The following is a 250829-nucleotide window of genomic DNA, read 5'->3' on the forward strand; positions in this document are numbered from 1 at the left end:
ATTTGGCTCTTAGAATTGAGCAGCAGACTTATGTTTTTCTATGACAGCTGCCTTTGACGTCACATATAAATGGAGAACTGTGACCCAGGCGTCTCTTGTCATATTTAAGTGCTATATGTACCAAGAAAATTCTTGCTGGCTAAATTGTACTTAACAAGCTTTGAGTCAATTGTTTCCATGGTTGTAATTAGCATCACAGGTCAAAGAACATTTGAGTCAAATGCTAGAAAATGTTGGGGAACGTGTTTATGCTGCACACCTGCATACCTACAGATTGAACTCCAACGCTCGAGAAGTGCAGCTTGTGCTCTTAATGCAAGGCACAGTACAATAGCAGACACAGCAATATAATAAAAGACACCTAGTTTCAATAAATTTACATTTACACAAATGCATTTATTCATAATAATTCTACTGCTAGCTTATATAGTTCATTAGTGAATATAGGATATTGCTCTTTAGGTTGCTACAGCCGCAGAGCAACATAGCAATTCACTGCATTAATATAAAATTCAACTGATGCGCAGGTGTGTTTATCAGCAGCTTTACTCATCAGTGTGTGTGTGGGTGCTTGTGTGGTTTGTTCTGTCATTACAGAAGAGGAGAAAATGAGATACAAAGATTGAACATTCATTTTATTGGTTTGGTTTATTAATACAGTGGTTATTTCAGCCGCGCAGGCTTTTCACAGGGGAAACCAACAAATAAAATGAAACTAAATAAGTAGAATATAGCTTTCTGACAATCTGTGGCTCAGTCACTAGTCTCTTTAACAATTAGCAACAATAACTCTGCATACCTGATCAACACGAACGATAAAAAACATATATAAACACATAAAACAAGAACCGATGCTAATACTTCAGAAAACCTGGATCGTTTATAAAATGATTTATTTACATTCACTCAGAATAATTATAATTTGGGGGGAAAAAAACAAAAATAACACAAAGACAAACACAAATGGCACTGACCGCAGGAAGGAAAGTAAAACACTGATTAAAGAGGACAAAATATAAAATATTATCTGTAGTAATTTGACGATTCCATAGTGTAGTTCAAGTGCTATGAGTAGTAAAGGGTACACAGGTATAGACCCCCGGTCCGCTGAGCGTTTAGGGCGGGATTCAAGCCCTCATTATGCGGAGTGGGGGTGAGGAGGTTGTCGGCTCAAACCTCCTTTCAGTCTCACTCATGCAGTGAAAGTGGTTAGTACAAACTTAATACAACACAAGCTTAATAGCATTAGCATCAAAACTGTGCTTTCATAAACAGAGGGTGTCTATAATCAGCACCGCTATGATTGTGCAACAGCGCACCAGAACAGTGGTCTAGCCAGGTCCAATAGCAAACACAAGAGGGTATGGTCTGAGGCCAAAGCGTTGTTGCGATTGGTCCATTTTTGTCCAATGTAAATTCATTAGACTGGGCCTCCAACAGTCAACATGAGCTGAAAAACTTGACATGTTGAAGTTACTGTGATGCATGAATTTCTAAGCCTGGACTACAGGTGACAAATTATAAAACAACAATTATTAGCAGCTTCAACTATAACGTATTTCAAAAATATAAAGGATAAACTTTTTATATAAAAATATCATTTATCTATGGAGGGCTGATACATTGCAGACGGGTTTGTTGAAGGGTTAGACGTATATGTATATATCTATATATAACTGTTCTTCTCTCAGAGTGCACAGGAAATGGTTCTCTGTGAGGATTTGTCAAGACATGAGCATGTTTCAAAGTTCTTTGTACCATTCCTGTTCTTCATGTCATTCACTCCAATTTTCACTTTCTCGTGTCTCTCAGGTGTCTCTGTTAGCAGACGGTCTGCTGGCTGGACAGGGGACTCTCCAGAGACAAGCTTGTTGGAGACATGTCTGGACGAGACGTCTTAAACATGGACGAAATATAAAAGGCCTGGAAGAAAATGTTAAAGTGAGCACACAAAAAGTACCTTACACTCCCAGCTTTATAATAACGGTAATATAGCGCATGTGGTGATGTGATTCTTACCACCCAGTACGCGGTCAGTCCTCCCTGCAGGAAGCCGGTCAGGACATCAGTAGGGTGATGGCGGTAGTCGGAAATACGAGTGAATCCTGTGTACACAGCTAACATCACCAACATGAACTGCAGCAATGGTCGCAGGAGCCGTGCCCCTCGCCATGACAAACGCGCCTGCAGGTAAAACTGCGCAAAGACAGGAAGTTTCAAGAATGATTAACATATGAGCTGATAAAAGAGTGTACAGACTGATAAATAAAGCTTACAGAGTGTGAGTGTGTGTGTGTGTGTGTGTGTGTCTGAGCTAAACCTCTGATGACACATTTCCTCAAAAATTGCTTGGAAGTTAGCTTAATCTGATAAACCTGATAAACCATCCTCAAAAGACTAAATAATGTGCTTATTTTAGTTCAAAGATGCCAATACTGTAAGTCTGTTATTATAAATAGCCTAAGAAAGAAGTCTGCATTAAACAAAATTAACCCTATCTATTTTAGAAATGTGTGTTATTGATCTTTAATCATCTTTAAATCAGCTTATGATACTTGAGAGACGATATTATTTAGGCCTACTACAGTTATATACTATCTGTATCTCCACCCTAAAAGTGGAAAATTGTATTAAAATGGTTCTGTTCCCAAATATAGTGAGCATCACCGATACAGTCTTCACATTAAGTCTCTTCCAAAAGTTAAGGAGCAGGGCCCGGTTGCATGAAAACCCTTAAGTAAGGGTATCCCTGAAGGGGAAAAGATCCCTGAGGCAAGGGATTTCCTTAAGAGAGTTGCAACAAACGTCTTAACCGTCACCCTTACCTAAGTGTTTATATTAAGCGTTTCACTGTAGTTTCTGGCAGCGCACGGCAACGCGAGGTGCGGTTGCCATAGTTACTCTTCCATATTGCACTATAAACATAACGGACCGCAAAAATAACCTAACAACTACAGCTATAAAATATTTTTAATTTTTTTACAAAATATTATTTTTTTGACAAATTGATCTTCATATAGGTGTGGGGCTTGAATTCACACGTGTTCATCTATCACTCCGCAAACGCGTGGGAAACCAGCAACTGCAAAAAAACGCTCCGCTAATACGTCCTGCTCATCTCTGGAAGGAAATTTGACATGTGTCAATTCGGCCACACAGGGCTAAGGCCACTCGATGGACAGCTCTGCAGACAGTGGATTTGTGTACTCTGAAAACGTCGCCAATGACAGACTGAAAAGTACCGCAAGCTTCGTCGGGTTTGGTGTTCAAGGTCAGGCTCAAGTGTTGCGGTGAGATGAAGGATTGACTGACGATCAAACCTATATTCTCTCAATAACTGCGCATCATTCATCTCCAATGGATTATTTCGATCATTAAAAATGTGCCTAGGTAATTGCTCCTCTTCTATGAACATGAAATCAGCCATGGTGCTAGAGTAAAAGATGACTTAAGGGAGCTATTTTGGTCCCTTAATTTTTTAAGGTGAAACGGTTACTAAGGACTTTGTAGCAACGCATAACAGAACTTAAGGGAACACTTAAGCAATTAAGGGAAATACTTAAGTGACAGCCTTAACTTCCCTTAAGTAAGCCCTTAGGTTTTTTCTTGCAACCCATGTTTCACTAAGGGTACCCTTAACCTTATAATTAAGGGTTTTCTTATCTTAAGGGTTTTCATGCAACCGGGCCCAGAATTTTAAAATTATCTTGTCTCTGTCAAATTCAAAGGCAATAGAATGGACAATGCTAGAATATACTCCTACAAGCTTCATCCAAAATGATAGAATTGTTGCAAAAAATGCTCTATGTAATTAAAAATGTAATATCGAATATCAACATTTCTGTATGCTTTGTTTATTATGCTCCCTTCATGTGCTGTCGGAAATTTCCTATATCCCACTTTTGAAATCGTGATTACGAGCTTGTCGCATTCAACACCAAATTGAGTTGTGAGTCAAGTTTTCTTCATCAAAGATATACCATGATGGTGCACTCAAATTACCATGACTGGGAGAAGTTCCGCCTTCTAAATAAAAGAGGCAATAGGCAATTGGTTCAGACATTGCATCACTGCAGCTGCCGTTATAAACTCTGGTTGTCCAGAGACTCACGCTTGGGATTGAGAATGCACATTGGTTAGACCAACCCAAAATATACACTTTTGTAAATGCTATTTGAACATTTATGGGACAGTTGTGTCAGATGTTGTTGTTGACTCGAAATGTTATTTGTTATTTATGCTAAGTTTGGCTAGCATTTTTTGAGAGTAGACTGAGTTGGTCATATATCCTGGAAATAGCTGCCTAGAGGCGTTGAATGCCAAAGGAAAGGTACTTCAATGCTTTGTTGCATTACACAGAGTGTTCCAAATCATCATTTTTGAGGCTACATTTCAGTTAGGATGCTGCCTTAGAGATAAACACTAGCTTTGGGAACAGAGCCATATGGTGAAAAAAATAGTTAACACGTTAATGATACCACCCTGACTAGCTAGCTTAGCTACACGACAAATATTAGGGAAGATGTATTGGGGTCAGTGTGTATTGGCTGTAGATGTCACACGAGGGACCGTGAAACATTCCAGAATTTAAGGGGCCTGGTACCCCTCCCATCAGCCCCGTCACAGGTGTTTGGCTTCCTGCAGTAAAGTCTGGAGCAGCTGGCGCACAGAGCCAAAGCATGTGGCTGCAGGTCAGGCATGCAAGGCAGAGCCAAGCCTGTACAGTGCGGCCATTGGCGGGGACGGAGAGAAAAAAACAGGCAAAGACAAAGAGCCTGAAACGGAATTTCTATAGGCTTTTCCCTCGCTCTGTTCATGTTCTCTCCCGCGCGCTCTCTAATGAGAGTTGAAGAGCTCTCCCGCTTTTAGAGCAGCCAAAGCCCATGAATTGAATCAGATGAATGGTAGAAAATAGCTTGTTTTTACACAGTGGGTGAATTTTCTTCCCTCCGTTCTAAACGTGATTGGCACACAAGGCAGAGTAAATTCTGATAAGGTTTGTGGAGCAGTTGAGTGAAAGAGGAATGTGAATGATATTGAATGTCATGCTTTATGATCGTTTGCGAGCGTTTTGTCATTTTTCCCCCTTATTGTGCACCTTCCCTAGGCCATAACAGTGAGTGAGAGAGAGGGGTTTAACTGAAAGAAGCCTGTCTATCTCTCAGCAGGCCAAAGCTCCCCCCCTCCCAGACCCAACCCACAACTAAACAAGGCCTCCTCTGTCTTCAGCTAGCTTTCACTCGCTCTCCCTCTCTCCGCTCATCTATTCATCAGGCCTCTGGAGAACATTCCCTCTTTCACTCAAGCCTTTCTTTTCTGCTTGAAGCAAGATGCCTTTTGGGAGTTATTTTTGAGTTCTCAGAGCCTTCTTCTTTCAGTATGAGTTTATTTGTGTGCATTTGTGTGAGTTGAAGTTTGAGAGAGTTTCCCGTCAGTAGGAATTTTTTGGCATTTTTCCCACGTGGCATGGATGGGAAGTGAAAGCTGACAACAGAAAAAGCTCCTCATCGGCATCCAACAGCCTGATGTGTGTTTGAGTTTGCGTGTTTGAGTGTGCATGTGGTAAATTTGGCCACACACGGCGATACTCACTGCCAGGTAAAGCATGGTGTACATGGCGAAAGATGCATGGCCCGAGAAGAAGGACTTTCTGTTTGAAAAGAGCAGAAGGGAAATATTATCAACTAAATGTAAAAATCTCGCAAATCATTAAACCGCTGCACCGCTTTATGGGCCATAACATTGTCTGCATGTTGTTATATTAAGCAATCACAAGCATACATGTTATTCGAAGTAAATTACTTTTTATTTCCATAAAACCTACAATGTGATCAGTCAAAAAACATCCAACATTTGCACTTGAAAAACTGTACCTTTAATTAATCATACACTGTAGCTCTGTTCCAAAATCTAGTGAGCCTCCTACATAAGCAGGATCACTATAGGGCTGTTTTAAACACCCATTGCTATGTTCCAATCTGATGTGCCCCAATCTCTTCGAAGGGTTTACCTTCCAGAGAAAGAGCTTCAAAGGGATTAAGGGTGTAGGGGAAAAAACTGTGCCTCGGAAGGCACTTCTGTGTCATCTTCCTAAGACAGTTGAGGCTCCATCGTCACACAATTAAACCTCCGCAAGGAATCATGGGAGTGAAGTGTCCATCAGTTGCACCCTTCAAAGTGGCCAGTTTTGAGTAATTCAGTTTGAAATGACCCTTCAATATGATGGCCATGATTGCTCTCACTCTGATCTGCCCTTTAGAAGTGGATTTATCCAGTTTGGAACATAGCGCAAGGTACCTTCTTCTGGTCAAATATTAAAGAACTATAGCATGTATCCTTCATAGAGTAGACAATCTGAGTGCATTGCGACAAGCCGACCCTTGTGACAAGATGTGCTTCGTTGTACTGAATGTGAACTTTTATCATACCTCAAACCTTTTAAAGTGTATTTTTATTGTGCTGTTAGCTTAGCAACATGCTAACATCGAACTCCATCAGAATCAGTTGCAAGTCAAGTCTACCATGTGGAGTACTGTTTGTATCATGCATGTAAAATGTTACAAATAAGTCAATTGTGAAGATCCATTTTGGTTAGGATGCTGCCTATGTTGGTAGTATATAGCAAGAAAACTAACTTAAGCTCCTTCCGAATATGCATACTTTCCTAAATATAGTAGGTGAAAAATATTCCATAAAAGATAGTATGTTTGAACTCAGAGTATTTACTGTATAGTAGACAAATAGTTCCCGGGTGACCAACTACTTCCGACGAGATTCTGATGGACTCGTCTGATGGACACTTTATCCTATGAGGCCTTGTGAGCAGAGTTGTGAATGGCAGTGAAGCTTCACAACGGACACTGGTAGGTTCCATGATAATGACAACATGATGGATATAGTATATCTGCATTACCTTCATACTACAAACAGTCACACTATATGGTAGGCAATGTTCCCTCTAATTTTTTTCTTGCTGAGCAAAACTTTTCTCTATTGGGCGGACATTTCGGCCACCTGAGCAAAAACATTCTTTATACCAGATCTGTACAGCTCGCAGCCTCCAACACTATTTATATTTGATTTGACCCTTGATGTTTGGGATCAGTAAATTTTTTAAAGAAATTTCTTAGGCTCATCAAGGCTGTATTTTTTTGATAAAAAATATTGAATATTATTTCACAAAATAATATTGTGAAATATTATTGCAATTTAAAATAAAAGTTTTCTATTTTAATATGCTTTAAAATATAATTTATTCCTGTGAAGAAAACCGGAATTTTCCGTGTCACATGATCCTTCAGAAATCATTCTAATAATCTTGCTCATTTATAATCAATGTTGGAAAAAGTTGTGCTGCTTAATATTTTTTTGGGACCTGTGATATTTTTCAGGATTCTTTGAGAAATAAAAAGTTAAAAAGAACAGTGTTTATTCAAAATAGTTCAAAAGTTTGGAGTCAGTTTTTTTAGTTTTTTTTTTTTTTTTTTTTTGCTTATTTCTTATTATTTTTTAATTAATAGCAGGAAAGGATAAAATTAATAGCAGGCAAGGATAATTCAGCAAGGATGTGTTAAATATATAAAAAGTGGTAGTAAAGACTTATATTGTTAGAAAATATTTATATTTTTAATTAATGCTGTTCTTTTTAACTTTTTATTAGCCTAATCAAAGAAAAAAGGTTCCAAAAATATTAAGCAGCACATCAGTTTCGACAGTGATAATAAATCAGAATATTAGAATGATTTCTGAAGGATAATGTGACACTGAAGGCTGGAGTAAATTCAGCTTTGCTTTACAGGAATACAATATATTTTTAAAAATATATTAAAATAGAAAACCAATATTAGAATTTGCAAGAGTTCACAATATTACTGTTTTTTTTCTTCTGTATTTTGATCAAATAAATACAGCCTTGATGAGCATAAGTTACTCCATTAAAAAACAAGGTCAATTATTTATTGTCTAAATAAATTAAGGTCAATTAATTGTTTATAATATAGGACTAACATAATATAATATCAAAACAATGAAGCATTTAAACTGATAGAAGAGAATAGAGAACAAACTGAAGCATTTAAACTGAGATCTGTAAGTTAAATATTTTTTTAAAAATGTGAAGGTGAATTCTTCTATAGCTATCTAAACAGCCCTATGAAGTACAGTTTGCACAATATACCTGTGTGTGACTGTAAATGTCTCAGAGTTTTGTTACCGATCTGTGCCCATTATCCGCTATTTCCAGCACTTAATCAAGCCACTCTTCTTTAATACATGAGGACGTTTTATTTCACAAGTCATTGCGTTGGCTCTCGAAGTGAGCTATTTCGTCCGCAACCACTGTAGTATTCGGTTTCTACAGCGGCTCATTTGGCGCACATCATTCTCTTTCTATGAAACCTGTAAACTGAATTCACCAGTCCATAGTCTGCATTCACCAGTCTAAATCTATAGAGGCACCAGCTCTGTAACGGTTTACCCGAGCATTTCAGTTCTTTCATTTTTACTAGAATACAATCAAACGGCTTTCCAAACTCATTTTTGTGTGTGTGTGCGGCACATTATTTCTCTGCGCGGCTGTGGTGGAAGAAGAGCGTGGTCACACAGCTTAGAGGGAACATTGATGGTAGGGGTGGCCAACATTGATCCTGAGAGCCAAGTCCTGCAGTGTTTTGCTCCAAACTTGACACTCACCTGCCTGTAGCTTTCTAGTAACCCTTAGATCTTGATTAGTTTGTTCAGGTGTGTTTGATTAGGGTTGGAGCTGAACTCTGCAGGACTATGGCCCTTCAGGATGGACATTGGCCACCCCTGATATAGTATATGGAGTCTCCAATTCTGCTCCTGTAGAGTTGCCATAGAGTTCAGTGCCAACGCTAATCAAATACACCTGAAGTGGCTAATCGAAGTGTTTAGTGTTACTTGATAATTACAAGCAGGTGTGTTGGAGCAGGATTGGAACTGAAGTCTGCAGGAACTGCAAGTTTCCAGGAGCAGGGTTGGAGATCCATGATATAGAGCATACTTTTCTAATGATCAATAAGTACTCTTTCTAAAGAAGTAACTATGCAAATTTTGTATAGAGCCTAGGTTTTGGAACAGAGCTCATCTTATCTCTGTGCCTCCCATAAAACCCCTTGTACTCCACTTACCTGGCCTCAATCACTATCTTGGAGTGGTTCTTGGTACAGACGTTTGAGATGTAGGTTCCAGGTGTGCAGTTGAGTGATTCGTAAGTCACATTGCACACCGACAGGAAGTGGGGACGGAGTCGGCCCACACTCAGCTTCGCCATGTTGGTCAAGGATTGCCCCACGCAGCAGCCAAACAGGAAGCTGCCCAGCTCCTTATACAGACAGGACACGTAGAGGTTGCGCACAAACGCCCGTGAGTGCACAACTCTGAATCGTACACGGTAACACTCTCCGACAGCAATCTGAGACAGACAGGGGACACCGCTAAGGTTACAGCCATGCGACACTGAGTTAAATACTACAAGGCTCATGATGCCTTAAAACTCACAGCACCTCATACACATGCTCTCTTACACAAAGAGAACCTCTTGTTCAATAGAATAGTAGATGAAAAGAGTAAATAAATAGCCTTCAGTAACAGGAGAACCGTGGGCTAATACTACTATGGACAGGATGTCTCGTAAAAGACAAAAATGAAAATTCTATCATCAGAATTACCCTCATGTTGTTTTAAATTCATACAGTTTTTATTCTTTCTGGGAACATCAAAGGTCAATGTAAATGTACTGGTCACTCTTTTCCACGGAATTACAGTGAAAAGATAGCTTGAAAATTTTACATAAAACAGCATAGATGTAGATCTTCAAATAGTTTTTGAAGTCATTGTCCTGAACAATCCTGACATCCACCCTAGCTCTCCTTAGTATCTTCATGAGAGAAGTAGAAAGTATGAATCATTTTTTTTTAAATCAGAGGTGTCCAAACCTATTGCTAGCAGGTCACTGTCCTGCAGAGGTTAACTTCAACCCTAAATAAAGCCATCTGAACCAACTATTCACTGTCTTCAGACTCACTAGAAAATTCCAGGCAAGTATGTTGGAGCTAAACTCTATAGGTCGTTGGACCTCCAGGAGCAGGGTTGGACACCCGTTATAAATTCATCAGTTGATCAAGTTCACAAAACCAATATAAATGACTGGTTCACAAATCAGCCATGATGCACCAATTCATCCATCATTGAGCCTATGCTGACTGATGAAGAGTGCTATACAAATAAATCTTTATTATTATTATTATATGATGGACTGGTGTGGTGTGTTCTGTACTACTGACACTAGTCGGACACCCATTGGTGGATCTGTAGATGCTTGAGCATGTTGAAGTGGCTTTGGGCAGTTTGTGAGAAAGATCACTCTGATTGGCTGTTTAGTTTGGTGAACTAGTGGACGAGAAGAAGTGTCAAAGGCAAGCAATGACAAAGTCAAGGGAACAAACAGAAGACTAGTTGTTCATCTTTATCTCATTTGCAATGATATCCGCAGTCCTAGCTTTTTCAATTTCTCGTTTTGAATGATGAACACAGACTACTGCCACCTGCTGGTATGGAGAGTTATTTCCTTTCATGTCAGCGGAGAACGTACATGCAGGTATTTGGTATTGGCTGTGGTCTATGCACTGTGTTCAAGTGCAAATTGTTCGTCTAGATGCAGGTAACATGAGGCAACAACCCGGTTTTCGTTACCACTAGTTATTTGATTTGGTTTGGTGTGCTTTGGTTTGGTGTCTGGGCCTTTAACAATTTTTGTTTTGCCATTTTTTACTTTATTCACATAGTACAGTTGGAGAGAGGTCAGGAAGAGAAGTGGAAGAGAGAGGGAGCCAGGACTGGTAAAAGACCATGAACTGAGATTCGATCTTTGGTCGTCTGAAGTGCAATTGCGCCTACATGATAGAGAGCTGCCCACAAGGCCCATATGTGCTATATTCTTTAGTATTCTGAAGGACTGAGTAATATTGACCACCTTTTATCATACTTTAATGTTGCTTTTGATGCTTAAAAGACTTTGCAATTCAATGTAAAATAACACTTCTTGAAAATCTTTTCTGCTTTGAGAAGAAAATAAATCTGACATGAGGTTGAGTAAATGAAGACAGAGTTTACACTCTTGGGTGAGCTCTCTCGCAGTTCATAATCTCTTTGCAGTCATTCAATAAGTGACATTTCAGTTTATGCGTGCATTCTCACCGTAAGTCCTGTGATTATGATGCCCCCGGCTATAAGAATGCTGTCAGGAATGGCCTCAATTTCTATGTAAGGGTAAGTGATGCTGGTGTCCCCGCAGAAGAAGCCCCTCTCGTATGGTTTCACCGCTTTGAGCTCACAGGCGAAGAATGGAATTGAGGCTGTCAGGAGAGAGACAGAGGGGTTAATTTTTCTGTCGAAACTACCTAGAGGAATATTCTTCTGTGCATGTCAGTGTTTCTCTGGCACCACAAGATCAGACACAGATACATCTTTAATGCTCTATCATGTGCAATTAGAATCGCAAGTGTGGCTGAGATATATTGAGAATGTCACTGTCTTCCTGATGGGAATCGAGATCCAGCCTAAGGAGCTGACATTCCATGCATATCTCTGGCAGAAAGAGTGAAGGAGGGGGTGGGGGTGGAAAGAGAATGACAGGACGGATAGATGAGGCATGTGGAGAAGAAAAGACCCTAAAGAATACAGGATTGAGGTCAGAGACTATGAGGAGGAAGATGGAAAGTTTCTTACAAATTGTACTGGGAATGCGGTAATATGGTTCACTTGGAGTGCGTAGGGGATTCTCTCTTTAAGGTAAATGCAAACAAATCTATTACACACCTGGATGGTTGCTGGCAGGTGTGTTGGACACTGGCTAGACTAAAGTGTAGAAATTAAAACCTGCACACTACTGTAGCTCGCAGAATTCCTTATGGTATTTATGGCAGTGCGTGCAACTTATTCTATCCCCTTGTTAAACAATTACTAATTTAAAAATTAAACATTGTGGCAGTAGGTCACAGACAAGTTTCCAGATAAGTAAACCAGGATGTTGTTCCAAATGGATGGGTGATGGGATAGTTTCATGTTATGGGCAATCAGTTATAATTTTTTTTTTTTTGCTTTTCTTACAGACAACTACATTTTTTGCTTACTTTGTTGCATTTTTTCCTTGGTTTGGGATTCCACTCATTATGGTTACCCATCAAGATGGATTGACAAGTTAGCCCTGCGATCTAGCTCCTTGTTACACACATACATATATGAATGCATATAGGCCTTGATTAAATCAAGACTTCATCGGAACAGCATTCTTGCAATGCACCTGTATTGTAGAAGAGCAATGACATTTAAAAATAAAGAGTTGCTCTTTTATTTTCAACTGACAAGTAAGGTGCTTACCCACAAAATCAGGTAATGCATAACTTATTATGAATTATGATACAGACTGACCCTTTCGTCCATTGGGTCGGATTTCTTTCTCACTGCAAGTGAGATGATTTCAGTTTGGCCAAAACCACCTCGTTCAGATGATCTCAGACTGGTGTGGATCTAAGCATGACTGCCATATTTAGGCATGCCTAAACTAACCAAACTAACGGAGAAAATGCACCAGTTTCTGCTCCAAGCGTGCCAGGTGTGAAAACACCCTTAATAAATAATTTATTTTAAGTACTAAAAGTGAGTTTAGGCATCATTATATTATAATGTACATTTTAGCATACAGTTTGTTAAAGATTACATTTAACACTTATTTATTAGCATTTGTAAGTTTAACTATAAGTGTTCAAGGACAGACAAAGGTCTAAATGAAAAAATAAATAAAATAAAACCAGGACATTAGCATGTACAATTAATATCACTTATGAATTATTAGCTGTTGTAAAGAAAGATATTAATGCTGTTTTAATAACTTCCACTAATTTGCCAATTTAACCATCTCTTCAAAACCCAAAATGATTCCCATTCAGAGAGTGTTTTTGATTGACTAGTTCTCTGATGCTAAAAAAAGCATGGGTTTTTTGCTGTTTACAGAATACAGTGTTCTCACTCAGGCAGGTGCCATTTCTCAGGACCTCTTTTCAGCGATATCTGTCAGGAAGTAGGAACATTTCATGTGTCAAAACCTTTAATGGATAGAGAAGTAGTGGCTAATTATTCATTATATAATCTTTACAGGAAATAAATGTGGAGTACACAGTACTGATGTGCAAATATAGATCTGTACCGGGAGTTGAGTGTGAATATAGAAGTGATGAGTGATTCAGCTGTTGAGTTATTGGTTTTTGTTCCCTCTCTCTCTCTCTCTTGTTTCCCCCAGGCCCATGGCCCGTACGGTCCCATGCCCTTGATCCACACAGAGCATGAGACTAATCATTAACCCTCCACTCTCTCCCCCAGCTGGAATTAACCCAGCCACAAACACAGCCTCTGCCAGGGAATCTCTCAGCGTACATGACCGCTCGGTTTCCAGGGCACATACACATGCTTGCACGCTGCAGGGGGACCAAAACAGATCCAGAGATGGAAAGAAAGTGCAAAGTAGGTCACTGTTGGCTGAAATGTACCAGCAAGTTCATATAGACTGATCATGATCGTTCATCCAGAATATTGGGTGTCATTCACTAATAACTTTGTATTTGTACGCACAGGGAGAAATTCTTACAAAAATTCACACATGCATACACCTTAGGCCCTGTTTACACTAGTGCATTTTTGTTTTAAAATGGTGTTTTAAAATGAAAACGATCCTCGTCTACACTGGCGTTTTCACCACGTTTCAGAAACGATCTCCATCTACACTACACAACCAAAAACGCATGTCACATGACCATTCATGCATGTACAACAATAGACATGTATGGATAGATGCCCTATTATTTAGATGGCGGATGCGTCTGCGTGCTTGGAGCAGTCGAATGGGGAATCTCCCTATACATATCTATGGGTACAACAATACGCAGAGCGAATGTGGCAGACATGCCATTGTTTTCAAAAGTCTCTGTTTTGGTCCATTTACACTGAAATGCAACCCTGGAGTTTTCAAACTAAAACGGGGTCTGCAGCGTTTACAAAAGTCTCCGTTTTCGAGGTTCAAAAATGCCGGAGTAGTGTAGATGACAGGCATAACTGTAGCAAAAGTTATGCATTTTAAAACGAAAACGCACTAGTGTAAACATAGACTTATTCTAATGTTAATGAATTCTGAGATTTCTAGAATGAGTGACCGCTCAATGTTACTAATTTGTATAAGCACGCCCATTTCCATATACTACAGGTACTCCTGTAACGAAAGTAACGACTTTGTTAGATCCTCAAGCAATGCCAAGTGTGTCATTCTCAAAACCACTACAAAAACTTTTTATACAGGCAGTTTGTATTAGCCAGTTGTACACGGCATATCTGCGTTCTCACACAGAAAAAAAACCTCAAAGCATAAACAATAAATCAGTTTTTCTTAACATGAGGTGATTCTTAGTTTTTCTTAACACAAGTATTGTGTTTTGCGTATGTGTTTCAGTTTCAGTTCAATTTTAGTACAAAAGAAATTTGTGAATCATGGTTGGTTTGTGAAAGCGTTCATACACAGATTTCACAAACAAATTTATGCATACACACTTTTTGAATGAAACCCATTGTGTTAACTAAGTTCTCCCACACACTTCAGTTTTTGCTACATCAACCAAATCCATTGATTTCAACAAAGATGATGTGTCTCAAATACGTAGGAGCAAGAAATGCAAGGGTTTGCAAAAGGGATGCACCTTCATATGACCAAAAATTTAGTAATTTTGCTGTTGACCATGAGAATTCCAGACAGGCTGATCTAGTTGCTCGTAAATCCAAATCGCTGTATTCCCACTTGATTTCAAGCATCTCTTTTTACATTCTTATCACTCAAACGCCCCATAAGAGCCCTTACAAGTACACAGACCTGCATATCGAGATGAATGCTTATGAACATTCCCCCTGAAAACACTGATAAGTATAATCAGAATTTAACACTAAATTTGTACTGTGTACATCGCTGAAAGCTGCTTTTCTCAGAATAAGTGGAGGCCAAACAAAGATAAGGTGAGACGCAACATCCTGCACTGCTGAATATGTAGAGGTGAAGAAGACATGCTGTTGACGAGATAGCACCGAGTTACACGTCAGCACACCCTGATCCCGCTTTCGCTCTCTCTCACCGTAGCGCATGCTTGACATTTCATCCATGCTTTGGACAGGGCTGTACAGTGTTGCCCTTCAGGGTCCTCTCTGGGCCGGTCACATGTTTTTCTGTAATCAAGCTCTCTATCATTAGCTCTGGTCACCATGCAGGATACAGATACGAAGGGCTGGTGACCAAGCTCCTGTTCAGCAGACTTTTAAACAGAGTCCCTACATATTCTATAAAGCAGAATATTTTATAAGGCTGAAGATTTTATACATATTTTATACGACACCCCTTCAGATAATTTTTCCTTCAGATTTATTCTTTAAATGGTTATTGGTTACAAGCCACACTTGAGGTAAGTCCGAGGTGGACTGGGACAAAAAGGGTCAGCCACATAGCACTCTTTTTTTATTATATTTTTTTTTTATTAAAAAAAAAAAAAAAAAAACTATTATATTTATGCTTTTGTAAGCAATACTTTTTAGCTTGAAAATAATATATATTCAAAAAATATTTATTCAAGATGTAAGCAAAGTAAGTTATTATTTTGGTGGTTGGACCCAGTGTTATTTTAGAATCATTGACATCCTATTATAGTGTTTATTGATGTTTTGAATATGTTTTTTTTTTTTTTGAGTTTCATTTTCGTTTATGGTATTAGTATTGTTTTTGTATTTCTTTTTAATCTATATTGTTTTTATTCATTTTTATTTCAAAATTACTAAATAAAATTTGAAATAAGACGTTTTTGAACACTTCAGTTGACGTTTATTTTATTTAAAGTAACAAATATGTTTGTTAATAGTTTTAATTTCAGTTTTAGTAACTATAATAACCCTGGTTGGATTGCATGACAGTTCTATTATTTAACATGATGTGTCATTAATTGATATAAAAGTTGGATTGAAATTGAATGGCATATGTTGAAACCAACACGAATGACTTATGATTTTATTTTTTTATCATGGACAATAAATATGTCTTTGACCCACTATATAATTATATTGATTAAAGAGTCATAATAAATTGATGTTTTTTGATGTGTGATGAAGACAAATTCTCACATTTCAGCATTCTGGAAATAACCTATGACAGCATTTATTTTGTGTTTTTACTTGTTTAATGTGACACAGTGAATGGTACTGCACTGAACATTCATCCCCCACTATATTTGTCTACTAGATGAAGAGCCAATGAGAAGGGCGAGCTGAACTTAGAGCTGGTGCAATCCTGTGAAACTGCTGATAGAGTAGTAGACTGTGTGTCTGGGGACAACCATGCCATGCTAGCAAGCATTATATCACCTACACCAGAATCTGCCACTGCACTTTAATTGGGCCGGGCTAACAATATTGAAATTTTTACTCTCATGAAAATCTTTGTAAATTTTCCTAAATCTAAATTTAATTTTGCAAGACACAAGTCTTCCTCTGACCAGTTCATCTTTCAGGAAAATTTGCCAACAACTGTCTGCTTGGCAGGGATGGCAACTGTAACACTGAACAACTTCTCGCTTTCCTGGTTTGCCTGTCCTGAGGAATCAGTCGAGGTTAGCAATAATCTTCCAGGTGTGCTAATCCTCTTATCATTGCGCACTCACACTTAGGGCAGGTTGGGAAATCAGTGAAGAAACTGCACCTTAAACTCAGCCTCAGTTGAACACACTTAACACACGGTGACCTCACAGGCCGTGTTCACGGTGGTCCATTAGCTCACACCCCCAGAGGAAGCTATTTATCACCAAGACAGCATATTAGCCAGCGGCTAGCTGCTGTCAGATGAGCTAATGATTAGCTAGATCAATCGTGCTAAACTGGATAACACGTACTCACCTCATGCAGACAGGTCAAGGATTGAAAATCAGTCCAACAGCATCTGTCCTTGAAAGACCTCCTAAGAAGGCTAACACACTTTCAGTTTCAGTTTACGCTTCTCAGTTTTATTTGGGGCCAGTCAGAAAGATGGAAATTAAGCTATAGGTGAAGAAAGATCTTTTTTTTTTTTTTTTATTTAGTTCAAGAAACATTTCCTCATCACGTCATGTGGTGTTTTTCCATCATACCTTGAATACATGTGTATACAGCTTAATCGTTAAAATATAAAATATTATTATTTTTAAATGTAATAAGGTAATAAGTGATTTTACAAATATTATGCATAATATATAAATATCATTCGTTTTTGGGGAGTTGCACCACATGATATTTTACAACCTGAACTTATCTTGCCTTGTCATAAAAAAATGTCAAATTATCTGATATTTGAAGAGACTTATCAACTTTTACATACATAGGGTCCATTCTATGACTTCATTCAGTTGGTTGCACCACATAACTTTGGCAGACAAAAGTTTTTCAAACATTAGTAAGAAGTAAACTGCCACTTGTTGGTTTCAGTTTAGTTCCTGATTGTCCTTATTTGGTCGGTTTCCTGTCATTAGTTAATCATCGTTTATTCCATTCACCTGTTTTGCATTAATCATCTTGTTTGTTCCTTTGTTTCCGTTTTCTTTATAAGCATTCTGTTTGGTGATTATGTTTGTCCAGTCTTAAAGTAATGTAATATCATTTGTAACCTTTGTTGGAAATTTTCGTTCTCTGCTCTTCATCGTTAAAACTTCAAATCATCGAATTCCTGAGTCCTGTGTTCCCTTAGAGAGAGACGTTTCGTTACATAAACCTGTTTTGTTTAAATATAATTGATTATTTAAAAATAATTAAATAGATAATAATAAAAGATTGTGCTGAATACAGGGTTCAAACAAGGTCGTTAAAATTCTTGAATTTAGCTATTAGAAATTTAAGATCTGAAATATTTGGAAAATTACCTTGTTTTGTTAAAAGTTTTAAAAAGGGTTTTAAATTAAAAAGAATATGGGAAAGTGATTAAGATCTATGAGAAACAAATATTTATTTTGGAAAAAGTATTAAAAGTCTTATAATTGAGTCTTTATAACAGTTAATGGAAGCCACTGACTTCCACAGTGGCGTAGCGGGCGGGCACGCAGGGTATGCACTGTGGAGGGGCCCCGCGTGTTGGGGAGCCCCGCGATAAGAAGATGGGGTGCTTTTACAGACAATCAAGCATCGACAATAGCCAGAGATATTGTCAAAACTGACGCATAACTGACACACTGTGAGGATAATAAAAGATTAGGTTATTAGCTTAGGCTACTCCTCATTGAGAAAATGTCTTTTAAAACAGGTCTATTATAGCCTACAATGAATTATAGGCCTATAGCCTAAATAAAATTGTTATTATAGCCTACAATGAATTATAGGCATATAATTCTATATATACACACACACACACACACACACACACAATTAATATATACACAATATATATTAATAATAATAATATATTGTATGCAAATCCTGGGGGGGAAAATAGTTTTGCCTGTATGAACCTTGCAAATTATAAGTATTTGTTTTCAAGAATTTCATTATTTTGGTTATTTCTTGATTATGACATCAGAAAAGTTTTACAGTATCACCCTGACAACTGTGACTTTGTTACAAAACCACTTTAATTCAGAAATGTTCATAAAAGAAGAGGTGTAACGTGAATTTGAACAAATTTTAGCATCACCTCATTGACCAAGATATCAGCTCAAAATTAGTAGTTCTGCAGAACTGCCAAGGCTAAATGAGATAATGTCACTGAACACATATCAGGTGTCTGCTGTCATTAATGCTCCCTGTATCAGTGACACGTCTATCAAATTAATTTTAGGAACAAGGCCAGAGGGACTGGTGTGTTAAAAAATCTATGCCATTCTGGACTATTGTGTAAAATGCAGCAAAACTCTTCCATTAACGCTGAGGGACGATGTCAGGATCAGTGCCCCACCCTAACAGACTCACTTATCTAGAGGACATCGCTAATGGATCCGCACGGTAATGCAATAGCCCATATCCACCGGTCTCTTTACCCTGCATTTATAACCTAGACCAGTCGATGCTATTGATTGAGGTAAATTCTACATGCTGTTCCATTAACGTGCCAGCGTGCCGGTGGAGTAGCACATCAACACAAGTCCATTAGCAGATCACATCCAAAAAGCCACATCCCAGAAATCCTGGAATCCCAGAGACAAACACAACCGTGATTCAGTACTTACCGAGAAACACGCCGCAGCCCGGCTTTACCCAAGCCCAGAGCAAACACACGATACACAGTAGACAAGCGCCTTACATGAGTCCAAATGAGTACTGTTAGGTCACTTCAACCACAGCTACAGAGCTTCACAACAAACCTCCAAACCACTAGCTGGCCGCACGTAATCTGTCAAGCAGCTGCGAGCAAACTCCAACACCTGGCTGGAGGAGAGAATGCAGGGAAGATGGATGGAGAATGTGAGAAAACAGGCCACAAAAGATAGGAGATAAACAGCACAAACAACTGCGTGATTTTGCACAATCCGCTCTCAGTCAGGGCCATTTCTCAGTCACAAGAGCGAGGGAACAGAACATTAGATTCAATCCGTGCCTTGCTCGGAAAGAAAGGATCTGTTTCTAATTTACACTTCTGAGCACCACAGCCCAGAATGAGCTCACCGTGAAAGAATAACAATAAAATAAGATGGAACAAGAGATGGAACAACAGCAGAGAAGCAGGGGGCAGAATTGCACAAAAAGCAGCTGGAGCGTGTTTCTTTTTTCCATGTAGCTCATTTGTGTTGGTAATTGATAGTAAACAAAAAAATGCTATGCACTTTCCATCAACTTTTCTGTGGTTACTAAAGTCATTTGAGAAGTTGTGTGTGTGTGTGCGCGTGTGTGTGCATTGTTATGAGATTGCTAGTGTTCTGGGGTGGTTGTTAGTGTGTTGTATGTGGGCACTAATAGGTTCTGTGTTCAACTCACACTTGTGATTTGCTAGCGTGATCGTTTTCTGATGTCAAGAGTCACAAGAGCCCAATTCTGGTCATGAGATATGACTCTGGTCCCTCCCTGATTTCACCCGTTTGAGCATCTACCAGACAAAAAGACCAACTACTTTGAAAAGCAATAGAATATGTCTCTTCATCGAGATGTAATTTGAGAGACCATTCATACAAGTAAAGCACTAAAGTATTTGTGTTTCTTTTTGTTATATAAAGGTCACACTAAAGCTATCATAAAAAACCTTTTATCATGCTTTCATCATTTTATATAATACTATTATTTTATTTGTCCCAGACCCACAATTTCAACCTTAAAATATGAACATCCATTATATCCTGTATATAATAGTGTCTAGATAAATCTAGGTAAGTAGCGCTTGTGTACAGAATATTTTTATTTATCATTTCCAGTCAAACTTTGAATTGTTAAATGTGTGTGAAAATATTGTTTGTGTGTATTTAGTATACATTAAATGCTAGTGATTAAATTAGCCTTGGCCATAAAGGTGCTGGCTATTTTATTCCAAAAATGTTCAAGATGATATTTATATATCAAACATACATAATTTGGAATGTGGTAAAAATTACATTTGTTTATATAAATATTAAAAAATTAAGAAATACACAAACAGAATTCTCTTGTGATGCATGTACACCACCTTTCAAATTTGGGTCTGTAAGACCTTTTTTTCTTTAATTCAGAAAGGATGCATTAACATTATATAAGATTTCTATTCCAAATAAATGCTATTGCTTTGAACTTTATAATGATAAGAAATTATTTTCTGAGCAACAAATCACCATATTAGAATGATTTCTGAAGGACCATGTGACAATGAAGACTGCAGATGTGGAAAATTCAGCTTTGTATCACATAAATAAATTACATTTTAAAATATATTCAAATAGAAAAAAAATATTTTAAATTGTAATAATATTTCACAATTTTACTGTGTTACTGTATTTATCAAATAAATGCAGCCTTGATGCGCATAAGAGACTTCAAAAATAAAACCCAAACTTTTGAATGGTAAACAGTATAGAACACTGTTAAACTTTGTTACTGTATAAACTAAATAAACATTTGAGACATTAAAAAGTGTTTTTACTTTCTAAAGTCCACAAGGCTGAAAGTTTCCATAGTTGAAATAAACCCAAATAGAAGGAAAAGTAAGCGATGCTTGCCTTAGCAAACACTAACAATTAGCTAAACAGTCGAAAAAGCCCTTAGTGTTTGAGGGGATGGAGAAAAGAACAAGAAGAATAGAGATAGAGAGATAGAGAGATAGAGAGATAGAGAGATAGAGAGATAGAGAGATAGAGAGATAGAGAGATAGAGCGATAGAGAGATAGAGAGATAGAGAGATAGAGAGAGATTGCCAGACGGAGGCGATTAGTGGCGGTTCTGGAATGTGAGGTCAGCGAACGAAGCTCAGCTGAGACCTACTTTGTAAACAGGGCCCCTCCTCTTCATAACAACACACACGCATACACATCTACACAAACACCTCGTTATGACAATATAAACTTATTCCCGCAAAAAGTACACAAACACCTAATCACTGCTAGCCTCTACCCAAACATCTATACATTCACTATAGAAAACGCCTCAACATATGATACAAAACACACCCCGCTGACAAACTTCATCAAAATCACCACAATACTGGGGGTCGGCTTACAGAACACGGCTGCAGAAACCACTGGTTCCACACAGACGCACTAGCATGTAGATACACAAACACCTCTCAAAACCACAGCAACCGCAGTGTCAATATACAACCACATGGACATCGACTCCACACAAACGCTGACTAAACCGACCGCACCGCGCACGTTCACATACACGCAAGCGACCCCAGACGGCCTTGGAGTAGCTATATAAACAAAGAGCAGTGGAAACCCAAGCAGGTAGACAGTCTATTCTCTGCGTGAAAGGACAAATCTACAAGCACAAATATGGCTGAGTAATTCGTTGAGCCAGACGGTGCTAAAAAAAAATAAAAATACTGGAAGTTTTCTTTCTGGGAATAAGAAGCAAAGCATGTTCTCTTTATCACAGGAAGTTAGTGAGACTTGAGATGTAATTACCCACCTAATCTAGTTTAATCTCCGTCTTTGTCTACCTTTTGTTTTCAGTGTCTTTCAATCAGATAAAAAGAGCCTTTGTGGAAAAATATGGTCAGGTGTGCTTGAGCTAGAGTCAGACAAACACACACACAGATGAGACAGAGCTGTACAGATGATTTACCCTCTGGCACTGCGGCTGTGTTTTGGATCACAGGACCATCATCCCTTAAACATCTAATTGAAGCTATTGTCTGGAAGAGCATCTGTTTGGGTAGACGGGCAGAGCCGATCTCTGTGAAGAGAGAGATAGCTCAAGGGGTGACATTGCTCTTTCTGTTGTTGGTTGGTGTTCTGTTGTGTCTACCCCGATGAGCTCACACTAAAGTCAAATCACACCAAGAACAAAGACGCAGGCCTGGAGAGGAAGACAGGAGTGACACACGCACAAACAAATACCAAAGCTACAGCAGACTTCAAAATAATTATTACCAACAGCGTATAAGGAACCTTCTTACGATGTCACAGAACATTTTAAGTTCCTATGATGTCACAAAACCTTTTAAAGTTCCAATAGTGCCACAGAACAGGGATGCAAACTCAGTTCCTGGAGGCTGCCACAGCCTTAGGTTTAACCCTAATTGAACGCACCTGATCCAGCTAATCATCTTCTTCTTCTTCTTTGAACTTAATGGCGGTTGGCAAACCGGCTTTGGTGCATTTCCGCCACCTACTGGGGTGGAGTGTGAGGCAGTGATATAGAAGGAAATAAATAAATCATGCACAGAGAGAAGGGCTGTGTTCAAATTCAGGGTCTGCATCCTTCGGAGTACTCATTTGAAGGATGTTACGTCACAGCGCCGCGACGAAGGCTGTCCAAATTCGTAGGATCCTTCAAATGCGGCCCACAAATACGTTCTCCTTTTCCCCGAATTGGAAGGATGGGTGTGGTGGATCCTTTCCCGTCCTACCTATCCCATAATTCTTTTCGGCAGAGCGTAATGGCGGACGAAGCGAGCGGTAGCAGAGTGGGAGAGGAGTTTCTCTGACAAAACAAGCTAAAGTTTATGCTTCGGCTCAATGAATGTGTAGGAGAAATTAGTAGAATACTTAAAAACAAATAAAAATAGGCTATAATGGCTTACCTGGATGTGACTGTCTTGTAGTCTGATATAAAAAACTCTCCGACAACGAGCAAAGAAAGTATTTAATTTATTTAATTGCTTTATTTCTTCCAAAAGAATTAAAATGAGGAGAATAACTCTTTGTTTGTCCATTTTCCCGCTTCTTGCTTGGCGCTGTCACGGTTGCTAGGCGACAGGATACGAGCAACGGGTAAGGGAGGGAACTGAAAGAAGGGTAGGCTGTCCAAATTCACAAACACCGACTTCCGGGTTTTGCGGACTTCGGAGGATCCCTCCTCCTTCAACCGGGTAGGAAGGATCCTAAGGAGGATGCAGACCCTGAATTTGGACACAGCCAAGGAGGGAAAAAAATAAATAAATAAATAAAAAACCTCCTTTTCTTACTAAGATTAATTCCTACATTTCTTAAAATTACTACATCGATTAAATTTGTCTAATTAAATTGGTCTTTTTTAAATACTCTAATAACGCTTTAATTATTGTTAAATTACCATCTAGCAAGCTCTTTAATGTTAACTCTTTGATTCTTGCTTTCTTAATTTCCTCCATAAGCTGAGATCTTTCTTCATTATAACCATAACAGTAGAGAAGAACATGCTCGACTGTTTCTGGATTTCCACATATATTGCACAAACCTGTATCGTGTTTGCCAATTATAAGAAAGGATTGATTCAATGCAGTGTGCCCAATACGGAGACGTGAAATTACTGTCATCCCTTCTTTTGCCACAAACATTTCTCATACTTCCTACTTCGTTATTTATTTCAAACAAATGTCTTCCCTTTTCTTCCTGAGTCCATATCATTTGCCATCTTTTCTTTACTATCTTTTTAATTAAGCCCTTCATTTCAGATTTCCCCAATGGGACATTAACATTTATTCTAGAACACTTAATAGCTTTCTTTGCCAACTCGTCTGCTATTTCATTTCCCACAACCCCCACATGTGCAGGGATCCATAAAAAGAATAATTCAACTCCCAAGCGGTGAATTCTGTACAGAGTTTGGAATATTTCTATTAGAATGTCCTGTCTTGAATAAGATTTTCCATTTTTTAAACTAACAAGGCTCGATAAGGAGTCAGAACAGATAACAACTTTATTTAAACAAACCTCTTCTACCCATTGAAGAGCCAGATGAATTGCAATCAATTCAGAGGAATACACATATAAAAAGTTAGATGTTCTTTTACTTATTTTAATGTCCAATTCTGGAATAACTACAGCTGCAGCTGTATTCCCAGATTCCGGATCTTTTGAGCCATCAGTATATATTTGAGTACATTTCTGATACTCTTGATGTAAATACTGATTCACCAACAAATCTTTTGATATCCTTCTTTGAAGATTATTAATTTCTTCCAGTAATTGCAAATTAACTGAAGGCATCTGGAAAAACCAGGGAGATATAGCTGATATGGCTACTGTTGGACTAATTTCATAATCATTGATTCCACTCTTCTTTGCATCATCATTAGCCTCCCACCCAAAACTGGCTATATGTGAATATTCATACTCCCAACAATTCTTAAGGATTTCTTTTACAGGATGACTACTCTTCTGTCCTTTTACTGATACCCAGTAAACCATTTTAAGTTGTTGCCACCTGATTACCAAAGGCATCTCTCTCATCTCCACCTGTAACGCTGCTACTGGAGAAGATCTAAAAGCTCCACAGCATATTCTTAATGCCTGATACTGTATTCTTTCGATCTTTTTGATCTGCGATGCTGCCACAGAAGAATAAACAATGCTTCCATAATCAATTGTGATCAAGCTAATCAAGTCCTTCAAGGTTATTTGAAGACCACATGGCATGTGTGTTGGAGTAGGATTGGAACTAAATTCTTCAGGGCTGCGACCCTCCAGGAACTGAGTTTTGCATCCCTGCCATAGAACATTTTTATGTTTCCATGATACCACAGAAACATTTTCGGTTCCTATGATGTCAAATTACCTTTTTAAGTTTCAATGATGTCACAGAACCTTATTTAAGTTCTTATGATGCCATTGAACCCTTTTAAGTTCTTATGATGCCACAGAACCTTTTTAAGTTTTTTATGATGCCACAGAACCTTTTTAAGTTTTTTATGATGCCACAGAACCTTTTTAAGTTTTTATGATGCCACAGAACCTTTTTAAGTTTTTTATGATGCCACAGAACCTTTTTAAGTTTTTATGATGCCACTGAACCCTTTTAAATTCTTATGATGCCACAGAACCTTTTTAAGTTCTTATGATGCCACAGAAACGTTTTAAGTTTTTATGATGCCACAGAATCCTTTTAAATTCTTATGATGCCACAGAACCTTTTTAAGTTCTTATGATGCCACATAACCTTTTTAAGTTTTTATGATGCCACAGAACCTTTTTAAGTTCTTATGATGCCACAGAACCTTTTTAAGTTTTTATGATGCCACAGAACCTTTTTAAGTTTTTATGATGCCACAGAACCTTTTTAAGTTCTCATGATGCCACAGAATGTTTTGAACTTCCATGTATATGTACATGCCACAAGAGAACCTTTTTTTTTACCAAGAGTAGTGTCACAAGATAACCTTTATGAACAGGACTTAGGTAAATTTGGGTTTCACAGACATACTTTTTCATTCCTTTCTTATACAGCCTCTGTAAAAATTATTAAGCAAATTACTTACTGTGTTTCGACTAACTCAGCAGTCCTCTGAGACAACTAATCCCACCAGGATAGGAATGACTATGAATGCAGTTTTTCTGTCACAATGCTTCTCATTTATTTTGACCTTCATCAGATTCCCTAACAAAAGCTAATTTCTAATTGTGTTGCCAGGACAGCTTCATCTTTCTTCTGTTACCAAAAAGTACTATGCTTGGCTGTAACACAATGAACATTGAACCATATGGCCAAGTCAAGAACTCTACACAGAAAAAAAAAAAAACGCTCGTGATAAGAAGATATGTACTTCTAAACATAAGCTGCTACCAAGAAAGAGTGCACATCTACTTTAACATTTCTGCATCTCTATGAAACACTGCCAACTTCTCCTATATACCCTTCAAGCATTCTTATAAATACTTTCTTCACACCTAAAAATAATGAATCTGTCAGGCAATTGAGGTGATGGGGAGCAGAACCACAGGGAAAGATGAGCTGAAGCTTGCTTGAGTTTTCCTCTCTGACCCCCAGCGCTAGTAATGCTCCGTCTCTGGTGTTACTGTAGCCGAGTCCAGACATGCGTCCTCAGGCTGGGGGGATATACTTTACCCTGTCTTACAACACGCTGTGCACAGGAGACAGTCAACAGCTGAGGGGGTCAGCGATGCCTCCAGACTCTTTAAGAGTGTGTGTGTTTTTGGCAATGAGGCTGTGTTGAGGCAGGTCACTTTGGAAGCTTATTTGCACCATGGAATAATATAGAAAAGGTAATTGCAACTTCATATCTCATAATTCACTTTTAATTCACTTAAAAGACTTTTTCTCACAATTGCAAGTTTACATCTTAAAATCATGAATTATAAACTTGTAATTTGGATTTTTTTCTCAGAATTACACGTTTATGTCTCACAATTGTACAACCCTAACCCAGAATTCTGAGGGGAAAAAGTCAGAATTGTGAGAAGTAAATTCACAATTGTAAGTTTGTATCTTGCAATTGCGAGTTATAAACTCGCAATTTGTACTTCTTTCTCAGAATTGTGAATTTATATCCCACAGTTTGGAGGTTACATCTCACAATTTTATAAATTAGCAATTTGGACTTTTTTCCAAGAATTGAGAATTTATTTGTCGCAAGTTTGTGCGAGTTATTAATAGGGAGTTGAAAATAAGTTAAAATAAAATTTACATTTTTATTAATTTAGCTGACGCTTTTATCCAAAGCGACTTATAATTGCTATATATGTCAGAGGTCGCACGCCTCTGGAGCAACTAGGAGGTTAAGTGTCTTGCTCAGGGACACATTGGTGTCTCACAGTGGATTCGAACCCGGGTCTCTCACACCAAAGGCATGTGTCTTATCCACTGCGCCATCACCACCCCTGTAAAATTCTAAGAAAAAAAGTAAGAATTGCGAATTTATATTTCAAAATTCTGACTTTTTTCTCCAAATTGCAAGTTTACATGCCACAGTTGCAATTTATTAATTGTGAGATTAAATCTCGCAATTGTGTTTTAAAAATTTTTCTCAGAATTGAGTTTATATCTCGCAATCTTATATCAGGACCTAAAAAGTTTTATAAGTTAATAACTTTGATCTGAAACTCTAAGAAAAAAGCCATAATTCCAATGCATAAACTTGCAATTGAGAGTATGTCACAACTGTATCTCACAATTGCGAATTGTTAATTGTGAGATGTAAAGGCAGGTTCCCTTCCAGGAACTCGAGCTGCGTCGAAAGCGCTAGGGGAACGCCCTCAGCGTGACCGCGCTCTGAACCAGAGTATAATCTGTCCAATGGAAGGGCGAGACATCATAGGCGGGTGACGTCACTGACTGGAAAGCATAAAAGCACGTGCGGTGGAGCCGGCGATTGCTTTTTGTCATTCAGCAACCGCTACTCTGTCTGTGTGTCTGTCGATTTGTGTTGTGAGTCTTATTTAGTGTTGTTTGTCCTAGCACAATCACTTGAATTTGGCTCCAGCAATATGTGCAAGCACTTGGGCGATAGCAGATCGCATTACGGGCTATGTGTTCCTCCCTACACACGTTATATCACTGCTGGGGATACACGCAGTCTGTGTGTGGTCTGCTTGAGAGCAGAGCACGCAGATTTAGCTCTCGAGGGAGCTGACTGCCCGTTTTGTGCTTGCTCTCTGAAGTGAGCTATTACTAGTTGGAATGAAGACGGGCGAGCCCCTATCTTCTTCCCTTCCCTAAGACCTGTCTTCCTCCGAGGAGGTGGATGCGTCTATTAAACAGTGTGTGCACAAGCATATTATGAATGAGAACGACGAGCAGTCAGCTCCAAACAAAAAAAAAAAAAAAAGAAGGGGCTGATTGTGCTTCTCCCCGCTGTACATCTTGCATTCCCGCCGCTGCTGAGGCACGGCGTCGAGTGAGATTGCGGGGATTGCAACATGGATCTGGCAAACGGGTTGGAGATGGGTTCGCCTATCTCCTCCTGCATTCCCCAGATCTAGTGTTCTCGCTCGGGGAAGCCCGCGTGTGCGGTTCTTCCCCCTTTGAGTGAGAGCTCACTGTTGCAGCGCACAATGCCGAGGCAACGCGTGCAATTCTCATTCATATCAGAAGCGATGCCCGAGTGGAACAGACGCTCGCGAGTTATCTGTTCCCCTGCGTGGCGTTGTCTCTGAAGGCTCGCGGCTGCAGGTCAGGCTGGTGCGTGTCTGCACACCAAAAAAAAAAAAAAGAGAGAAGAATGGAAAAAAAAAAAACAGAAGACAAAAAGTGTTACAGGCGCACCAAGCTGACGTACCTGCTTAGAGAGCTGGATGAGGTATAGGGGCTCAATTTGATTGAAATATAAGCTGATCTCTGAGCTCCCTAGAAACGCTGTCTGTGGTTGACCCTATCTGACATGGAGAAGATAGGGTCTTCCTCATGGACGCTCCGCTTGCGCCTTCTGGCCTGTTCGGCGTCTCCGTCAATTACGTTGTCAACAGGTACCAGGAGGCTTGTAGACAAGCGGCAGCGTCTCTAGCTCAGGGAGCTGCTGGGCGGGAGCAGCCCTCGCCGCGTGCCAGCCCCTCTTCAAAGAGGCACAAAACAGAGCGTGGCTACTCGCACCCCACCGAGGTGGGGCCGTGGCGGCAAACGCTCTGGGTCGGGGACCTCTAAGGCTAAGCCGGATCTGCGGACCGTTCTTAAGTCTAAGGAGTTCTCGGGCAAGAAGCCTACGGGCGTGGCCCAGGGCTTACGAGGGCAGACCCCTCTGGGGCAGATCGGGTGTCCGTCTCCCCCCAGTGCCCTCGGGAGATCAGTCTGCCAACCCTGTCAGTGTTCCAGGGTGCAGCTGGCTCCAGCGAGCAATGTTCTCAGTTTCTTCCGCCCCAATGTGTAGCAGAGCTGAGAAGATCGCCACCCCTGTGGGAGTCTCGAGAGCTCCTGGTTCGGCCGTCTCCTGCCGGTCCTCCGCTTCAGGGCACCGAGCCAGCAGCTCTAGGTATGCCAGTGGCCAGTCTCGAGAGACTGGTTCCCTTAGGAGACCATCTGGCAGCGTGGAAACTACTGCCAATGTGTCTCTTTGGGTCCTGCCTTGCAGGGTCTGGTTCTATCAGCCTGATCTTCCTAGGAATGGCGAGGGTCTGAGGACCGTCGTTCAATAGGAGGCTGAGGCTGAGGCAGTCCTGGTGCTATGGCCAGGACTTACGAGGGCAGACCCCTCTGGGGCAGATCGGGTGTCCGTCTCCCCCCAGTGCCCTCGGGAGAGCAGTCTGCCAACCCTGCCAGTGTTCCAGGGCGCAGCTGGCTCCAGCGAGCGATGTTCTCAGTTTCTTCCGCCCCGAAGTGTAGCGGAGCTGAGAAGCTCGCCACCCCTGCGGGGGTCTCTAGAGCTCCTGGTTCGGCCATCTCCTGCCGGTCCGCCGCTTCAGGCCACCGAGCCAGCTGCTCTGGGTACATCAGAGGCCAGTCTCGAGAGACTGTTTCCCTTAGTAGACCATTTAGGCAGCGTGGAAACTACTGCCAAATGGATCTCATTGGGTCCTGCGTACTGTAGAGAAAGGCCTTTTGTATTTAGTTCGACGCTCCGCCACCGCCTTTCAACGGAGTGATTCCCACGTGCGTGGGCCCACAGCAGGCTCTGATCACGGAACAGGAAGTAGACACTCTCTTGAGGAAGGAGACCATCGAGGTGGTCCCTCCTCATGGAAGAGAGTCCGGGTTCTACAGCCGGTACTTCATTGTTCCAAAGAAGGATGGTAGATCTGCGTCAGTTGAACCGCTCAGTCAAGTGACTGAAGTTCAGGGTGCTTACACTCATCAGTCGTGTCTCAGGCCAAGTCCGAGGACTGGTTTGTCACGATGGATCTAAGGACGCATATTTCACGTCTCCATCCTTCCCTCTCACGGGAAGTCCCTGAGGTTTGCTTTTGGGCACAAAGCTTACCAATATCGGGTTCTTCCCGTTGGCCTTGCACTCTTACCCCGCACTTTTACATCAATGATTGGTTGATTCTAGCTCGATCAGAGCAGGTGGCGATTCGGCATCGAGATGTCGTTCTCGGCACATGAAGGGGTTGAGACTGAATGCCAAGAAAGTGTGCTTTCTCCAGTATAGAGAACCACTTATCTTTGCGTGGTGTGGGATTTGACCATGATGCAGGCACGTATGTCTCCTGCTCGGATCGAGTCGATCCTCACCTCAGTCAAGAGAGTGAAAGAGGGCCAGTCACTCACTGTCGAGCAGTTTCAGAAACTGCTGGGGCTCATGGTAGCTGCGTCCAACGTGATAACTTTTGGCCTGCTGTACATGAGACCCCTACAGTGGTGGCTCAAGACCAAGGGGTTCTCCCCGAGGGGAAACCCGCTTCGCATGATCAAGGTCACGCGGCGATGCCTACTTGCCTTAGACATGTGGAGCCAAGCTTGGTTCTTGTTTCAGGGCCCGGTGCTGGGAGCTTCTTGTCGCCGCGTAATGCTAGCGACGGACGCATTCCTCACCGGTTGGGGAGCGGTCATGAGTGGCCACCCTGCCCGCGGTCTGTGGAGCGGTCGCCATCTAATGTGGCATATCAATTGTTTGGAAATGTTGGCCGTGTTTCGTGCACTCAAGCACTTTTTCCCAGACCTAAGAGATCACCATGTGTTGGTGCGCACCGACAGCACAGCGGTGGTCTCATACATCAACCACCAGGGAGGTCTGCCTTCGCGCCCCTTGTACAAGCTGGCGCACCAGGTCCCTTGTGTGGTCCCAGGGCAAACTTTGCTCGCTCAGAGCCATCTTCATCCCTGGGTATCTCAATGTGGGAGCAGACATCCTGTCGAGGCAGGGGCCGAGGCCCGGGGAATGGATGCTTCACCCGTGGTGGTGAAGCAGATGTGGAAAGTTTTTGGCTTTGCGACCCAAGAGTCAGCGCTTGCCCCTCTAGTTCTTCCAGCTCCTTTGGACTGGACGCTATGGTACAGACTTGGCCGAGGCTTCGTCTGTACATTTTCCCCGATCGCTCTGCTCCCGGGAGTTCTGGCGAGAGTGCGCCAGGACGAGGTCAGCCTACTTTTGGTAGCACCGTTCTGGCCGGGCCGAGTATGGTTCTCGGACCCGATTTCTCTCCTTGATGGCTCTCCGTGGGAGATTCCCATCAGGAGAGATCTCCTCTCACAGGTGGGGGCCCTATCCTATCACCCCCGTCCGGAGTTGTGGAAGCTGTGGCTGTGGCCTCTGAGGGGGCGCAGCTCATAGCTTCCGGTCTCTCAACCATGGTTGCTGAGACCATCCTCCAATCCAGAGCTCCCTCTACGAGGAAACTGTATGCCCTGAAGTGAAAATATTTCACTTCTCAGTGCGGAGACCGCCAGCTTGACCCAGTTAACTGCCCGTTTGGTACAGTACTGGAGGTCCTGGAGGTCCTGCAGGCCCGTTTCTCCACAGGGGTAACTCACTCCACCCTGAAGGTTTACGTGGCGGCTTTATCGGCCTACCACGCCCTTCTCGGTGGCCTTACAGTGGGTCGACACCCCCTGGTTACATTTTTCCTCCACGGTGCACTGAGGCTGAGGCCTCCTGTACGACGTGTCCCTACGGGGACCTGGCTGTGGTTTTAGAAGCTCTCTGTAACCTCCATTCGAGCCTATTGTAGAGATTTTTGATCGCATTCTCACTTTGAGACTTCCTTCCTTTTGGCGATATCTTCTCTTAAGAGAGTGGGGATTTGCAGGCCCTTCATGGCCCCTTCTTTTCTCGTCTTTGCCCCTGGTCTGGCCAAAGCGTTTTCTACCCTCAAGCGGGTTATTTCCTAGGTCCCCTCTTCTATACCACGGCCTGTCGTGCTGCAGGCCTTCAGTCCTCCTCCCTTTGGGGAGCCCGACCAGAAGCTTAATTGTATGTGCCAAGCGGGGTCTGCCTGCTTCTAAGCAGACCCTTAGTCGGTGGATTGTGGATACTATTTCTAAACTGCTTATGAATCCTCGGGTCTTCCCTCGCCTATGGGGGTTAAAACCCATTCCACCAGGAGTATGGCAGCCGCCAAGGCCTTTCTGGCAGGGGTTGCGATGCAGGATATCTGCAATGCTACGGGTTGGTCCACGCCCCTCACCTTTGTTCGGTTCTATGACCTTGATCTTAGGGCCACTCCGGGCTCTTCTGTTCTTTCGCCCTCGCTGTGCTCCTAGTGATACACACAGGGCAGGTACTTGGAAGTCTGGTGGCGTGGGCATCTCGTTCCCCTAGAGCTTTCGACGCAGCTCGAGTTCCTGGAAGGGAACGTCTCGGGTTACGTATGTAACCCTGGTTCCCTGAAGGGAACGAGACGCTGCGTCTCGAGGCCATACTTCCTGTATGCCTGCGAGCGGTTGCTTCATTCCTGGAAGCAATCGCAGGCTCCACCGCACGTGTTTTTATGCTTTCCAGTCAGTGACGTCACCCGCCTATGACGTCTCGCCCTTCCATTGGACAGATTACACTCTGGTTCAGAGCGCGGTCACGCTGAGGGTGTTCCCCTAGCGCTTTCGACGCAGCGTCTCGTTCCCTTCAGGGAACCAGGGTTACATACGTAACCCGAGACGATTCTCAATAAAAAGTCAAAAAAGAAATATGAGACAAAAATTCACAATTGTGACTTTATAACTTGAGATAAAGTCATAATTACCTGTTTTTATATTTTTATCCCATGATGGAAATAGGCTTCCATTAATCAGTGAGTGAGATGGCTTGACAAAAGCTGATGTTATATACAGTTGTTATGACACATCTTAAGGGGGAACTTGTCTGTCTGATTCAAAGAGGTGGAGAAGAGCAGGGGGAGTCATTTGTTCATACATTCCTCTGATACGGTTGAGACCACAGTATAGGCAACAAAATCAGACAGGAACAGACATATTTTCAGAGCATAATCTTCAGTAATAGAGCTGTGGTAATTGTGCTGATAACTGCCACTCATTTGCTCCTCTCTTGCAAAAAAACAGTGTAATCCTCTAATTTGTTATGTCTCGCAGCAGGATTCACTCTGGTTTCCTTTCACTCATGAGGGAGACGAGCTGCTATCATAGATCTCAGCCAGCACTGTCCTTTAACCCTTTAAAACCTAAGGGTAAAATAGGTCATTTTTACATATTTTGTTTATTTGACTGTAAAATTCTAACAGAATGTGCTATTTTCAAGTGCAAGGTGTCATTTTTTTTCAGAAAACATATGGCTTTCAAGAAAGTGCAGTTTTTGACCATTAATGTTGTGTGGTGAGTTTGTAAACAGAATTTAAATACACAAAAATAAAAAATAAACGTAATAAATTTTCTGTTTTTTATTTATAAAAAATAGAAAAATCGTGATCGAAATAATCCAACACTTCTTACTTCAAAATTCAACTGTATTACATATATACAAGTATTTTTGGGACACTGGGTTGCACAGTTTTCATTCAGGAGGCTTTTTTGTTCATACACGCACACATTTTCACATGCATGCACATGCATAAACCCATTCATTTACACGTATGGACTCATTATAGCGATGCACACTCTACATGTGAAAAAGTCTCACTCAGACTGCTCCCAAAGTCTCATCAAAAATCATCCCAATCGACCCTTGTGCTGTTTACTCCTCTTTCACCATGTTTTTGTTTGTTTCGTTTATTATTTTATGCAATCCAAAACCGCGCTCCTTATCTCTCCATTCAAATTCTCCCTCCCCGCTCTCCCGGAAATCAGCCGTCATTTGTCGACGGAGCGCAAGAAATTACCGTAATAAGTTATTGCCGAAATATATTGCCGAAATGCGCATGTCCTCTGCTGTCTGGAGCAATTTGAATTATTGTGATGGTGCAAACGGTTGAAGAGTTACGGTAACATGAATACAGCTTGGTTTAATGTGTCGTCGACAACACAGCCGGTTTTAAAGGGTTTTAACCTCTGACCTTTCACCAAATCCATAACAGCCGTATTAATCCACCAGCAAACTCACACAAACTCTCAGTCTCTGACGGCCCTGGGCGGTTTCCTCATTTAGAGCTGTAACCCTGTGTACAGCTGAGAGTTGGCAGGCTCCAGCAGGCTGCGGTGGATCAGCGTTGAGTAGCTTAGAGCGAGTCTGATGCTAGACTAATGCACTTTAGCCAGAGGGGAGATAATGACAGGGTGGTCTCTATGGTCATTTATTGAGCAAATGAGGGCAGATAATACAACTACACTACCTCTGACAGGATGATTATTTGCTAATAAAACAGGTGTAAAGCTTTATGAATTGTGTGTGTGTGTGTGTGTGTGTGTATATATATATATATATATATATATATATGTGTGTGTGTGTGTGTGTGTGTGTGTGTGTGTGTATATATATATATATATATATATATATATATATATATATGTGTGTGTGTGTGTGTGTGTGTGTATATACACACACACATATACAGGTGCATCTCAATAAATTAGAATGTCGAGGAAAAGTTAATTTTTTTCTTGTAAGTTATTTCAAAAAGTGAAACTTTCATATATTTTAGATTCATTACATGTAAAGTAAAACATTTCAAAAGTTTTTTTGTTTTAATTTTGATGATTAGAGCTTACAGCTCATGAAAGTCAAAGATCAGTATCTCAAAATATTAGAATATTTACATTTGAGTTTCAATTAATGACCATCCCTACAGTTCCCTACTTGTTCTTTGAAACCACAATAATGGAGAAGACTGCTGACTTGGCAATGATCCAGAAGACGAACACTGACGCCCTCCTCAAAGAGGGTAAGTCACAGAGGGTCATTACTGAACAGTGTGGCTGTTTACAGAGTGCTGTATCAAAGCATATTAAATGCAAAGTTGACTGGAAGGAAGAATTTGGGTAGGAAAAGGTGCACAAGCAACAGGGATGACCGCAAGCTTGAGAATACTGTCAAGCAAAGCTGATTCAAACACAAGGAGTGAACTGAAGCTGGAGTCCGTGCATCAAGAGTCACAACGCTCAGACGTCTTCAGGAAAAGGGCTACCAAGCCACTTCTGAACCAGAGACAACGTCAGAAGCATTTTAAGTGGGCTGTGGAGAAAAAGAACTGGACTGTTGCTCAGTGGTCCAAAGTCCTCTTTTCAGATGAAAGTAAATTTTGCATTTCATTTGGAAATCAAGGTCCCATAGTCTGGAGGAAGAGTGGAGAGGCACAGAATCCATGTTGCTTGAAGTCCAGTGTGAAGTTTTTGATGATTTGGGGTACCGTGACGTCTGCTGGTGTTTGTCCACTGTGTTTTCTGAAGTCCACAGTCAACGCAGCCATCTACCAGGAAATTTTAGAGCACTTTATGCTTCCTTCTGCTGACAAGCTTTATGGAGATGCTGATTTCATTTTCCAGCAGGACTTGGCACCTGCCCACACTGCCAAAGGTACCAAAAGCTGGTTCAATGACCATGGTGTTACTGTGCTTGATTGGCCAGCAAACTCGCCTGACCTGAACTCTATTTGAAGATTCTCTATGGGGTATTGTCAAGAGGAAGATGAGAGACACCAGACCCAACAATGCAGATGACCTGAAGGCCGCTATCAAAGCAACCTGGGCTTCCATACCACCTCAGCAGTGCCACAAACTGATCAACTCCATGCCACGCCGAATTGAGGCAGTAATTAAAGCAAAAGGAGCCGCTACCAAGTATTGAGTACATATGCAGTAAATGAACATACTTTCCAGAAGGCCAACAATTCACAAAAAAAAATTTTTTATTGGTCTTATGAAGTATTCTAATTTGTTTAGATAGTGACTTGGTGAGTTTTTGTTAAATGTGAGCCTAAATCATCACAATTAAAAGAACCAAAGACTTAAACTACTTCAGTCCTTGTGCATTGAATTTATTTAATACACAAGTTTCACAATTTGAGTTTAATTACTGAAATAAATTAACTTTCCCACGACATTATAATTTATTGAGATGCACCTGTAAATATACATATATATTGTGTGTGTTTAGATTTTATTGAATTATATTGAGCTTTTATTTCATTATGTGTTATTAAATTATATAAATAAAGTTATTATATATATAATATAGCTATATATATATATATATATATATATATATATATATATATAGCAACTATTTATTTACATACAGACAGATACTGTAGAGGCGTATGCAGATTTCTAGCAAGAGCATGCAGTATTATCCAATACCATATTTGATACTGTCACACTGACATTATGATTGAGCTATTAATGTGAAGAGAACTGAGATCCAATTGCTGTGTGCATTTATCAACATGAATGAGCATGTGGAAACGGCAGACACCATGTGCTACTGAGCAGGCCTGAATGCCGTGCTGCCGCCCACATAACTGACATGCTGCAGCATGCTGCAATCTCACTGTCTCACTTGACAGCTTTCTCAGCCAACTCAATAGAAACATAAGACGTTTTATACAAACAGACACTTTATACACACACACATACACACACACCTACAGGCCTCACACTGCCACACACTCCACTGGCTTTTTGTCAGAGCGCCTTCGATTAGACGCTGCATTTTGTGGCAGAGAAGAAAGGTGAAGGAGAGAGAAGTGATAAACAGGAAGACGGGCTTCATTCAGGTGCAGCATCATTCCATTTGATAGGACACCTGTCCTCCCTGAATAAATGCTTTACTCACTCAATGAGATGTTAACACACATACACATTCACTACCATGTCTGTGTCTTTTGCTTTGATGTCTCAATCATTTCCTTTAGATTAGAGCTGCGGGCGTCTTACCTGTACAAATCTGGTGAGGCACTCAGGGTTCAAATGAACACTGAATCACTGAAGCAGCGCTGAAACCAAATCATTCACAAAAACACTATCACTGACAGTGCCATTGTTCACTGATGTGTTCACTGATGTTATCAACAGCACATTTTTAAATATTTATATATCATTAAACCAAAAAAAACGTGTTGTGAGGTATTTCAAAGAAAACCATATGCTATCAAGGTATTGATATATTGTATGGTATATGTTCATGGTACTACCACTTTTTCAGTAACACTCTACAATAAGGTTCCATTTAAACAACTATGTTTAATGCATTAACTAACATTATGTAACAATGACCGATACACTTTTATTACACTGCTACACTGTACAGTATAATCTTTGTTAACGTTACTTAACACAAATCCTTATTGTAAAGTGTTTCTAGTTTTTCTAAGGGACTGCATTACACTTGATTTTATTTGACAAAACACTTTATAAACAACATAGAAGCTACATAAAAACCACAAAAACATAATAGAAACTGCCTAGCAACCAGACAGAGCAATTTAGATGCATATGTATTCATTTAAATTTCAGATCTATACATTCAGAATTTATTTTTTATATACAAATTTATAAAAATCATAATTTATTGTATGTATTATATGTGAAAATATATGTACTTATTTACACGTATGTAGTGTATATTCAGGATTTACATATTTACATATATAAAAAGTATAAATATTACATTTTTTAAATATAATTTAAAGTTAATTTTCTTTTTTATAGATTTATAAAAAATATATATTTTATGCATTATATGTTAAAAAATATTTAAATGTTATGTACTTATTTAGACTAATGTACTATATATTCATTATTTATATATTTACATCCAAAAAATATCTAAATTATTATTATACTATTTTAGAAATTCATATATATATATATATATATATATATATTATTTATTTATTATAATTTTTATTTTAAATCAGATCAATCTTATATTTAGAATATATGTACTTGCTTATATTTAGACTTAAAGGGGTGGTCGACTGTTTTTTTTCTTGATTGTGTTTATGGGGTGCAGTCAAACATGTGTTCATGCTTAGTTTTTTTTTTAAAAACACATTATTTTTCACATAATTTACTTTTATTCTACACCGCTCTGTCCCTTCTCTGATAAACGCGCTGATCATTTTCTGCTTTTATGAAGCCCCTCCCTCAGAAATACGTGATGGGCTCTGATTGGTTAGCTGGTCCAGTGTGTTGTGATTGGCTAAACTGCCTCTACTACGCGTCCCGCCTCTCAGCTCAGCGGCATGTGCTCAGGTTGTATTGTAAACAATGGCGTCGTCAATATTTCTAATCAATTTGAGCCCGATTGAAACGCAGAGGATATTAGTGAAGAGGATCGTGCAGAACCTGTGCAAGCACGGCTTTAATGGTATGTTTTTTTGTTTGTTGTTGGTTCATACTTTTAGATACGCTGTTATTTGTAAATGCTACTGCTTCTGTTAGCTTTTAATATACGGTTTTATCATGATCAAGCCTTAATATAATACGGCAAAGCTTCTGATAGTTATGTGAAAATAATTGTATAATTGGAACAGTTTGTTGGAGCTGATCTGACGATCTGAATGAGAGAGAGATGCAGAACATGTGCAGAGCAGGGAGACGCGAGTAACAGTATTAAGAGCGGCTGCTTTAGAACATTGATTTTGAAAGTTGTAAATCCATTAGAATCATTAGAAGACAGAATTGTGATTCATATATGAATAGATTTTTATGTGCACCCCTAGTTTTCTCTTCCTCTTCTATAAAGCAGCGCAGCATGGCCTCGCCCCCTTTGCTGCATGTTCCCGGGGGCGGGGTTTATCTGTCGGACCCGGGAAATAACTCGTTGTAGTCCCTTACCAGTTGTTTTTGTAGGCATTAAATTGCCAGAATTTTAAAATATGATATCTCCGTTTGCATTGAACTTTTAGCGTCGCAACTTTGCAGATATTGTTTATGCTCAAACAGCAACATTACACACTAACTAACGTTAAAAAAGTGAAAAAAAAATCAACCACCCCTTTAAGAACTGTATATTCAGGATTATATATATATATATATATATAGGATTGTTTATGTTAAAGCTATTTTATTTAATTAATTGAATTAAAGAATTTAAAAGTAAATTTCCAATTATATTATAAATTATAAACCAGCCAGCAGCTATACAGAAATCTATCCGTCCGTCTGTCTGTCTGTCTTCACAACCTTTTAAACTTTGTTGTTTACTTTCAGCTGAGGCAAAATGCAATTTTTATCTTGGCAAACTTTCCTTTGTAGTTTCAAAGTGAGATCTAACACAGTACTGTCCTGCAGCCATTTACGACCATATAAGATGGTCCAACATAAAAAAACTTCTTTTTTTTCTTTCAATTTCACTATATGCTATATGAGGATTGTGAAATTGGGAGAGGGTGATAGGGAATCAGTAGTGCTTGTTTCAGCAGTCTCTCTCACAACACACACTCAGGTATGCCTGTGACCTTTCTTTCACACTTTCACCTTTGACCCACTCAAACCACAGGTACTCAAGCATATCTCCAGGGCAAGCATTTCTCCAGAACCTCCTTATGTATCGCAGTCTGGCCTAGTGGAATGTACTGACAAAAGAGTTGCAGAGAAGCAGAGCCAAGTGAGTGATCGATCGTCTCAGTGTGTCTGAGCGCCTCTGTAAACAATCTGCAGTGTTGTTTTCCGCTGCTGATGCAGTCGGCGCTCACTTTCACATGCACAGCAAGAGTTTCTCCGACAGATCCGCCATCAAATCTGCTCTTATTCCAGCTTTGTTGGCTTATTAAAAGTGGATCAGAATGCCATGGCATGAATACCCTATTCACTGCTGAAAAACAACACACTGAAATCAAGTTACAATCCTTCAGCCTGCCATAGTCTCAAGCTTAAACCACAGTAAGCCAGGAGCAATACGATGAACAACGCCAATGTTTAGTAAACATTCAAATATGCTGGTAATAAAATGCAGAATAAATTTATGCTAATAAATACTATTCATTAAATGTAGGTTGTTTACTGTTGCCTGTAACGAATCTGGTCTGTGGACTTCTGTTTACTCACCACCACAGGTCACTCCTCCATCACATTGACTCTTGCACCACACTACTGTTGCACTTCACCCACTGACTTCACTCCCTGACTTCACCCACTGACACCTATACAGCTGATTGCACTAATCACGCTCACACCTGAGAATTATTATTAATTATTATTAATTAATTTGTATTCTTTATTAATTTGTAATAAAGGTCTTACGTGTTTGGAACGACATGAGGGTGAGTAATTCATAAAATCATTTTTGGGTGAACTATCAAGACAATAGAAGTAATAATGAAATTACATATAAATATGTACTTATGTGGTTCAAAAAGGACTTTTTGAATATAAATTAAACTGTAATACATTTTCATTAAATTGAAATGCTGTTGACCCTTAGCAGGGAGTTTGACTGACAGACAATCATAACACAGAATCCACCATATTGTATAACAATCAAATCAGACAGGAGAGTAGATTAACTTTGGTGGACTTAAACTTGAAAAATCGAGTGTATTGAAATCTTTCTGTGGTTCATTCATGTATATTTCATGCTTTAAGTAAAGAATAAAGATGCTCAGTTCACATGCAGCTTGAACTGAGGCACTACATTAAAGAGGCACAAAACAGTATTAATTGAATTTCTTACAACATGACAAAACTAAAGCTGAGACTTTGTTTCAAAGCAGAAGTATCCTTCTCTGTCTTGTCTATTGGCATGCTGTCCGTTTCCTCTTTGCTCCACGATATATTTTTCCCTGCGTGAGAACATGATGTGTGGCGTGAGCGCAGCATGGCTTGTCGGACATAGCAACAGTAACTAGGGGGGAAGTTCTTTGCGAAGGGTCAGTGAAGTGTCTGAAAGATGCTCAAGTGTTTCTTTTTCTTTTCACAAGTGTACTAAAATGTGCCATTTTAATTCTTCAGATGAATACAGCACAAATGAGCTGCATCATGTGGCTGTGAATTTTTGACAGTTGTCACAAAACATATTAGGAGGAAGTCACACAAGCTCCATGCATATTAAAAGAGGGAAATGCATGTACAATGTTAACCAAATTAAGCAATCACGAACGCCCCCATCCTTTATCACGTCATGCCTCATCCCACAACACAGTGCTTACTCTTGACTTTCTCTAGTCTGTCATCAGAAGGTTATAAGTATTCCTCTTTCTTAATCACAAATGAATCCAGTTACACAAAACCGCTGAGTGCATGACTGTAACATCATAAGGCAAAAAGTGACAGTCATCCAATATCAAAGGAGGCCCTTTTCTCTATAAACCTCAAGCAGGAAACAGACACGTTTCTAAAAACAGATTCTGTGGGATGAGGACTTTTACCTGGAGGCCTACAGCAGGTCTCATGTGAGTGATCTACATAGTCAAGCCGGTGAACTGTAACCTGTCTGTCTGCCTGGACAGGTTCTATTTGGCACACCAAAAGCAACGACAAAAAAACATAATTGAAGTGTTTATCCCTCATCCCTGTTGTGAATGTTGTTGTGGCACATTAAATCATCTGAAACCAATGGGGTGTGCACTAATTTTACTAGCAATATTGCAGAAAGCAGTAATTGCATCAACAAACTAACAGGACAACATTTTGCTACGATTTGTAGGGATGAAAAGTCTTTGGGAAGTGGCAGGGAAACTTTACACTTCATAACTTTCATTAATAAGTCTTAGACTTATATAATGTGAAATTGATTAGTAGTTCATGCACTGCAAAATATTTATATATATATATATATATATTTCTTAGCATTTTTGCTTTGTTTTTTAGCATAAATATCTAAACATTTTTTAATCAAGATGCATTTACTTGAAAAGTAAAATGATTTAAAACAAGAAAAATCTTCTGCCAATGGGGTAAGAAAACTAATGTAATTAAAAGGCAAAACAAAATTATTTTTCTTGTCCCACTGCCAGGTTGTTTGTTTGTTTGCAAAAAAGTACTATTTTGATTTAAAAACTTCAAGTCTTAATATTTAGTCTATAATATAATACAATGTAATATAGTCATTTTGCTTCTCAAGTAAAATGCATCTTGATTTAGGAATAATATTTGTAATGGAAAACAAGTCAAAAGTACTATAATTTAATAATTTAAACTATTTTTTTCAGTGAGTCTGTGTGCAAATATTTATATGAAAATATCTGAATGAAAAAAAAAGTTTAGGTCACCTAATATGGTAAGATCTATATTAACCAGGTTAATTTAAAAATATTAAAAGACCAAAATATTATTTTATTTGGTATCATCATCTTGACTACAAAAATACATAAATATGAGTCTAAATATGTGTTGGATCAGATAGGAGCAGTAACAATTGTGCAGTTTCACTCTTTTTACAGTGAAACTAATACTGTTTTAATGAAAGCTACAATAAAGAATAGCCCAAACAAAGTAAACAACACATGCAGTTCAGGGCATCTGAAAAGGCAGTTTCACTTTTCTCTGGAGAACTGCTTGTTTCCATGGATACGGCTGAATTTCCCAGGACAAACTTTCCTGCCAACTCTAAACTCAAGACACACACCACGTGCACAGAGGTTATGAACTTGTTATTTTCCTCTCCTAAACTCTGATTTGGCTTTTGAGAGGATTATTTGGATGGAGCAACATTGTATTTCTCCACTCTTGACACAGCAGTAAAACATCAATATCTTTTGTGGAGAACTGTCAAAAAGATTTTAAAAGTTTTTTTTTTTTTTTTTTTTCTGTTATGAGGAAAACAGATGAAGTGGATGTTCCACAACCTGCGAATAAATCTGTTGTGGTGTTTTAAACTTGTTTTCTTTGCATAGGAGGGGAGGGGTTGGAAAAAAACGCTTCAGCTTGGCAGCATTTTCAATAACCTTCATTATTACTACATTATATAATGTTAAATAAATGGCCATGTACGTTAATAGAAATGTCATGAAACTTTCAAACCATCAAATAATGGTTGTTAATACTTATAAAGCTCAACCCAGTACAAGTTTTGCTGACATTTCATAATATCTTGCAAATAATGTAATAACATAGCATTAGGTCATTAACACCATAATCTAAGTTACTACAAAGTGTCACCCAACTTTCTTTCTCTTACCCACGAGCAGACAGAGGATGTCCAGCCCGACCAGCATCTTTCTGCTGGAGCACTGAACCGTATCCACAGGTTCCGCGGGACTCGGGATGTGTTTCGTGCCGTTCTCCCTCGCCGTGTCTCCGGATCCGCCGTGATCCGCCAGCCGCTGCTGGAGCTCCGCGTGACTGTTTGCCGAATTCAGCTTCTGCATGATGTCCGTTCAATTCAATACTATTACCGGAGATTTTGTGCTTTAGAGCGCCAATGAAGCCAATTTGACAGGTCAGGAATAAAGTTGAGTTGAAGTTTTGAATCTTCTTAATGTTTTACGTTAAAATCCAGTAAGTGTCACAGCACGTGTAAATGATAAATACAGAAATATTCACAAGTCTTAACTAATAAAGCGAACGGACTTGTACGGGGATCCTGGTCCGCTCTCTCTTACATGAAAACTCCTTTCCCCAGCACTTATGAAAAAGTTTCAGCTGCAGTTTGGCCATCATCTTCTGGACATGATGGAGAAAAACACATTCCTGAAAACATGTGTCAGTCAAAAGGTTGTCAACCTCTATGACTTCTACTCTTCATGCCAAACTTCTTTCTTTCTACAACCGAGAGAAACCTTGAAGCGGATCGTGTTTTGATTTGTGGGTATTAGTGTTATTCCTCCGCCCTCTTTGGGGCTGTCTCAAAACCTAGTGAGCTGCCTATCCAGGCAGCATTTTGACATTTAAACTTTCTTAGGGAAATATTTTTCGGGTGCGCAATTTGGTGAGGTTCATCTTGCACCCAAAATTGTCTTATGACGAAATATAGAACACGTTTTAACTTAAATAGTTTTAAAACAAGCACTCATATAGCCTATGTAAATCTATTATAAACTTATTTTGTCTATGTTATCGAGCAATCTGTTGCTTAGCTTACCTCCTCAGTTGACTGCCATTTTGTTCGTTGATTCCTTCGAAAATGTGCGGTCACGTGAACGAAATTCAGCGGGAAATGTGACGCTTTCAACGGCCATCAGCATCTTAAGTCCTGCAAAGTTTATTATTTTTTTTTTTTTTAAAAACTGTACATTTATAAAACTATACTTCCTGTAGGCCTACCTTTGCATCAAATTACAACTAGTTAACTACACTGCAGTGAGGGTGTTTCAGCGGAAATTTGTCATTGTTTTCTCTTCTGAGTCAGAAGTTCTGACTGCCATGACCAATCTTTTATTTATTTATTTTTTCCTCTTTTTTGGAAGTAATGAAAACACTATCATGGAGTTATCCTTTTATGGAAACACAATTTACGGCTATAGAAATTTACGCAACTATGATGACATTTGAGAAACCCAAACATGTGAAAAAGGTCCATTGTCATCAGTGTAGGTATGAAGCACAGCTCACACAGAAGTCACCTTCACAACAGCAGCTTTCTGCTCGTCAATGCATCCACATGATAAATTTGAACCTGTTGCGCAAACTTTTTTTGTCTTCACACAAAAATTGCCAATAAATTCCCAATGACTAAACTGTACCCACTGAAGATTCAAAAACAGCTATAAATTGCACCACATCTTTAACTATCCTATTATTTAACTGTTACTAAACTGCTATAACCAGAGGGGGCGCCAGGGGGATGCCACCTCCGTCAAGGGGGCATTTGAATTTCTAGGGGGGGAACAAATCAAGTTGTGGGGGGGGGGATGAGAAAGGTGCAATCTGGGATCGCGTGCAGTTGCTGACGCTCGCTAAAGCATGCAATCGCTTTCTTATGTGCGCTGTTTTATCGGTTTCAATTTTGCTTTCGAAATCGATAAATTTCAGTAAGGAGGGGAGAGGGAAAGTGGGGAGGGGGGGCACAGTGGCACAGTAATTCGTTTGGGGGGGCCACGGCCTGCGAATGCCCCCCCTTGGCGCCGGCCCTGGCTATAACTGCTATGTTGTTTCTAAATCTTTCTTCTAGTAATTCGGCTAGGACGTCGTTGAGCTTTTAATCACATAGAACTATTTTCTAGTGCATGTGTCCAGTGTAATCACCTCCTTGTAGAATTCTGACGTGAAAGTTCCAAATGTAGGTTATTAAGGAGCCTAATCATTCAGTCCTGTCAATCATTATTTTGAATCTATATAAGCAGCACTTATTGTGCCGTCCCAGCGACGATTCTTCTGGCATCCCTCCACCTCACCAGCGACGATTCTTCTGGCATCCCTCCACCTCCCCATCTCCTCCATTTCTGTTATTCTCCTACTATATAGTACCACAATGAGGGGGTTGGGGTTGGGTTCGAGCCTCTGTTGAGGACAGCAAGACAAGTTTGTTTACCATTAACAATCAGGACTGGATGGGCTGGCAAAGTCGTGAAATGCTGTCTAGCTAGGCAGTCCACTAGGAATTGAGGCACAGTCTTTCTCCTTCTTCCTCTCTTCTTGCCTCCTTTCTCATGAAACCGACAATTGTTGCGTCTCCCTGTCTTTCAATTCCAACCTATTTTTTTTCTTTTTCATTAAATGGAGCCCATGAAGCAAACCAGACCTTGTCCTTCACACTCCTTTCACAATGCTTAGTCCATCGATTACAATAATATAGGCTAATATTTAATAATAATAAAAAATAATAAAAGTCACATCGCACAAATAGAGTAGAGTTTTGGGCCTCTCTGCAGGGGCTTCTTGCAGACATTTGTTTGAGATTTTCAATTACTTGCAGGTCTGGTGAACTTTGGAAAATTGGGAAATATTGCCATCTGCTGAGTGTTTTAACAATGACATTTCGCATCTGATCCAACACAGTCAGTGCACCACTCAAGCCCCATTAACATCAACAGTGCTGAAGTTACAGACGACTGTCTGTGATGTCCACAGCCATCTTGAGGTCTTTTCTCAATGAGTGAATTACTCACTGACTAAGGGAATGTTATTTCCTTTGTTTTATGGTTGTACGATGAGCTGGTTTAAGTCTTTAATATTACTATTACTTCATCTTAATTGTTCAGTGATTTACCGTTGAACTGTGGGCTATTGAATAGCAGAAAATATCATTCTAATGGATGTCCTGTTAATAATAATGAAGAACAGGAATAAAACAAAGAGCTATTCTTTTTTTATTTTATTTTTTTGTAGAATGATACAAGACATTATTTTTATATAAGACATTACAGTTATATATAATATTATAATTATACCCTGCCTATCCAAAAAAAGTCACCACCTGGATTTAACTAAGCAAATAGGATCAAGATAAGATCCTCCCATTGGATAATTACTGCATGGATGATTATGTTATGTGCCAAAAGAATGAGGTCAGCTGACTACCTGAATATTCTGAATGATCAGGTTATTCAATTAATCAATTAATTTTTTCTTCCCCGATGGCACGGGTATATTCCAATGCCAGGATTCATCGGGCTCAAATTGTTAAAGAGTGATTCAGGGAGCATGAGACATCATTTTCACACATGGATTGGCCACCACAGAGTCCAGAGTCAGACCTTAACCCCGTTGAGAATTTTTGGGATGTGCTGCAGAGGTCTGACTCTCTCATCATCAATACAGGATGTTGGCGAAAAATTTATGCAACTCTATACGGGAATAAATGTTGTGACATTGCAGAAGCTTATCGAAATGATGCCACAGCGAATACGTGCCGTACTAAAGCTAAAGGCGGTCCAACTAAATATTAGAGTGAGTGATTTTTTGTTTGTTTTTGGATGGGCAGTGTATATAATATATAATAATCATATATAATTAATTATATAAGACATTATGATATTTGAAATAAGTTGGTTTGGCTACTTTAAAAATGTAAAGTATTGTTTGTTACTGTACTTGACATGAGTACAATTAGAACAAAAGTATTCCATGTCTTTATGAACTAACTGTAGAAAATATGAAATACTTAGGTATTATCGACCATAATTCGTTTAGTAGACAAATGAAAGAAATGTCACACGAATAAATTGCATGTTTTTACTTTAGTTTTTGTATGGTAATGTAAAAAACAAAAAGTGTTCCAACTGTACACAGTGTACTATGACCAACTGTGACAAAGTGTCTTTGCTTAATATGTAAACAAAACTGAAAGAAATGCTGTTTTCTCTCACAAAATAAACAACTGTGTGGTGTGGATCAACTGATGTGTTTATGGAGTTCATCTAGACAGTCACTTTCATTCCAGTAATGTCTGTTTCACTGAACCCTCATAGCACATACATTATTATTACATAATGTGGATACATTTTCAAGACCTGTAGGTGGAGACAAACAACCATTTGTTTCTGAATCAAAACGAGATATTACTAAGCATGCCTTGGACACACAATGAGTTTGTCTATGTGTCAGAAGTCTCCACCACACCAAAAATTTTTTAAGTCACATATAAAAGATTAAATAAATGAATGTAGGCCTACATATGTATGTATGGATGTGTGTGTGTATACACACACACACACACAAATACATACATACATACACTATATTGCCAAAAGTATTGGGTCACCCCCTTCTAATGAACAGGTTTGACTACTTTAGTAATTTCCATGAGTACAAATCTTAATGTTTAAGCATATAATGATATTCTAGGGAATTGCGTGCTTCTAATTTTATAGCAACAGTTTGGACAGAACCCTTTTCTATTCTAACATGACAATGCATCTGTGTATAAAGAAAGGCTCAAAAATAAATGATTGATTGAGTCAGTGTGGAAGAACTTGACTGGTCTGCAGAAAGCCAAGTCCTGATTCCAGCTGAACACCTCTGGTGTGACTTTATATGCAGATCTTGAGCCAAAAACTCATCACCAAACACCAATGACTTGTACATACACTATATGGGCAAAAGTATTGTGACACCCCTTTCTTTAGAACAGAAAAAAAGCACTAACAAAACTGTGGCAACAAAGATGAAAACATAGTTCATGTATTTCAACAGTTTTGGAAGTGTCTAAAATGACTGTACCCATATGTACAAGTCATTGGTGTTTGGTGGCAAGCCCAAATGTTTTATTGACTAAAAAAATGACTCAAAAGATGATGCACACTTTTAGGGGGGATGCCCATAAAATGTAAAAATCAATTTAAACTTATTGGAAAAGATCTGTCTGCTACATGACAATAGGCAACATCAGCTGAAATACTTAAAACCAGAGCTGTTTTTGTTTTATATGCTGCTAAGAAGACACCCCAGAAGATGGGTCAAGTATAGCTCCGTGATAGCTCCATGGAATAAAAAAAAATAGTTTTAATAAATAAATAAATTGTAAAAAAAAAAAATAATAATTATGCCAGAGAAATTTCCTTGATTTTTTATTTTTTTTTGCTGTATCGAAAACGCACCGAACCGTGACACCACTGTATCGTATCGAACCGAACCATGAATTTTGTGAACCGTTACACCCCTAATATATATATATATATATATATATATATATATATATATATATATATATATATATATATATATATATACAGTGCCCTCCAAAAGTATTGGAACAGTAAAGACAAAATTGCTCTGTTGACTGTGGAGTCAAGACATTTACAAATATGATTAAAAGATGAATATGAGACAAAACTACAGAATGTCACGTTTTATTATTGGGTGATTCAACTCGATAGATGTTATATCCATTACTTCTGTATTCTGAATCTTGCATTTGATGATGACACACAAACCAAGATGAAGATGAGGGAGCTGACTTTGAGAGAAAAGCAAGCAATTTGGATGCTAAAAGAAAAGAGGAGCAATAGCAAATAGCAAAAAGAGCAATAGCAAAAACAAAGCGCATGGAGAAATCAAGAGTTTGGAAACCACCAGCAACCAACAACGACCTGATCGGCTGAGAAAACAACAGTAGTTGATGACAGACAAATCATAAAAGCTGTGAAAATGAACCCTAAAAGACGTGTCTGTAAAATCACCAACAACTTCCAGAAAGCTGGGGTGATGCTCTGACAATCTACTGTCCTCAGGAGACTTTGACACAGAATTACAGATGCTACACAGCAAGATGCAAACCTCTGACCAGCACCAAAAATAGAAAGGCAAGATTAGAGTTTGCAAAAAAGCACAAAGGTGAGCCAGAAGAGTTTTGGAACTGTGTTTATGGACCGATGAGACAAAGATGAACCTTTATCTAAGTGATGGGAAAGCAAAAATGTGGAGAAAAAAGGGAACTGCAAATGATCCCAAGCATACAGCCTCATCTGTAAAGCATGGTGGAGGTGGTGTCATGGCATGGGCATGCATGGCTGTCTCTGGAACAGGCCCTCTCAACTTTACTGATGACTTAATGTATGATGACAGTAGCAGAATGAATTTGGAAGGGTACAAAACCATCTTGCCTACCAATATTCAAGAAAATGCCACCAGATTCATTGGGAAGTGCTTCATATTGCATCAGGACAATGACCCAAAACACCCTGCCAGTTCAGTCAAGGAATTTATAAGGGCAAAGAAATGGAAAGTCTTAGATTGCCCAAGTCAATGTCCAGATTTAAATCTGATTGAACATGAATTTCACCAGCTGAAGAGGAGAGTAAAGGCAGAAACTCCCCAAAACAAGCCACAATTGGAGTTGGCTTCATTAAAGGCTGGGAAAAGTATTTCAAAGGATGAGACCAAGAGTCTGGTGATGTCTATGGGTCACAGACTCACTGCTGTGATTGTGTAACTAAATAATAGCTTTTAATCTTTTATATCTGCCTTATGTTCAACTGTCCCAATACTTATGCTCACATCAATGAGTGGGATGAACTCTAAAAGTGCTGTTCTTTTTATTTGGTAAAACATCTATGTGTTGAAACGGCTAATAATAAAATGTGACATTCTGTAGTTTTGTCTCATATTCATCTTTTAATCATATTTGCAAATGTCTTGACTCCACAACCAACAGAGCAATTTTGTCTTTACTGTTCCAATAGTTTTGGAGGGCACTGTACATATACATACATATATATATATATATAACTAGGCAAATAATGTATACATTCAAGTTCAACCCCTGCAACTTCTCCCCTCCCAAACTGAACAATACTTTATCCAAAATATGGACAAGATTGATGTCAATCACCAACAACAAAAAAAGTCTGGTTACAATGGACCACTTCTGTGTTCACCGATGATGTGTGTTTGTGGGAAAGTGAAAATTAAATATAAAAGGATGTTTTGACAAAGGGATGTTTATCTGATGCTTGTTAAAAGATTCCAATGAAGTGAATGGATGGTTGTTTTTTTGTCTCTTTTTTGTCAGCCGTATTAAAATTACAGCAGCAAATCCATCTTGAGCTGGATTTATGCCACACTTTGACACTGTACAGTGTCTCACATTCAAAATAGCCCATGGGCTTTATTTCACTCAAAACACATCTTTAGCTGTTCCACTGAAAGCCTTTCAAAGTAGTGATATACTGAACTCTCTTAAAAATAAAGGTTCTTTGAGGAACCTAAAATGGTTCCTGTATGCAAGCACAACACTTTCTGGACCTTCATAAGCTTATAAGTTATGAAGTTATGTAGTTATGGTGTCAACACGGTCAGTTGGTAAAGGATGGAAAATGAGTAGGAAAGAGAAACGTCAGTCATAGACATACGACCATGTTCACCATATATAACATTCCCATCACATCCCCACACATCTCAGGTGTTTTTGTTTTATTTTTGAAGGCTCTGAACTTCCTCTCGTGTGGCAAAGGATCCACCCACAAGACTGACCAGTCACCAACCTCACTCGCCCCAGATAGATGACCTAATCTTTGAAATGTGCCTCTGTGTCTCTTTCAGTTCCTCTCAATAAAACACATCTGAACAGCAAGGTTCCTCTTTTGATTTACTTCTTCGCTGATTTATTATCTCACCCAAGGCTTTAAAAGTTGGGAAAATCTCTTGTGGCTTTGGAAAGTGTTGGTATTTCATCATTTCTTACTTTGTGGTTTACTGGTTTATTATTTTTCTGCAGGTGTCATGAAACACTTCGTCTGGCTGATGACAAATAGCAAGAGCCATTCGTACACAGCATGTGTGGCATTAAACTTTCATAGGTGGAAAGCTTACGATATGTACTGGACATGACATATACAACACACACACACTTAATTTTCTGGTACTGAATTGTATATTTACGTTACTACATTTTTGGGATAGTTTGTTTGAATACTCATGATTATGACGAATGAATTCTGAAGGGGGGTTAAGAGAGATTCTTTGTTACTAATTATTTTCCATTCTTTTTCAGAATTAGGCTTTCTGCTTGATTCTGGGTCACATAAGGGAAACCACAAATGAGTCATATCAGCAGATGTGTAATCACATACAGGTTACATGCACATTTTTTGCCCATAATTTTAATAAAACGGACATAAGCGCAAATATAGATAGCTTTGTACATAACCATATTAGAGTGGATGTCATAAAACCTGTCAAGAATATAGCTCGTTTTACATCTCAAAATAACAAGAAATGAGACAAGAAAAAAAATTTAAGTATTTAACTATTAACATTTATTAAGTATGATTTTCTCTCTCAAAATGTAATACAAAAAAATTCTCATTACACTATTTCTCAATAATTAGAAAAAAAAGTCATAATTGTAAAAATATGTGTAACAAAAGATTTCCATTCTGTTCTTTTGAACTTTCTATTTATCAAAGAATGCTCAAAAAATGTATCATGTCATCCTGTAAAATATTATGCCACACAACCATTTACCACTGATAAAAATAATCTGTTTCTTGATCATCAAATCAGCATATTAGAATGATTTCTGAAAGATCATGTGACACTGAAGACTGGAGTAATGATGCTGAAAATTCAGTTTTTCATCACAGGAATAAATTAAATTGTATTACATATCCAAACAGAAACTAGTTGTTATAAATTATAATAATATTTCACAATATTACTGTTCTTACTGTATTTTTGACCAAATAAATGCAGCCTTGGTGAACATAGGAGGCTTCTTTCAAGAACATCAAAAAAATCTTACTGACCGCCGTATAATTTCTCTTTATCTCTGTATTATTTATTTATTGTTATTTTGAAGTGAAATATAACTTGGACATATTTCACCCATTCACATTTTCTACAATGTCTTAATAACTTTACATGGATATCTAAGTTATCTGTTTATTCTTTATACAGATGCGTTGATGGTTCAGCATCCTGTTGTTGTTACCACATGTCAGAACATGTTTAATCAGAATAACAACGCGTGCAATAATAAAATAAATAAAATACTGTACACCTGTACACATCAGCACAGTCTATGCCTTTGTACGGGTCTCACGTAGTGCGTCATATGTGGTCTACACAATGTGATTGTTTTGTAGCGTAAAAACTCCCAGCAGTCTATTAAAGAGACTGTGACATCTGCTTCCCTCCGGTTGACAGCGAGTAGGAGGGCCTGTCCCTGCCCAGATGAGGTGTTTCATATTGCACATCACCCATGCTTTAAGGGAAAGTACACTACAGCACTCCTCTTGGACATCTGCTGAGAAACTCTAAACAGGAACACAGATACTCACTTACACAAACACCGAGCCATCATACAGGAAACTTGACACATTCTGAGGTTTGTCTACGGGCCAACCAGAAGACGAGAGGTGGAGGCCACGCTCATTCTACATGATCAGTCCCAGGCTTCGTGAACTCACCAGTGTTTTCATCTCAGTTTGCTCACTCATCTCTCACACTTGACCTGCACTGAGGCTGTCGGGTATCATGTCTCTATCTGCCGAGTACTGCAGTGATAAAACAGGTGACAGGTGTGGAGGAGGTGGTGTTGCTTTGGCCCATCAGAGGAGACTGATCCGGGGATTGCTTGTTTGGGCCACCCTGCTCACTCTAGGCTTGGCCACATCAATAACTCTCCACTTCATCGACAGAGAATCGCTACCTCCTAAAAAACCGCAGGTATGGTTGAGATCTGTAATCTACACGCTTAAAAATAAAGGTTCTTTACTGGCATTGATGGTTCCATGACGGAACTTTAACATCCATGGAACATTTCCATTGGTTCTTTATAGCGAAAATAAAAGGTTGTTTAGAATGTTAATATTCTTCACACTAAGAAAAAATGAGTTACTGAAAGGTATGAGGAATCCAAAAAGGTTTGCTGTGAAAACCCCCCTTTGGAATCTTAATTGTGTGAAAACCATTAGTGTAGATTGCAGCTCTGTTTACTTCGTGTGCAGTATGCGTATGTTTAAAAATTCCATTAAAATGACAAATTCAGGCAAGTTTGTCCAAACTGGTATTGTATTGTATGAACTGATACATTGTTTCGGGTTCTGTTTTGTATTGCATATCTGTATATTGGTGGGATACAGTCAGACCACAGAGGCTGCTGACTCAAGATATGCTGACTTAAGAAAGCAGATATGTGTAATCACGGCACACTTATATTTACAGACAGGGCAAACTGAAATATATAAGCTCAAATAAACATATTATTAAAAATATTACTTATTTACAGATGTACTGTAAATTGTGGCATATACTATTTGAAGTTTAGAAACTACATTCTTAAAAAGAAACATTGGTTTATCAGTGTGATGCAATAGAAGAACAATTTTGGGTTCCTCAAAAAAAACTTTCAGTTCTTAAAACAACTTTTTATTTCAAGAACATTTAAATAACCAAAAGAACCTTTTTTCACTATAAAGAACTTTGTGTGGAATGGAAAGTTTCCATGGATGTTTAAGGTTCTTCATGGGTAAAAATGTGTGTGTTATTTTAAGAATATAATATTTAGTATTATAAAATAGTGTATATAATATAATATAAACATATATAATAACTTAAAGTGTCCCGCAGATGCACTCTTAAAAGTAAAGATTTATTGGCATTGATGGTTGTACAAAGAAACTTTGACATCCATGGAACCTTTCCAGGTTATTTATAGTGGCAAATGTTCTTCAGACTAAGGGAAAAAAAACAATGGTTATTTTAGGAACTGTTGACTAAGCGGTTGTTTTATGGTATCCATGCAAAAATACCATTTTGGAAGCTTTATTTTTAAGAGTGTATGAAGCTCTAGTGGATGTCCGGGTCTCCTGGCTCATTTTTAGCATTTACTTAAAAAAAAAAACATTGCAATATTTCTATATAAAAAGATCTGTTCTCTTACAAAAAGTAACCGTGCAGTGATCACACAATACAATGAGTCATTTGTATACAGTAAGAAAACAGCTCATTTAGAGCCAATGTGGAAACTCAGTATCAATATTGCAGATATCACTATCAATCATCACCTCTTTCCAGCACAGTGGAGCAATCTGACTTTTTAGAAGATGCTGTTGTTTATCTGAACAGTGTAGAGTAATTAGCCATGATATCATGCCAGTTGGAAGGTTGAATTTCATGGTTACCACATGAATGTGTCAAAACATGTGCATGCACAATTTACAGCAATAGAAAATAAGAAATGAAACTCTCTATTGATACAAATAATCATCTGATGCAATTCCACTTTATCATCATTTTTGAGTCACAGTTCTGTCACATATATATCATGAAACTACTATTCTAGTTGTGCTCAGTCAAAAAACATAAAGAAATTATATTTTTGGGTAACTTCCTGAAGATTAGGATGCGATAGTGTCAGACAGATTAACTGGTGGTTTCATTCAAAAGTAACACCTATAAGATATGAGAACTTGATTCTGATGTTTGAAAACGAAATTGGTTTAGGTCTGAAACTATACTTTCTCTTGAATTTTTTTTTTTTCCACACACACATGCGAAAAAGAAAAGTAGACATATTGGACTGGTGAAGACAAACCAGCAACCACAGAACAGCAAAAGAAGACATAATGACATCATTCCCCTGAGGGGAAATGCCACTCCACAACCCCTCCTCTTCCCTGATAATGTTTTTCGTTCTGTTTGACTGACGTCAGAAGCCATGCATATCGCACAGTTTGTTGCATGTTTGAAAAAAAAAAAGAACTAAAGATGATAGATAAATTGGACTGGAATGAGCTGGACAACATTCTATTCATATAGTGCTGTAGTGACCACCTTAGTAACGTCTATCTACAGTATCCATTCATCTATGAAATCTTAAATTCTGTATAAATGCTTAATGCTCAAAGTTTTTACAATGTTCTTGAAATTTCAGGCAAAACATTCAAAGTCCTTTCTTAGATTTGCTTACTATAGTTCAACTATATTTGTACTAGGCTATATTTTACTGCAGACAATGTGAGAAAGATTAAAATATCTTGATATCACCTAATTCTTTCAGCTCCAAAAGGATCATGAAATAGTCAGCCCACGTCAGCCTCTAATGGAATTTTCACCAGACTGTAAGTCAGAATTTTGAACCTTTTTGACTGTTAAGTGTTCATCTTATGTGTATTGAGTTTGAACAGTAGCCACATAAAATATTCTGATACTTAAGTCCAATATCAATATATTTTCATTATACAGCAAAATTTAAAGAAATATATCCGTCTTCAGTGTCACATGATCCTTTAGAAATCATTCTAATATGCTGAGTTGCTGCATGACTTTTCTACCTGCTTGTTGACAGGGAAAGACTCAGACATGGTGGAGAAACTCCAGTGGAAAACATTGAGTGAGGTTTTTATCGAGGGAAAGGAACAGCTGTTGGTGAACAAGTATGGCCAATATTTCCTGTACCTGCAGGTTACCCTTGCCTCTCATGAAAAAGCAAACCATACAATCACTGTGGAATCAAAAAACAGAGAAGTGTTTTTAAAAGGTCTTATCAATGGATCAAAACCCTCAACTGTCTTCATGGCTAAAGGCATTTCCCTCAGCAGCGGAGATACTCTAACTGTGACCTGCCAGCCGAAAGCCAAAATCCAGACCTCACACACTGAAACCTACCTGGGTGTGATCAAGCTTAATTAATCCTGAATCTAGATCAAAGGCTGAAATGGATTTTTGACAGTACTGAATGTGGACTCCCTCTGCACTGAACTGCTGGGTTTTGAAGTATACACTGAAGGCAGTGTACGACATGTTAGATTTTTTTTATTTATTTCTTAAAGTGACATCTCCAAAGCTCTCTGCCTTTATTGCACTATATTTAAGCTTATCCCCACTCAATGGATGAAGTGTCACTGAATGTCCATGTGTGGCCCAATTCTGATTGTTACCAATGTAAAATTGGCACCCTATTGATGCACTTTATATACATGTATGTATATATATATATTTGTGTGAAACTGACCCTTTGCTGAAGCTCTGAACTGCTCCAAATGTTTCTTCAACACACTCACTTTGGTATTGTGAATACCTTAGTCCACACTACAACACCTGAGTCAATAGAAAATGAAATAAGATTTAGTATCATTCATTTAGCAAACGTAGGTCTCCTTAATAATGCTAAACATGTTTATAATTATAATCAACACACCATTTCTGCAGAATGAACATGCCAAAATTTATTTAAAGAGAAAGAGCAATAAACACTGCTTGTTTTCTCTTTTGGCATCTGTGTCAGTATTTTAAGCTCCTCAACAACAATATATCTGGATATTTTTTTCAATTTCTTGAAACTATCCAAACACACAAAACTACCAAAGAAATAGAAAAATATCAAGAGCTGGTCTCAAATGGCAGATCAGCGACAGCTGCTAGTTGCAGCAAAGCTGAGGACTTAGCAAAGGGTCAAGTGCGCACAAAGGAAAGTATCAGAATACCTCCCTTCAACAAAGCAAAAAACTAAGGCTGAATTCAGAAAGGCAGACTTGCATACTACAAGTATTAAAAGTGATGGTTCAACCAAAAATGAAAATTCTGTCATCATTTACTCACCCTCAAGTTGTTCCAAACCTGTAAGAGTTTGTATCTGTTAAACATAAAATATATTTTGAACAATGTGGGTTGCTGGTTTTCTTTGACTTCCACTGTGTTTTATTCCATACTATGGAAGTCAATGGAGACCAAAAAATGTAGTGACCCACATTCTTTAAAAAAATATCTTCTTTTGTGTTCAACAGAAGAAATAAACTCATACAGGTTTCGAACGACCTTGATGACAGAATTTTCATATTTGGATGAACTAATATGGCAGAGAGTTAGTATGCTGCTATGCTATTTCCAAGTTCTCGCCAACAATGATGTCATTGGTCAGGTGGTATATTAAGAGTGGCAAGCCACTGAAAGAGTATATACAATGTGTATGTGTGTTTTCTTGTTTGTTTGTTTTTTTTTAATTCCTTATTTTGTCATATTTATCTGTATTTATGGTTGTTGATTGTACAGCGGCAGCAAAATATTTTTTGCGTACTCAAAAGTCTATGAAAGTCATTGGATTAAACTAGAGAACAAATATCCAACCAAGTGATATTTCTTTAAACAAAAGACATGTTCAAGCAAAACAAATTCACAAAAATAACTTTGCTAATTCTAAAACAACAGTATGCTCTTTTAGGACAGACATTTATAGGAAAAAAGTGCTACTTTATGACAGTCAAATGTAACTGGATCATGTTAAAGTAATGAACAACACTTGTGGATACTCTGACCCATTCGTGTGAAGCTGATTGCATACACATATATAGTATCTTGACAACAGCTCAATTCACAAATTGCTCAGAAAAGTGAAAGTAATTCTGAGAAAATCTATTGCTTCCTTTGTATGCAGATACCATTGGTTTGAAAGGTTTTTTAACGTAGAGGGTTAAAGCCCTTCATCTAAGATTCTCAGCCAACCCAACAATCTGATATAAAAAGCTATATCATCTGTTTATAAGAGCAACAAAATTTCAGCTAAAATTATTTACATCATATGATGCCTATGAGGTCATTAGTTGGGCATTTGTGGACATTTGAATAATTAGAAATGTCATGAACATTATCAAAAGAAAATTGTGTGTATATATATCTTTTCCACAGACCTCTATCTGGAATCTAGTGACATTGTACTGACTTATGACATCGTAAAGACCCAAGTCACTTTTTGGACTCACTAAGTATGGCTGAATTGATGTTTTGCTATAGCGTATTATTGTCCTAAGATCTCCTTTCGAATAAAGTTACTCATTTTTTGCAGGTCTGATTGTATATATTATAGGTTTATCTGACCAAAAAAAAAAAAAGCTTATACAGTGTAAAGCAATTGTTGGAATAAACAACTACACACTTTCTGTCAATGTCTTATGCATTTGTTCGCTTTGTTTTAATTGTTTTTTGTGATGACTCATTTATACTGGTGGTAGACTGCTGATATGCTTACAAGAACGAAACAGACAATGATAAGACTTTCCATCGAGGTGGGAGTGAGGGGGCAGAAACACAATTTCACAGCAGTGACTCATTTCCATGAATCATGAATGCGTTTCAGCATTGACATGTGTTCAATAATTTTCTCAAGTTTGTATGTAATTTAATCATAACCTGGCACTAAACTGAATCATATTTGGTTACCTCTGAGCCTTGTGTTATGGTCTTGTCATGCATCTCCTAGATCGCAAAACCATAGTGTCATCATTCTGTGTTACTGTGACATCATGTTTTGATGACTCAATAGCGGGACCCTTTTTCTGAAAAGAAACTGAAAGGGTGCGTAAACCATAACATCATCTCATCTGCTGCTGTCGAGGAGCCCCTTATGAGTTAATCAGAACCTACATCTTTTCACACACTCGTTAATTGACATTACCTCCACAGTTTAAAAGGCCTGAATATGAGCTCCACTATAATTGTCTCATCAAAACCTCTTTAGTGATGGGTAAGGATGTTTCGAAATTCATTTAATTTCTGCTGATTTACTCTGACTCTACAAGAAAAAGAGTGGAGAACGGCATGCTCATCCTTGCTTTTTCCTTGAGGAAATCTTGGAAAAGCCCAAATATACTGAAGAAACTTGATTAAAACATAGCATGCCAATTGTTGACAACCATATAAACATTATGCTATTCTATACTTTCATAATGCTACCTAGATAGTCAGCTTGCTGATAATTCAGGTATTTTGGTCAAATAAATGGTGTTCTTGTTGTGTAAAATACATACCCCTTATGAAAATTAAGCATAGTTTCATTGTAGCAAATGAAAGTGTAGCAAATAACCTTTTTTTTTTTTTTTTGAGTACCATTTGTATAACCACAACTATGGTTAGTGTAGAAAAACCATGGCTAATTTGTCATTTGTGGTTACCATGGTTTAATTACAATAACTATCATGCAGCAAATGGTTGTTTATATATTTGAATACACAACACTGTAAAAGTAAGAGTGTTGTGGGGGTAAAAAATGAATGCAACGCTACAGATGGTTTCTCCTCTGCCATGTTTTATGTTTATGGTCCCCCAACTCATCTGCACGTTTCCCAATTGAAAATATGTAAATGTCCATTCAGTTCCTATTTCCAACTAAGAAACTAAGCCCAGGACACTCCATTGAACGAGATTTTTAATCTCAGAGAGGCAAAAAAATTTTTTTTACGAAAATTCCAAAAGCATGTGAGGGCAGCATTAGCCTTTTTGTTTTTGTCATTTATTAGCTGGGCCACAAGGTGGCAATGCAGGCCCAGGTGGTTGTTTCATAAACAAAAAAAAACAAAAAAAAAGGAAGACAGAGCAACAACAAACGACTGAAGGGAACAACAACAATAGAGCGCAATACAAAGATATTAACAGAAAAGAAAGTTTAACCGGTCATACCTTCTGAAGAGAAATGGCGCAGACACTGGATAAAGATAACTTTCAATTGCCCATGTGTGGACCCACGTGTTGGCGCATGCTATTAAAAGGAACGATTGAAGTTTGCTCCAAACTGAGGTAAATTTCAGATATTCATACAGCAGGCTTACCCACTGATTTACAATACTTATTTTTTGTTTTCTTTCCAAAAATAGCCAAAAGTTTATTGAATATATTCATTGCGTTGGTAACTACACAACTTTGTTTTCCCTTCACCATAACCTAAAAAAAAAAAGTTAAAAATGCTCTTTAACATAACAGAATCGACATAAATACATTAATCGGATACGTATGTAACCCTGGAACGGAGACATTGGCCGTTACCAAGTCGGCTACGCAAAGTTCGGACTTCGCAAGTTCGACTCGGGAGTGCGAACTCCTGAGGACGGGAGGACGCAAGTCCGGTAATTCCAAGTAGGGCTCGCTGCATCCTGCGGTGGACATCCAACCCCGCCCACATCCAAGTGTGACATCATATTGGTAAGTTTAGGGGTGGAGATGGGTAGGTTTAGGGGTGGAGATGGGTAGGTTTAGGGGTGGAGATGGGGTGGGTTTAGGGATCAGGGCGTGGAGATGGGTAGGTTTAGGGGTGGAGATGGGGTGGGTTTAGGGATCAGGGCGTGGAGATGGGTAGGTTTGGGGGTGGAGATGGGGTGGGTTTAGGGATCAGGGCGTGGAGATGGGTAGGTTTAGGGGTGGAGATGGGTAGGTTTAGGGATGGAGATAGGGTGGGTTTAGGGATCAGGGCGTGGAGATGGGTAGGTTTAGGGGTGGAGATGGGTAGGTTTAGGGATGGAGATAGGGTGGGTTTAGGGATCAGGGCGTGGAGATGGGTAGGTTTAGGGGTGGAGATGGGCAGGTTTAGGGATGGAGATAGGGTGGGTTTAGGGATCAGGGCGTGGAGATGGGTAGGTTTAGGGATGGAGATAGGGTGGGTTTAGGGATCAGGGCGTGGAGATGGGTAGGTTTAGGGGTGGAGATGGGGTGGGTTTAGGGATCAGGGCATGGAGATGGGTAGGTTTAGGGGTGGAGATGGGGTGGGTTTAGGGATCAGGGCATGGAGATGGGTAGGTTTAGGGGTGGAGATGGGGTGGGTTTAGGGATCAGGGCGTGGAGATGGGTAGGTTTAGGGGTGGAGATGGGTAGGTTTAGGGATGGAGATAGGGTGGGTTTAGGGATCAGGCCGTGGAGATGGGTAGGTTTAGGGGTGGAGATGGGGTGGGTTTAGGGATCAGGGCATGGAGATGGGTAGGTTTAGGGGTGGAGATGGGGTGGGTTTAGGGATCAGGGCGTGGAGATGGGTAGGTTTAGGGGTGGAGATGGGGTGGGTTTAGGGATCAGGGCGTGGAGATGGGTAGGTTTAGGGGTGGAGATGGGTAGGTTTGGGGGTGGAGATGGGGTGGGTTTAGGGATCAGGGCGTGGAGATGGGTAGGTTTAGGGGTGGAGATGGGTAGGTTTAGGGATGGAGATAGGGTGGGTTTAGGGATCAGGGCGTGGAGATGGGTAGGTTTAGGGGTGGAGATAGGGTGGGTTTAGGGATCAGGGCGTGGAGATGGGTAGGTTTAGGGGTGGAGATGGGGTGGGTTTAGGGATCAGGGCGTGGAGATGGGTAGGTTTAGGGGTGGAGATGGGTAGGTTTGGGGGTGGAGATGGGGTGGGTTTAGGGATCAGGGCGTGGAGATGGGTAGGTTTAGGGATGGAGATAGGGTGGGTTTAGGGATCAGGGCGTGGAGATGGGTAGGTTTAGGGGTGGAGATGGGTAGGTTTAGGGATGGAGATAGGGTGGGTTTAGGGATCAGGGCGTGGAGATGGGTAGGTTTAGGGATGGAGATAGGGTGGGTTTAGGGATCAGGGCGTGGAGATGGGTAGGTTTAGGGGTGGAGATGGGGTGGGTTTAGGGATCAGGGCGTGGAGATGGGTAGGTTTAGGGGTGGAGATGGGGTGGGTTTAGGGATCAGGGCGTGGAGATGGGTAGGTTTAGGGGTGGAGATGGGGTGGGTTTAGGGATCAGGGCGTGGAGATGGGTAGGTTTAGGGGTGGGTTCATGCAACGCGAACCACAAAAATGTGGTTCATGCAACGCGTACACGCAGTACAAAAAAACGCATTGATATCAAACATGACTGCCTTTTCATTTTCTTCAAAATATAAATCACAACCATCTTTTCGTTTTCATTTAAAAAATATAACTAATATGTGGCTCAGGTAATCGTATGTGCACATATACTCTGATTATCTTCACTGCATGTATAATAAAATGAAATATGACACGCACAACTCTGCCTTTTTTGTTAAATGTCAGTTTTAATGAACAATAATAGCCATTATAAACGTATAATAAAGTAAAAGGGTGCTTTCAAGAGACTTATGTAATAGGACATAAAGACAAAAGCAAACAATTTAGGCAAATGTATGTTAACAAAGTCTGCGCTGTTACGATAAATAAATTAATAAATAATTTATGAAAAATAACTTTGTGCTCAGCCAAATCGATATGACCTGGAAGAAATAATAGATTAATGAGACCAAAGATTACCTGTTAGTTTTACCCAAAACGATTTTTACCTCATGTTTAACCACTACAGATACATCAGAGCCAGCAGCAAATGTCAGAAGGACTAGCCGCGGTTATGCTCCTCTCTTTGAGATACAAGAGCACTGAGCGCCCGGTGATCGCGTGGAACTCACGTCTCCGAAATCAGCGAAGCACATTTTCAAATAGGCGCTATCTTTATAAATAAACCGCAGATTTGAGTTTTAAACAACTACATTCTCGTCTGAAATTATCTTAGAACGGCATTTCATGACACAATAACAGTAATGTTTTGAAATTTTTGCGGTTTTCTCCTCCGCCATTAACGCTTGCTGATTGGTGCAAAATGCATTCTGGTATACCTTGCTGCCTCAAGTTCGCACAAGTCACCTCTAGATCAGTGCTTCCCAAACCTGTCATGAAGGACCCCCTGCCCTGCACATTTGTATGTTTCCCTAATCAGACACACCCAATTTAGCTGCAGTCTCTACTAACGAGCTAATGAGTGGAATCAGGTCTGTTAGATAAGGGAGACATACAAAAGATTCAGGGCAGGGGGGCCTCCAGGACAGGTTTGGGAAGCAATGCTCTAAATGCATCCTTGATAAAAGGGGCGTAGCAAGGACACATCCGGGGATTTGAACGAAGTATGTGAACTTTGAATTGGAACAGTACTTGGGCGATGACTGATGACGCTTTCACAAGTCCACAAGAACATAAGTACAGACAAGAACGCATATTGAGAAACGGCTATTATTATGTCCCCTTAATGTCGTCACTAGACATAACTAGTAGTGACCAACAGATAGGGAACACCTTTTTTGTGGGTTAAATTAGGTAGAAATAGATAAGGTAATAATTGCAGGTTAGGCTAAGGTAATAATATATCAGACCTTGACTGCTCTCAGAAAATGTGAATAAAAAAAAATTAAAAAAACTTTTATAAAGCTAAATTAGCAAAACATGTTTATCAGTTTTTAATGTTGGTCTTTCCATGTGGATAAGAGCTAAAAACTGTGGAATAAATTGTGGAAAACTTAAATATTAAACTGAATGAACAGCTTAAATTTGGCTGAGCTCAAATGAGACCGGCTTCATGACAAGGGCTTTGATAATCCTACGCATTAATAATACTGCATACAGAGAATCGGGGAAACAAATAGTGCTAATTCTATTGTTTCACATCCCATCTTGCCTGAGTGGGTGTTCCACTTTTCTTTTCTTTTCTTTTCTTTATTTCTTTCTAGTTTTTATGTGGCTGTTCCCCCTGAATTGGAAAAAGGCCAGTCACCCTCATATTAGCCACCAATAGGTCCATGATGCTAATTTTACAGCCCACTCTTGTCAAAATCAGCCGTTATCCACCTCCACAGGATGAGGAAGAAGCGCAGAAGCATTTCCGCTGTGTGTGCTTCTGCTGCTGAGGGGAATCTTGTCTTCAGTGAAGTCACCCAGACATTCATCAGCATCTTTTCACATCTCATAATCTTTGTTTTCCTGAGATCACTTTCCTAACTTCTTTCTCACCCTATGTTGCTGAAAATGAAATTGAAATATGCTAATTTAATGCTTTTGTGTCTAGTTTTGATTGGTGATTTACAGAGAAAAATTACTCTCAGTATTCATTTCACACATTTTATTTTCCTTTATTTGAGCTGTCTCTCACCAGTCGCTGCGCACTCAAAAAAAAACAGTAATTCAACAATGCATCTTTGTCATATCACAGACAGTAGTCAGGCAGGGGGTGAAGAGGCCCTGTCACTTGAACTCCCATGTTTTGGCAGCAGAGAGCGCTGTTTTACTAACTGATTAACATTGAGCAGTTGGACTATTCTTAAATGCTCACCCTTATATTCTAATCCCTCCAGAGTGAGCACTTCAACGAGATGAAGGGTGTAAGGGAACAAAAAAAAACTGTTCCTGGGAGACCCCAGGAAAACTGGAAGACCCCTCCACATCATCTTGCCAATCCAATTAGGGTTTAGCAAATCAAACCTGCACAAAGAGTCATGAGAGTGAAGTGTGCATCAGTTGTACCCTTCCAAATCCTTCATGCTGGTTAGCCTCCCGACTGAGCCTGGTTTCTCCCAAGGTTTTTTTTTTTTTCTGTCACCGATGGATTTTTGGTTCCTTGTCACTGTCACCTTTTGCTTGCTTAGTTGGGGTCACTTAGTTTCTGGCAATTGTGGACTTGATTGCACAGACACTGTTTGAACTGAACTGAGCTGGACGATGACATCACTGAATTAGTGATTAACTGACTTTAACAGAAAAATTATTTTACTATTTCACTATTGTCCACTATCGACACACTATTTTCCTGTTTGATACTGTAAAGCTGCTTTGACACAATTTGTATTATGTAAAGCAGTATATAAATAGAGGTGACTTGGCTTGACTTCTGACGAGCCTGTTTTTGTAGCAGCCAGGTTTCAGCACTTGTTATGGATCGACCATTCAATAAAGCAGCCACAATTGCTCTTGCTCCAAAGTATCCTTTGGAGGTGGATTTATCCCATTTGGAACGCAGCAATGGACCATCCGTTTGAAATAGTTTTTTATAAAATGACAGGTCTGTCAAACAATCGTGATTAATCGGATCCAAAATAAAAGTTTTTGTTTACATAATATGCGTTTCTTCTGTTTATTATGAATATAAATATACACACATACAGTATATATTTTGAAAATATTTATATGTATATATTTAAATTTTTATATTTGATAGAATATAAAATTATATTTAATATATATACAATTCTGTTTGTCTAAACTGTGATATGGCACATGTGCTGCTGTTGCTGTGTTGGTTGGAATCTTCCATCAAACTTGTTAGAGAAGCTTCAGTCTTCAGACAGACAGATCTGAGTCAGCGAAACAGCCAAACTCGTACCTGTGTACACGGGTAGCGTCCCCCACCCCCATTTCCTCTGCAGTTTACTAGCTCTGCTAAGAATACACAGCAGCGTGGGCGTTCACAAAGAAAAGCTTCTTAGAATAAAATAAAATAACACAGGCCCTGATTCAAACGATAAACGCGGCTGTGTGCACAACCGAGTGTTTCTCCAAACTCATTTCACTGAAGTTTTTGAAATGTTTATTGCTGATGTCATCTGACAGATGTGAACAGGTTGCATCTCAAAAGACATATGACTCAAGTCTCTCCGCACCGAGGAGATCAAAGGATAAGACGAGTCAGAAAAACATTTGCATTATGAATTTAAAAAATGCACATAAAGCAAGATTTAAGTGCCACTGTATGGACGAGCAGGAAAAGGTCAAACCACAGCATTGTGGCATGTTGTGACTAATTAACACAATGCTTATTATCTAACAGCACATAATGACTGAGTTTGTCGTAACTTTATTTTGAGTAGGAAATGTATTAAAAATAGACAATAAACATTCATTTAAAATCCTTGAAATAAAGTTTTATGCTGTTGATGCAAAAAGATAATGATCAGTCAAATACATTACTGCCCCTGTGCAGATCCAGATACATGTACTCCTATACCTAATGTGAGATATATATATATAGAGAGAGAGAGAGAGAGAGAGAGAGAGAGGTGCAAATGTCTGAAACAAAATCTGTATTGTATTGCATTTTTGTGCTTTTATTTTGCAATAGCATATTTGAGTGGGAGTCATTGTTTCTGTATCAGGATGTTCAAACAAACTGAGAAAGTGTTTATTATAATCATTAGAAAATTACACACTCTCTCAATGCTTCCATTTAATTGCAATTTAAAAAATAAAAAATAAAATAAAAATGTTTCAGACTTTTGGTCCCCTCTGTATGTGAGAAATATCTTCAAAAACTACATATAATTTAATTAAATATAATAATAATAATAAAAAGTAAATTATAATTTTTAAGATGTGCAAAGCAACATACAAACAGAGTTGCAATATATTGCAGCAGTATTATGTTATATATTTTAAGCAAATTAAAGGTGCAATGAAACATTCATGTTCATCTCCCAGAAAAGTTATTATAATTATTATTAATTCAGACATGTTGCTCACTAAGCAGTCCATGCTAAATGTGCCGCACAAACTGTAAAGATCAAATTAAAATGATCAAGGATACTATATATTTATATATCTAGCTGTGAACTTATCCAACTCGCACATTAGTCGTATGGTAACAGTCTTTCTCCTGAATTCATCTAAACCATGAACACACCAAAGTAGTTCTCGGCAGCATTGGACAACACAAGTGTACAGTTTTTCACCCGGACAAAGACAGCATCATCTTTGTACAGATGAAACACCCCGCTTAGGTAGCTGTTGTCTATGGTTTTCAAGATCGTTAGTTTAGGATGTAACCTAGAGGACTGGAGAAGCAGAATCTCATTTCCTACATATCGATGTGTTAACCTGAGTACAGAGTGACTGAATATGATGTTGTCCTCCTTGAAGTTGATCTTAGAGTAGACGGAATAATATCCTTCTTTCTCTATGATGAGTTTGCCCTCATTTGCCTTGTGTTTGACATGGTGAAGAATGGATTCATGGTTCTCATGCCACAGCACGACTCCATTAACAGGCTCCTGACCAGCTAAAGGAGAGGACAGCAATATACATTAGCCCTCAAATGTTTCGACACACTTGAATGAATTTGCTCTTTCATGATCCCATGTATAAATTGTCATTAAAATACAGTGGATAGCAAAGTAAAAGAGTTGTTCAGCATACATGCAGACTTTTGGTGTCTGAATAATTCCCATACTTCTATTTGTGTTAATTCAGTTCTGCCGACTTAGAAAATATAGTGAATAGATATTGGATTTCTAGTCATTGATGACAAATAAACTAAACCTAACATCAAAAAAATTAATTAATTAATTATTCAGCTGTAAACTTACTTGTCAGTTGTGCCATTGGTTTTGATGGCTTCATTTCTCCAAGCCGTTTTTCTTTGGGGTTTACGACGTGCTCTTTCTCTGTGATATTCCAAAAATAAATGAATCAATTGAAATAGATTTAAGTGCAATATCTAATATTGTTCATATGCCATGTTTACCTAGAATAAAAGATGCAACGCATCAAAGTAAACTTCAGTTCAGACTAGTAGAGTGATCTTTACCTTGTTTACTCATGCCAATCTGTGGTTCGTCTGGAGTTGTCTGCGGAAGATTAAAAAGAAGAATCTAACATTTATGAATCTTTCATATTGATTGTTCAAACGCCAAGAGTCTGCAAAAACCTCTTGAGGTTTACCACCTCAGAGATATTACAATGATGTATCATCGGCTGCTGTAGCATCAGTTGTGGCAAATTCCTGTACTTTAGTTAATGTAAAATAACATCTTTTCATAAGAATCACTTCTACATTTATATCAATCAAGGCATTCATCTGCCTTGATTGCCTAGCATCCAACAAACCACCAACTCATAGAACCAAGTCCCCACCCTTTTTTCTTTTCCGATAATCCGTTTAATTCAGGTGTACGTCACAATACGGAAGAAAAGATCTGTTATATTGTGCTTTATACAATACAGATTGTGTCAAAGCAAGCGAGGAAATTATTAAGAGCAACCATTATATTCGCTCGGTTGCATATGTACAATAAAAATATGCAAAACAGTAACGTAAAATGATCTTAGTATGACTATTTGCATTTTAAATAAGACTTAGCATTCAGTCGTGTTTCCTGCAGATAGCTTAATTTGTGTCACACTGCTATATCAGATAAATCTGTTGCAGGTCGGTTAAGACCCATTTTCTCATAGCTGTATTTGTTAGGTCTGGGTCTAGGTCAGGTAACCACAACACGCTATGTGTTTGCACATTTCTGCAAATTTCATGTAAAGGGAGGAGCCTGACGGAAACATCTTAATATAAATACAGTCCATTTTCACGGATAAAAGTGAAAAGTTTTGAAATTTGAACATCATTTATAAATTGTGTAATGTCGTAGTATTTGGAGGATGTTTACTTCCCATAATGACAGCATGTGTCTATGTGTGTGTGTATAAATATATGTTTGGAGTAAATGTAGGGTCTTATTTTTATTCATTATTTAAATAATTATTCACTTATGGTTTCTAAGCTGAATTTATTTGATAAAAAATACAGTAAAAACAGTAATATTCTTGAAATTTAAAATAACTTTTCAATTTGAATATCCTAAAATGTAATTTATTCCAGTGATCAAAGCTGAATTTTCAGCATTATTACTCCAGTCTTAAGTGTCGCATGATCCTTCGGAAATCATTCTAATATTCTGCTTTGTTGTATTATACTTTTTTTTTTTTTAGCATTCTTTGATTAATAGAAAGTTCAAAAGAGCATCAGAAATATATACTTACACAGTTATATTTCAATTATAGTTCTGTCATTTGTATCTTATTGATACAGATATCTGAAAGTATAGCATGAAAGTGATAAACTCCAATGAGGTCAACAACCAAATAACAATCTATATTCTTCATGAAAAAAAGAGCTTCAGAAAATTATCAAAAAGCTGCAATGAACTAAAAAGAAGAACTGATGAACAAAAGATGAACTGAGATTAGATGAACTGATAGTGTGAGTGAAAGAATGACACTGAATGAAAGTACATAAGACAGCGATGCTTCAGAAAGCTGGACCAAGAAGTACTTACAGAGTTTTCTTGTGATGCGAACAGATGGTAGATGAAACAGGCCTCCACGGCCATGCCACATATAGCCACACACACCAGGATCACCAGTAGAGTCTGGATCACATCTTTCCGCTGTCTACGGCCCGGCTTGGGAGGCAGTGGAGGGGGCCTCATTTTACTGTCCACCACGAATACTGAAGGATACGAAACTTTACCTGGAGCCATGTGCTCACACACCGTCTCTGGCCACTTCAGAGATGACAACTGCACATCCAGAGAGGGCAAGAAGACCCACTGCAACACAGTGAGAACGAGACCCACAATGAGAGTGAAAGATAACCATCACTCATAAAGCCCACAAGTGGGCGGATGGTGTGAGAAAGCACACTCCAGTGGGGCCGAAAAAAAAAAAATCAGACCACTCTCAAAATCTCTCAAAATTTCAAATGACAGGTAAAGTAAAATCTTTAGAAATGTGGGACGAAATAAGTGCAACATTTAAATCTAGTTTTCTAGTTTTTCAACAACAAAAAAAAAGTTATCAGTGATAAAAGTCAAATCTTTTGTCTTTCAGAACGTGACATATTCTATTCGAGTGGGTTGGAAATGGAATCTACATGAATGGGAATGAGAAAAGATGTGGAAAACACAAATGCCTACACAAGCGGATAAATGCATGTTCATGACCATGCAACAGGCCCACCTGTTCACACCTTCCTCTCTTCTGTGCATCAGCTCTCAGCCACAGCTTCCCCTACTCTTACACAACACAATGCACACACACACTCTCACACGTTTTGAAGTAATTTTAGCTGTAATAAAGTTCTAAGTAACTTTAAAAAGACAGAAAGTTCATTTTGGAGCACTAAAACACTATAGTGATACAGTCTATTCAGGCTGATGTAGTCTTTTTCTTTTTCATCCTTATATTTAGAACAATAACCACAAGTATAGTTCAGCAGCTGACAAATATGCAAGCAGACTGAAAGAGAGCTATCTCGCATTCAGAATACTCATTCAGTCCAATATGTACTTTTGACTTAATGCCTTAGCTTGTGACACATGAAGCCAACATCAAAGAGCTAGTGTTGATGAATGCTGACTGTTGTCACCTGCGTCTGGGCCAAAAAGTTGCACTTTAACACACGTCAAAGACTATATGCAAAGGACAACTAAACGTCATCGCATCCTTGGCATTTCATATGGTTTTCAGTTTCTTCATTACAAATGTCCATGTAGTTATTCAAATATTTGCATATTGTAATGCTCAGGTGAGCTGAAGATGTATCATTAAAATTGTTATGTATGCACTTTGACTTGTTTGTTTGCTTGCTTTAGTCAGTTTATTTATTTTTTTTTTTTTTTTTTCCATAGTTCCTATGACTATTGGTTCCTATAACTATAAGTACCCACTTTTTGGCATGTTCGCACAGCAGGAAGTTGATTGGTTGAATGTTGATTGGCAGAAAGCATGCCATACAAAACACTGTCATCTACTATTTGTGGCCTAATGGTTAGAGAGTCATACTTTGTAACCCAAAAGTTGCAGGTTTGAGTCTCGGTATACTGGCAGGAATTGTCAGTGGGGGGAGCGAATGACCATTTCTGTCCTCCATCCTCCAGCTATTGATGTAGTTGAATGCCACACTTAAATGATGCTGCCAACTGTCTGACACCAATTGAAACAACTACTGACGGTGCGGGAACACATACCAAACACTGAACTGACAGACACTAAATGATGACTGACCATCTGTTCGATGTGTCAAGGCCTTGATTGACTACAGTAGTATTTACACACATTTATCTAGCAGGGTCTTACCATGGACTCTGTTATAGATAAATAGATCATGTATATTTAAATAAAAGTTCAAATTTAAAAACTTTAAATAATTACAATTTGAATATCAGCTCAACGTTCTTACTTGACACACAAACAACATTTACTGCTTCTTGTGTGCTAAGCGTGACTAACACTTTGATGATCAAATTTAATCTAGTCATTTTATAAAGTGATTGTGTCTCTTCAGAAAAAATGTAAATTTGGGCTTTGTGGACTTTCAAAGGATGGACAAAAATTATGAGAGAATATTACAAATATCTTCATTTGTGTTTCAAAGTTGAACAAAAGTCTTATAAGTGAGGAATAAATGTTATCATCTCGCTTGTGCTTCTCTTTGATGTTTGAGAGTGTGTGGACCTTCTTCAAGCTCTTACTGATCATGATAGATCATGAAACTAAATAAAAAAAATGCAACATTTCATTTTAGCCACTTGTTGAAAGGTTAAATTTGTTAGTTTTATAACCATAAATATTTTTTCAAAACATTGCAGAGATGTTCTATGTGACGACCACATTATACCTATACATAACACTCTGTTGGTTCTATCATGGTTACACTGCACTAATCCCCCCCCCCCCCCCTAATTATGGTAAGTATTATATATAGTATTATATATTATTAGCATTCACAGAGTATTGCAGAAAGGTTTTTGTCATTAACATTATAACAGCATTTACTTAAATGACGACTTGAGATCACAATGCAACATTTTTCTTTTTTTTTTGGCCAGGATTACCTACTTGCCAGCAGCCATATCACCCTTCAGCCCAAGACTGGTTGCCCACTGAAGCTAAGCAGGGTTGAGCCTGGTCAGTACCTGGATGGGAGACCTCCTGGGAAAACTAGGTTGCTGTTGGAAGAGGTGTTAGTGAGGCCAGCAGGGGGTGCTCACCCTGTATAATAACAATATTTTTTGTCTCTTAGAAATGCACATTTGACATTGAGTTGAAAGTAGTAGTTTGAGTTAGGATGCAGATGTAAAAATGTATGTTCATTATCAAAACCAGTAACATCTGTAAAAATTGCAACAACCTTATTTATTTGGTGAAATTAAAATTTTCTGACTGTTTGAGTTTTATTAATTACATTCCATTACTCCTTTAATACATTTAATACATGTTCATTAATATAATGCATTTGATATAAATACCCCACATTTCTGCCACAATACCATGGTGCAGTTAATTTTATTACAGTAATTATTTAATCCATTGTAAACGATGGCGATGTGTAGATTGTAAAGCCTTCTGACTGTATCGTTGCACACAGTGTTTTTCAGCTGTTAGATCTGGATTCAAACTATATCAGTTGACTGATATCGATTGATACTATAGCAGTCCCTTGTGTTCTTCGCGGAGTTCAAGCGCTTGTCACTGGATCTCACAGCGCTGTTTAGTGGTTGCGTGATCTGCTCTAGTCAGCTCTGCCCCGCGCCGCTGTTGAAACCGAGCGGATATGGTCCGTGCGGCGCGGTTCAAATGAGTAGCGCTGTTTTGTTCCGCTTTTGCCGTATAAACATTACATTGAATATTTATCGAACTTATTTTATCGAGGAAATTATATCACTATGGTTATCGTTTTATCGCCCAGCCCTACCTCAAAGTATATCTGCTCCCGCGCCCCCGCTGTGAACTCCCCCCAGGCTGGGAACCACTGTCCTAGAGTACGATACAAATAGACAAACGTGTCATATTACACGGAACCCTATAAAAACATTACGATTGAACATGCAAAGTTTCCTGCACTGCAACGCAACGACACAGACGCGCGTTGAATCTTGACGTCGGAACCATTGGACAAATCACCGAGCATTTTTGCGTGTTTTACGCGACGCGGGAAAACTACGCGTTCATTATCAACGAAGCTATCAAACTTCAAGCGCGGCTGTTTGTCACTGCAAGTTCACAAGAGTCCAAACAATGCTCTTCCAGTCAGTGTAGGCGACGATAGCGTTGATTGCGCCGCTCGCAGTGGAGACGGGCTGTTTGAAACAGCTGCTCGAGTGTGTTGATCAAGAGCAAAGTAATGGAGCGGTGTAAAGAGACGCGTCTCGCAGTGCGTTTGCTGCTCTTTCTGACGCTCAGCGTGGATTTGGGATTCGCATTCGGACATAATAAGGACACCGAGTTCACTTTCCTTTTACCTCCCGGAGCAACCGAGTGCTTCTTCCAAACAGCCACTAAGAACAGCAGCATGGAAGTGGAGTACCAGGTCAATAAAATATTTAAAGTATTTCAGTTATTTAATTTAAATGACTTAAATGATAACCTGCTTGAAATGAATCGAGCCACAGCAGTCAGCAAATTTGAGAAGTAGAAGTAACTTGTCAAAACAGTCTAGTTATTTGTGTGTAACTTTTGCTTTAGCATAGTTTTTGTGTAAATATTATTTATTAATATGGTTCTTATTAACTACTGCATTACATTGCAGTTCTGCTTGACAGTAATGACCAGGAAGTAGCAGGACATTTCCTTTCGCAGGTGCATGTTTTGGTCAAAGTGCATTTATATGTATGACTGTACTTATGAAGTCATAAGTCTCCTGTGATCACATACTAATATAACATGAACAGTGTGTGTATGGCTTGGTTTTATGGTTGTGGTTCTTTTCTACAGCTCTGGTGGGATGTTCAATGTTATTGACATTGAAGTCAATTGAATAAGGACTTATTCAGTCCTGTTTACTCACAGAAGCTTCTGTCTTTTAGTTATTCTAGTCCAGCCCTGTGTTGTGACCTTTCTCAGAAGATTCACTGTGCCACATGTCTATGGGGTGTTTGTGGAGCCATCCCGCTTTACGTTAAAAACAGGCACAGCTGCAGGACAGCTGACCCGGCCCAAAGCTCATTCCCTCTGCTGGAAGGATCACGGTGTCTAGTGCTACATGGTTACTGTTTGCCACACTTAATCTCTAGTAACAGCACACTGACTCCTCAATGGGCTGCTTTATCAGTCTGTGGAAGATAGGAGGCCTCTAATTTGAATTTTGAATTTATATATGTGTATTTTTGTCTTGATTGATTATCCTGTTGCACTGGGATGCATGTCACGTTACAGAACTAAAACGTGGGTTGTGAATGCGGTTTCATTTATCAATCACCCTGCCATTAACCCATGTGTGTTTCTGCAGGTCATTGCAGGCTCAGGGCTGGACGTCGGCTTCACTTTGATCTCCCCGCACGGATACAGATTGGTCTCCGACTTCAGAAAATCAGATGGCATACACACGTAAGCATCACATCCCATAGTGCACGAAGCTGAAACATTTACGCATAGATTCGGACTGTTATAACCCACAGTATTTGTATGTCCTCTGCTGAAAATTTGCATGCTGTCTGCTGCTGTGGGGCTTACAGTGACCACAACTGAATTTACAGAAAACAGTTGCCCGTTTACTGAATTTTTTACGTTACCAGGTAGTCAAATGAAAAGTAATGGATTCAAATGCATACTTTAAGGGTTAGTTCACTCAAAAATGTAAGTTCTGTTATTACTCTCTTATTTACTTTACTGGAAGCTTATTTCCATCACAGAATAACCTCCGGTTTCACAAATAAGGCTTAAGGCCATTGCACACTGAGTCTGAAATTTTCGCATGCATTTTTAAGTTTTTTCGTATTCCCTATCCTTTCCTATCAAAATGGATGCGAAAACGCAAAAAAATCGAACCTGATCCGATTTTTTTTTGACGGATGAAAGTTTCGGAGGCAGTGTGCAAATGAGATTGACACGTGAGGTTGTATTTATTTTTTAACGTGCGATAATTTCGAACGAAAAATTCGGACTCAGTGTGCAGAGACCTAGGCCTAATCCCAGACTAAAATGCAAGTCTGAGCTGTTTCAACTGAAATAAACTTGCACTGACTGATCTTAAAATATGGCAGTGCCTTTTTGTCTCAAGATGCACACCAGTATTGTTTTTTTCTAAAGCATGTTTATAAAAACTACTTAAATGTCCTAATTGAACTATTGCTTAATCCTGGTTTGACCTAAGCCCTGTCTGTGAAACCAGGCCTAAAACTATAAAAAAATATGAGGTATTAACTCATAATTGTGAGAAAAAATGTGAGAATTGTAATAAAAAAAAGTCTATATAGAATAGAATAAAATAAAATTCTCATTTTTATTCTGTTTTATTCTGGAAATAAGCTTCCATAGGTTTGAATATGAAAACAAAATAGATTTCAAAAAATATTTGTTACAGTTTAAGTGACCATTGGTTTCTGTTGTTATGGACTTCTATTGTATGGATTTAATTTTTTGATCTAATATTTCATCATATTTATTGAAGTCATGACTTTTGCATTATAGTAATTTTGCTTTGTGTGTGTTGGGTGTTTGCTGTCAGGGTGGACCCCACTGAGGAGGGCGACTACAGGATTTGCTTTGACAACAGCTTTAGCCATATTTCAGAGAAGATGGTGTACGTGGAGGTGATTGTGGATGGACCAGAGGAGGATGATGAGGCTGATGCTGCTCTGGCTGAACCGGAGGACTCGCTGGAGTACAAACTGGAGGATATCAGGGTACACAAATCACAGCACTTCATTCATCTGCCCAGTTTACAGTTCTTATTATTGTAGGATGTGGATCATGTGCATGATAAATATCAAATCAAATCAGTTCTAGAACCCAGCAAGCACAGCTGCTTTGTGAAAACATTTTTTAAGTTCAAAAAAGGTTCCATCATGATACCATTTTTATCCCACATACTGTACATAAAATTACAGATATGCTTTTGTAGTAAACAAACCGTATTGGCGCTATAAGTTTTCTTAACTGTAGGACCTGACACATGAAATAATAGTCAGCAAAATCTTTTTAACAGTAGAAACGAAAATTCGTATTATTTGATACACCTAGTCTATGGCTCATATAATACAGTCTATGGCTCATATAATACAGCAACAATGGGAATTATGTAAGGCTGCTATTCATTGACTATAGCTCAGCTTTCAACACTATAGTCCCCATCAAGCTGGCATCTAAACTCACAGACCTCGGCCTAAACTCCTCACTCTGTGACTGGATTCAAGACTTCCTCACCGGCAGACCTCAAGTGGTGAAAGTTGGCCAGTTCACCTCAAACTCCATCACTCTGAACATAGGAGCCCCACAGGGCTGTGTCCTGAGTCCCCTGCTTTACTCTCTCTACACGCATGACTGCGTGTCCTCTCACAGCTCCACATCTATTGTCAAATTCGCTGATGATACTGTGGTTCTGGGCCTCATCTCCAACAACGATGAGTCCGCATACTTGGACGAGGTAGAGAGACTCACATCATGGTGCCAGGACAACTGTCTCTCTCTGAATGTGAGCAAAACTAAAGAGCTGATCATGGACTTTAGGAAGAGACAGCAGCAGCCCTACTCTCCTCTCAGGATCAGTGGGACCCCTGTGGAGAGAGTGAGTAGCTTCAAGTACCTCGGTGCAAACATCTCCGAGAACCTGACTTGGACTACACACATCCAATCACAGGTTAAGAAAGCCAGGCAAAGACTGCACCATCTGCGACAGCTGAGGAAATTCAGGGTCTCACCAGCAATCCTGAAAACTTTCTATTCAGGGACCATAGAAAGTGTATTGACTCAGTGCATCTCAGTGTGGTATGGAAACAGCTCAAATCAGGACTGCAAAGCACTACAGAGAGTTGTGCGCTTAGCTGAGCGCATCTCAGGGTCTGCTCTCCCCTCTCCGCAGGACATCTACCTCAAACGCTGCAAAAACAGAGCTGTTAAAAATTTCAAGGACCCAAATCACCCTGGTAACCGTCTATTCACTTTGCTACAATCTGGTAAGCGCTTCCGTAGCCTGATGGCAAAAACTGAGAGACTTAGGAGGAGCTTCTTCCCCCAGGCCATTAGGCTCCTAAACTCTAACTCTGTGTCATAACATCACTTGACTCCATGTAAATATCGCCATATCAATAAGTTATTCATAATTTTTCTCTACCTCATATTGCTGCTATTCAAACACCCTGTACAACTTTTTTGCACATTATTTTGCACTTTCGTCTTATTACTATTTAAGTCAACAACATACTGACCTGCACATTTATATTTATTATCTTATCTTATTTTATTTTATTTTATGTTTTGTACTTCTCCTTCTTAATATTTGTATTCTATATAATTGCACTGTCCTTGGAGCGGACCTGACCTACATTTCACTGCTGGTTATACCCTGTATAATTGTGTATGTGACAAATAAAAACTCTTGAATATGATAACGGAGAATATAGAGCTCAAACTGAGCAACAATATGTAATTTGGTTCAGCTGCTAATATTTATATGGCTAAAAAGATGAAATTCTGATTATAATGTTTATAATGTAAATCAATGAGAGCTTTTTAACAACATGAGAGACCAGTTACATAAAATGCATATAAATATTAGGCCTTGTCGTCAATCTGTATCTCCTAATAAAATGTCTTAGTAAAATGGTATTAATGCTTTAAATGTGTCATTTTATGATCGTTGAGTTTTCCCCACAAATTTTACCATGAGTTTTCTAATAAACCTAAGCTGCTTAAGTCCAGTAAGTGTTCATCTTGAAATATTACCAACAATATAAAAGTTATTCTCAGGTTCCCCTAATAACAAAAATCAGCAAATATCACAACCTGAAAGTGGATGATTTTACAATTACACTAAAAGGCCTTTTGCTTGCTCGGGGGCGTAGCACCAAATGTTGGGCCCCGGTCATACAACCAAGGGGGTGGGACCCTCACAACACAGCACTTCGTCAATCATATTAATAATCAGAATATCATTATGGGCCGCCTCCTCGCCAAGGGCCCCTGTTACTCAGTTCCACTATTACCCCCTGTCCGACGCCCTTGTGCTTGTTAACAAGTGTAAGCTATCAGTCAGACAACAGAAGGCATGTTGTGGATTGTGTACTACAGGGTTTTCAGGTTTCAGGTTATGCTTTATTTTGATCATTTGAAATTTGCGTACCAAATATTATACAGTAGGCTTTATTAGGGTTAAAGAAAAGCTACCAGGCTGGTATTTTCACTTTGTTTCCAGAACTTTTTTTAAAAATGGTTGAATGCAGTTAAGAAAATTATTTGCAGTTAAAATTTTCCTTAAAGCTCTAGTTCTGGCACTGATCATCTGCAACCAAAATGCAAGGTTTCAAAATGTTTTGTAGGAAGCTTCACACGTTTTCTCTCCACACAGGACACAATGGACGCTGTGCACAAGAACCTGGAGCGAAGCCGTCAGCTACAGACGACGCTGCGGGCATTCGAGGCTCGTGACCGTTACCTGCTGGAGGATAACCTGTGGCGGGTTTCCTTCTGGTCCAGTGTCAGTCTGCTGGTCATGGTTAGCGTGGCCCTCACCCAGATCTACACGTTACGCAGATTATTCAGTGACAAACACAGAGTTTGTACATAGCAGAGATGACCTGGAGGGAATATGCTGGAATAATGGATTCTGTAAATGAAGACTTGTGGAAACTCTCAGGTCCAAAAAATATCCCTCTAGTTTATGGTAGAATTGAAGTGTTTGGCTATTGACCATTTCTCAGTTTTAATTATAAGAGTTTTCTGTGGAACGCTAACACTGCTGAACACTAAATTTACTTGAAGTACTGTGGACACATTTGAATGTAACTTTGTATTTGACTTTTAAAACACTGTGGTTAAAATAATTTATAAGACTTTTGAAATAAATAACATTGCGATTAACATTACTTATGGATTTATACGGCAGGAAAATAAAAATCCAAGGGAATGTTTTGCTTTGAATGGTTTATTATACAGCACATTAGCATCTCATTTGGAACAAATGCAGCTCAGTCGTTTGTGGCATGGCAAATGAATTCGAAACTCATCTGAGTTATTAATGTTACATTTCAAGTCAGTTGCTGACTGCAATGAATTGAGTTATTACTGTACTGTGGGAATCAGAATCACATCGTTTCATAACAATACTTTCAAGATCGTTGCCATTAATCTTTGTTTTCTACAGGTTAATCTGTAGATTAGTGTTTATTTTATTCTTCCATCACCCTGCAATAATATACAAATGTTCTCATTAAACCACAAGCCTAGTAAAATGTATGTACAACCAAATTTATTACAAACTACCTATAAATAAGAGTCCCTAGAGTTCATTCATCTAACATCATTTATTCAGTAGCCATTTGGCATTCATAACTTGTAAATAAACTTTTGCAAGTTGGGTCATGTTCCTTGTCAAGCAATCATATTCTGGTCCTGATCTGGCAGGAGCCACCCACTCCTATAAACTGCAAATGACATGTTTATCTCCCTGGATGCATTCTTCTGCCCTTCCCTTGCTAACTTCCCTCCATCTTGTTGACTCCGATATATGTTATTGCTTGCAAGAGTGCTCACTACTGGTGGAAACTTTACAATTGGTTGAATTGGAACATCCGAAGCTGTTGATTATTTGAATTTCTTAGAATCATTACAGTAAACCGTGTTTCATGTTGGGGGCAACAGCCTGTCCATATAAACTTTCCTCTACCACTTTACAAAGTGGAACACACTTCAAAATGACAGCATGGATTCCCCTGAGTGGAAGTGCTTAGGAAAGTTTGCAAATGGGTGTCAAAAAGTCAAGTGGAACGCACCTCCTGTAGTTCCTTGATGTATTTTTGTAGACCAAAACCTGGAAATAATTTAGCATTTTACATCACCTGGTTCCATCGTACTAAAGGTTTTTTTTATGGGTTTTTGGTTGAAATAAGGTCTGTGGTGAACACAAGCTCATGTTCACACGTTTTATTCAATGCTTTAAAATACAAAAGTAAATTCACAAGTTTTTGGGGACATTAAATGTAATCACGCAAACTCATCTATTCACTAGCTTAATGGCGGTGATGCTGAAGTCACGTGACCCTGGTGTAGTTCGTTTATAGCCTACGTTTAGTTTTCTACATGTCGTGATTGTGTTTAGGTTTTAACATACAGTTGTGTTCATGTGTGATAAGTTTCATGATGAACCAAATGTGGAAGAATCAGCTTTTGTTTGTAACAGAGCTTATTTTCTGCAGTAATCCAAAAGCCAATGAGAAAAAAATCTATTTGGTCTTTGTCGAGAGAACCAGGATGATGCAAACTTATGGTTTGGCCTAAAAAATACAGTATGTCATCAACGCAGCACTCTACAGGTACATCTGAAAAAAAAAATTAGAATATCGTGAAAAAGTTTTTTCTTGTAACTTATTTCAAAAAGTGAAACTTTCATATATTTTAGATTCATTACATGTAAAGTAAAACATTTCAAAAGTTTTTTTGTTTTAATTTTGATGATTAGAGCTTACAGCTCATGAAAGTCAAAGATCAGTGTCTCAAACTATTAGAATATTTACATTTGAGTTTCAATTAATGACCAACCCTACAGTCTCGCTTGCTCTTTAAAACCACAATGATGTTGAAGACTGATGACTTGGCAATGATCCAGAAGACGAACATCGACGCCTTCCTCAAAGAGGGTAAGTCACAGAGGGTCATTACTGAAAGGTGTGGCTGTATACAGAGTGCTGTATCAAAGCATATTATATGCTGGTGTTGGTCCACTTTGTTTTCTGAAGTCCACAGTCAACGCAGCCATCTACCAGGAAATTTTAGAGCACTTCATGCTTCCTTCTGCTGACAAGCTTTATGGAGATGCTGATTTCATTTTCCAGCAGGACTTGGCATCTGCCCACACTGCCAAAGGTACCAAAAGCTGGTTCAATGACCATAGTGTTACTGTGCTTGATTAGCCAGCAAACTCTCCTGACCTGATCAATAAAAAAAGGATAGATTCTCTATGGGGTATTGTCAAGAGGAAGATGAGAGACACCAGACCCAACAATGCAGATGATCTGAAGGCCGCTATCAAAGAAACCTAGGTTTCCATTACACCTGAGCAGTGCCACAGGCTGATTGCCTCCATGCCACGCCACATTGATGCAGTAATTAATGCAAAAGGAGGCCCAACCAAGTATTGAGTGCATAGAAATGAACATACTTTTCAGAAGCCTGACATTTCTGTTTGAAATATCCTTTTTTTATTGATCTTATGTAATATTCCAATTTTCTGAGTCACTGAATTTTGGGTTTTCATTATCTGTAAGACATAATCATCAAAATTTCAATAAATAAAGGCTTGAAATATTTCACTATGTGTAATGAATCTATATAATACATGGGTTTCACTTTCTGAAATGAGTGACAAAAAATATTGATCTTTTTCACAATATTCAATTTTTTTTAGATGTACCTGTATTTATTCTATTCCTTTGTAAATATTTCAAAGTTTGAAAAAAAAAGTTAATTGTATTGTTTTTAATATATAAAATCAATGACTCCAAGTCAATAGTTTTAAATTGTAAGCTTATTTCAGATTCACCATCATTCACAGTGCTTCATACCTGGTTTTTGTTTAAAATCAAAGTTTGTAATGTTGCAATTCTGAGCTGGTTTGATTTGGGTCAACGTTTTGATTTACTCTATGGAGAAACCTAATGGGAAAAGCTACCTTTAGAACCAAGACCGCTAAAAAAAGAAAAAAGTAGGCCAGCACCTTTTCAGATCAAGATGAGAGTAACGTTAAAACAAGACTGTGTAATATCTAGAAGAATCTAATTTTTGGTCAGTTTTTTAAATTGCACAGGAAAAGTTTAATTTTTTCCAATCCAATTGATTGTTCCTTTGATATCCTTTGGAGACAGGCATCATGTCCTCATGGTGCAGTAGAGCATCTATATGGTGATCCTCCTCCAGAGCACCGGATCAGCTTCACCACTGGTTCTCTGGCCGTCGGGGAGGTGGACGTCTGTTCAACAACCGCAACCAGAAGCACAGATCAGTAGTGAGAATTTCATTTGCGTGCTGTACAGAGTGAAACATGCATGTTTACAGTAACTCGACAGGATCTGATGAGCTATGAAATACCGAGGTTTTCATTATGACCATGTACGCTGTGTGGATGTGGAGGGGGGTTGGGGGTAGAGTAATATCTCAAAAGTTGTGAAACCACTTATGTAGAAACAGCTAATTTTGATAGAAAAATTAGATGTGGCCTTCCATGATGACATATGACTTCTCTCTCTCTTTTTTTTTTACTTCCACTAAGGAAACGTGCTTATGAGCCACACTTAAAAGGTCAGCTTTACAGAGGAAGTAGCGGTAATGAAGCCATGTGGTTCTTATTCCTGTTCTAGAGACCCTTAGCTCTGCAAATGTGACTCATCAGCTCATTACATGTTCTTGTGCTCCATTCCGATTGACAGTACATCTATTTAAAACAGTATCTATGATTTATTAACTAGTGCATGCTAAAAATAAATACTTGGATGGATGTTTAAGTAGCTATGCATCAGTGCACAATTTTCAGCTAAGTCCTTGTGCTATGGGGAGTTTGTGGAGGATCCCTTTTTCAGTTGAAATGTGAGGGTAATGGGACTGTAACCTATATACTAGCCTAGAAATACCATAGTAACTAATCGATTACCTCTATTTAGCTTCTTGCTAACACTTATATTTATCATGCAATAGAAAAATAACTCAAAAGTATGGACTTTCTCAGTAGGTAGGGAATCATTTGGAACCTATATAATTCAGTTAATGGCTTGATTCAAAGCCATTGAGTTTACGATGAACACAAACACATTTTTAATGGTATAGCATGGATATATCACTGACTTAACCTTTGATTGACCAATGCGTTAACACTTGCTTCCAAAATTTAGTTTAATATGAACAAGAGCTGCAATCACGCCATGACGTAATTACGGTCATTTTCACAGAGTAGCGTATGTCAGGTATAGCGTTCACATGGTCCAAGCTCTCAGAACGTTTCCAGTTTAGAAGTTAAAATAACGAGTTCTTCGAACACGTTAACACTTTGGCGTTGATGTTGAGTAGAACATCACGTGCTGTCATCTCGAAATTACGGTAATGGATAACTATACCGTGAAGGCAACTAAAAAGTAGTTTTAAATGGTTCTAAGTGGATGCGCCAACTTTTAACACCTACAATTGGCCATTGCATTCACATTCATCTTAGGCACTTCAAAAACACATTTGCCATTAACAATGAGTGTTACTTAGTGGATGCCCAACTGACTTAAAAATGCAGGAGTGTTCATATCTCAATGATACCAAATTTACCTTGTAGCTACTCAGTTTTGCTGGTACTTCAGGAAAACTGGTATTCTTATATTTTTAACATTGTGACAAAGTTCTTGTGATATTTTACAGTCATAGCATGGGCTCTCTATCATGTAATCGAATACGTAGAAATTCTTTTTTTATTATTATTATTGTAGGTCTAAATCAATTAGAACCGGTAGAAGACTTATCCACACTCCTTATCCAATACCAGTTTGGAATATGCAATAATGGGAAGTTGAGTACTTATTCAAAAGAAGGGCATGTGGTTTTGTATGCAGTCACAGATAAGTGAAACTACTTTTGATTTATTTCCATGAGAACACCGAGAGGAAGAGATGCATGCTGGGAGAGACATGTCATAGAAAATCAAGCAGACAGCGAGGAGACGTGACACAAGGAAACACCGACCACCAGAGCACCAGATCTTTATTATACACAACACCTTTTATTATCATCTCATTTCCAATTCTCATTATGCATTTTGTTCCAAGTCCATTTTAATTGCTACACAGGCACTTGACAAGGATTTGTTATTCCAAAAGCATAAAAAAAGGATGCGTCAGTCCCTCACTCCATACAAAAGGGACACAATTATTAGAGGGAGAGACGGGGATCGGGTCACCATAACCAAAGACCAGAAAAAAGTTATGGCTGCAGTGATCTGGGCTTCATCCAGTTCTTAACAGATGTTGAAGTAATTTTAAATCGGAAAAGATATGGATGGATACGATTTTAATTCAAGCCTTGAAGAAGCCTGAAGGAGGAGCAGCGGTTGCCATCACTGTAGCCGTAACACACAGGAGTGATTAAAGAGCATTCAGCTCCTGAAATACACAACTAATTTTTAAGTTTAATCTCAAGTCCGACTCAAAGCCTTTGATTATTTACAGACAAATCGATGCTAAAATCAAAGACCCGCTCCTGCTTACACCAAATCCCTATTTTTACCCTCAAAATAATCAAGAAAACAAAATTAATCACAGCCCATTTCCTCGCATGCACATCAATTAAAAGAAAACGTCAAAGATTCTGCAATCAAAACAGGATCCAACAGAAAACCAGCTGGACCGCGTTCACTCTGAATTCTGTTCAACCATTGTTAACGCAACTGAAGGGGCATAAATCTATCGATAGCAAAGAATATCGGTTGTTCTACTCAAAGCAAACAGTTTGTGAAAAATGTAAATCAACAAAGACAAATACCCAGGTTATAAATAATAGTCAGAAATACGCGTGTTAGCACATCTACTATGATCTCTACGTTAAAGGTTCACCGTTTTTTGTGTTCAGAAAGTTCCCTGTGTCTTTGTAGGCAAGAGCGGACTGGTTCTGTAAAGCAAACGCCCCCAGACCCCAAATACACTTACATGTACCAAGCCTGCGACCCTGTGTTTGAGTGCATTCCGGCTTCCTGATGTTTTCCCGCTCATAAACCCTCCCCTGACCCTCACCATCCCTGAATGCAAAAATAAAAGCGCCTTGCAGATTCATTTAATTTACAATGATCAGAATGCTAAGCTAGCGCAAACTGTTACGAGATTTGGAGTTGGAGCTTTGAGCTCTGACGGGTCGGCCCGTCGCGAGTGATTACCGTGCTTTCCAGGATACCGTGCTTTCCAGAAATTCCCATCACACAAGAACTAGAAGTGCTTTTCAAGAATTGAATTTCCCGACACAACAGAAAGAGGATGTTGCTCGTCAACTCCAAATATGAGTGTCAACATCTATTTTTTTGACTTGTGAACTTGTATGTTTGCATTTCTCTGATCGGTTAGCTGCTATTGAGTCATAATTAACAGTCGCTCGGTACTAAGTGCTGTTTTGAAGGATATCGAACTTATACGGCCAATTGAACATGAAAAACAAAGAAATCAGATCAAAATCAATCCCACATAGCAATAACAACAACAACGGTCATGGTGTCTTATTTCAGCATATCAAGTTAGAAAGTCAAGAAAACACAGAATGAAATTAAAAAACACATGAAGAAAGTGTCTATAACAAGAAACAGTCTTCAACCTCCCTTAAGTTACCCAAGAACCGGAAGAAGACAGGCTAGTTTAACAGCAACTAGCTTGCACAGTGCTTGTATACATCTTATCCCACATTAAACCACTAGTCAGAGAGGAGGCATAATGAGTCTAATGTGGTTTCGTCTACATAAGTTGAGTAGGATACCCCCTGGTGGTCACCTGACCTATGTGAGTGATGACATGACTGAAAGTTGGAGGCCACTTGTACCTTTAGTTCACTCTACATTTGAACAAAATAATAACAACAATAATTTTATTTGAATATTTATGTGCTTTAGACCTCTGGGCTTTAAAAGTACGGATGTGATTAGCAGCGCTGATCAGAGGACAGTTTGAGTGGATTATTTAGGTCTATTGGTCAGGCTGTATGTGTAGACACACATGCACATGTTTCAGTGCAGTTCTCCAGCCCTTCCTCTCTCTTTCTTTCTTTCTGTCAGCCTATGGTGGCCAGCGCATGGGTCTAGTCTAGCAGAGAGGGCTCGGCGGGGCGGATAATGGTGGGCCGGTTGGGAGCGCCAGGGGGTCTTCTGCTGTAGGAGGAGAAATAGTGAGAAACAAAGGTGAGACCTACCCACAACCACAGGGAAATGATGAAGGAGAGGGGATAAGGAAGTAGACTAGATGAGATGAAGAGACAAGAATTGATAAGACTAGATGCGAAGAGATGACAAGAGACAAAAGATGAGGAGAGACAAGACTAGATAAGACCACATAAGAATGAGAAAAGACACAAGAGGAGAGGAGATGAGAGACAAGACTTAAAGGGATCGTTTCTGTGCGTTGATCGTGGTAATATCACTGCTGTCTATGGAGGGTCAGAGAGCTCTCAGATTCCATCAAAAATATCTTGTGTTCCGAAGATGAACAAAGAAGGTCTTACAGGTTTGGAACGACATGATTGTGAGTAAATAATGACAGAATTTTCATTTTTTGGTGAACTATCCCTTTAATGAAACTAGATGAGAGGAGAAGAGACAAAAGATAAGGAGAGACAAGCCTTAATGACATTAAATGAGATAAGAAAAAAAAATGAAGAATAGACAAGAACAGAAGAGGAGGCAAGATGAGAAAATTTGAAGAAATAAGACGAAGTGAAGAGATGAGATGAAAAGATATATGACAAGATGAGATGGGATGAGAAGAGAAGTTAAGTGAGACTATGTAAGACAAGAAGTGGCTTGACGAGGCCACACAAAAGCAGAAGAGAAGAAGAGACCAAATTTAATAAATCAAGATAAGAAAAGACAGGAAGAGACAAGACAAAAGAGGCTAGATAAGACTAAATGAGAAAAGAGATGGCAAGATGGCATTAAAGGAAACGAGGCAGAAAAGACAGGAAGGGATAAGAAAATACCAGATGAGACAAAGTGAGAAAACACGATAAGGTATAAGAAAAACCAGATAAAAATTTGAATGGAAAAGAGATGAGAACAGATGAGGCTAGATTAGTAGAAACAAGAAGAAGAAAAACAGAAGAGATGAAAGGAGATCAAAACAGGAAAAATATATCACTGGAAGGATTAGAAAGAATATGCTGAGAAGTAAATGAAGGAAAACTTGTTTGCATTAATAATATTAGTAGTAGTATGTGACAGGAGAAAATTTCTGCATGCATTTTCTAGTGAGAGAAGAATAAGAGCTGAAGAAACAGTACAACAGTCAAACCTTGTTCAAACAATATTTTCCTCAGTCCTCTGAGCTTCAAATACAAGACTCTCGTTCTCAACTGCACAGCGAGAATACACATCTACATGGAGGTGACAGATGGTTTAGTGTCTTACCTGGGGATGCCCGGAGGGACGCGGGCGGGGCGGGAGGGGATCTGAGGGGGCGCACTGAAAGGATCCTGGCTGCTGTTGCTGTAAGCATTAATGGGCTGGCCTGGGCGAGAGGGAATGGGTGGAGCTGCAAAGGAGGGGGTGGGGTTAAGAGGGGGCGGGCCTGGTGTTGGACCTCTCACTGCTGGAGGCCTGCTGGGGGGTGGGGCCGATGTAGGCGGTCTGCGCTGGGAGATGGGGCTACACAGGGCAGGAAAAGAAGAAATATAGTATTAAAACAGTTATTAAGGACACTAAAACAAGTTTAGTAGGTACGCTACACTTAAGGCCCAGTATACTCATGGTGAAGTTCTTCAGGTAAAACTCCTGAAACAAGTTCCAAACTAATTTGTTCAAAATTATGAAATTACAGCAGTACCCACATTTGGGGCCTTGGCTTGGGCCAAGATTGTCCCAAGTCTGACAAATGCCAAAGATCAGTGCATTTGTTGGACACTACACTGTAAAAAAAAAAATTGAGTGAATTTAACGATAAAAGACTGTAAAAATGCAACTGTTTTGAACATTACATTACACAATTTTACGGAAGTATACCGCTTTTGGAAGTGAAAAAGAACGATATAATAATTTCCAGTGGATAACCGTAAGTTGACATTCCAAGAATTCCCTGTGTTACATTTCAAACTTGATGTTTTTTTGTTGAAATGACTATAGACGCTTTTCCACTATCAATGGTTTGCCATTCGGTGCCGATCCGGGCCAGTCAGCACGGATACGGTTTCATGGTCCTGATAACGGTGCCCGTTGGAATGTAATACAAATGCGTCAGTCGTAGGGGTGTGCGATATATATTGTCTGCGATAATATCGTAATTGTTGTTTTAACGATGTGCAATTTGACAATATTTTTTTGCAAAAACCAAACAAAACATCTTCGGAGTGCAGTGCAGGCATACATTATCCTACGTGTTGATGAAGCGGGTTACACGGTACACGTGCGCATTTACAGTGTGTTCTTTCACTGCAAGATTCAGTCTATTAAAATGCATTAAGAATGATTGCAAAATTCAAGATATGGGGGCAGAAAATTTATATATTTATATGTGTGTGATATTGATTTTATACAACAGTTCAATAAACAATTAGTTAATATTAAGAAACTTATGTTTTAGACATCCTATTGCCTGTTTTTGCTCCATTTCGCTGACAAAAAAATTATTCCAAACAGCCACAGCACTGTTTTGCGTCTCTGAGCAACATGACACTGCTTCGTTCCTGAATGAATCAACTGTTAAATGATTTGGTTCAGTCGCAATGACTCACTTATTACCAGTGACTTTCTACCACCTACTTATGCCAAGCCGTTTTGACTTTTATTCCTTCTCAGGATATGAATTCTTGATATCAACAATTCAGTTTTTACTAGTAAAAATGTTAATTCTTGATATCAGGAATTATATTTCTACTAGTAACAATGGCTATTTTTGATATCAGCAATTGCATTTCCACTAGTAATAATGCTAATTCTTGATATCAACAATTTAGTTCTTGATATCAACAATTTAATTGTCACTAGTGACAATGTTAATTTCTGATATCAACAATTTAATTCTTGATATCAATAATTTAGTTCTTGATATCAAGAATAGACATTTTTACTAGTAAGAATTGTATTTCTGATATGTGAAATTGGAATTTCAACTAGTAAGAAATTAATTCTTGATATCAACAATTGATTTTGAATGGCAGCCTATGGTGACATTTAACTAGTGAAAATACAATTACAGATATCAAGAATTTAATTGTTGATATCAAGAATTGGCATTTTAACTAGTGAAAATGTAATTGTTGATATCAAGAATTAACATTGTTACTAGTGGAAATACAATTGCTGATATCAAAAATAGCCATTGTTACTAGTAGAAATTTTATTTCTGATATCAAGAATTAACATTTTAACTAGTAAAAACTGAATTGTTGATATCAAGAATTCATATCCTGAGAAGGAATAAAAGTCAAAACGGCTTGCCATACCTACTGGTGGTTTTAATTTCACATTTAAAGTCTATTTTCATTTTTAAAATAATTTTAAATATCAGTATTCAATGTTTTATGTTTAAAATGTCAAAAGATTATGCGTTTCTAACTGGTTAAAGCACTCCATGTCCCTCTGAGATGCATTAAATAGTGTGTAAATACATCTAAATGCCACTTCAGATGCAACTTCTGCAAAGATTCATTTTGATGATACTGGTTTCATTTGTTTGGTAACAGCCTAAAATGTGTATTATCTTAATTGACTGATTAAATGTAACAACATCACTTCCCTTTCCCCTTACTTCCCCTTTCCTAAAAATCAATTTAAACTTAAATGAAAAGATGAATTAATCACTGATGTGAACTGACCGCACAGAATATGAAGAATATCAAAAACTGCAGCTGTCCACGGTAGTCAGATATCAGCACAATAACACACTCGGCAAAATATTGTCTAATTATCGTTATTGAAAAAAATCCAAAAAAATATCGAGATATAATTTTTGTTTTCAATATCGCACACCCCTAGTCAGTCGTTGCCTTAGTAACGCAAGTGTAATGTAAACAGCTAAATGGAAGATGATCAGATATTTGACGGTCTCATTTTTTTATTTTTTTTTATTGAACAAATAGCTGTTTACTTGGCTGTTTGATCAAATAGCGTGCTTCCGCTTAGCCAGCTATGCAGAAAATGGTAGCCAGGCAACAGAGTGACGACGTCTTGCACATGCACTCTACCAGCACAGCTCAGCACGGTTGTCTAACCGTGCCGAGAATTCCGGGCCGAGAACGGTTTGTAATCGTGCCACGCCGTACCAGGCTCACGTGGCAATACAACTGGAAACTTGCACTTTTACAACACTATGATGTAGGGTGTCCCATCCAATATTTAAAAGCACATTTGTGGTCTTCACACTCACTTGAACACTTGGGCCAAATACAGGAAATATAGGGGTTGGGGACCCATTTAGCAGGAGTGTCTATAACCTTATCAGCTAATTTTTTTGATGAACAACAGTCTTTACATCACCATCTACTTCAACATATACCTTGGCCAGTCAAATTATGCAACTGAGTATTGGGACAGGCCATAGTATCCCAAAAAAGAAAATTTGATTTTTATTTAGTAGTAATCTATTCTATGCTGTATATAGGCAAATCATTCTGAACACGGAAAGCCACAAGAACGGGAATGTATTTCTTTCCCAGACAGCAGCATGCTTTTAATTTTCTAACCTAGTCTCTGGAATCCAGTTATCATTGACGGGCGGAGGCACAGGAGTGGACACAGTGCTGGTGCTGAGGTCACCGATGATGCCGAGGGCCTCTTTTATGGCATGGTACATACGCAGCATCTCGTCTCTGCGCTGGGCCTGGTCAGCAGACTCCTCCATCAGACTGTTCTGATCTCCTGAGGAGTACAGGTACGCCAGCAGCTCTGAGTGGATGAATTCTTTAGCCTAGGGACAGAAAGACAACAGAACAGGAAAGAAAGTTTAATGAAGAGGTGAGGATGTCTGAAATATGTTAGAATTAATACGTTTCAAGATTAACTTCTTAAAACACAAGCGGTTGTATACTTACACTATTGATCATGAGGTGCATGATAGTCTTGGGCATGAGGTCTCTGATGGTCTTGTTGACGATACTAGTGTAAGAGTCCACCAGGTTACGGATGGTCTCCACCTGCCTCTCCAGCTGAGGGTCCATGGAGAAGGTGTCGGCTGGAGCGGCCTCTTCTGACTCCACCTACACACACACACACACATACACACACACACACACAAATACACACACATCTCAGTTTCTTTACAACCACTTCTTATTTGCCTTTGATCTAAGTTTTGGAATAAAGATCAGCATTCTCAACTTCTGCTGATCAAACCAAGATCGCATAGGTGGAAAAAAAAAACATTTTTAACTATTTGCTAGATACTAGAAAACAGGAGTGATATTTGTCCACATAAAAGCTGTGTAAAAGTTGGTGCTAAGATGATTTAAGAGATTTGTTTTTTTACATGTAGATAAGTAGCTGTTGTATTTAGAGGATTTTTAACATGTGTGTGTTTCTGGCTGGTTGCTTCAAGATTTTATTTGTCACATACACAATTATACAGGGTATAACCAGCAGTGAAATGTAGGTGTGGAAGTGTGAAATGTAGTGAAATGTAGGCTTACACAGATTGCTTAGTAATAACATAGTAATAACACAGTAATGTAAAACACCTATCTTTAACAAACTGCATAATTCCAGGTACTATGTCAATAACAATAATGTATGTGCTGCAAATTTATTTTCAACTGCCTAACACCAAGTATTTATGATAATAAGTCTGCTTAAAAAGGGTGGTCTAGGGTACGGTTCATGTGAACTCCGGTACGGTTTGCTGCTGATGTGAACACAATCGTACCAAATCACAAAAGTGAACCGTATTAATGCCGTATTATTTGATAAAAATGTGTGTTTGTGTGTGTTTCACTCACTTTACTGACGAGTGTGACTGACGCGCTGCAAGCAGAAAGCTGTATGTCTCATTTCTGTTCACTTTCAGCGTTCTTTAGAGCATTTGCAGTACATTTGTAAGACAGACGTAAGTGCCGTTATGCACTGAAGCTGTGTAACCAAAACGAACGGTTCAAAAATGTAAATATATAAAAGTGCAGAGAGCAAGCGTATGCATTTTGCCGCCTTTTCCTGCGCCGTCATTACTAAGCAACGGGGGTAAACAGCTGCTGGCTTGATGATGCAAACAAATAAACGGTTCGGACCCAAATAAAATAATATGAACGCAGTCCAGCGGGGGCAGGGGGGGCCAACTGAACTCAGGTTTGGACCAGGCCCGCACCATGCACCACCACCACCACTACTACTGGTACTATTACTATTAATTTCATAACATATTACCGTTTTGCATCAGTAATGTTGTTTTTGAAAGAAATATATATATATTTTATTCAGCAAGGATGCATTCAATTGATCAAAAGTGACAGGAAAGATTGTTTTTTTGTGCATTTTTTGCAATAAACGCAGCCTTGGTGAGCGTAAGTGACTTGTTGTAGTTTTCTAGTAGTGTAACATGTTGACAGTCAAAAATAAATCCCGATACAAAAAAAAGTCTTAAATGTGTAGACTTTAAACTCGCAATAATGGAATGCAGAGTGTTTTAGATTGTACTTTAGTACCTGATCTTTCTCAGGATAAACACCTGCTCGGAGAAAAGAGGCTTTCCAGCTGTCCATGTCCTCCTGTGCATCACAAGCCAGCTCGATCTGACGCAAGTCCTTATACACGTTCCTGTGAGGGGGATCGAACACATGAAGCAGCCGAATGCCAAACAAAAATACACAAACATAGAGATTTGCAGTCAGCCCTGACCTTTGCTCAGTGTTAAAGATTGCAAAAATATTCTTAGTGGACATGAAGCCTTTCTCCACATCTCTGAGCTTCAGGTTGTCCAGAGGAAGCATGTATTTCTTCTCCTTTTCCTAGTAGAGTGAGATGAGAGAGGGAGAGGTACAACAACCTTATAAACCACTTCACAGTAGTATCAAAAACCTGCAGCGTTCAGAGAATGTAAAAACAATAAATAACAATGGATGTATAGAAAAGTGCTGCTTGAAGACTTTTCAAAACATCATCTTTTGTGATCATATGGGTTTGGAATGACATAACAGCGACTTAATGACCACATTTTCATTTTGAAGTGAACGGTCCCTTTAAAGAAGGACCACCAGGTTGCCAAGCCAGAGAGGGGGATGTGAGAATCAGAGAGAAAAGAAAAAGAAGAGGAGGAGCCTAGATGAGGACTAATGCTGCCAACTCGTTCTGTTGAGTTGAGAAGCAGCATCTGGAAACGTTTATGTCTGCACAGCTACAGCCCCAACAGTTACATCACTCAGAGGAACACGTCCCTGCCCCCAACACACACACACACACACACACCAACCCCCCAGTAACCCAGTACGATTTCCTGCAAATTCCAAAGTCGGATCCCGGCTGGAACATTTCAGTGCGCTTGCCACGTCACTTTGCCTCCCCTTTCGTCCCTTTTCTACTTTCGTCCTGCTCCTCGCCTCTCTTTTCCCCATTTATCGCGTTCTCTTTACTTTGAAAACCACTGCTAAAGGAACATTTCTCAGCGTTATTCATAAAACAATGGTAAAGAGCGAAAACTGCACATGGTCCAGAATGCGAAAATGTAGCCATGATGGCAAGAAGGTCCGTATTACTCTTGAAGACACTGCAGAGGCCTGGAATATGCATTTGCCACGCAGCGGCGGACATGTGAGTATACCGAATATACACATTTGAAAAGAATTCTTAATGTAAACATTCTCAATAAGTAATGTTGGGATATTCAGTAATGTTATTTCAACCTATTTCATTATGTTTAGATTCATAATATATTCAATATAGATTTTTTTTGCATATGCGGGCCAGCTTTAATTCTTTGTGTGCCTTCATTATACAAAAAGCTATTTAGAAGTAAAAATCAAAACATAAAAAGGTCACATTTCACCCCAAAATCAAAAGAGGTTATATGTTACATTAAGCAAATGAAACCTATTTCATCGCAGCATTATTTTCAAGAGAATTACATTTTTTCGACCTCAAATTATCATTAACGCAGCATGTCCGAATCACTTTTCACTTTTTTAGAATTTTTTCGTAATTTTTTTTTAACTCCCAATTTATTCCCAATGATTTTCATTAGACTTTTTATTTGAATAAAAAAGTTATTTGACTGTTTTACAGTAAATTACGTAAATCATACTTTCTAATTAAAATATAACTACATTTGACAGTACTACAGTATTGAGAATCAAATTAATGGGGATTTTGTTAACTAAACTTGCTGCTGAATCAAAACAGTGGTTATATAACAACCTTAATTTACTTCAAAAATATTTGAGCTATTTTATATTGTAGATTTTAGATAAGTAGCAAGCTGAACATGTTCTCAACAGGTTAAGTAAGATCAACGCTTTATCAGTGTTTCTGTCTGAACTGTTGACTCTCCTCTGCAGTCGTGTGCGGTCCTCGGGGCAGTGACCTGCGGTCCAGCCGCCTTCTTTCCTCCCCCCCGCCTGCCCAGTGTTCAGACTACCTGTTCATCATGCTGCAGCTGAACAGTAGTCCGCACATTGGTTAGGCTGGGCAGGGACACACACACCCGTGGCTCGAGTAAAATGACTCTACCATTCACTGCTGGACGGGGGGTGGGGGGGGGGGGGTGGATTTACATATAAACCAGCTCTCTTGGAGAATAAAGAGAGACGTTTACATTGAAGTTGCTTTGGATGAAAGCGTCTGCCAAATACATTAAAGTACACATTCATCAATTTGTGTTCTCCCTGGGAATGAAACCTAAGGCCTTGATGTTACTCGCACCACACTCTACCAGTCAAGCCACAGGAACTCTGGAAAACAGCTAACGTTTGCACAAATTTCAAACACACATGGAATTCGGGCCCAACTTGAGTGGCACTATTTTTAAGCTTAAGCGAAAGGGGGAGGGACTGTAAACGAGAAATGAAGAACAGATGAATCTCACCTCCTCGTCCTTGTACCAGGACAGCGATTCGGCTGTCAGGATGAACCAGTACTCCTTGGAGCCGCCCTTCATAATGCTGATGTTGAGGGTTAGCCAGCCTTTACGGATCACCTGCGGGACAGAGGGTGGAGGGGGGGGGGGGGGGGGGGGGGGTTGTAGGGCACGCCACAAGAGTGGGGAAACATTTATGAGATCCTCACAGTCTTTGTGCTGTAAGCTTGTGACCTATGCTGAACAAACCTGAAAACCCTATTGTGCAAACCTATGCTTACCTGCTGTGGAAATATTGTGTTAAGTTTGGTTTCCTTCAATTGTGCCTAACATGATTAAATAAATAACTCTGCTTTGTACGTTACAGCAGTGGCTCTCAACTGGTTTCGAAAATTCATTGAAATATAAAAAAAAGAAAAAATTATAATTTCACTGAAATTTTGCAGGCAAAATGGTCCATTGTTGGTAAGTTTCATTGCCAATCCCTAACGAAAATTAACCATGGTTTTATTATAGTAAAAGTGTAGTAACCATGTGTTTTTTTTTTTGGTGTATTGATTACTTATTGTATAACAGCTTACTACAAATACAATGGTTAAACAATGGTTAGTGTAGCGAAACCATGGTCAATTTGTTGTTACTATGGTTTAACTATAGAAACCATGTTTTTTAATTGTAGTAAAAACCATGGTTAATTTTTGTAAGGGATATGGCAACACTTAACAGAAATCACTTATTAAAACAAAGCATTATAGCATTATGTTTGTCAATATAGCGAATCTGCGTGTGGAAATCTTCCGCTCTTACACGAAATTCCCAATTGCGTGGATTCCATTTGAAATGACTACATTTCATGTGAAAATTTGCCGAACTATGGAAAATGTGGGCCCATCAATATGCAAAAATATTAACATACAAATAAATATTTATAAGTTAAACCAGAAAAATGATGACTGTAACCTCATGAAGAACAGCAGTGGTGTGATTTACCAACATAAACGAATATGTTGTATCAGTAATAGCATAAAAATCCATTATATATGCACTTTATTAATCGTATTTAGCTTTAAGTCGTGATTCACCAGTTGGGAATCACTAGACTACAGTATCTACTCTGCATGGAGTCAGAACATAAGGCAGCAATTAAAGCTTAGTCACAAATAAATGCTCTAGAAACTCTGAATATACACTAAAAAAAACACTGGGGAGTGTCTTGAAGTCTTGAAATAGAGCAACAATAAAAGAACGAAGGAACAATTTTGTTGTGCTTGTGGATTTTTTTCCCCCCTCTACATGAGTTCTTTCTAAAGCACAGGGCGATGTGACGGCAGGTGCCACCCAGACCCACTGGTCTGTCACAGGAACAGGGGTTAGAGGTCAGCAGTGGTATGTTAGGGTCAAATTAGTGAGTAAAATCAAGCCTACAAGCTGGTAAACAAAGGAGAACGCCATTAGTGGTGTTAAATGGAGAAAGACATACACTCAAGTGTGAAAACCTATTGAACGGGAAGGAATAGTGTGAGAAGATACAGGTTCAAGATACAGCGTGTCATACTGGTAAACAGAGAAGGTACAGGAGCTGGAGAAATAAAGGGTTAGTCAAGGAAACGGGAGGTAAAGGGCTTCCAGATTTCAGTGGTAAAGGAATCGAAGTGTTATTTTTGAGAATTAAAAGGTGTCTGTTACTGAAGGATTGATGAACACCGCTTCATAAAGTCAACATGGAATCAAAATAAATCTTATTTACATTATTAATGTACATTACAGCTCCGTTCTGGTACTACATCTTACGTCGTAATACCACACGGCATCAATGACACTGATCTTGTTCCAATAAAGAAAGAAATACCACACCAAGCATTTCTACGGTACTATCCCTTTTCTCCCTTTCCATTTTGCTTTGTTCTCCGTAAAAACGGAATGAAACTGAGAGGAGGGGGTTAGAGTTAGAGAGTGCCAACAATACAGACATAAAGCTATGGCAGACTATATAGATTGTTTGCCTTGGTGGGGAAATGCCATCAACCTTCTTAAGAAACCTGATAACCATCTCTGAGAGGGGAAAAAGACAGAAGACACTGATGAGAAGAAAAAACACCAGGACAGTATGGCTCAGGCGTCTCATGCTAGGATGTACTGTAGCGACCCGAGCAAATGACCACAAATACGCTCTCGAATATATTTTCATTAGACAGAAACCCAGCAAATATCTGTGGTCAGAGCCTGGCTCGGGCTCTGTATTCTCTAACATGGATCCAATTTCCCTTTGCCGCCCACAACTGAAAGAAATGAGAGCATGACCCTATTTTCCGTTGTGTTAGGATTTCACCGTTCCTCCACGTTGCACATTCTGTCTCTAAATTACACCAACTAATCCTAATATTATGTACATTTAAAATGCATAATTACCAACAAGTTAATCAAAGAGTTGGCAAAATGCGATCAGAAATTTCATTAAACAGAAATCTGTTGATAGTAGGGACGATTTTGAATTAAAGATGAGATGATTAGATGATTACCTGTGAGAGGCGACTGTTAATTACCCCAACAGAAATCCCCCAATTAACTTTGCCCCAGAAAGGATTTCTCTAAGGTTGAGCAGTTAATTTATTAAATTAAAGTCAATAGATTAGCAAAAGGAACCCGATACTGCCACATTCTGGCCATTACTGGCACACCAAGGGGAAAAGAAAAGAAGAAGAAAGAAAATCCAGCTAAATACTAACTAACTGTTATGGCAGGGCTGGGCAATACTTTGATGATCTAAAATAAGTTTAGTGTAGGTTTTAAATTAAGCAAGTTATTATTGTGATGACTTTAAGACACTTTCATTTGGCCATTAAGTTTTCTAAAAGGTTTAGTTTGTGTTCAATTCACTCTGCCCATTTAATTTAATGGTTTCAAAACTACGATTCAATGATTTATCGCATTAAAAATGCTCATGCCCTGTGTGGCACTTTGCATTTATTAAAAGCAAATAAACAATTCTAAAGGTAAATGCTGGTAAATTTATTACTCTGATTGTTACAAAGCACATGAATTTAAATTCTTAAATTAGCTACTCTTCATTTAGTGAAAAACAGAAAACATGCCTTACATTAATTAGATAATTATTGTTTTACTTTTGAATCTACTTGACAAAAATGGCTGTTTGGATGCAATGATATTAAATATAGTTGGAGGTTAAAACATATTGACATTTTTGTTTGGTCATATAGCCCAGTCCTACCTCAGACGTATTGTTAGTATAAAGAAATCATCATATTTTAGTGGAAAATAATTGTGATTAGCTCTTCATGGCAAATTTATTTTAAAATCTATATATAAAAAAAAATGCATGAATTCATTAAAAATGCACACCACATACATGTATAGAAAACCCAAACACACTCCACATGTTATGTTGGGTTTGAGTTTTGCTCTCTAGTATGATTGGATGTTTTCTGGCCCCACCCACCAACCATATCCCCATGGTGAAGCAGAGGCTGATTCTCCACAAGGCAAACTCTGATCACAAAGCCCAGGCCGCCAGGACTCACATCCAGCAACAGGACAACCGAGGCCTCCATTTCACTTCATTTTCTCATTTAAAAAAATAAATAAAAAAAGATTGTTTCATGCATAAAAATACACTGATATATGAAACTAAGGGTGCACTGTGACATTTCCTCAAAGGAATGGTTAGTAATGTTCTCTCGGTTTAATTACTATAATTACCGAATGTTAGGTGATGCCACTAATTACAGTGGGCATTCTATGGTGGATTTGACATCAGTTACTGATTACTCGTAACTGAAATTGAAGCACTGATTAAAATTTTTATTCCAGGTTCCACCATTTTTGGTTTTTCCACCAGACTATACCTTCTCGGCTTCACCTTCTCTCAGGCCACCTAGCTGAAGAGTGAAAGAAAAACCATCAGCTTTATAATTATCGCCAGCAAGTTTACACACAGACATCCCACCCACATTGGTAATTATGAGTTAGTTGACCTGTTACGGCCTCAGTTCTCCTGACTGGATGAGCGCTGGTGACCTCTAACTGGGCGTGGCTTGTAACTTTGTCGTACTTACCAGTATTTCACCCTGTAGTGATAAGGAGGGACGGGGGTGGGGGCAAGTTTTGGGGAGAAGAAATGAGACAAAGACACAGAAAACAAGCAAAGCAAGAAAGGGAAGACAGTGCAGGAGGATGGTTAAGAAAGACAAGTTTTTCAAATGGAAATGAAAAGGTTTGAAGGGGACAAGGGTGTGATGGAGTGAGTCAAAGAACAGAGAACAGTCACAGTGAGAAAAAAAAAGTTGGAAGCAGACACAGAGAGAGAGAGAGAGAGAGTGAGAGAGAGGGGGAGAGCAACAGAACAAAGTTACATGCAATTAGATTAACTGACAGTACCACAAATCTGAATTATCTACTAGGTTGTGTCATTGTCACGGCTGGATCCATGCACATTCTGAATTACACTTCCAACAGAAAAAGGAAGTTTGCATTAAATTAGGGCAAGACTGAAACAAAAAACAATGCATTGATTACTCATTTGTCATGCGTCAGTGTTACTAGCAGCTAGTACTGCTGTGATGCTAGTGAAAGCAGTTTCTTAAAAGCGGGAGGAAATGAAAGGGAATGTCCCTGTCTAATAACACAGCATACTTTCAAGTTGCTTATGTCATTTCCACTGAAACCTTCATATATGATAAGCCCATTTCAGGCTCTTTTATTTTTCTAACTGGTAGAAAAATAGTGGCAAACAATGTTCATTTAAATGAAACCGTGCACAAAATACTAACACTGTGTCCTAACCAGGTGTGAAGTAACAGAATTCCAGCTGTCAACACAAACTGTAGCGTGATGCTTCACAATATCAGCCATTCAGAACATAGAGCTGCTCAGTCATGATGTCAGTTATGTCATTTGTGTTGCAGAACAAAAACATGAAAGTTTTTTTTTTTTTCTTTAATTATGCAAATTTTGAAAATGATTGTTAAAATCCAGAATTTAGTACTACAAGCTAAACAACTTTATATAAAGTTACACAGACCACTCCAGGTGGGGATGCAAGTAACTTTTTTTGGTGAGTAAAGGCAAAAATTCAGGTTTAAATGGAAGCCTCAGGTTTTATCGCTCATTGCATTATGTCGCACCTGGTAAGGACACTGTGTAAGAGTGTAGTTGATCACATTTATAAGTGATGAGACCTTGGGGAAACATAATTTTTAGTTTTTAATCACGGGGGTAGATTACAAGGGGTGATGTGGAAGGGGTCCCCTCAAGGTTCAAGGTTAGGCCCTTTCGTGTTTAATTGGAATAGTGGACGGTGTGATGGTGCTGGAACGAATGAGTGTCAATTTGGATTGAGGAACATGTGAAAGCAGAGAAAAGTGTACCTGGTTGGAAACGGTCCTCTTCTTGTTGACGACATTCCTTTGCTGGGCGCTACAGGTGGGGAAAACAGCCAGAAAACACTGATTATGCACTGATTGCACACCGTTGTCTGTATTGTTAGAATAGCACAACAGTAAAACTATGATTTGTGTAAACCTCCTTGGCACTCTGGGTGGGAGCAATCCTGCTCTGAGGCAGGAAGGAGGAATGGGGCAGGAGAAAAAACAGGAGATGGGTGGTCTGATTAACATCTATCTAAGATGACTGGGTGATTAAGGGGGCGCTAGCGCACCTGTTGTTGCCGTACCCTGGTATGGTACCGTCATCCATCCGTCTGAAGTCAAGACTGAAAGTGACGGCATGAGAACCGTTAAAAGAGGTGCCCTGACAAACTCACGGCATGCGCATGGGGACACACGCGGGACGAGCAGGGTCAGACAGGCTTGATGCTGTAGGCGACCTTTGTCTCAACTCTAGAATGCTCTACAGTAACCAACTGAGCATGCAAACATTTTACATGCAATAAGTCTTTAGTTGTACACTAGTTTTCTGAGAGATCAAAAGACATGCACTTATCATTTTAGTGCATTTAAGTTACATCCAATGCATTAACCATAATGCACAGGCACAGGGAGCGAATCTGAACTTTTTAGTCCACTGCACTGACAGTAAACAGGAGACCACATTCAGAGCGTGACTTCTAGAGATTCTTGATCAGATTTAAAACATCTTGAAAGTACCTACAAAATCCATATACAACTAAATATTGCTGTTGATGCCCCCAGAGCATTACAGAGATGATAATATAGGATGGGGATGCCAGAAAAAATTTAATTGCAAAGATGAAAGCGGGATTTTTAATGTTTTTGGAAAAAAAAACACAAAGCTGCATTTATTTGATAAAAATACAGCTAAAACTGTAATATTGTGAAATTTTATTACAATTTAAAATAGCTATTTTCTATTTTAATATATTTTAAAATGTTATTTTTTCCTGTGATGCAAAGCTTAATTTTCAACATCATTATATCATTACACCAGTCTTCAATGTCACAGGATCCTTCTGAAATAATTGTAATATGCTGATTTTAGGGCTATTATGAACTCAATATTGCGTAGCTTGTCAGTGATCTACGGCTCTGTGTATTAAATGCCGCTCCATCCGAAAGCACGTGATGGAGATTTACTACTAATCACAGAACCGGCTTTACTGACGAGATGCGCATGACAATCGCATGCGATTTATCATGCAGCCCTAAAATCTGCATATGCGATTTATCGTGCAGCCCCAACTGATTTGCTGCTCAAGCATTTCTTATTATTATCAATTATGAAGTGTTTTTGCTGCCTAGTACTTTTGTGGAAACCATGATACATGTTTTCAAAATTCTTTGATTAACAGTCTTTTGTAATGTCACTTTTGAACAAATAAAATACATTTATACTAAACTAAATATTTGTGAAGTCTGACCCGAACCTGACCATAATTATGAAATTTTTGATGGCTACATACCATTTTATTTTACCTTTGCTTTACATGTTGGCCACATGGCCACTTCCTTTCTAAAGGAGTCAGAATAAACTGCACTGCAGACCAGTCTTGCAGACAGTCAAAAGTCCAAATACACAAGAATCACTGCTAAGGTTAGGGGTCAAGCTTTGAGGTGAGAAATGAAACCCAGAATGTGCCACACTGGATGCTACACATACTTTGCAAATCCAATGAAGTCCTCATGGTTGGTGTTAATGTATGACAGCTCAATGTCAATCAGCAAAAGGACCTGTAAAGGAAACAATTTTGCACATTAAGAAAATTTATGAAACAAACTATGTGGTCAAAGCGGATCTTCTCTCGCCAGTCTCGCACCTGGTCCTTGGTCTTGCCTTCTCTCTCTCTGACGCAAGTAGTGACAATCCTCTCAATCTCTTCTCGCAGTTTGGGGTAAGAGCTTAGCTGTGGGGAAAAACACCAGATAGATGCAGGCTACTGCATGTACACATAGCCACACGCACACATGCGTAAACACACATAACACATGTTGCAATGTGAAAGCGGTAGGAGCTAACCACAATCAGACCTTTTTCACACAGGTCGACGTGAGGACTAGTTTTCGCCAAGCCACCATGCACAAGAGGAAACAATGCAAGAGAGAGCAGTCATGTGCATACTAGGGCTGGGCGATATGTCAAAAATATCTTATCGATAATCGCCATAAAAAATATTGCGATATCCGATAATATCATCTACCCAAGCCCCACCTCCACCATGCCCCGCCCCGCCCCGGCCAAAACAACATTGCCGACATGCACCATAAACACACATGCTCAGTGTGGTCTTAATTATTGCCGCATTAAAGTTTCGGTTTGACTTTTTCTTAGTTTGTGTTTAAACTAACAGAAAACATTAGCTTTACTGTAATGTTGGTGTTGCTAATAATTTCCATTCTGTTCTTATCAAATTTGTGTTTGAAATTAATTTCATTATGTGAGGAGAACTGTTGAGGAAAAATAATAGAACCCAATTTTAAGTTCATCATGGTGAAGTTGGACATTCTGGCGGTGATTGTAAGATTGATAAATGCATGTTGATGACATTAATAAATGCCTCATTCATTCATTTAATATCTTGAATAAAATATTCCTATTTTCCGATGTTTCTCTTTCTTTTTGGCATTATCGCCTGTGTAGACATTTCATGATGGTAAGTTTAATTTCCTTGAATATAACAATTGTTGCGTTATTTTTAAACTTGCGGTCAAGCTATAACGTAGGCTATTTGATATTTATCATGTATGACTAAAATCATGCAGGGATTAAAAACGAATTCTGAGCAAAAACGTTTAAGTTTTTTTTTCTTTTCTGGAAGCCTGGTTCAGAGGTCTCTTTTGGCCCGTTTTTAACTAAATAAAAATAACTGCTTTTTATTTAGAAGCAGGGTAATTTAAATTTCCTTTTTTGTATTTTCATTTTTATAGTTTTTATTTTATTAATCAAACTACAACGCCCACAACATAATTTGAACGCGTGAATGTTGAAACTCCGAACGCATGTTGAGCTGAGATAGGCCTAGGCTAGTACTATAATGCCTTAATCTGTTTGCAACAAAACTTTATAGAATTTTAAGAATTTATAGTGCTATATCTCAGCTTAATTAAACAATTATACACGGTTTAAAAAAATCTGTAAAAATAGGGCACTATGTGCGCTGTATGAATAGGCTGTGAAGGAATTTGTGTATTTTAATTATAACTCTCATGTTTGTGGTTATTCATCATTATACATTCTGTTTAAATAAATATTCAGAAACACGTGCAGTGCTACTATTTTTCTTTTTTCTGTTTAACTTTTATTAAACTGCAGATCAAAATAGAATAGGTCTATACCCTAAATAAGGATAAATAGGATTGGAACACATCTCCAAAATCACATACACAGATGCACGTTGCCATTATGGTAGTCAGCGCCGAAAAACAGGCAAATAATATCGTCATATCTCCCAGCCCTAGCGCACACTCACACACACACATATGAAGATTTGAGTATTTCAGCAAGCTGTGTAGGTAAGACAGCATTCACTCCCAGCCAGGAATGGACAGTGAATCAATAAATTAACTTCTAAGTGCAGTAAATCAAATTTAAGGGATGCTAGGGTTGGGAATCGAGAGCCGGTTACAAATATCATTGTAAAATACTACAGCCAAATGATGATGATATTTGTTCTGTTAAGTGTTACTATATGACTTCTTCCACTGAAACGGTCTGCGCTGTTGAATCTACAGCACCAAGCAAAAGATGTTATGTTTAAGTGATATCTTCAGACACTTCTTGCAAATCAAACTCATTGACCTTAAATGGGTCACTCACTTACTGAAGGAATGGAAAATAAACTTATGACTTAAAATAAACCAATAACTGTATGTCAATAGCAGCAATACAATATCAACACAATAATTAACAATTGTATCTAACAATGAATCTTTTTTTTGATAATTTGGTAATTGAAGAGACCAAATTGGATCAGTTTAGGCCTTTTCCACATCAATGTTTTCGTTTGAAAACGCATCTTTTCTCTCCATTTTGGCCTTCCGTCCACACTGAGCTTTTTGAAAACGCTTTCCAAATTGGATAAATTTGAAACCGCCATTTTCGCTTTCAAGTGTGGACTGTGAAAATGGAGGCTTTTGAAATCGATGACGCATGTTTAGTCATGTGACGTATATAGCACCAATAGATATACATGTTCATACCGGCAATGTGCCTGTTATGTGCTATTCACTTTCACACTATTACTACAGATGTGTTACTTTGTACACTCTTTGAACACATCACAGTCCTGCAAAGATGACAGAAAATTGATTCGCGATTGCAGTTTGCTGCAAAAAGTGAGGACAGTTGCATTTTATATCAGACATACAATGATGAGTGAGTACGACCTGAACACGTCAGTGAATGGTCAGATATTTTCTTAAATAAAACCTACAAAGAGAATATTTTGTTGTGATAAAGACTAATTTTACAAATGTTACCAGCATAGCACTGTTTAGTATTTTAATTTGTAAGAATTAATTTATTTGTAAGAATTATTTATTATAGTATAATGATAGCATATAGTATAATACCATTAGGATCAATAATTTGGTGCTAAAAGAATAATTTTTTCGATCAAGCAGAATTTGAACTAGAGCAAAAATTGGTAAACTCCTTACGATTCCCATCCCTAGTTGCGATAACAATTTCATGTGAAATGCAGGAAATATTTGCACTTTTTTGAGATTATATTCCCACCAATATTCTTCCAAAACTGAGAGTGAAATAGCAATTTAAGAAAGGAAAGAATGGGAAAATTTCAAAAAGAAGGACAGAATCAAGTATTGCACTGCAGATCCACCTATGAGCACAAGATGGCAGGTGAGGGGTTCTTTGTTGCTATGACAACAGCAGCAGCCTTTTGTGTCTGGGGCAGGAGGCAAAGTGTCTGTTTCTGTAAGTCTTTTACTTCTATAGTAAGTGGTTCAGGCTCACTGATGCTCTACTCAAGCAACAAAAAGTGAAAGGAGGTGATGTGCCACTGACAAACACTGGAACTGGGGCTCTAAAGCTGATTCAGCTTGGAAACACCCAATTTTCCAAACAATCTGGGTGGTTTTTATTGGATTCACATGGGATATGAAAATGTAAAACTTATTATGAAACAAAACTTCGGACGAGTCACATGAACATCCCAGACACACACTATGGGTGTGGCGGAGAGGGCAAGGCTGATTGATAAAGGTAGAAAGCTGGGTGGGTGGCAGCGCGTGGAAATGGAAGAATGGGGAGGTTTTTTTTTTTTTTTTCACACCTTGTTGGCACTTTTCCTGACGAGGGTGGTGAGTTCGGACACCACCAGGTCCACACATTTCAGGCTGGGCTCTTTCAGTTTGCGGATCTGTTTTTTCACTATAGTCTCAAAGGCCAGATCAGGGGTGAACAACCCCGTTCTGAGGGGTCAGGGTGATGCCAGTGGGCAGGGGGAGAAGAAGTGTTGAGGTGTTAAAAAAGGACAGAAAAAGAGAAAAAAGGGGAAGAATAAAAAGAAAGCAAACTTTTAGTTGATTAATCATTGCTTATCTATGAACAGATACAAACCAGGTCCAAAAGGGGGAGCCGCAGGTTTTCACATCCATGAATTATGTATTTTTTTGGCATCTAAGTCTAAAATATTTAAATTTTTCCACACCAAAAATATTCACATCAAGTCCAATGATACTACACAGTATATATATATACATATTTCAATTTATTAAATATTAAAACAACTGACCTGAAATACAACTGAAAAAAAAAGGTGACATATTCATTGTATTTTTGGAAGTACCGGAATCAAATGTTTTTTTATGACGCTTGGTTCTGTGAAAGTCGCAATGAAACAGAAGTAGCAGCATACAGTTTCTTTTTTTTTTTTCCATATTGCAACATATGCATGAATTAATTGGTCACAATAAGCTCTATATTATGTATTTATATAATAGGTAGGGTGAATTTTCATTTCATGCTAACTTTAAATAGTTCTTCTACATCTGTAGTCTTCATCCAATGTGAAGAAAACACCGCACCACAGCAAAATTTGTATTCCAAGTAAGGCTTGGAAAGAAAAAGTTAGCGACACAAATATGCGGATGCAAAATCTACTACACAACCAGTGCAGTTTTTTCAAATGTGACTAATAAACTCTGACTCTTTTAATCAATCTCTCAAAACAACTCTCGAATCTTAGAGACCTTCAACCCAATGAGTTGTTCATTTAAATTGGTGAAAAAGACTTATAATGTACTCTCAGTGAGGCAATTATGAAATTATATATACATATGCACTTAATTCTACTTAAACTAGTCAAAAAACAATAGTTATTAAATGCGTTTAATATATATACCAGGAATGTAACGATATTATCAATATCGTGATGTCTCCATATTATCATGGTCACATGACGATATGAAACGATAGGTCTTCCGGGCAAAAAGTGCAGTTTTTAAATTTTTTTTTTTTTGGTCTATTATGCTTTGTCACATTATCTGTCAAACGAACAAAAACCAAAAGCACAATATGTCTTAATCCCTTCATCAAATGTTTTTATTGCGTGTTTTAAAGCAAAGCGCACACATTGTTCATGCGATCAGCTCATGATCCTGTTTTCCGTGCCTCAGAACGGCTCCGTTCACAGTGAATGAATGCAGTGAACTTGTTTATGATCGTTTATCATTATCAATACTCTCCTCCCATAAATTTTGCATCTGAAAGGGAAACTCCTACAAATGCAAATTCAATAAGGTCAGGTGCAAAAATAACTGTTGTTAGTAAAACTGGCCCTTGAAGTGGATCAAAAAAGTTCATCAAATTTGTCCTAAAACAAGAACGCATTTTGATTTTAGGTTTTAGGACAACATTGATGAAAGGTTTTGGTCCACTTCAAATGTTGACTAGTGCATTTAAACAGTAATACATTTTCATTCAAATGCAAATAACACGCAATTAATTATCTGAAAACATTACATTCAGTTTTCACTTAAATATATTCTTTTAGTTAATAAGTTATTTTTTCTTTAATAAGTACTCTTTTTTTATAAGTATGCTGCAGTCATATGTACTTTTTTATATGATTAATAATGTGATTATTAATTTTATTATTATTAATCTGATTAATAATAAAAGATTATTAATCTGTCTCAGATTAACTAAAAGAAATGTCACTGTGTTGGCGTTGCGTGGCATACAGTGCTGTTGCGCTACGGGCGTCCCGAGTTCGAATCCCAACTTGAGGACCTTTCCTGATCCTGCACCCCTCTCTCTCTCCCGCTTCGCTTCCTGTGAGCTCTGAACTATCCTATCACAATAAAGGCGAATATGCAAAACAAAAACAAGAAAAGTCATCACTAATCACAAGTCATCATTAAGAAGCTGAACAATCCCAACCTTTACTTAACATGCAAGCATCTTGTGCATAAATTTCAGACTTGGTGTGAACTGGCCTCAAAAACCCCTTACATTTCATTTTAACCCTTGGCTACAGAGGTGCTCAGGATGTTGCAAGACCCCTGGCTCGTCCCTTTTAGACCACAGATGAACAGAGAGTGAAATTCTCCGCTCATCTCTTTATCACAAGACCGTCACAACACCCCAACACACGACAGCAGAGCCAGCGCACACGGCAGCCGGGGGGGCTGAGGGGATCACACCACCACGCAAACACGTTCAACCTCCGACTCTCCCTCTGTGCTTTCCACCGAAAGCCCTGTCTGTTTGTCTCAGGTGTAGTGTGACCCCCTCACAGGAAGCCCCCCCGTGGCTAGGCTGGGGTACTGCAGTACCTTGTTGGTGCACTGCCTGACTGTGTTGACGAGCTCCTGAATAACCAGATCGGTACATTTCAGACAGGGCTCTTTCAGCTTAATGACCTGCTTTTTCACCATGGCTTCAAACGCCAGATCTGGAGTGAACAGCCCAGTTCTGAGAACGCACAGGACAGACAGACAACAGGACATAAGAGGACAGAGATGAACAGTGAGGAGAAAATAAACAACAATAGTGCCAAAAAATAACTCAAAGACAGATATTTGTGACAATGACATTAAAAATAGAAGTGAAACTGTATGAAATTAGGATACTTGAAAGTGAAGTGGAGGGGAAGAAGAGGATAAAGACAACAGTTTAGCTCACAAAGACTAAAACAAAAAATTAGATGAGTGTTGTTCACTGTGGGGGAAAAAGAAGTCAATTTGACATTTCAGAGACAAGGTTTCTCTTAAAATCTCTTTAGGCCATGCCCTCATGACAGCGTTTTTGCAGACGTGAACAAATATTTGAGGGTCTCACTAGAGAGATAAATCACAACTTAACTGGTTGTAGATACATAGTAAGCAACTCAGTAGAGTCTGGGTCAAAACCAAGAGCAGAAAAGGGTCGAGTTGGACATGACAGAGTCCACATTTTCAAGACTATATTCTCATGGCCTCAATCTTGGTCCTCAAGTCCAAGATCACATCTTCCTGTTCTTTGTCCTCAAGTCTGAGTTCAAGATCATATTTTCTTGCTCCTGGTCCTTGATTCTGAGTCAAAGATCACATTTTCATCGTCTTGATCCCAGAGTCTTGAGTTCAAGACCATATTTTCATGGTCTTGGTTTTGGTCCTCGAGTCCAAGATCAGAATTTCATTGTCTTAGTCCTCAAATCAGTTCTTTAAGACCATATTTTCATGCTCTTGGTCCTAGGGCCTGTTCACACCTGGTGACATCATGCATTTTCTCTAATCGGATAGCTATCTGATTGTGAAAAGACCAGGTGTAAATGCTTTGGAGACTGATTCAAGTCCGATCCCTCAAATTACTTCAGGAGGTCATCTGGGACAAATTCCAGACGAAACTGGACAAATGCAAATTAATCTGGTTGTTGAAACCACATATGTAAATTTTACTACTCCCAAAATGGTAAAAAAAATAAATAAACGTGTGCGAGTGTGTTACAGCCCATATGACGTTATAGTCAGATATAACAGCGCTAACACTCATTGCCGCAAATGAGCACAAAAATTGAGGTGCAAAACATGGATTTGGATTTGTGTCAAATGTGAGAAGTAGATGAGCTCAGGTTTATTTATAAAGCACATTTCCTTATGCACCGGTAATTTCAGTTTCACTTTAAATCAATTTATATAGGCCTGTCTTTAATAGTAAATGTTGTTTATAATGAATGACACTACAATATATGACAGTTTTAAACCTTCTTTAAACCGTTTTTAAAATTATTTTTCCATTCCTGTTCTGTTCCGAACAGTTAGATTTGAGTAAGGGAAACTTAAATACATGTTTGTATATAATTTTATGTTTGTAAACTCTTCAATGTGTTTTTTTTTTTATTTTATTTTAAATGATTTCTGAATGTAAAAAAAAAAAAGATAAATCTAAAAGACAAATTTCTTATCTCTATAATGCAATTTTGACCCGATGCAACTTATAGTCAAGTATAGCTTATTTTCTGGAAAATATGGTATTGTGAAAACGGTGGTGACATGCAGAAAATACTTAAAAACGCAACTATTAGTGATATATACATCTACTAACAGATGCAATATGTACGATTTTAATCATATTTAAAAAGATATATAATAAGAAAAACCGTGAGCAGTAAAGCGATTCTGGTAGCTGTGTTGTGAAAGCATGGCCTTACTATAACACTCGAGAGAGAAAGAAAGAAAGTGTGTGACGAGTGAAAGAGTGAGAAATTAGTCAGTGAACAGAGGACATAAGAAGCGCTGTGGTTTCATGCCGCCATATGACCTGCAGGGTTGACAAGCGCTTGCCGTCAACGGGACACCACTTGCCTGACACCATGGACGTTCTTAATGGCGTGACTGATTTCTCGCCGGAGCTCCTTCTCATCAAACACAATCTGAAAGAGAAAGAGACTTCATAAAAGGGACTTGCCACTGCACCTGTGTGGCATACATCCCGGGGTTTCACGGGAACTTGTTGGGACATGTTATCTAAAGATCAAAGTAGTACTTCCAGACATTCAGACCAACTTTATCAGCTCAAAAGCAGACAAAACTAAGTGTTCTATTGAAACAAGGCATTTACCTTGACCAGCTCAAAGGGGAAGCGCTCATGGAAAATTCGGTTAATCCTGGCACCTCCGGACAGCTCTGCCGTGTCCACCTGGTCACCGGACCCCTCGATGCACTTCTCAAAGTCCACTCCAAACTGCTGGACCATCCTGAAAGAGGCACTCGGAGTTGTAAACATCTGCCCTACAGTGTATAGCCTAGAAACGGCTTGAGCTAGAGATGCTAGTCACATCAATGTAATGCCGTAAAACACTCACTGCAGCATGGCCTTGGTTTTTCGCGTAGGGTCATCCGGGCGAAAGTTCTTATACTCTTCCACCTCTTTTTCCAGAGAGAGAAGCTGAGACTGGAGTTTGCTGCGCAAGCCAGGTAGTGTGTCCCGGATGTGGTTGGTTAATTGCTAAAATAAAAGAAGAGGAAGTGATATACAGAGAGGCACAAAACAGAAGGTGACACTGACTAAATGAAGTGATTTTCAGGCAATAGCTTCATTTACAAATCTTTTCTAAAATCGTCAGTTATTTATGCGAATCCATAACTGTAGTTTGTGTGAAAGCGATTTGGTCCCACCTGGTTGAGGGCCTTCTGCAGGTGTGGTGTTCCCATTCGTTCGGCCATGTGTCTGTAACTGGGGTGGGACAGGAAGAACTTCCTTTCTGCTGCCAGTGCAGCACGAATGTCCTTCCTGCCATCTATATCTTTCTGACTTCGGTTCACTACGCCAATATAACCTGGGACAGGGAAAGCGGCAATAAACGCCAGGCTGGATGATTTGACGTGCAATAATAGAAATGCGTGAACTGAAATTTTGAAATATCGTTTATTTTGTGACTGAAATACACACTAGCATCAGTGGGTATGAATGCTTCATGTTATTTACATGTGAGAATAACAAAGAAACAGTTAGGAATGTAAAAATACAGGACAGGACATGTCCAAAACAAGTCAGGACTAGAAGAAAGAACTGTCAAACACTATAGAGTAAGTCAACAAAAATATATGTAAAGCTTCTTTATTATTATATTAAATATTATATTATATATTTTTTGTTGAATTTCAAATGACATAAGATGCACTGCTGTTCAAAAGCTTGGTCAGTCAGTATTATATATTTTTTATTTTATTTTATTTTTTTAAGATGCAAGGATGCATTAAATTGATCAGAATCAACACACATTTATAATGGTTATAAAGATTTCTATTTCAGATAAATACTGCTCTATTTAACTTTCTATTCATCAAAGACATGATTTTTGAAGGATCATGTGACACTGAAGACTGGAGTATCACAGGAATATATTATATATTGAAGTATAATCAAATAGAAAACAGTTATTTTAAATTGTAATATGTCACAATTTTACTATATTTTTGATCCTTGGTCAGCATAAGAGACATTTTTTTTTTCCCAAAACAAGAAATTCTTACCGCCCCCAAACTTTTGAATAGCAGTGTAGAGTATGGCTATTGTGACATAAAATGGCTCATGAATAATAAGAAATGGTCCATAAATGACACTGCTGTAATGTGATTGTGTTAAGTACAAACTGCCCACCTCTACGCAGTGGTAAGAGTTTATTTTCCAGGATATCCCGGGCGTCTGTACCCTCATCCATTAGATCCAGTTTAGTAATCACACCGATGGTACGCAGTCCTGTTGAAACAAACAAAAACACATTAACAACATCATCAGGGTTTGTGTTCAATCCACAGGGCTACTTTTTTGACCAATGAATATCCATAACATTTCCAGTCATTTACTATTACTGGACCAAAATTCAAAGTCAGGTTGGTTCACTAATGAATCAATCAGCCCATCTGTGATTCACTAAGAAACCCCTCAAAAGATGTTATTCACATACAAAGACAGATTCACTTCTAAAACTGACCTCACTATGGTTTGCTATAGTTGATATTTCTTTTGTTATTTTATCTGTGTGTAACCCTCCCAGCGATCCTCACCTTGAGGGTCCACTTCTTTAGCCACCTTGAGAGCGTCTGAGTTGGCCAAGTCAGTGTTGGCCGGGGTGACAGCGAGGATCAGGCAGCTTTCCCTAGTGATGAACTGCATAATCATGTCTCGAATCTGGTGCTCGATGTCTGGCGGCTGGTCGCCCACAGCAACCTTAGTCATACCGGGCAAATCGATGAGAGTCAGATTCAATACTGTTGAACAGAGAAAGAGATGAGTGACATTTTAACAATGGCTGCCGAGTGTGGACTGAGGAAAGCTGTGGTGTTAGGGAGCCTTGTGCTGTATTACCGTGTGGCGAGTAAACCCTTAGGTTGATGGGAATAGGAGAGATGCCCTTATTGGACCCCGTAATCCTGTCGGTCTCTGCTTCAATTTCCTGCCGGACTTCATCAAAGTCCACAAACTTCCTCCCTTTGCAGTGCAAGAATTCCGCATATTCTACAAACAGAGCGATGGAGTGTGTGGGTTAGAGCGATGACATTTCAGCATCAAGACAAAAAAGACATGAAAACCATACAGTAATATTATCACCTAAAGGCTAAACCATATCACTGTCATAAAGCATGAGAGACAGTATTACACAAGTTACTTGAATTAAAATAAATGTAACCTGAAAACCCTTTTTTAGTTGCCAAAAGAGCATTACTGATTTTCTTTAAGTAGTAATATAACTAAAACTGAAATTCATAAAATTATATTATTATATTGACATTAAAAAAAATAATAATAATAAATAAAAAAACACCAAAAAATTACTAATATTTTAATTAAAATGAAATGGGAAATATAAAAATATTAATTAATAAAACACTGTTCTACATAGCCTACATTTTCAATACAAATGTCCAAAAACTTAACTGAGGGCCATGGGTCAAATGCAAATGCATTACCACACACATACATATACATACATATACATATACACATATATATATACATATACATATACATACATACATACACATATACACACACATATATATACATATACACACACATATATATACATATACACACACATATATATATACATATACACACACATATATATACATATACACACACATTATATATATATATATATACACACACACACAAATATTATATTATTTTATACAGTGGTGTGAAAAAGTGTTTCCTTCCCCTTCCTGATTTTTTATTTTTTTGCATGTTTGTCACACTTTAATGTTTCAGATCATCAAACTAATTTAAATATTAATCAAAGATAACACAAGTAAACACAACATGCAGTTTTTAAATATAGGGTTTTTTTATGAAGGGAAAACAAAATCCAAACCCACATGGCCCTGTGTGAAAAAGTGCTTGCCCCCTAAACCTAATAACTGCTTGGGCCACCCTTAGCAGCAACAACTGCAATCAAGTGTTTGTGATAACTTGCAATGAGTCTGTTACAGCGCTGTGGAGGAATTTTGGCCCACTCATCTTGGCAGAATTGTTGTAATTCAGCCACATTGGAGGGTTTTCGAGTATGAGCCGCCTTTTTAAGGTCATGCCACAGCATCTCAATAGGATTCAGGTCAGGACTTTGACTAGGCCATTCCAAAGTCTTCATTTTGTTTTTCTTCAGCCATTCAGAGGTGGATTTCCTGGTGTGTTTTGGATCATTATCCTGCTGCAGAACCCAAGTTCGCTTCAGCTTGAGGTCACGAACAGATGGCCGGACATAGTCCTTCAGGATTTTTTGGAAGACAGCTGAATTCATGGTTCCATTTATCACAGTAAGTCTTCCAGGTCCTGAAGCAGCAGAACAGCCCCAGACCATCACACTACCACCACCATATTTTACTGTTGGTATGATGTTCTTCTGAAATCCTGTGTTACTTTTACGCCAGATGTAACGGGACACACACCTTCCAAAAAGTTCAACTTTCGTCTCCTCAGTCCACAGAGTATTTTCCCAAAAGTCTTGGGGATCATCAAGATGTTTTCTGGCAAAACTGAGACGAGCCTTTATGTTCTTTTTGCTCAGCAGCGGTTTTCGTCTTGGAACTCTGCCATGCAGGCCAGTCTCTTTCTTATGGTGGAGTCATGAACACTGACCTCAACTGAGGCAAGTGAGGCCTGCAGTTCTTTAGATGTTGTTGTGGGGTCTTTTGTGACGTCTTGGATGAGTTGTCGCTGCACTCTTGGGGTAATTTTGGTCGGCCGGCCACTCCTGGGAAGGTTCACCACTGTTCCATGTTTTCACCATTTGTGGATAATGGCTCTCACTGTGGTTTGCTGGAGTCCCAAAGCTTTAGAAATGGCTTTATAACCTTTTCCAGACTGATAGATCTCAATTACTTTGAGATCTATCTGTGGAACTTTAACTTCACAGAGGGCCATGTGGGTTTGGATTTTGTTTTCCCTTCATAAAAAAAACCCTTTATTTAAAAACTGCATGTTGTGTTTACTTGTGTTATCTTTGATTAATATTTAAATTTGTTTGATGATCTGAAACATTAAAGTGTGACAAACATGCAAAAACATAAAAAACCAGGAAGGGGGCCAACACTTTTTCACACCACTGTATATAATAATATATATTAAAAAGCCATTTTTTACATTTGAATTAGTTCTGTTCCCGTTTGAATTCACTTATATTTTTATATCAATGTAAAAATAAATCAAGAATCTAAAATGAGAAAAGAAGACATGCTTCGATTAATTTGTTTTTTTCCCTTTTCCTATTTTCTCACCTCTGCATTAACAGAACCAAACTTCATTTTCATAGTATTAATTCAAAACAGAACTGGCCTGGAATAAAAACTGATTTTCAATTTCCAATTATGTGAATGGTCCACAGATAATGTGCATATAACAAGCAGACTACATCAGTTCAGCTTTGTTATGTTCAACTTTATGGTCAATTGCACTCATTTGGAAGATCATTTGTTCGGTAATGTCTTTCTGTCTGAATTAATTCTCCATCTGCACCTTGTTCTCGCTACATTGCAGTGCCTCATGCTGAAAATAATATAAATGATAATTGCTCTAAAGTGGCTGAGAGATGTAAATGTTAGAAGGGGAATTTTCAGAGGGGAACTTTCTTTATGCACAGAAACAGAATAAGATGATGTTATTATAGCTGTAGTGTCATTTTTGTGCCACTAGTAAGAGGAATTGCAATAAATAAGTAATTAGCCTACATTTTGTTGACTGATATAGAGCCCAATCATTTCTGTAATGCAGAAAAGGTGGATGAACCACAGGATCCAGTCATAAAACTACAATTTATTTACTTTATAACACAGAATGTCACAGAATTTAATAAAATTTGGATGAATAAAAAAATAAAAGAAAAAAAAACTTCATAAAAAAAAAGTCATCTGAAAATTTCATCTGATTACATTTTAAGATACAGTTAAGGTTTTAAGCATTAATTTGATAACTACCATTTTTGATTATAAATTCATATTAAAATCATAAAACACTGACTGCTGAAAAAAATAAAACCGACAAAACATTTCAAAGGGCACAATTATTGTTAAGATTGCAATCAATTATTACATGATTAAAGTTTTATGAATTCAACTGATAACACATCCTTTTGATTATTGAAATGTGTTTAAACAATTAAAATGTTAAAACAACTAAACAAAACAATTATATACATATACACATATAAATATATTATTTTAAAAGGGCCCTCGATGTGTCATTTGATGTGAAACATTTTCTGACACCCAATGTAATGTAACACCCCTTCAGCTCCAGCAAAAACACTATGGGTACTGGGTATGAATACACATGAAAGCATGTGGTTTCAACCGTCCGCACACATACTAAAAATACCTGAGAAGGCTTTGTTCAGTAGTGCTGTGCTCATCAACACACTCACCAGCTTTGTTGTGAACTAGCTGCAGAATGAGAGGCCTGCGGGTGACGATGCCGGAGCCTCGGGGAAGGAAATCCCTATAAAAAGAGAGAGAAAGAGAAAGTGAATATGGGTGAAGGACAGACAAACACTCTCGAGTCATTCATAGCAATCAAGCTCAATTTTCAGGGGTGACAAGACTGATCAAATTATTCATGAGTAAGGGGGCGAATGTTTAGGAGCAACCTCTTTGCATTCATATAAGAACACACACACACACAAACCAAGACGCTATCTGGCCCCTTGTAGCAATGAATATTAAAACATGGTGGCACCTTTTGAAGACCCGTGATTCCTAAGAGGCTGCAGCGCCTTTGCCGTATCTCGCAGCCAAATCAGGGTGAATTAAATAACACTGTGGCGCATTATAAACACCCTCTGAGATCAAACTGTGAGCTGAGAGAAGGGCAATTTCAGCCCTTATACTCCAATATATTCGCAGACCTAACAAGCAGCACAGAGGACAGAAAAGGCCCATTTTTAATAATATCAGAGAAAATGAGGCAGACTTTCAATCAAAAACGTTCTCTTGCCAAGTATGTGAAAGACAGACACAAATACACGACCAAAACATTGTGAACACATGGCCCGCTGTACACAAGCAATGTTCTTGACTCCGGTACTCAAGGGGGCGATAGAGCTACCTTCAAATATCTGTGCTATATGTTATTATTTAGTTAGCTAGCTATGAACATAAAATAGTAGTGTTATTGTATAGAGCATTAAAATGACCCAACACATAAGTGGATTTGAGTCAAGACATTTTTTCCAATTAATTTTCTTTGTGATTTAAAAAAAAAAAAAAAAAACTTTAAAGTGAGTTAAATATAAAGAGACACCAAACCAGCCCTGAGCTTTATCACAGCCCTGAGATTTATCACAACATTACAAACTTACATTTGAAACTAAAAATAGACCATTTGAAAATAAGACGAAAGTAAATAAAAAAAAAAGTAAAACATTTTTTATTTTGTTTGTGAATTGAACTACACTGATCACGATGTGTTGGTTTGAAAAGTGGTTTACTTTAAAAATAATTAGTTCTTTAGAATCATTTGTTCGGGAATCAGACTACACTGGTCGTGCTATAGACTCAGTATCAGTGTTGCAAAATAAATAAAAAATACAATAAAATAAAACCCTTGTTTCATATTTAAAACTTGTTCTAAGGCCCCGTTTACACTAGTGCGTTTTCGTTTTAAAACGCATAACTTTTGCTACGGATACGCCTATCGTTTACTCTACTCTGGCATTTTCAAGGTCAAAAACGGAGACTTTTAAAAACGCTGTGGACACCGTTTTAGTTTGAAAACTCTGGGGTTGCGTTTCAGTGTAAACGGACCAAAACGGAGACTTTTGAAAACGATGGCGTGGCTGCCCACATTCTCACTGCGTATCCTTGACGACCGTGTAAACAATAACATCATGTTCGTTATTGTACCCATAGATAAGTATGCTTAGATTCCCCATTCGACCGCTCAAAGCACTCAGACGCGTCGGTGATCTAAATAATAGGGAATCTACCTATACATATCTATGGTTGTTCCTGCATAAATGGTCATGTGACATGCATTTTCGGCTGTGTAGTGAAAACGGAGATCGTTTCCGAAACGCAGCGGAAACGCCAGCGTAAACGTTGATCGTTTTCATTCTAAAACGCCGTTTTAAAACGAAAACGTACTAGTGTAAACGGGGCCTAATTCTATGAGAATTGTTACCCCTTTTCCACCTAAGCAGTTCCAGTGCTGGTTCGGAGCCAGAGCCTAGTTTCGAACCGGTTCTTTGTTTTTCGACATCCAAAGAACCAGCTCCGAACAGAAACTTGGACCGCCATATTTGAAATAGCAGCTAAACGCTAACACGTTTGATTCGCCGTGTTTGGATGCCGATGTAGGTTCGCAAAGCCATGAACATAAAATAGCACCGCAACGTCCGCCATTGCTGATAGTTTGTTTAAGCTTGTTCGGGATGGATCGGCGCTGCGCGGACCGTTCGGTGCGAGGCATATCGGGGGTGCTGCGGGAGCGACTGGAAAGCAGATGACTCTATGCTTTTGGATCTCTCTCACCGTGCTTTAGTGTGTTGTGTGCCGATCGATCGATCTGCGTGGCGCTGATGTACATCGAACAAGCCTGTTGTGCTGCGCTAGTGAACCGAAACATGAAACGTATTCAGTGACGTAAGAGCTGGCTCTGTATTCGCTCTCTAGCTTGTGGAAAAGCAACCGGTTCTTAAAGGGTTCGCCAGTCGAACTAACTAAGAACCAGCTATAGCACTGGCTCTGAACTAGCACCTGGAACTGCTTAGGTGGAAAAGGGGTATGTGAAGTCCACACCATAACTTTAATAATAATTTTAGAGAGGAAGTATACTGTTGGAAACGGAATGATTTTTTACAGCAAATAATAAAAACACTGACAACCAATCAGAATCCACCTGCTCAAGCATTTAACATAACAGACAAAAAACCTGCAGTGCACACTTATGAAAACAGAACATTAGTTTGTTGCTGTGGACACCAATATAGTTTTTTACGATACTTTACAATTATTTGGATAACTGATTAATCGGTTTCTTTGATTAATCTGAAAAAAATCCAAATATTATTATTAAAATGTAATCATTTTAATACAAAAATAATTCATTTCAGTCCATTATTAAAAATATTAGTCCAAACCCCAAATACTTTTTGTAGGATTTTGTACTCCAAATAATGTGCAATTTGAAGTCTATGAAAACAAATACAGAAATGTATCAATGTAGGCTAAGCTATACATTAGGTGAAAAAAAGGTTCAATATAAACATTAAATTCTAAAACAAGACCAAACTGCTTGCATTTTCCCCTGCAGTATCCACCTTATTTTTCACATAAGAATGGCCACGGCCATTTGTAAATTTAATGTTTCTGGCTTCCAGTGTCATTCCCTTCCAGTTATTTTTAGCTGTACAAAACAGCTCGTTATTCTGCTTGAAACTGCAAACTGGTATTATTATTTTCATATATTGTCTTAATTATAAACACACTGGTTTGTAGCGCAAACACTTTTACCATTTACTGCACTTTACTGAGAAAGTGTTTTTATTATCCACATAATGATCTAAGTCAGTAGTTAACAATACTGTTTGACTACCAAGATTCTACAAAATATCTTCTTGGAAAGAAAAAATTTGGAACAACAAGCGAGAGCAAATGATGACAAGACTTTTATTTTTGGCTCAACTACATATTTACCAACTCCTGAGATGATAAAACTTCATGCAAAAAAGCATGGGATTTTACCTTCTCAATAAACTGTCATCAACCATGACAACAGTCAGCCAGAAATATAAAACTGGCTTTAGACAACATTGTTAAACTATGAACATTTGCATTCATTTACTTGTGTCCGGTATGTTTCAGACTTTTGGGACAGATTAAAAACACATGATGAAATGCCAATGATGTGTCTTTTTCCACATGGGAAGCTTTGATGGCATCCCACATGCTGTGGGTGGGTTGAAAGCGTGTCTGCGGGTTCAAGAGGAGTCCAATCACAGTCTGTCTTAATGAGTAAGCCTGCCTCTACAGGAGATCCTGCTCTACATCTGGTCCTGATCAAAGCTGGTGCAGTCAGCTGTGAATCCAGCCGCCCTTTCCCCGAAATCACCGGCCCACCTAATGTACAATGCAGCAGAGCCCGAGGGGAAAGACAGAGCATGCTTTAAAAACACACACACAGCTACACAATAAAGGAAGGCCCATAAACAAAGAGACGCTCAGCTTGGCTCTGTGTGTTCATTTCGAATGGTCCGATTCACAGTAAGTGAACCAAGCCGTTCTCAGACACTTGAACATTGTGTCACAAACTATAATGCGTGTTAAAATGATGCTTAAAGTCATTTATTAAATGTATTTAAATTGCAGCCTGCACCATCACTTGACAGTCACCTTACACCATACCACAATATTTAATTTTAATATATCATGCAGCCATATGCAAATGTAAGCCACAACTTCAAAGTGTGGCCTATGAAGACGGCACCGTCTGGCTGCATGAAGCACGTGGATGTACGACAACGGCCAAAGCCTGGAGGGGGAAAAGGGCGAATGAGAACAGGCCATAGAGAGGTGTGTGCCGGCCTAACCTCACATACATGCATGCATGGCCCCCTCTTTATTAACACCCACTCTGCCAGCAAAGCCCAATACAATACAATAACTGTTTTCTGTTTAAATACATTTTAAAAATGTGATTTTTTTCCTGATATTGAAAGCTACATTTTCAGCATAATTACTCCAGTCTTCAGTGTCACATGACACTTCAGAAATCATTCTAATACGCTGATTTGCTGTGCAAGACACAATTATTATTGTTGTCAATCTACAGTCCAACATCCAGTTCAACAGTGGAAAACTCTTTCATATTTCTGTGGATATATATTATTCCAAACTTTTGTATATTATTTTATTATTATTACTGTTATTATTTATTTATTTATGTTTATGGCTGCTGTTTTTGCTTATACTGCATGTACTCCATATATTATTTAATTTAATTTAATTTTTATTTCCATGTACCGATCCGATACCATTTTCTTAAACAAGACCAATAGTTATATGCCCGCTAGCTTTGCTTAACGCTGCAAATCGGAAATCAATTCTTCTTCGCTGCTCAGAATGCAAACACAGGAAGTTGTACCGTGTTGCCACAGAAGCAAACACTATTTAGAGCAGCGAAGAAGAAATACTACTTCTTCAGATTGCTAGTAAATCACTTGCATATTCGACTAAATCTTCACCCTGGGAGACTAAATGTTGTCTAATATTAACCACTGGCTATCAAATGCTCAGATTTTACTCGACAGTGTGTGAGTTGGATTCTATGTATAAGTTTAGCACAGATATATTTTCACTCGCTGACCAGTCTGATTGAGCGCTTCAGAGTTTCACTTTCTGTGCTATTTTTCAGATCATCTACATCTACGTTTACAATGTAAACTGCACACACTCACAGCCTAAACATTCTTATCTAGTTACTTATTAAAAACATATGTTTTCAAAAATGAACATAACTGCTTCAAATTTTTTGTTTTGCGTATGGATGTGTGTAATTTACGTTGTAGAACAAAACGTAAAAGTATCGTCAAGTTATGTTTACCACAGGCTTGATTTTACTCATAAATTGAAAAACCCCATTATAAAACCCCATAAGAAAATCTCAAAGGAACCCGTGGCGAATTACTCTTCTGGGTTCTAACATCATAGTTCCCCTACTCTATAGTATCAATTCATACAGGGCTAGTAGTACACAGCTGTATAATCAGATACACACCCAGGTATCGGATCAGTACTCCGTATCGGCTGATACCTTGAGTCTAGCCTAGGTATGGGAATCGGGGAGGGAAAAAGGGTATCGGAAAATCTCTACAAATAAGAACAAATATCCACACGAGCGCTTCAGAAGACTCATGGTTTTGTTTCTCACTTCTTCCAGTGCAAACAGGCAGGTGGGCTGCTATCCATTATTCATGGCCTTTAAATGATAGAGGAGGCTGAGCAGATTGTGTATCATTTCATCCATTATGCATGCAAAACCGCAGAGCGGCACAGAGAGAGTGGAAAGAGAGCAGGAGAGACAGACTTCAGCAACACCCAGTGTGAGTCTCACTCCACCAGCAGGAGAAGCGGCCTAATCGCCTGCTCTCATTAGCCAAAATACAAGCGCACCTCAGCAGAGTTCACTCATTTCATTAAAGAGTTTGGAACACAGAAAACTGAATTTTGCTTGTTTATTTGAAAAAGGGCCAGGTGAATCACACAAAACCTGTTAAGAACGTGTCGTATTCAGCTCAAAATCAAAAGAAAAGAAAGATATTTTTTAGATTATGATGTTTAAAGTTGTTGTAATCATTTTTTGGAACACCTGCTATGAAATGTGCCTGCCACCTGACGAATATCACTGAAATAGATGTGCTGAGTAATCACATCTGTCTTTGTGACAGCATGGGTTAAGCTGGGAGTTAGCCAATCAGAAAATTCTGTCTAGAAGTGTGTAGCAGCAGTGCTTTACAGGGGATACATTTAAAGATGGGAGTGTTTTACCAGTGTTAGTCTAGCTAAAGCATGGTTATTTGCGAAAAAAATATGTGCTTTGTGTCTCTAAGTTCATTGCCTTTAAGACATCAGCATTTAAATATTACAGCTACAAAAAAAAAAAAAACCTATGAATTTCTGTGCAAAAGCTATGGGTTGGCAAGATTTTTTTTTATGTTTCTGAAAAAAGTCTCATGCTCATCAAGGATGCATTTATTTGAGTAAAAGTACAGTAAAAACTGTAATATTGTGAAATATTATTACAATTAGAATTAACAGTTTTTTATTGTAATATATTTTTAAATGTAATTTTTTCTGGTGATTCAAAGATGAATTTTCAGCATCATTACTCTTCAGTCTAAGTCAAACATCTCTGACGGCAATAAAAACAGAACTGAAAAGAAGAAGAGGAGAAAATATTGAGCTAATGTTTAGGTGTTATTTCTATTATTACAGTTGCAACCAACAATAATAACTGCAGTAGTTAGGGCAATAGGTTATAGACTCATGTTAAATTATCTGTTAACGGAGTGAAAAAGAATAGAAAACTTCAAACAAATTTTATTAGCAATCAAAGTTATTGACTTAACAATGGTAATGAGTAGCCACTGGTCCTATTACTACAAATGTTACACTTACACTATAGAGGAAATATGTTAAATATTCATAAGAGCAAGTACACAGTAGAATCAAGAGCTTTAGGGCTCGATCTCTATTAATTATGGACCAAATTATCAGTTTCCTCTTGTGTATGCTCTCTGATTGAACAAATCAGGCCTTGTGTGCCTTTAGATATTCCACGAGATGACTTAAATCATTAAAAGCTGAAAGAAAGCACAGCTATATTTGTGAGGAAGGAGGAAACACACTGAAGTGAGCTGCAGTCAGAATATTTTAACAAGACCCTTATAAAACAACATGGCTGCAATTAATGGTTCTTTTGATTATTGGTTAATGTAAATTATTTGATTAATCAGATAAAAACCCTATTTTTCACATCCTCAAACAATGTGCAACTGAATGATATGAAAACAAATATAGTGAATGTATCTATGCAAGTCATGCTTTTTATGATATATTAATATATTTATTCATATTATTATTATTATTATATATTCTATTTATTATATATTTATTAGAAGAAAAGGCATCTTAAAGCAGAAGTTAAAATAACTATAAATATTTTTATTTTTTTTTATTACAAACTTAATGTACAAAGAACCTAATTAGTAGGGATGCATGATATTATCGGAATCGGCCGAAAATTACTTTAAATGTAAATATCGGCATCAGCCGATATGAAAAATGATGCCGATATGTCTTGCCGATAAGAGGACTACATTAACTCACATGTGCTCAGGGTCTGCTAGTGATTAGATCATGTCAGCAGTGTGGCTCATTCTTGAAGCAAAGTTTTGTATGAATGATGATTAGATTCACTCTTTTGGATAGCTGCATTTAATCTGTGAAAGCACGTACAGAATGACGCGTCCGGTGTGTGATAGGGTAAACAGTAACAGCACCTGCAGCGGCAGCAGTGACGGCCTCCCCTGGGTCCTAATGCCCTTTCCGTAAACTTCTGTAATGCTGTTGGCCTACTTCTAATTAAATTCAAAGTAAAATAGCCTACACAAATAACATTTAGACTGCGTTTCTGATTAATCAGAATCAGAATGAGCTTTATTGGCCAAGTATGTTTACACATACAAAGAATTTGTTGTAGTGACAGAAGCTCCACAGTGCAACAGAAAGACAGTAACAGGACAGGACACAGGTAATAAAAACAAAATAACAAGAAATAGCCAATAACCAATGTACAAAGCAGCAAAATAATAATAATATATAAAATAAAAATAAAATAAGATAAGTGAGTGTGGTGAATGGATAATGTATTATAGTTGTGTGTTCCATGTTTATTGTTGAGTGTTCATGAGATGTATTGACTGAGGGAAGAAACTGTTCCTGTGTCTGGTCGTTCTGGTGCTCAGAGCTCTGTAGCGTTGCCCAGACGGTAACAGTTCAAAGAGGGAGTGTGCTAGATGTGAGGGCTCCAGAGTGATTTTACCAGCTCTTTTGCTCACTCTGGATAAGTACAGTTCTTGGAGAGTGGGGAGGGTTGTACCAATGATTCGCTCAGCAGTCCGGACTACCCTCCGTAGTCTTCTGAGGTCAGATTTGGTAGCTGAGCTGAACCAGACAGTTATTGAGGTGCAGAGGATGGATTCAATGATGGCAGAGTAGAACTGTTTCAGCAGCTCCTGTGGCAGGTTGAACTTCCTCAGCTGGCGAAGAAAGTACAACCTCTGCTGGGCCTTCCTGACAATGGAGTCAATGTGAATATCCCACTTCAGGTCCTGAGAGATGGTGGTGCCCAGGAATCTGAATGACTCCACTGCAGTCACAGTGCTGTTCATGATGGTGAGTGGGGGGAGAGCAGGGGGTTTCTCCTGAAGTCCAAGATCATCTCCACAGTTTTGAGCGTGTTAAGCTCCACGTTGTTAAATAAAGCAGTAATTGATGTCATAAAATAATGAGTATGTTTTGATTTAAAGGTCAGAAGCTATAGCTTGCATGAAAAAGAAAAATCACAAACATGACACTTGTAAATTAAATAATTTTATATATACTGATTTATTCATTGTGTAAGATGTTTTATTTTTTTTAAACAAATCATAAGCTCAAAAATATTTTCAAAATTTCTACAACTCTTTTGCTTTAGACCATCTACAAATGTTAAATCTTATGAATAAAATTAAATGTTAGGGTTAACTGCATCTTTCTGGGGGGGGGGGGGGGTGAAATGTAGTGATTGATGTGTAGTTTATTTATACTTATTTTCAAAGATTCAATGTGCAGTCAAAGAAAACTTCATTATGGTTTATTTAATTCTAACAAATAAGTTCTTGTTAAAAACTAACCAAAATTAAAAATAGTTTGCTTATAATTTCTACACAGGAGAGACTTGGTGTTGTTTCCAAACAAAAATGAAATGTATCGGTATCGGCCAAAAAGATGTGAAAAATTTCGGCATATCTGACATCGGCAAAAATCCAATATCGTGCATCCCTACTAATTAGGGTAATTCCGATTCTGATACTAGTATCGGAAATTCCATAGATTCCACACAAAATTATGGCATCAGTATCGGTGACAACTTGAACCCATGTACCAATCCGATACCATTTTCTTAAACAAGACCTAGTTATCCCCGCTAGCTTTGCTTAACGCTGCAAATCAGAAATCAATTCTTCTTCGCTGCTCAGAATGCAAACACAGGAAGTTTTGCTGTGTTGCCACAAGCAACCACTATTTAGAGCAGTGAAGAAGAAATACAAACGTGCTAGCAGTATGTCCGCGTTTAGGCAGTATTTCAGTCTGGACCAACCAGCCAGCAAAACGGTGACATGTCTCATATGCCATGCTGCAATTTCGAGGGGTGGCACAAGTATTAAAGGTGCTGTATGCAGGATTGGCAGCGGTTGAACTAGATATTGCAGTCCAAATTCAAAATATTGGAGAGGGGATTTTTTTCACACGGCCCCTCCTCCTCAGACTTGATGCACACGCAGGTTGCAAGATTATCGACACCAACAGGAACGAGCACACATGATGATGAATGACATGAAATACGCTGTGTTTTCAACCAACTGGCAAACCGGGGTGCCGAAATACAATTGGGTAAACTGGCAGTGGGCGGGTTTCACAAACCAAAACAGAGACAGACATTCTGGCCCGGAACGCACATTTTCAAAGGAGAATAACTGACTGTAGCATTGTTTTTCAGATAAACAAGTATGTTAACTTAGCATGTTTCTTAAATATCTGCAAACATATCATGGTATTTTTATGTTTTAGTGGGGTCAACAACTTACATACAGCAACTTTAACACGAGTAACTTAAGCATTTGAAGACGCGTCACCCCAAAGAACACGATGTAGACTCACCATGTCCCATACACTTTTCGCTATTCACCACACGCCAGCGACCACACCGTGTTTGTGTGATCATTCCCTGGGGGAATATCCATTATACAGTCCACACTCTGATTGATGTCTTAAGGACCAATAGTTTTTGAGAAGAGTGGGGAAAAGTACCTCCTCCACCAGTGTACGGAAACCGATAAGGCTTAACGGTGATCCATACAGCGCACATAACTTGATTTCATCAGCGAAAAATTGACATTTAACTGATCAACTGTGAGCTGTTTATTTATTTTAAATGAAGAAAACATTTAATAAGAATTAATAAGAAAGATGAGTACCTTTTTATTTGTTTAAAATGTTTGGTAGACGTTAATAAAACACAATCTAATAGGTAGAAAATTCATTTCGTTGTTCGTTTCCGGTCGGTGCTGTATCTCTAGCCACAACCACCCATTTCCTGGGTTTCTTCTGCAGGGCGTATTTGGAGTTTCCGCGCAAGAATGACGCCTGGCCTTCGGATGAAGATTTAATGCGGCTCACAGAACCGTGCTTCACTGAAAGATATTCATGACAATCGCAGCTTCTGTCTAATCACAATTTCGATTTATCGTGCTGCCCTAGAAAAAATAAAGTCATACAGGTTTGGAACGACATGAATGAAGGAGAGTAAATGATGACAGAATTTTTATTTTTAGGACCTTGTAATAATTTATAAGTTGGAACACCAACCCAACCCAAGATGATGCAGCAATACATATTACATACATTTATATACATACATTTAGTGCTCAGTGCCCACATGATGAACAACCGCATGAACTACATACAGAGGTCAGCCAATCAAAACAAAGACATTTACAAATAGTAGTCTTAAAGGTACAGTTGCAAAATCAGGCTGTTTAATTGTGTCAGTGAGAGGCTGGAAAATGGTCATGTAAGTGTTGTCACGATACTGGAATTTCTAACTTCGATACGATACCTTGAAAAATATCGATACTCGATACCATTTTCGATACCACGGTGAAAAAAAACTGCCACAATATTAAGGGGGTAATTTTTTTAATTTAAAGATAAATGTAACAAGTTGAGAACATGCGGTATATTTTACATGAACAAAAAAATGTCTTGAGGTACTGCATTTGTTGATTTATTTATTAATCTTTTATTAATCTTAGTTGAATGTTAATTGAAACTAACGTTTACTAATACATGTACTAATTAAAATCCAAAGTTCTATTTGTTGATATTCTCATTTGCTTCATAACCAAAATATTTCCAGATATAGGGCCCTATGAAATCCGTTTTATTTTTCCCCAAATTCTGTTTTATTTGTTTCTACATTCAGTTTTTTCCATTTTAATTTTTCTGGACTCTTTTTTTTTAATGCTCAAATTAAATGCTATTAATCTAAAAGCATGTCTAATTCATTAAAATCATGAAAATTATACAATTTAACATTTAATTTATTAAAAGTGTAACAAAAATGACACATTTAGGGCCGTATGAAATGTTTGAACCTTATGTTTTATTGTTACCAAATTCTGTGTTTTAGCATGTCTATTATTTGAATGCATACAAATTGTTTTATTTATTCTTACAGTAGCCTTATGAAATGTGTTTCCCCCTCAGAAATTCTGTGTTGTGTATTTAAATTGTACTGGATATCAGATGAAGGCATAAAACAATTTTAATTCATTTATATTTGAATTAATGAAAATTAAACATTTACATTTTTGGCAAATGAAGGGGATTTACTATTAAAATTAAAATAGTTTGTGATTATTTCTTTAAAAAAAAATTAACAGTAGTAGTATTATGTACATTCTACTAAATAATAGTAATATAGCCTATTTCTGGCACACGGTCTTTAATAGGCCAAGTTAAACCAAACTTTTATTTTGACGGGTTGCCGTGAATACTTCTAAAGTTCTGTCTGTGTATGATATGATGCTAGTTTTACTCAAATTAAATGGTAAAATGCTCGTAAAGTGCCTTTCAGATCAGTTCTGGAGATATTGTTGATGTATTTATGTCCTCATTGAGACGGCAGACGCTGAAATCACCGCAAGCGCCACATTAGTAAACACAACCGCACGTGCAGCACATTCACACAGAGACGCGCAGAACATGCAGGATTCATATTTAAATCAACTTTTGCAGCTTAATATTTACAGATACTAGTCCATATCGCGATTTGATTTAAGTGTAATGACCTACTTTTGATTAATTCATCCAAACTTTGACAAATTCTGTGACATTCCGCGTTAAACTGTAAATTCCGTGTTTATGACTGGATTCCGTGGCGTTCTCTGCATCGCGGAGATCATAGATCCCTACAGATAGCGCTCCTGCTGTGTTCTTTAACAACCAGAGCAGTCATCTTTCTATTCACTTCACTTTTGCTATTTAACCAGAGCGAAGGAGACGAGTGCGGTCACGTGTGGTGCTTGTCCACGCGCCTTTGGAGAGAAGTGAAAGTGACAGCTCGGCTAGTATCGGTGTATCGATACTTCGGGAAATTAATATTGGTACCGTTCAGATATTTCAGTATCGATATTTATCGAAATATCGATATTTTTGACAACACTAGGTCATGTAAACTGCAATATAATATCTTTTGGACATGGGATTTTGGACAGGGTTCCGGAATAGTTTTCAATGGTAAGCGGTTTGTTTGTGAAGCGTCTCTCACTATAGACAACATATAAACAAAAACAACGCCTTCCTTTGTCTCCTCCATTTCATAATTAATAACTGATGGGTTCAGTTTCCTCAACACTTTTGCCACAAAACAGCCCGTGGCATTATCTGCACAATCTGCCTGTCTTTCACAAGATTAATGCTGTGTTCTCGCTACAGTTTTACACTCCTCCCATAGTGGGCACAGCAAACTGAACAACAGCCCCTCCTAAAGCAGCCGGCGGAGCCAGATAGCAAAAGTCACGCAGAACAATGACATCAGCCCCGCAATAAACACCCAAGGTGGAGGCGCTGGCCTGCGATTAGATCAAACCACCAGATCTGGAGAAAGATCTTGAAAATCCAGTTCGGCAGGATGAAATTTGATCAAGAACCTCAGCATTGGTCTCGTTCTACTTGGCATGGTGTATAACGGCAGATGCTACGTGGATTGGGCTAATTAATATGTGCAACTTACTAATGTTTACTGAGCTCTGATTGTGTCCGTGAGATGAATAGTGCTTTTGTTTGTTAATTCCCAGCTGTCTAAATGTTAGTATGGTGGATAAAAGCCTGACAGAAGGTCAAAGAGTGTGATAAAGCACTAAGTTATTACTAATGACGTGTTATGTGGTTTTTATCATTATATTTGAACACTGTTTATGAGACTTGCCATTGGTGAATTTATTCAAATATAGTTCCCAAACGAGCTCTCTCTTCCTCTCTACACATTCAGTAGGCTCTGCGTGGGGCTAGTGTGAGAGAGTTTCTTACTGGGCCAATAAGTCATTACATGGGCATCTCCAAGTGATTTTATGATACAAAATTAGTGTAAACACAGTCAGTTACAGAATGTCTGAATGATGGGACAAAACATCTGTTACAGGAATGCACGATATTATCGGAACGTTACCGAAATCGGCTGATAAAGGCTTAAAATGTAAACATCAGCATCGGCTGATTTGAAAAAAAAAAAAAAAAAAAAAGTACTACTAGTAGTAGTAGTAGACCTATATATTTTTTTAAAAGGTTACTCCACCCCAAAAAGAAAATTTTGTCAATCACTTGCCAACGTGTCGTTCCAAACCCGTAAAAAAAAGCTTTGTTCATCTTCAGAACACAATTTAAGATATGTTGGATGAAAACCAGGAGGCTTGTGACTGTCATCCCTTAGATTGGGTTGAAAATCATTTTTAAAAAAATTATGCTAATTGTTTTTATAAAGAGGGTATATGAATTAGTAGTAAGGCTGGGGGTATTGTCACAAATTTGAAAACAACAAAATAAGTCAGTCTGGATTTGAACGGCTGCAGTGCTGGTGCTTAAATAAAGAGGATGCATTTAAATATATAAATTTTATATATTGATTACATTGATAATAAGAAATGTTTCTTGAGCAGCAAATCAGGATATTAGAATGATTTCTGAAAGATCACGTGACACTGAAGACTGAAGTAATGATGCTGAAAATTCAGCTTTGCATCACAGGAATAAATTCCATTTTATATTATATTAAAATAGAATACAGTAATTTTAGATTGCAATAAAATTCCAGTTTTTACTGCATTTTTCATTAAATAAGTGAACAAACTTCTCAAACCTTTGAATGGCACTATATATATCTAGCTAGATAATAAATGTCATCAAGTTTTGTGAGTCACTGGAAATTTGGACTAGAAATTGTAACTGCAATCCTTATTGCGGAGTAATGAGAAGACAAGTGCTGAGTCACAGTATAATAACATCAGAAACATGGTTTAAAAACCAAAAAACACTCTTTTTCAGAGTTCAGGAAGTGCTTCTACTGCAAGTAAACTAAGTTAAATCCATGAAACAGCCCATGCTTTGAGTAAACGCAATAAACTGGAGGGAGTGAATTCAAATAACACCACCTGTGAGACACGGCCAATTCCAGGAAACTATTCCTCTGAGCCTTATAGTCTAACAACTAAAGACTCATAAACAATGACCAATTAAGTTTACTAAACTCTCACAGCAGCACTAGCACATACCCACGAATGCAATGCAAACAACATTTGAGTCACAATAGCCTTTTAGATGAAATGGATAAATACTGGAATGCTTGACAAAGTCTGTGAAACTGGAGCTTCCTGAAATTCCTGATGAGCAGACAGGTGTCAGGTGAAAGCTAGCGGTGTGACTCAATTTGGCCTCCCCGAAGCACGGCCCAGCCCTGCCCTGCCTCCATCACAACCACCGCAGTCCCACACACACACACACACACACACTTTATTTGTGCATGTGTAACTAAGCTCACGAAAACATTTACATTTATCTAAAACCCCTTATTAGGTGATTGAAACCTCAAAACTTCCTTACTGGGACGTCACCAAAAAGTAAATGGTTAAAAATGGGTCAAATAATGTCCTGATTAAAATGTAAAAAGAAAAACAGGGTCATTGTTTAAAATTATAATTTTTTACCAATGAATTTATATCAATATTCATCAGTTTTCTTTGGTTGGAGAGTATTTCAAAATCTTTATACTTCAGACAGCTTTCACTAATTAACCATTTGTGAGTCTGTCCAACTAATTCATTCAAAATTTGAAAAAAAAAAAGGCTGATCACTTAGCTTCATCACTAGTTTCATAACTTTTTTGGGCCAGGAAAACCTTGTTAAAATTCCCTTGTATTTCCAGGTTTTCCATGGCCATATGAAGCTGTATATTAAGGACAGTGAATGTAAATGGAAAGTCTTTCAGGACATGTATCCTACACAAGCTTGTGGGTGTGACAGGCACATATCAAACAATGATTCATCTATGCAATACATAAAGCCCTTTAAAGCACAACAGAGTGACTGTTACAGTCTCATGACTGCCAGAGATTTGTGATGGACATAGATACAGCAAGAAACTGGGTAATTATTACACCAAGTCATGTTCTCTTCACCAGATTAAAGCTCAACAAGTCTTTTTAAAGATTCTGTAAGTGACTTCATCCATTTAGTTTGAAACTCATCCTCCAAAGAAATGTCAGTCGAAATGTCTGACAATTCAGAGACAGAGAGAGTTTCTAATTTGGTTAAAAAAAGAAAAAAGAATCTATTAGCCTATCAGTTTTTTTATTTAGTTTTTTTGCTGTTTATAGAGCTTTGGTGGTGAAGTTTTATATCATTCATGGACCCTTTTACATGTCTAGAAGCAGAAGTCATCTTAAGTCTGATTCGGACGGTAATTGTTTCTCAGGGGGACGCAAGTGATTTTCACCATATACAGGGGGTAGTTGGTGATTTAATTGCCGTCCGAATCCAGGATGTCGGTGTTTTTCTCTCACCACCCCCCGTAAAAATCCCCGGCCAAATTACCTACTGTTTTTTGACAAACATCAAGGTCGTGTGGTAATTTAATTGTGTCCGAATCCACATCTCTGAGTTTCGAGAAGAAATCGATTCAAAATTCAGCGTTTAAACCCTTTTTGAGCACTCCCGAACACCATACGCTAACTGTTGTACTTCGGTGTAATTTGCATACATATTTATTTCTGAAATGCTGGAGAGTATTTAAAAGAACAATACTTCATAACTGCTCCGCCACAGCGAGTGAGAGCAGAAAGAGAAGAAAAGCACGAAAACATTTGAAATGGGTCTTTATTATGGCAGCAGCAGGTATGCAATACAATTTTAAAATGTGTATTATAAACGGATATATATCGCATATAATTATATACAACTATAGCGTAGTGTTGTCACGATACTGGAATTTCTAACTTCAATACGATACCTTGAAAAATATCGATATTCGATACCATTTTCGATACCATGGAGAAAAAAACTGCCACAACATTAAGGGGGTAATTTTTTTCAATTTAAAGATAAATGTAACAAGTCGAGAACATGCGGTATATTTTACATGAACAAAAAAATGTCTTGAGGTACTGCATTTGTTGATTTATTTATTAATCTTTTATTAATCTTAGTTGAATGTTAATTGAAACTAACGTTTACTAATACATGTACTAATTAAAATCCAAAGTTCTATTTGTTGATATTCTCATTTGCTTCATAACCAAAATATTTCCAGATATAGGGCCCTATGAAATCAGTTTTATTTTTCCCCAAATTCCGTTTAATTTTTTTCTATATTCAATTTTAAATTTTTCTGGATTCCGTTTTTTTCCGTTTGAATCTGGACTCTTTTTTTTTTAATGGTCAAATTAAATGTCTAATTCATTAAAATCATGAAAATTATACAATTTAACATTTAATTTATTAAAAGTGTAACAAAAATGACACGTTTAGGGCCGTATGAAATGTTTTATTTTTTTCTCATGTTTTATTGTTACCAAATTCTGTGTTTTAGCATGTCTATTATTTGAATGCATACAAACTATTTTTATTTATTCTTACAGTAGCCTTATGAAATGTGTTTCCCCCTCAGAAATTCTGTGTTGTGTATTTAAATTTTACTGGATATGAGATGAAGGCATAAAACAATTTTAATAAATTACGTGGAAAAGGTCACGGTTGAGGTAGGCGGAAGTACCGAGTCAGTAGGCTTTTTAATATTAAAACACCCAGGATACGCACACGAAATGGGCATTTTAAACGATAAACTGACACAAAGACATTTGAATATGTGTATATGGTCCTCCTTCCGCACATTTGTAAACACTGTCTCGGTACTTCCGCCTAAGTCAACCGTGACCTTTTCAACGTCATTGCGTATTACGTGACGTCATGAACATGCATCACAGAACAGAGCAAGGCGAGCATTTGTGCTTATAAAACTTAAACTTTTATTTATTTTTGAAATGACTGATCGTTTCGCTAGATAAGACCCTTATTCATCGTCTGGTATCGTTTAAAGCCCTTTGAAGCTGCACTGAAACTGTCATTTGGACCTTGAACCGTTTGGGTCCCATTGAAGTTCATTATATGGAGAAATGTTTTCATCAAAAACCTTAATTTCTTTTCGACTGAAGAAAGAAAAACATGGACATCTTGGATGACATGGGGGTGAGTAAATTATCAGCAAAAGTTTTTTTAAAAGTTAACTAATCCTTTAATAGGCCAAGTTAAACCAAGTTTTATTTTGACGGGTTGCCGTGAATACTTTTAAAGTTATGTGTGTGTGTATGATATGACGCTAGTTTTACTCAAATTAAATGGTAAAATGCTCGTAAAGTGCCTTTCAGATCAGTCCTGGAGATATTGTTGATGTATTTATGTCCTCATTGAGACGGAAGACGCTGAAATCACCGCGAGCGCCACATTAGTAAACACCCACACGTGCAGCACATTCACACAGAGACGCGCAGAACATGCAGGATTCATATTTAAATACACTTTTGCAGCTTAATATTTACAGATACTAGTCCATATCGCGATTTGATTTAAGTGTAATTACCTACTTTTGATTAATTCATCCAAACTTTGACAAATTCCGTGACATTCCGCGTTAAACTGTAAATTCCGTGTTTATGACTGGATTCCGTGGCGTTCTCTGTATCGCGGAGATCATAGATCCCTACAGATAGCGCTCCTGCTGTGTTCTTTAACAACCAGAGCAGTCATCTTTCTATTCACTTCACTTTTGCTATTTAACCAGAGCGAAGGAGACGAGTGCGGTCACGTGTGGTGCTTGTCCACGCGCCTTTGGAGAGAAGTGAAAGTGACAGCTCGGCTAGTATCGGTGTATCGATACTTCGGGAAATTAATATTGGTACCGTTCAGATATTTCAGTATCGATATTTATCGAAATATCGATATTTTTGACAACACTACTATAGCGCGTATTTTCCTATTTTTAAACAGGAGATTTAAATAATCAAATAATAAATAGGATTATACATTATAAAATATGCTTGGAATGATAAGAATATATTTTACACAAGTATTTTAAAATACATTTTACACAATAATAAGAATACATTTGTAAATAAAATCAATTTTATTTACAGCACACAATCACGTGACTGGTCACGTGAGCAGCGCGCCCGGGTGCGCAGGATCACTGAACTCGCTCCTCCACTGAACTCGCTCCTCCACTCGCTCCTCCACTGAACTCGCTCCTCCACTCGCTCCTCCAACAATACTGTAGCTTATTTCGCAAGAATATCATACAAAACCTGCTTTTATTATGTGTTCTCCATTTGGAGCGAAACAACAGACACGAATAGGCTTGACAGCATTTACTAATTACTGCACTTTTACCATTGCAATTTCTGAAATGAAATTCACCAAAAAAATAAATAAAACTTATAATCCATCAACAAGGCTATCGGTAGATTTCAGAACGACAAACAGGAGGGATTTTATGTTAATAATCTCAACATGGAGACATATTCTGGTCAACAAAATTACTAATCAGCTTCACTAATGAAAACTGATACATGCATTCACAAGCTCTCCAGAGATGAACATCCGCATCCATGGGAAATGAAAACTAAATTTCAGCCACTCAGCCTGATTCATACTTCTTCTTCTGCTAAACATCAAGACAAAATTCATTCAAACCGGAGACAGAGCAGCTGCATCAAGAAGACTGTGGTGAGGAAATGAATGCAGGAAGGTACAGTTCACAAACTAATCTGATCTGTCCAAGTACGACTTCCTCTCCTAGATGAGGCCAAACAGGGTTTCATGAGAGGCCTGTCAGTGTTGTGGTGTGGTGCTGACCTATGAATACTGCAAAACGGGTGGTTACAGCAACCTGCAGCACACAAAACTCAAGGTCAAGTGGAACAGGTCGGGGAATTCACTCTCACCTGTATACATAATACAGTTCATTCAACTTAATTTTCAGAAGATAAGTACCTGTACACTGTACTGAGTACTGATTTGAAATATGCAGATATTACTAAAGAATATTTCATATACTAATAATAGTATGTATTCCTTTTATAAATCTAGTAATATTTATTTTTATTTATTTATTTAGTCATTTAGCAGACGCTTTTATCCAAAGCGACTTACAAATGAGGACAATAGAAGCAATCAAAACCAACAAAAGAGCAACAACGTGCAAGTGCTATTACAAGTCTTGGTTAGCCTAACGCAGTACAGACAATTATTATTATTTTTTTTTTATAAAAAGACATAGATAAAATACAATTAGAATAGATAGTGCTAGAGTTAGAGGGTCAAGTAAAGATGGAACAGATGAGTTTTTAGCCGTTTCTTGAAGATGGGTAAGGATTCGGCTGCTCGGATCGAGTTGGGCAGGTCATTCCACCAGATGGGAACAGTTAATGAAAAAGTCCTTGAAAGTGTTTTTGTGTGTCTTTGGGATGGTACAATAATTCGTTGTTCACTTGAAGAACGCAAGCTTCTAGAGGGCACATATCTGAAGTATTGAATTTAGGTAAAGGGGAGCAGAGCCAGTGGTGGTTCTGTAGGCAAACATTAATGCCTTGAATTACTTAATTAATATTGAATTAATATAATATGTAGGTATGAACAAACCATTCATATACTGGATCAGTTTTTTTTTTTAATAGTACAATTTTTTTTTACAGTATTTGTATTATTATAATGTGGAAATAATATTAATATTTCATTTAAGTTGCAAAAGGTACAGTCTCCAAATTATTCTGATGTGTGTGTGTAAACAGAGAGAGAGACGTTGTTTTCTTTTGGATTTTTTTCACATTTTTTATTGTAAAACTTTTTTTCCTATGAGAATCATCTCATTACTGTAATGTGGAAATAATACTGATATTTTATTTAAATTGCAAATTATTTATATGTGATTGTATGGACTACAAATTATTTGGACTTAAGTAGAAAAAAAAAAGTAGTTCAAGTGCATTATAATAATGAGTCTAATTTAATCATCTTCAAAAGTGAGCATTACCACACATTACAGCAATAATATACGTGGTCTATTTAGGGATTACTGCACGTTTGAAATTAATGTTAATATTTGATTAAAATAGCAAAATATTTATATGCGATTGCCTCAAAATTATGCTGATTTTAATAGCCAAAAAAAAACAAGTGTAATACAAGAACCTAATTTAAATATTTTCAAAAGAAAACATTCTGATGTTTTAGAAATAATAACTTGGGGGTAAATGTGCTTAATTCTCATGAAAATAATCATAAATAAAAACTAACAAACAAATACCGTGGAACTACTTTTTTTTAGACGTATAGCATGGCACGGTTCCAGCAGGCCCGTTTGAGGACCCGATACATGCATTTAGTAATCATTTTATGTATTAAACTACAATGCTATTACCACACGAAACAATTCCACTGCCATGGCAGAGTTTTCTATAAGGACATGTACACAAAAAGCATGATGTCAACGTCCAGAGAAGTGTCAGTGTCGCAGGATCCGCTGTTTGAACGAGGAAATGACTTAATCACAGCACATTAATATCTTAGGGGTTTTGATCCCCCTATATGGAACAATGCAACTCCCAAGGACACTACGACTATAACTTCATCTGTGTGTGTGTGTACTGTGCCACCAACCCATTTTGCGCTGCGCTCTCACTTACGCCCATTTCACTTCAATGAATGACGGCGAGCGGCGGCTTACGTTAACTGCGTAAGTCCCGTTTGTGAATGACAACCCAACCGAGTGAATCGATCGAGCAGCGAGTATTAAAACGCAGCTGGAAAGTAACAAATGAGACGTTTGTTTTCTTATTAAGTTAGATAGACATAAAAACAGCGCTTTTGCACGCGATCGAAGAGAAATGAGTAAGTTAACATAGTAACCAACCTGCCGACGAAATTTTCCAGCACAGAGCTTTTTCCGGCGCTCTGTCCTCCAACAACGGCTATCTGCGGCAGATCCAAGTTACAGCTTTGGCCAATGGAACTGAAAGCATCTTGGAGTTTATTGATCAGGGGGATCAAATCCTCCATCCCCCGGTTGCCCATGGTTTCTGACCGTCTCTCAGCGCGCAGGAACGGGCTCGCGGCAGCAGGGCGCTCGGGTTACCTTCAACTGCTCAGTTTCCACCCTTCAAACGCTTTCAAAACAAAGACAAATAACTGATAAAACACTCGCTGACGGGCACGCGACGCGTATTAGGGCGCATCCGTTAAGATCCGTGCACTGATCTGAGGATCAATCGTTCGTAAACTCACAAAACAAAACTTCTCGCTATCATCCGGTCAGGCGACATCCAACGTCCACCGGTAACGCGAGTCCCGCCTCCTGTCAACCGATGTCATGAAATCCGAATGGTCCGTCAGAACGCTTCCTGGTGTGTTCTGTCTTGTGATTGGCTCGATCATCGTTTCTGCCTCTAACGACCGACGAGTGCTATTGGACGGCTCACGTGTCAGTATATTTTCAATGAAAAGACTTGAACGTCGAGATATGTACAATCAAAATTATAATTCTGATTTTAATAAAATATGCATGTATAATTACTTCAAGATCACTACGTATAATTGAAACGTATTTCTATTATTTTTAATTGAATCGTATTTTCTACGTTTTAGAGCATTATTAAGAAAGACATTGTTTGGGCTCTCCAGTTTGTTATACTATATATCGACTAATAGAAGAATGCGAAATTTGAGCAGAATTCACACTATCATGCAACATTACACCTATTTTAGGATGATGAACTGGTTTCAGACATGCTGAGCGACTCTCGAGTCATTGCTTTGTCCGACTCATTTCCGCGAATCGGTTCTTTTAAACAATTCGTTCAAAACAACCATTCAGTAATTATTTACCTCGTTACTTTGTTCTAGAACGTTTAAAATAAATCAGTGCGTAAGAACATATTCTGTTTATAACATATTTACTGTTTTATTATTATTATTATTCATCAAGTTTTATTACCAACGTGTTTGTGGTCATTTCCTGCACGCCTCCGCTTATAAAACTAACTAACTAACTAACAATTTGAAATCTGGTACATACACAAATCTATGAGTTGAATGCATCAGACATTTCTGAAAGAGATGGCTACTGTTCAATGAGTCAGAGAGGAGAGCCGTCTGGATCGATTCAGTCCGATTAGTCAGGGGTGCGTTTCCCAAAAGCATCGTTACGTTAGCTATCTGTGGTCGTAAGTTCCATTGAACTCTATTGGTAATGACGGAACTTGCGACCATAGTTGCTTTTGGGAAACGCACCCCTGAGCGGTTTTTGTATTAGTTCATCCGATTCATCAAAAAGATCCGACTCAAATGAACGATTCCCAAGTGAATCGGACACCGTTTTTTCAAAATGGCTGCCCCCATGCCCGGCAGCACACATGAGTGTGAAGGCAGTATGGCATCAGTGAAGGCTGTGTCCTCTGCGGCTCCTCTCGCTCTTCGTATCGTGGCAGAGTGCCCCGTGAGTAAGGCGAGAGCCTGCACTCTTACTCTCCCGCACTGCGCTGTCTACACCCCGGTGTTCATGCCCGTGGGCACTCAGGGTACCCTGAAAGGCATCACTGTGGACCAGCTGGAGGATCTGGACTGTCAGATATGCCTGGGAAACACGTATCATCTGGGCATGAGGCCGGTATGAGCGAAGAAACGCTTTGAATGGTCAGAGTGTTTCATCAATGCACAATGTTTTAAACTTACTTGTATTGTGTCCTAACAGGGTCCTGAGTTAATAGAGAAAGCCAATGGATTGCATGGATTTATGAAGTGGAATAGAAATCTCTTAACGGTAATTCTTCTTCTCCTTCTTTTTCTTCTTTTCAAACTATTCCCAAACACCACAAGAAGTAGTAGGCATATTAGTAAAATGTAGGATACCATGATTTGTGTTATTCACATTCTTCTTATGCAGATTTTGCATAGTGTCAGTTTGATGGATGGAGCAGATTGGAAAAGTTATGGACATGAGTAAAGTCTTAAAGAGAATTTTCTTAGTTTGTTTATTTTGTAAATATAATTAAGCCAGCATGAAACACCAGTCTGTCAAGTTGAAGTCTTATTGGAAATATTTACAGTGCTCTCCATAAGTATTGGAACAGTAAAGACAAAATTGCTCTGTTGGTTGTGGAGTCAAGACATTTGCAAATATGATTAAAAGATGAATATGAGACAAAACTACAGAATGTCACATTTTATTATTAGCCGTTTCAACACGTACATGTTTTACCAAATAAAAAGAACAGCACTTTTAGAGTTCATCCCACTCATTGATGTGAGCATAAGTATTGGGACAGTTGAACATAAGGCAGATATAAAAGATTAAAAGCTATGATTTAGTTGCAGATCCCTTGCACACAATCACAGCAGTGAGTCACCAGTTCCCTTTTTTTCTCCACATTTTTGCTTTTACCATCACTTAGATAAAGGTTCATCTTTGCCTCATCGGTCCATAAACACAGTTCCAAAACTCTTCTGGCTCACCTTTGTGCTTTTTTGCAGACTCTAATCTTGCCTTTCTATTTTTGGTGCTGGTCAGAGGTTTGTATCTTGCTGTGTAGCATCTGTAATTCTGTGTCAAAGTCTCCTGAGGACAGTAGATTGTCAGAGCATCACCCCAGCTTTCTGGAAGTTGTTGGTGATTTTACAGACACGTCTTTTAGGGTTCATTTTCACAGCTTTTATGATTTGTCTGTCATCAACTACTGTTGTTTTCTCAGCTGATCAGGTAGTTGTTGGTTGCTGGTGTCGCTGGTGGTTTCCAAACTCTTGATTTCTCCATGCCCTTTGTTTTTGCTATTGCTCTAATTGACTTCCTCTTTTCTTTTAGCATCCAAATTGCTTGCTTTTCTCTCAAAGTCAGCTCCCTCATCTTCATCCTGGTTTGTGTGTCATCATCAAATGCAAGATTCAGAATACAGAAGTAATGGATATAACTGATACGACACATTCCCTGCTTTTAATATCTGAAGAATTAATGCAACAGGAAACAGCTGATCACTTAGAAAGACCCGTGAGGCAACTGTTCCAATACTTATGCTCACATCAGATAGAGGGATGAAACTCTCAAAGTGCTGAACTTCTTAGCTGGTAAAACATCTATGTGTTGAATCACCCAATAATAAAATGTGACATTCTGTAGTTTTGTCTCATATTCATCTTTTAATCATATTTCAACAGAGCAATTTTGTCTTTACTGTTCCAGTACTTTTGGAGGGCACTGTATATACTACTACAATACTACTAATAAAAATAAAATAAATTTGCCCCAACAGTTGCTGTAAATTATAAAATAATGTAAAAATATCTTCTCTAGTAATGACTTCATGGAAAGGTCTTGGAAATTAAGAAGACCAGTAGTTCTCAACTTTTTGATGTGATGACCACAGTATTTCTCATGTAATTGTGACACATTTGTTTGTTTTCAAACGTTTTTTTCTTTTTTTTAATGATCAGGAACAGAGTATTGATATTTTAATTTAATGAGCCTTGATTCATTTTCATTGCTGAATAGTAACTGCTTACATGTAATCTGGATTAGGCAATCAGATTCCAAAAAATAAATCCTTGTAGTCAGATTACATTTTTAAATGCGTATAATCAGATTATGTTTTTATATAGTAGATTAAATGATTACTTTTTTAAAATATTTATTTTAAAAAGCTACTAATAGTACATATTTAAAATAGTTTTTAAATGACTATTTTAATAATTTAATAACACATTCACATGTTCACAGTTCTCTGATGTTAGTGGTCACACTGACATGCAGGTAAACAAATAAAATATTAGTGTTCAAGTTTTTTTTTTTTTTTTTATGTATGTATTTTTTTGTCTTAGGTTTACAGTTTTACCAGTTAATTAATTAATTTTTCAACAACTCACAAACCCCTTGCAGTTCCTTCACAAACCCCAGTTTGGAAAACCCTCATGTTTAATGCACTTCATGTTTTTTATAATAAAGAAGAGAATATATATATATATATTTTTCTCTTTGTGTTTTTATATCAACATGGTTCAAAATATTCTCAAACAAGTTGTCAAAAGTCATTTAAAAGTAGTCAGAATACAGTATCTAAATTATGTAATCTAATAGGTTTACTAACTAAAATTCTCATCGTGTAATCTGTAATCAGTAACAGACTACAATTTGTAAGTAATATACCCAGCACTGTTCATTTTGTCCAGGAATTTCAAGGACCACAAGTTCTTCAGGATAAACTATTTATAGAGGAGGAAAAAAGTGATGATTGCACTTTACATCTTGAGTCGATGTGTGTGTCTGTGTGTGTTTTTTAAGCATTTTAATTTAGATTAAAGTTTGGTTATTTTAATATATTATAATTATCCTTCAGCCCCTCTAGAACTTTGCTGATTTTTGTGAATTAATTTTGTCTTGCTCATCGAAGCGTTTCACCTGTGTTTCTTTTAATAGGACAGTGGCGGGTTTCAGATGGTGTCTCTAGTGGAGCTGTCGGAGGTGACGGAGGAGGGCGTCAAGTTCCGTTCCCCTTATGATGGAAAGGAAATCCTGCTCACTCCTGAGCAGTCCATCGCCATACAGAATAGCCTGGGTATGAATAATGTTACAGATCATCATCTCTTAACCAGAACATTCAACAAATGCTTATTGAAGTCTTTGTGACTCTGCAATGTGTGCAGGTTCAGACATCATGATGCAGCTGGATGACGTGGTCAGCAGTACGGTGAAAGGGCCACGGGTGGAGGAGGCCATGCACCGCTCTGTGCGCTGGCTGGACCGCTGCATCGCAGCAAATAAGAATCCAGATCGACAGAACCTGTTTGCCATTATTCAAGGGGGGCTTGATGCCAAACTGCGCAAGGCCTGTTTAGATGGTAAGCGCTGTGTGACTGCATGTGATCACTGGCCATCAAAAGTGCGTCTATTATGATGTGGCAATATTGCATTAGCAGTGTAAAATCCATTAACATAGACTACTGTTGAAAAGTTTCAGGTCAGTACGAGTTTTATTTGTTTATTTATTTATTAATAAAGAAATTAATACTTTTATTTAAAAAGGACACACTAAAGCTGCAATCCATAAATTATGCCTCTTTGTCACCATCTCTGTTTGAAAACCTGGACATACAGTTACTTGCGGAATTATCTTGCTTGCGTGGGCTGTACTCCGGCACTTCAGCTCGGATGAATCTAACGTTTTGAGGTGAATATGTTGCTGTCAGTCACCGCACCGGTGTAGATGTACTTCACAATCACAGATTCTAGCTTATGTCTTGGAATATATGACCCAAATAAGAATTTTCACCGTATATTGCCATCTGAACAAGTAAGTAACAAGTCTGCAATGCTTGTTCTGACCAACTGAGGAAAAACCCATTACAATAAATCACACTACCAATGGTGATTTAATCTAAAGATTGGTTAGCTTATATCACATCAAACCGTGCAAATGATTATTATTGTTTTAATGTTCTCAAATTATTCATGTTAACAACATCAGCATTGCGTGACTATGAGTGTTTATTAGCCTGTAGATTTAAATTTCTGTACAGTCTAATCTATTTGTCATACCATTAGAATTTCATATTAAGAAATTCTTTTAACCCAAAAAGCAAACTATGCTCCCTTCGAACTGGTTTTCTTTCAAATACAAATGTTGTGTAATCCCAGGCTATCTGTAATCAGAAGCACAATTAAAACTTAAATTAAAAATTAAAAGGCAAGGCAAGTTTATTTATATAGCACATTTCATACACAGTGGTAATTCTAAGTGCTTTACATAAAAGGAAGTGAAATAGTCATTAAAAATAATAATGACAACAATAAAAAGAGAATTTAAAAAAATTATAATAAAAACAAAATGCATAAAATTTTTTTTAAAAAGAATTTAAAAGAGTTAAGAATAGAAAATGATTATACATAGTGTAATCAGTTCAGACGTAGCTCATTCAACAAATGCACAGTTAAACAGATGAGTTAAATGTGGCTAATGTTTTAGCACATCTGATCTCTTCTGGAAGCTGGTTCCAACTGCGGGCCGCATAATAGCTAAAAGCAGACTCCCCTTGTTTTGTGTGAACCCTTGGTATTTCTAACTGACTCGATCCTAATGATCTGAGTGGTCTGTTCGGTATATATTCAGTGAGCATATCAGCAATATATTTAGGTCCTGGGCCATTGAGTGACTTATAAACAAGTAAAAGTACTTTAAAATCAATCCTAAATGTAACTGGAAGCCAGTGTAAGGACCTGAGGACTGGTGTGATATGCTCAGATTTTCTGGTTCTAGTCAGAATCCTGGCAGCAGTGTTCTGGATGAGCTGCAGTTGTCTAATGGTCTTCTTGGGAAGGCCGGTGAGGAGACCATTACAGTAATCCACCCTGCTGGTGATAAAGGCATGAACAAGTTTCTCCAAGTCTTGATTGGAAACAAAACATCTAATTCTTGCAATGTTTTTGAGATGATAGTATGCTGATTTAGTTACTGCTTTGACATGACTACTGAAACTAAGGTCTGTCTCCAGAATCACCCCAAGATTTCTGACTTGATTTTTAGTTGTTTGACCCCTAGAGTCAAGGTATGCATTCACCTTGAGAACTTCATCTTTGTTTCCAAATGAAATGACTTCAGTTTTCTCCTTTTTTTTTTTTTTTTTTAACTGAAGAAAGTTCTGGCACATCCAACTATGCCAGATGCCAACATGTGTTTCATAAACACATAATCCTTTCTGGATTACAATCCGCCATCAAAATGATCAATTTAATTATTCCAGCTGCTGTGAGAAAAGGCTATAAAGGATGCGCCACCTGCAGGATCCTCACGTGCGATAGCCTACTAGCCGGGACAACTTCTTCATGCTTACAGACGTGACGTAATGACGCAGTGCCATGCTTGAATTTCCCGCAAAAACCTACCCGTACCACTCAAATTAGAAAACATTATTATAAGCTAACCGTTGTGAATCGGGTTAAAGTAAGGCGATAGTTTTGAACACTGGCTGGTTATGTACTTGCTCAAATATTGATTTAGAATAATTTTTAACCAAAAAAGTTACGGACTGCAGCTTTAAATTGATCAAAAGTGAGAGTAAAGACATTTATAATGTTACAAAAGATTTCCATTTCAAATAAATGCTGCTCTTTTGAACTTTCTATTCATCAAAGAATACTGACAAATTGTATCATCAAAAAATATTAGGCCGCAAAACTGTTCAGCATATGATAATAATAATAAGAAATGTTTCTTGAGCAGCAAATCAGCATATTAGAATGACTTTTGATTTGAAGGATCATGTGACTGAAGACTGGCGTAATGGCTGCTGAAAATTCAACTTTGTCATCACAGGAAGAAATTTCAATATATGCAAATAGACAACAGCTTAAACCGTAATATTGCACATAATTGCTGTTTTACTCTATTTTTGATCAAATAAATGCAGGCTTGGTGAGCATAAAAGATTTTTCAAAAACATTAAAAATCCCCAAACTTGGGTCACACTTCAGGATATCATTACGCCGTTATTACAGATAAAATATCAAACCAAGTGGAATATGTTAAAAAAAGAAGAAAAAAATGTGCCAATGACTTTTAACCAGACAGTTCTCCTCACAGATGTAGTTATCACATTAATGATGAACATGATCCATTAACAAGTGGCAAATCAAACCTGAAGCATTAATCATATTTACGATACACCTTACTAGAATCTTTCTGTTCTGTTTCTTCACTCAGAAATGACAAAGCGTGATGTGCCAGGCTTCGCCATTGGAGGCTTGAGTGGGGGAGAAGAAAAACATGATTTCTGGAAGATGGTGACTCTGAGCACAGACCACCTCCCCAGAGAAAAGCCCCGCTACCTCATGGGAGTCGGGTAAGCCTCACATCCTCTGAAACTGTGCTTTTTCATTATTCGCAAGTAGCGGTTGTTGATTGTCTGTTTATGTGTTTTAGCTATGCCCTAGACCTGGTGGTCTGTGTTGCCTTGGGCTGTGATATGTTTGACTGTGTTTTCCCGACTCGAACAGCAGTAAGTGATGGATTTCTGTTGACATCCCTTTCTATAGATCTACCATTCAAAGGTTTGGGTCAGTAAGATTTTGAAAGAACTCTCTTGTGCTCACCAAGGCTGCATTTATATGATCAAAATACAGTAAAAGAGTAATATTGTTACAATTTAATATAATTTTTCTATTTGAATATATTTTTAAAAATGTATTGAAATTAGCTCTCTCGTCTAGCCCTGCTTATGAGTTTGAACAGTTTTTCAAAGAAACTGCTTAAAATTTGGATAAAACCAGTGATGCTTATTGCAATCGTGTATTTTGCCTTTTGTATGTGATCGTTTCAGAGATTTGGCTCGGCTTTAGTTCCCTGGGGATCTCTGCAGCTCAAACAGAAACAATATGCTAAAGACTTTCAGCCGATTGATCCTGACTGCCAGTGTCCCACCTGCAGGAGGTACAGACATCTGTCTGGAGTTTAACTGCTTCAGTATGCTGATGTTCAGCTGTCTGCTGTGCTTAAAAGAATAATTCACCCCCAATAATGAATATTTTGCAATTTACTCACCCATCAGAGGATTTTGATTCAGAAACTCATCTTATCCCATAAACCTAAAGATGATTGTGATTCTTTTTTCTTTGTCTTGACAATGACAGACACAGTCGGGCTTACCTTCACGCGCTGTTCAAGAGCGACACCGCAGCCATGCATCACATCACCATCCATAACATCTCTTACCAGGTAACTATATCAATCAACTACCTGTTTTGAATACAGTATTTATTATTGTTGTCACTTCATCTCTTCCTGTCCTCGCCGTATCGTTCCTCAGCTCACCCTCATGCGGTCAGTGCGTCACAGCATCATAGAGCAGAGGTTTCCTGAGTTTGTGAAGGCATTCATGAAGAGGATGTTCTCATCCAGGGAACAGTACCCCAGCTGGGCTGTAGAGGCACTACAATCGGTGAACATTGGCGTCAGCTGAGTCTCCTACATGAGGAAGAAAAAGACTTGTTGGTTTTTACTGATTTTTGTTTCTTTTTTTAGATACTAACATTTTTAACACATGCCAAATATCCCTGTTTTGTAAATAAAATCGTCTTTTCATATTTAATTGCACATTGCAACATTCTTTCAACAGAATTACCAGAGTAATGTGATTATAGAGATGTTGAAAAAAAAATTGTCTTCATTTTGAATAGCATATTTGTTTTCATCATTTTTTTTTTTTCAGGATTTATCTCATATATATATATATATATATATATATATATATATATATATATATATATATATATATATATATATATATATATATATATATATATATATAATTTTACCTTTATGTTTTAATATAATGCCAAGTGGCAGCATGAATGTTAATATTAACTTAACTAAAGGAAATGTTATTCTTTGTCATTCATTATACCAATCTAGCCATATTTGTTCAACCATGAATACCATGGCACAATCATGGGATTTAAAACTTTTAACCCATGATAGATTTGAAAGTAAAAATATACACATACGTTCACTTACCGTTTAAATGTCTGGGTCATTCAATTTTAATGTTGTTGAAAGAGGTGTCTTATGCTCTCCAAATTTGCATTTATTTGGTCAAAAATAGAGTAAAACCTTAATATTGTGACATTTTATTACAATTTAAATGAACTGTTTTGTATTTGAATATATTTTGCAAAGCTGAATTTTCAGCATCAATTACTCCAGTCTTCAGTGTCACATGGTCCTTCAGAAATCATTCTAATATGCTGATTTGATGAATTTCTTAATATCAATGTTGAAAATTGATATTAAGAAATGACTTTTTTTCTGGAAACCTTGATATATTTTTTTTTAATGAATAGACAGTTCAAAATAACAGCATTAAAATATAAATCTTATAAATGTCTTTACTGTCACTTTTGATTTTGTGCATCTTCACTGAACAGGAGTTTTTTTTTTAAATGTAATCCTCAAACATTTGAATGGTAGTCTATATGTGTACCATGGTATTATCTGATAACATCATCTTAGCCTTTCCCTGGATGTTTTTACTGTTGTTTAGTAGCGTTCTGCAGCATCAAAGCCTTGATGAGAATCTCTCAAACGCCACAACCGAACAGATGTGACTAAAAAGCCCATCAAAACCTTTAAAGGCTGAGATTGAGGGTATATTAAACCTTTCATGAGCTAAACACGATTGATTTATTGGGCTTCTCCCGCAGGCAGCCGCTAGGGGGCAGAGCGCTCAAGATGCCCGTGTCATTGACAGCATCAGAGCTGCACTGAAGGCTGGATTCTGTTCCAGGGTTGAAATCGAATGTGACAGAATTAATTTGACTCCGGCGTGAAAATTTCACTTCTTTGATTATAATTACATTATTACGCTAAGTGCATATGTATGAGGATAAAGCATGTCAAACACCGCAACAGGTGTCACCCTTTACTTTCTGCATATTTCACGCTGCTTATTTGCAAACCTATCCCATTATCCAGTTTGAGTGCGTAATTCACTGCACTATATTTGGTAAAGCCGATGTCTTGTGAAATTGATCATTTATGGCAGTGATAAAAATGAGGTTTCTCATCACCTGCATGAGTGCTTTTTGATTGACAATGACATATCGGGCAAAAAGCGGAGTTGTCGACTTAGCTCATGTATTTTACAACAATGCAGCACGACTGCAAGCGGGTTGCAATTATAAAAATGAACTCTCCCAGCCCTCAAAATAGCACATGCCTCAATCAATACTGGACAATGGTGAAATGATGCACTGCAGTAATAACTGGCAACTGTTACAGTTGATGTGACACCTCTTGTGTCAGCATGAAGCGGGATGTCCAGGTAGGCGCTGTCTCGTGTCAGCGCGCGGAGAGCAGACAGCTGCTGAGCTCAGGGAGGCACCAGTTGCTCTGTCTGTCGCTGCTGTAATCTGTGATAGTGGATCTAGACCCGTGTCTCCCGTTCTTGAGTGATGACAACACTTCCCATACGCGAGCGACCTGAAACAATCACGGCGGAGAGATAAACGAGGGCGAAGGCGTTTGCATTTCCACGCCGCGTTGGTTTGTGCGCTTTGCTGAGTGACTATGGTGGAGCTGGAGAAGGAGGTTCTGCCGCTGCCGCCGCGGTACCGGTTCCGAGACCTGTTGCTCGGGGACTGGCAGACCGACGACAGGTAGAGCAACTTCAGCTCCTCTGCTTATGTTTACATGCGTGCTTTAACAACGACATACGCTTAAACTGCATATGCACAGGGAATCACATTAGTATCAGCAATAGCATTAGTAGTAGCCATAGTAATAGAATAATAGTACTACGTAGTATGAGCATACATTAAGTATTACAATTAGCATTAATAATAGCCATAGTATATTAGTATAGGAGCATTAGAAACCTATTGGTAATGGTTATATCAATTCAAGACAATTTGAATGCTGTTTGTACTGGTAGTAGTTTTAGTAATATACAGTATCACTATTATAATGAGCATTACTAGCTATTAATAGGGTTAGTAACAGTGTGAGCATGAATATGTATTGTACATCCTGACTGTATCTTAAAACTTATTAAATGCTGTCTAGCTAGGCAGCACACTAGGCTTTTAAACAGCCCCTATTATCCTGCCTTGCATAGTTGTTTTATGCAGTCTGGTCACACTTTGATCTCTTTGACTTTAACAGCCTTTTTGCCAGCAGCACAAGCTTACTATTATTAGTATTGGTGTGAGAATACACTAAGTAAACCAAATTAAATTAGCAAAAGGAATAGTATTAGTGTGTATGTAACAGCAGTATAGTATAGCATACATTAGTAATCTGATGATAGTGGTTATATCAATAGTACACTTCGATGTTAATAAGATCATTGGAATGCTGTTAGTTTTTGTATTCGTTTTAGTAATATCATTAGTATTATGATGAGCATCAGTAGCTACTAGTGTTATTAGGATTATTAGTAGACTGTTACCATAGTACTAGTATTAGGATCAATGTGAGCATTAGTATAATTTTGGCTTTGTCTTAACACTTATTAAGCATCTTGTGATGCCCACGAATAGTGTATAGCTAGGCAGCGTACTAGTTTTTGAGACATAGACTGTGTTAATCCTGTCTTGAGTAGCTGTTTTATGCTTGAGTAAGAGTGGGTATTAGTATTCTGTTAGTATTAGAACATATAGTAAGTATTCCAATTGGTACAAAATAGTATTAGTATGCATGTTAGTATGGACATTGGTAGGCTATGCCTTAATAACCTATTGGTATTGGTAAATATCAATAATATTATAATCACGGGAGTGTTATTACTGTTATTTGTTTTATTAATATCATTAGTTAGGATGAACATTAATAGCCTATTAGTATGAACATTTGTTAATACTCTACTTGAAGCCTTCATATACGATATATATTTTAACGCATTATGCACCTTATAATGCATTGTATGATCTCATTAATAATTGTAACTACATTTATAATACAATACACATACTTATTCATCTATTCACTGTTACACAGAAAATGTGATGCATTAAACACATAACAATCAAACAACTATAGCAAATGTAGAAATATAATGCATTTCAACTTATTTATGAAAACAGATAATGCATTGCATATTATAATGCATTATACATAAAAGGCCACAAGTGTTCACAGACATTTATATGACCATTTATTAGTGTTGGTATCTGTGTCTGATTAGTAAACTGTTACCATAGTACTATAGTATTATTGTTAGTATGAGAGTGAGCATTAGTATTGTATTAGTATTAATATTAGTATTATTTTTTTTAGTATTGTGCATTTTGGCTGTGTTTTAAAACTCTTTGTGATGCCCACAAATGCTGCCTATTTAGGCAGCATGCCAAGTTTTAAAACAGTCTCTGTTTTGCATAGTTGTTTCATGCAGTCTGGTCACATTTTGATCTCTTTGACTCCAAAAGCCATTTTACAGACAACAAAAGATGAAGTGACAAGTGTTTGTGCATACTTGTGTTCTATCTAATATCTCATGTGTTGATGTTTTTACACGTCAGATGGTACTACTGCCTGCCTGTTTTCATGCTATGTGCATTTCCTGCAGAAATCTACTGACCTGGATATTTGTAACTGATCGTTTCCAAGAGTATTCAGTGCTTTCTTTAATGATGTTGACTGCAAAACCAAAGTATATTGTGAATGCCGCAGCACCTAAATGTACACTAGAGCTAAATATGCCATTTAGCCAGAGAGTGGACTATAACACCTGCATTTTATGTTTGACACTCCGTTGCTAGGTGAGCACTGAGGACCAAAACACTTTAGTCCTTTAGAAAGATAAGAATGAGTTTTCTCCATCACTTCTGGTCTTCCTGAGTGGGCGTTTAAAATGCACTAATTGGTGAGCGCTCATTCGTAAGGGGGTTAAAAGTAGGGTACATGTCTTCGTAAATGGTGCGACTAATTCAGGTGATAATTCCTCGTATGAAACAGTTTCAAAGGGATCTCATTACCAAAATCATATCTAATACCGCTCACCTACTGGGTATTGATGATGTTATTTGCCTATCAGAGAGCATGCGGGGGTGGCAAACGCCGTCGATTTTCACTGTCCCTGTGGATGCGTTTTGTAGTACAGTTGATAAAGATAGGGAAGCTTGTTTCCTGTACAGACAGCCCACTGAACACTGCCACTGAATAAAGCTTACAATCCAGTTCTCTCTCTCTGTGTGTGTGTGTGTGTGTGTCAGAGGCAGTAATTCCTCGTCCCTGGAGATCCCATGCCATTGTGTTCCCCACTGCGTGCTGTCACTATCACCTCCTTACATGAATAACAAATACTGTCTGGATAGCTAGATAGATAGACAATGCACAGTGGCCTTCTGCAGTTCTTAGGGATTCCCTGTGATCCATAAGATGGTGTCCTGTGGTGGGTGGAAAGGGTATTTTGTGCAGTTATCCTTCTTGTAAGAAGCAAATAATGGCCATGCAAACAAATGGTTTGTACAACTGAGCTTCATTTTAGATTCTCCGAATTGCTTCACTCTTTCAAGATCAAATGTTAACTGAGTTGTTTGAAAATGAGATTTCCAGGACTGACCTGCCGTTTAAGCTCATCAGATTTATACTTTCTAAATGACAAAAACCTAGAAGGATGAGCAGAAAATGTTGCGGAAAAGCTTATTTAAAGTGATAATTCACCCCAAAATTTAAAATCTGTAATATTTACCCATTCTGATGGTTATTGTATGACCTTATTTCTTCGGTATGACATTAGAGAAGATATTTTGAAGTGCATTGAGGTTCCAAACAACTCCATTGACTTTGTTCATGAGGGTGAGTAAATGATGATAGAGCATTTTAATTAAGATATTTTGTAGAATCTTGGTAACCAAATAGTTTCTGGTCCCCATTGACTTCCATAGTATTTTTCCCCATACTATGGAATTCAATGGCTACCAGCAGCTGTTTGGTTACCAACATTCTTCAAAATATTTTCTTTATGTTCAGCAGAAGAAATGAACTCTGAAATGAATAACGATGACATTTGGACAACATTCAGACAACATTTGAAGAAATACTTGAGTATTTAAGTAAGGCCAATAAAAGTTATTTGTTAAAAACGTGTTTAGTGTATTCTTTTCAGACTCTACCTACTAAAAAATCTTTGTCCAAGTTACTTTTTTTTACATTTGTTAGAAGAACTTTTGCAGGTTGGATTTCTTATAGCATATAATTACCTCAAATGCCAGTGACAACGCAATATCCCATTGGCTGTCTGACAGGAAATGGAGCATTGCCACTAATGTCAGGCTGTATTTACTCTTCTAAAAGTGGCAGAAGTTACAGAGACTTTAGAGAAAAGCAAGTAGCTATTTGAGGAAAATACCTGACAAACATTGTATCAGAAGGACTTGATTAGGTTTGAGCAGAAGGCATTAAGTTCTTGGGAATGAAGTGTGGGATTTCTCAATTTAATGAATTTTTCATTAATTGCAGAGCGGCAATTAATAGTGACAGACAGGTTAATTCAGCGGCCAACTCCGCCAAAGCTTGTCCTACATGTCTCACACCTCTCACTTCTAATCTCCCATGCAAGTCTCTAGACAAGTCTACAAGTCTGTAAACACACTTATGCCTACGCATATATATGCAACAACACTCTGCCAGCCACTTCTGTCCTATTGATTCTCGCTAAACACACTTGTGTTTTGAACTGTTTCCCCTGCTGTGTTCTCATTCCCTGAACTCTCTGTGTGTTTGTTCAGATTACTTGAGTTCCTCTTCACATATAATGCATATAGCCAACCCCCTTTACCTTACCAAAAATGTACCCACCGCCCCCAACAACGGAGGCTCAAGAGCTGAGGTTGTACCCAGGGCCGGCCCGTGGCATAGGCGACAGGCAGTTGCCTAGGGCGCAAAATGACTGGGGGGCGCCGCATGAAAGGTTTTTTTTGGTCTCTTGCATAGGCGTAATTTACGGGTGGGACGGGTGGGACGGGTGGGACATGTCCCCACCACTTTTTACCAGGCTCGATATTGTCCCCACCACTTTTAAAAAGTAACTGAAAAATAGATGCGTAAGGTATATATTAAAGGAAAAGCACCATCTACAAATCGTCACTCTTCATAATCTAATTCATTCACTTAACACATTTTTCCGCCGGTCAGAAGCTTTTCAACGTCCTCAAAGATGAATATTAAGTCTCGTTGTGAAACTATCGCGAGATACGCGATATGCGTCATGGGATATGTAGTCCTTCAACCACGCAGCGAGGTGAGTTCACTTGAGGCATTGTTAAAAAGTCACAAGTCACGGTTATTATTACAAGTCATGATTAAGTGTTATATGAAAAATTAAGTTATATAAGAAGTAAATAATTAATTTTGGGATCTAGCAGCTAAATGTTTACATTTGCAATCATAAGCAATATATTGGCATTTGAAGGCTGAATAATAGTTAAAGCACTTTTTTTTAGGCAACAGGACAATTCTATGTTATGACTGGGATTTTCACAATTAAAACAAAAAGTATACAAGTCTTTAGTTCATAGTCCTTTAATTCAGTTTTGTATTAAATCACAGCGCGCTCCAGTGGCCGCCAGAAAACATGATTAGCGACAGTATGTCTATATTCACGTAAGTTAAATATAATATGTTTTCGTTTTAAGCAAAGTAACTTACTGTGCGTGGCTGCTTCACTAAAAAGCTTCTTATATCACTTCCACACTTTCTTTTGGACATTTTGTTGATGTTTTAACATTTATGCTATAGGTAGCAACATTTACCGTTAACTAGCCTTTACATGTGGGGTGGGGGAGGAAAAAATAGAGCTTTTATAAAAACGTCATAAAAAAGATTCGTTAAAACAATTTCATTTATTTAATTATTTAATTAATAAAGGTAGTTTAACCATTTTAAACACAAATTAACTCTCACTAATGCTTTACACAAGGTTTTGCTAGTTCAGGATTGGTTAAATTATTTGATTGGATGAGGAAACATTTTGTGGGCTTGTCTTGACTCTTGACGTAATGTTGATCCATGTTCAGCGCGTGCATCGATCACACCTGCTTTTAGCAAGTTGTCCGGCTGGTATTAAGAGAAAATATGCAAGTAATTCAAAGTAGAATGAATCGTAATACACACACACACAATTGTGCAATTAATGAATACGCTGCAGCTGAGCTGACCATGAAATGGCAAGTTCACCACATTTATCTTGCGTATTTTGATTGATATTAGCTACCCTGGATGTGTTGTGATAAGCAAAACGTAACATTCACATTGTGAATGTTACGTTTTGCTTATTCGGATGTTTATAGACATATTTATGAATGTGATGCATGTGTACATCAAAGTGAAAATTAAGTGCATTTCCAATTCTGAACTCAGTCCCCAAGTAAATTCAGTTATTAAATAAACAAATAGCAAAACGAGTTGTGCGGTGTCCCCACCACTTTTCAAAGCAAATTTACGCCACTGGTCTCTTGTGACCATTGCGCGCTCCTACATCCATATATTAAGCAAAATCAATCAATCATCGAACTGATTAAAATAATGTTAGAATAAAATAAAATTGACATCAATGAAAAATCATAAAATTTGACAACATGTCATGTTGGAATAATTTAAAAACTTTCTGTGTCATGACGTAATTATAATACATCATCATAAAGCATTAATTATGCATGGCGCATGCAGTTGAAATAGTTTTGCCATTTATGTGCTCTTAAAGGAGTAGTTCACTTCTAGAACAAAAATTTACAGATAATGTACTCACCCCCTTGTCATTCAAGATGTTCATGTCTTTCTTTCTTCAGTCGAAAAGAAATTATGTTTTTTGAGGAAAACATTTTGGGATTTCTCTCCATGTAATGGACTTCGGTGGTGCCCCCAAGTTTGAACTTCCAAAATGCAGTTTCAAAGGGCTCTAAACGATCCCAGCCGAGGAAGAAGGGTCTTATCTAGCATAACGATTGGTTATTTTCTAAAAAAAATTTAAATTGATATACTTTTTAACCTCAAACGCTCCTCTTGTCTAGCTCTGCGTGAACTGTTTTTTTCAGTTCATGACAGGGTATGTCAAAAAAGTCCAAAAACTTCAAAATAGTCCTACATCGCTGCAGAAGTACTGATGTAGGATTAGTAATTAGACTAACTAGCTAGCTATCTGGCTAACATCTACAAATAAATTACAAAATGTAGCCTTTATTTTGTTGCCTTTGTTGTCTGTTAGACTATTTTTGTCACGAACAGGCTAGGAGACACGGAGGAGTAAGGTCAATACAGGGTTTATTGGGAAAGGTGCAAGGGTGAATGCTGGGTGGAGGAGCGGGAACAGGATCCAGGAAGGGGAGTCGGCGGTGCGCACTGCCGCGGGGAGGAACAGGACCAGGAAGAGCCAGGAGCGGTGGAGAACAGGAGCGGTGGAGACTAGGAGCGGTGGAGACTTGGAACAGGGGGAATCTGGAGGTCTGCAGGAAGGTAACACAAGGTTAGTAGTCAGGCTAGGTTCGGGTAGTGAACGGTAGACCGGACGAGGAAGGAGTGCTTGTGGTGAGTGGATATAGTGCTGTTCATTAGCCGGTGACAGGTGCGGGGAATCAGTACTCAGGTGATTGGGATCTGGCTAATGAAGGTGCAGGTGACTGTGATTCTCTGACATTACCCCCCCCTCCAGGGGCGGCTCCTGACGCCCTACCACGGCGACGGGGGCGGCCTCGGCCTCTGGGTGCGGGACGACTAGGGTGATTGCGGTGAAACTCTTCGAGGAGCAAGGGGTCGAGGATGTCGTCCCTGGCCACCCAGGATCTTTCCTCTGGGCCATACCCCTCCCAGTCCACCAGGTACTCGAGCCGGGCGCCCCGTCGCCGCGAGTCCAGGATGTTGCGGACCCGGTAGACCTCAGCCCCATCGATCATCTCCGGAGGAGGGGGTGCGTCCGGTCCCGTGGTTCCTGGTGTAGAGGGGGAGAAGGGTTTGAGCAGTGAGACGTGGAAGGTGGGGTGGATGCGATACCTGGGGGGGAGCTGAAGCTCATAGGTGACGTCGTTCACCTGCCTCTGGATCTTAAACGGACCTATGAAGCGGGGACTCAGCTTTTTGCAAGGCAGGCGGAGACGGATGTCCTTGGTCGACAGCCAGACCCGATCTCCTGGCTGGTATTGGGGGGTCTCGGATCTCCGGACGTCCGCAAAGCGTTTATGTCTCCGCACTGCCCGCTGAAGATGGATATGTGCTGAGTCCCAAACCCTCTCACTCTCTCGGAACCAGTGGTCCACAGCTGGAACCTCCGCTGGTTCCTCCGTCCAGGGGAACAGAGGGGGTTGGTAACCGAGCATGCACTGGAACGGGGTGAGACCGGTGGTGGCCTGGCGAAGGGAGTTTTGTGCATACTCGGCCCATGGGAGAAAACGGCTCCAGCTGTGCTGATCGGGGGAGCAGTATGACCGGAGGTAGCGTCCGAGCTCCTGGATCTTACGCTCAGTCTGGCCGTTGGTCTGGGGGTGATAGCCCGAGGACAGGCTGACGGTGATTCCCAAGAGGCGGAAGAAGGATCTCCAGACCCGGGACACGAACTGAGGGCCACGGTCCGACACGATGTCTTCCGGTAAGCCGAAATTGCGGAACACATGGTGGAATAGGCATTCGGCGGTCTCCAATGCCGTGGGCAAGCCCCTGAGGGGGATGAGTTTGCAGGCCTTGGAGAAGCGGTCAACCACAACTAGGACACAGGTGTGGCCCTCAGACTCAGGGAGGTCGGTGACGAAGTCCACACCGAGATGGGACCAGGGCCTCTGGGGAATGGGCAGGGGAACCAGTTTGCCCGCGGGCAGATGGCGAGGAGACTGGGACATGGCACAGACTGAGCACCCTCGGACGTACCTGATGACATCCGCGGTCATACCGGGCCACCAGTACCGAGCTTGGAGGAGTGAGAGGGTTCGCTGGCTGCCTGGGTGTCCAGAGCCCGGTACTTCGTGAGCTGAGCCCAGAAGGGTGAGGCGTTGGGAGCGGGGCACATAAATTTTCCCTTCTGGGCCTCCCTGCGGGGCGGGTTCGGTGAGAGTGGCGTCACGGATGTTGTCGTCAAGTGTCCACTGGATGGGGCTGACTATGAGGGCTGGAGGGAGAATGGGTTCGGGGTCTGTGGGTGTTTCTGGGGCATGCAGGCGGGAGAGAGCATCGGCCTTGGTGTTGCGGATTCCGGGGCGGTAGGTGATAGTGAAGGAGAACCGAGTGAAGAAGAGGGCCCAGCGTGCTTGACGGGGGTTTAGGCGTTTGGCATCTCTTAGATACTGGAGGTTTTTATGGTCCGTGATGACAGTGAAGGGGCAGGCGGCTCCCTCCAGCCAGTGACGCCACTCCTCCAAGGCTAGTTTGATGGCCAGCAGCTCTCGATTGCCAATGTCGTAGTTTACCTCCGCAGGGGACAGCTTCCGCGAGAAGTAAGCGCAAGGATGGAGGCTGGGAGGCTCGTCGTGGTGCTGGGACAGCACGGCCCCGACTCCTGTGGTGGAGGCGTCGACCTCCACGACGAAGGGGAGCTGGGGATCCGGGTGGCGTAGGATAGGGGCCGTGCTGAAGGCTTCCTTGAGCTTTTGGAACGCTTCGTGGGCTTCGGGGCTCCAGGACAGAGACTTGGGCTTACCCCGGAGCATGGAGGTGAGGGGTGACGACAGTCGACTGAATTGGCAGATGAAACGTCTGTAAAAGTTGGCGAAGCCCAAAAAGCGCTGTAGCTCCTTGACCGTCTGTGGCAGGGGCCAGTCCAGGATCGCTTGGACCTTCCCCTGGTCCATCTGGATTCCTTCGGGACTGATGGTATAGCCGAGGAACTGTACCGTGGAGCGATGGAACTCGCACTTCTCCAGTTTAAGGTAGAGCCGGTGCTCTCTGAGCCGCTGGAGGACCTGCTCAACGTGGTGGCGATGTTCGGCCAGGTTCCGGGAGTAAATCAGGATATCGTCGATGTAGACGATCACGAATTGGTGGAGGAACTCCCGGAACACCTCGTTCATGAAGCCTTGAAAGACGGACGGTGAGTTGGAGAGGCCGTACGGCATAACCCGGTACTCGTAGTGCCCAGATGGAGTGTGGAACGCCGTCTTCCACTCATCGCCCGCCCTTATCCTCACGAGGTTGTACGCGCTTCGCAGGTCCAACTTGGAGAAGATGCGGGCCCCACGGAGTTCCTCGAGGGCGGCCGGGACCAGGGGAAGCGGGTATGGGAGTTTGACGGTCTGCTCGTTGAGTGTGCGGTAATCTATACAGGGCCTCAAGCCTCCGTCCTTTTTGCCCACGAAGAAGAAGCTCGAGGCGGCGGGGGATGTTGACTGCCGGATAAAGCCTTGTTGAAGAGCCTCCTTGATGTACTCCTCCATTGCCTTGCGCTCCGGGATGGACAGGGGGTAAATCTTACCCTTAGGAAGTTTTGCCCCAGGCAGCAGGTCAATGGCACAGTCCCATGGCCGGTGCGGTGGTAGGCGAGTGGCTGCCTGTTTGCTGAAGACATCCTGGAACGCCTGGTAGTCAGATGGGACGGTACACTTCACCTGGGGCTCAGGACTTTCTACTAGCGTGGAACAGACTGTCAGGGGGACGGGGTTCGTAGGGATCCTCTGTACTGACTGCAGGCAGGACTGGGAACAAAACTCGCTCCAGCGAGTGACTTCGCATGGATCCCATCTGACTACTGGAGAGTGGAGATTGAGCCATGGGCGTCCCAGGATGATATCCACCGTGGGCCCCTCCAGTACCAGAAAGGTGATGGACTCCTCGTGTAGACAGCCGACCCGGAGTGTTACGGGAGGAGAGCGATACCTCACTCTACCACGCCCCAGCGGTTTTCCCTGGATGGTCTCGACTCGGAGCTCCTGGGGTTGCCGCCTCCGGGGGAGATTGAGGTGGGTTAGTAGGGCTTGGGAAATGAAGTTCCCCGAGGAGCCCGAGTCGACCAGGGCGGAGACTGTAAGAGAGGAGTCTGGGGTGAGGAGTTGTACTGGCATCAGTGATAATGAAGAAATATCTGGCTCAAGTTGAAGGGTACTCACCGCGGGGCGTGGAGGTCGGACGGGGCATTCCCGGATGAAGTGTCCTTGTTTCGCGCAGTAGAGGCATAGGTTGGCCGCGAGGCGGCGCGCACGTTCCATGCGGGAGAGGCGGGCGGTGTCTACGAGCATGGGTTCTGGTACTGGGGAGCTTGCAGCGGGTGAAGCTGACGGGGGGGCGGACTCATCCTCGAGGCAGGCGGTGAGGCGTTGAGAGATGCGAGAAGCGCGTTGCATGAAGGTTTCTAGTCCTACACTGTCATCGTAGATGGCCATCTGGGCGCGCAGGCGGGGATTCAAGCCGAGGCGGTAGGCACTCAGTAAAGCTGCTTCGTTCCAGCCGCTGGTGGCCGCTAGAGTGCGAAACTCCAAGGTGTAGTCATCCACGGACGCCTCTCCTTGGCGTAAGCGAAGAAGACGATCCTGCACAGAGATGCGTCCCGCGGCGACTCCGAAGACCTCCTTGAAGTGGCTGGTGAACGCTTCGTAGGAGTTGATGATGGTGCTCTGCGCGTCCCAGATAGCCTGCGCCCATAGCAACGCCTTGCCGGACAGGAGGGAGGTAAGAAAAGCCACCTTCGATCTCTCGGTGGTGAACTTACGGGGTTGTGCCGCGATGTACAAGGACACTTGAAGCAGGAAGCCGCCACACCCCGCCGCATCACCCGCGTACTTGGATGGAATGGCCACGGGACTCTCAGAGGCAGGTGGTGGGACAGGTGGTGGAAGAAGGGATGCCCGGAGAGTATTGACCAACTCCTCCAGCGTGTCGACGGCCGAGGGTGGCCGGGACTCCATGACACGCGGTGCTGTGGTTGGTCCGGTCTTCTGTCACGAACAGGCTAGGAGACACGGAGGAGTAAGGTCAATACAGGGTTTATTGGGAAAGGTGCAAGGGTGAATGCTGGGTGGAGGAGCGGGAACAGGATCCAGGAAGGGGAGTCGGCGGTGCGCACTGCCGCGGGGAGGAACAGGACCAGGAAGAGCCAGGAGCGGTGGAGAACAGGAGCGGTGGAGACTAGGAGCGGTGGAGACTTGGAACAGGGGGAATCTGGAGGTCTGCAGGAAGGTAACACAAGGTTAGTAGTCAGGCTAGGTTCGGGTAGTGAACGGTAGACCGGACGAGGAAGGAGTGCTTGTGGTGAGTGGATATAGTGCTGTTCATTAGCCGGTGACAGGTGCGGGGAATCAGTACTCAGGTGATTGGGATCTGGCTAATGAAGGTGCAGGTGACTGTGATTCTCTGACAATTTTAGGCATTTCATATTGCTAATTTTTTTTTTCTTTGTTGTAATAAGTAGGCTACTTTTCACTGTAGGCATAGTTGTGGGTTGCATTTCTCTGTTTGGGAGTAGGCTATAGCTCATGTCTGGTATCTTAACAGGTTTTAACAGATTCACTCATAAAATAACTACAAGGCGCATTTATTTATTATTACAATTTATTTACTACTTATGTATGCTACTACTTATCAGTATTTATGTTATGTTATATTATAGTTATATAAAGTTTAGAAAAACTTTATTTTTTTAATGGGGCGCGGGGGGCGGAAATCTAAAATCTCGCCTAGGGCACCAACAGACGGCCCTGGTTGTACCAGAAACTGAATCAGCAATTTCTTCGAAAGCATGTCGGTTTGAAAAAGATTAAATCAACAGGACTGTGGCTTTAATGACTCCCTGCAGTAATTAACATAATACTTGACTAAAAACACATTTGTTTTCTTTATGCCAGCATGGGACTTTCTGTGATTTTCCAGAGCTCTCATTCTGAGCAACAAACGCAGGAACTGAGCCTTCCAGACAGCCTCATCTCCTCCACACTCCGCACACTCCTCCTCACACTCCACAAAACGAAGGTTTTAATGGTATTGATGGTTAAATTTTAACATCAATGGAACATTTCCATGCTCAAAAGGTTCTTTATAGTGATTATTTTGGGAAGTGTTCAATGAATGGTTCTGTGGGGAACCCAAAATGGTCCTTTTGTGGCGTTGCTGAGAAAACTCTTTTGGAATCATTACTTTTAAGAGTGCAGCTGTTATGGAAAACCAGCATAATTAGTATCTACAGATCTAATTTACTGTATTATTGCTTTTTAATCTTTTTTAGGTCTATCAAGCAAAACACCATTCAAAATCCATTTAGCTTCAAAAATATATAAGAAAATATGAAAAGAGGGACTAGTCATTGGTTGAGGAGCATTCAGTCACAGCGTTATTACACCCACAGAAAATTAAAATGGCCTTAGATGGCTTCTGAACATGTAAAATTATATAAAGAATATGATCAACTCTTAGTAAACTCTTTAAAATTAATTTTACATCAGCAAGGGGTCATTTTATGAAGTAGATCTTTATTCAATATGTAGACAGTATTTGAAGTCATGATGACACAGGTTTCTGACAGGAAGACTAGTCTTAAAGTTAGGTCATGGTTGCATTTATTTGATCAATAATGCAGTACAAACAGTTAAATTGTGAAATATTATTATTTTAAAATAGCTGTTTTCTATTTTAAGAAAGTTTAAATAATTTATTCTTGCGATGACAAAGCTGAATTTTCAGCTTCATTACTCCAGTCTTCAGTGTCACACGATCCTTCAGAAAACATTCTAATTTATGCTGATTCGCTGCTCAAGAAACATTTAAATTTATTTGATAGCGAAAAGCATTGATAAAAATTGTTTCATCTTTAAATAATTTCATCAATATTTACGTTAGCTGTGTATCTTATGCTCATTAGTGTTGTTGTTAGCTTAGCAACATGCTAACACCAACTCTAACAAAATCAAGAGAGGCTTCACATAAGGCTTGACATTTTCTGGATTCATACAAAATTGCCACTTTGTGTGTTTTCCTGCGAGATCAGGTTGAACTTTTGTTTTGGTGCGAACAGTTACAGCTCTATTTAGTCAATTTGGTCATGTTATTGGAAGATTTGCTTGTTACAGAAAAAGCTACTGTACATTATTCAAACTGAAAGTAGAATTACACTGCTAAAAATATAGCAGCAGTTATTCACTCTAGGCAGTAAGAAAATGATCCAATAGTGAGCTGTCCTTGTATTCACCTTGCCTTGATCAGACAGTATTGAGTACATAATGAGAGGCCCAGATTAAACTGCCTCACCAGTCTAGTAAAAGAGCATTTCTATTTCTGACAGTAACCCATGACTCAGAAATATTACATGACTAGCTGTAGAATTTCAGATCTGGTGTGGGTTGATGCTTCACTTCTCACAGTGAAAGGAGCAGTCTGGCCTTTTGCTTTGAACTGGACTTAAAATAAAGCTTCAAGCATTAAGATTGAGAGAGAACATGAATGACACTCTTTATCTTTGATTTACTCTTAAGTCATGCCCTTGCAGAAACACCATCCAATCACATATAAAATGATAAAATCAACATCTCTGGCCAGGATGTTAGAGGATTGTGTTGCATTACACATAAACACACACTCCAGCCATCATGCTCAGTCACACAGCTTTTTGCAGAACGTGCTTCACTAGCGGCGCTCGTCTAAACCGGTAGACTGGGACTGCAGCTGCCCACAGCTCAGCAATGATGGTACTCGGCTCTCCATTATCATACAAATAACATAGCCTTCAGTCTTACAGGCCAAATGTTTCATTGACTTCTCCGCTGTGTCTCCCACTTCACAGACTTCCCCCTCCTTGTCTAGCATCGACCTTGATAATCTAACTTATACAGCTCACAGGCAGGAAATCTCTGGATTAGTTCAACAAGTCACTCGTTGTGTGTACACAATCTGAAAACACTTTAAGTGAAACCGAAATTGACCTGTATCGTTTGGTAAAATGACCAAAAACATATACAGTATATGAATAACTTTATGTGTCACAGTAGTGATGCACTGAAAAAAGAATCATCAAGCAACACTCTGAAGTAAATGTGAAATTTTAAAGTAAAAAGACGTAAATAGTATTTTCTTCTGATCTAAAACAGTATTTACAACTATAAGGAAAAAATCAGTGTATATATTATACTTTTTGTAGGATTTAAACATAATAATAATAACAACAACAAATAGTCTTATATATTCCATATAAAAACATATAGACTTTCATATAGAATATAGAAGACTTTATTAACACTACTAGGGACCAGTTGTTCAAAAAGCTCCACTGTTAGTCGCTATAGCATGTTGTCTGATTAATTAAGATACTGCAAATAAAAAAATGAGGAGACATCTCAAGACTCAAAACAATAAAACTAACACTGTATAATGGTAGTTTCCATACTGATTAGAGGAGTCACTAATTTGAGGTGCGTTTTCCAAAAGCATTGTTAGCCGAGTTCCATTGTTACCAATGTAATTCAGCAAATTTAGTGTTTCCTGAAACCATAGTTCTAACCAACATCTGCAAACAGCATTTGGAGATCCCAAGAGTTCAGGACATCTGGAAGTAAAGGAAAACAACAGAGAACAAAAAAATACTAGTCCTCAGATGCCATGTTTGCTATTTGCAACAATAATCCAACACTAATATGATCTTAAGCAGAAGTTATTGCCCTACCACCTGTGTGATGTCATTAATGTCTCGGTTACATAGGTAACCCTCGTTCCCTGATGGAGGGAACAGAGACGTTATGTCGTGACGACATTAGGGGATTCACTTGGGTGCTCCAATCACCTCTGATATTAAGAGAAAACGCCAATGAATATTGGCTTGTGGATTTTGCATACCTGAGCCACTCCCTGTGTATACGGGTATAAATAGGCGACAGGTGCATCCACTCATCAGGTTTTCCGCTGAGGAGCCGAGAATGTGTCCCTGGCAACCAGCGATGGTTCAAGATTGTGGCATGGGGGCATAACGTTTCCGTTCCCTCCATCAGGGAATGAGGGTGTAAGAATTACAGAACCTCAGACACTTTGAACTCCTGAGATGGACAACACACACACAGTGCATTAACATACAGACATCTGTCTCCGCACCCCACTGAGAGCAAACGCGGGAAAATGCCTCTCTCGCATCTGCATAAGTTCCTTTCATCCCCTTCCTTCCCCTCACCCATCCTTCCCTTCACTCAGCTCACTCAGAATGGTCAATAGTGGAATGTAAAGTTCTACATTAATGCAAGTGATATTTACAGTCATGTTTGGTATCATTTGAATTGTCTCAGGGCGACTGGTACAATGGTCTCATTCTTATAAGAAGTAAACTAAAAGGTAATACAGATCCTAAGAATTTAGAGATGTATTGCACACTGTAGAGGGTGTGTCAGTTCTCAGTGGTTTTCATGCAAATTACCTTCTGTCCCAAAAGGTGCTAACTCGACTTGATTAAATTGCAAATTACAATTGTTAGTTCCTGTCTCCATTTTGGGGGATGTTTATCCTGGTCTGAGGTACTTAAGGAAAATGTGGCAAAAGGATCAGGGCGATTCTGTAGCCAGAAGCCCGTAGTGTGGTGTGTCTCAATACACACACTATGTATTTCTATAAAGTCAGGTATGAATCCTTTACCTGTAGATTTATCTTTGAGAATTCAATGTTTTGTATTGATATGATTTGATCTCTTTGAATTGCTGTGGAATTGACATAGCACATACAGTATTTACCTGACTGATAATAAATTGTTACGTTTGATATTATTCTGTTTTACTCTGTAATTATTGACTCTAGTAGATTACGTTGCATCCTTGTTAAAGACATGAGCAACCGAATGAACGAGTAAATATCAAGCCAAGAGTTAACTAGAATAATCAAATATCAGAAGAATACTAATTAGAAATAGAAAAGCAATCAATTTGTATTTCAAGCTAAATACGAGGTCATAATAAAATGGAGTCAGATTAAATGATAAAATGGAGTCAGATTAGAGTTTAACTTAAATTGAAGAGCTTTGCACACTGGAAAGACCGAACACGCAGGAAACCTTCATCCACCATTGGATACCTTCCTTGGACCAAATGTGTGGACCTTACAAGGGTTACGTACGTAACCGAGACGTTCCCTATCTGTCGGTCACTACGAGTTATGTCGTGATGACATTAGGGGTCTATGGAAGACAAAGAGCTGCTCAGAGCTTCTGAAGCTTCCGGGTGCGGTCCACATATATGCGCAGCGCTCTTACGGGACACAGCAACGCCAAGGCTAGGTCTGCCTCCTCCGAGGGCAGTGCTTGCAGGTTCACCACCTGATCGTGGAAGGGCGTGGTGGTGGGGCGTATTCAGGCCGTGGTCTCAGGACAACGTGAGAGTAGGCCGGCCCGAACACAAGTCACTCTTTGCTTACCGAAAATGCTTGGAGGTCCCCGAAGCCCTTGATGGAAGTGAGCGCGGTCAGGAGCGCTGTCTTAGCAGACAGGAACTTCAGCTCAACTGAATTCAGCGGCTCAAAGGGACCCCTCTGAAGTCCAGCCAGGACGATAGAGAGATCCCAGGAGGGCACCAAGGGTAACCTAGGAGGATTTAACCTCCTGGCACCCCTCAGGAACCTCATGATGAGATTGTGCTTTCCCAGGGACCGCCCGTCCACTGCATCGTGATGGGCCGCAATAACAGCCACATACACTTTCAAGGTGGAGGGCGACAGCCTGCACTCCAACCTCTCTTGCAGGAAAGAAAGCACTACTCCAATCGTGCATCTTCGGGGGTCTTCTCGGCGAGAAGAACACCAGTTTGCGAACAGAGTCTACTTCAGTGCATAGGCTTGCCTAGTTGAAGGAGCTCTAGCCTGAGTGATGGTGTCCACCACAGCCTGTGGTAGGCCACTCAAGTAAGGCCATTTGTTGCCGAGACCCTGAGAAAGGAGGTCCTTCCTCAGAGGAATGCGCCAAGGAGGGGCCGTCACGAGGAGCATGAGTTCCGGAAACCAGGTCCAGGTGGGCCAATATGGCGCAACCAACAAGACCTGCTCCTCGTCCTCCCTGACCTTGCACAGAGTTTGTGCGAGCAGGCTCACTGGGGGAAAAGCATACTTGCGCAGAGCCCGAGGCCAGTGCGTCCGTGCCGAGGGGGGCCTCGGTCAGGGAGTAATACAGCTGGCAGTGGGAGGACTCGCGGGAAGCAAACAGGTCTACCTGAGCTTCCCAGAATCGAGTCAAAATCAGCCGGATCGTCTCGGCATGGAGTCGCCATTCTCCGGGGAATGTGAGCTGTAGTGAGAGCGCGTTGGCTGCACGATTAAGCTCCCCCTGAATGTGGACGGCGTGCAGCGATTTGAGCTGTGTCTGACTCCAGAGGAGGAGATGGCGGGCGAGCTATGACATGCGGTGTAATCGTAGACCTCCCTGACGGTTGATGTACGAAACAGCCGCAGTGTTGTTCGTACGGACCAACACATGCTTGCCTAACAGCAGTGGCCGGAGCTGCCTCAAGGCCAGATGCACTGCCAGCAGCTCTAGGCAGTTTATGTCCAAAGCAGTCAAGGCCCTGTCCAGAGCCCGATGCTGCCTGCCCGTTGCGCCATGCCCATCTCGGGACTCATGAGTGTAACCAGTGCTGAAGTGGTCTCATATGAAGCAACCCGAGCAGTGTGACTGCGGCTGCGGATGCCATATGCCCCAGGAGCCTCTGAAACTGTTTCAGCGGAACCACTGTCCTGCCTATGAAGGAACTCAGGCAGTTCAGCACTGATTGGGCGCGCTCGTCCATGAGATGTGCCGTCATACTCACGGAGTCTAACTCCACACCGAGAAAAGAGATTGTCTGCACAGGGGAGAGCTTGCTCTTTTCCCAGTTGACCCGAAGCCCCAACTGGCTGAGGTGCCGGAGCACCAGGGCCCTGTGACCACACAACTGTTCTCGCGACCGGGCCAGGATGAGCCAGTCATTGAGATAGTTGAGGATCCTCATTCCCACTTCCCGTAATGGGACAAGGACGCCCTCCGCAACCTTCATGAAGACACGGGGGGACAGGGAGAGCCCGAAGAGGAGGACCCTGTACTGCTATGCCCACCCCTCGAATGCGAACCGTGGGAACGGTCTGTGTCAAGGAAGGATCGAGACGTGAAAGTAAGCGTCCTTCAGGTCGATCGCTGCAAACCAATCCCGGGACTGGGTGCACTTCTATGCACTTCTGCGTCAACATCTTGAACGGGAGCTTGTGCAGGGCCCGATTCAAGACTCGCAGATCCAGGATTGGTCGAAAGCCACCGCCTTTCTTGGGCACGATGAAGTAAGGGCTGTAAAACCCCTGCCTCATCTTGGCTGGAGGGACCAGCTCGATTGCATCCTTTGCCAGGAGGACAGCAATCTCCTCGCGCAAGACAGGTCTCGAAGTCTCGAGAATGCCACTGAACTTGGGAGGAAGCCTTGCGAGTTGAATCGCATAGCCGAATCGAATTGTGCGAATTAGCCAGCGAGACGGGCTGGGCAGCACAAGTAGCACCAACCAAGTGGGAACAACCGACGTACCCGCAGTGGTGCAGCGAAGGGGAGTAAGGCTGGATGGAACAGAAGGTGGTGCTTTCTGACTCATCCCCGCAGAACTCCCTGAGTCCCTGGGGGACTGGTTAGAGGCGCGCAGGGAGGCACTGCGTCCCCGAACCACACTCTCTTGGCCGCTGGCAAGATGGGTTGCGGGCGAGTGTGAGGAGGCAGTGCGTCGCACACTGTCAGTCTGCGAACCTGAGAACTCGGAGGAAAGGGAAATTGCTATTTTATTGAAAACGTGGGAACAGAAACAAAAAGAAACACAGGATTCTCCGCCTGGCCCTCCTTCGGGGGAAGGAGTGACGCTGTCCTCTTCGTCTCCTAGGAAAGAGCAAAATTCCACATCTCCAGGTTGCCCGCGTCAGGGCCGCTTCGTCGACTTCCTGGAGGACTAGGGGGCCGGCTGGGACAAGCAGACTGAGGCCTGGCCCTCAGGCCAGCGGTGGCAGCTGGAACATCCCGCCGGGGCAGGATGTGCTGGATCGCTTCAGTCTGCTTTTGCACTGCCGAGAACTGCTGGGCAAAGCCCTCGACAGTGTTGCCGAACAGCCCAGCCTGGGAGATGCGAGCATCGAGAAAGCGTACTTTGTCTAATTAGTCAGATCAGATATGGCGCTCTTGGGCCACGAGAGTGGACATCGCCTTCCCGAGAGACCACGCCGTGACTTTCGTCAGTCGCTGTGCGCAGCTCCTGCATCAACCCCAGGTCGGTACTACCTTCGTGCATTTGTTTTAGAGCCTTGGCGTGGTGTACCTGCAGAATAGCCATGGCATGCAAGGCAGAGGCGGCCTGGCCCTCAGCACTGTAAGCCTTGGCCGTGAGAGTGGCCGTCAACTTACAGGCTTTAGACGGGAGACGCGGACAATTCCTCCAAGTGGCGGCGTTTTGCGGGCACCTGGGGAATGTCCACGTACCCCCTAACCGCCCCGCCATCGAGGGTAGTGAGGACGGAGGAGGGAGACGAGCGGCTTCTGGCCGTGAAAGGGGCCGTCCACGACTTCGTCAGCTCTTCATGCACCTCCGGGAAGAAAGGCACCGGGGCAGAACGCGGTTGTGAGCCACGTCCCACCCCAATAAACCAATCATCCAGCTGCAAGGGCTCGGCGGTCTGTTGACCTCCAGCCCGATACTCGCGGCTGCCCAGGCAAGCATGGCCGTCAACTCCGGGTCCAGCTCGGCAGTGGCGACAGCACCCTTTCCCCCGATGCTGCGATCGACATCTGATCCTCGGGTGGCGCACTGAATGAAATGCTGGCAGCCCCGTGGGACAAACCAGCGAGATCACTCGGGAACCGGACGGGACGATTGCTGCGTGAGGAGTAAGAGGTCCATGGGGACGTGCCCAGCAGAGAAGCTCTTACTGTCACCCTCAGATCTCCCAGAGTGCCAGCCGGCGGTCCTCTGCTCGAGCCAGAGAGACCGGGATGGGTGGCAGCAGAGGGTGCCAATCTTTTCAGAAAAGAAAGGCGAGATCGCAGCGCCGTCATGTTCATACACCCACAACAGGCGCATGAATCATCCACGAACGCATCTTCAGTGTGTTGGATGCCCAGACACCGAAGACAACGATCATGTCCGTCATCTGCGGACAGGTAACGACCACAACCAAGAGAACACGGATGGAACGGCATCTTTAAAAAGACGCGAACCATCCGTGATGTGCTCTTTTAGAATTTGCTCTTTCAGTTGAAGTGTCCAGGGGAATCGCTGCTGGAGGGACACCGCTGACTGCACCGTAACACCAACCGGGAACAAAATAAGAGGTGGAAAGGCTTTGTGGAGATCAGGAATCTTCTCATCCACTCGGCTCTGAAGCAAAAATATGATGAGTGGATGCACCTGTCGCCTATTTATACCCGTATGCATGGGGAGTGGCTCAGGTATGCAAAATCCACTAGCCAATATTCACTGGCATTTTCTCTTAATATCAGAGGTGATTGGGGCTCCCAAGTGAATCCCCTAATGTCATCACGACATAACTTGTAGTGACCGACAGATAGGGAACTATTGTTCTGTATTGTTGATCCAACATGGTTCAAAAACGACAGGTGTGTGACAAATTACTATGGTATCGGGAAACAATTGTAACTTGCTAGTTAATTTCTCCAATGATGCTACGACTAGGTTCGTTGAGTAGCGAGTTACATCCCGATTGGATTGTAGCCAGCACTCCTTAATAACACTTTCACCCTCATCTGGACTTGTATGGGTCACGAACCGCTCTCAATTATTTATATTCCTTCATGTGTCTTTCTCAATTTTGCTTTTAATAACATAATGGCCACAAACGGATACAAGTAAATGCTCCATCTACTATGCTATAAATGGACACATGTTTCCATCACACAATATGTACCGTCATCACATCCTGCCCTTCTGATTTGTATATATTTTGGTCGAATGATGTTAATTAGAGTGTAGGTGTAATTAGCTTGGACTGTAATAAACCTTGAAGCCTGTGGACTTGCCAAATTAAACCAAGCTCCCCGCCTCTGACTTAATTTTAAAAAAGCCAAAGTGTAATTACAAGGGAAAGCTGACTCTTGTGGATCCTCTGAGGATAAATTAAGATTCTGAAAATTAAGCTGAAGGGTCTGTGTGCTAACATTGTTCGGTATTACCTATCAGGTAATACCCTCATAAGCTCAGTCACTAGCCTTAGCGTAAGCGAAACATATTTTCCCATGATGCCTGTCTGTGCATGTGTAGCACCATGTATCTCTGCTGCAAGGATGTTTCCAACACACTCCACTCATGATTGGATTTCCCCTGCTCCGAAAATACATTTATTTTAATTTGATGAAATGCCAAATATATGTCCGTATGAAATTTACAGGGCTGCAGAGCAGGCAGAGGAAACGGTGACACCAAGTAGTGACTCTTGCTAATACCGACATACTGCTCTGGGCAGTCGTGGCCTAATGGTTAGAGAGTCGGACTCGTAATCGAAAGGTTGCGGGTTCGAGTCTCCGGCCGGCAGGGATTGTAGGTGGGGGGAGTGAATGTCCAGCGCTCTCTCCACCCTCAATATCACGACTGAGGTGCCCTTGAGCAAGGCACCGAACCCACAACTGCTCCCCGGGCGCCGCAGCATTGGCTGCTCACTGCTCCGGGTGTGTGTTCACGGTGTGTGTGTGTGTGTGTGTGTGTGTGTGTGGATTTGTTCACTACTCACTGCTGTGTGTGTGCACTTGGATGGGTTAAACGCAGAGCACCAATTTCGAGTATGGGTCACCATACTTGACAATACGTCACGACTTTACTTTACTTTACTGCGGCTCTAGGGAAGCATAATGGAAGATGGCACTCTAAATGGGCTAATGGACATTAAAACTAGGGGCTAGAGCAGGGGCACGTCTCTTTAAATTACACTGGCATTTTAGACCCCAACATCCATATTAACCTTCCACTTGGGGTCATTTGCACTTAATTTTATTACAGTAAGCTCAACGATGGGGGCTACATTAATAAAGACATCTGATGAAAGATGTAAAAGCAGCTCTGGCACATGAGTGGAAACATGAGAAAAGGATCATGGGAGATTGAAGGTGATGAGTATTTTAATCAAGTCTACTTATATCAGTAGGGAAAAAAATTGAGTAAAAGGCTATTGAGTACATTTACTTACTGCCAGAAGTTCTTGCATATGGTGGGGAAATTATGACTTTCATTTTATTTGTTGGCTGGAAAGCATGCTGCTCAGTTGGAGACGAAGACAAGTGCTCCTATCAGTCATTCCACAGAGTGGCCACTTCTTATACAATTTTAAAAGCGTTGGAGACACTCATAGACAAAAGACTGAATGAAAACAGCAAATGGCATGCTCATGCCTCATTGCATTTCTCACTTTGATGACATCCCAAATGGCTCACTTGATGTGGACTTGTATCATAGTCTTTGCTTGTTCATGCTCATGAAACCCACAAGACTGTATGATAGGGTTTCTCAAATCTGGCCTTAGAGGGCAAGCGCCTTGCAGATTTTAACTCAAACTCTGATCAAACTTGCCTACTTGTAAGTGTCTAGTAACTTTGAAGACTTTGGTTAACTTGCTCAGGCATCTTTAATTAGGATTGGAGCTAAACTCTATAGGCCCACCATGCCCGGATTTGAGGAACCCTGCTGTATGGTCTGCAGTCCAACTGACTATTTGTTATTTAAAGCTTCAAATTTGCGTTTGCAAGTTCACGTGTGCACTTTGGAGCAAACTAAGTCATGACATCACCAAAAGGAGTACCACAAGATTCCTATTTAATGCCAATTTCTGTTTGCACAGAGTCAATTTTCATGGTCTTGGTCTCATTACAGACCAAATTCAGTCTCAGGTACTACAATACCTTGACTACTTTTTGTGGTCTATGCCAACTTGCGCATATGATCCACTCTGGCTACGTTTACATAAAACCAAATGGGGCGGAACAGTGGCTCGGTAGTTAGCATTGTTGTCTCACAGCAAGAAGGTCTCTGTTTGAGCCCCGGCAGGGACAGGAGGCCTTTCTGTGTGGAGTTTGGATGTTCTCACTGTGTCAGTGTGGGTTTATTTCAGGTTTACTCCCGCAGCACAAAGACATGCAGGTTAGGTGAATTTAAGATTCTAAATCGTCCCTCCCCAACTTGTGTACAAAATAGACTTGTGTATGGATTAACTGGTTCTTGCCATGAATATAGACATAGATACTGGAATTGTCTTAAGAAGAAGATAAACAAACCATTAGTAATTAATCGGGCTGAAAAGCCTTCATGTAAACACCTTAAAGGATCTTATTGAGCTCAGTCTGTTCAATCGTTTGGATTGAAAGGGGTGGATTATTCCTTTTCTAATACGACTGAGAGTGCATGTAAACACTGGATCAGATTGAAAACCGATGGAAATGGATAAATATTAATTCTGCTGTTTAAAACAAATAAAGAAACAGTGTAGGAGAATGTTTGTTATGTGCAAACAGCAGCAAACGTCTTAGGTTACGTATGTAATCCCAGTTCCTCGAAGGAACGAGACGCTGTGTCAGGAGACGCTTTGGGGAATGCCTACAGCGTAACCGGCTCTGAATACCAATGAAATCTGTCCAATGGATGGGAGGGACGTCACGGGTGAGGTGACATAATGACCAGCTGGTATAAAAGCACGTGCGGTGAAACCGGCGTCAGCTTCTAGAATGAAGCAAGCGCTGGAAGGGATGCCGGAAGTGTGGCCTCGCGACGCAGCGTCTCGTTCCTTTGAGGAACTGGGGTTACATACGTAACCTAAGACTTGGAAGCAGAAAGACCTCTCTTAGGGGGACCGTAGCAAACAAGCAACTGGTCCGCCCTTCTCCACATGGCAGCTCTGTGGACGTATGCGTCCAGTGCTCATTTAGCTTTTAGCTTTTGCTGGTCAGGCTCCCGAAAGAGCCACAAAAACCTTCAAGGTGGAGTGGGCTAACCCTGCGGAGAGTCGAGCCTGCAGGAACTCCAGCACTGTACCAACCTGGCAGTTAACTGGGTCGAGCTGGCGATCTCCGCACCATGAAGTGAAGAGACTCCACTTCAGGGCGTACAGTCTCCTCGTAGAGGGAGCTCTGGATTGGAGAATGGTCTCAACAACCTCGGTTGAGGGATCGGAAGCTACGAGCCGTGCCCCCTCAGGAGCCACACCCACAGCTTCCACAACTCCGGGCGGGGATGCACACTGTGCCTCCTGCCTGTGAGAGGAGATCCCTCCTGACTGGGAAATCAGGTCCGAGAACCATACTCGGCCCGGCCAGAACGGGGCTACTAATAGCAGCCGGAGTCCGTCCCGGCGCACTCTCTCCAGAACTCCGGGGAGCAGAGCAATCGGGGGAAAGGCGTACAGACGAAGCCTCGGCCACATCTGTATCATGGCATCCAGCCCCTCGGAGCTGGATGATGTAGAGAGTACCAGAGGGGACATTGCACTGTCTGAGTAGCGAAGAGGTCCACCTGAGCCTGGCCAAACACTCTCCAGATCTGCTTCACCACCTCGGTGTGAAGCATCCATTCCCCGGATAACAGCCCCTGCCTCAACAGGGTGTCTGCTCCCACATTGAGATGCTAACTCAGACGCTCAGAAGGGAGCGGCATACTCCAGGTGACCTTCTAAGTTGAGGTGAACAATGCCAGCTCGAGCAACAGGAGAGCCGGGAAGGAGCAGCATGCTCATAGGTGACCCTCTATAGTGAGGGGAGCAATGCTAGCTCTACCAAGGCAGAGCTCAGGAGAGCGGAGCACTTAACTCTCAGCATCAGAGGGAACTCAGACGCTCAGAAGGGAGCGGCATGCTCAAAGGTGATCCTCAAAGTTGAGGGGAGCAATGCCTGCTCGACCAACCAGGAGAGCTCGGCCTCATAGCCCACACAAGGATCTTGTGCGCCAGCCTGTACAGGGGGCGCGAACCACAGACCTCCTTGGTGGTTGCTATAAGAGACCACCGATGTTTTGTTGGTGCGAACTAACACATGGCAACCTATTAGGTCTGGGAGAAAGTATTTCAGAGCCTGAAACACGTCCAGCATCTCGAGCCTGAGCACGTGCCAGGCGAGATGATGACCCCTCCACAGACCGTGGGCAGGGTGGCTACTCATGACCGCTCCCCAACCGGTGAAGGATGCGTCCGTCGCTAGCGTACGCGGTGACACGGAGCTCCCAACACTGGGCCCTGGGACAAGAGCCAAGGTTGTCTCCACATGTCTAAGGCACGTAGGCATCGTTGCGTGACCTTGATCATGAAAAGCGGGTTTCTCCTCGGGGAGAACCCCTTGGTCTTGATCCACCACTGTAGGGGTCTCATGTAAAGCAAGCCAATAGGTATCACGTTGGACGCAGCTGCCACCAGACCCAGCCGTATCTGAAACTGCTTGACAGTGAGTGACTGGCCTTCTTTCACCCTCCTGACTTCCGTGAGGATTGACTCGATCCGAGCAGGAGACATACGTGCCTGCACCGTGGTCGAATCCCCACCACCCCCAGATAAGTGGTTCTCTGTAATGGTGAAAGCACACTTTTCTTGGGGTTCAGTCTTAACCCCAACACTTTTAAGTGAGCGAGAACAACACCTCAATGTTGAGCCGCCCTCCGCTCTGATTGAGCGAGAATCAACCAATAGTCGATGTAATTGAGTATGCGGACGCCCCGTAGCCGCAGCGTAGTTAACGCGGCGCCCACACACTCGTAAAAATGCGGGGTGAGAGTGCTAGGCCGATGGGAAGTACCCGATATTGGTAAGCTTTGCCCCCGAAAGCAAACCTCAGGAACTTCCTGTGAGTGGGAAGGATGGAGACATGGAAGTATGCGTCTTTTAGATCTACGTGTCAAACCAGTCCTCGTACTTGATCTGAGATACTTACCTGAGCATCTTGAACTTCAGTCTTGCAGACTGAGCGGTTCAATTGATGCAGATCTAAAATGGGACGCAATCCTCCATCCTCTTTGGAACTATGAAGTACCGGCTGTAGAACCCGGACTCTCTTCGTAAGGAGGACCCACCTCGATGGCTTCCTTCCTTAAGAGAGTATCTACCTCTTGTTCCATTACCAGAGCCCGCTCGGGGCCCACTAACGTGGAATTCACCCCATTGAATTGAGGCGGACGAGAATCTAACTGGATTCTGTAGCCTCTCTCTACAGTGCGCAGGACCCATCGAGACACATTTGGCAGTAGTTTCCACGCTGCGAAGTAGTCTACTAAGGGAACCAGTCTCTCGAGACTGGCCTCTGGTGTGCTTAGAGCTGCTAGCTCAGTGTCCTGGAACGGCACACCGGCAGGAGACTGCCGAACTAGCTGCTCTAGAGACCCCCGAAGGGGTGGCAAGCCTCGGAAGTAACTAAGAGAAGCGCTCGCTGGAGACTGCTGCGCCCTGGAACACTGGCAGGGTTGGCAGACCGATCTCCCGAGGGCACTGAGGAGAGACGGGCACCGTGTAATGCGATGTACGCCACTCTTCCCCAGAGGAGCCGGCCCTCAGAAGTCCTGGGTCATAGGCAGCAGGAAGTTTTAGCCAAAGACTATCCAGCGAGAATGACGATCTGCAGATCCGCCTTCTGCTAGAAGCCTTTGGCCCGGGAGCACGACTCTGACTCCAATATTATCGGGAGTACAAGAGGTGATGCTCCCTAAATGAGGAGCTGGACCACGGTTGGGGCTGCTCCGCCCAGCAGCCCCTGCTGATCACCTCAACCTCCTCAGAGGAAGAAAGGTAAAGCATCGTGCTCTCACTCGAGAAAAGTCCCAAGAGGCTCCTATATACACATATATGAATGTGTATACATATCTAACTTCTCCTAGTTAGATGAAATACATAATTTAATTCCTCAAAAATTAAATGCAGAAAGACAACCAGATGAGTAAACATGGTCTGATATGAAAATGATTCATAATAAGAATGAGAATGACGTAATGCAAGCGGTTGCCTCTGCAACGCGCGCTGCAACAGCGAGCTCTCACTCAAAGGGGAAGAACCGCACCGCGGGCTTCCAACCCCAAGCGAGAGTGCTAGATCTGGGGAATGCAGGTGGAGATAGGGCGAACCCATCTCCAACCCATCCGCCAGATCCCCGCGATCTCACTCGCCGCCATGTCTCAGCAGTGGCGGACCGGAACTGCAAGATCTTACGGCGGGGAAAAGCACAATCAGCCCTTTATCTTAGAGCGAACAGCGCAAATATAATGATGTCGTCATTCATAATATGCTTGTGCAAACACTGCAGCTTTACAAAGCTCATCGATGTTTTTCACGTCCACCTCCTCGGAGGAAGACAAGCGGAGCGTCAAGCCCTCTCTCTGGGGGAAGAAACCGTGGGGCGGGCTTCCAAACACAGAGAGCGGGTGCTGGATCTGATGCCTCGGCAGCCGCGGGCCAGCACCGTGAGGAACACTCGCAAAGGCTCCCTTCTCGAAGAGAGCCCTCCGGTAGCGAAGCGTGCGTAGCAGAAGCCGCTCACAGTGTAAGCAGTCGGCTCCCTTGAAAGCCGACTCCGCATGCTTCGCACCCAGGCAGACCACGCACAAACTGTGTGCATCCCCACTCGTGATTGTAGCGAGAGCAGGGAGGAACACACAGCTTGAAGCATGATCCGAGATCGCCCTCATGCTTTGATTTACTTGTGGCTTTGGACATAGTGCTTTATTTTGACAAACAACACCAAATAAGACTCACAAAACAAATATCGGACTGACAGACACACAGAGCGCTTGCTGAATGACAGAAAGCTGAAGCCGGCTCCACCTCATGTGCTTTTAAAGCTTCCTGGTCGTGACGTCACCCGCCCGTGACGCCTCGCCCTTCCATTGGACTGATTGTACAGATAATTCAGAGCACGGTCACGCTGAAGGCGTTCCCAAAGCGTATCTGACGCAGCTCGAGTTCCTGAAGGGGAAATATGGTTCAGAACACCTAAACAATAAATGGGAACCAAGAGTCCCTGTATATCATCTAGTGGAAAGGTTTGGTACTGCATCCACAAAATCGTTCATTTTTGAGATATCAACCTAAAATTTGGCACAAAACTTGTTCAGATGATTAGCGTTGATTTTCTTGGAGATTTGGTGGTAAATGTGTTTTGTAAAATTACTATTTTATATAAAATATAAAAATATATAGTTTTATATTTTACATTTTCATACATTTAAACTGTTATAATTTTTTTATAAATTTACTTTTATAAATGCTTTTTACTTCTACGATAATCTGTGATTTTCTCCTTTAAAAAGATAATCTTAAATCTGTGCTCTGAAGTATTCAAGTTTTATAAGAATTTTAGCTGGAAAAGTCATTTTTATGTCTATGCTCAAAAAGAGGGACTTACAGTTAAAAGGCTAAACAGTTTGGTTCTCACAAACTTTGAAATGAAAAAGTTGTTAAACTCATCAAGACACTGAAACTAGGAGGCACTTCATGACTAAAGTTGATGAGCTCTGACATACAACAAAGGAATTTGTTGTTATTTTGTATCTGTAAGTTACTTTTGAATGGCTGCCTATGCGGGTCAAATTGATCCGTAAACATCACAAACGTATAAAAATTGAATAGATGTAACGTATATAAAAATTTCAAGAAAAACAACATGGGTTTAATAGTATTTCAGATAGATTGAAAAAAGAAATGATAGCTCATATTTGCCATCTGTGGCTGCCAAAATATTTTTCTGTATTGAAATTAGTGGGGAAAAGCTTTTTTAGCTTCATAGGGTAGTAAAAAACAAAAATAATAAAATATAACCAATAAATGTTATTATTTTGGGTCTGTTGCCTTAGAACATAAAAATTTGCGGGTCAAATTGACCTGGGAACAGTATGAAAGTAACAAAAAAAAAAATGTCAAAACACATCAGCGTGTTGAACTTTGCATGAATGTTCATAACAATAAATGAGAAAAAGTCACAAAACTTCAAGGAAAAAAAAAAAAACATAAGTTAACTGATATTTCCGACAACTCAAAAATCTAATCGGGTCAAACTGACCCGGAACAATACATGAGGGTTAAACAGTTTGATCACATTCTAGGGTTACTATTAGGCATAAAAAACCCTTATACAACACTGATAGGAATACTGAGATAAAATAGGAAAAAATACAATCATCAACATATTTCAAAATTGTTACTATATATCTTAAAATTCTTATTATTTTTATATTACAACATCAGTATTGTAACTTATTTGTAACATTTGAACTTTTAATTTAGTGCGATATTTTGTCATTGCAACATTTTAGTGCAGCCTTTCCTGTGCAACTGAAATTGAATTTATATGTATACCTAAATTCACTGTTATCTCACTAGTCACTATTGTCCCAATAGTCACATTAGCCACAGATGGCTTATAAAGTAAATCCTACTGTACTGCATAGATCTAATATAATGTTACACATCTGATGTTTTTCCCCAACAGTTCCACAAACATACAAATAAAGATCATTTTCGAAGCTTAATTACTCTTTGGAGCATTGGGATTGCTAGACGTGGGCTTAATGAACTAATTTTTGTGACTCATTACGAATTATTTTGCATATTTAGTTAAATTATATTATCATTGTATTTAATGTAATTGTATATGTTTAATTTGAATGTTTTCACCCTAACTGAGATCCACATCAGTTTTTAAAAGTTGTCACAGAAGAAATTATAAATGCAAGTGTTTCTGTTGCTAAAATAGTATTATTGTTGTTATGAATTTACTGTTTTACAGGAAAGGCAGAAAAAAAATAATAAAGCACTTTTGTTTTTATTCAGATGCCCAATTACAGTCAATAAATACAGTATAATACATTTTTAAACACTGTATGATCACCTGTCATACTAGAGAAAACAAAAATATTTAAAATTATTGTCATTTATTATGCAAATAACAAATCGAAACATCTGAATAGTCTTTATTCACACATAATAACAAAGAAAAACTTAAGTTTGAATAACTTAAATATTTCATAGCTTTCAGTCACATGACCGGCTAGAAGACTTGGAGGGCTAAACATCCATAGAACTGCAGCACAAGCCAGTCAATTTTTCATCTGTTTCCCAGCTGCAAATATTTAGATCACCTCTCAAAAGAATAAAACAAGGTATTTTTGAACAAATTGCAAGTTTTGGCCATTTGCAATCCATATTAAGCACCCGCGGCAATCTTTCAATCATTAAACAGTGCGACAAAACGTTGTAAATACACTTAAAGTGCCTTAATATATTTAAAATGGTAATATTAAAAAATCTAATTCAGTAATCACCATATTAATGATGGATAGTTTACAGCAAATGAGGCCGGAATATGAATGCAATCCGCTTAATGGTTCAGCGTTTTCCTTCTAATGGTTTTCTATGGGAAACCATTTAATGTGAAACTTTGCACATTGTACATTTACGTTTAGTCATTTAGCAGACACTTTTATCCAAAGTGACTTACAAATGAGGACAATAGATAAAATAGAATTAGAATAGAGAGTGTTAGAGTTAGAGGGTCAAATATAGATTAAATAAAATCAAATAAATAACACATTGTGTTTATATTCTGGTTTCATCTTGCTTGTACAAAATATACATCATCAATAAGGTGTTTACTGAATTTCGCCTTTTAATATCTGCGTTTTACTACATTACTTCTTAATGCAAACTGTTAAAAAGAACTAGCGGTCAGTGGAGCAAAGCTTAATTTTGCCCTCCACGTGGGCGATCCTATAAGGGCGTGACGTCACGTGAAAACTATCAATAATAAAGTGCTTTATATTTTTCTGCCCTTCTTGTAAAACGATTGATAGATAGATAGATAGATAGATAGATAGATAGATAGATAGATAGATAGATAGATAGATAGATAGATAGATAGATGATAGATAGATAGATAGATAGATAGATAGATAGATAGATAGATAGATAGATAGATAGATAGATAGATAGATAGAAACTTACTATTGCCAGCAAGTTACTGTAATTAAGCTTTACAGTAGCAAACCGTATTTGATTTATAGTTGCAAACTGTACTGTTTTACAGTAAATTTAATTTTAATATAGAATTCATTTTATTTTTAGCCTACATAGGTACTACTGACATTCAATTAAAACAGACACAATAATTACAAAATATTAAATTCTTTATTTAAAACATTACATGTATAACACTTAAAAATACAGTCTTCCAATGCTGGAACAGTGCATCTTCACCATTTCTCATTTCTTAGGACCTTTCGCAGTGCATTATTTTGTATCCTCTGGACTTATCCTCACAAAGAATCTTTAGACAACAGAAACATAATGGTGAAAAAAGACAAGTTTAAAGAGTTTCTCTTTAGTCCTCTTTTGTCCTTATTTGGTTCTTCCTGTTCTTGTTTCCTGTTATTAGTTAATCATCGTTTAGTCTTTTCACCTGTGTGTAATTAATTATCTTGTTTCCTTGTTTTGGTTGGTCCCTTTATAAGTCCTCAGTTCTCCTCATGTCTTTGTCTCGTCTTAAAGTTATGTTACGTTGTTAGAAGTTTAATGCCTTGTATTCGGAATCTCTTTTGTTATTAAAACCCTGTTTTGTACTTGCCCTCTCGATTCCTGCATTCCTTCGTGGAGCATACCATAACAAGAATACATTGCCATCTGCAAAACCCAGGTGCTGCTACAAAACGTGGCCAACACCTTTGCTCATCATCCACTTTGTTAGTGACGGAAAGGTGTTCCCTGAAAAACAAGTAGAAATGACACACTTTTAAAAGGCAAACTCCATATAGAAAACGTAAACCTTCAAAAAACGATAGTTGTTCTCTTACCATGAATTATCAGTCTCAGGGTGCTCATGTCTTTCTTGATGCTTCATTGCAGTTGCCTTTAAAACACAAATACAAAAAAAATGCAGTAAATCTTAAACTCCATTAAAAACTATAACAAACTAATTCTAAAACTAGAAAGGCAGCTAGACATAAAACTTGTTTAACTTAGCTAACATACGATTTTATTTTCTCAGTAGGCTACTGGCCACATAAACTACTAACACCTGAACAAAGTTTCACATTAGTTAACTTAATGTTAATATAAGATTAGCTTTGCTCGTTAAAAATAATTTTAATTTGGTAATTCAATAATCTGACAAAAATCGTTTGAGATGACAGTGCAGTTTACTGTGGTAAAGTTTGGAACCGCCATGTTGACGAGGTAAAATGGTTGATGTAGGTTAAACTGGTGTTCAAAAATCTTACACAAACACACAGACAAACGTACATATATTTTTACCTTGTTTGGTCTTTTTCTCTCGTAAGGTGCACCGACACACAACGTAGATGTTCTCCGGAACTCTTGCACTCTTGTGTGTTCACAAGTTACTTACTGTAAAGGGAGTTTACAGTATTATACAGTGATATACTGTAAATAACTGTAGAAAATACAGAAATGTCTAACAGTGTAGATAGATAGGCAAACTCACTATATGTTTTGATTGTTTGGAAAGAGCAGCTTGAACACTGTGCTAAAGTTCTCCTTTTGTGCACGGAAAAAAAGAGTAAGTCATACGGGTTGGGAATAACATGAATGTAGTGTAAATAATGTAGTATGTAATGACAGAATTTTAATTTCTGTGTGAAATGTTCTTTTAAGTGGCAAGGAATTGGAAGTGCGTAATAGACAAATAAAAATTACTAATTAGTTTTTACAGCGTTATTAAGAAGTTCCCCTGCTCTTGTTTTCAGAGAAACCGTGCACACTTCATTAGAGGGTTATAGTATATTTACTAGTTAAATATAGTAAAAAAAAAAAAAGTCATTTTATGCATTGTTGCTGTGTAATTGGCTTTTTGAAAAAGCAACTCTATTGCCAATATTCTCTGCATTATCACCAAGGGATCTGTATGAAAGAGTGTGTTTGCTTCTCCGTAGAGCTGAAAGGCTTTTATGAGTTTTTAATGTTTTTCCCTCTTTCCTTTAGCTAACTAGTCAACGGTGTTATCAAACCCAGTGCTCGGCTCCTTTCATGTGGTAATGTTTACACTTTACACTCACTGCTGTTACTCCCTCAAGTGGAAAAGAGTTTTCCATATGAAATAAAGCATATAAAATAGCATAAACGACACGGGGAACAATTGACTCTTGGGTGAGCAGGGAAGCTTTAAAGAAACAGTTCATCCTCAAGGCTTACCAAACCCATTTCATATACCTGAAACACAAAAGCAGATGTTAAACAGAATAGCCAAAGTTTTATTTTGCATACATAAAGTGGTTGATGATTTACAATCCCAAGCATTTTTGTGCTCTTTGGAGCTTGACAATATAAATTACCATCCACTTTTCATGCATGGAGAAAATGTAAAAAAATGTCATCATATTTTCAAAGACAATAGAAGTAATTATGTAATTACATATACAAATGTTATTAAGTTACTTAAGTGGGTCAAAAAGCACTCTTAAGTTCAACCAATTACATTTATTCAATTTAAAGTACATTATTTTTGTATATTCTTCATATCTTATTCATTTTTCACAAAGGAAATGTCCTCTTTTTTTGAGAACCAACAGAGAAAGATATGGTTGTCAGTCCTTGTCTTGTGTTTCCCCTCCTCCCGTGCCCATATTTGGCCTTCCTGTTCCTGTCCTCGTTTGTCTTCATTAGTTTAATTAGTCCCTAGCCCTGTGTTTGATTAGTCCACACCTGTTCCTTGTTTTCCTAGTGTTTATAAGCCCGGTGTTTCCTAGCCCCTGTGTCCGGTCTTATCGTCAGAAACGTCATTGATGTTCGTCTCTCCCCATGCTCCCTGTCTGTCTGCTGGATTCCAATAAAGAACCTTGTTTGGAACTTCCACGTCTCCGCACCTCCTTGTATCCCGAGAGGGAACGTGACAATGGAAGCATGAATGAGTAGATGGATGGTGAAATACTGCTGAAGCCTTAAATAAAATGGAAGATTTTATATCTAGACAGTGGGAATATTAATTGCAACATATCTTATGGTGTATAGTTTTTGAGAAGAAGGTGAGGATGATGTAACCAAAATCTTTGAGGAACAGGAAGACAAGGTTTAGTTTGGAGATATTGTGAGTGTTGTAGTGATGAGATTCTTGCACTGTTAATGTTAATGACAGTAGCATAACATGATTCAAGGCAAGGGAACAAAACAATCTCAGTCATCAAGGTCCAAATGCATCTGTCAACTCGAGCAAGTGGGTGGATGATTTTGTGATTGCTGGACATCCATGATATTCCAGTCTCTAGCTGAATTTTGAAACAAGAACCACTCATAAAGCTTTAAGATATGCAAATCTTCACATATATTAACGGGGATGATTTCTACATGGATTAGCATCAAATCACATACAGATTGGGAGTATCAACCACTAAATACTGGAGTTAATCTGTTAAAGGGAATGCAAATTTTGCCATCATGGTCTCACCCTCATGTGGTTCCAAAGCTATAAGACTTTGGTTAATCCTCAAAATACAGATTTTGTTTTAGGTAACCAAAACTTAAGTCTGTTAATCAAATAAAGCAATCGAATCTATTCACAAGACTTGAATTAAACATTCAGTTCATATTGATGTGTTTTACGACACCTTTATAAACTTTTATATCTTTTGGCTACGTGGACTTTTAGTGGCGGAATTTTCATTTTTGGGTTTGTCCCATTAAATTATCATCCCATGTGTCTACAGAATACACAAGTTGTGATGATTGAAAAACTGCTAACTATAGCTACATTTTGGCATCTCAAGGCTGTAAAAAATAAATATAGATATCAATATTATCGCTGGGTCTTAGCTTTTTAATAGACCCTATAAGGGTAGAGCCATATTTAATTTTTGACAAGAATAAAAACGAGGCTGTGAGAGACAGAAGTTCAGTGTGTTCAATGGATGGTACTATTGTTTAACAACATACCGACTGTCCAGCTGACAAAACGTCTTTCTGAAAAAGATTTAAGCAGACAAAAACAACATAAAACAGTTGTGTGAGTTGTGAAAAATATGTGATCTGCTGCCTTCATACAGTGTGTGCCATTTTAAAGTCTCTCCCTCACATCTATTCATGTTAAATTCAACATGGCATCTAACCTAACGTCTATTCCAGGACAATAATAAAATCCACAACTAAAGTATAAGAGTTGCAAACAATTTTCAGTGACATATTGTGTTTACTATTATTTCTTACTTAGACTTGATGGACTACAGTTCACTTTTACATGAAAGATAACTGTGGGTAAATGTGAAATCGATGCTGCTACAATGATAGACTGAGTTGCAACAGAATGCATTTAAACAGCAATCTACTACTGCAGCTGCTGCCCAGCAGACATTCTATAAGTCTTATCTATAAGTCCTCTCCCTCTCTCTTCAACTGTTGCCTGTCACTGTTTACCGTTCTGTCTATAAATAAAAAGACAAAAAGCAGAAACACTTCTATCATGGCATTATCATTTCTATATGTGCTGTTCCTGCTGGATGGTCTGTTAGAGAAATGGGAATAAATTCTACATGATTTGATGTATATTTAATGAAGTGTCTGTCACCTTATATTAGCCACTGAATCACTGGTTCATTAAAAGGCTTATTCAGTGTTGCAGTGCTTTCTCTGGTCTCGGGTCCAATTACTCTTAAGAGCTAATTAGCAATGAATACATTATGGCTTTAATGGTCAGAATATGTACACCGAAGAAAGAAGTGTCTGGAAAAAAGGACATGAAAAACAGTTTTCACGGTTGATCTCATTGAGAAACCTGAAACCCGACAAAAAAAAATTGTTCTAAAATAATAAACATGTGCATTGGATTCAAAGACAGATTAGTCTAGGAGGTTGCATGAAATCCAGAATTCACTGAAGTAAACATCTGAATGTTGACCTATTTCCAATATTAGACACAACATTGAGTCCGATTTTTCTGTTTTATTTGTAATAACCATGAAATCAAAGTAATGTATAAGAAATTTAATTTTTATTGTTTGTTTGCATAGCAATTAAGCCCATTTACCCCCAATAAAGTTGCATTACTGTAATGGAAAATATATAAAAGAAAACTATTATGATTGCACTATATTTTATTTGATTCATAATATGATTTCATATATTTGGATATGAAAAGGATGTGACTTATGTTACAGTAATTAGAATGTACGAGAATCATTACTATTGGAAATAACAGGAATTTATTATAAAAAAAATATATATTCCAAATTAAGAAAAAAAAACAGTTCTGATGCATGGTGGTCATGAAGGAAAATGTCACAGTCTGGGTTATTATAGTGAACTAAAACTCAAACCATTAAAAATAATAATTTCTTGAAACAAAATAATGTTTTTTTTGTAATTTCAGCTAGCTGCTAAGGTAACATTTCTCATTTTAATTTAGTTTAACTTGATGTAAAAAGAAACTGTAATAAAAATTAATAATCTTTATAGACATTTTAAAAGAAACAACTAAAAATAACAAAATCACACAACAAATACGCTAAAACCTTAACTAAAATAAAAATAGAAAATCTAAAAATGAAAATGTTTTCATTTTTCAAAATATAGCTTTATATGATGTTCCTTTTTACCCTCTGATTGTTTGTGTGCGTATATATATATAGAGAGAGAGAGAGAGAGAGAGAGAGAGAGTAATACAACATAATGCAATTTGAATATTTTTAAGTGTTGTCAAGATTGTGCAGATTGTATATCCTGTAATCGTTTTCTCGCTTACATAAATATCCTTGTCAACACACACAAAGATAAAGTATGGTTAAAGTACTTCTTCATCATTTTTTTTTTTTTTTTTTGACACACATATTGATGTGATGCTAGATTTCTCACCGGAGATGCAATCATTGCACTTCCAGTGGATAAGATTATGTGCATAGGCCATTATTCTCAAGGAGCTGGGAATAAATCAAGTCCTCCACATTCACAAAACTTGATTATTACAACTATGTGTGTGTTAGGAATCCCGAAGGTGCTCTCTGTCGCCATAGCAACACCCAGCATGGTCTGGCGGGGTTCTGGCTGTGAGGAAAGGATACATTAGGGTCGACCACCACGTGGGGTCCGGGACCTCTTATGGACTGTGAATTTGCTTTATCGCGTTTCCCCGACATATGAGAGCGAGACACAGACAGATTACACATGTGCTTGGCCTGTGTTCTCTCCTCTCGTCCTTTATTTCCATTGTTATGACATGACTCACCGGATATTATGTGTCCCTCCGTGTTATCATCCAGTTACGCAGAGATCTGTGGTAATGAGGCTGGCTCCAGAGATCTGTGGGGAAGTCTTTAAAAGACCGGAATGATCCGGCTCGCACTGATGTGGTCTGTAGCTAATACCTCTTTATGAGTCCCTGGGTAGTTGGAGCTGAGGAAAAGTGATTAAAACAGAGCAAAAGGGACTGGAAACGTGCTGGAGAACAACAAACTCAATATACAGTATGTGACGTTCTCCCATGAGTGACCTTTAAACAAACATAATTGTTATTTACAGCTTAATGCGTGGGGACAGCTACTGTGGCGTGATGACAATGACCACAAACGATCATATTGACTTGTCTTTCAATGTGTGTAAATGAACCGGGACTTTGAAAGGAAGTTTAGCGGCATAAATATTTAAAAAATCTATCACAACATTTCAACATTGACATTTAAAATGTATATTGTTTTAAGTACGTTACAGTGATTCTTCATCAAATCAATGATACTACTGAATATTAAGTGTCTTTTAAACCACAACTAAATAATGGAGAAATAAAACTTCAGTCGAGGAAGTTATTGCTGTTTAAGTCGGGGAAGTCGTGGCCTAATGGTTTGAGAGTCGGCCTTGTAATCCAAAGGTTGTGGGTTCGAGTCTCGGGCCGGCAGGTATTGTAGGTGGTGGGAGTGAATATCCAGCGCTCTTTCCACCCTCAATACCATGACTGAGGTGAGACCCTTGAGCAAGGCACCGAACCCCCAATTGCTCCCCGGGCGCTGCAGCATAAAATGGCTGCCCACTGCTCCGGGTGTGTGTTCACGGTGTGTGTGTGTTCACTGCTGTGTGTGTGCACGTTGGATGGGTTAAATGCAGAGCACGAATTCCGAGTATGGGTCACCATACTTGGCTGAATGTCACTTCACTTATTCTCTGGCCTACATGAATGGACATTTTCTTACATTCAGCTACAAGCTCGCTGTCAGGTCTGCCTCCATCCATTCAACTACCGACTGATTGAACCAGTCCACGTCAATAATCAGTTTCACTCAGAAGTATGTCACAATACTGAAAAAAGCTCTATTGTGTCTTTGCATCTATTTTACTCCTGGTTAATCACAGCTTAAATACATAACTGAGAACTTCATCCATGTTCTTAATCGACCCTTCGCAGGGAGTTTGACTGACAGGTGATCTGACCAATCATAATGCATGCATGGGAAATGGAAGTGCAATGTCTATATGTCTATGATGATTCAAATCAACAATATATCACTGGAAAGTTAATAAGGTCTAATTCAAATTCAATAAAAGGTCAAAATTTATGTTCATCTACTGAGTACATGTGCAACAGTAATGCCTCGCACCTTTCAGAGTGCTTTACCAAAACACGCACTTCTCATTTCTGCTTTTAAACCATCTAGTAAACATTTGTAAGTGCAAGAAAACACATTTCCATTTGTGTTTCGAAAAGATTGCCTGTGGCGATTGGTATCTTGGCGCTGCAGATGCTGGACAGGCATCGGGTTGAACATGAGCTAGAATATTCCTCTTCTTCTCCCTGTTCCAGATCTCTTGTTTGTTGCAGACTGTGGAGCAAAATGAAAAGGCACCAGAGTTACAGCTCCTCCAGTTTTGCTCCCCCACATTGTGCAAGTCGTTTATAATTCTGGATTAAGTCAGCACAGATAGTGAGGTCAACCACAGCTGTCTTGTTTGCAAAAGGCAACATAATTTCCTTCTAAAGCTATTAGACTTCAATATAGCAACAGCGCTTTGTAGCTCTCAATTGATTGCTTTTTATATTACCGCAATGGCAATAAGTCTAATTTTCTTGCCTCCTCTCTCACACGTCATCATTATCTGTCCTTCCCCCTTCCTCTCCATCTCTTGTTTATCTCCAACCAAACATCATCATTCCTTTTAGAGTGCAGGTAGAGTTCTATGTGAATGAAAACACTTTCAAGGAACGTCTGAAGCTGTTCTTCATCAAAAACCAAAGATCCAGTGAGTTCTCGCCCAGGCCGAGGGGCGGCTCTAATTGTGGCTTTTCTTGTCCTGTGAGGTGGTAGTTTGTTTTTGCTTTCTCGTGGAGTGCTGTTGACCCCTGTGAGTGGAGCATTGTGGAGCTGGTGCTTGGTAATTGGTTGGTCTTGTATTTGTTTCTGCGCGCTTGATGTGCTGTCCTCTAGCTGTCGTGTCCTGTCCGTGAGTACTCGGATTCATGTTTCTGTTGTTCGTGAAGCTCTTTGTAATGCTGATTGGTGACGGCCTCACGCTCTTGTTTGCAGGTTTGAGAGTGCGACTCTTCAACTTCTTCCTGAAGGTTCTGAGCTGCCTGCTCTACATCGTACGAGTCCTCCTAGACAACCCGCGGGAGGAGAGAGACTGGTGAGACACAGCCACATGGCACTGAGCATATAAGCTTTGTTCCATGCACTCGAAGTGAAAGTTGTTTCAGTAGGCAGCAAAGGTATTCAGTCTTTTACGATATCTTGTCTTGGCCATGATCTAAAGGTGCGGATCATGTGGGATCTGCAGAACCCAACGCAACTGAAGTTTAAAATTGTGGAGAGCATGTGCAGGTGGAAAAATCAGGAAAGTAGGATCTTGCAGGCAGGAGTGAGACAATAAAATGTAAAAGTTGTGGCCAGAAGCTAAAATAAATATCTTATTTTTAGCAGGAATGGGAAATAATTTGTGAGAGAAGGACTGAGAAATCGATCTTATGCAGACCTCCATATCACAAAAATGTCCATTGTCTAACATCAACAACTGTAGGGCTGCACTATAATGTTTAAATGGTTAATCATGGTTATTTTGCACAAAAATATAATTACAATTATTAATCATGATTATTGTCATCTTAATTGTTTTTTTAAATATATTTAATCAGAGTTACCTTTCTAAAGAACACTACTGAAAAGTACTACTTAACATGCTTTATCAATTAAAATAGCTTCATTAAATAAAATAATGATAATTTCACACAGTATTTGTATGTTGGAAGTATTTGTGGATTTCACAAATACTTTATTTATTTTTTCACTTTATTTAGTCACTTTATTTTTATTTGTTCTAGAGTTTAAGTCATTAGCTTAGCAACATGCTAAAGCTAGACTCATCAAGAGTCATAAACAGCACTTAAGTACTAAAAAGTAGCATTTAATTTGCTAAATCAATAGCATAATCTAATGTAATGATGATTGTTTCACCCAATAATAGGCCCTTTTCACAATGACGTCAGCTAACTTCCGCTTTTCCGTGAAGCAGTGGATCCATACTTCTGTTATACCTTTACACCAGAGACTTCGGGAAATTGCGGGAACAACTTGAATTCTAATGACGTACGCAAGAGTTAAGACTAATAATGTTAATGTACTTACAGTCGGGTTCTTTTGCGAACGTTATTCTACATCTTTGCTTTAGATGATTAGGAGGCTACCCTGCAGCAATGTTATAGATTTGCTTTAAGATGTGTATGATAACGTTTACTTCTCCACACAAAATATACAGCCTACTTAAAACCTTTTCACTTGTTATTTCGGTTTATTCCCTGGATAATTTATTTGATTTATTTCAGTTGCTGTTAATATTGTAATAGTGAGTACACTGTGTAAATTTTCTGTATATTTAAAAAAGTGTAGTTATTCTGCAATAAAAAAAGACAAACGTTGCAATTTTTTATTATTTTTTATTTTAACTATGGGAAAAATGACATGGACATAAGTCATATTTTTTATAATAAAATTATCATATTACAAGTTTCACATCCATGAATGCAAGTGGTCTGAAAAGAAACCCAGTATTATCCAGTTCAAGAATAAAATTGCTTTATATTGAAACAATGCAAGAAGGACCGCCGTCAAGCCATATGTGCTATAGAACTATGGACCTCTATAATTACTTAAATTCCTCCGTTTAATTTATCTTTATATGTATACCCCCCTTTTTAATTTGAATTATTAATCAATATTGTTTATTGATATTTTATGTTCATTAAAGGCTAAATGCAATGTGATCTTTAAAAAAACAACTGATGTGCGTTTTATATTTATTTACATAAATGCTCACAAATTTTTTTAACAGTAAAAGCTTTTCTGTAAACTTAATATATTTGGGTCATTCTACAGAAATGTCCACTTTTGGTATGGCAAGATGTTTTAAAATGTATTTATTTTTCTAACATTTAAACTTGAGACCATATTATTAGATCGACTATTAGATGAATACATATAAATGACAGCTTAATTTTTGTATAGCTTTTTTGTGCAACTATTTCAAGACCACATGTACTATTTTTTGTCACTGGTGTTACCTTCTTTAGCAATATTAAAAGTTATGAATACTTTATTGTATTTTAAATGGTAGAAAAACCTGTTTTTGACCTCAAAATAAAGCACTTTCATGGCTGTGGGGACAAACCCTAATGTGTTTTTCAAGTGTAGTATTTCTGTAAAGTCTAGGGACAGAAAAATGGACATTTCCATAAAATAACCCATTTATTTATTTATGAATTAAATTGTATCATGTTTATCACAATAAAGTGGAAAAATATAGACCGCATTTTATTTATATTTAAATAGTACAGGCTTATGTTGAATATTATTCTTGTACATACAGACGCTGTATTAAGCAGTACATAAATTATTGAATGAAAAGTCTTTCTGTTACCACATACAAACATCGAAAACTTATTTGACAAATATATCTAACAGCAATAAAGACAGCAAACACTGCACGAGAGTCGCAGAAATCAGAAAGTATGACTTCACAACTCCTCCCTCGACTTCAAATCTCGCTAATCGGTATTCGGTAAGTTCATTTGAGATGCCAGAGCCTTGCATTGTATGAGGACAAGGAGAGTAGAAAGCTGAAGTCATCCGTTAATCGTATTTGTGACACATGTATAAGTGTTTGGTTGAACTCCATGCTGGTAGCGATAGCGCTTTACTATGCTGGCGGAAGTAAGAATACCCTGCTTCGACTCAAAACGGAAGTTGCGTGACGTCATGTGAAAAGGGTCTATTGTATGTTGGAAGTTTTTGTAATAGAGTTTTAAGTCATTAGCTTAGCAACATGCTAACGTCAGACTTAGCAAGAGTTGAATTTGTTTCTTGAGGAACAGCCAGGGACGGATCATGACGCAGAGGTGCCCTGGGCACGGACTGATTATAGACCCCCCTCAGTTGGAATCGCAGTCATTTTCAAAGTTCAAATAGCAAAGGATTTTATCTACACTAAGTGAAATAAGCAGTATTTTTAGCGATATGTTATTTACACTAAGTGCAAATAGCTATAGATTATATTTACACTATGTTAAAATAGCAGGATTTTCTACTATTTATACTACTTGTTAAAAAAATTGTGCAAAATAGTGGCAATTGTCTGCACTTCAGTATTGTATTACTTTATAAAACAGTATGCTATAATAATGTATTGTGTAAATTATCATTTTAATTCAGATTATTACATGCATGCCACCTTATTGATATAAAGCCCTCCCTACACCTACCCTAACCCTACCCGATACTTTATTTTCCACTTTTTGGTTATTTCTTTAATTTTTATTAAAAATAAATGCCTTTACGATGTGATATGAGATTTGAAAAGGGAGAAATAAAGTTCAGCAAAAGGCCAATTTTCACGTCATAGTTCAGACGGGGGCCTGTACTCGGGCTTGTTTTAGGTTTCTCCTTATTTTTATATTTTAGACATCCATCAATTAGTGATGAAAAACATCGCCGCGCTGGTGGAAGCAACACGAGACCGTGCCACGACTGTCAAGAGCGGCTCGACGGTGTTTAGTGTCCCGCAGCAGTAGCAGGTGCGCAAGTGTCTTCAGCGCAGCGGAATAGTTCTGTGTTCAAATGCAAGCAATACGCTAAAGCTTGCTGCAAAGCCCAAGCAAACATAACCATGAATGTGTCCGCGTGAAATATTAAGGGGATATTTGAATTATTTACTAATATACTAGGTTTTCTGAGTCATACACCTTTTCTACCAAAGCAGTTCCAGGTGCTAGTTCAGAGCCAGAGCTATAGCCGGTTCTTAGTTAGTTCGACTGGCGAGCCCTTTAAGAACCGGTTGCTTTTCCACAAGCTAGAGAGCGAATACAGAGCCAGGTCTTACGTCACTGAATACGTTTCATGTTTCGGATCACTAGCGCGGCACAACAGGCATCTGTACAAAGCATCAGCGCCACGCAGATCGATCGATCGGCACACAACACACTAAAGCATCGCGAGAGAGATCCAAAAGCATAAAGAGCCGTCTGCTTTCCAGTCGCTCCCGCAGCACCCCGATATGCCTGCACCAACCGGTCCGCGCAGCACCGATCTATCCCGAACAAGCCTAAACAAACTATCAGCAATGGGGGACGTTGCGTTGCTATTGATGTTCATGGCTTTGCGAACCTACATCGGCATCCAAACACGGCGAATCAAACGTGTTAGCGTTTAGCTGCTATTTCAAATATGGCGGTCCAAGTTTCTGTTCGTCTTGTTGGTCACGGTAACCCCGCCCCCAGCTCCTGACGCAAGCGGTTCTTTCTTCTAGCCCAGCAATGTTGTGCTGCTACTTACGAACCGCTTTTACTGGTTCGGAGCTGGTGCTTTGGATGTCGAAAAACAAAGAACAGGTTTGAAACTAGGCTCTGGCTCCGAACCAGCACTGGAACTGCCTTGGTGGAAAAGGGGTATCAGTGCCGCAAGGATGAAGTTGCTGATCCTGCGTCTCCTCATTAGAAGCGCCTTTAGACAGAAATGCATCTTTATTGATTATGATCAAGATTATAATAAAAGAGTTTTTGTTTTCATTTTTTTTATTTTGTTAAGTGATAATTTAAAGCTTTCTATAGATATATTTATCATGTCTGTGAGGCATGTATTCGCTCAGCTTCGGTTCATTTTTGTGAAGCCTCCTGTTCAAGACGAGACGGCAGAAAACGCATCATGTTTGTTTTCTTTGTTTTATAAAAGCACGTTTTGTTGATATTGTGAGTGCCCACAAATAAAAGTAGACCCTTTACAGGTCCAAATGATGTATTACTCTTACCTTTATCAGAAAAATTTTTTTTAGTTGTTTCCACTAAAATAAATGCAAGTGTTTGCTCTGGTGCCTCCATGTCCTGCAGAGCCGCTTTAGCTTCTACTCTCCCCACAAACTTATATAAGCTAGCGCACATTATTATTATAGCGCAGGTTTAACATTTAAACATTGTTATATACTTGAACTGTTTTAGTATATCAATAGATTTTATTTTAGGCAAGTTGTGATGATATGAGAAGGCTAAATTGATTAAATGTATAGGCTATGATCAGCTCACTGTCTGCTGCTGGCCGCTTGGTCGTTACTTTAAAAAACATAAACTTAGGACTTATTACTATATTTAACGAACAAAATTGCTCCAAACATTTCTCTAAATTAACTTAATAAAAAAACAAAACGAAATATAATAATTTTGCCATTACATACAAAACTGAACTAATAGCCGAAACAGTAGTATAAACTGTTTTGGGAGAAGGGGGAAAAAAAGATGGGCTCGGGTCGGACTCGGGCCGGAAATTTTGATAAGCTGTCGGACGTGGGCCAGGTTAGGGCCTAAATTTGAGGCCCGTGCAGGGCTCTAGTCTCTGGCTGCCAGCCAGCGAAGTTGAGCAAAAGCAGATTTTAATTTAGCAGCTGATGATGTGCCGCACTGAATGATCTAATCACACCGGTGTGATTGTTTATTAAATATAAACAATATTATTCAGCTATTTGTTTTTTTTTTTTTTTTTTTTTTGTCTTTTGGATGCTGCATTCAAAATCCACTTGCCTTAAAAATCTGAGGGGGCACGGTTGAAATCGCGTTCTGGGAGTAGCGGTATTTCGGCTGGGCCCCCCTCTGGTCCAGTGACCTGGGCAGGTGCCCAGTAGGCCCGTGCGTTAATCCGTACCTGGGAACAGCAACCTTTGTGATCCAGCAAAGTTAGAATAGAGCTGAACTTTATGAACAGTGACCCTATTCCTCCGGTAAATTTGGATACAGCGGTCAAAAGGGAACACCTTCCAGCAGCACAGTTATATGGCAATCTTTAGTGACTAATTGCTAACTGTCAGTTTGAACAAATCTTTATACATAGGCAGTGTTTAATCACTTGAGGTGACTGACTTACTGTGCTGTTGCTAGTAGGTATTGCTGCTCGCTGTATCAGTTGAATGGCTGTCTGCACTTCTATTGGTAGTGACTGCATTACATCACTGCTCATTAGCATAAAATTGAACTTTGTTGCATCACCCGCAGTGATTTTCACTCATATCACTGGAAATCACCAACTCTCACTAGAAGTATGAAGAAGGATGACAAGTATAGACAAAGAGATAGACAGGTCAAAGTTGCATTTCTGAGTGCAAATGAAAAAAAGTAAAAACGTATTTTCTGCAGAAGAACAGCATATCGAGGGGCTCACGCCAAAGAGGTGCAAGAGACCGACAACAAGGAGAAGGATGGTCAAAAGTGAAAACCGTGGAATCTATTTTGAGTTCAGAGAAGAGTTCATGTGGTGTCGGGGAGAGAGTGTGGGTGGACGAAGGGAAAGTGAGATCTGGAAGAACAATATGGAGAAGATTGAAGTGCCTTTGAATAGTCCATGCATAAAAACTCTTATCTGTGTGTGTTTGCTTCCCCTGCAGTCCTGGCTGTCTCAGACAGAACGCCTCTACCCACAACAGAAGCCATTTTGACTGGTAAGTATCCAGGCTCTTGACTCTGGCATGAGAAATGAAGATGGTGGCCGAGAGCCAGAACCACAGACATATGGCCATTTTAATAGAGACGATCTGCAGAAAATCATAAAATCTCTTTTTAAGATGTATAAAGAACTTCAAAGCTCATCTCTTTTGATATTTCATATTGAGCGTTGTGAAAAATAAGTGCACTTAAATTGTATTGAATGTGTTTTACTGTAAAACCGTACTTGCAGATAATACAATATTTATGAAATAAAAGGCCAATCAAGTGTATGCAAAGATTGCCCTCTTTCAAAAGTGCATTTTGTCAAAAATGTATGTCAAATTCTAAATTTTACTTTAAAGTACATTTTAAATAATTGTTTTATCAATCTTTTTTCATGCTTTAAAGAAGTAGGCCTACACTTATTTTGATATATTTACCAACATACTAAAGCACATTGATTTTAATGTTAACTGTAGTGTGTTATTTAGCTTAATTATGCATTTAATAAAAAATTTAAACATGATAGGTTTTCATTTAATTGCAAATAAAATGGAATTAATAATAGGCTGGGTAGCCCCGCCCACAACTAAATCTGATTGGTCTAGAATGCAACTCTTCATAATTAAACAATATATTAAACATCCAACATGCTCTAACTGGGTATAATTCAATTGAATTTTTTGCAGGAAATGTATGATGTTGTTTACAGTTAGGCCATTTTGTCTCATGCCCACAGTAGAATTGATTTATTGATTTCAGGACACTGCACCAGGAGTCTCCGTGACATGTTTAACAAGGCGGTTCAGTTTTTGCCATTTATTAGACATAAAAAATTCTGGCAGTAGTTTGTAAGCATTCAGTGGTGTGTGTCTGACACAGTGCCGCTGTGCTCATTACTTAAATGCATTTGATTTCTTCATTCGTAACAAAAATGTTACTTTGAATCTGTTTATTGCTGAGCCATTGTAAATGGATTGGATTCTGGAATTGGTTTGTTTGATGTGTGAAGAGAAAAAAGTGTTCAATTATGAGCATTCTTCTTGATCTGAGCGCCTCTAATTTGTAATTTTCTTTTCACTCTTTATCTCATTTCGTCATAATAATGGCTTCCTGTCATCAGGTCCCTCATTATTTGGGTGAACAGGCCTCTGCCACTCTGGGCTCTTCAGGTCAGAACAAATAAATACTCTCTCTCATTCACTAACACACACTCACATACACAGGGGTTTCTTCAACAGGCACTTTTGGGGTTTTAAAAAGGTAGGCCTATTTTAAAAACACTTTTCAGACTCTTGCTGTCAGTCCTCTGTCGTGTGTGTCATGTGTTCCCGCCTCTTGTGTCCATATTTGGTTTGTTTCCTGTCCTTGTTTAACGTGATCATTAGTTAATTCTTGTCCAACCGTGTTCGTCTCATTATCTATGATTATGCTGTGTATTTATAGTCTTGTCTATTCAGTTTGATTTTGTCTGGTCTACTCGTTACTCCCCGGTGTTTCTGTCTATGTCAGCCTTGCCTTGTCCTGCCTTGTCTTGCCCCGCTTTGTTTTGATTGATTAAAGACTGTTAATTTTAGTTTCATCCTCGTCTCCATATTCCTTGCTCCTCCTCGTGTGTGCACCGTGACAGAAGACCAGACCTAAATTTTAAGCGGCGCCCCTTCACACTGTTTTGTTTTTTTGTTTTGAAAGTCTGTTTTTTTTTTTGTTCCTGTTTGTCTGTCCCGCGGCATGGAAGTCGCCACTCATCATCCCGCCATAGCCCACTGAATTCGGTGTTGGAGTTCGGCGGGATTGCCGCGAGTCTGCTGGCCAGCCGCACACTCCAGCCTGCCATTCGCGGGAGATCACGCCGCCGTTCGCGGAAAATCACACCGCCATCCGCGGCTCACCCAGGCCGCTGGTGTAGAAGATTTTTATTAGTCAAAATATGAATTAATCAAGTATAATTAATGTGCATTTAACCACTTGTGTATTAAGATATATTTCCATTACAAGCATATGCCTGTGTGTTAAGGGCTCGCATGGATGGAATGTTCTGACCCTCATGATGGGAAACATATGTGGAAATACAAAGGAGGCTTCTTTCCTTAAACATGTCTAGGACCCCCTTCTCTCTAGGGAAAGAACATATGTATAAGGAATATTGCCAAAAAAGGAAAAATGCACATGTATGAAATGTTCTGAACACGCCTAGAGGAAAGACTATTTAAAGAGAAACTCAGAGAACATTTAGTAGAACTTTTCTGCAGAAGACTTCTCGGCTTTATTTTCTTGTTATAATAAAGTCTATTTTCTGGCATCAAAATCCCAAGAATTCGAGAGTGATTCTTCATAGAAAAGGCGGAAGCCACCACACTGGTCCGTCGCTGACTCAGCCTGCCGGCTGCCGCCATGGATCCAGTTCTACAATCATGACCAGGAGTGCCGTGCCATGTCCTCAGAGACATGTTTTAAGTTGTGTTGTGTCCACAAGAGCAGTTTTAATCCAGTCCGGTCTTGTCTTGTCCACGGAGACTCGTCGAGGGCCGAGGAGGCTATTCCCAGCCGCCTGGCCCTCCTGTCGCAGACGTGGAAGCGGTTCCTGAGGCAACCCTGTGAGGGCCCCTGACTCCACGTCATGCCCAGAATGGACTTCAGCTTCCGAGCTCGCCCATGGAAGGCTTCCTGCTTCTGTGGAGTGTCTTGTTCCTGTGTGGACTGTCCTGTCCTGTATGTCTAGCCCTGGTGGGCTCCTGATACCCCGAGCTGCCCCATGGAAATTTTGGGGGGGGCTGGAGTCATGGCACGAAGACTACCTGCCATGGCCTCCTGAGCTCCCTGCTCCGCCTTGGCCTCCATCTGTCTGTTCCACTCTGGAGGTCCCTGTCCTGTGTTCCTGTCCATGTCTGTCCTGAGGGTCTTCCAGAACCCCCCCGGTGGAAGTGTCATGTGTTCCCGCCTCTTGTGTCCATATTTGGTTTGTTTCCTGTCCTTGTTTAATGTTATAATTTGTTAATTCTTGTCCAGCCATGTTCGTCTCATTATCCTGTGTATTTATAGTCTTGTCTATTCAGTTTGATTTTGTCTGGTTTACTCGTTACTCCCCAGTGTTTCTGTCTATGTCAGCCTTGCCTTGTCTTGCCCCGCTTTGTTTGGATTGATTAAAGTTAATTTTAGTTTCATCCTCGTCTCCATGTTCCTTGCTCCTCCTCGTGTGTGCACCGTGACACTTGCTGTTTTATTTAATATTAAAGCAATGAATGTACATACATCACAGAACAATTTTGTCATCATTGGCATCTTTGGTTCCAGAAAGAACCTTCCCATGGAACCTTCCCATTTCACAAAAGGTTCTTTATAGTGGAAAAAAATTTAAATAAAGAAATCTGCTTTTTTTTTTTTTTTTTTTCGCATTTTTTGCATTGGTTGGTTTGTTTATTCATTGATTGATTTATTTTGCTCATCATGTCTCATGTTACAGCTCAAGCTCATTTTCACGTCCTAGATAACCAAGTGCACTATTATTGCTGTTATTGTTATTATTATTTTGATGGTTACACAACACAATATGTCCCATTAGTTAAAATTGCTTAGTGGATTAACTATCATTAACAATGAGCAACATATCTGTTATTATTATTTTTTGTTAATGTTAATTAATTCATAATTGAATTAAATAATAATTAAATAAATATTTTAATTTAATTAATTAATTCATTAATGTTAGCTCAGTTTCATTAAATAATGTTAACACATACAACTTTAATCATTTTATAATCATGTATACATTTTAATCATTGAAACTGATCGTTGAAACTAACATGAACTATGATTAATAAATGCTTTAAAATGTTTTTCATTTTTAGTTCATGATAACTAATGCAGTTAACTAATGTTAACAAATGGAATCATATTGTAGTCGTATGTACTACTCAAGTGTTACTATTCATTCATTCATTCATTCTTTCTTTCTTTCTTTCTTTCTTTCTTTCTTCATGATTAAAATTTTGTTCAGTTCATAATTGTTGGTCACGTTTGGACTGAGGTGACATTTTAGATTTTAAGATTTTAAATTTAATTTTAAATTTAAAAGGATAATGATTGGGTAAAAAATAAAATCTGTAAATAAAAGTAACAGATGTAAATGAAGAAACATTTTCAACACATTTTCCAGGAAATGTTTAGTGACCTTCATGTAACAAAAACCTGTTGGCTTTAATAAAAATCAACCCATGGTACATAAAAGCGTCTGTGTTTGAAAGACACACACAGACACTTTTGCCATTGTTGTGTTGCCCTCGGTTTGGCCATTTATTCTCAGACAGTGGGAAACACGCTGCCCCTACTGTTTCCTACCCAACCTCTGCTTCTCTCTCATCTCTGTCCCTTTTTGTCTCTCTGTTTGTCTATTTTCGCCTCTCTCCAGGTGCTTGTTGCATTCATCAGTTTTTCAGAGACCATGTTGCTGGTGTACCTCAGCTACAAGGTGAGTCAAACAACACATGTGCCAATGGTTTTATCACTAGTACACTATGAGACCCTCTTGGCTTCAAAGAGGTCTGTAATACCTGGAGAGAGCTGTCTGTATCTGTTAGCATATCTTTTCATTATAATGGTACAGTAGCTGAAAGCCCATTTTAGCTTTTAAGAGACCTGCCTGACTTTCATTTAGTCAGAAAACAAGTCTGCTTTTGAATGAACGTCAGAGAAGAAACAGGCTTTGTTAATTACAATTTCTACCAGCAGGTGCTAACTGACTCTAACCAGTCATTTTTCACCAAATCCATTCCTTTTTGTTGTGCAATGACAGCAGTGCAAATGAAACCCCTACATTTTAGGCAAGGCAAGTTTATTTATATAGCACATTTCATACACAGTGGTATTTCAAAGTGGTTTACATAAAAGGAAGTACAATAACCATTAAATAATAATAATAATAATAATCACAACAATAATAAGTAATTTTTAAAAAATAATAATAATAATAAAAACAAGGAATTTAAAAACAAATATTCTCAAGCTTTGATCAAACTCTTCCGCACTAAGTGAAAAAAACCTTCCAAAACACCTAACTATTCCACTACATCACCCCCTACTTTCTTTGGCCATCATATCTGACCTATTCGCTTATAGATGTGCAATCGTACACCTTTACAGTTACAGGTGTACCTTAATTATGACATCTGTATTCTTTTGCTGGTGTCCCTCACTCATATCTGAGTGAGTCCATCACTCTCCCCCTCCCACACTCCCTCCGCTTACAGACAGTCCCTAACCAGAAACCAAACAAATAGAACTCAGAGGTCCTACTTCAAACTGATTAACCAACAGACTTGCCTTTATTTGCCCACATTATCTTTACCATCACAGCACTTACTTTAGCCTTCTGTTTAAACTTTTAAAATGATATAAAATTGATTTAAAATTAATTTAAAACAGTTAAGAATAGAAAATGATTATACATAAAATACAGTGCAGTCAGTTTGGACGTAGCACAGTGCAGATTTTAGCATTTAGTATTTTAGCATACTTCAACAAAGATTAGTTATTAAGGAAATAAAAAAGTCTACTTTAAAAGAATATACTTAAGTATATACACTGTAATTAAAATATATTGCAGTATAAGTTTATGTAACATATATTTGGCTGAACTTCAGAATCCTTCTTAAAGTGCTCTATTTTCATGCACTAATTGTGTACATATACTATACATTCTTTAGCACTTCTTAAGATAATCTTAAGAATATCTAAGTGTACTTGAATGTGCTATCTTAAGAAGTACTAAAGAATAATTTTTAGTATATTAAATACTAAATTAGTGTGTGAAAAAGTGCACTTTTCTTTCTCCTGGGATAAAGATTATTGTAATAATAGTCACCACATCAAAATAAGTGTACTTCTTTAAAGCATGACAAAAGTGTACTTAACTGTGTTAATAAACAACTAATTAATTATAATTAATGGCTAATTAAATTGTTGCATATTTATAGCATTTTACATTCTTAATACATGCAATCAAATAATATCTTGACACTTTTCCGCATGCTTCAACAGAATCACAGCGCTATTAGAAAATACACACAATAACATTCTGTTCTGAGTGATATTTATCTTGCATGTTGTAAAACCAAACCAATAATGAGATAATGATATTTATATTTGTAACGGAACGTGCTTCTTCGGAAAACACATGACGCGGAAATCCAAGGAAATAGTCTTTAATCCAAATAACAGAGAAAGTGAAACAACGTCTCCAAACAATGATACATTACATCAAGACAGGACAAAATACTAATGAAACAAGGGACTATAAGTATTAAACTAAATGAGGACTAATGAGGTAATCAAATGATAACAGGTGAGGAGTGATTAATCAAAAACCATGGCAACAAATGAGGAACTGAAACAGAAGGCAGGAACGCAGAGAAAACAAAACCAAAACGAGCCATAAACGTAACATAACTCCTCCCTCCTGGAAGGCGCGTCCCGCGCCGTAACAATACCACTTGGCGAAGAGGGCGAGCTCTGTGGCAGGAGCCGACACTGGAGCGAGCTCTAGGGCTGGAGCCAACACTGGAGCGAGCTCTGGGGCTGGAATGAGGGCTGAGAGCAATCCTTTTCTCCTATTATTCCTCTTCTGGTTCACAGTTAGGAAGGCTGCTGCTGACAGCTGAGGGCTTAAGTGAGCCACGGATGGCGGGCTTGAGTGAGCCATGGACAGCGAGCTTGACCTCGCCACGGACGGCGGTTCTGGGCTGAGAATGATGGTGGAACTTCGAATGACTCGAGGAAGCACGAAAGGACCGGAGGGAGCGAGCTCATTGGTGCAGCAGGTGGAGGGCGCTGGCTTGTGGTGAGCTGGAGTGTCCACAGGTCTCCAGATGGGAGGAGGATTAGGATCCTCCACATCAACCAAGAACTTGGAATTACTTAAATCAAGGACATAATTAATAAAATCCACTATAGGTCTGCGGCAATCGTCAGAAGTCAGAAAACAAAACAATTAATTCTCTTTGAGTCCCATCCGGAAGGAAGCGTTAATCATTCAATCGCTCCAGCTCACCAGATGTAACACGCTCAGGAATTCCTCCACATACTACTCCAATGGCCGTCCCTCTTGCTGGAAGTTGAAGAGGAATTCCTCAGCCCAGTTCATCTTTTTAAGGTCCTGTCTTCTGTAACAGAACGTGCTTCTTCAGAAAAAGCACACGACGCGGAAATAAAAGGAAATAAGATTTAATCCAAATAACACAGAGAAAGTGAAACAACGTCTCCAAACAATAATACATTACATCAAGACAGGACAAAATACTAACGAAACAAGGGACTATAAGTACTACCTGAATGACTAATGAGGTAATAAAATGATAACAGGTGAGGAGTGATTAATCAAAAACAATGGCAACAGATGAAGAACTGAAACAGAAGGCAGGAACGCAGGGAAAACAAAACAAAAATGGGCCATAAACGTAACAATATTGCATAGTCCAAAGAAAAAGAAAAAAACTAGCTCACGGCACAAAAGATTGAACCAATGTGTGAGCATGAATGCTATTATAGTCCTCATTTACTAAACTTTGCTTCTCATCAAATCAATTCATACTACCTCATATAATAAATATTCATGAGCAGAGCTGATATGTTTAATATCATGTCACGTCGACTTTTTAGATTGTTCCTTCGTCCTGGTTATAATAGATCTGGAGTCCTCAAAGGGTATTTGAGAAGGTCAAATGAAATGAGATGGAGAAAAGGTGTGCTGCCTATCCATCTAAAACCAGCTTCTGATGGCAGCTGGTTCCATGTGGTTCTGAGATGTTCAAAGTTAGCTGGTCCAGACTGGTTCATCATCTTTGTTGAGCTGGTAAAGGCTGGTCTTAGATCATCTTAGATGAGCAGCAAGCAAGTGATAGAGAGCGATTGATAGAGGAAGACTTTGCTGGTGAAAATCAATCGTTTGCGTTAAGCTGTTTTGAAGGGACTAAGTGGATAGAGAAAACAGGAGGCATGTTTGTCCTCCAGGCGCCCATAGTGAGGGGATCTCTTAGAGTCTCCTACATCTCGCTTGATCCCCATGCGAGGAGCACAACTTGCATCAGCACATCTCACACTCTTTGTTCTGCATTGATTTCTTGCCAAACCATGTAGGCCTCTTCACCCACGCAGGGCCCACATGGGTGAGACCTATAGATACATCCAGCTTGTGAAATATGGTAGACGTTTAAAATTTTCATTCAGCCATAGGCTCAACTGCAACCGATAAATGAAACATATCTCTGAGGGGGCCTAGGATAGTGACCTTTAACCCCCGTGTTTTTCAATGGATCAAACACAATCAAAGCAGCATTTCATTCTTTAATCTAAGAGGTCACACAGACAATACTATTTCTTGACCCTTACAAGAGTGTCCTTGTTTCCAGGGCAACGTTTGGGAGCTAGTGTTGCGCATTCCATTCATTCTGGAGATGATCAGCGCCGTTCCTTTCGTGATCACTGTGAGTACAACAAGCCAATGGGTTTTTTATGGACTCCATGGACCACTTTAAGGTCCAAATCTCGCTGTTAACTAACTATTAAATACAATATTTTCTGCTTATGAATAGTTATTCTTTTCACTAAATTAATTTTAATAAACATCATATTTTTACAAACCGTTAACAAAAAGCTATTTTGTTTCTGACAGCATTATTATTATTATTATGCTGTTTTTGTTGTTGTTATCTTTATTAAATATAATATAATACAATTTCATAATGTAGTGTAAAATAGTACTTTTATTTTACAAACAGTTAAAAAATATTGATTCTGACATTATTAGTAGTAATAGTAGTTAAAAACTGTTTTTCTGCTATTAGTTTATTTTATTAAAGAATAATAATAGTAGTAAAAATAAGAATAATAAGTTTATTGTACCAAGTAAAAACCTATTATTATTATTATTATTATTAGTATTATTCAGTTTTATTATTTACCGTTATTACAACAAACCCTGAAACCCTAATGCTGATATTTAACTACACATTGTCATACAAAAACAGTCAATATAGTCTTGATTAAAATTTTTATTGCAATAAATTAACATTTTTAACATTCTTCTAACAGTCTTTTCCAGTGTTTATGAGTAATTCAAGCTGAATCAGTGAGAAATTAAGATGATGACTGAGTGATTCAGTTTGACAACTCCTGTTTGAATAGACTGACCACTTTTACTGATTTAAAAAGAACTGCACCAACAGAGCGATTCATTAGTGAACTGAACTGTATGTTTATTGTTCGCTTGCATTCAGTGAGAATAATGCAATAGAAAGCTGTCGTGTTTCATCATTTACATATGCTAGAAATAACTAAAAATGTTGTTTTTTTTTTGCCATGATGCTGAAGAATCACCAACGGAGGAGCAGTGCTCCTGAATTGCTGTATTTTGTATTAGCTGTACCACAAAACTCTTTGAACTGAAAGAAATTAAGGTTTTTTTCTTTCAATCAGGTGATTTTGCCCTCCCTCAGAAACTTGTTCATTCCTGTTTTCCTGAACTGCTGGCTGGCCAAACACGCTCTCGAGAACATGATTGTAAGAAATGAAGCCTATCTTCTATCCTTTCTTCCAGAGCAATTGTGTCAGTGTGAATCCACTTTCATCACAAAGCTCTTATTTTCCTCTCCATCTCTATCTCACTTCCTCCTCATGCCTTATTTTCCTGATTGTATCTGTCCTCTGCTGCTGAGAGCTCTGGATGATTGTTTTTGGATTTTTATCATAAGTACAAGCACAATGGCACTGTGTTATTAAACATCTCACTGTCTCTCATCTCTGCCATCTTTTATCTCCGTTTATCTCCTCCCTCATGTTGTTTTCAGAATGACCTGCACAGAGCGATTCAGCGAACACACTCGGCCATGTTCAACCAGGTGCTCATCCTCATCAGCACCCTACTCTGCCTCATCTTCACCTGGTGAGAGAAAAACAAAACAGGGCGTTACATTCATTTCTGACAATAAGAAAATTCCTTCCTCACATTGTGGATTGATATTTAAGGTAACACGTTAGTTCAGGGACCAATTCTCACTATTAGCATGCCTAATATGAACATATTGGCTATTTATTAGAGCTTATAAAGCACAGAATTCTGCATATTCTACATCCCTAATCCTACTCAATACCCAGACTTCACCACTACCTTACTAACTATTAATAAGCAGCACATTAGGAGTTTATTGAGGCAAAAGTCATAGTTAATGGTTTGTAAGTAATTTATTTGTGTCATATAGTTGTAATACCCATGATACATTTTGACAGGATACTTTGTTGAATAGAAAGTTCAAAAGAATAGCATTTATTTGAAATAGAAGTGGATTTACGTTATGAAATAGAAATAGCTTGCTGAAAACATTATTACAGTATTAATTTCTTTCAAAACAAAACAAAAAAATCTCTCTATGACCCAAACTGTATTTTATATAAATACTTTTATTTTATATTTTTTTTATATTTTACATTTTATATATTTATCTGTATAACTTTCTTTGTTTTTATTTGGTGTGGAACATAAAAGAAGGCATATTTGATTCATTTCAGAAAAAAAAGAATTTCATATGGGTTTGGAAGGACATGAAGTGAAAAAATATTGACTAAATTTGACTTCTGATACTATAAAAGTATCAAAAACAGACAATTAACAGTAGGTCAGTGAGAGAGCATAAAATGATTGCATAAAACTAAATTGTGCTTTTGGTGCAAGAAATGTTATAAGTAGACGTAAAATGTAGAACAAGGCCTTTTTGCATTGTACATTGCAGAATGGGAGCTAGTGCGATGGTGCGGCCAGTCTGTGTGACTGGTCAGTAGTTGACTGGATGATGTTTCTTAAGTGCTGATTAATTAAACACCATGTTGTGTGTGTTCTCTTGTTCCGTGAGGTGAATAGCAGGGAGGTGCTGAATGTGCAGGGTAGCAGTGCGTTTGTAAAACAGAAGGGAGAGAAATGAATGACCTTTTCACCACTGACAGCTGCATGTTGACTCAAAAGGCCTTTGAACACCAAGTAAATACACACACACACACACACACTGGCTGCACTGAAAGATAACACACACACAGACACACAAACAGGGTTTTCATCATGTTGTTTTGCGCGTGGCTCACCACACAGTTATTGTGTTTTGGCTCGTGTTTATCACAGTTTGCTCAAACCATCCGGTAATGATATAAACCCTCTGGCTTTCCATACACATGCCAATCCCTGCAAACCTGTCGACCTGAAAAGCCTTTCAAGGAATAGTTTATTTAAAGATTATTTACTCACCACCATGTCCATTCTAGAATGGACCATATCCATTTTTCATGGGGCAAATGTAGACGTTATTAAGAAAACAATGGTTCAAGTGACCACATCTGTCATGCTCTAAAAAGCTTTTAAAATAACATCATACAGCATGAAGGTGAGTAAATAATGACAGACATTTCATTTCTGGGTGAACTGTGCCTTTAAATCCATATTTGAGCTGTTCTTAGTCCCTTTTCTCTCTTTCTCTTCCAGTATTTGTGGTATTCAGCACTTGGAACGAGCAGGGAACAACCTGACGCTCTTTGACTCTCTGTATTTCTGTGTTGTCACCTTCTCTACGGTGGGATTTGGTGATGTTACACCTCAGATCTGGCCCTCTCAGCTGCTGGTGGTCATCATGATCTGTGTGGCTCTTATAGTTCTACCAATACAGGTAAATAAAACACACTCAGACAAACACACTTTTCATCATATGTATACATATATGTCACTGAATAATTCTCAGGAACGACTCGGGAACGAAACAAGTCACTACTGTACTTAAAAGTTAGTCATTGAATTATTCACTCAACCAGTTTATTGCAAAACACTGATTCATTCAGGAACAACAGCATACCTCCACTGTGTTTTGCTTGGTGATATTCAGTGCTTCTACTAGGCTTTGTTTGAAGCTATTTTCATTTGTGGATCAAAACCAGACAAAGTACCTGGCAATATTGTGTGTTTATTAAAAGTTACTCACTATTAACTTCTTGTTCTTTGAACTGTTTGATTAGCTCTATATCACACTCGCTGCCTTTTCTTTGTCTGAATATCAGCAAGTTTAGTGTGCATATGTGCACATAAGTAAGCAGTAAGTTATCATTTTCTGTGTGTACAATAACCTGCGATGGCCAGACAGCAATACTCATAGCAATATTTTTGGCATCTTGCAGCCCACGGCAGACAGCAGTTTACCCATTTGGATATTTTTAGCCAACCAATGTTGACAAATTGAGCAACTGATGTTAGCAGCAACTGTGGTCGAGTGAGAAATACTGGAGTAAACATTTAATAATGACTACAAACAGTCACTTTTCCTCTCATTCTTTTATGTCACTGTCAGTGATAGACATTAACTTTCACATTTCAAGGCGCATTTTTTTTTACTTTTATAGGGGCAAAAGTAATGCATAATTAATTAATGCAAAAATCTTACATTTAATCAATAAATTCAATTAGAATGATAAAACATTATAGGGCTGTTACTTATCAAATTAAATCAGCATCAACACAATCCATTGTTGCACTGTATTTACTGTTTAATTCAGCCAGAGTTATGCATAATTAATAAGCCAGAAGTGGCATAAATGCATTTACACTGCATTTATAATTGCACAAATAATCTTATGATATTAATGTTTTAAATATAAAATTATGAGTATGGAAATTTAAAATTATATTTTAAAAGTGAAACTAAAACAATAAGCAGCCAAAAAGTCTCAATGAGTCCTTGAGTCATTCTGCAAATTAAGCAGTTTTTTTCTTTTTGTTTTTTTTTTTATGAATGGGTCATTGAATCATTCACTTATCCGATTCATTAAAAAAACAGATTTTCCAAATTCATCCAGTTACGGTTACGATCATTACGGTTATGCTTTGTTTGAAAATACTGTCATTGATGAAATAGATTTTTGAAATGTCACATAACATTAACTGGCTTTTTTTTTTATTAAATTGTATAAAATCTGATTTGCAATCGTACTGATATTTGGGAAAAACAACACTTTTGTGTAAAATTGTATAAATATTAAAAACAAAAACTCATAAAGGAGCTATTTTGCCACCACATCTCAAATTCTTTAGGCTCTTTTCATTCATTTTGGTTCTGTTTTTACCCCAAGCTCCTTTTAATTTCAGACTCTAATCCCTGTCCCAGAATTTACTGATTGTTCCAAAACCAACTTAACAATAGTAACTATACTATTTTATACAGCAAACATTATTTATACTGTGTATACTGAATTTTACACTGCCAAATTCAGTAAATCATATCAAACTGTAAATTCATATGCTAGTAGCACAAACCTTAAGTCACCATGATACAATAAATCTGTCCCAGTTGATATTCACTTTAACATTTCTGCAAATTTTCATGAAGAGTTTTGAAACTGTGCATAATTTAGGTATATTTTGTGAATTACTCTGAAACATTTACAGAGAACCTGAATGAAAGAAAGTATTTCATCTTGACTTCACTCAGTTTCCTCAACAGTAGTTCTGCATTGTTCTTTCACACAACTTCACATAATTTCAACTGTCAGACATTTTATGCAAATATTATGTAGTTATGATGACAAAGGCACTGAGTCGAATCACTTTTGTGTATAAAGCCCCATGAGATGCGTCACAGCTGGTGATTTTCAAAGTCTGACACACACAAGTGCACAGACGTACGCTGAGATGCACTTATATGTACACAGCGCTTTAATGAAATGTGTTTCACATCCCATTTCAACATATACCTTGTATTACTGACACACACTCACCCAAACAAGTCTCGCACACACTCACTCACGAGCGGGAGCCTCCCGCGGGGCTGAGGAGAGAATGAGATGCGAGTGAGCTTGTCTTTCATGTGTGATGTGAGGGCTTCCCTGCCAGCTTCCTCTTTGGGAGGCTGGTATGTTTCCGTCACACAGGAAATGGCAGTGGCTCCAGCGAGGCCCTCCTACACTTTTCATCCACAAATACCAGCTGACATTTACTGCTGCCCCCCACACGCAGCTGGTGCGCGAGCGTTACGTCTGAGGCTGTGTTTGTTTCTGGCCTGACAGGGGAAATCTCCAGTATGGCTCATGGCCCACAGAGAGCCATCTCAACACATAGACTGACAGCAGCCGCCATATCCCATTGCTCCCTGTGCACACATTGCAATGAGTTTTTTTATTCGAAGCTTTTCTATTGCAAGTAAACAGTGCCAAATCTCAATTCCCAAATGCCCTTTGCCTGAAAGCCACCGAATAGCAGACATTACCCATGATCTGCAATAAAACACCTTGAATTTTAGCTGAGAATCCCTTTATATTCTCAATGCCAGGAGCAAAGCACTTTTGTCAGACATTTACACCCCGTATTACACATGCGTCTGAGCGCTTTTGCACAGAAACACATAAAAGAACCTCACTGCCAATATCACCCACACAGTCCACAAGACAACTAACATGATCCACATCACCACCAATATCTACACACCAGTGGTGAACAAAGTACAGAAATCAAGTGCTTGAGTAAAAGTACAGATACCCTAGTAAAAGTAGATTGTAAATATGGAGTGACAAATAATATAAATATACACTGATCAGCCACAAAATTAAAGGGATAGTTCACCCAAAAATGAAATTCTGTCATGAATTACTCAAACACGTTCCAAACCTGTAAGACCTTCGTTCATCTTCGGAACACAAATCAAGATATTTTTGATGAAATCCAAGAACTTTATATGACCCTGCATAGACTGCAATGCAACTACCACATTCAAGACCTAGAAAGGTAGTAAGGACATCATTAAAATAGTCCTTGTGACATCAGTGGTTCAACCGTATTTTTATGAAGCTACGAGAATACTTTTTGTGTGCAAAAAAAAACGAAATAACGACTTTATTTAACAATTTCTTCTCTTCCGTGTCAGTCTTTGAGGCGTGTTCACATGAGAGTAATTAATGACAGAATTTTCAGATGAACTATCCCTTTAAAACCACTGACAGGTGAAATCAGTAGCATTGATTATATACGGTTCCGTATGGTTCACTTTTGGAGGGTTTTCCACTGGGTACCTGGTACCTGGTACTTTTTCAGTACTACCTAGGCTGTGGTTCCAAGTGAACTGTACCGTTACCAAAACATGATGTGTAAACTCTGCTGATCACTGATTGGCCGGAGAGAATCACTACTTGCGTCATTGAACTTGCGACACGAGACACAACAGACCTGCTAGATTTAAATCAGCACAGCCAGCAATGGTTCGAACACAACTGTTTTGAATGAGAGCACCTTTTTTTAACAACCAAAAAATGGCTGTTTCGTTGTCTGTTGTGGAAGTACAGACGTTCCTCTCGTTGATAGCTGAAGAGCGGATCCAGCGAGAGCTTGATGGAGCGATGTGGAATGAAAAAGTGTTTCAAGAGTCACGGCAGTAGAGGCGACACAACTATAATGACATGTGAATAATACCTCCCACTCTAAAGCGGTACTAAACTGCAGTGGAAACGCAAACAGAGCCAAACCGAGCCGTGCCGGGTTGTACTGAGCCGTGCCAAGCCGAGTCATACCACGCAGTGGAAAAGCGCCATTAGTGATGGCTAGACGACTGGATCATAGCATCTTCAAAACAGCAAGTCTTGTGGGGTGTCCCGGTATGTAGTAGTTAGTACCTACCAAATATGGTTCAAGGAAGGACAAACAAAGCTCATTGATGCGTGGGGAGAGTGAAGGCTAGCCCATTTGGTTCAATCTCACTGAAAGAGATACTATAGCTCAAATTGCTGAAAACCTTAACACTGGCCATGATGGAAAGGTGTCAAAACACACATTTAACTGCAAATGACTTGCATAGAGCAGTCAGAGTGCCCGTGATGACCCCTATCCAGCATGGAAAGTGCCTACAATAGGCATGTGAGTATCAGAACTAGACAACAGAGCAATGGAAGAAGATTTCAAGGTCTGATGAATCAGGTTTTCTTTTAGATCAGGTGGATGGCTGGGTGGGTGTGCATTGTTTACCTGAAGAAGAGATGGCAGAAGGTGCGGTATGGGAAGAGGGCAGGCCACCAAAGGCAGTGTTTTGCTCTGGACAATGTTCTTCTGGGAAACCTTGAGTCCTGGCATTCATGAGGATGTTAGTTTGACACGTACCACCTACCTAAAGATGGTAGCAGACCATGTTCACCCCTTCATGGCAATGGTGTTCCCTGATGGCAGTGGCAGTGATAATGCATCCTGCCACACTGCAAAAACTGTTCAGGAATGATTTGAGGAACATGACAGAGTTCAACGTGTTGCCTTGGCCTTCAAATTTCCCAGTTATCAATCCAATTGAGCATCTATGGGGTGTGCTGGCCAAACAAATGCAATCCATTGAGGCTCCACCTCACACTTTGTAGGATTTAAAGGATTTGCTGCTAATGTCTTGGTGCCAGAGACCACAGGAACATTCAGAGTCCATGCCACCTTTTAGTTTGCCCATAGAATTTAATTTCACAGAAAGGTCTGTTAACCCAACTGAAGCCATGTGTAGTCTGATGCCTCTTTGTAAACCCATCTTAATGAATCTTTGTTCACTTGGATTTCCTATAGTTTGAGCAGTTGGCTTTCTTGTGGATGGAGCGACAGAAGTCCGGAGGGAACTACAGTCGCTATCGTGCCCAGACCGAGAAACACGTAGTGTTGTGTGTCAGCTGTCTCAAGATAGACCTACTCATGGACTTTCTCAATGAGTTCTTCGCACACCCCAGACTGCAGGTGGGTATGCGTGTGCATTTGTATGCTCTTACATGTAAATTTATGTGCGTTCATGCTCATTTGAGCTCAGACAGCCTGCTGTGCGCTGGTTAATCTGTTTCAGGAGCGCTGGAAGCTGAGGTTTTTGTACTAGGATTAACTGAACATGAATTTAATTTCACCAAGCTATTTAATTGCGAATGGTTTCATTAGCTTGCAGTGTCTGCCTGACCCCGTTTTTCACTAAATTGAGCTCATCGTGTCCAGGACTACTATGTGGTCATCTTATGTCCCGCTGAGATGGACGTCCAGGTGCGAAGGGTACTGCATATCCCGCTGTGGGCTCAGAGGGTCATCTACCTGCAGGGATCTGCTCTCAAAGACCAGGACCTAATGAGGGCAAAGTAAGACCTGCTGAGTAAATATACTGTATAAACAATGCTAGCCACCTGAAGCGAAAAAGAAGTGTGCTTAATTGTATAGTATGTGCACTTGTAGTGTACTTCAAATCAAAAAGGGGATTTTTAAAACTGTATTTGCAGATAATATCATATTAATTAAATAACTTAAAACAAAATAAACAACTTGAATGATTGATTTTCACACAAAATCTGTTGCTCCATTAATGTTCAATAGAATGTATATATATATTTTTTTTCAGCAATTATACATTTTTAGGCGCAGTGAATAGCAAATTTTTTCTTAAGGTAGGCCTTTAGTACGGTGGCCGAGAGAGCTCAACGTGCTGCAACTTCAGAAAACACATGCAAATAGACAAAACACCAGCAAATCAAGAAAACATCTTCATCATTTTGACAACACATGCGCTGCAAATGCTCACAACACATGCAAATTGAGAAACGCTGCAAATGCTCACAACACATGCAAATTGAGAAACGCTGCAAATGCTCACAACACATGCAAATTGAGAAACGCTGCAAATCCTCACAACACATGCAAATTGAGAAACGCTGCAAATCCTCACAACACATGCAAATTAAGAAACGCTGCAAATCCTCACAACACATGCAAATTGAGAAACGCTGCAAATCCTCACAACACATACAAATTGAGAAACGCTGCAAATCCTCACAACACATGCAAATTAAGAAACGCTGCAAATCCTCACAACACATGCAAATTAAGAAACGCTGCAAATCCTCACAACACATGCAAATGTCCTTTCTTTCATTAGCCTACTAAAAGGGCCTGAATAAATTTTAAAATATTATTCTTACTGACATTTTTATTTTGACCTGGTTTTAACAATTAATGAAGCATTGTGAATTTATTTTCATTAACCTTGAAATTATATTTAGTTGAGGATAAATTAGCCATCTTACATAATAACGTTAATCGTGTAATTTGTCATTATTAATCTAATAATATCCAAAAGACAAAGAAATCATGCAATCACCCTTGTGAGCATTTGCAGCGTTTCTCAATTTGCATGTGTTGTGAGCATTTGCAGCGTTTCTCAATTTGCATGTGTTGTGAGGATTTGCAGCGTTTCTCAATTTGCATGTGTTGTGAGGATTTGCAGCGTTTCTCAATTTGCATGTGTTGTGAGCATTTGCAGCGTTTCTCAATTTGCATGTGTTGTGAGCATTTGCAGCGCATGTGTTGTCAAAATGATGAAGATGTTTTCTTGATTTGCTGGTGTTTTGTCTATTTGCATGTGTTTTCTGAAGTTGCAGCGCGTTGAGCTCTCTCGGCCACCGTACTTTAGCCCCGTTGTACACTATACTCAAATGTACTTGAACTGTACTTAAAATGAAGTTGAATTAAATATACTACTTTTTTTGTACATATACGCCAATCTGCAGTTTATGAAGTGATAGTTAAACCTGGGAGTGAAACTATGCATGATTAAATATATTTAAGATGAAATATCTGTGTATTATGTATTTAAAGTACATTCATTTCATAATCAACTCATAATCAAAAATCAGTCACTGCAATGTTCACTAGAGGTTTTAAAAAGGTAATATGTTTGCTAACTCAATAATAATAATAATAATAATAATAAATATATCCACTAAATTGTTCTCTATAGTACTCGTTGCCTAATGGAAAATTGTGTATTAGTTAAAATCATGAAATATGTTAATGATCTTTTCAGGTAGCAACCTAACAGCTTAGCATGATAACAGCATAGCAGCGCTAACAGGTTAATCTTTTTTGATTAGCTAGAAATCACTCTTCCTTTTTTTTCTGATGAGTTGAAGTTATGTTTTGAGGTAATTCAAAGCATGCCACAGATGTTAGATGGAAACTCACTTGCATCTTTTACTTCCTTGGTTTTTCTCATATGTTCACTGTGTTTTTCTCTTTTTCCCCCTTCCTTTTTCCCCTGTTATGGTACCTGACCCTGTTTCTCTGGCCTCTTTTCATCGTGACTGGCTGCAGGATGGATGATGCTGAGGCCTGTTTTATTCTAAGCAACCGGTTTGAAGTGGACCGTTTTGCCGCTGTATGTTCCCCTCCAACTAAATTTCAAACATCTCCAGTATTAGCCCGTTTCTCTTGCACTCTTTGACATTCTCCCTGCTGATCTCACATTTTGACAGTTCAATATGAAATGATTTATCCTGAAGGCAATTGTAAGTGTTGTTTGAGGAGGTAGTTGGATGCCTCTCACAAAACCTGTCAAGAAAACATCAGGGTCATATTTCAACCCAAGATGAAAATAAATAAACACTAAATATATTTAGCATTAAAAAAGGAGGCCTAATTCTGCATTATAGCATGAATTCCCTTCTCCCATAGCTGTAATTACCTTAATACATAAAAAGCATTTCATTACTGTATTACAGAATATTATACAATTATGTAAATGTGATATTTGATGTATTGTCTCATTTAAATTATAAATACAGAATAGCTCATTTGGATTCTCATTTAAATTATTTTTTAAAAACATTGAAACAATAATCTTTGGAGAATAATTAAGAAAAACTCCAAAGTAAATGTCTGGAATGTGGTGGAAAATATGCTTAATAATTTACATTGACAAAAATATCTTAATGGTTTAGAAAATAGACTTTATTTTTGCTTAATATAATTTCCTGATTTTTTTTCTTCTGATTTTGTGGTGAAATGTGACCTCTACATGTTTTAATGAGATTCACCTAGTTGTCAGGCACTTTAGATGTTAATTTCTCTGTAAAGAGGGTAATGGCTGGTACATAAGAACAGACATTATGACTAATGGTATACTTCTGTTCATGTGCTTCTCTTTCTCTCTGTTTTTCTTTGCCACAGGACCATCAGACCATTCTTAGGGCCTGGGCTGTGAAGGACTTTGCCCCAAACTGCCCTCTCTACGTGCAGATCCTCAAACCCGAGAATAAGTTCCACATCAAGTTTGCAGGTCAGTGTGCAAATTGTGTTTCTCTCAGAATATAGGTGTAGAGAGTGTGATATTCGATGCGCTTCATACATGTGTGAGTGTGTTGAGAGGCAGCCGATCAGCCAATCTCCTTCCCTCTGAAGCCGTGTCCTTCAACACTCAACCCACTTTTTATCCCTCTTCAGTTGTGGAAATGTGGATAATGCTTTTTACTTTCCTGGTCCTCCCATTCCCCATGTCTGCTATAGCATTACATGGACTAGAACCTAGCAGGAAAAAATATTTATAAAATAAAAATAGGGGGTTTTATAAAAATATTTATAAAATAAAAATAGGGGTTGTGGGGGTTTGAAGAAAAAAAATCCTCATGTGAACATATAAACAACAATAATGTTCAAAGGTTTGAGGTCAGTAAGTTTTTTTAATATTTTTATTCAGCAACAATTAATTAAACTGTGATTTTGAAAAGTAATTGTGAGATTGTGAAAAGTGAAAGTAAAGGCATTATACTGTTAGAAAAGATTTCAAACAAATTGTGTTATTTTTAAATTTTAAAGAATCCTGACAAAAAAAAAAACTTTGATAATAATAAGAAATAATAATACAATTTTTAACATTGATAATAATAAGAAATGTTTCTTGAGCAGTAAATCAGCATCTTAGAATGATTTCTGAAGGATCATGTGACACTGAAGTATTGAAGTAATGATGCTGAAAATTCAGCTTTGCATCACAGGAATAAATTACATTTTAAAATATATTTAAATAGAAAATAGTTATTTTAAATTGTGATCATATTTCAAAATATTACTGTTTTTACTATATTTGTGATCAAATAAATGTGGCCTTGATGAGCATAAGAGACTTACCGACCCAACAGTAGTGTACATATTACTTTATTACAGTTCTTATATCCACTTAAAATGCTTTAATTTACTAGTTGTCTACTCAAACTGCTTTACTCATGATTAATCTGAGAAATGTTAATTATCAGTACTTAAAAATTTCAGCATAGTTTAAGACATATGTTCCTCTTTTCTCTTTTTTGTCTAAATAGTACAAGATTAATCTTTCCTGACACCATATAAATAAGATGTATTCAGATTAGATTTTCTAAAAAAGCAGTAGTTTCTGATAAAGTCAATGTACACTGATTTAAAAAGGTTTTAAAAACCAATACTGAAAACAAAAATAATGCATACATGCAAAATACAAAACATTGATGCACTATTAAAACGAACTAAAACTAAACTGAAATTGAAACCCAAAACACAAAACAAGATCAAATATTCAAAACTATAATAATCCTGCTGCCAGCAGACTCACAGGCTGCTTTTGGCAGTCCGAGCCCCTCATGTTCAACAGCCCAGCCAATCAAGCATCACTCGTTGGGCCGAGGAGAGTGTGTGGCGCACTTAAACCTCCAGCTCCGTGAGGCTGTCCTGCACAATGCTGGGACTGTCACAAGCAACTGTACCCATCCGCCTTCGCTTCATCTGTCTCAAGCCGCTGAGCTTTAATTGTGTCGGAAAAGTGAAGAAAATTAATTATCTTCACCCTCCACCTGCTTCTGCTGCACTCCAGCCTCTCCCTTCACAGCTCCTCTCCATTTGGACACCAACAGGATCTGTGTTCATTCAATTGACCTCCTTACTGGAGTTACTGTTGGGGAGTTACTAACTAAAAATAAAATAGCAGTGCTACTAGTAAGTTAGTAGCTAGTTGACTAGTCGATAATGCTCCTGTATAGGAGCAAGACCTTAAAGTGTGGCGATTTGTTTGTGGGATTGCTATGGTTTGTGTGTGAGGGTTATTTTAGGGAGATTACCAGGAAATGATGTGGAGAAATTCATGGTGCAGTAGGATGTGAGGTGAGGCAATTATTAGAGATCCAGATCGCAGATGGCGCCTTTGCTCCAGTGAGCAGCAGATGAAAAATGCGAAGAAGAAGATGCATTGCTCTCTCACGTGAAGACCTTCATTTGTATGGCCCATAGAGCTGCATTACCTGCAGCTGGAATGCTGAGAGCAAGATGGTCTGCCCAGCATGTGGTGGCGGCACTGGTTTTAGGCTCAATGAGAAGGCGGAGGAGGAACGGACAGGATGAGTCAGTGGCTGAGGCAGCTGAGCTTTACCCAGAGATCAACCACAGATTACACACTAACACACAATCTGTCAGTCGAACCCAGAGCTGCTGGTCACCCATCAGAGAAGAATGAGAACAAATCGATGAGTCGTTTCCTTGCTGCCTTGTCAGTCAGTGACATGGCGCTAAAATTCATGACCCAAAAAACCTATATATATTTGAAATACATCTTTATTTTTGGTGTAATGATATCTTGATTCACAAATGTTTCAGTAATATTAATTGTTTTGGATGTGTCTTTTGACTGGACCCTTGTAAAAAAAAGTAGTGCACTTTAGTATACTTATGGAAATGTTACGAATAGACTTAAATACAAAGTGAATGTAATGTTTTGGCACACTTACATGAAAATGAACCTTGATCATGGTGCTTCCCTTGCTGTCTACTGGAGGGTCAGAAAGCTCTCGGAATTCATCAAAAAATATCTTCATTTGTGTTCCGAAGATCAATGAAGGTTTTACGGGTTTGGAAAGGCATGTACGGCAAGTAGTGACAGAATTTTCATTTTGAATACCTTTAAGTACATCTGCAATTTTATAATTACTTCTATTGTCTTTGAAATATGATTCCTGTTGAATTTACTGACAAGCATTTATAGTAAACTAAAATACACTTTAATGTAATTTTTATTGAAACTTGCACTTCATGTACTTAAAATATTTGTAATTACACATTTGTAATGGTGCATTCACACAGGGTGTCGGCGTCAACGCTCAACCATTATAGTGACAACAACCAGTCACATTCATTTTTCTGGTGTTGCAACAGACCCACAATTCAGTTGGCATCACCCATTCAATGTAAATGAAAAGTGTTAACGCCAATGCCAGTGAGAACACCCTAATGATGAAGTTGCAGTTTAGTACATTTACAGTATATTAACTTTAAATCTAATATCATTTAACACACTGAAGCTAAACTTATAGTCAATTAAATGCTTTAGTATGTTAGTCAACACATCAAAATAAGTATACTTTTAAAAGCATGGCAAAAGATTGTTGAAACATAAAGATTTAAAATGTACTTTTGTGGTGAGTGGGGCGGGGCCGAGAGCCGTGGGAACGGAGCGAGGCCGGTGGAGTTAATGATAATGAGCGACACCTGCGACACTCACCGGTCTCGAGTCCCACGGAGGAGCTCCGGAAGGATAAAAGGAGGAGTGACGACAGTGGAAGACGAGAGAGGACCAGGCCTGGATATTATTTTGTGTTTTGTGTGCGGCAGTCGTCCGTGAGAGGCTGCCGCTGTACTTTTACGTTTGTTTATTTTGATTATTAAATCTTTAAATGTTTGCCGGTTCCCGCCTCCTTCTTCCTGAATCTACGAACTTTGTTACAACTTTAAAGTTAAATTTTACAATATTTCAATGTAGAAACATAAAAGTGTCTTTCTGTAAGTTAATAGATTTTTTAATAGATTTTTTAACAATTAACCATGCTTCTTTTTCTCAAGTGTATTTATGAAGGAGCGCTTAAATATTTAATCAAGTAATTGAATCTACAAAATATGTTGATCCTTTTACAAATATGGAGTTTTTGCAACACAAAATATATCAATTTGCATATTGGCAAATCAAAATTTGGAGTAATCCATATAGATCATCAAGGAATTTATGCTTTACCCAAAAAATTTAAATATGAAGCCATCTAAGCAGTCTATTGAAAACACTGGGCATACTTTCCCAAAAGCATGATGCCTCTGATGCGTTTGCCAGATGTTTGTTGTATCTGCTTCTATGGGCAACATGTCAGCAGGATTATGATACGAATGTTCTTCTTTTATTGAGAGTTATGGTTGAAATGACACTTGCGATATATATACTTATGTTTCATATCAGTCAGAGGTGGTTATCCCCTGTGGGTGGTATGGCGTCTTGGTGGTTTACAGAGCGCTTGCCTCTTGACAGTTCGGCGGAACGCATCAATATGCAGTTTTTCTATGCATGGTGGGCATGTTGTGACACTGCTTGGAATATATGCACTAAGTGGCTGAGTGGGAGGCATAAATGAGTACGACTGGAGACTTGACTTCAGCTCTACAAATAGCTTAATCGCACCTTAATGTTCGCATCAATGTAACAGAAGCACACAGAGTGGTTCGTCTGAGGAGAAAAGCATTTTGTTCACATCTCGCACGGTTATTCTGGGACTTCTGGACCGCTGTTTGTTTTGTTTGACTTTTTCTGCGTTAATTGATTTTCTTTTCCTCTTCGTGGGCGTGTTTGGAAATAGTAACTGGCCACTTTGCTTCTTCCATTTCTGCACTGTGTTACTGTGGCTATATCAACAGCCAGGTCATTCATAAACATAACAAACACGCTGCTTTAATTAATACTAATGGCAGAGAAGTGGCACTGTTGTTACCGTCTTGCTGGGTTTCACAAATTGAGTGCAATCTCTCCCTGCTGCACTCCTCGAATGGGAAAGAAAACAGCAGCTTTAGAGAAAAAAAGAATCTAGAAACACAATTATCACAGTGCTCTAGCCTGCTGTGCCAAGGGCCTGCTTCAGTCGAGGTCAATGCGCGTTTTCCGAGGCCGCTGGAAACGAGGGAGTTGGTGGAGGAGGAGATGAAGTGGTTGAGCAGAAAGGGTCTGCATGAGGAGGAACAGAGGTCTTTAATTCACCGTTTGATCTTTATGAGTGAATGTGTGTCTTCAAGTGCTCCCTCCACTACTTTAGTCTGACGTGCAGAATAATTCAAAGAATAAGCCTTAGCCTATTTATTTATCAAGTTACAATGACAGTGAGACAACTGATATTGTTTAATTAATAACCTAAAGACAAAACAGAAAAAGAACAAGCCTTATTAATGATTGATTAACACCAATAATCAGAATCAGTTTATTGGCCAGGTGTGTTGGTTGTGGCATTGGAAATGAGAGTAATTTACATATAAACAACAACAAAAAAACAGAATGTAGATGCAGACAAATATAGTTAACACAGTTTAAACAACTATATGTACAAGTTGATATTTACATTAGTAAAAAGGGGACAGTGGTTCTGCAAAGATGTGTTGTTTGTGCAGGATTATAATATGGATTACATTAAAAGTTATAACAGCAGGAATATAAGTGGGTATTGCACATGGCATAAATAAATAAATAGGAGTCGTACATAATAGAACTGTTCACAATATGTACAACTCATATTTATGTCATCCATTTAACCCCCAATTAAAGAAGGAATAAAACATGTATTTATTAGTAGATAAAGCAATGTGTTACGCGTTGCTGCAGTAGGAGGCAGGAAGACGAGGGATTCAGAGTAATAAGGTTCTTTAATAGTATGAACGTACTCAACAACAGAGATAACCACATAAACATAACTTTAAGACACGACGAAGACTACTACAGAACTCAAGGCTTATAATGAACACAAACTAATGAGGAAACAAGATGATTAATACAAGACAGGTGAAAGGAATAAACGATGATTAACTAATGACAGGAAATAAGGACAAATAGGAACTAAACTGAAACCAAACCGTGACACAATGTTTGTCAAAACAATACTAGGTCAATAACTTTAGATAGCAAGTAAATAAATAAAAACAAAAATAAAACCACAAAACCAAAAATAAACAACATATAGATATAACAATGCCAAGCAAGACAGTATTATGTGAATAAAAATGCTTTGACAAAACAAAATAAAAAGAAACACTTTTTACTAGGGGTGTGATGAGACACTTATCCCATGAGACGAGACTGGGTTTTTTAATCCGCAATGATGAAATATATAGGAAAAATAGTCTTTTATTCAACTGAAAAACACAAAATGCAAAAAATGTAGGTGAATTTTGAAAACAGCTTGTACTTTATGAAATTATAATTTTTTTGCAGATTTTTGCAGATCATGATTCTCTTATGATTCTGAATATATATATATATATATATATATATATATATATATATATATATATATATATATATATATATATTAGAAAACTAAACAAAATAACGTAATTTACTAGTGGTTCTGACAAAATGTTCATTGCTTAAGTCTTCTAAAAATATACATTCATTTGAACTAAATAAAGTTTGAACAAACAGTAAATGTCTGTAACACAGAAATAATGATGTGTGTTTGTGTTGCTCTTTCTGGATCAGCAGCTGCATGAATGCAGACGTATTTAAGACGCTTACGATGTGAAACAGGTGTTAGTGGAGTTGTTGGTGTGAGCAGCGCGTGTTTTGTCGCCACCCATATCAGTGAATAACAGTATTCACATCGGAAGCGTGATGATGGCCGACCCTCTGATTCATTAACATGCTCCACTGACACTCGCGATGTTAAACAGTCCTAATAGACATAGGTGAGTCGTTGTCATTCAGGAATAAGATCGCGTGAGTGTTTGAATTAAGATAGCAATTTTTTAACTATTAATGGTGCAGCTCTAATGTAAACACTGCAAAATGTTTTGCGAGGATATTTTCACGTTCTCGCGAGACCAGTCGGATCTCGCGAGATATGGAGAGAGAATTGTGTCTTTATTACATGCGCGAAAATAAATGATCCGAGAGAAAAAAAAAAGTTTGAGAGAAAAAGTTATCACACTGATAGCAAAAAAGCATTTCACGAGAGAAAAAAAAAATATTTGAGAGAAAAGGTTTTCATACCAATAGCAAAAAATAATAATATTTGAGACTAAAAAAAGTTTTGAGAGAAAGTATTTTCTCATAGAACATAAAAAAATATACATTTGATTTTTTTTTTTCATTATTTCTGAGAAATAAAATCTCTCTCAAAATACTTTGAAAAAAACTCTCAAATATATATTTTTTGCTATCAGTGTGAAATCATTTTCTGTAAAAAAAAAAAGTGTTTTTCTCAAAACGCTTTTCTTTGCTCTCGATGCAATTTCTTGCTCTCGTGTCAGATTTTGCTTTCACTGTGAGAATTGTGTCATGGGCGGGGCCACGTTCCTATTGGCCAGTCGGGTGAGCATCGTCTTGTCTTGGGAGTCGAACTGAATCATTACACCATTGCTCGGTTCACCTGCATGATACCGCCTCTGCCTTACATATCTGTCAAGTATCCCGTTTTGGCCGGGAAATTCCCGTAATTTACACTTCTTTCCCGCCGTCCTCCCGTATTAGTATTTTCCCGTAAATCTCCCGTATTTTAACCTGCGTTATTAAAAAAAAAAAAAAAAAAAAAACGTCCCCCACAAAAAAATCTGAGCTCTGTCACTAGCCTTGCGATAACTGCCACCTGCAGTAGCCTACTACAGGTTAGTGTGTGAGGTCAGACGATGAGTTGATGAGTGACGACGCGGGAAAAAAAGAAGAAAAAACAGACAGATGATGGACGCCAGGACAGAGAAGGAAGAAACTCCTTCCAAAACAGTCTTAAAGAATGCAAAGTCTGCAACAAATGAGTACAATAAGTCACTAAAAGAGTAAAGAAAAGTTATGTGAAATGAAAAGAAAAACTGTACAAAAAAGCAATATGAAATGAATGAGTGTGTGAATGTGAAAAGAATGTGGAATGAAAATGAAATGTAAATGTAAAGACAAGCAATGTTAAATGAACAGAAAATATGCAAATAAGCCTTTAAATAAATGCTCTTCATATATACCCTTTTGTGTTTTCATTTAGGCTATGAATTTGGGGAAGTCGTGGCCTAATGGTTAGAGAGTCGGACTTGTAATCCAAAGGTTGCGGGTTCGAGTCTCGGGCCGGCAGGGATTGTAGGTGGGGGGAGTGAATGTCCAGCGCTCTCTCCACCCTCAATACCACGACTGAGGTGCCCTTGAGCAAGGCACCAAACCCCCAACTGCTCCCCGGGCGCCGCAGCATAAATGGCTGCCCACTGCTCCGGGTGTGTGTTCACTGCTGTGTGTGTGCACATTGGATGGGTTAAATGCAGAGCACGAATTCCGAGTATGGGTCACCATACTTGGCTGAATGTCACTTCACACATGAATGTTCACAGCATGCCAATGTCAAGGTAGGCCTATCATTGGCTTTATGCACAGCTGCACTACTTCCTGAACTTCAGGCAGCTCCTTTGTTTCCTGTCTGCCATTATTGGACAAACTGATCACCTGGATTAATCAGTTTGTCCAATAATGGCAGACAGGAAACAAAGGAGCTGCCTGAAGTTCAGGAAGTAGTGCAGCTGTGCATAAAGCCAATTGTAGTTTATAAGTGGTTGACAAGTGGTGATTTTAGCTTTCTTGTCACCTGTCTTAAAATGTAAGGGTTACTGGAGCTTGGTTGGGGTGGTGGGACTGCTCGCGGTGGGCGCCGGAAAATTTCCCTTATTTTCAAATCCAAAACTTGACAGGTATGGCCTTATGGCTAGTTTAGTTGAGCACGGACACTCCAATGTTTGGGTAAGATGATGACACACATCTGGCTTAGCAAGTTCAGCATCACTGAAGATTAAACATTAAAAAATAGCACTCATATTCAGGAATGAATGTGTATTATATTTTTTGCTTGCTAATCGCTAGTAAAGCTAACCAGCCATCATGCTAGGTAAACTTGCAAACTCACCTGGTTTATATACTATTTTTAAATCAAATGCCAAATGAATGTTTTGATTTAGATAGTTTCACGCCTTATTTAGTGAGTAGTGAGCTAGTTTCTACCTTTGCACTTGCTAGCCTCAAAGCACCTGAAGAGTAACTGTTTGTTCATCATATACAACCTCCTGTACAACTATCAACTAACGTTAGTATGCATGGAAGGTGGCAACCCTATAGCTATCTAACTTTAGACAGTGATTGATATACCGTTTGAAAGTATCTCACCTAGTTTTGTTTAAAATAAGTTAGTCTTTGTATGGTTGTTGCACTACACGTTTAGCTACACTGCACATGTAGCGTGCAAACTCAGCTACACAGGGCTTATTCTAAATATTTTTAACCATCTAGCCGAGGTCTAGAGCTGACAAGGTAAATTGCAGGTCTAGGACTAACTCTTACATTAGCAACCCACGAATATGTTTGTGCCTGTACTGTCATGGTAATTAAATTAATGCTGCTATATTTATAGCATATATTTCACATATGCATAGCCTTCATGTCAACTTATCTGTATTTCCTCCATTTAAATTACATAGTCTAAGGCAAAGATTTTAGAGTTATATTGCTCTATAGCCTACCTATAGTGAGAGATACAGATGCTAAACACATTAATAATAATCATTTTAGGTTATAGTTCAGTTATAGGTTCAAACAGAAAATGTATCATATTGACCTTAAAACAAAATAGTTTATTCTGAGTCCATGGAGTAAAACTGTACAGGAGGTTGTATATGATGAACTAGGGCTGGGCGATATATCGGATGACATTGTTATTTTCATCTCGTCAGTAAAGCCGGTTCCTTGATTAGTAGTAAATCGCCATCACCTGCTTTCAGATGGAGCGGCATTTACTACCATAAGTTCACTGACAAGCTGAGCCATATCGCATTAATTATCGCAGGCGATACGTCTGTGATAATGAAGGGGAAATTGCCCCGGTTGTCAGTGAACTAACGTTACGAAGCTAGTGAAAACTTCACTTACAGTGAAACTATCTAAATCAAAACATTCATTTGGCATTTGATTTAAAAATAGTATATAAACCAGGTGAGTTTGCAAGTTTACCTAGCATGATGGCTGGTTAGCTTTACTAGCGATTAGCAAGCAAATAATATAATACACATTCATTCCTGAATATGAGTGCTATTTTTTAATGTTTAATCTTCAGTGATGCTGAACTTGCTAAGCCAGCTGTGTGTCATCATCTTACCCAAACATTGGAGTGTCCGTGCTCAACTAAACTAGCCATAAGGCAGAGGCGGTATCATGCAGGTGAACCGAGCAATGGTGTAATGATTCAGTTCGACTCCCAAGACAAGACGATGCTCACCCGACTGGCCAATAGGAACGTGGCCCCGCCCATGACACAATTCTCACAGTGAAAGCAAAATCTGTCACGAGAGCAAGAAATTGCATCGAGAGCAAAGAAAAGCGTTTTGAGAAAAACACTTTTTTTAGAGAGAAAATGATTTCACACTGATAGCAAAAAAATATATATTTGAGAGTTTTTTTCAAAGTATTTTGAGAGAGATTTTATTTCTCAGAAATAATGAAAAAAAATTCAAATGTATATTTTTTTATGTTCTATGAGAAAATACTTTCTCTCAAAACTTTTTTTAGTCTCAAATATTATTATTTTTTGCTATTGGTATGAAAACCTTTTCTCTCAAATATTTTTTTTTTCTCTCGTGAAATGCTTTTTTGCTATCAGTGTGATAACTTTTTCTCTCAAACTTTTTTTTTTCTCTCGGATCATTTATTTTCGCGCATGTAATAAAGACACAATTCTCTCTCCATAGCGAGACGCATCTGATTTCGTGCCACAAGATCTCATCACATCCCTACTTTTTACTTATTTTTATATATATAGAAAAACACTATAGCAAAAAATAAAAAAAAATTCTTTAAACAAGAAAAAAATGTTCAGTAACTGTTACATAATAAAAACATAAAACAATAATCAAACATTTAATAGAAAAAATCAATGCTTATCAAAACAATACTAGATGTTACCTGTGAGTTCCTGTTTGCCCTTTTTTTTTTTTTTGTTTCCTGTTCTTATTAGTTAGTTATATATCACCTGAGGTCAATTATCATCTCAATTGTTCCTTAGTTTCCTGGTCTTTATAAGCCTTCTGTTTTGTTATGTTCTTTGTCTCGGCTTAATGTCTTCTAATGGAAATTGTGTGTTGATGCTTATTAAATACTCCTTTCGTCTACTTCTTTCTACAACCACATCCCGTGACAATACTAAACAAAAAGTACAAAAAACAGAGCCTAGTTTAGTTAAATAACACCTATGTTTTAGCTTCAAAGTAGAACGTTTTCTAAATTGTTCCACAGAGAACAATCAGTCCTACTCTTCTTGTGATTTTCCTCATTTCACAATTTTACCTTCAGTCCTTCTTTGTGCCTTTGCCTACGCATTTCTCTGAATTGACTCAGGTAATTCAAACAATTGGAGCATTCTTCTCTCCTTGGGCAAGTAGCGTGCTTAAATAGATGTCAATAAAATCCAGCTATGGTTGTGTCAGTTGTTCCTGGCCTGCTGTATAAAAGACTATTCATATAAAAAATGCAGTCCATGTTTCACATCATTTGTGCAATGCTAAAAATGGTTGGTATTTTCTTAAATCCACCCTATGAGAAAAATAACATTGTACTAGATCAACATCATAAATCCCGAGCATACATGGTTAACACATCCACCCTAATAAAGCAATAATGACTCTGCCACTTCCCTCCAATTAGACAAAACAAAGAAGCAGAAAGCAACAGGATGAAGAAACAGTTGGCACCAGTCCTATCATTTATTTCCGATCAGAAGCCTGCCGTGAGAGGAACACAGGTTTTTTTTTAAATAAGCTACCTAGCCTAGAGGTGATGTCTGTCCTCTGATGAACAAAAAAAAAAGGAAAATCTCCAAAACAAACAAAAATAGACCAAAGAAAAAGGACTGGTAAGGCCCAGAGAGAGCGCAAAAGAGGCAATCCTCAGAGGAGCAGCCGGGTTGAACGGTTTACCTGGGATTCTTTTATGTCTGTTGTTATTTTTTTTTTTATTTTTTTTTTTTTGAGAGAGTGATTTTCTGTCCATTATGTTTTGACTTCAGTCCAAGCTTGCATTGAATTAAATTGAAGTAAATGGTATAAACATAGGCGAAATGCATGTCTGGAGTCAACATTTTCCTCAGTGCTAATACAATTTTCTTAATTAGCAAAATTAGTAAATGTGTTTTCACTCACCGCTAGCAAGCCACATGAAAATTGTGCTCCATCCACGAGACAGGCATTAGTGCAGTACCTGCTATTTTCCTCCGGATGAACGTGTTATTTCATTTTTTAACATTACTATGTGCACTTAAGTATTAATAAATGTCTTCTTATGCCCTCAGCTTTTTCACTTGTTCCAAACTGTCTGTCTTTGTGTGTTTTTCTGGTACATTGGCTGGCATTTAAATGGCAGCGAGGTCTGAAGCTGATGTGTGTTCACTCAGCTGTGTGGAGGCCGTTTAAGAGGGCAGCTGTTTTGAGCAGGGGAGTTAAAGGAGCATGAGATCTCAGGCGTTGCCTTATTTCACACTCTGTTAATGGCATTGAGAGGCTCTGACCCCTGCGATATGTGTCTTTAAAATCAAATTTAGGGAACTGAGATGTGTAAATGGTTTAGCAATACTAATCAGGAGGGATGAGAGTTCTGCTGGGTTTGTCTCTCTATATTAGCAGATTTTGATTTAATTTCCAGGCTCAGAATTATTATTTTTTATTAAAATAAAAATGTTTATTTTATTTTATTGTTTTATTTAAAAAAATAAATTAATTAAAACTTATATGCAGCAAGGACACATTAAATCAAAAGTTGCAATATTTATAATGTTACAAAAGATTTCTATTCTTATATTCTTTTGAATATTCTATTCTTCAAAGAATCCAGAAAAAAAAAATGTATCATGATTTCCACAAAACTATTAAGCAGCACAACTGTGTGATTGATTTCTGAAGGATCACGATCACGATGCTCAGCTTTGCATTACAGGAAAATTTTATATTTAAATTATGATCAAATAGAAAACCTTTATTTTAAATTGTAAAAATATTTCAGATTTTTTCAGTTTTTCTGTATTTATCAAATAAATGCTGCCTTGGTGAGCAAAGGAGACATCTTTCAGAAACATGAAAGAATATCACATACCCAAGCGGCTGTATATTGATTTAAAAAAAAAAAAAAATTAAAGTGCAGAAATTAATAAATAAGAATAGAAATTTCTGTCACACATTTTCAGTGGATGTCCTTGGGCCAAATCATTGCACTAGAATACACAATAAAATGGAGGCTGGTCAATAGAGCTTAGCTTGTATTGAACATTTCTCCATAATGAAAACACATTCCATGATAAGAAATCTGAGAAATAATATTTCTCCCATGTGTTTATTTTGCAGACCATGTGGTTTGTGAGGAAGAGTTTAAGTATGCCATGCTGGCCCTCAACTGTGTGTGTCCTGCCACCTCCACCCTGATCACCTTATTGATTCACTCCTCTAGAGGACAGTGAGTATAAACATCCCTCTCATATTCATTCATCCCTAGTAGCCATACTTTTGACTACAGCATTTAATCTAGTCAGATTTTAGCTTATCAATTGTTAGTGACCAACTACATTTGTGTGCATTATCATCTGAAATATGTATTTTTGAGGGCAGTGTCACTAAAACATCCTCTGTCCAGTGTTAAAATACATGTGGCACTTACAGTATGATATAGAATGGATGCGAGTAGCATGCATTAATGTCCGGCCACTTGTTCAGCAATGCTGGTCCTGGAAGATTTTTTTTTTCCATTACGGAATTTAAAATCAGTCTTTGTCAAAGCATTATAAGCATTATAACCAGCTATAAGGTGGATCACAACATTACACACTTTGGTAACACTTTAGAATAGGGAACACTTATTCACTATTAACAACGACTTTCCCCTCAATAAACTCCTAATTTGCTGCTTATTAATAGTTAGTAAGGTAGTTGTTAAGTTTGGGTTTTGCGTAGGATGTAGGATTAGGGATGTAGAATAAGGCATTAATATGTGTTTAATTACTACTAATAAAAGTCTAATATTCTATTAATATGCATGCTAATTAGCAACTAGTTAAGAGACCCTAAAATAAAGTGTTACCCAAACTTTTATCTGAAGCAAAGAAGTGTTTGAAAAAGATGCAAGACTGTACTTAATGGCTTTAGTGAGGGAAAGAACTACAATCCCATGAAGCATTGTGAATGACAATCAAATGAAAAAAAGATGGTGAAATATAAAACTATCCATTTAAAGTTGTTGATTAAATCTACAGAAACAGTATGTTTTAAGCTTATTGTGAGTCGTTGAGAAAGACTCAAGTAAGTCATTTGAAGTGCTTCAAGCATAGTCCCTTTGGTACAAATTGTTCATTGTGACTCTGATTGGTGGAAGTTTTTGCACAGAACCCTTGGTAATGTAGTTTTTCATCAAAAATTTCCAAAATTCCAAGTTTACATAGCGCAAATATTTTAACAAAACTATATACCATTGATTAACAGGATAGTTCACCCAAAACATTGTGGTTGAACCACTGATGTCACATGGACTATTTTAACAATGTCCTTACTACCTTTCTGGGCCTTAAACATATCAGTTGCGCTGCTGTCTATGGAGGATCAGAAAGCTCTCGGATTTCATTAAAAATATCTTAATTTGTGTCCTGAGGATGAACAAATGACTTACAGGTTTGGAACTACATGAGGGTGAGTAATTCATGACAGAATTTTCATTTTTGGGTGAACTATCCCTTTAACAACCTGGAAGTTCATAACAGATCTGTTTTTAAAGGTTTATATATCTTATTGTTAAAAATAATTTTCCCGATGGAGGAAATGTATGAGGTTTTTACTTACAGAACCTGAATGCTGCACTCTGTTTCACTTCTTTGAATATATATATATACTATTGAAAACTTATATATATTGAATATATTTACACAAACATGATGCCTAAAATAAAACACATGCATACATGTAGACGAGATGAAGGACAGATCTACAGAGTCCTCATTCGCTGAACCATCAGCATGTATTTAACTGTTACATTTTTTATTATCAGAACAGCATCTTCAGAGGCCTTCAAGCAGCGAGCAGGCGCCTTCCAGCCCCTCAACAGGTCAGACCCACCGAATGTAAAATATTGACGCATACACACCGATACACAAAGTGGCAAAGATCCCATAAACTGTGAATTTAACTCTGCGTCATGCGTCCTTGTTTCTTCACCTCCTCCATCTTAACACTCCTCCACTGCCTCTGGTTCTCACCTCCCCTTCATCTTCCCAGCCTTTCGCAGGCATGTCAAAGACACATCAAGCGGTTTTGATTCCCTCTGCCCACCTGTAAGAGACAGTGTTTTCCCAAGCTGAACTGCAAGCTGTGAATACATGTGAAGGACATGTCAAAGAAATAGTTCACCCAAAATATTAAAATCTGTCAACATTTACTCACCCTCATATATGATTTTCTTTATTTTGTGGAGCACAGTGGAAGAAATTTGGAAGAATGTCCACGCTGCTCTTTTCTATACTCTGTGAAGTGTCATGCGGGGAATTCTAGGAATGTTGATTTATGGTTTTTCACTGTAAATTATACAATGACTTGCGACAATTTTAAGAGTATTTTACTTAAATGTAATTGCAGTTATTAACCATAGTACGGAAACTTACCTAAAATCAATTAACAGGTTCTTACTGTAGCTTTTTTACAGTGTACAACAAAACCAGAAGATTTGTAATGGCAAGCTCCGAACTTCTAAATTTAAAATATGGTCATGCAAAATAAGGCATTAATATGAGTTTTATAAGTACTAATAAGCAGCAAATATGCTAGTAATATGCTTGCTAATAAGCAACTAGTTAATAGTGAGAATTGGTCCCTAAGCTAAAGTGTTACCAAAGTCTGTCATTATTTTCTCACCCTCATGTCGTTCCAAAACTGTATAACTTTCCTTGATATTTGAAACACAAATTAAGATATTTTTATTGAAGCAATTTTTGAAGAGATTTTTGTCCCTCCACTGAAAGTCCTTTATACCAAAATTTTAACACTTCACAAAGTTCATAAATCCTTATGGGTTCCTTTTACCATATTTGATTAGCTCTAGGTATGTCCATTGATCTATGTTTAAATGTGATTAAAAGCCTAAATTAAATCTGTTCGTCATGTAAAGCGATCATGTTTTTCAAAAAACTTGGGATTGAACCACTTGACTCATATGGATTACTTTTACAATCTCCTTATGAACTGTTTAAGCTTCAGAGTTTTGCTGTAATAGACTTTCAGTGAAAAGACAGAAACCTCTCAGGTTTCATTAACAATGTATCCTCATTTGTGTTTCAAAGATGAACGAAAGTCTTAAGAGGTTGAAACGACATGAGGCTGAGAGAATGATGGCAGAATTTTCAGTTTTGTATGAACTATCCCTTAATTCTTTAGGAAAACATTTTCAAAAGGTCATCCATCTCTATCTAGGGAAGGTGGTGCTGGCTCTGTCGACCAATGGCAGCGCATGTACCGGCGGTGTGCAGCCAATGAGGTCCACCACATCCGGCTGGAAGAGAGCAAGTTTTTTGGAGAATATCAGGGAAAGAGTTTCACTTTTGCCTCCTTTCATGCACATAAGAAGTAAGTCTGGATAAAGATGCAGTGAATCACTATGTTTTCATGCACACACAGTAAACACACACAGTAACACTGTTAACTGCTGTGGCAGATACGGCGTGTGTCTGATCGGGGTGCGCAGGATGGACACAGCCAACATCCTCTTGAACCCCGGACCCTGCCACATCATGGGAGCCTCCGACACCTGTTTCTACATCAACATCTCCAAGGAGGAGAACTCAGCCTTTGTCAGGGGCCACAGAGAACCAGTCAGGGGCCCCGGGGGCGACTCCAGAGGGGTCCCGCAGACAATCTATCACGGCCTCACTCGACTACCAGTGCACAGTATTATAGCCAGCATGGGTTAGTCTGTAAACTCACATTTTCATTTCAATCGTAAACCTTGGACCTTAAATGGACTGAACCAGGTCCCTTCCCACATTTTTTATTTATTTACGTAATTTATTCACACAGAATCTGAAATCATACAGTAAACTGTATGATTTCCTTTAAGGTTTAAGAATAATCTTTATTTATTTATTTATTTTTTATTTAAAATATTCTTTGGTAGAATGTTTGGTTCATATAAGTCCAAGTAATTTATTATTCTTATCCTTATTTTATTGAGAAATATTAATGTAATTCTATTCTCATTGAGTTTGATCGTGATCGTGATTATCATGGGAATTATTTTCACTATGAAAACTTTCTTTTAAATAATTCTGCACTGATTAACAATCAAATTATTTGTTATTTTTCATAATTTCCATAAGTACTATGTAATGCAGTAATGCAGTTCAGTATCAGTAGAACACAGTAACTCTTGTTCTTTACTGTGAACGTGATATGGATTTAGACAGAAAATGAGAAACACAGTTGTTAAATTTCTCGCATAATTTCGGTAGGGTTTTCTTCTAACAAAGTCCCATTTTAGTGCAATATCACCATCTAGTGAAAAGCACTGGAACTCAGTTCTGCTGTATCTTGGACTTGAGTAGTTTGATTGAAGGTGCTGTAAGCGATTAGAGGCGATCTGCTAATTTATACCATTTCTTTTTAACCACACTCCCTTTCTCTAAAACTCTATTCTCCTGAGAAAGTTATTCGATTTTCATGAAATATTAAGACTAGCATTTTTTTTTTTTTTGAATAATTCTGCACTGATTAATAATGTACAATAAATGTGCAATAAGAAAGTTAATAAAGTCAGGGTAACACTTTATAATAACGTCCAGTTGTAAGTAATTTATAAGTGATTAGTTAATGATTAACTAATCGTTTACAAAACATTCATAAGCAATTAATAAGTGATATGCTAACAATTTGTGTATGTTCTGTTAATTCATTTAAAAGTCATTTACACGTAATTAGCTAATGATGAACTAATCATTTACAAAACATAACTATGCATTCATAGATGATTAATAATTGATATGTTAATATTTTTATCTATGTTTTGTAGAATAAGTTTTGAATCATTTACAAGTAATTAGCTAATGATGAACTAATCATTTACAAAACATAACTATACATTCACAAATGATTAAGTAATATGCTAACGATTTATAAATCTGTCATAAGTTATCTTTAAATATAGCATCATGAAATAATCAAACAGATCCTTAATGGTTAATAGTTACTAGTTAATATATTATTAATCACTTATAGATCATTGAAATGTCAACATTGTACTATTATCTCAATAAACATTATAAATCATTTACAAAGCTTTCTGCATCCCCTAATCTAAAGTGTAAACTACTCATCAGTTGTAAATGTTTTACAAACTTTATGGTTTCCAGTCGTGTGTGCGTAAATATATATATATATTCACAAACAACCTGTAACCTGGAAGGTTTGTAAAACATTTACAACTATTAACCATTAAGGATCTGTTTGATTATTTCATGATGCTATTTATAAAGATAACTTATGACAGATTTATAAATCGTTAGCATATTACTTAATCATTTGTGAATGTATAGTTATGTTTTGTAAATGATTAGTTCATCATTAGCTAATTACTTGTAAATGACTTTTAAATGAATTAACAAAACATACACAAATTGTTAGCATATCACTTATTAATCGCTTATGAATGTTTTGTAAATGATTAGTTAATCATTAACTAATCACTTATAACTGGACGTTATTATAAAGTGTTACCAAAGTCAGGATTTGATTTCCTCTAACTCATAAATGTGTTTGGTTCTCTAACAGGCACGGTAGCCATAGACCTGCAGGACTCCAGTGACAGCAGTCCAGAAGGCTCGGGCCCGTCGGCTCTGGGCTGCAGGAGTGTGAGCAGGAGTGATTCCAGGACAGAGGTGGGCGGCTGTAACACACTAACGCTGCCCTCCATGAGTGGCTCAGGGGAGGAGAGGAGACACAGCATTGCCCCCGTCCTGGAGGTGGTTGATGGGGTGCACAACGCTACTTTTGACCTACTAGGGGACCAATCGGAGGACGAGGGAGGAGAGGAGGGGAAGGAGGAGGAGGGGGGAGAGCAGAAAGGCCAGTGGTTGGGAGCACACTGCGAGTGAGTTTTAGATCATGCAGGACCAGGTCCTGGTCTCTAGACCACATAAATGTGGTTTTGGTCTAGACCTCATTAGTCTCATGAAGCCAGACGTTTGACTATTAGCATAAAGTCTGGTCCACTTTGCAGCTTATTTTGGCCAACCAGACAGGAATTGACTGAAGTGTAACAAACCACTGTTTTTGTTATTTTTATACAGCAATCGTCAGAATTAAAAAAAATAGAAAGTATTGATTTCATTGCAGATATGCTACAGTTTGGAGTTTTTTAATGCTCACCGAGGCTAAATTTAGTGAAAGTGAGAGTGAAGTGACGTGTGGCCAAGTATGGTGACCCATAATCAGAATTTGTGCTCTGCTTTTAACCCATCCAAGTGCACACACACAGCAGTGAACACACACCCGGGGCAGTGGGCAGCCAATGCTGCGGCGCCCGGGGTCTGGTGCCTTGCTCAAGGGTCTCACCTCAAGTTGTGGTGGAAAGAGCGCTGGTCATTCACTTCCCCCACCTACAATCCCTGACGGACCTGAGACTCGAACCTGCAAACTTTGGGTTACAAATCCGACTCTCTATCCATTAGGCCATGGCTGCTCGCGATTTATTTGATCAAAACACAGTAAAAACAGAAATACCGTGAAATATTGTTAGTTTGTAACTTCTATTGTAATACATTTTCAAATTTAAGTTTTCAAATTAAATTATATTCCTGTGATGGCAACACTGAATTTTCAATGCTACCATTTAGAACTTTTTTGTTTGTTTGTTTGTTTGAAGAAATGAATGGTTTTATTCAGTAAAGACACATTAAACCTGATCAAAACTTACAGTAAAGACATTTATGATGTTACAAAACAACATTTCAAATAAATGCTGTATTGCAGTTTCCACAAAAAAATTGTTTTAAAAAAAAAACTGTTTAAAAAAAATGTGTAGCAAATTCACATATTAGAATGATTTCTGAAGGATCATGTGACACTGAAGACTGGAGTCATGATGCTGAAAATTCAGATTTGCATCAGAGGAATAAAATACATTTTAAATCATGTTACAATAGAAAACGGTTATTTTAAATTCTAATATTTTACTATTTACTGTTTATACTGTGTTTAAAATAAATGCAACCTTGGTGAGCATAAGAGACATAAAAAAATTGTACTGACCCCGAACTTTTGAATGATAGTGCAGCTGTTTGTCTGAGACTGTTTATTCTTGTATTTCTCACACAGATGGGTCAAAGGATACCCGCTAAATTCTCCATACATCGGCAGCTCTCCCGCCCTCTGCCACCTCCTGCAGGAGAAAATGTCATTTTGCTGTCTGCGCCTGGATAAGGTGAATGTCTGCCTCTTTTCAAATCTTTTATATGGTATGACAGTTCACAGAAGCTCACCAGCTACACCCTCACAGCACAACCTCCTAACAGCAGATTATCTTCTCAGGCTTGTCGTCATATGCCCTTCGAGGACGCTCGCTCATACGGCTTTAAAAACAAACTGATTATCGTGTCTGCAGAAAGCGCTGGAAACGGCCTCTATAACTTCATCGTTCCGCTGCGGGCGTATTACCGGCCCAGGAAGGAGCTCAACCCCATCGTTTTGCTACTGGAGAATGTGTGAGTGTCCTAAAACATTAAGAAACATTAAGAAAGAGTAGAGCCTTTAGATATTATCCATTGCTTTGTATTTATTATGACACATAATCATCTGTTCTCCTGTAACAGAAAACTAATATGGGGAGATTCATTGTCATATAATGCAATCAAATGTTATAAAACTCTGAGTCATCTTGTTTTTCCTAATTGGATGTACACTGGGGAGCAGCTGCAGGCTGGATTTCATTATTTAGATGCCCTGGAGGAGGGCGAAGCGGTGTGATTTTTATAGACATTGGGTCGGTTTCTTAAAATAATTGGAAAGAGACAACTGAGACCTTGCTAATTCTTTTTGCATGTTTTTGTCAAGGCATCACCTCAGATTCTCAATGTCTCTTTCTGTGCTGTTTGCTAGACCTGAGGCAGACTTCCTGGAGGCCATCTGCTGGTTTCCTATGGTTTTCTACACAGTGGGCTCCATCGACAAGTAAGAGAACCTTTGCTTGAAGCTTGTATGAAGGTGTTCACATGTATGTATTGTACAACATTTAGTTCTGGTGATTGAGTTTGCGTGCTGATAAACAGTCAAACAGCACTGGGAAATTTGTATTGTTTGTATCAGTCCATTTTCTTTGTTTGTTCCAGACAGACAGTCAGTCGGTACATTAGTGAGGGTTTTTTCAATGACACGTTCTGTAAGTTACATCAGTAGCCATCAGTAGGTGGTGACAAGTGTGAGTCATTAAATCATTCATTTGGCTGATTTGTTCAAACACACTGATCCATTCAGAAACAAAACTAGTGGCTGGCTCCTTATGAAAGCTCATTCTCTCTGAGTAGGTAATCCTTGTGACTGTTTAAAAAGTATGTTCTATGTAGTATGAATGTATGTAGTGTGACTGTAGTCTTGAAACGCTAGTTAAAGGGATAGTTACCCAAAAATGAAAATCACACCATGATTTACTAACTATCAAGCCATCCTACGTGTATATGACTTTCTTCTTTCAGACTCAATCATAGTTATATGAAAAAATGTCCTGGCTCTTCTAAGCTTTATAATGGCAGTGAATGCTGGTCAAGCCCAAAGATTTTGAAGCCCAAAAAAGTACATCCATCCATCATAAAAAAACTACTCCACATGGCTCCAGGGGGGTTAATAAATGCCTTCTGAAGCGAAGAAATTAATTTGTATAAGAATAATATCCATATTTAAAACGTTGTAAACCGTAATCTCTAGCTTCCGCTAACTGTCGTGCTTGTACTCAACTAAGGACCAGCTCAAACCAGCTGCAATACATACCTAACCAGCATATGCTGGTTTTTCCAACAGGCTGGGCAAGCTTATTTCGCAATATTAGATTGAATGATCTGAAAAAGCCCCTAAAAACACCCACCCATTGACTCTCCCCTCAAAGAAATCAGGAAAGTGGTCATAAAGTGGTCAAAATTGGACAAAAGAGGCAGATTAAAACAGCAAGTGTAATGTAATGTGTCTCCCTCACCTACTTGTGATCCGATCAACCAAAATGCTTTTTAATACCTACTTACCAAGTGTAAACAGGGCCTTAAGAAAAAGGAGCAAGGGTTAAGGAAAGGTATGAATTTGAAAACCTGTTTGAAAACAGTCATTATTTCTTACCTCTAGGAATACCTTCACAAAGCATTGTTACAGGCATGAAGTATTATCAAAATATTCGTTTTTATTCATTAGTTCAATGGTTGCTTCAGTTCTGTTAACTGTAGTTTTAGTGTCTCTGTCTGTGTCATTTTACTGATCCCTCAGTTTGGATAGTCTTCTGCGTTGTGGTGTGACGTTTGCTGACACCATGGTTGTGGTGGACAAAGAGAGCTCCATGATCGCTGAGGAGGATTACATGGCTGATGCCAAGACCATTGTTAATGTTCAGACGCTCTTCAGGTAGGTCCTTCCACATGTATGTCATTCAGCTTGAGGCATTTGGGGACTTGACACTCTCTCCTCACTGTTTCTCAAAGGCTTTTTCCAGCTCTCAGTATCATAACTGAACTCACCCACCCGGCCAACATGCGCTTCATGCAGTTCAAAGTGAAAGACCACTATTCTCTAACTCTCTCCAAACTGGAAAAAGTGAGACATGAATGCAATACAATATAAAACACATTTGTTTTCTGAACAGACTAAAATAACTTGATATCCTATCTTTTGCTCCATTTGTGCTGTAGAAAGAGAGAGAGAAAGGCTCTAACCTGGTGTTCATGTTCAGATTACCGTTTGCAGCTGGGAAGGTGTTTAGTGTCAGTATGTTAGACACGCTGCTGTATCAGGTAACTACAATGCAGGTGATCCACACATGACTAAACTACAGTTTGTTCTGTCTTTCATTATGTAAATACATAGTGAAATTCATATAAATAATATAGACCATATGCTTTCACACATACTTTGTCTCTGTCCAAATGCAAAGATTGTGATGTGTGGGAAACCATTTAAGGAATTGTCATACTGAGTGATTGTGATTCATGCTTTAATAATTGTTAATAACTTAATATGTTAATAATAATAATTTAATAATTGTTAATATGTAATTAATAACTTTGTATTTTAATTATTAACTGCTACAATTAATATACAAACACATTTCTGCTTCAAAAAAAGATTCCTTGTCAAATTACAGAGTCATAGAATGAGTTAAGCTGCTTTTTCACTATCATTTCCATTGGAAAGTAGTATGGGAAGCTGCATAGAGTTCAAAATCAAATGCACATTATGTGAAATTTTCAGATTTCAAATTTAATCATAACTCTGAACAAAATGTCTTACCAATTTACCAATATTTCTAATATTTTTAACAATATTTAATATTGTTATATATTATATATATATATATATTATTACAAATACTCCTGTGAGTGGCTTTTCCAATGAATGAGTTAAAAAGTCTTGCAGTTCTCTCTCAAACTCAGGAAATGGAAAAAAGGAAATGTAATCATGAAATTTAATTAAATTCCTTGCCATTCTCATCACTTATACTCAACAAAAGCTATTGAACACTGTTCCTTACATAACTTTGTTTTATCTATTTAATATGGAGTCTACCCTGGCCTTCTCGAGTCTACTGAAATATTCACAGAATGACTGAAATACTTGTAGAGTCATTAGTGTCTGATTTCTAGTGTCTGACTTTTGTGTGTGTTGCAGTCCTTTGTGAAGGACTACATGATCTCCATCACTAGACTGCTGCTAGGTCTCGACTCCATGCCTGGATCTGGCTTCCTGTGTGCTGTGAGTACAATCACTCAATCTATAATGAGACTGCATCTGGACAATTATGCCCATAATGATGGTGGTCATAATGAAATTGAGGACATTGATGATGACGATGATGATATTGCCCTGATGTCCCTTGTAGATGAAGATCACAGAGGAGGATTTGTGGATTCGCACTTACGGCCGTCTCTACCAGAAGCTGTGCTCGTCGACAGGAGACATTCCCATCGGCATCTACCGCACTGAAGCGCATAAACTGCCTGTCTCAGAGGTACCTGCTTGTGCGTCTTTCTGTAATTTTTTGTTATTAATGCGTTTCAGTGGAGGAATGAGTCCACCATGTGGTTGTCTCAGTCTCAGGTGTCCATCACGGTGGAGGACTACGAGGATACGCGTGAAGCCCGCGAGCCTCTGCTCTGCCGCTCCGGTCTTCACCGTAACTCCACGTCGTCCGAGCCTCCCTCCTCCTCATCATCACAGGCCATGGACCACCCGCTCCTGAGGAGGAAGAGCATGCAGTGGGCGCGGCGGTTGAGTCGTAAAGGTGGGCGGGGCTCCAGCGGGGCCAAGGGAGTGGGGAGCGCCGCCGAGCGCATCAGCCAGCAGAGACTCAGCCTGTTTCGCCGCTCCGAGAGACAGGAGCTCAACGCTTTGGTCCGCACACGGATGAAGCACCTGGGGCTCTCGCCATCTGGATTTAGTGAGTGTGCACACCGCTGGGTGATATACTGTAGCTAAAAATATAATTGCATATCTAATAGGCTATCTATGTAAATCAATCAGCGTTATAGCTGAATAGATTCGATGTCTAATGAAAGTTGTAAAAATTCGATAAAAATTATAAAAAATAATACAAATCTGGCATGTTTTCCACACTGTTCTCTTGATAGCACAAGGAATAAAACATTTAATCTGTTTTGTTTATACTACTGTTTAAAAGTTTGGGGTCGGTACAGTTTTTTTTTTTAAGAAATTATTGCTTTCATTCTGTGAGGATGCGTTAAATTGATCAAAAGTGACAGTAAAGACATTTACAATCATACTGAAGATTTAAAGATTTTTTTTTACTTTTTATTCATCAAAGCAATAAAATCCTGAGAAAAGGGATTGATTTCCACAAAAAATGTTGTTTTCAACATAAGACATGTTTCATAAGAAGCAAATGAGCATATTATTATGATTTCTGAAGGATCATTTGACACTGAAGACTGGAGTAATGATGCGGGAAAATTCAGCTTTGCTTCAGAGGAATAAATTTCATGTTTAAATATATTCAAATAGAAAAATGTTATTTTATTTAATTTTATAATATTACTGTATGTTTGATGAAATAAATGCAGTTTTGGTGAACATAAGAGACTTTAAAACATAAAAAATCTAACTTTTAAACAGTAGTGTACATGTAGCAGTTTAACAGTAAAGAAAAACAATCTAACAATAAATATTATTATAAAATATATTACACTAATAATGATAATAATAATAATAATGTTCTCTGGATACTCCAAGTAACTTGATACTTCCTTCAGGAAAATTTACAAAATGAATCATTCAAACATTTTGCCGTCTGTTCCAATTCTGTATGTTTATAGTTGGTATCTTGTGTTTAGAGTGTAATTTATAGTCTTTTGTCCTGCTCTTCTTATGTCAGATGGGATGACGGACCAGGGCAACAGACTGTCTTATATTCTTATCAACCCTTCACCTGACACACGCCTGGAGCTCCATGATGTCGTGTGAGTACGATGAAATCACAAGATAGCATTTAAGGCATTTTTTGGGGTGCCTCAAACGTGAATAATTAAAAATGTAATTTTTACAATGTAATGTAAAAATAGTTTTACTCAATATTTGTGTGTGCTATGCATTTTTATGCTTGTTAGAGTATTGTGTTCTGTTCAGGAAACACTCATGTGGCTGTTTGTGCAACAAATCTGAACTGAGCACAGTGAATGTGGTCATTCCTGCAGGTATCTGATCAGACCAGACCTTCTGTCACCAGTGCCTAACCAGGCCGGCGGTCGCAAGCCCAGTGCAGGCCCAGCGGAGGGACACAGATTTGACACACAGGACAGCACTCATCTATAAACACAATCACCACAGGCCACCAGCAGCACGAGAACATGGGGACGTACTTATATATATGTGCGTGTGTGTGTGTGTTTACGGTTGAGAGAGAGAGAGAGAGAGAGAGAGAGGATTACCTGTGCAGATGGGACTGTGAGCTGAATCTACACTGTAAAAAGTGATCTAGCTTTTAGTTGCCTTCAATTAGCTTTCATGCTACATAGACAAAACAACTGAAACTGTTGAGAGGACATGATTTTTTAAGCTTTCTTTGAATCAACTAATGGATGCTTTTTACAAAAACCGTCAAGAGCCTGTCCAGATCACATTAAATGCCAAAATTAGAAGAAAGAAAAAAAAAAGATGTTTTGCATAAAGAAAATTAAGCTTTTTAAGACTGCTTTGAATTGTGATATTATTTTCATGATAATTAAATATATTTGTTTCATTTTGGAATACAAGTCACTATGGAAGCCCATTTCCGCCACTGAATAAAAAAAATAAAAAAAAGGTTATTGCGACCTTTTTATCTCACAATTCTGCCAATTTTTCACAGAATTGCACTATATAAACTCACAATTGCGATTTATAAAGTCATAATTGCGAGATAAAAACTTGAAATTCTCACTTTTATTCGCGATTACGAGTTATAAAGTCAGAATACCATGATATAACCTCGCAATTCTGAGAAGAAAAGTCCAAATTGTAAGTATATATCTCGCAGTTCTGATTTGATGTCTCGCAATTGCGAGTTTATTTCTCACAATTATGACTTTATTTCTCAGAAATTAGAGTTTATATCTCACAATTATGAGATTTCTGAAGAAAGTCAGAATTTCAAGTTTGTATCATGCAATTATGAGAAAAGTAAGAATTGTGAGATAAAAAGTCACAATTACCATTTGTTTTTTTTTTATTCAGTGGCAGAAATGGGCTTCCATTAGTCACAGCACGTTTCACATGCTAAAAATAACTTGTTTTCCATTCAAAATATTTCATTATTTATAATTGTTCTCTCAGGAGCATGGTTAAAATTAAGAAAAATTAAAGAAAAAAAACAATATTGCCATGCCCGTTTATTATAAATTATAATGAATTCATTATAATGATTTTTTTTCTTTTTTTCTATCAGTCATATGTTTCAGCCTCATGCTTTGCCCCAGTAGCACAATAAAGTCTAATGAAGTCTAATATAACTTATGATCCTTATAATATGATCCTTACCAAACTACATTAACGTATGTTTCTTTAAGTATGATTCTGTAAATAACAGGAGGTAGAATGTTTAACTGAAAAGTTTATCTAATATATATAAAATTATCCTATCAAATGTAAAAGATAAAAGCTGTAAGTGTATAAAACAAAAGAGTCTGTACAAACCAAGAGTGATTTTTCAAGATGAAAATGCCTTCAAGGCATGAGTCATCCATAATCTCTGGTTCCCTTTCAGTCAGTCACGTTCGACGTAACGTCAAGTGACTGACGTAAATGGGATCTCGCCAGAGAGCCCAATCACCTTTGAGTGTTAACAAAACAAGCCAATGACAGTTGGTGTGCGTGTTTCGCCACGCACGCCCCTCCCCGCAGCGCGGGTATAAAAGGAGAGCGCATGCAAACACACATCAGCTTTCCGCTTCGGAGCCGAGCCTTCCTGCTTTTGCAGTCGCCAAAGAGAGTGTATAAAGACAGCGAGTGTGCTGGCGTTACGGCACATCTGCGGGGGTTGCCAATCCAGTGCTGCTGCTTCTTCCGGGTTGGACGGCGCGCTGCAGCTCATCAAACTGTGGCACGTCAACACTTTATTTTCTAAAAGAGCAATATCTAAAACAGCTCCACGAGCGACGGGTGTCTTTTTAAAGATGGCTTCCCGCTTCTGGATGTGGTCGTTTCCTGGCTTCATCTGACGGTCACGATCGCTGTGTCTCGTGCTTGGGCTATCAGCACGCTGATGCAGCACTCGTGGATGAGTCATGTTCTCATTGTGGGAACATGACCATCGCAATGTTGCGGTCCAGATACCTCCTCATCAAATGAGGGGGTATCCCCCTCGCCAAGCCCCGTTCTAGTTCCTCCGTCTCTCGGAGGGCTACTTTGGCTCATGGTCAGGGTGATCTGAAGATCACAGTGAGAGCTTCCCTGTCGAGTGCGTCTCCGTGGGCCTCTCATTCCTCTAGCACATAGCACCATCTGGTGTTTCCAGATGAGTTTGCTGGTTCCTCGGACAGGGCGGGGCTCAGCATCTTGTCCGAAGCGATGTCGATCGCTGCATCGGAGGATGAGGAGACGATTCGGCTGTGCTGCCTCCGTCAGGAAGAGTGGCGTTGCCCGAGTCACATCCAGGGCTGACTGCTATGCTTTCCCGGGCCACTGAGAGCCTCGGACTGCACTGGAGGCCTCCTCCTTCTCCCAAATGCTCAAGGCTGGACGATTGGTTCCTGGGGGCGCAGGCTGATCATCGGCAACCACCTCAGGTTCCATTCTTCCTGGACGTGCATGAGGACGAGTCAGAAGTATCTGAGGTCACTTCGCGCCGTTCATGTCCTAGTTGAGCTCAATCGTGCAGCCGACGAGCTCTCACGTCAGCTCGCCCTTCTGGGAGAATGGAGACTCCACCCCGAGGTAGTCTAGCTGATTTGGAGACGCTTCGGGGACGCTCAGGTAGACCTGTTTGCCTCCCCGGACGCGTTCCACTCCCAGCTGTTTTACTCCCTGTCCGAGGGGACCCTCGGCATGGATGCGCTGGCACACAGCTGGGCTCGGGGCCTACACAACATGCCCTTCCCCCAGCTGGTCCTCTGGGTGGCGCCGTACTGGCCCAATCGAACCTGGTTCCCCGAACTGATGCTCCTCGCAACAGTCCCTCCTTGGCAAATCCCTCTGAGGAGGGATCTCCTTTCTCAGAGAGGGGGCACCCTCTGGCACGTTCAGACTTGTGGAATCTCCACGTGTAGTCCCTGGACGGGACGCAGAGCTTCTAGGTGGCCTACCTCCAGTGGTAGTAAACACCATCACTTCAACCAGTGCCCTGTCTACAAGACACGCTTACAGGCTGAAGTGGAAACTGTTCGTCGATTGGTGTTCTTCCCGCCGGGAAGACCCCCGTAGATGCCCGATCACGAAGGCTGTCTCCCTCCATGCTCAAAGTGTATGTTGCTGCCATCACGATGCAGTAGACGGTAAGTCTGTCGGGAAGCACAACTTGGTCGTCAGGTTCCTCAGAGGGGCGAGGAGATTAAATCCTCCATGCCCTTATCTGGTACCCTCTTGGGATCTCCCCTTAGTCCTGACGGCCTTGAAGAAGGAGCCCTTTGAGCCGCTGCAGTCAGTAGAGCTTAAGTTTCTGTCATTGAAGACAGTGCTCCTCACTGCATTGGCCTCGGTCAAGAGGGTAGGGGACCTGCAGGCATTTTCGGTCAATGATTCATGCCTAGAATTCGGACCGGGCAACCCTCACTTTGTCCTGAGACCCCGGCATGGATATGTGCCCAAAGTTCCCACCACGCCCTTTAGGGATCAGGTGGTGAACTTGCAAGTGCTGCCCCATGAGGAGGCAGACCCAGCCATTGCTCTGCTCTGTCCCGTCCGCACTTTGCGGGTTTACATGGACCGCATGCAGAGCTTCAGGACCGCAGACCAGCTCTTTGTCTGCTTCGGAGGACAGCAGAAGGGAAAGGCTGTCTCCAAACAAAGGCTTGCCCACTGGATAGTGCAGGCTATAGTCTTGGCATACCAAGCCTGGCGCTTACCGTGCCCCCTCAGAGTAAGAGCACACTCTACGAGAGGCGTTTCTTCTTCTTGGGCATTGGCGCAGGGCGCCTCGATAGCAGACATCTGTAGACCTGCCAGCTGGGCGACACCTAACATGTTTGCGAGATTCTGTAATCTCTGTGCCCGTGTCCTCCCGTGTACTCGCCTCGGGTGGCCAGTAACACCGGACCCGCTCGGTGTCGATCACACTTGCTGCGTCATTCCCCTCTACGGACTGGATACGTGCGCTTTTTCTGCTTCCCAGTTCAGTTCACCTTGGCGAACCCTGTTGAAGTTTATCCCGCACTCTCGGCAGTCAGGCGTGGCGGAGCGCCAGACACCAGATCCAGCACTTGTGTGTTTGCCCAAGGTCAGCCCTTGTGCTGGGCTAAGTGCCCATGTGTAGTGATTCCCCTTCGGGTGATCCCACAAATGTATTCTTGTATTCTTTCACAGTATGGCTCCCCTCACGGTGAGCCCGTGTCTATCCCTGGCAGAGACCTTCTGCCATCTCTGCTGTGTATTGATCTCACCCCAGGCTGGCTGAGTCTACCTCAGAGACTTCCATATGTAGTACTGCCCTTGGCCAGTCCATATGTGTAATCTCCACATGGTACCTCCTTTACGCAGGATGTGGCTTCCGTAGTGTTCCCCTACTTGGAATATGCTTTCCCAGTGTTATCCATACCCACTGTATGGTACAGCAATGGCTGTTATCTCTGCCTAAGCCCCGTCTTATCTTCCATCCCAACTTGTGTGGGGGGACTTGCCGGCTTCCGCACTGAAGGGGGGTCAGCAATAGTGGCGTTTTCATAGGGATCCCATTTATGAAAGGGAATGTCTCAGTTACGTATGTAATCCTCGTTCCCTGAAGGAGGGAGCGGAAACATAACGTCCCGTCGTCGCAGTTGCTGTACCACCGCTGTACGGCCGGGGCACAGTCTCGGCTACTCAGGGAAAAACTGATGTGCGTTTGCATGCGCTCCCCTTTTATACGCGCACTGTGGAGAGGTTACATACGTAACCGAGACGTTCTTTTAACACCAAAATTTGTGTTTCTGTAGGTCAAGAAATGCTCATGGATTTGATTCCCAGGGAAAAACACACATAATGATAAAGGTTTACTATAGATACACAGTAAGATGAAAATGTAAATGATTGTCACATTTAGACAAAGCAATGGGTAACAAACAGGGAACATTAAAACAACTGAAAGTTTTAAAATACTAATAGTTTATCAGATATTTATTGTCTACACTAATTTGTCAAGATTATACACAATGAACAATGTTGAATCTTTTAAATGACTGCATAAAGTCAAGGTTTTTAAATTAAATTAACATAATAAAGCTCTCCAAAGAAAATACCGGATTAATTTTAAATCACATCAATGCAAATGGATTCCAAACGTTTGTATATTTAAGCAACAAATCACTTTTTACAGTCTAATCTAATCCTTATTTTCTTACTAAAGGACTTTCCAACGCATGGACCTTTGAAAAACTCATTTACATTTGATTTATGCGTCAAATTATTTTTGATGCGAGACAGCTGAGGCCACGTAAGTGCATTTATGATGTAACTTGTATTAGTCTCTGTGCATGTGAATATATGTTGAATAGTCAGCACTGCCAATCTTAACTTGGACTGCCAAAGGAACACGCTGCCAAATGTTCGTGGAGGGGGTTTGTTCTCTGTTGCTCTCTGTCATGTACATTCAGTGTCTGTCAGCCGCTCTGAGGGATTCGTTAAGCCGTATCAGAAAGACAGTGCTTGTATGTTTTGTGAACGTTTTTGCTACCGTTCTCTTTTCCCAAACTCTCTCTGGACTTGCCTATTGCTTTGCAAGCTGCCAAAAAGGATCTTATTAAATGGTCATTGGACCAAATGAATGATCCACAATCTTTCTCATTCTTTTACCGCAACATCTGTTGGTTATTCTCAGAGGAGGCTTTAGAAACAAGCCTTCTGTGTCTTCAATGACATTTTAAAGTCATTGATTTTAAAAAATTTAATTTTCTCTCTACAATGGCTTAAGTCTCTGTTTGATGTTTGCTTTGATAAGATCATCTGTTCAGCTTTGGGTTTGTGGGTTTATTTGTTTTATTCCCCCTTCTATTGAGATGTTTCTGCCTTTGCCAAGGCTGTTTTTGTCATTTGTCAGTATAATATCCTGTTGCTGGCATGCATGCTAAATAACATGCATGTATAGACCAAGGATTTGTTTGTCCTGCCATGAAGTACAGGAGTGAGTGAGAATGTACCGTCCTGCAGCTCTGTGTTGACAATGCACTTTTGCCTTGATTCAGTGCCGTTCAAACACATGAGCATAATAAAATCAATCAAACTGATGACTTGTCTTTCATGCTTCCATGTGTGAATTCACCGAAAGGTTACCAAATACACTGAGCAAAACATCTCACCCACGCACCCTTTTCCAAAAATCTAGTTTTCCAGACCATGACCCCTTTTTTAAATGTAAATACTGTACGCAGCCTACACATTAATAGGGATATTTTTAGAGTTGAATGCACCTTGTGAATCTGACCAGATCACGCACTGTTCTCTTTAACTGTTGTGAACACATATTTTGGTAAACAGAGAGAATGACTCACTATAATTAAACTGCAAACAGCACCCCAACACGTGTTCCATTATTCTCACAGATTTCCTGTTTCAGCGGTGAATGACACAATTTTAAATAAAAGTCACATTTTGATGTGTTGCATTTACAGATCAACAGTTGAAAAGGTTGCTCGAGGACACGTGTCAAATTATCCTGCAGAGTTTAGCTCCAACCAGTTCCGAATACCTGCCTGGAAGTTTCTAGCAATCCTGAAGACTGTGATTAGCTGTGTGTTTAAATCGGGTTGACCAACAAGGGTCCAAGCTACAGGGCATGATCCTGTGGAGCCAGAGGCTATAAAATCAGGTCAAGAAACAGAAAGGGTCCCAGTAACCAACAGAATACTAGCAGATGATGAATAAGGCAGTAAGAAGAAAAGAATCAAGATTTTCTTTAAAAACCATGACAGGCCTTAAACGGACTATGCTTGAACAAAATCAGTCAAGTTCCAAGAAAGAGGCTATTTCTTAATCACTGGAAAAATCAGAGGTAACCATGATTCTGTCAAATGTTGCCAAGTACAAATACCTGAAAGCTGTAGAACAGAAGACCAAAAAAGCAGCAAAAAAAAAAAAAAAAAAAGAAACGCCTTTGTAATTTCTTGCATTATTGCAATGCTCTTCTTACTGGGGTTTCCAAACCCACACAAAACAAATTGTTTACAATGTGTACAAAATTAGGATCCTGACTGGGACTAGGACAAGTAGACTTTGCACTGGTTCCTGGTTAAGCAGCCTTGGCATTTTGCTAAAAATTCTTTTTTGTGTTCCCCAAAAAGAAAAAGGGATGTTAGACATTAAAAAAAAAAAAAAAAAAACAAGAGCTGTTGAAAATTTCCAGTTCCACTACTTGGGAGTTGTGCAAATGTTTTTTTTTTTAAATAAATATAGCATGCAACGTTTTAAATATGAGGGTTACTCATTTCTTTTGTTTTCTATGCAAGTTTTCACAGAGACGTCACCTTTATTTGGATAAGCAACCACTATGTCCCACCCAGGTGTACTATTGTTGTAATAACAAGCAGTTGTTGTAGGATTTGTGTTGATAGAATACAAAACTGTCATCTTGTTTTTTAGATTCACCCTCTGATCATATAACTTATAATTGTCTCTGTCATATATACTTCATGAGCATAATGCCCCAGTGCAGTATGGGTGTGGAGTTAACTTGAGTTGTATAAAAAGCATATGAGGCAGATTAGGTGCCAGAATCTGACTGACACAACCTGGCAGCAGTGAAAGCATGCAATATCTTGATCAGTGGAGCCAAACGAGGCTTGGGCTTGGTTAAGCAAATGGTTAAGCAACTCTCTGAGATCTCTTGTCCCAAACAGCATACTTTTGCAACCTGTTGTGACCCAGATGGGCCAAAATCTGAGGTGAATTATGAATAGCTATCACAAATAGTGAAAAATTTAGAAATTATAATATGCCTTGTTTAATTATGCATTTTAACTTCTAAAGGCATTGACAGAACTGGCGAGAAAGCATCCAAGTGTTACAGTATAACTATCATACGTCTTGGTAAATGTGTATGTGTCCTATATTGTGTATTTAAAATTTTCTTGGAAATGGGAAAGAATTTGAGAATTTCAGATATTTTTCTGGGGTTTTTAAATATAACATTTCATTGCTTGATACTTTAGCACTATTTGTTCTGTTACTTTTAGATGTTGATGATCCATTCAGTGTCAAAGAGTCTGCCAAGAAAGTGGGATCTCTACTTGGAAACAATGGTTTGAACCTGCTTGTAAATAATGCTGGAATCATGGCAAAGCACATGTTGAAGACATGCAAAACAGGGGGGCATTTATTTGATTTATTTTATCATTTATTTTTTGCGGCATTTATTACTATTCTGATTTAATATTGTTGCATATCAATCAGATTTGTATAAGAGATAAATGTACATGTTTTTCAGACAAATTCTAAATTTATTTTTATAAAACTTATTTATTTTATAAAAATTACATAGGCCTTTGACCCTCGTAACACAGGTTAAATTTAAGTTTAAAGAAATCTCTTATGAAAAGTGACACATTTGAGGTCAAGAACAATCTCCAATATTTACACATTATTACTGTCAAGTTTAAATATATTTGAGTCAGAGGTCAGCTTGGGCCTGAGGCTTTGGAGAACCCTGGCCTAGTCCGCAATATATTCCTGTCAGTTATGTATAATATGCAATAAAGTCCTGCCAGTAACTGCAAACAATGGAGTGCTTCACTTGGCCGAGGTTACCACCATGAGGCTGATAACGGTCGGTACCGCTGTTTCTCATGGCTTCGCCAGGTCAGACTGTCACTGATTTAAGCCAATTTAAGCCTTGTTTGTTCATGGACCGCCTCAGACTCGTTTAGATTCAACATGTTCTGCGTAGCATTATTCTCTGAAACGACAGCAATGCAGAGAAAATATCAACTGAACCAGCAAAAAGCAGAAACTTTACCTTTACCCAAATAAACTATTCATTGTTTAATGTAGTTGGTTGTGGTGGACAAAACAATAAAACATGGCAGCAGCATCTAGGCTAGTTGCATATTTCTGATTGACAGCTGTGGATTTACAGTCATTTATATTTTAAAGCCTCAAGACTTGCATTGCATTAATGTTAGCATGAAAACAAACAGGCTATTTTACACTAGAGATATATTTTTTTATAATAAAGTTTGTGTGTACTGAGTCCAAAACCACCCTCTATCCCCACATTTACAAGGAAAATATAGTCGATGTACACAGCTACACTTCTTATTGCAGTGCATTCTGGGATTGAATGAGTGCACTCTTGATTAGCCTATGTTTCTGCACAAACATGTTTGTAGCTTGCCACTTTTCCATAACTGGGTTGACATAATTGCTTAAAATCAAATTTTCTGTTAATAAAATAAATGGGATTGGATTATTATCCAGTAAAATCTAGGACCCGTCTCACCAGGGCTCTTAGAATTGTTGTTGAAAATGTTCAGTTCTGCAACTACACAGGAGATGTGCAGATGTTTTATAAGTATGCCAGACAATTCAGTTTTGAGAAGCCTATATGTGTTTTTTGTTTTCTGTGTGACCTTGAACAGGTTGCTGCTGCACTTTTATTTCAAGCTGCAACTTTCCACAGGCAGTCACTATTAATAATCGATCTGTTGTTTATATGAGCTATCGATGACTATGAGCTGTCCTCTGAAGACAGACAGACACAGTGGGTATGGCCTCAGGCCTCCAAGAAGAGTTTATGCAACATAATACAACATAACACTCCAGAAGGGGGAATGAAATGTCTGGTTGGATTATTCAAAATAAAAGTGCGGCGCGGTGAGTTCCCTGCGAGTGAATGCGAGGAAGTGAAGAAGTTGAACAGAGACGGCTCAGCTCTCTCCGTCGTAATTGTGTTTTATAGAATTTGGACCGACCCAGCTAACCATAATACGTGTTTGTTACGTAACTGCAACGTAATTTGACGACCGAACATTCGTTGTGACAACGTAACTAGTTGTATCATAGTTACGTTGTGACAACCGGAAAAGTGAAATTCCTGGATACGTTGCTACAACGTAACTTCGTGACGTTGCCAGTTCGTAACTGCGACGTCGTGGCAACGTTGCGGATCAATAGTTGTGTGCTGGTGATCAGTTGGTAATTTTTTATAATTATTTATTTTCTGTGGGCGGACATGCAGTAGTTTAACCTAATTTATGTCCTCATATGCCCAAACTAATTTAAAGGCTGTTTCAACAGCTGTGAATTATGAATACAGACTCGAAATGAATTTAATTAATTTATTTTGAAAAACACACACATATGAACAGTAAAATACACCCAAATTATTAATAAAAACATAGGATATACAGCGAAATATGAATGAAAGCATTCAAGAGGTTCCGTGCTCAGCATCATTATAGTTTTAGTTTTTTTTTTTATTTGTCACATACACAATTATACAGAGTATAACCAGCAGTGAAATGTGTGCTCTGCATTTAACCCATCCAAGTGTACACTCAGTAGTGAACATACACTCGGAGCAGTGGGCAGCCAACGCTGCGGCGCCCGGGGAGCAGTTGGGGGTTCGGTGCCTTGCTCAAGGGTCTCACCTCAG

General features: G+C 39.0%; 6 protein-coding genes across 12 annotated transcripts; 3 read left to right on the forward strand and 3 right to left on the reverse strand.

Annotated features, from left to right (window-relative positions):
* Window positions 1-618: 618 nt before the first annotated feature.
* LOC306852092 (phospholipid phosphatase 3-like) lies at window positions 619-43896 on the reverse strand. Its single transcript, XM_079388718.1, has 6 exons — window positions 43265-43896; window positions 11218-11375; window positions 9150-9433; window positions 5593-5650; window positions 2020-2196; window positions 619-1923 (listed from the first exon to the last, which is right to left on the reverse strand). Exons 1-6 carry the CDS (start codon window positions 43452-43454, stop codon window positions 1822-1824), a joined length of 969 nt encoding a protein of 322 aa, XP_079244844.1. The 5' UTR covers window positions 43455-43896; the 3' UTR covers window positions 619-1821.
* Window positions 43897-65803: 21907 nt separating this feature from the next.
* On the reverse strand, window positions 65804-69311 carry LOC306845145 (tumor necrosis factor ligand superfamily member 6-like). The gene is made up of 4 exons (XM_079377749.1): window positions 69043-69311; window positions 67521-67560; window positions 67300-67377; window positions 65804-66992 (listed from the first exon to the last, which is right to left on the reverse strand). The coding sequence occupies exons 1-4, from the start codon at window positions 69244-69246 to the stop codon at window positions 66601-66603; spliced, it is 714 nt and encodes a 237-aa protein (XP_079233875.1). The 5' UTR covers window positions 69247-69311; the 3' UTR covers window positions 65804-66600.
* A 2989-nt stretch (window positions 69312-72300) lies between these two features.
* On the forward strand, window positions 72301-79062 carry LOC306857022 (transmembrane emp24 domain-containing protein 1-like). The gene is made up of 4 exons (XM_079396648.1): window positions 72301-73076; window positions 73995-74092; window positions 75213-75390; window positions 78051-79062. Exons 1-4 carry the CDS (start codon window positions 72891-72893, stop codon window positions 78267-78269), a joined length of 681 nt encoding a protein of 226 aa, XP_079252774.1. The 5' UTR covers window positions 72301-72890; the 3' UTR covers window positions 78270-79062.
* Window positions 78614-137586, reverse strand: LOC306856991 (dynamin-2-like). 7 transcript variants are annotated; one of them, XM_079396582.1, is made up of 22 exons: window positions 137481-137567; window positions 137110-137362; window positions 115700-115773; window positions 112147-112296; window positions 111846-112049; window positions 111439-111537; window positions 110454-110614; window positions 110141-110283; window positions 109897-110032; window positions 109641-109708; window positions 107631-107769; window positions 101651-101737; window positions 101494-101564; window positions 99786-99834; window positions 98265-98297; window positions 94411-94521; window positions 92232-92341; window positions 92039-92150; window positions 90440-90604; window positions 90092-90315; window positions 86823-87059; window positions 83415-85571 (listed from the first exon to the last, which is right to left on the reverse strand). In XM_079396582.1, exons 2-22 carry the CDS (start codon window positions 137268-137270, stop codon window positions 85502-85504), a joined length of 2604 nt encoding a protein of 867 aa, XP_079252708.1. In that variant the 5' UTR covers window positions 137271-137362; window positions 137481-137567; the 3' UTR covers window positions 83415-85501. The 7 variants fall into 7 exon arrangements, with proteins under 7 accessions (XP_079252712.1, XP_079252713.1, XP_079252710.1 ...); XM_079396587.1 differs by lacking the exons at window positions 83415-85571; window positions 98265-98297 and adding an exon at window positions 79579-81665 and having other exon boundaries at window positions 137481-137574; XM_079396585.1 differs by lacking the exon at window positions 98265-98297 and having other exon boundaries at window positions 137481-137586.
* Window positions 137587-138567: 981 nt separating this feature from the next.
* LOC306860131 (queuine tRNA-ribosyltransferase catalytic subunit 1) lies at window positions 138568-146319 on the forward strand. The gene is made up of 9 exons (XM_079401677.1): window positions 138568-138861; window positions 138946-139014; window positions 141658-141796; window positions 141885-142079; window positions 144938-145076; window positions 145157-145232; window positions 145554-145663; window positions 145864-145948; window positions 146040-146319. Exons 1-9 carry the CDS (start codon window positions 138580-138582, stop codon window positions 146190-146192), a joined length of 1248 nt encoding a protein of 415 aa, XP_079257803.1. The 5' UTR covers window positions 138568-138579; the 3' UTR covers window positions 146193-146319.
* Window positions 146320-148297: 1978 nt separating this feature from the next.
* Window positions 148298-240391, forward strand: LOC306849527 (potassium channel subfamily T member 2-like; the record flags this gene model as incomplete). The annotated part of the gene is made up of 28 exons (XM_079384628.1): window positions 148298-148386; window positions 187684-187763; window positions 188048-188147; window positions 195596-195644; window positions 198881-198940; window positions 202875-202949; window positions 203941-204024; window positions 204312-204406; window positions 205991-206171; window positions 211073-211237; window positions 211484-211620; window positions 213626-213689; window positions 214481-214589; window positions 227696-227804; window positions 230798-230950; window positions 231039-231289; window positions 233147-233465; window positions 234692-234797; window positions 234905-235077; window positions 235472-235543; window positions 236840-236974; window positions 237052-237163; window positions 237259-237360; window positions 238235-238318; window positions 238446-238574; window positions 238658-239003; window positions 239955-240039; window positions 240274-240391. 28 exons carry the CDS (start codon window positions 148298-148300, stop codon window positions 240389-240391), a joined length of 3582 nt encoding a protein of 1193 aa, XP_079240754.1.
* Window positions 240392-250829: the final 10438 nt, after the last annotated feature.

This window comes from Barbus barbus, assembly GCF_936440315.1.
Source record: "Barbus barbus genome assembly, chromosome: 3".
NCBI lineage: Eukaryota > Metazoa > Chordata > Actinopteri > Cypriniformes > Cyprinidae > Barbus > Barbus barbus.

Coding starts and splice junctions, on each gene's coding strand:
- LOC306852092 (XM_079388718.1), bottom strand. CDS start 43,454: ATGCAGAAGCTGAATTCGGCAAACAGTCACGCGGAGCTCCAGCAGCGG. Junction 11,376..43,264: donor CATCCTCTGTCTGCTCGTGG/GTAAGAGAAAGA, acceptor CTCTCCTGACAG/CCTCAATTCCATTCTTCGCC. Junction 2,197..5,592: donor ACACCATGCTTTACCTGGCA/GTGAGTATCGCC, acceptor GTCTTTGCGCAG/TTTTACCTGCAGGCGCGTTT.
- LOC306845145 (XM_079377749.1), bottom strand. CDS start 69,246: ATGGCTCCAGGTAAAGTTTCGTATCCTTCAGTATTCGTGGTGGACAGT. Junction 67,561..69,042: donor TCGCATCACAAGAAAACTCT/GTAAGTACTTCT, acceptor AATCTTCCGCAG/ACAACTCCAGACGAACCACA. Junction 67,378..67,520: donor GATTGGCATGAGTAAACAAG/GTAAAGATCACT, acceptor GGAATATCACAG/AGAAAGAGCACGTCGTAAAC.
- LOC306857022 (XM_079396648.1), top strand. CDS start 72,891: ATGGAGCGGTGTAAAGAGACGCGTCTCGCAGTGCGTTTGCTGCTCTTT. Junction 74,093..75,212: donor AAATCAGATGGCATACACAC/GTAAGCATCACA, acceptor GTTTGCTGTCAG/GGTGGACCCCACTGAGGAGG. Junction 75,391..78,050: donor ACAAACTGGAGGATATCAGG/GTACACAAATCA, acceptor CTCTCCACACAG/GACACAATGGACGCTGTGCA.
- LOC306856991 (XM_079396582.1), bottom strand. CDS start 137,270: ATGGGCAACCGGGGGATGGAGGATTTGATCCCCCTGATCAATAAACTC. Junction 107,770..109,640: donor AAGAACGTCCATGGTGTCAG/GCAAGTGGTGTC, acceptor GTGCGTTCTCAG/AACTGGGCTGTTCACTCCAG. Junction 90,316..90,439: donor TGCACCTCATGATCAATAGT/GTAAGTATACAA, acceptor TTCTGTCCCTAG/GCTAAAGAATTCATCCACTC.
- LOC306860131 (XM_079401677.1), top strand. CDS start 138,580: ATGGCTGCCCCCATGCCCGGCAGCACACATGAGTGTGAAGGCAGTATG. Junction 139,015..141,657: donor GGAATAGAAATCTCTTAACG/GTAATTCTTCTT, acceptor TTCTTTTAATAG/GACAGTGGCGGGTTTCAGAT. Junction 145,077..145,156: donor CGCTACCTCATGGGAGTCGG/GTAAGCCTCACA, acceptor TATGTGTTTTAG/CTATGCCCTAGACCTGGTGG.